The sequence below is a fragment of the Lithobates pipiens genome, unplaced genomic scaffold (genome assembly GCF_037356315.1).
Source record: "Lithobates pipiens isolate NorthernLeopardFrog02 unplaced genomic scaffold, aLitPip1_a1.2 Scaffold_28, whole genome shotgun sequence".
NCBI lineage: Eukaryota > Metazoa > Chordata > Amphibia > Anura > Ranidae > Lithobates > Lithobates pipiens.
In genome coordinates this window covers 150,813,597-151,101,954 of record NW_027507789.1, presented here as the reverse complement: position 1 = coordinate 151,101,954, position 288,358 = coordinate 150,813,597, and the positions used below count along the sequence as shown (strand labels likewise).

Genomic DNA, 288,358 nt, shown 5'->3' with positions numbered 1-288,358 from the left:
AGGCCAAAATGTATTCAGCCACATGTCTTTGGTAAAAAAAAAGTCAATAATTGTATATTTATTGGTTTGCGCAAAAGTTGTCACATCTACAAACTAAGGTACGTTTTCTGGAATTTAGGCAGCTTTTAGTTTATGACTGCCTATCTCATTTCTTGAGGTGCTAAAATGGCAGGGCAGTACAAGCCCCCCCCAAATGACCCCATTTTGGAAAGTAGACACCCTAAGGAAATTGATAAGAGGCATGTTGAGCCCATTGAATATTTTATTTTTTTGCCTCAAGCGATTGAATAATGACAACAAAAAAAATATTTTTTTTTTTTTACACAAAGTTGTCACTAAATGATATATTGCTCACACATGCCATGGTTATATGTGGAATTGTACCCCAAAATACATTCTGCTGCTTCTCCTGAGTACTGGGATACCACATGTGGTCGACTTTTTGGAAGCTTAGCCGCGTACGGGGCCCCGAAAACCAAGCACCGCCTTCAGGCTTTCTAAAGGCATACATTTGTAATTTCACTCCTCACTACCTATTACAGGCTATAAAATGCCAAGATGGCACAAAACCCCCACAAATGACCCCATTTTAGAAAGTAGACACCCCAAGCTATTTGCTGAGAGGCATGTTGAGTCCATGGAATATTTTATATTTTGTCACAAGTTGCGGGAATATTACAAACTTTTTTTTTCACAAAGTTGTCACTAAATGATATATTGCTCACACATGCCATGGGCATATGTGAAATGACACCCCAAAATAAATTCTGCTACTTCTCCTGAGTACGGGGATACCACATGTGTGGGATTTTTTGGGAGCCTAGCCGCATACGGGGCCCCGAAAACCAAGCACTGCCTTCAGGATTTCTAAGGGTGTAAATTTTTGATTTTACTCCTCACTACCTATCGCAGTTTTGAAGGCCATAAAATGCCAAGATGGCACAAACCCTCCCCAAATGACCCCATTTTGGAAAGTAGACACCCCTAAATTTAGGGGTACACTAGTGAGACTCACAGGTAAAAAAGCACCTAGGCTGTCAGCGACTGTCTCAAAACGCTACAAAAAAAAGCGATCACAGGGATCAGGCCTGACTCTGCGAACGCTGCAGTTATGTGCGTGGGGTTTTGTAAGTGGCAGTGATCGATCGATACTGCACTTGGGTGGGCTGGGCTGGGCTTGGCGGAGGGGCTAAACGCAGGTGCTAGCAGGTATCTGGGCTGATCCCGCTAACAATGCGTTTTGGGAAACCTAAACTGCTGGCGACGCTAATATAGATCTGATCAGATACTATATTACTAAGGGAGGTGTATGCTTTGCGGGTGGGTGTTAGCGGTACTGGCACTAACCTGACGCTGCCTGGGGCGACGCAGACCTTATCTGACCCTCAAACTTATATCACCCGCCGGGTGATCAGGGGGTTAAACCTTTATTAGGTAATACATGGCGGGTGCCCTGAAACTATAAAAAAATAACTAACCAACCAGCGTCACCTGTAACAGTTATATGGTGATCACTGGTGAAAGGGTTAACTAGGGGGCAATCAGGGGGCTTTATGCGGTAGTATATGGGGGTCCCTGGCGCTATAAAAAGCTGCGGCGAACCTAAATACCTACCTGCCTAACTAGCGTCACCTGTGACACTAATACAGCGATCAGAAAAACGATCGCTTATTAGGCTGGGTTCACACTGGAGCGATGCGGGAACGCCACGAATCCGCGGCGGGTTCTCGCATCACACTGCCCTATGTGAACTGCTGGGAGTGTCAGTGAAATGTTAATGACACCCCCAGATCAGTTCGCATATCGCAGTGCGATCTGCAAACTCGGACAGGAATCGGATCGCATGGTGTGAACACCCATGCGATCCGATTCTGCTGCGGACCAAAAAAGGGTCCCGTGGGAGTTTGCGGCGGGTGCGGCGGGTGCGGCGGGTGCGATGCGAATTCAGCCATACTATCTGTATGGCTGAACTCGAAGCGCACAGAGATCGGATGTGATTTGCACTGCAGTGCGGTGCGAATCACATTCGTTCTCATAAACCGCTGCAATGTGAACCCAGCCTTAGTGACACTGGCGACGGGGGGTGATCACGGGGTTAAACCTTTCTTGGGGGGTTAGGGGGGTACCCTAGAACTAAAGGGGCTAACCCTAACTGCCCTAACAGTTATTACAGTCACAAATGACACCAATGCAAAAAAAAAATGCAATTGGTGTCACTGTGACTGGGGGTGCAGGGGTGATTGGGGGGGTGATCGGGGGGTGAAGGGGGGGTGAGAGTGTGCCTGGCATGTTTTACTGTATTGTGTAGTGTTGGTGCAACTCACCGATCCTCTCTCCTCGGTGCCGGAACGAAAAATACCGACACGGAGGAGAGATTACATCACTTCCTCTGCCTGTGTTTACATTACAGGAGAGGAAGTGATGTCACGCTGCACTTCCATTCGTCAGGAGCGATCGCGAGGGGGTGGCCATGAACGAATGGCCGCCCCCTCATCCCGGATCACTCCTGAACGGATTCCGACTGCCGCTGGCACCGGGGGGGCCCGATCGGGCCCCCCACCCGCGGGAAGGCAGGGACGTACAGGTACGCCCATATGCCTGTCCGTGCCATTCTGTCGACGTACATCGTCGCGCGGCGGTCGGCAACTGGTTAATAAAGGAATTTTTCAAAAGTTTGTTTGTCTTACTTAACTATTTTTTACACTTTCTTTGTGAAATGGTAGGGGTACTTTTGTACCCCTTACCATTTCAAACGGGGGGGCGGGATCTTGTGTTCCGCTTGTTAAAGGGGGCTTCCAGATTGTGATAAGCCCCCTGTCCGCAGACCCCCACAACCACCGGCCAGGGTTGTGGGGATGAGGCCCTTGTCCCTATCAACATGGGGACATGGTGCTTTGGGGGGACCCCAAAGCATCCTCCCAATGTTGAGGGCATGTGGCCCGGTACGGTTCAGGAGGGGGGGGCGCTCTCTCGTCCCTCCTCTTTTCCTGCGGCCTGCCAGGTTGCGTGCTCAGATAAAGGGTCTGGTATGGATTTTTAGGGGGAGCCCACGTAAAAAAAATATTTTTATTTGACGCAGGGTTCCCCTTAATATCCATACCAGACCTGAAGGGCCTGGTAATTGAATTTGGGGGAACCCCACGTTTTTTTATTTTTTATCAATGACTTTCAATGAGAGTTCTCTGTATTACGGGAGCCGACAATTCATTATAGCCGTGAGTGATTTTAAATGACTTTTTTTCGGCAGAAATGACACTTTGTGCAGGGACAGTTATAAGCATGGGTAACATGGGCCCCTTCACAGGCATACTATAGACACCCCCCAGGTACGAAATTTTAAGGAATATTACACTTTTATTGTTTCACTTTAATCATTATTAAAATCACTGCTCCCAAAAAAACTGCCGTTTTTAAAACTTTTTTTTTTGCATTGATACATGTCCCCTGGGCAGGACCCAGGTCCCCAAACACTTTTTAGGACAGTAACTTGCATATTAGTTTTTAAAATGAGCACTTTAGATTTTGAACGTTCAAGTCTCATAGACTTTACCACTTCAATACAGGGCACTTATACACCAATTTTGAGCTTTCAGCGCTGTCGCACTTTGAATGACAATTGCACGGTCATGCTACACTGTACCCAAACTAAATTTTTATCATTTTGTTCCCACAAATAGAGCTTTCTTTTGGTGGTATTTGATCGCCTCTGGGATTTCTGCTAAACAAATCAAAAAAGACTTGAAAAAAAAACATGTTTCCTGACAGACTCCATGGCAGCCTACGTATGGGTTAATCCCGCCTCTCCTACCTCATAGGACCCCACTCCCATAAATCTTTGCTTCTAGTCAGAGACCACGTTCCTTTTTTGTCCTCCTCCTAGGACCAAGGTGTTTTACCTTATGAAGTTTGGATCCAGGCCGGCTGGTTTGTGCACGAATTTCAAGATGGCGGTTCTTTCTGGAAGCCCAAGTTCCCAGCTATTAGCAGGGTGGGCACGGGCGATTTTATTGCGATGCCACAAAGAGCTTACTATCCAGCCATTGGCTGGCAAGCGGCAATTTGGCCAAACGTCCTTGCTATTAGCAGGAGGCCCCCCCCATTTATGATGCCCCGGATGCACTATGAGTGCTTCAAGCTCCCAGTACCAGGTCAGATCATGTGTGCAGTGACTGGTAATGTATACACATTTTATCTCTATGGCAGCAGTTTTTGTGTGTTTTGTACCGTCTTTTTTGTCTGGTGGTCTTCCTGGTTATGGCGCTGGGACGCTCCTGCGTTCCAACTCGCTGCTTCCTGCTTCGATCTGCGCAGCTGCCAAGTCTCGATTGAGATCGAAGCTTGGTTTGCACAGGCGCGGTCGGGGCAAGATGGCGGCGGCCGCACATGCGCACGGGCGTTGTACGGCGGCGTCAGTCTCGGCGCAAGTACGCTGTGGGCACGATGACGTCATCACTCGGCGGCAGATTCAAATAGCTGTCAGAGACAGCTATTTGATTGGGATGCTTTTGAACTCAGGCTGTTGATCCCGGTGTCTGCTTCTCTGTTTCTCAAGGTATGTCTCCTTTTCCTATGGTCAGTTGTGTCTATCTCGTATTATATACTCTGCAAGCAATGTGTTTTTGTTTTTACTACTTAGCTGTTTGAGTCTGCCGCTATGGATGTATCGCCCGCCCCCCCCCCAGTGGCCAACCCTTATGCCGCAGGTAGGAATTAATCTTTTCCTTTCATTCTGCCTGTATTGCTTGGGTTAGGATCAGGGTGACCTTTGTTTTGCATGTTCTCTTTCCATCCCTTCTAGGTCTGAACCTCAGTTATAAGCACATAAAGATTCGGACCAGTCTAGGTCGCAACATCACCATTCCACGTCAAGTTCTAGACATATTAGGTCACCATCCAGACGCCGTAAAGAAAGGTCTAAGTCTGAGTCTGGTCGCCATTCTCACCGCCATGCCAGCCACTCAGAGAAAAGAGCCTGCTGGGGATGTAATGCTCATGTCCTAGAGGGTAAATCCCTCTGCGAGCTATGTTATGGAAGAGCCATGAAGGAAAGGGGAGCTGGGGACCAGCGAGTGGAAGCTCTGGTCAGGAGAGTGGTTCAGGAGTCACTGAATAAAGCAGATTCTGATCAACCGTTTATCCCTCCCTCCGGTACGGCTCTAGCCACTGATATTTCAGATACAGAGTTTCCTGGTCCCTCTCCCTCATTTTCCGGTTCTTCTGACAGTGAGACTGAAGGTTTGGAACCTGGGGCCGGTTTTGACTTTTCCTTAGTTCCGCAGCTGGTCAGAGCGGTCAAGGAGACATTGAGATGGGAAGATCCTGTAGAAGCTCCCTCTAAACAGAGGAAATACTTTAAACATCTCACCCTTCTTGGGTGAACTTGGCGAAATTATCATGGACGAATGGAGTAAAGTTGAGAGGAAAAACTCCTTGATTTCAAAAATTTCAAAAATGTACCCATTTAAGAGCAATGAGGTGAAACATCTGGAGTCAGCCCCTCTCATTGATGCAGCCTTGATGAGGCTAGTGAGACATGTTACACTCCCTCTGGAAGATACTGTGTCCTACAGGGATGGCCTAGAAAGAAAGATTGATACGGACTTGAAACGTATTTATATAACAGCAGGTATGGCTTGTAAACCAGCCTTAGCCCTGGCAGCATTATCAAAAGCTATGGAGGCCTGGATGGATGAGATTGGTGCAACCCTGGGCAGTATGTCCGAAGATTTGGTCAGGAGATCACCAATACATGAGCTGAGACTTGCTTCGGTTTTCCTGGGGGAGGCGTCCCTTGATATTATTCGCCTAGTAGCATGTGTTATGCTTTCCTCTGTTACGGCCAAGCGTGCCTTGTGGCTTCGTCCCTGGGTTGCTGATCCTGCCTCCAAACAGCCATGGTGCAGAATTCTCTTTGAGGGATCTTCCCTTTTTGGGAATAAATTGGATGCAGCCATTACACGCGCTACAGGTGGTAAGTCGGGGTTCTTACCCCAGGATCGCCGTCTCCTGGGCCAGAGAAGATCTCAACATAGGTCAGATCCAGAGCGCGCTAGCGATGCCCATCGCTACAGGCCTGGTCGCGAATTTAGAAAAAATTGGAGGAGAAATCAGCCCTCTGACCAGAAGTCCTCAAAGTCAGCTACATCTGGGGGACGGGAGCCTTCCAAGTCTTTTTGATATAGAGCCTGTCCAGGCGGAGCGGGTTGGGGCCCGGTTACTCCTTTTCCAGCACGTCTGGGCAGCCTCGGTCAAAGACTATTGGACAATCAAAACAGTGTCAGAGGGCCATTCCTGGGTCTTCAGTAGCCCGCCCATACACCGGTTTGTTCCGACAGTTCTACCACACTCAGAGGAGAAGAGACAAATTCTCCTGTCTTATACAGAATCCCTGTTGGCCCAAGGAGCCGCCATTCGGGTTCCAACCAAGGAAAGGTTCAAAGGGATTTACTCTCCCCTTTTCATGGTCCTCAAAAAGAGTGGTTCCTGGAGGCCGATCATCGATCTGACACACCTGAACACATTCATAAATAAAGAAAGGTTCAAGATGGAGACATTGCTAACAATACGCCAGACGATCCAACCAGGCGATTGGCTTATTTCCATAGACCTGAAAGATGCTTACTTTCATGTTCCTATCGCAAGGGAGTTTCAGAAGTATCTCCGTTTTGCAGTGGGTCAAACTCACCTTTAGTTTACATGTCTCCCATTCGGGCTTACAACATCGCCTCAAGTGTTTTCCAAGCTCTTACTGGCTATCGTGGCTCTAATCCGGGTCAAAGGGATTCGATTGCACCATTACTTGGAAGATCTGCTATTACTTTCTCAAAACAGAGACCATCTCTTGTCACATCGAGATCAGGTCATTTCCACCCTGACGGAATTCGGTTGGCTATTGAACAGGGAGAAAAGTCATCTAATCCCAACTCAGTCCTTAACATTTCTTGGAGCCCGATTCAACACAATAAAGAGTACAATCTCCTTACCTCTAGAGAAGATTCCGGTGATTCGCGACAGAATCTATCTCGCAATGTCGTCTCCCCTTCTCAGAGCCTCTCAGTGTCTGATGATAATAGGTACCAAGGTGGCCACAGCTCCAGTGGTGAAATGGGCACAATGGAAAATGCAACCCTTTCAGAAGGGCTTTCTCCAACAGTGGGATCCGGACTCCCGAGTACATTCAGTTCGGATAACCCCTTCAATGAGGGAGAGTCTTCCTTGGTGGTTACAGCAGAAGAATCTTCTGAATTGCCATTCAATAGCCCCGGTCTCCTGGGTAACAGTGACAACGGACGCCAGCAGCAGAGGTTGGGGTGCTCTATGCTTGTCGGAAGTAGCCCAAGGCATGTGGGATTTCCCATCCCAGAAGGTAGTCTCAAATGTGTTGGAACTCCGGGCCGCCTTCCGTGGTTTACAGGCCTTTCTCCACCTGACATCAGGATCCTCAGTCCTTCTAAGGATGGACAATACGACGGCTGTTTCTTACATCAAGAGAGAGGGGGGCACCCACAGTCCTTCCTTGTTGAGGGAAGTAAGGCTAATCATGTCTTGGGCCCAGTCGAATCTGTCGAATCTAACGGCGGTCTATCTTCCGGGAATTCAAAATGTCCAGGCGGACTTTATATCAAGGTTTTCCTGGACAACGAATGGTCTCTCCACATCGAGGTGTTCAACTGGATTCTGTCCCTGGGAGTTCTACCAGATGTGGACCTGTTTGCCTCCCCGTGCAATTTCAAGCTGGAGAAGTATTACACGAGGTGTCGTTGTCCACAGGCCTTCGGAGTGGATGCACTGATGGACCAGTGGAGGTTCCACAAGGCTTATGCCTTTCCTCCGGTTCCAGTCATTCTCCGATTTCTGTCCAGGCTCAGGTGGGAAGAAGTCGAAGAAGTAGCGGTTGTTCCATACTGGCCCAACAGGCCATGGTTCCCTCTCTTGTTACAACTCAGCTACCAGGATCCAGTTCCGCTCCCTCTCAGACCGGACCTCTTGTCACAGGGAACAACCTATCACCCTTGCCCATCTCAACTCCATCTGATGGCCTGGTTTTTTGAAAGGGAAAGCCTGGAAGCATTAGGCTGTCCTGACACAGCCATTTCTACTCTACTAAATGCCAGAAGACCAGGTACCAACAAAGTTTATCAGAGGATTTGGGCAAAATTTGCGGACTATGTGTCTACATCCAACGGCTCATGTAGAAATCCGAAGATACGGGATGTTATCGGTTTTCTACAAACGGGTCTAGACTTGTCCCTATCTGTAAGTTCCTTGCGGGTTCAGGTCTCTGCGATCTCTGCATTTTCAGGTGTCTCATGGGCCAAGCATCCTCTCACTAGGCAGTTCTTCAAAGGGGCAAGAAGACTCAGACCTCAGAGAAAGCCGAGGTTTCCAAAATGGGATCTTCCTTTTGTTTTGGATTTTTTCTCAGAAATGCATATGGGACAAGCATCTATTAAGGATCTCTCTCTCAAAATTGCTTTTCTAGTGGCCATAACATCGGCCAAAAGGGTCTCTGAGATTAGTTCTCTAGGCTGCAAGGAGCCATTTCTCACTTTTTTCCCAGATTGGGCAGTCTTGATTCCTTGATTGATTGTCTTGATTAGGATCAAATCCGAAAGTAACAACTGTTTTTCACGAAAATCAGGAAATTGTCCTTCCAATTTACAGGCAGATGAAGACTTCAATGTTCATCCTCCAGATGTTGGGGAAGTCTTAAGGCAATACTTAGAAGCCACAGCTCATTTCCGGAATTCTGACCACTTATTCATCTACTTTTATGGGAAGAATAGAGGTTTACGTGCTTCTTCAAGAACTATTGCATCTTGGATTGTCCAAGCCATCCAAAGGGTGTATAAGGCTAAGGGTCTGGCTCCCCCAGAAGTGGTTACTGCTCATTCTACCAGGAGCGTTTCTACATCGCGGGCAGCTTTCCGTCATGTTTCCCCGGAAGTGATCTGTAAAGCAGCCTCATGGTCGTCGATTAATACTTTTATGACACACTATTGTGTAGAACCGGCTTCCTTGTCTTCGGTTAATTTTGGTTTGAATGTCTTATCTGTTGGCGGTGCCAATTAAACCTTCTTTTCTTTAACCAGCAATTGCCCACCCGGGTGTGTATGGCTAGTCATTTCCCATACGTAGGCTGCCATGGAGTCTGTCAGGAAAACGGAAAATTTATATCAAATACTTACCGTAATTTTCCTTTCCTGATGGACTCCATGGCAGCAGGAGTTCCCTCCCATTTGCTGGAGTAGGCTAAGTTACGGAATGTGGTCTCTGACTAGAAGCAAAGATTTATGGGAGTGGGGTCCTATGAGGTAGGAGAGGCGGGATTAACCCATACGTAGGTTGCCATAGAGTCCATCAGGAAAGGAAAATTACGGTAAGTATTTGATATAAATTTTCCGTTTTTTTTTTGTTTCAGTTACAAAACTTTGTAAGTAAGTTTTCTCCTTCACTGACGGGGCTGCAGTGATGGGCACTGATAAGGCGGCACTGATGGGCACCGATGAAGTGGCACTGATAGGCGGCACTGATATGTGACACAGACACTGATAGGTGGCACAAATAGGCACTGATAGGTGGCACGGATTGGCATGGATGGGCGGCATGGATAGGTGGCACGGATGGGCATGGATAGGCGGCACGGATGGGCATGGATAGGCAGCACAGATGGGTGGCACGGATGGGCATGGATAGGCGGCACAGATGGGCAAGGATGGGCACTGATAGGCGGCTAGGATGGGCACTGATAGGCGGCATTGTAATTTAAAGTTTTGTAGGGATGGATGGCAATCAGTGTCAAACAATAATGCATGCCAATCAGTGATGCCCATTGTGGGCACTGATTGGCATCCATTATGGGCACTGATTGGCATTCATTATGAGCACTGGCTGGCATCCCTGGTGGTCTACGGGGCATACCTGGTGCTGGGCATCTCCTGGTGGTCTGGTGGCGTCCCTGGTGGTCCAGTGTGGGCATCCTCAGGGGGGCTGTGCTGATAATCAATCAGCACAGACCCCCCCGTCAGAGGAGCAGCCAATCGGCTCTCCTCTACTCACGTCTGACAGACGCGAGTGAGGAAAAGCCGATCACCGGCTCTTCCTATTTACACTGTGATCAGCCGTGATTGGACACAGGGGGCGCGCAGCGGCTTAATATCCTGATCACGTCATATGACGTCCGGTCAGGATATTACAACCACTTTTCCACCATCATTTTGCTATATGGCGGGCGGCAAGTGGTTAATAGGGTTCTAAAGTTTACACGAAGTTTAGGTCTGTTCCCAGGTTCTAGTGCGAACCGAACGGGGGGGGGGTTGTTCGGCTCATCCTTAGTTGTGATGCTTTGCCAGCTCCTGGCTTACACATGTGACAATCAAAATGTCGTCCAAGTAGTGATTGAGCTTTATCCCCAAAGACATATTAATGGCACTACTGCCAACAAAATGTTCACAATGCTCCGTGCATTGCACACAATCCTTAGTGATGTATTTATAGCAAACAGTAACAGTCCATTATAATAGCATAAAATAGGTGATAATGGTTGATAATAGTGTCTTCATGCAGTGTGCACGTGCCCCCCACCAGATGTACCCTCACCATGGACGTCCGCAGCAGGGGGCAAGGGGGGTCAAGTGCCCTCCCCCCCGGAATCCCCAAGGTGTTGCAGCCACCGCCATGCTGCATTTTTCTCAGGTGGCTGCATCCTCTGCTCTCTCCTCTGGATTACAACGCTGGCTGGCTGTTTTCGGCGGCCGCTCTGTAACACTGTCCCCCCCCCCAGACCAGCTCATGTGATAGTAGAGTGAATCAACGTTCCGCCTATCACATGAGCCGGTCTGGGGGGGGCGGGGCCGTGTTACAGAGTGGCCACCGAACACAGAGCCAGCCAGCGTTGTGATCCAGAGGAGGAGATGCCGCCTGTACAACTCTGTGTGCCACAGTGCCTGGATAGGAGGATCGAGGGGGGGTTGCAGTGCTCTCCTCCACCACTACACTCTCCTGCCTCCCCCCGTGCTCTTCTCCACCGCCACCACACTCTCCTGCCCTGCCCCCCCGTGCTCTCCTCCACCACCACCACACTCTCCTGCCCCCCCCCAGTGCTCTCCTCCACCACCACACTCTCCTGCCCCCCAAGTGGTCTCCTCCACCACCACACTCTCCTGCCCCCCCCCCCACAGTTCTCTCCTCCCCTGTTCTTGCTGCCCTCCCTGCTCTCCAGCTCTCCCCATCCTTCTCTAGCCACCATCCCAGTGCTCTCCCCCTGTTCCCCCCCAGTGCTCTCCCCCCACGTTCCCCCCAGTGCTCTCCACTCCGCCCAGTGCTCCCCATGTTCTCTCCCCCCAGTTCTTTCCCCCCAGTGCTCTCCACTCCCTCCAGTGCTCTCCCCCTGTTCTTTCCCCCCTAGTGCTCTCCCCCCTGTTCTTCCCTCCCCTGTTCTTCCCCCCCAGTGCTCTTCAGCTCTCCCCATCACTCTCCAGCCCCCACCCCAGTGCTATCCAGCCCCCCATTCTCCCCACCCCCTGGTGCTCTCCAGCCCCTCCAGTGCTCTCTACCCTCTGTGCTCTCCACCCCTGTTCTTTTTGGCTTCCCCCCAGCACTCTCCACTCCCCACCCCTGTACTCTCCACTCCCCCTGCATTTTGCCCCCACTCATGTGCTCTCCACCCCCCATAGTGCTCTCCAGTCCCCTGTGCTTTCCACCCCTGTTTTTTCTGGCCCCCACTGGTGCTCTCAAGCTCCCCCCCATTGCTCTCCACTTCCCTCTGCTCTTGGTACCCCCCCAGTACTCTCCAGCCCCCGTGCTCTCCACCCCTGTTTTCTGCCCCCCCCAGTGCTCTTCACCACCCCACACTCTTAGCCCCCCCAGTGCTCTCAGCCTACCGTGCTCTCTACCCCTGTTCTTATTGCCCCCCCCCAGTGCTCTCAAGTTCCCCCCCAGCGCTCTCCGCTCACCACCTCTGTGATCGCCACTCCCCCTCGCTCTTTGCCCCCACCCATGTGTTCTCCAAGACCGCCAGTACTCTTTGCTCCCCCTTCTCTCCAACTCCCACCCAGTGCTCTCCACTTCCCCAGGACCAGAGGGCAGGCTGACTGGGGCCAGAAAATGATTAAGGCTGAAGGTGCAGGTGGCCAGGGACCACTCCATCTAGCAGCAGACAGATCCTCTGGAAGGAGCACTGTCCCCATCCAAAACGAGAACAGACCCTGCCTGCTGCTGGCTGTCATGGATATCCTGCTGGCATGCAAGGTACCGTACCAAGCATCAACAACACACCTTCCCACAGACAGGGACTGCAGACTGGGACATGGGGCACAGGAGGGGCTGCAATGATGGGCACAGTGAGACTGCATTCACAGCACAGTAAAGCTGCATTTGATGGGCACAGTGAGGGTGCATTTGATGGGCACAGTGAGGCTGCATTTGATGGGCACAGTGAGGCTGCATTTGATGGGCACAGTGAGGCTGCATTTGATGGGCACTGGTGAGGCTGCATTGAGCTCTTGCATCAAGTCTGCAGTCTCTGACCATCTCCTGTAGCATGTCTACAGTCTCTGAGGGAGTCTGGAGAGGAGTCAAGAGTGGGAGCACCGCTGGGATGGGGGTCATGGGAGAAGTCAGACTTGTGTGGACAGGAGACTATAGGAGAAAACCAGAGCCACCAAGCTGGAGCCGACTGACTGAGCCCTGCACAGTGCACCTGAGAGGAGGTCAGTGAAAGCAGCACCACCAGGCCAGTCGGGGGTCACTGATTTAAGGGGGGAGTGAATACGATAATGTAAGGGGCACTGATATAAAGGATTTCCTCCTTATATTAGTAACCCACCTCCCTTACCTTAGTGTATTCTTTCTGCAGGTGGTCCCCCCCACGTTCTGAGTTTCTGGGGTCCCCCTTGATGATTGATCACTTACCACTATTAACTGGAATTTGAATATATATATATATATATATATATATATATATATATATATATATATATATATATATATATATGGATATATATATATATATATAGCAAGCCCTATGTGATTTCATATCTATATCTAATACTCTCATCATCAAATGTGCTTTAAAATGTATGGTTTTCCCTTTCATGAACAATAAAATAATGACGTTATGCTGTTGGGCTGGTATAATAATGCTGTGGGGCTGGTATGAAATTTTTTGCATCATATTCTACTTTAGTTGGCTGTACCGGAACACACTGCACTGGTGTGACGTAGGCCAATGGAATCCATGGTAAACACAGTTCATGCATTTTTGACTCCAATAAAATCGCATTAGACTTTATGCTCATCAACATGGGGACAAGGTGCTTTGGGGTGGGGGGGCCACAGGCTGCCCCCCTTCCCCAAAGCACCAACCCCCCCCATGTTGAGGGCATGCAGCCTGGTACAGTCCAGGAGGGGGGGCTCATCCCCACCCCCTTCCTGACTGGCCAGGCTTCGTGCTCGGATGAGGGTCTGGTATGGATCTAGAGGGGGAACCCCCACTCTGTTTTTTCGGCGCAGGGGGTTCCCCTTAAAATCCATACCAGACCTAAGGGCCTGGTATACTCCGGATGGGGAACCCACGCCGTTTTTTTTTTTTAAATTTGGCATGGAGTTCCCCCTTGAGAGCTCATTCTCTGATTGGCTACGGCAAACGTTGCCTGGCCTGGGGCGAATTAAATTTGTGTTGTATGTCGCCCCAAGTCGTGTTGACAAGTCGTGTCCAAGTTGTCTCCAAAAGTCGCGTTGGAAGTCGTGTTACCCCTGTGTGAACCGGCTCTGAGACATAATCAATTTATTTGTTTCAAAATGTTATGTAACAGAGTGGCAACAACAACGATTGTGAGTTACCCGGCATAACTAGTGATGCACCGAAATTTCGGCCGCCGAAACATATCGGCCGAAAATGCCCTTTTCGGCAATTTGCCGAAGGAGAAAAGCGGCCGATAATGGAGCCAGAATTGGGGCATGGCCTGGGTGGGGGCGGGGCTCCGCCCCCGCCCTGGTGACGCCCATCATGGGGGGTGTATAGCGCAGGAGAGCCACCTCCGCCGCTTGTTTGATCACAGCGCCGGGAACATCACAGCTTTCATTTCAAAAGCTGTGTGTTCCTGGCCGCGCGCCGTCACACGCAGCCCCTCCCCCTTGTCCGGGCACTTAGATAGACAGATCATCCGCAGGATTGGACGGATGATCTGTCTATCAAAGTGCCCGGACAAGGGGGAGGGGCTGCGTGTGATGGCGCGCGGCCAGGAACACACAGCTATTGAAATGAAAGCTGTGATGTTTCCGGCGCTGTGATCAAACAGGCGGCGGAGACGGCTCTCTTCCCTGCACAGGCTGCAACAAAAGGGGACACACAGGCTGCAACAAAAGGGGACACGCAGGCTGCAAAAGGGGACACGCAGGCTGCAAAGGGGGACACGCAGGCTGCAAAGGGGGACACGCAGGCTGCAAAGGGGGACACGCAGGCTGCAAAGGGGGACACGCAGGTATCGGTTTCGGTTTTCGGCCTAGTGTATTTTTCATTTTCGGTATCGGTTTCGGCACCAAAAAACCCAATTCAGTGCATCCCTAGGCATAACAGCTGTAAGATGTAAATAAAAGAATTAAGCTTATTAGAGTATGTTGGTATGAAGGACTATCTGAAATATGGAATATGGTAAATGCATGAATGCAGACAACATAGTTGTATATATAGTTATGTAAGTATTATACACATGTAATACTTATATAATTTCTATATTGCCCCGTAGTCTCTCTGCCCATGCCAGCTTTATAACTATGTTGGTCTGCATTCATGCATTTACCATATTCCATAATTCAGATAGTCCTTCATACCCTTGAAGAAGCGAGCAGGGTCTCGCGAAATGCATAGGGCTTTATTGATGCTTGTTTTATGCCAGTACATGCTGGGTATTATTGATGTCTACATTTTTATTGTGTATGTGTATTTACTGACCCAGCAACTTTTAAGTTTTATTGTTGCTCATGGATGTACAACATTTGTAATAAATCTTTGTATATTTACTTTCATCTGTGTTGTGTACATTGGCTATTATTCTGGGTAACTCACAATCATTGTTGATGCCGCTCTGTTACATAACATTTTGAAACAAATAAATTGATTTTGTCTCAGTATTTGTTGTGGACATTGGCTAAACCTCTCTCACCTCATTTAAAGTCCCAGGGCTATTTTTCTTGTCTTTTGTGCATTATTAGGGATGGAGGTGTCAGAGGGGTCACACCAGACTTTAATCTCCCTTCTTTCTTTTTCACATTTAGAAATATCTGCATGCTTCAGTAAAAAACAATAAGCCAATAAAAAAATAAAACCAGTAAAAAAAAAAAAAACAGTAAAAAAAATGTATAAAACCAGTAAAAAAAATAATCAAACCAGTAGAAAAAAATAAAGAAAAGGAAAAAAATTATCAAACCAGTAAAAAAATAATAAAAATAAATAAAAATAATTCAACCAGTAAAAAATAATCAAACCAGTAAAAAAAACAAAAAGGTGTAAAAAAAATCAAACCAGTAAAAAAAAAAATCAAACCAGTAACAAAAAACTGTAAAAAATAAAACCAGTAAAAAAAAACAATAAAACCAGTAAAAAAATTCAACCAGTAGAAAACAATAAAACCAGTAAAAAAATAATCAAACGAGTAAAAAAGACCAGTAGAAAATTCATAAAACCAGTAAAAAAATATAAAACCAGTAAAATAAATAATAAAACCAAATAAAAATAATTCAACCAGTAAAAAAAAAATCAAACCAGTAAAAAATAATCAAACCAGTAAAAAAGACCAGTAAAAAGTTCATAAAAACTGTCAAAAAATCATAAAACCAATAAAAAATAACCTGTGAAAAAATTCTACAAACAGTAAAAAAAAATTAAACCAGTAAAAAAACAGTAACAAATGAAAACGATAAAAAAACAATAAAACCATTAAAAAAATTTAAACCAGTAGAAAACAATAAAATGAGTAAAAAATTTAAACCAGTAAAAAAAAACAATAAAACCAGGAAAAAAAAGAATAAAACTAGTAAAATATAAAAGCAGTAAAAAATAATAAAACCAAATAAAAATTAATAAAAGCAGTAAAAAATAATAAAACCAGTAAAAAATGATAAAACCAGTAACAAAATCTGTAAAAAATGAAAACAATAAAAAAAAATCATTTAACAAAATTTAACCAGTAAAAAAAACAATAAAACCATTAAAAAATAATCAAACCAGTAAAAAAACAATAAAACCAGTAAAAAAACAATAAAACCATTAAGAAAAACAATAAAACCAGTAAAAAATATAAAACCAGTAAAAAAACAATAAAACCAGTAAAAAAATTAATAAAACCATTAATAAAAACAATAAAACCAGTAAAAAATATAAAACCAGTAAAAAAACAATAAAACCAGTAAACAAAACAGTAAAAAAAACATAAAACCAGTAAAAAAATTCTATAAAACCAGTAAAAAAAGAACATCAAACCAGTAAAAAAATATAAAACCAGTAAAAAAACAATAAAACCAGTAAAAAAACAATAAAACCAGTAAAAAAACATAAAACCAGTAAAAAAACAATAAAACCTGTAAAAAGTAAAAAATAAAAAAAAAACAATAAAAAAACAATAATAAAACCAGGAAAAAAAATTATCAAACCAGTAAAAAACAATAAAACCAGTAAAAAAAACAATAAAACCAGTACAAAAACAATAAAACCAGTAAAAAAACAATAAAACCAGTAAAAAATATAAAACCAGTAAAAATAAATAAAACCAGGGAAAAAATAATCAAACCAGTAAAAAAACAGTAACAAATGAAAACGATACAAAAAACAATAAAACCATTAAAAAAAATTAAACCAGTAGAAAACAATAAAATGAGTAAAAAATTTAAACCAGTAAAAAAAAAACAATAAAACCAGTAAAAAAAAGAATAAAACTAGTAAAATATAAAAGCAGTAAAAAATAATAAAACCAAATAAAAATTAATAAAAGCAGTAAAAAATGATAAAACCAGTAAAAAATGATAAAACCAGTAACAAAATATGTAAAAAATGAAAAAAATAAAAAAAAATCATTTAAAAAAATTTAACCAGTAGAAAACAATAAAATGAGTAAAAATAATAAAACCAGTAAAAAAACAATAAAACCATTAAAAAAATAATCAAACCAGTAAAAAAAACAATAAAAATCAGTAAAAAAACAATAAAACCATTAAGAAAAACAATAAAACCAGTAAAAAATATAAAACCAGTAAAAAAAATCTATAAAACCAGTAAAAAAAGAACATCAAACCAGTAAAAAAATCATCAAACCAGTGAAAAACAGAAAAACTGTAAAAAATATAAAACCAGTAAAAAAAAACTATAAAACCAGTAAAAAACAATAAAACCAGTAAAAAAAAAACATAAAACCAGTAAAAAAACAATAAAACCTGTAAAAAGTTAAAAATAAAAAAACCAGTAAAAAAACAATAATAAAACCAGGAAAATAAATAATCAAACCAGTAAAAAACAATAAAACCAGTACAAAAACAATAAAACCAGTAAAAAAAACAATAAAACCAGTAAAAAATATAAAACCAGTAAAAATAAATAAAACCAGGAAAAAAATAATCAAACCAGTAAAAAACAATAAAACCAGTACAAAAATCAATAAAACCAGTAAAAATAAATAAAACCAGTAAAAAACAATAAAACCAGTAAAAAACAATAAAACCAGTAAAACAATTATAAAACCAGTAAAAAACAATAAAAAAATTATAAAACCATAAAAAACAAAAAAAAACAGTAAAAATATAAAACCAGTAAAAAACAAAACCAGTACAAAAACAATAAAACCAGTACAAAAAACAATAAAACCAGTAAAAAAACAAAAACCAGTAGAAAACAATAAAACCAGTAAAAAAATTAAAACCAGTAAAAAAATATTAAACCAGTAAAAATAATAAAACCTGTAAAAAACAATAAAACCAGTAAAAAAAATAATTCAACCAGTAAAAAAAATTATAAAAACCAGTAAAAATGATCAAACTAGTAAAAATATCAAACCAGTTAAAAAAACAATTAAACAAGTAAAAAAATTAAAACCAGTAAAAAAAAATATAAAACCAGTAAAAAAAATATAAAACCAGTAAAATTTATAAAACCATTAAAAAAACAATAAAACCAGTAAAAAAAACAATAAAACCAGTAAAAACAATCAAACCAGTAAAAAAAACTATAAAACCTGTAAAAAAATAATCAAACCAGTAAAAAAACAATAAAACCAGTAAAAAAACAATAAAACCAGTAAAAAAATCAATAAAACCTGTAAAAAAACAATAAAACCAGTAAAAAATATAAAACCAGTAAAAAAAACAATAAAACCAGTAAAAAAATAATAAATCCAGTAAAAAAAATTATAAAAACCAGTAAAAATGATCAAACCAGTAAAAACATCAAACCAGTTAAAAAAAACAATTAAACAAGTAAAAAAATTAAAACCAGTAAAAAAATATAAAACCAGTAAAAATAATAAAACCAGTAAAAAACAATAAAACCAGTAAAAAAATAATTAAACCAGTAAAAAAAATTATAAAAACCAGTAAAAATGATCAAACCAGTAAAAATATCAAACCAGTTAAAAAAACTATTAAACAAGTAAAAAAATTAAAACCAGTAAAAAATATATAAAACCAGTAAAAATGATAAAACCAGTAAAAAAACAACAAAACCAGTAAAAAAACTATAAAACCAGTAAAAAAAATAATCAAACCAGTAAAAAAACAATAAAACCAGTAAAAAATCTATAAAACCAGTAAAAAATCAATAAAACCAGTAAAAAAACAATAAAACCAGTAAAAAATCAATAAAACCAGTAAAAAAACAATAAAACCAGTAAAAAAAATTATCAAACCAGTAAAAAAACTATAAAACCAGTAAAAAAAATAATCAAACCAGTAAAAAAACAATAAAACCAGCAAAAAATCAATAAAACCAGTAAAAAAACAATAAAACCAGTAAAAAATCAATAAAACCAGTAAAAAAATAATTAAACCAGTAAAAAAATTATAAAAACCAGTAAAAATGATCAAACCAGTAAAAATATCAAACCAGTTAAAAAAACTATTAAACAAGTCAAAAAATTAAAACCAGTAAAAAATATATAAAACCAGTAAAAATGATAAAACCAGTAAAAAAACAACAAAACCAGTAAAAAAAACTATAAAACCAGTAAAAAAAATAATCAAACCAGTAAAAAATCAATAAAACCAGTAAAAAAACAATAAAACCAGTAAAAAATCAATAAAACCAGTAAAAAAACAATAAAACCAGTAAAAAATATAAAACCAGTAAAAAACAATAAAACCAGTAAAAAAAACAATAAAACCAGTAAAAAAGATTATAAAAACCAGTAAAAATGATCAAACCAGTAAAAAAATATAAAACCAGTAAAAATAATAAAACCAGTAAAAAACAATAAAACCAGTAAAAAAATAATTAAACCAGTAAAAAAAATTATAAAAACCAGTAAAAATGATCAAACCAGTAAAAATATCAAACCAGTTAAAAAAACTATTAAACAAGTAAAAAAATTAAAACCAGTTAAAAAAAATATAAAACCAGTAAAAATTATAAAACCAGTAAAAAAAACAATAAAACCAGAAAAAAACAATAAAACCAGTAAAATAATTATCAAACCAGTAAAAAAAATATAAAACCAGTAAAAAAATAATCAAACCAGTAAAAAAACAATAAAACCAGTAAAAAAACAATAAAACCACTAAAAAATCAATAAAACCAGTAAAAAAACTATAAAACCAGTAAAAATATAAAACCAGTAAAAAAACAATAAAACCAGTAAAAAAATAATTAAACCAGTAAAAAAATAATTAAACCAGTATAAAAACCAGTAAAAATGATCAAACCAGTAAAAAAATATAAAACCAGTAAAAATAATAAAACCAGTAAAAAACAATAAAACCAGTAAAAAAATAATTAAACCAGTAAAAAAATAATTAAACCAGTAAAAAAAATTATAAAAACCAGTAAAAATGATCAAACCAGTAAAAATATCAAACCAGTTAAAAAAACAATTAAACAAGTAAAAAAATTAAAACCAGTAAAAAAATATAAAACCAGTAAAAATAATAAAACCAGTAAAAAACAATAAAACCAGTAAAAAAATAATAAAACCAGTAAAAATATAAAACCAGTAAAAAAACAATAAAACCAGTAAAAAAATAATTAAACCAGTAAAAAAATTATAAAAACCAGTAAAAATGATCAAACCAGTAAAAAAAATATAAAACCAGTAAAAATAATAAAACCAGTAAAAAACAATAAAACCAGTAAAAAAATAATTAAACCAGTAAAAAAATAATTAAACCAGTAAAAAAAATTATAAAAACCAGTAAAAATGATCAAACCAGTAAAAATATCAAACCAGTTAAAAAAACTATTAAACAAGTAAAAAAATTAAAACCAGTAAAAGAAATATAAAACCAGTAAAAATTATAAAACCAGTAAAAAAAACAATAAAACCAGAAAATAACAATAAAACCAGTAAAAAAATTATCAAACCAGTAAAAAAAACTATAAAACCAGTAAAAAAAATAATCAAACCAGTAAAAAAACAATAAAACCAGTAAAAAATCAATAAAACCAGTAAAAAAACAATAAAACCAGTAAAAAAAATTATCAAACCAGTAAAAAAAACTATAAAACCAGTAAAAAAAATAATCAAACCAGTAAAAAAACAATAAAACCAGTAAAAAATCAATAAAACCAGTAAAAAAAACAATAAAACCGGAAAAAAACAATAAAACCAGTAAAAAAATAATCAAACCAGTAAAAATACAATAAAACCAGTAAAAAAATATAAAACCTGTAAAAATTATAAAACCAGTAAAAAAACACTAAAACAAGTAAACAAAATAATCAAACCACTAAAGAACAATAAAACCCGTAAAAAAATTATAAAACCAGTAAAAAAATCTGTAAAAAATAATACCAGTAAAAAAAACAATAAAACCAGTAAAAAACAATAAAACCAGTAAAAAATATAAAACCAGTAAAAAAAAACAATAAAACCAGAAAAAAACAATAAAACCAGTAAAAAAATTATCAAACCAGTAAAAAAACTATAAAACCAGTAAAAAAAATTATCAAACCAGTAAAAAATCAATAAAACCAGTAAAAAAACAATAAAACCAGTAAAAAATATAAAACCAGTAAAAGAAACAATAAAACCAGTAAAAAAATAATAAAACCAGTAAAAAAAATTATAAAAACCAGTAAAAATGATCAAACCAGTAAAAATATCAAACCAGTTAAAAAAAAACAATTAAACAAGTAAAAAAATTAAAACCAGTAAAAAAATATAAAACCAGTAAAAATAATAAAACCAGTAAAAAACAATAAAACCAGTAAAAAAATAATGAAACCAGTAAAAAAAATGATAAAAACCAGTAAAAATGATCAAACCAGTAAAAATATCAAACCACTTAAAAAAACAATTAAACAAGTGAAAAAATTAAAACCAGTAAAAAAAATATAAAACCAGTAAAAATTATAAAACCATTAAAAAAAACAATAAAACCATTAAAAAAAACAATAAAACCAGTAAAAAAAACAATAAAACCAGTAAAAACAATAAAACCAGTAAAAAAACAATAAAACCAGTAAAAAAAAATATAAAACCTGTAAAAATTATAAAACCAGTAAAAAAACACTAAATCAAGTAAAAAAAAATTATCAAACCAGTAAAAAAACTATAAAACCAGTAAAAAAATAATCAAACCAGTAAAAAAACAATTAAACCAGTAAAAAATCAATAAAACCAGTAAAAAAAACAATAAAACCAGTAAAAAATCAATAAAACCAGTAAAAAAATATATAAAACCAGTAAAAATTATAAAACCAGTAAAAAAACACTAAAACAAGTAAAAAAAATAATCAAACCACTAAAGAACAATAAAACCCATAAAAAATTATAAAACCAGTAAAAAAAATCTGTAAAAAATAATACCAGTAAAAAAAAACAATAAAACCAGTAAAAAAATATAAAACCAGTAAAAAAACAATAAAACCAGTAAAAAATATAAAACCAGTAAAAAAAACAATAAAACCAGGAAAAACAATAAAACCAGTAAAAAAACTATAAAACCAGTAAAAAAATAATCAAACCAGTAAAAAAACAATAAAACCAGTAAAAAATATAAAACCAGTAAAAAAACTATAAAACCAGAGAAAAACAATAAAACCAGTAAAAAAAAATAATCAAAAAAGTAAAAAAATTATCAAACCAGTAAAAAAAAATATAAAACCAGTAAAAATTATAACACCAGTAAAAAAACAATAAAACCAGTAAAAAAAACAGTAAAACCATTAAAAAAACCAGTAAAACCAGTAAAAAAACAATAAAATCAGTAAAAAACAATAAAACCAGTAAAAAAATCCATAAAACCAGTAAAAAAAACTATAAAACCAGTAAAAAAATAATCAAACCAGTAAAAAAACAATAAAACCTGTAAAAAAATCAATAAAACCAGTAAAAAAACAATAAAACCAGTAAAAAATCAATAAAACCAGTAAAAAAACAATAAAACCAGTAAAAAATATAAAACCAGTAAAAAAAACTATAAAACCAGTAAAAAAAATATATAAAACCAGTAAAAATTATAAAACCAGTCAAAAAACACTAAAACAAGTAAAAAAAATAATCAAACCACTAAAGAACAATAAAACCCGTAAAAAAAATTATAAAACCATAAAAAAAAAAAAAAAACTGTAAAAATATAAAACCAGTAAAAAAAACATAAAACCAGTAAAAAAAACATAAAACCAGTAAAAAAAACAGTAAAACCAGTTAAAAAAAACAGTAAAACCAGTAAAAAAACAATAAAATCAGTAAAAAACAATAAAACCAGTAAAAAAATCCATAAAACCAGTAAAAATATATAAAACCAGTAAAAAAATTATAAAACCAGTAAAAAAACAATAAAACCAGTACAAAAACAATAAAACCAGTAAAAAACCATAAAACCAGTAAAAAAATAATCAAACCAGTAAAAAACAATAAAACCAGTAAAAACAATTATAAAACCTTAAAAAAACAAAAAAACTGTAAAAATATAAAACCAGTAAAAAAACCATAAAACCAGTAAAAAAATAATCAAACCAGTAAAAAACAATAAAACCAGTAAAAAAACAATAAAACCAGTAAAAAATATAAAAGCAGAAAAAAACAATAAAACGAGTAAAAAAAATATAAAACCAGTAAAAATTATAAAACCACTAAAAAGAACAATAAAACCAGTAAAAAAACAATAAAACCAGTAAAAAAACAATAAAACCAGTAAAAAATCAGTAAAACCAGTAAAAATAAACAGTAAAACCAGTAAAAAAACAATAAAATTAGTAAAAAACTATAAAACCAGTAAAAAAAATCCATAAAACCAGTAAAAATATATAAAACCAGTAAAAATAAATAAAACCAGTAAAAAAAATTATAAAACCAGTAAAAAAACAATAAAACCAGTACAAAAACAATAAAACCAGTAAAAAAACATAAAACCAGTAAAAAAATAATCAAACCAGTAAAAAACAATAAAACCAGTAAAAAAAAAATCAAACCACTAAAGAACAATAAAACCCGTAAAAAATAATACCAGTAAAAAAAACAATAAAACCAGTAAAAAAATATAAAACCAGTAAAAAAACAATAAAACCAGTAAAAAATATAAAACCAGTAAAAATAAACAATAAAACCAGAGAAAAACAATAAAACCAGTAAAAAAAATAATCAAACCAGTAAAAAAATTATCAAACCAGTAAAAAAACTATAAAACCAGTAAAAAAAACAATAAAACCAGTAAAAACAATAAAACCAGTAAAAAAACAATAAAACCAGTAAAAAAAATATAAAACCTGTAAAAATTATAAAACCAGTAAAAAAACACTAAATCAAGTAAAAAAAATTTATCAAACCAGTAAAAAAACTATAAAACCAGTAAAAAAAATAATCAAACCAGTAAAAAAACAATAAAACCAGTAAAAAATCAAGAAAACCAGTAAAAAAACAATAAAACCAGTAAAAAAATCAATAAAACCAGTAAAAAAAACTATAAAACCAGTAAAAAATATAAAAGCAGTAAAAAAACTATAAAACCAGTAAAAAAATCTATAAAACCAGTAAAAATTATAAAACCAGTAAAAAAACACTAAAACAAGTAAAAAAATAATCAAACCACTAAAGAACAATAAAACCCGTAAAAAATTATAAAACCAGTAAAAAAATATAAAACCAGTAAAAAAACAATAAAACCAGTAAAAAATATAAAACCAGTAAAAAAAACAATAAAACCAGAAAAAACAATAAAACACGTAAAAAAAAATAATCAAACCACTAAAGAACAATAAAACCCGTAAAAAAATTGTAAAACCAGTAAAAAAATCTGTAAAAAATAATACCAGTAAAAAAAAATTAAACCAGTAAAAAAAATATAAAACCAGTAAAAATTATAAAACCAGTAAAAAAACAATAAAACCTGTAAAAAATCAATAAAACCAGTAAAAAAACAATAAAACCAGTAAAAACAATAAAACCAGTAAAAAAACAATAAAACCAGTAAAAAAATATAAAACCTGTAAAAATTATAAAACCAGTAAAAAAAAACACTAAAACAAGTAAAAAAAATAATCAAACCACTAAAGAACAATAAAACCCGTAAAAAAATTATAAAACCAGTAAAAAAACAATAAAACCAGTAAAAAAAATATAAAACCAGTAAAAAAACAATAAAACCAGTAAAAAATATAAAACCAGTAAAAATAAACAATAAAACCAGAGAAAAACAATAAAACCAGTAAAAAAAATAATCAAACCAGTAAAAAAACTATAAAACCAGTAAAAAAATAATCAAACCAGTAAAAAAATTATCAAACCAGTAAAAAAATATAAAACCAGTAAAAATTATAACACCAGTAAAAAAACTATAAAACCAGTAAAAAATATAAAACCAGTAAAAAAACAATAAAACCAGTAAAAAAAACAGTAAAACCAGTAAAAATAAACAGTAAAACCAGTAAAAAAACAATAAAATCAGTAAAAAACTATAAAACCAGTAAAAAAATCCATAAAACCAGTAAAAATATCTAAAACCAGTAAAAATAAATAATACCAGTAAAAAAATTATAAAACCAGTAAAAAAACATAAAACCAGTAAAAAAAATAATCAAACCAGTAAAAAACAATAAAACCAGTAAAAAAAAATTATAAAACCATAAAAAACAAAAAAACCTGTAAAAATATAAAACCAGTAAAAAAAAACATAAAACCAGTAAAAAAACAATAAAACCAGTAAAAAAACAGTAAAACCAGTAAAAAAACAATAAAATCAGTAAAAAACTATAAAACCAGTAAAAAAAATCCATAAAACCAGTAAAAATATATAAAACCAGTAAAAATAAATAAAACCAGTAAAAAAATTATAAAACCAGTAAAAAATAAATAAAACCAGTAAAAAAATTATAAAACCAGTAAAAAAATTATAAAACCAGTAAAAAATAAATAAAACCAGTAAAAAAAATATAAAACCAGTAAAAAAACAATAAAACCAGTAAAAAATATAAAACCAGTAAAAAAACAATAAAACCTGTAAAAAAAACAGTAAAACCAGTAAAAATAAACAGTAAAACCAGTAAAAAAACAATAAAATCAGTAAAAAACAATAAAACCAGTAAAAAAAATCCATAAAACCAGTAAAAATATATAAAACCAGTAAAAATAAATAAAACCAGTAAAAAAATTATAAAACCAGTAAAAAAACAATAAAACCAGTACAAAAACAATAAAACCAGTAAAAAAACATAAAACCAGTAAAAAAAATAATCAAACCAGTAAAAAACAATAAAACCAGTAAAAAAAATTATAAAACCATAAAAAAACAAAAAAAACTGTAAAAATATAAAACCAGTAAAAAAACCATAAAACCAGTAAAAAGAACAATAAAACCAGTAAAAAAAACAGAAAATTGTACCATACTTACCGTAATTTTCTTTTCCTGGTGCCTATCCATGGCAGCATACCTGTGACAAGCTCCGCCTTGGCTCCTCCCTCAGGACTAGTGAATATTATAAAAGAAAAGGTTAGTACAGCCCCCGCATTCTCGTTAATATAGAATACCGAGGGTGGGAATGTATGCTGCCTGGATAGGCACCAGGAAAAGAAAATTACGGTAAGTATGGTACAATTTTCTGTTTTCCTGGTGCCTCCATGGCAGCATACCTGTGACAAATAACTAGCTGAGACGGGTGGGATAATGCTTAGAGTTTTATTTAAAGAATTTATTATTTAGAAGAGGCGAAGGCCGAAGTGACTGCCTGTCTGCCAAATTCCACTGAGGAGAGAGCTCCTGGGTCCACCCTGTAATGTTTCAGGAATGTGTGTTGGGACGACCAGGTCGCTGCCCGACAAATAGTTTTGATCGACACATTCGCTCTTGCCGCCCAAGAGGCATAAACCGCTCTTGTGGAGTGCGCCCTGACCGCCGAAGGGGTCTCTAGTCCCTTTGTCCTGTACACCTTGTGGATGAGTTTGACGATCCATGAGGCGATCGTTCTAGCTGATGCCTCCTTTCCTTTGTATTTTCCCCAGGGAATTATGAACAGTCTGATGGAAGCCCGGAATGAAGCTGTGGCTTGCAGATAGCATTTCAGAGTGGAGGCGATGTCTAATTCATGAAGAGCAACAGAGTCCTGTTCAGAAAATGTTGGGAGTGCCCAGGGTTCTGACATGCTCAAGGATGAAGCGACCTTGGGAATGAACCCTCGTACTGTTCTGAGTTCCACTCTATCTGGGTAAAATATAATGTGATCATGATCTGCTCCCAAAGCTTGGAGCTCTGACACCCGTCTGCCGGAGGTTATGGCTATCAGAAAGGCTAATTTTAAAGTTAGATTCCAGAGTGATATTGAGTTCGAAGGGGCAAAGGGTGGATTGGCTAAGGACTCCAGGATGACCGTAAGGTCCCAAGTGGGAAAAGATTGTTTGGTTGGTGGTCTGATCTTCCTGACGGCCTTAAAGAATTGGATTAACAATGGATCCTCCGCCCATCTTCTACTGGTTGCTGCCGAGATCGCTGACACCTGTACCTTCAATGTACCTAATGCAAGCCCTAGGTCCAGGCCTGCCTGCAAGAACTCAAGAATTTGAGATGACGAAGGGGAACCTGGATCACAGTTTCTATCAAGCATGAAGGTCCTGAACTTGTTCCATACTTTATCATATATGTTGTTCGTGGATGGTTTTCTCGCTTTGAGCAGGGTTGCGATCACTTTGTCGGAGCACCCCAGGGATTGGAACCTTTTCCTTTCAGTTGCCAGATGTGAAGGTCCAGCCTGCGGGGATCTGGGTGGGTGTGACATCCTTGCGACAGGAGGAGGGGTACTATTGGAACCTTGACTGGAGGACTGGTGCTCAGATCCATTGCCGTAGGGAACCAAGGCCTTCTTGGCCAGTATGGTAGAACGGCTATCACCGTCGATGTCTCCCTCACGAGTCTTGACAGGAACCTCGGTATGAGGGGCCGTGGAGGAAAAGCGTAGGCCCGATCGCATGCCCAAGGGGCTGATAGGGCATCTGTTGCCTCCGCCTGGGGGTGCGGAAACCTCGAGATAAACCTCGGAAGTTTGGTGTTGGATGCTGTCGCAAAGAGGTCTAGCTCGAGGGGCCCCCACTGGATCATTATCCAGTTGAAGATTTCCGGGTGTAAGGACCACTCGTTGGTGTCTGCGAACCTGCGGGAAAGGCCGTCTGCCCTTGAGTTGAGATGGCCGGGCAGATAGACTGCCCTCAGGTCCTTCAGATTCCTTTCGGCCCAGAGGAATATGGGCTCCACCTCGTTCAGGAGAGATCTGCTGCGCGTTCCCCCTTGACGGTGCACATAAGGCCCTGTTGTCCATCCTGAGGAGAACTGGTTTGCCCGAAATCTCGAACTCCAGGGCTAGCAGTGCAAGATAGGCCGCTCTGAGCTCCAGGACATTGGACACCATGCCGGCTGCATTGAAGGACCATCTTCCTTGTACGGAGGTCTTGTTGGAATGTGCTCCCCAACCAGCTGCGCTGGCATCGGTAGTAATTATGATCCAGTCGACATGCCCTAGCGGGCGAGACTTCAGAAGCGACTGTCTCTTCATCCACCAATGTAGACTCCTGAGCATCCGGGTCGTCAGGTGTATGGGTTGGGATAGATATCGTTTGTTCCACATTCTTAAGAACTCCAGCTGAAAATGTCTCAAATGCCAGTGGGCCCAGGGGACCATAGGGATGCATGATGACATCCGACCTATCAGGCTCAAACAATTTGAGGCTGTCAGGTAGGATCTCGAGCTCACCTTCTTCATCTGTTGGACAATGGAAGATACCTTCTGAGGTGGGAGAGACACCGATCCGTTCATTGTATTGAACAGGGCTCCCAGATAGACCATCTCTTGAGTCGGAGAGAGAAGACTTTTCTCGTAGTTTATCTTCCATCCAAAATCCACTAGTGTTGTTAACAGGATATTCCTGTGTTCTAATAACTGGGTTGGGTCCTTCGCCAGGAGTAGAAGGTCGTCCAGATAGTGATACACCCGGAGCCCCAATTCTCTCAGAGGTGCTATGATGGCGATCAGGGTTTTTGTAAAGACTCTGGGTGACGTGCAGAGGCCAAATGGAAGGCTCCGAAATTGGAGATGTACTTGCCCCACCGCGAATCTCAGGTATTTCTGGAACGTAGGGAGTATGGGTATGTGTAAGTAAGCGTCTTGCAGGTCTATTGACAACATCCAATCCCCTGGTTGGACTACGCGAATAATCGTCTGAAGAGACTCCATCTTGAACTTTTCCAGAAAGATATAGCGATTTAGCCTCTTTAGGTCTATCACGGGTCTCCACCCTCCGTTTCTTTTGGGGACTAGAAACAGGGTGGAATAGAAACCTAAAAATCTCTCGGATGGAGGCACTGGAACTACTGCTCGTTGTTCCTGTAGGGAAAGAAGAAATAGCTTCAGAGCTTCCGCTTTTTGAGGAGATCTTGATACCCTTGTCGGAGAAAAAAAGTCTTTGGGGGGTTTGTTTAGGAAGGACCAGAAATGACCGTGTTTGACTGTTGCAACAACCCAAGGATCCCTGCATTTTTGTTCCCAAATATTTGAGAACTGTTTCAACCTGGCCCCCACAGGGATCACTTGGGCTGGCCTGGCGTCAAAAGGATTTCGATGGATCCTGTGGGGTAGGTACTGGCCTCTGCCTCCTGGACTTGAGAAATGTAGACTGTGTGCTTTTCCAGTTTTGCCTGAAGCCTTTCCCTTGTCTGGATTGTCGGTAGTCCCTATTTTTGGAAAATTGGAACCTTGGTGCAGATGATCTGAAACGTCTGGAGCGCCTGTCTTGAGGAAGTAGGCCTGACTTTCTGCCAGTGACCCGAGAGATGGCTTTGTCAAGTTTTTCCCCGAACAAGGCTTTACCGTCAAAAGGTATCTTGCACCAATTTTGCTTCGAGGCAACGTCCGCTGCCCATGGTTTTAGCCACAGTGCCCTTTTGGCCATTACTGTGTGAAGCATTGCCCTTGCGGAGCAACGAATCGAATCGATCGCGGCCTCCCCAATGAAGTCGGCTGAGAGCTTCAGCTCATCCAATGCCCTGATTATATCTTCTTTAGGGACATCTTGTTGGATTGCCGACTCTATATTATCTGTCCAGACGCGTAATGCGTTGGACACTGATGTCAGAGCTATTGCAGGTTTACAGGCATATCCTGCCATCTGATAGGCCTTCTTAAGGTCGAGGTCCATCCTCCTGTCCAGAGGGTCCTTGAAGGAGGTTGAATCATCTAGGGGCAAAGTGACATTCTTGGCCAGCCTTACCACTGCGGCATCTACCACCGGAGGGCCGTCCAGCATTTTGGAATCTGCCTCGGAGAAAGGGTATAATTTTCCCAATCGATTGATGGAAAGTCTTTTGTCTGTCCTCCCCCATTCTTCCTCGATCACTTCCCTGATTTCCTCCATAAGAGGGAAGAAGGAGATCTGGCGCTTAAGGAAGGGGAAGTATGATTTGGACTTCCTGACCTCCGTGTTGGAATCCTCCCAACCGATTGCTTGTTTAACAGCCTGCACATAGGGCTGGACCATGGCGAAGGCAAAGCCAGAGGCATCTGTGTCATCTGAAGAATCCTCTGAAATGGCCATTTCGTCCTGATGCTTAGAGGAGGAGGGAGGGAACGGACGACCACTTCCACTCGTGGATGGAACGGGAATGGAGGCCTCGGCCATCTGTTCCTGAGGAGGGGATGCCGGTTGTTGCGTCGGCATTGTAGCGACCAATTCCGCAAGGGAGTCTTTTACTGCCTTTTTAAGGAGATCTGCCACCTGTAGGCCCTCAGACTCTCTGTCTGCTGCATAGTCTCTAAGGCAATCTCGACAAATTAGTTTGTCCGGAAGTGGGGTGCCTCCGCAGGCCTGACATTTATTAGGTCTAGGTCTCGGGGAGCGCGAATGACGGCGCCTCTTGGCTGAAGCTTTCCTGCCACTTCTGTAATGCCCATGTCTGGGCGACCTGTCCCTGCTGTGACAGGAATCATCATCGTCATCTTCATATCGCCTTGAGGTCTTCTTAGACGTCTTCTGGCGTACAGGACTGAAATACAAAAAGTATCGTCCTTAGTGCACTCTTTTTTTTTTTTTTTTTTTAACTTACCTGGGCGTAGGTCCTTACCTTGGGAGTAGAGTAGGATCTTGAGCGGGCGGCGAAAGGCTCATGTTAGGCGGCTTAGCAGAGGTAACGGCTAGGAAAGAGTCAGAGGAAAAGGCGTCAACCGGTCGTGCGCTGATTCACGGAAAAAAGGGAATTTGCCTACATAAGTAACGACTTCCCCCCACTGTTACTGTGTGCTGTGTTTTTTTTTTTTAAAACATCCAATTTTTTTTTTTTTTTTTTTTGGAGGCTCCGATGAAAAGAGAAATTTTTAAATAATTTAATAAATTAATAAATCAATTAATAAATTAATACACTTTTAATGAACGAGTTGTTCCATCAGAGCTATACATATATATATTCGCATGCTCACATGTATAAGAAGACAAATGCATTAAGACATGCCTTACCTTAACAGGGGTGGGTATAGCCTGGAACTCTAGAGTGTAATTCTCTTGTTGACCACAGGCATTTCACTTGTGCTGCTGGGGAAATAAATAGGAGGAGGGGAAGTGATGTCACGCTTGAGCTCCTCCCCTGACACTCTGAGGGCAAAAAGAACCATTCGCCCTCAGTAAAAATGGCCGTCGAATCCTCCGACGCTCCCGCGCATGCGCCGAACGTCGAGACTGGCCGTCGAAACATACGACCCGCCGGCGCATGCACAGACGACGGCGGGAACGCTGATCTATTATAAAATGCCACAGACTCGCCGCGCGCGGCCCCTAGTGAGTCTGAGGATGACAAACGCACGTGGGAAGGGAAGGGGGTCTCCTAAAACTATGGGGACCAGGGGAACAGAGCGCAAAAGAGAGAGAGAGAAAGGACAGATGAGACAGGAGGGGAACAACAAGTCTCAGGGACAGAGCAAAGCTGCCACCTCTGCTGCCATAGACTGGAGCCTGAATGCCCATACTGCAGGTAAAGCTCTTACTTAAGAGACAAACTGCTTGTCCCAAAAGATCCTACAGAAGGGACTTCCAACCTTATAAGCGCATTTAGCTGCCCAAGAGAAGGAACTGCGTCCGGGAGAGGCTTGAACCCGGACGGACGCTGCCGAATGCAGAAGGTAAGGACGCCGACCAGGATTCACTGCCATGAGGTATGAGGAAAAAAAGGAGAATGCGGGGGCTGTACTAACCTTTTCTTTTATAATATTCACTAGTCCTGAGGGAGGAGCCAAGGCGGAGCTTGTCACAGGTATGCTGCCATGGAGGCACCAGGAAAACAGTAAAACCAGTAAAAAAACAATAAAATCAGTAAAAAACAATAAAACCAGTAAAAAATCCATAAAACCAGTAAAAATATATAAAACCAGTAAAAATAAATAAAACCAGTAAAAAAATTATAAAACCAGTAAAAAAACAATAAAACCAGTACAAAAACAATAAAACCAGTAAAAAAACATAAAACCAGTAAAAAAAATAATCAAACCAGTAAAAAACAATAAAACCAGTAAAAAAAATTATAAAACCTTAAAAAAACAAAAAAACTGTAAAAATATAAAACCAGTAAAAAAACCATAGAACCAGTAAAAAACCCATAAAACCAGTAAAAAAAACAGTAAAACCAGTAAAAAAAAAAAACAGTAAAACCAGTAAAAAAACAATAAAATCAGTAAAAAACAATAAAACCAGTAAAAAAATCCATAAAACCAGTAAAAAAATCCATAAAACCAGTAAAAATATATAAAACCAGTAAAAAAATTATAAAACCAGTAAAAAAACAATAAAACCAGTACAAAAACAATAAAACCAGTAAAAAACCATAAAACCAGTAAAAAGAATCAAACCAGTAAAAAACAATAAAACCAGTAAAAAAAAATTATAAAACCTTAAAAAAACAAAAAAACTGTAAAAATATAAAACCAGTAAAAAAAACATAAAACCAGTAAAAAAATAATCAAACCAGTCAAAAACAATAAAACCAGTAAAAAAACAATAAAACCAGTAAAAATATAAAAGCAGAAAAAAACAATAAAACGAGTAAAAAAATATATAAAACCAGTAAAAATTATAAAACCACTAAAAAGAACAATAAAACCAGTAAAAAAACAATAAAACCAGTAAAAAAAATATAAAACCAGTAAAAATTATAAAACCAGTAAAAAAACACTAAAACAAGTAAAAAAAATAATCAAACCACTAAAGAACAATAAAACCTGTAAAAAAATTATAAAACCAGTAAAAAAGCAATAAAACCAGTAAAAAAACAATAAAACCAGTAAAAAAAATAACCAAAACAGTAAACCAACAGTAAAACCCAGTAAAAAAATAATCAAACCAGTATAAAAATAATAAAACCTGTTATAAAATTATAAAACCAGTAAAAATCTGTAAAAAATAAAACCAGTTAAAAAAAACAGTAAAAAAACATAAAACCAGTAAAAATCTATAAAACCAGTAAAAAAATATAAAACCAGTAACAAAAATATAAAACCAGTAAAAAAAACAATAAAACAAGTAAAAATATATAAAACCAGTAAAAAAAAATATAAAACCAGAAAAAACAATAAAACCAGTAAAAAAAATAATCAAACCAGTAAAAAAACTATAAAACCAGTAAAAAAAATAATCAAACCAGTAAAAAAACAATAAAACCCAGTAAAAAAATAATCAAACCAGTAAAAAATAATCAAGCCTATGAAAAAATTATAAAACCAGTAAAAAATAATAAAACCAGTAAAAAACAATAAAACCAGTAAAAAAATAATAAAACCAGTAAAAACAATAAAACCAGTAAAAAAACAATAAAACCAGTAAAAAAAATATAAAACCTGTAAAAATTATAAAACCAGTAAAAAAACACTAAAACAAGTAAACAAAATAATCAAACCACTAAAGAACAATAAAACCCGTAAAAAAATTATAAAACCAGTAAAAAAAATCTGTAAAAAATAATACCAGTAAAAAAAACAATAAAACCAGTAAAAAACAATAAAACCAGTAAAAAATATAAAACCAGTAAAAAAAACAATAAAACCAGAAAAAAACAATAAAACCAGTAAAAAAAATTATCAAACCAGTAAAAAAAACTATAAAACCAGTAAAAAAAATAATCAAACCAGTAAAAAAACAATAAAACCAGTAAAAAATCAATAAAACCAGTAAAAAAAACAATAAAACCAGTAAAAAAACAATAAAACCAGTAAACAATATAAAACCATTAAAAGAAACAATAAAACCAGTAAAAAAAAATAATAAAACCAGTAAAAAAAATTATAAAAACCAGTAAAAATGATCAAACCAGTAAAAATATCAAACCAGTTAAAAAAACAATTAAACAAGTAAAAAAATTAAAACCAGTAAAAAAATATAAAACCAGTAAAAATAATAAAACCAGTAAAAAACAATAAAACCAGTAAAAAAATAATTAAACCAGTAAAAAAATTATAAAAACCAGTAAAAATGATCAAACCAGTAAAAATATCAAACCAGTTAAAAAAACAATTAAACAAGTAAACAAATACAAAATACAACAATATAAAACCAGTAAAAGAAACAATAAAACCAGTAAAAAAAATAATAAAACCAGTAAAAAAAATTATAAAAACCAGTAAAAATGATCAAACCAGTAAAATTATAAAACCATTAAAAAAACAATAAAACCAGTAAAAAAAACAATAAAACCAGTAAAAACAATAAAACCAGTAAAAAAACAATAAAACCAGTTTAAAAAATATAAAACCTGTAAAAATTATAAAACCAGTAAAAAAACACTAAATCAAGTAAAAAAAAATTATCAAACCAGTAAAAAAACTATAAAACCAGTAAAAAAATAATCAAACCAGTAAAAAAACAATAAAACCAGTAAAAAATCAATAAAACCAGTAAAAAAACAATAAAACCAGTAAAAAAATCAATAAAACCAATAAAAAAAACTATAAAACCAGTAAAAAATATAAAACCAGTAAAAAAAACTATAAAACCAGTAAAAAAATATATAAAACCAGTAAAAATTATAAAACCAGTAAAAAAACACTAAAACAAGTAAAAAAAATAATCAAACCACTAAAGAACAATAAAACCCGTAAAAAAATTATAAAACCAGTAAAAAAATCTGTAAAAAATAATACCAGTAAAAAAAAAACAATAAAACCAGTAAAAAAATATAAAACCAGTAAAAAAACAATAAAACCAGTAAAAAAATATAAAACCAGTAAAAAAAACAATAAAACCAGAAAAAACAATAAAACCAGTAAAAAAAAATAATCAAACCACTAAAGAACAATAAAACCCGTAAAAAAATTGTAAAACCAGTAAAAAAATCTGTAAAAAATAATACCAGTAAAAAAAAATTAAACCAGTAAAAAATATATAAAACCAGTAAAAATTATAAAACCAGTAAAAAAACAATAAAACCAGTAAAAAATCAATAAAACCAGTAAAAAAACAATAAAACCAGTAAAAACAATAAAACCAGTAAAAAAACAATAAAACCAGTAAAAAAATATAAACCTGTAAAAATTATAAAACCAGTAAAAAAAACACTAAAACAAGTAAAAAAAATAATCAAACCACTAAAGAACAATAAAACCCGTAAAAAAATTATAAAACCAGTAAAAAAACAATAAAACCAGTAAAAAAATATAAAACCAGTAAAAAAACAATAAAACCAGTAAAAAAACAATAAAACCAGTAAAAAAATATAAAACCTGTAAAAATTATAAAACCAGTAAAAAAAACACTAAAACAAGTAAAAAAAATAATCAAACCACTAAAGAACAATAAAACCCATAAAAAAATTATAAAACCAGTACAAAAACAATAAAACCAGTAAAAAAATATAAAACCATTAAAAAAACAATAAAACCAGTAAAAAATATAAAACCAGTAAAAAAAACAATAAAACCAGAGAAAAACAATAAAACCAGTAAAAAAAATAATCAAACCAGTAAAAAAACTATAAAACCAGTAAAAAAATAATCAAACCAGTAAAAAAATTATCAAACCAGTAAAAAAATATAAAACCAGTAACAATTATAACACCAGTAAAAAAACAATAAAACCAGTAAAAAATATAAAACCAGTAAAAAAACAATAAAACCAGTAAAAAAACAGTAAAACCAGTAAAAATAAACAGTAAAACCAGTAAAAAAAACAATAAAATCAGTAAAAAACTATAAAACCAGTAAAAAAATCCATAAAACCAGTAAAAATATATAAAACCAGTAAAAATAAATAAAACCAGTAAAAAAAATTATAAAACCAGTAAAAAAAACAGTAAAACCAGTAAAACCAGTAAAAAAACAATAAAATCAGTAAAAAACTATAAAACCAGTAAAAAATCCATAAAACCAGTAAAAATATATAAAACCAGTAAAAATAAATAAAACCAGTAAAAAAATTATAAAACCAGTAAAAAATAAATAAAACCAGTAAAAAAATTATAAAACCAGTAAAAAAAAACTATAAAACCAGTAAAAAAATAATCAAACCAGTAAAAAATCAATAAAACCAGTAAAAAAACAATAAAACCAGTAAAAAATCAATAAAACCAGTAAGAAAACAATAAAACCAGTAAAAAATATAAAACCAGTAAAAAAAAACAATAAAACCAGTAAAAAAATATATAAAACCAGTAAAAATTATAAAACCAGTCAAAAAACACTAAAACAAGTAAAAAAAATAATCAAACCACTAAAGAACAATAAAACCCGTAAAAAATAATACCAGTAAAAAAAAACAATAAAACCAGTAAAAAAATATAAAACCAGTAAAAAAACAATAAAACCAGTAAAAAATATAAAACCAGTAAAAATAAACAATAAAACCAGAGAAAAACAATAAAACCAGTAAAAAAAATAATCAAACCAGTAAAAAAGCTATAAAACCAGTAAAAAAATTATCAAACCAGTAAAAAAAATATAAAACCAGTAAAAATTATAACACCAGTAAAAAAAACTATAAAACCAGTAAAAAATATAAAACCAGTAAAAAAACAATAAAACCAGTAAAAAAACAGTAAAACCAGTAAAAATAAACAGTAAAACCAGTAAAAAAAAACAATAAAATCAGTAAAAAACTATAAAACCAGTAAAAAAAATCCATAAAACCAGTAAAAATATATAAAACCAGTAAAAATAAATAATACCAGTAAAAAAATTATAAAACCAGTAAAAAAACAATAAAACCAGTAAAAAAAAACAGTAAAACCAGTAAAACCAGTAAAAAAACAATAAAATCAGGAAAAAACTATAAAACCAGTAAAAAATCCATAAAACCAGTAAAAATATATAAAACCAGTAAAAATAAATAAAACCAGTAAAAAAATTATAAAACCAGTAAAAAATAAATAAAACCAGTAAAAAAATTATAAAACCAGTAAAAAAAAACTATAAAACCAGTAAAAAAATAATCAAACCAGTAAAAAATCAATAAAACCAGTAAAAAATCAATAAAACCAGTAAAAAAACAATAAAACCAGTAAAAAATCAATAAAACCAGTAAAAAAACAATAAAACCAGTAAAAAATATAAAACCAGTAAAAAAAAAACAATAAAACCAGTAAAAAAATATATAAAACCAGTAAAAATTATAAAACCAGTCAAAAAACACTAAAACAAGTAAAAAAAATAATCAAACCACTAAAGAACAATAAAACCCGTAAAAAAATTATAAAACCAGTAAAAAAATCTGTAAAAAATAATACCAGTAAAAAAATATAAAACCAGTAAAAAAAATATAAAACCAGTAAAAATTATAAAACCAGTAAAAAAACAATAAAACCAGTAAAAAAATCAATAAAACCAGTAAAAAAACAATAAAACCAGTAAAAAAATATAAAACCTGTAAAAATTATAAAACCAGTAAAAAAACACTAAAACAAGTAAAAAAAATAATCAAACCACTAAAGAACAATAAAACCCGTAAAAAAATTATAAAACCAGTAAAAAAATCTGTAAAAAATAATGCCAGTAAAAAAAACAATAAAACCAGTAAAAAAATATAAAACCAGTAAAAAAACAATAAAACCAGTAAAAAAACAATAAAACCAGAGAAAAACAATAAAACCAGTAAAAAAAAATAATCAAACCAGTAAAAAAATTATCAAACCAGTAAAAAAAAATATAAAACCAGTAAAAATTATAACACCAGTAAAAAAACAATAAAACCAGTAAAAAAACAATAAAACCAGTAAAAAAAACTGTAAAACCAGTAAAAATAAACAGTAAAACCAGTAAAAAAACAATAAAATCAGTAAAAAACAATAAAACCAGTAAAAAAAATCCATAAAACCAGTAAAAATATATAAAACCAGTAAAAATAAATAAAACCAGTAAAAAAATTATAAAACCAGTAAAAAAAACAATAAAACCAGTACAAAAACAATAAAACCAGTAAAAAAAACAGTAAAACCAGTAAAAAAACAGTAAAACCAGTAAAAAAAACAATAAAACCAGTAAAAAACAATAAAACCAGTAAAAAATCCATAAAACCAGTAAAAATATATAAAACCAGTAAAAATAAATAAAACCAGTAAAAAAATTATAAAACCAGTACAAAAACAATAAAACCAGTAAAAAAACAATATAACCAGTAAAAAATATAAAACCAGAAAAAACAATAAAACGAGTAAAAAAAAATATAAAACCAGTAAAAATTATAAAACCACTAAAAAGAACAACAAAACCATTAAAAAAACAATAAAACGAGTAAAAAAAAATAAAACCAGTAAAAATTATAAAACCAGTAAAAAAACAATAAAACCAGTAAAAAAAACAATAAAACCAGTAAAAAAAACAATAAAACCAGTAAAAAATATAAAACCAGTAAAAAAACAATAAAACCAGTAAAAAAAATATAAAACCAGTAAAAATTATAAAACCAGTAAAAATTATAAAACCAGTAAAAAAACACTAAAACAAGTAAAAAAAATAATCAAACCACTAAAGAACAATAAAACCTGTAAAAAAAATTATAAAACCAGTAAAAAAGCAATAAAACCAGTAAAAAATATAAAACCAGTAAAAAAACAATAAAACCAGTAAAAAAACAATAAAACCAGTAAAAAAAATAACCAAAACAGTAAACCAACAGTAAAACCCAGTAAAAAAATAATCAAACCAGTATAAAAATAATAAAACCTGTTAAAAAATTATAAAACCAGTAAAAATCTGTAAAAAATAAAACCAGTTAAAAAAAACAGTAAAAAAACATAAAACCAGTAAAAAATCTATAAAACCAGTAAAAAAATATAAAACCAGTAACAAAAATATAAAACCAGTAAAAAAACAATAAAACAAGTAAAAATATATAAAACCAGTAAAAAAATATAAAACCAGAAAAAAACAATAAAACCAGTAAAAAAAATAATCAAACCAGTAAAAAAACTATAAAACCAGTAAAAAAAATAATCAAACCAGTAAAAAAACAATAATCCCAGTAAAAAATAATCAAACCAGTAAAAAATAATCAAGCCTAGGAGGAGCGACGTACTGACGTCACCGCGATCTACGCTGGACCCGGAAGCGACGGGCAGCGTTACTAAGCCGGCCGGCGAATTTGTTTGTTTTACAAAGCAAAGTTTTTTCTACTTGATGTAAGTGCAATCTTTTTTATTATATTAAATTTCGTGACTATATCACACTATGGCGATTCCTTTCGTTATTATATGTGCTGGGCAATGAGCGGTGTGGCCGTAGGATTTTTCTAACCATTGGAATAAGCGGTGTGGCCGTAGGATTCTTCTAACCATTTGAACCAAGCGCTTAAAGAGGATACACCCTCCATGCAGTCCTGACTCAGAGGAAGCGTTTTTGATTTGGCGATATCTGGTCTCTGAGATGGGATCAGTGTAGCTGGTAAGCGGCAGTAGTGTTGGTGGTGGAAGTCCTCTTTTTTCCTGCAAACTCTGATGACACTTTTCCTATATCGGTGTGGTGTGTTTAAAACACGTTGGAGATTACAAGCAAAACGTTTTTTGTTGATGGGATGATGGACTAATATTTGAACATTAGTATATGCATTTCCCTGTCTGCACTTTGTTAATATTTTTTGATTTCATGCTTTATTTATTCACTCATTTGCTTCACATAGCATTTATCGGATCAGTATAGCGCAGCTTATTTGGGAATAATGTTTAATAGTTAGTTATAAAATTTTGCAAACAGGTCATTTTTCTCCTTCATTGAAATGCGCTGATGAGGCGGCGCTGGTGGGCACTGATGGGCTGCACTGTTGGGCACTGATAGGCACAGTTAAGGTGGCACTAATAGGCACAGATAAGGTGGCACCGATGGGCACAGATAAGGCAGTACTGATGGGCACAGATAAGGCGGCAATGATGGGCACAGATAAGAAGGCACAGTTGGGTGGCACGGATGGGTGGCCCGGATGAGTGGCACAGATGGGTGGCATGGATGGGCACTGATGGGTACCACTGATAGATGGGACTGATGGGCACTGATAGGTGGCACTGATATGTGGCACTGCTGGCACTGATGGGCGGCACTGCTGGGCACTGATGAGTGGCACTGCTGGGCACTGGTAGATGACACTGATGGGCACGGATATGTGGCACTGAGGTGCAGCACTGTTTTTGCGGCAGATTGTGGGCACTGATAGGTGGCACTGTGGGCACTGATAGATGGCACTGTGGGCACTGATAGGTAGCACTGTGGGCACTAATGGGTGGCACTGTGGGCACTAATGGGTGGCACTTTGGGCACTAATGGGTGGAACTAATATTTCATTTTGTCCCCTACTTAGGTGGAACTGGCAGGGGGCAGGTGGGCACTGATGATCTGGCCGTGATCGGAACTGATGTCCCGATCACGGCCGCTGGTGATCTGCTTTTTTTTTCTCCTCGCTCTGTCAGCGCGAGGAGGAAAAATAGCCGATTACCGGCTCTGTTTTGTCACATTATCAGCTGTCATTGGCTTACAGCTGATCACGTGGTAAGGGGTCGGGATCGACCCCTTGCTCCGATCCGTGATCAGGCGAGTCTCGTAAACTCGCCGATCACAGAGAGTGCCGTGCGCGCCCCTCAGGGGGCACGCAGGCCGCTCGTGCACGGGACGGCGTTAATAGACGTCGTCCCGGCAAAGCAGATTCGCGCTGTAGCCGTCATTCGGCTATAGCGCGGATCTCTAGAGGTTAAAGTAATAAAAACAATAATCCCAATGTACATATGGCAGAATAAAAAAGCCAGGGTAAATAACAATTTGCTAACCAGGAAAAAAAAAAGGAGGGATGGCATGCCCGGATGTAAAAAGGTATTATAAGGCAATTATATTAGCAAGATTAGTTGAGTGGGCAAATGTAAACACTAATAAGAGATGGGTAAAGATGGAAGATGCATTCTACACAACACAACTTCAAAAAATTATTTGGATTCCAACAAAATTTAGAACACATAGAATAAATATGCACAAGTTAACTAAAATTGTACTTAAAACATGCGATATGCTGTATCGAAAAGAAAAATGGAAATACAATTCCCCGTTAATTTCATTAATGGGCACCAATTTTTTTATCCCGGGGAATGGGACACGGATGGGAAAACAAATGGGGAGCAAACAAATTAAAGGATATCACAATTCACGGGAAAATGATGACGAAGCAAGACCTAATTAGGTCTCACGGGGTGGCATTATTTAAATGATTGGGACTATTTACAAATAAAGCAGTTTGTGAGCACAATCCCCCAACCAATCAGAGATGAGAAAGGATTAACCCCAATAGAAAAGCTTTGTAATAAAAAAAAATACCAGTAAAACACAGAATATCCCAAATATATGAAATTCTAACACTTAGAAGGCCACGGGACCCTACCCTTCATAAATGGGAACACGATATGGGCACAAAATGAGATGAAACACAAATGGTAGGTGCAGTACAGAACTATGCAACGGATATATCCTCGATAGAGGCAAATTACAAGTGTATGGTGCGCTGGCATTTGACTCCAGTTAGAATCAATAAATTTCTTCCAAATAACTCCCCACAGTGTTGGAGGAATTGTAATCAATTAGGAACATCAATGCATATATGGTGGGACTGCCCGCAGTTAAAAGAATACTGGCAAGGAATTCTAGAATACACAGAGAAGATATCGGGGAAAAGATTCCACAATACCCCTGGAATTTTTGTTCCATGGGACAACTAAAACTTTGAAACAATTTAAGAAAACTTTGGTCCCGTTTCTGCTCAACGCCGCAAAAGGACTTATCCCGAAAAAATGGTTGTGCACTAGGAAACCAACCATGAAACAGTGGTTACAGAGAGTGGAATATATTAGCAATATGGAATACCTAAGCAATGCTGAGCGGGAGCGGATCAAAGCTTTTAGAGCTAATTTGGATGAATTGGAATATTTTCAAAACGTCTGAAAAGTATTTGCAGCGAATGATAGATATCGGCAAGTAGAAAGGCAACAAGGATAACAGATCGGGGAGGGAGGGTGGGGAAGTAAGGGGGGCTTTGTGACAGGAGATATATCTATATATAAATGAATAATGTTGAGAAGTAATTTACATATTTCTGTCATGTATATGCATAACATTCAATAAAAGAATAAATTATAAAAAAAAACAGTAGAAAAGCAATAAAACCAGGAAAAAAATTATAAAACCAGTAAAAAACAATAAAACCAGTAAAAAAATAAAACCAGTAAAAAATAAAACCAGTAAAAAAAATCAATAAAACCAGTGAAAAAATTATAAAACCACTAAAAAAAAATCCATAAAAAATCCAGTAAAAAAAAAATTAAACAGAAGATGGCAAAAAAAGGTACCCACTCTCCAAATAACGGCCCCTCCGGTGGGAAAACGCTCTCTCCCTCTACCCCATCCTCTCGCAGCCCTGTTGAAACCAAGCCTAGGCTGGATGAGGAGGGATTGAGCCCGGCTATCAGTCCGGCCTCTGACTCGGGGGAGGACACGAGGGACTTGCCAGAGTCAATTGAATCTTATCCCACGCAAAATTAACCTGTACTAGATACAGGTTTAAAAGACATGTTGCTCTCACTGCGAAGCACATTACAATCAGATATGGCCACCTGTATCAATAGCAATACACAAGATCTGGGTAACAAATTAGACCACATTGAGACAAAAATGGAGGAATATTCTGTCACTATAAACGACTTAGTGGACGCTCATGATGAGAGAGAGATGGGCTTAAGGTGAAAATGGCGGATATGGAGGACAGGTCTAGACTGGACAACTTAAAGATTAGAGGAATCCCTGAATCAGTACAGCAGTCAGACCTGTCCCTCTATGTCGCCACAATGTTCAAAGCCTTGCTCCCTGATCTCAGTGATCTTGATGTTACAATTGACAGGATTCATCGCCTGCCAAAACCATCACACATATCAGAACAAGCACCTAGAGATGTGCTACTCCGGTTGCACTTTTTCCATATCAAAGAGCAACTTATGGTGATTAGGGATGAGCCGAACACCCCCCGGTTCGGTTCGCACCAGAACGTTCGAACGGACCCCAAATTCGTACGAACGTTAGAACCCCATTGAAGTCTATGGGACTCGAACGTTTGAAATTAAAAGTGCTAATTTTAACTGCTAATATGCAAGATACTGTCCTAAAAAGGGGTTGGGGACCTGGCTCCTGCCCCAGGGGACATGGGTCAATGCCTAAAATGTTTTTAAAAATGGCCGTTTTGGCGGGAGCACTGATTTTAATGACGATTAAAGTGAAAAAAAGTGAAATATTCCTTTAAATATCATGCCTGGGGGTGTCTATAGTATGCCTGTGAAGTGCCATGTGTTTCCCGTGTTTAGAACAGTCCCTGCACAAAATGACATTTAACGGAAATAACGTCATTTAAAACTGCTTGCGGTTTTAATGTTATATCTGGTTCCTGCAATATGGTTGAAAATCATTGAGAAAAATGGCATGGGTAGCCCTCCCTGCCCATTACCAGCCCCTTTGGGTCTTGTACGGATATTAAGGGGAACCCCGTACCCATATTAAAAAAAGGAAAAATGTGTGGCCCCCAGGCCCTATATACTCAGAACAGCAGTATACAGGCGGTGCAAACAAGACAGGGACTGTGTAGATTTGTTGTGTTAAGTTGAATCTGTTTGTAATTTTCAACTGGTACATTTTTAAAGTGTAGCTCCAGTCAAAAAATCTATTTTTAAGCTTTTTGGAAAACATAGGGAAGGGTTATCACCCCTGTATAATTTGTTTTGCCGTCCGTCTTTTTTCATCTCACTTCCTGTTGTCTCCTTCCGTTTGCAAGTAGGAGATGTTTGTAAGTTGGATGTTTGAAAGTAGGGGCCTGCCCTATATGGCGGAACAAGGTGTTGGTTTTGCCACAACATTGTAAGCCCTCAAAGTGACTCTTGGTGGGCGCTGAAGCGCCCTGCTGTGAACGATTATATCAAGAATTGTAATTACATGCCATTGTTAAACAGTGGTAGAAAAATTGACCTTTGGTGGTTGTGGTGCTGGTGCCACAACACTATAAGTCCTCACAGTTACTCTGGGTGGGCACAGGAACGGGCCCTCCTGTGAAATATTATATCAAGAATTGTAATTACATGCCCCTGTTAAACAGGGGCAGAAAAATTGGGCCTTAGGCACTGGTGCTGGTGCCATGACACTGCAACCTCTCCCATATACTCTAGTTGTAGTGCAGGAATGAGCCCTGCTGCAAAGCATTGCATCAAAAATTGTAATTAAACGCCCCTGTTAAACAGGGGCAGAAAAATTGGGCCTTAGGCACTGGTGCTGGTGCCACGACACTGCAACCTCTCCCATATACTAATTGTCTGAAAGCATCGGTCAGACGGCCACCTTCTCCACCGCTCCTTCTGACCGATGCCTCAGCAACACGTTGTCCAGGACCAGGAGTTTGTACCCTCCCAGTCTCTGGGAAACGCGTTGCACAGACCTTTCTGCAAGGCCTCCCGGAGATGTCTCATCCTCTGCTCCCTCTGCGACGGCAAGATAAGGTCGGCAACCTTACCCTTGTACCGTGGATCAAGGAGAGTGGCCAGCCAGTAATGGTCCTTCTCCTTGATCCGAAGAATACGAGGATCCTTCCGCAGGCTTTGCAGGATCAGGGAGGCCATGCAGCGTAGGTTAGCTGAGGCATTCGGTCCGGAGTCCTCTGGGTCACTAAGGACAACATGATCCGCAGCTACCTCCTCCCAGCCACGTACAAGTCCACGGGTTTCTTGGGACTGTAAATCATCCCTACAAGACTGCTGCTGCTGATGCTGAGTGCCAGCCTCCACATCCATGCTGACACAATCATCCTCCTCCTCCTCATCCTCTTCCTGTGTGATGGGTGGCACAGCAGGAACACTGTCTGGATAAAGGGGACCTTGAGAGGCAAGGAAGTCCTCCTCTTCCTGCCTCTGGTGCCCTGTCCATTATTCCACGCAGCATATGCTCCAAGAGGTGGACAAGAGGTACAGTGTCACTGATGCATGCACTGTCGCTGCTCACCATCCTTGTGGCCTCCTGAAACGGTGACAGGACAGTGCATGCATCCCTGATCATGCCCCACTGGCGTGGTGAGAAAAAAACCGAGCTCCCCTGACCCTGTCCTGGTGCCGTAGTCGCACAGGTACTCATTTATGGCCCTCTGCTGCGTGTGCAGCCGCTGCAGCATGGCCAACGTTGAGTTCCACCTGGTGGGCATGTCACATATAAGGCGGTTCTTGGGCAGGTTCAACTCCTTTTGGAGCTCAGCCAGCCGAGCACAGGCATTAAATGATCGGCGGAAATGCACACAGACTTTCCTGGCCTGCTTCAGGACATCCTGTAAGCCCGGGTACCTGCCCAAGAACCGCTGCACCACCAGGTTAAGGACGTGAGCCACACGGGGCACATGGGTCAGTTGTCCCTGTCGGAGAGTGGAGAGGAGGTTGATGCCATTGTCGCAAACAACCATTCCTGGCTTAAGCTGGCGTGGCGTCAACCACCTCTCGGCCTGCCCCTGCAGAGCTGACAAAACATCCGCCCCAGTGTGGCTCCTGTCCCCCAAACAAACCAGCGCAAGCACGGCATGGCATCGTTTTGCCTGTGTACTTGCGTAGCCCCTGGAACGCCTATGGAGCACCGCTGGTTCTGAGGACAGAGCACTGGAAGAGGCCATGGAGGAAGAAGAAGAGGAGGGGTGGAGGAGAGAGGTGTGTCACAACCAATAGTAGCATTTTGGAGGCGTGGTGGCGGAACAACCTCCAACACTACTGCACCTTGTCCTGCAACCTTCCCAGCTGTCAGAAGAGTGACCCAATGGTCCGTGAAAGACAGGTAACGTCCCTGTCCATGCCTGCTGGACCATGAGTTAGCGGTAATATGCACCTTACCACTGACCGCCCTGTCCAGGGAGGCAAGGACATTGCCTTCCACATGCTGGTAGAGAGCCGGAATCGCCTTCCGTGAGAAAAAGTGGCGTTTGAGGACCTGCCACTGAGGAACCGCACATTGTACAAACTCACGGAAGGGGGCCGAGTCTACCAACTGAAAAGGCAGCAGTTGAAGTGCTAGCAATTTAGCCAAGCTAGCATTCAACCGCTGGGCATGTGGATGGCTGGGAGTGAACTTCTTTTGCCGGTCCAGCAGCTGGGGTAGGGACATTTTCCTGCTATAATCGGATGTGGGTGTACTGCTAGCAGAGTGCCCGGAAGCACTTGGCTGTGACACACCTAATTCTACACCTTCATTCCTCTCAGAGCAGGTTTCAGAGAGGACTGAAGGTCTAGTGGGGTTGGAGATCCCAGCTGATGAGGAGCAAGGAGAGGTCCGCTTTGTTCTTTGGTGTGGGTCTTTGAGGTATGCTTGCCAATGAGCTGCATGGCAGGTCAACATATGTCTGGTCAAGCATGTGGTGCCCAATCGGCTGATGTTTTGGCCACGCGAGATACGCTTGAGACATATGTTGCAAATAGCAGCGGTGCGATCTGATGCACTCGTCTCAAAAAAGGCCCACACCAAAGAACTTTTAGAATAACGCGCAGAGGCAGCGCCCTGCACAGGCGGAACTCTGCGGTGTGATTCAGTCGGTGTGCTGCCCCTAAGCTGGCCCCCGGAGGGCATCCTGCCTCATTAGACATGTGCCTCCTCCTCCTCCTCTCTCCTACCAGGCACCCACCCGTGGAGTCAGTGCCCTCATCATCCCCTCCCTCTTCATCGCTGGAGCAAACCTGGCAGTATGCTGCAGCTTGTGGAACATGACTGCCAGATTGCTGTCCTTCTTGAGCATCCCCTCTCTCTGCATTCACGCTACTGCCTTCCTCTAGCTGAGTATCATCATCAGAGCCTACAAAACACTGGGCATCCTCCTGGAGCATGTACCCAGCACTGTGCTCAAAGAGTTCAGGAGACTCCTCAGGAGGACGTGGTGGATCTAGGGAAGGAGTCACTGATGATGACATTGAGAGGAGGGAAGACGATGCGTTGGCAGCTGCTTTGCTAGTACCCTGAGCCTGGGTGAGAGAGGATGAGGAGGATGAAGAGGGCTTCGCCATCCACTCTACCAAGTCGTTGGCATGTTGCGGTTCAACATGTCCAGCTGCTGAAAAGAAGGACAAGCGTGTCCCATGGCCACGTGCTGATGATGACGATGCACCGCGTCCACGACCAGCACTGTTGTCTCTAGACACAGAGCCTGCTTGCCCTCTTTTATCGGCTCGCGCCTGTCTGCCTCTCCTTGCTGGCCATCCAGACATGGTAATGGCCTGAAGGGAGTTGGGAAAACCAGCAATTGGGTAGTGTATATTGTGCTGGAGGCACACACAACATCCACTAACTCCTGCAGATGGCAAATGGCTCAATTAGATAAGAGCTATGTAGGTGGATATAGCGGTGTATACTGGGTTCAGAGCACGCAGACAGCACGCACAATCTCCTACAACTGACTGCAAGCTCTATTTAAAAAGAGCAAGATAGTTAGCTATATAGGTGGATATAGCGGTGTATACTGGGTTCATAGCATGCAGACAGCACGCACAATCTCCTACAACTGACTGCAAGCTCTATTTAAAAAGAGCAAGATAGTTAGCTATATAGGTGGATATAGCGGTGTATACTGGGTTCAGAGCACCTTGACAGCACGCACAATCTCCTACAACTGACTGCAAGCTCTATTTAAAACAAGCAAGATAGCTAGCTATATAGATGGACATAGCGGTGTATACTGGGTTCAGAGCACGCAGACAGCACGCACAATCTCCTACAACTGACTGCAAGCTCTATTTAAAACGAGCAAGATAGCTAGCTATATAGATGGATATAGCGGTGTATACTGGGTTCAGAGCACGCAGACAGCACCCACAATCTCCTAACACTGACTGCAAGCTCTATTTAAAACGAGCAAGATAGCTAGCTATATAGATGGATATAGCTGTTTATACTGGGTTCAGAGCACGCAGACAGCACGCACAATCTCCTACAACTGATTGCAAGCTCTATTTAAAAAGAGAAAGATAGTTAGCTATATAGGTGGATATAGCGGTGTATACTGGGTTCAGAGCACGCAGACAGCACGCACAATCTCCTACAACTGACTGCAAGCTCTATTAAAAAAAAAGAAATATAGCTAGCTATATAGGTGAATATAGCGGTGTATACTGTGGTCAGGGCATGCAGACAACAACCACTACAGAAGAGCAAGAACGAAAAAAACGGCCGATAACGATCAGTGTATACTGTGTTAAAGGTACACAGAACACCCACTAACTCCTACAGACACCAACACACTACACAAGGCTGCCGCGCTGGCGGCCTTACATAGTGTGGGGCGTGTACTACACAGCCTGAGCTATGATTGGCCACAGGCATCCTGCCTGTGGCCAATCATGGCTCTCCTCGCTGTCGGCGCTGTGATTGGCCAAGCATGCGGGGTCATAGTGCATGCTTGGCCAATCATGAGCCAGCAATGCACTGCGATGGATCAGTGCATTGTGGGCCGTGAGCGCCACACGAATTTGGCGCGAACGGCCCATAACGTTCGGAATTCGCCGAACGGGTGAACATGAAGCTCATCCCTAATAGTGATCATGAGGAAGCAACAATTCCGCCACCATATCACCAATTACAGTTTTTCAGTGATCTGTCACAGTACACTCTACAAAAGAGCAAAAGCCTCATCACTGTGACAAAGATTTTGAGCAACCATCAGATTGTCTACCGATGGGGTTACCCAACGAAACTTTCAATTACAAGGAATAACCGTTCATTTACTGTAACGTCTTTGGAAAAAGGCATTGATTTACTTAGAGAGTGGGTCATCTTACCAGACGAAGAAGGCGACAGCACCCCACACAGAGTAGAACAAGACTGGAAACAAGTCACTGGCAAAAATGCCAAATCTCACATTTAAAGGAAGGCTGTATGGGCTCTTGATCCTCCGTCCCCGGGCAGAGCAAATTTTATTCCAAGATCGAACTAATTCCCCAATTACACGTTGTAGCACAGTGCTGCCTTTGGAAGGATTGGAAACTTCCTAAATGTTGGTTTATGCATGGGGTGAAGGAAATTCACTCCATGCGCTATTGTTTGTTTTGTTTTCTCTTTATTTTTATTTTCTTGAACTATACCAATATAGCTCCAATCTACCGTTTGGATGTGGACAATGATAGAAGATGCAACAGACTCTGAACAAAGGATGGAAAGATGGAACTACCACAAGCGGACTATGTCAACCCATGCCTACTTTTGTGAGTACCGATGTACCAATATACTCCAATTCTTTTATATCTCATTCAGAACTTTTCAAACAAATATCTGATACCCAAATATGCCACTTAATATAATCTCAATTAACGCTAAGGGGCTCCATCACCCTGCCAAGAAACTCACTTCTGTAAACAGACACCATCAAAGTTCTCACATCGAAGCTTCCCCTATGTGTTCACTGCTAATGCGGACACCAAGACGAAAGGTGTCCTAATAGCAATCCAGGACACTGTGGCCTTTACTTTACTCGAACAAGTCCAAGACCCTCTGAGTAGATTTATAATATTGATATGTGAGCTGAATTCTATTGTTTACACCTTAGCAAATGTTTATTCTCCTAATAGCAAACAGGTGCATTTTTTTAATAAGTTGATGAAAAAGATTGAAGCATACAAAAAGGGCCGGTTAGTTATATGTGGGGATTTCAATATTACTCCAGACCCTCTGATAGACTTGACTACCAAAACCACTAGGTGTCAGCCATCTTTGTTACAGTCCATCTATAGACAGAACTTATACGATACCTGGCACTGTATGCACGCCAACGAGAAAGGTTTCACTTTTTCTCCTCACCTCATGGGGTTTATACCAGAATTGATCTTTTTTTGGTAGACCAACAGGCTCTCTTACAAACTGTATCAACTGGTATAAATTCAATAACCTGGTCTGATCAAGCATCGATAACTCTGTCCTATAGCAGACTCTTCTACCCCAGGAACAAAACCGGTTTGGAAACTCAATATGTTTTTACTGCAACAGCCAGTCTTAAAAGAAAAGATCCAGACCCATTTATAAAATTTTCTTGCTGATAATGAAGATTCAGTGTCTAACCCGTTTGTACCGTGGAACGTACAAAAAGCGTATATGAGAGGTATTCTTATACAACTGGGAGCTAAGGTTAGGAAGTAGAGGCAGTGGCGATTTAATGAGCTGGTTAATACAATTGCAGACTTAGAAAGCCAGAATAAACATAAATTCTCTCTATCCATTTACCAGAAATTGACAACACTAAGATCTGACCTCCGACTACATCTACTCAAAAACTTCAAGAAAACAGCTAAGAGACTTAAGATGAATTACTATACCACAGGCAACAAAGCAGGGAAGCTTCTAGCACAGGTCATTAAAGGACATAGGTATAAACCATAAAACTATAAAACCAGTAAAAAAATCCGTAAAAAATAAAAGAAGTAAAAAAACATTTATAGAACCAGTAAAAAAAACATAAAACCAGTTAAAAAATGATAAAAATTATAAAATCTGTAAAAAATAAAACCATTACAAAATAATAAAACAAGTAAAAAAATAATAAAACCAGTAAAAAACAATAAAACCGGGAAAAAAATAATAAAACCAGTAAAAAATAAAAAAAGTAAAAAAATAATAAAACCAAATAAAAAATAATAAAACCAGTAAAAAAAACACAGAAAAATGATAAAACCAGTAAAAATAAAACCAGTAAAAAAATAATAAAACCAGTAAAAAATGATAAAACCAGTAAAAAAGCAAAAAACTGTAAAAAATAAAACCAGTAAAAAATTATAAAACCAGTAAAAAAATTATAAAACCAGTATAAAAAATAATAAAACCAGTAAAAAAATAAATAAATAAATAAAACCAATAAAAAATATATAAAACAGTAAAAAAATAAAACCAGTAAAAAAAAAAATTAAAGAATTTCACCAAGAAAAACAGGTACACTGTGCCCTTAAGACCCATCTACTTTCATCCATTTACTTCAGAAGCAACAGCAGGTGAGGTCAGGCAGCCTTCCTGAGGCAGACAGAAGACACAGAATCTGAGATAAAAAAACAGTCAGACTGTCTAACCCCCGAGAGCACACAGCACAGCAGGGGAGAAAATAGCAACAAGTCTTTACCTCACAAAAGAAAACTGGCAGGACTGCAGAGAGGAGAGAAATCAGTTCCCCTGTTGGTTCTGTTAAAGCTGCTGCTTGGTGACTGATGATCATTACCCCACACCACCCGTCTCCCTGCCCTCTGTGACATCATCCACCACCACTCTCAGATTGAAGACAAAGCCAGGAGAATAGTGCGGTACGCTGCCTATATAAGACAAGAAAAACCCCAATGATGACATTGCAGAGCTTACTAATACCACATTTGTGGAATATTTGTGCTATCTAAGCAATATTGCACGCAGACTGGCACAAAGGGCACCCAGTTTTTAGTTGGGTTTACCATCCAACATTCAGGGTCTTCCAACTCCATGAGAGGCTGAACATGGAGGGGTAGGTTCCGCGGGGGGATATCCTTACCAACTGCAATCCACAAGTGGCCTGGAGCCTGAGCAAAAAAAAGAACACTGTGGGGGAGGAACTGTCTTTTATTTAGCTATGAAGAGGTGGGCATGGGAGCTCCTGAGGTGTTAACCCATTGTGTGCTGATGTGAGGTGGGCCAGGAAAAGGGAGTTATGTGTCAATAAACAAGTCATAGAGAGAAGATACATAAAGGGGTTCAGTGCGAAAGAAACAATTTAGAGAGGAGCAGATTAGACAACACAAACACTGTGCTGTTTAATCTGCTATAAGAGACCAGGATCTTTTATTTATTTTTTTAGGATTACAAACACTTTAACCCTCTATCCCCTGTCCTAGGAGACCTTCAGAGCAGCCAAGAGGAATGGAGATACTACTGCATGCAGTTTTGCAACATGTGTGCTATTTTCCAAATGGGGCTGAGTTCCTGGTCCATAAGGGATTTTGCCACTGATCCAAGAGACTGGGTGGTTCTAGTAAGGAGAGCAGTCCAGGATCGTTTCTCTGTACATAGAAAGGAAGTTGTCCTTATCTGGGTCTTTAACCACTTTGCATCCGAGCCATTTCTGACACTTCGCTCCTACATGTAAAAATCTACTTTTGTTTGCTAGAAATTTACCTAGAACCCCCAAACATTATATAGTATTTTTTTAGCAGAGACCCTAGAGAATAAAATGGTGGGTTGCAATTTTTTATGTCACACAGTATTTGCGCAGCAGTTTTTCAAACGCATATTTTTTGGAAGATAAAACAAAACACTAAAGTTAGGCCAATTTTTGTTGTAGAATATAAAAGATGATGTTACGCTGAGTAAATAGATGACTAACATGTCACGCTTTAAAATTGCGTCTGCCCGTGGCATGACGGAAAACTACGGTGCTTAAAATTCTCCATAGGCGACGCTTTAAATGCCTTTACAGGTTACCAGTTTCGAGTTGCACAGGAGGTCTGGTGCAAGAATTATTGACATTTGTGACAATACCTCACATGTGTGGTGCGATCACTGTTTACATATACGTGCGGGAGTTATGTATGTCTTCGCATTTGCGTGTAAGCACAGTGGGACAGGGGAGCTTTAATTTTTTTTAAATTATTTATTTTATAACAAAAAAATATTTTTATACGTGTTTTTATTTTTATTTTGTACTAACTTTATTTATATCAGAGGGAATGAACAACATCCCTTGTGACAGCATGGGCCGTGACAGGTCCTCTTTATGTAATCTTATGGTCCTCAAAGGGTTAATGCATTCTATTCTATAAGGTGAAAAACCTTCTGTGCTGCAGCTGCCCCCCCCCCCCCCAGAGCCCCCCTTCTTACCCGAACCCGATCGTTCCAGTGATGAGCACGAGCCCAGCAGCTCCAGACGCTGTCTCGGGTCCTCATTGGATAGATTGATAGCAGCGGGAGCCATTGGACATCCAGTGACATGGGAGCCAGTCGACGCAGCAGCAGGACTCAGGAGCGGGCCCGCATGGGTGCCCCCATGGAAAGCACCCGATGAAGAGGAGAGGCCAGGGGCGCCGCAAGGGCACCCCAGAAAAGGAAGGTCTGGGCCGCTCTGTGCAAAACCCTTGCACAAAAGAGGTAAGAATGACATGTTTGTTATTTAAAAAAAACAAAAAAAATCCCTTTACAATCACTTTAAGAATATTCATATCTTTTCCTAGCACACCACAGGCACCCATCTTTCTACATGTCCCTCTATGCCCAGTAGAGCTGCAAGATTAATAGTTAAAAAATTGTTATCACGATTCAACACCCTCATGATCTTTAAGGGGTTGTAAACCCTTGTGTTTTTTCACCTTAATGCATCCAATGCATTAAGGTGAAAAAACTTCTGTCAGTCACCGACTCCCCAGCCCCCCCCCCCCCGTTACTTTCCTGAGCCCTGGAACTTCCAACCTCTGCCCGGGGGTTCTCGGCGCTTGATTGGATAGATTGATAGCAGCACAGCCATTGGCTCCTGCTACTGTCAATCAAATCCAATGACGTGGGTGCCAGGGGGGCGGGGCCGAGTCTGGCATTCGTGTCTATGGACACAAATGATGGACTCGGGAGTGCGCCTACAAGGTAACCCCCCCTGGAAGAGTGCTTCTCCTAGGGGGTTATGTGTTGCAGGGAGGAGCCGCGAGAGCCGCTGGGGGACCCCAGAAGAGAAGGATCGGGCCACTCTGTGTAAAACGAGCTGCACAGTGGAGGTAAGTATGATATGTTTGTCATTTAAAAAAAAAAAACAGAGCTTTACAATCACTTTAATATACCATTTTCCCAAATCATGTTAAACAACTGCAGATCAACAGTGATAAAGAGAAACTCTCTCTCGTTTCTTTTAGATCAAGGAATTAACTTCGGTCTGTAAAGGAGGTCATTTTAACCACTTAAAAACTAAGCCTTTTTTGACACTTGTTGCTTACAAGTTAAAATCTGTATTTTGTTCTAAAAAAATAGTTAGAACTCCCAAACATTATATATATATATTTTTTTAGCAGAGACCCTAGAGAATAAAATTTAGATTATTGCAATATTTTATGTCACACTCTATTTACACAGCGGTCTTTCAAACGCAGAAAAAATATTGAAAAAAATATGTAATGGTAGGTTATCCTCGCGCTATAGTGGTAAAGTTAGAGCAGGTTGGTGTAGTTGCAGCAAAAAACACCGACAGAGGTGCAAACCCTCCCCTCAAAGTGACAGTAAATAAGAAATAGATGGTGTTGCGCTCCACACCAAATAAATTAAATCTAATAACACAATTACTAAATAATCGCATAAAATCTTGAAAACGCACTCATGTGATTAAAATTAAAATCACTAAATAATCGCATAAAATCTTGAAAACGTGCTCATGCGATTAAAAATTCCATTAATTCTAAGATAAATACCAAGTGAATAATACAGTGCTTGAAATAAAACTATTTCCTACTAATATTCATAAAATGAAGAAACTAAAATGATCTATACAATCGTGATAAAGTGACAAAAAAAGGAACGCAAATCTTAAAATTGTCAACAGACTCGTGACATCAAACAAATCTGTGTCAGTCCATGAAAGTGCATCCAAGTGCCAGCATATGTGCCAAAAAAATTATATATGATAATAAATACACAATAAAAATATATAAAACGGTGTGTGAAAAAAATATTATCACAGAGTACAAAAGATAATAGTCCAGCAAACGTGATAAAAAATGTCTCTAAATAAGTATAAAAAAGCTAAATCATAAAGTTCATGCAGGAAATGAAATAAATCCACGCTGTGCTATGTGAAGAAATTAATCCTATGAACAACCCCGGGATGATTCCACCAGTGATTTTGCAGCTCCTTAACCACTTGCCGACCGCCTCACGCCGATGTACGTCGGCAGAATGGCACGGGCAGGCATAAGCACGTACATGTACGTGATTTGCCTCCCGCGGGTCGGGGGCCCGATCGGGCCCCCGCCCGGTGCCTGCGGCGGTCGGTTTTCGTTCGGGAGCGATCCCGGACGAGGGGACGGCCATTCATTCATGGCCACCCCCTCGCGATCGCTCCCGACGAATGGAAATCCCCGGTGACATCACTTCCTCTCCTGTAATGTAAACACAGGAGAGGAAGTGATGTATTCTCTCCTCCGTGTCGGTATTTTTCGTTCCGACACGGAGGAGAGCGGATCAGTGAGTTGCACCAACACATCCCACACACAGTAGAACATGCCAGGCACACTCACACCCCCCCTTTACCCCCCGATCACCCCCCCAATTACCCCTGCCCCCCCAGTCACAGTGACACCAATGTCATTTTTTTTTTTTTTTTTTTTTTTTTTGCATTGGTGTCATTTGTGACTGTAATAACTGTTAGGGCAGTTAGGGTTAGCCCCCTTTAGTTCTAATGTACCCCCCTAACCCCCCCAATAAAGGTTTAACCCCGTGATCACCCCCCGTCGCCAGTGTCACTAAGGCTGGGTTCACATTGCAGCGGTTTATGAGAACGAATGTGATTCGCACCGCACTGCAGTGCAAATCACATCCGATCTCTGTGCGATTCGAGTTCAGCCATTCGCCGCACCCGCCGCACCCGCCACACCCGCCGCACCCGCCGCAAATTCGCACGGGACCCTTTTTTTGGCCCGCAGCAGAATCGGATCGCATGGGTGTTCACACCATGCGATCCGAGTTTGCAGATCGCACTGCGATATGCGAACTGATCTGGGGGTGTCAGTAACATTTCACTGACACTCCCAGCAGTTCGCATAGGGCAGTGTGAACTGCCGCCGGGAGGCATGCGATGCGGGAACCCGCCGCGGATTCGCGGCGTTTCCGCATCGCTCCAGTGTGAACCCAGCCTAATAAGCGATCATTTTTCTGATCGCCGTATTAGTGTCACAGGTGACGCTAGTTAGGCAGGTAGGTATTTAGGTTCGCCGCAGCTTTTTATAGCGCTAGGGACCCCCATATACTACCGCATAAAGCCCCCTGATTGCCCCCTAGTTAACCCTTTCACCAGTGATCACCATATAACTGTTACAGGTGACGCTGGTTGGTTAGTTATTTTTTTATAGTTTCAGGGCACCCGCCATTTATTACCTAATAAAGGTTTAACCCCCTGATCACCCGGCAGGTGTCATTTGTGACTAATAACTGTTAGGGCAGTTAGGGTTAGCCCCCTTTAGTTCTAAGGTACCCCCCTAACCCCCCCAATAAAGGTTTAACCCCGTGATCACCCCCCGTCGCCAGTGTCACTAAGGCTGGGTTCACATTGCAGCGGTTTATGAGAACGGATGTGATTCGCACCGCACTGCAGTGCAAATCACATCCGATCTCTGTGCGATTCGAGTTCAGCTATACAGATAGTATGGCTGAATTCGTGTCGCACCCGCCGCACCCGCCGCAAACTCGCACGGGACCCTTTTTTTGGTCCGCAGCAGAATCGGATCGCATGGGTGTTCACACCATGCGATCCAAGTTTGCAGATCGCACTGCGATATGCGAACTGATCTGGGGGTGTCATTAACATTTCACTGACACTCCCAGCAGTTCGCATAGGGCAGTGTGAACTGCCGCCGGGAGGCATGCGATGCGGGAACCCGCCGCGCATTCGTGGCGTTCCCGCATCGCTCCAGTGTGAACCCAGCCTAATAAGCGATCGTTTTTCTGATCGCTGTATTAGTGTCACAGGTGACGCTAGTTAGGCAGGTAGGTATTTAGGTTCGCCGCAGCTTTTTATAGCGCCAGGGACCCCCATATACTACCGCATAAAGCCCCCTGATTGCCCCCTAGTTAACCCTTTCACCAGTGATCACCATATAACTGTTACAGGTGACGCTGGTTGGTTAGTTATTTTTTTATAGTTTCAGGGCACCCGCCATTTATTACCTAGTCTCACTAGTGTACCCCTAAATTTAGGGGTGTCTACTTTCTAAAATGGGGTCATTTGGGGGGGGGGGTTTGTGCCATCTTGGCATTTTATGGCCTTCAAAACTGTAACGCCCTTAGAAAGCCTGAAGGCGGTGCTTGGTTTTTGGGGCCCCGTACGCGGCTAGGCTCCCAAAAAGTCCCACATATGTGGTATCCCCGTACTCAGGAGAAGCAGCAGAATTTATTTTGGGGTGTCATTTCACATATGCCCATGGCATGCGTGAGCAATATATCATTTAGTGACAACTTTGTGAAAAAAAAAAAAGTTTGTAATTTTCCCGCAACTTGTGGCAAAATATAAAATATTCCATGGACTCAACATGCCTCTCAGCAAATAGCTTGGGGTGTCTACTTTCTAAAATGGGGTCATTTGTGGGGGTTTTGTGCCATCTTGGCATTTTATGGCCTTCAAAACTGTAATAGGTAGTGAGAAGTGAACTCAAAAAATTACGCCCTTAGAAAGCCTGAAGGCGGTGCTTGGTTTTCGGGGCCCCGTACGCGGCTAGGCTCCCAAAAAGTCCCACATATGTGGTATCCCCGTACTCAGGAGAAGCAGCAGAATTTATTTTGGGGTGTCATTTCACATATGCCCATGGCATGCATGAGCAATATATCATTTAGTGACAACTTTGTGAAAAAAAAAAAAAAAAAAAAAAGTTTGTAATTTTCCCGCAACTTGTGGCAAAATATAAAATATTCCATGGACTCAACATGCCTCTCAGCAAATAGCTTGGGGTGTCTACTTTCTAAAATGGGGTCATTTGTGGGGGTTTTGTGCCATCTTGGCATTTTATGGCCTTCAAAACTGTAATAGGTAGTGAGGCGTGAAATCAAAAATTTACGCCCTTAGAAAGCCTGAAGGCGGTGCTTGGTTTTCGGGGCCCTGTACGCGGCTAGGCTCCCAAAAAGTCCCACATATGTGGTATCCCCGTACTCAGGAGAAGCAGCAGAATTTATTTTGGGGTGTCATTTCACATACGCCCATAGCATGTGTGAGCAATATATCATTTAGTGACAACTTTGTGTAAAAAAAAAAAAAAAATTTTTTTTTTGTCATTATTCAATCGCTTGAGGCAAAAAAATAAAATATTCAATGGGCTCAACATGCCTCTTATCAATTTCCTTAGGGGGTCTACTTTCCAAAATGGGGTCATTTGGGGGGGTTTTGTACTGCCCTGTCATTTTAGCACCTCAAGAAATGAGATAGGCAGTCGTAAACTAAAAGCTGCGTAAATTCCAGAAAACGTACCTTAGTTTGTAGATGTGACAACTTTTGCGCAAACCAATAAATATACAATTATTGACTTTTTTTTTACCAAAGACATGTGGCTGAATACATTTTGGCCTAAATGTATGACTAAAATTGAGTTTATTGGATTTTTCTAATAACAAAAAGTAGAAAATATCATTTTTTTTCAAAATTTGCGGTCTTTTTACGTTTATATCGCAAAAAATAAAAATCGCAGAGGCAATCAAATACCATCAAAAGAAAGCTCTATTTGTGGGAAGAAAAGGACGCAAATTTTGTTTGGGTACAACATTGCATGACCGCGCAATTACCAGTTAAAGCAGCGCAGTGCCAAAGTGTAAAAAGACCTCTGGTCATTTACCAGCAAAATGGTCCGGTCTGAAAGTGGTTAAACGTGGGTGCTCACACACTGAGTGCAGTGGGTACCTTACCTCACTGTTGTCAGTAAGACAGCAATATGCTCCAGTGCAACGGTTGTGTCCTCAAATGGGGTGTATATCCTCAGTGGGTGTAGGGAAACTTCAAAACTTTGCGGTGTATATCCTAAATGTAGTATGGGCGCCCCCAAAACCTTTTCCTCCAGATATTCCGCAAGGGATCGCAAATCAGACCCAAGAAAGAAAGAGGGGCTCCAATGGTGAAGTACGTTTACACAAATACTTTATTATAAAAAGGAACTAGGTCCTGGGTACTCACATTTATACAGTAAAAATCAAACGTTTTTTCCACTAACAAACAACGAACGGCTTCCTCGTTCGTACCCCGGACGTCACTTCCGGTATCCTCCTAGGCCAATCCTACGCGTATCGTCATTGATCACGTGACTTCATCAGGGACTAGTGCATAGGAGGTGGACGAACGTTTAAATAGTCTTTCTAATTGGCGGCCATTTTCCTGTAGTCAATCCTATTTAATACTATTCGCGGGCACGATTCTAGTTACTCGGCCATTTTCTAATAGACTACATTATCGACCGGTTCTGTGCGCTTCACGGTCGTGTTTTCTATAGGTACTAGAATAGTCTATTCGTATATTAGGTAGATCTGTGTCCGCTTCCCTGGCCTAAAGCCCAATTCGGACACCCGGTGGTTGTGTTTATTCAAACAATGACCCGGGATCTCCCTAATTGTATGACTACGAATAGCATTCTTGATGTCAATAGCGATGTAAACACATTCACTTGCTATTGGAACGACGGGACCGCAATTCGTTCGTGAGCTGGTTTAAAATTAAAAATGTATTGTAAATAAAAAAATATAAAAAAATATACATAAAAACTTATAAAAAATGGCTTGAGATAGAGGGTAATATGCAAATTATTAAATATTCTTTAATTTGTAAAAAAAAAAACCTAGTAAATCTAAATCTATCATATAAAATATTAAAATATTAGTACTAGTTAATTTGTGAATAAAATGTCTAGAATAGTGTGACATAATATTTTTAAAGTAAAAATAAAGTGCTCCCGACAATTAGTTGAGCGATAATCAAGATATCGAAAGAACGCATATATATGCGATTTGGGGGATGGATGCCGGAAATGAGGTCCAGAGTTCCAAAAATTCCCTTTCAGTATATCATCGTAGAATACAGTAACAGGCAAGATGTTATGTGTCATAGTGCTTTAAATATATAAAATTCAAATTCATAATAAAATATCTAAAAATACCTAAAAATCGCTGATAAAACAGTTAAGATCAAATTCTATATTGAGTCCTTGAGGTGTAAAAGTATCTAAGGTAAAAATCCATTTAGATTCTAGCTGACTGAGCGTTCTCACTTTATGCCCCCCCCCTCCAGTGCTTTCTGTAGGGCTCAATCCCCCAAAATGTGAGGTGGGTGGGATCTTTATTATGGTGTGTCAGAAAATGTTTTGACACACTATGTTTGTCAAATCCATTAATTATATTTTTGACATGTTCCTTTATGCGAACCCTCAGAGGTCTCTTGGTGCGGCCTACATACTGTAGGCCGCAACTGCATTGTAGGACATATACAGCCCCTTCAGTGTTACAGCAAATAAACTCTTTAATATCATAGGAATTCCCAGTGCTTGTGGAGCTAAATTTGAATCTTTTTTCGGGTGGGCATTTTGTTTTTGTACACGCAAAGCACCGCTTGCATGGAAAAAAGCCCTTTCCTGTGAAAAAAGTCACACCATTGTATGGTGGGTCAGGAACATTCCTGACGATCTTATCCCTCAATGTTGGTGCCCTTTTGTACACGAACTTGGGAAATTGGGGTAGAAGGTCTTTTAGATGCACATCTGAGCGTAAAATATACCAGTATTTTTTAATAATTGCCTCTATTTTCTTATATTGGGCATTATAATTCAGAATGATTGGTACTTTGCCTGCTTCCAGCTTGGGGATTTGTTTGTCTTTAATCATCTCCATGCGATCCATATTTTTAACTTCTAAGATCTTCATTCTAATTTCTTCGTCCTTATATCCTTTATTTGTGAACCAGCAGAGAAGATTGGTCACAGGTTCACAAATAAAGGATATAAGGACGAAGAAATTAGAATGAAGATCTTAGAAGTTAAAAATATGGATCGCATGGAGATGATTAAAGACAAACAAATCCCCAAGCTGGAAGCAGGCAAAGTACCAATCATTCTGAATTATAATGCCCAATATAAGAAAATAGAGGCAATTATTAAAAAATACTGGTATATTTTACGCTCAGATGTGCATCTAAAAGACCTTCTACCCCAATTTCCCAAGTTCGTGTACAAAAGGGCACCAACATTGAGGGATAAGATCGTCAGGAATGTTCCTGACCCACCATACAATGGTGTGACTTTTTTCACAGGAAAGGGCTTTTTTCCATGCAAGCGGTGCTTTGCGTGTACAAAAACAAAATGCCCACCCGAAAAAAGATTCAAATTTAGCTCCACAAGCACTGGGAATTCCTATGATATTAAAGAGTTTATTTGCTGTAACACTGAAGGGGCTGTATATGTCCTACAATGCAGTTGCGGCCTACAGTATGTAGGCCGCACCAAGAGACCTCTGAGGGTTCGCATAAAGGAACATGTCAAAAATATAATTAATGGATTTGACAAACATAGTGTGTCAAAACATTTTCTGACACACCATAATAAAGATCCCACCCACCTCACATTTTGGGGGATTGAGCCCTACAGAAAGCACTGGAGGGGGGGGCATAAAGTGAGAACGCTCAGTCAGCTAGAATCTAAATGGATTTTTACCTTAGATACTTTTACACCTCAAGGACTCAATATAGAATTTGATCTTAACTGTTTTATCAGCGATTTTTAGGTATTTTTAGATATTTTATTATGAATTTGAATTTTATATATTTAAAGCACTATGACACATAACATCTTGCCTGTTACTGTATTCTACGATGATATACTGAAAGGGAATTTTTGGAACTCTGGACCTCATTTCCGGCATCCATCCCCCAAATCGCATATATATGCGTTCTTTCGATATCTTGATTATCGCTCAACTAATTGTCGGGAGCACTTTATTTTTACTTTAAAAATATTATGTCACACTATTCTAGACATTTTATTCACAAATTAACTAGTACTAATATTTTAATATTTTATATGATAGATTTAGATTTACTAGGTTTTTTTTTTTACAAATTAAAGAATATTTAATAATTTGCATATTACCCTCTATCTCAAGCCATTTTTTATAAGTTTTTATGTATATTTTTTTATATTTTTTTATTTACAATACATTTTTAATTTTAAACCAGCTCACGAACGAATTGCGGTCCCGTCGTTCCAATAGCAAGTGAATGTGTTTACATCGCTATTGACATCAAGAATGCTATTCGTAGTCATACAATTAGGGAGATCCCGGGTCATTGTTTGAATAAACACAACCACCGGGTGTCCGAATTGGGCTTTAGGCCAGGGAAGCGGACACAGATCTACCTAATATACGAATAGACTATTCTAGTACCTATAGAAAACACGACCGTGAAGCGCACAGAACCGGTCGATAATGTAGTCTATTAGAAAATGGCCGAGTAACTAGAATCGTGCCCGCGAATAGTATTAAATAGGATTGACTACAGGAAAATGGCCGCCAATTAGAAAGACTATTTAAACGTTCGTCCACCTCCTATGCACTAGTCCCTGATGAAGTCACGTGATCAATGACGATACGCGTAGGATTGGCCTAGGAGGATACCGGAAGTGACGTCCGGGGTACGAACGAGGAAGCCGTTCGTTGTTTGTTAGTGGAAAAAACGTTTGATTTTTACTGTATAAATGTGAGTACCCAGGACCTAGTTCCTTTTTATAATAAAGTATTTGTGTAAACGTACTTCACCATTGGAGCCCCTCTTTCTTTCTTGGGTCTGATTTGCGATCCCTTGCGGAATATCTGGAGGAAAAGGTTTTGGGGGCGCCCATACTACATTTAGGATATACACCGCAAAGTTTTGAAGTTTCCCTACACCCACTGAGGATATACACCCCATTTGAGGACACAACCGTTGCACTGGAGCATATTGCTGTCTTACTGACAGCAGTGAGGTAAGGTACCCACTGCACTCAGTGTGTGAGCACCCACGTTTAAGGAGCTGCAAAATCACTGGTGGAATCATCCCGGGGTTGTTCATAGGATTAATTTCTTCACATAGCACAGCGTGGATTTATTTCATTTCCTGCATGAACTTTATGATTTAGCTTTTTTATACTTATTTAGAGACATTTTTTATCACGTTTGCTGGACTATTATCTTTTGTACTCTGTGATAATATTTTTTTCACACACCGTTTTATATATTTTTATTGTGTATTTATTATCATATATAATTTTTTTGGCACATATGCTGGCACTTGGATGCACTTTCATGGACTGACACAGATTTGTTTGATGTCACGAGTCTGTTGACAATTTTAAGATTTGCGTTCCTTTTTTTGTCACTTTATCACGATTGTATAGATCATTTTAGTTTCTTCATTTTATGAATATTAGTAGGAAATAGTTTTATTTCAAGCACTGTATTATTCACTTGGTATTTATCTTAGAATTAATGGAATTTTTAATCGCATGAGCACGTTTTCAAGATTTTATGCGATTATTTAGTGATTTTAATTTTAATCACATGAGTGCGTTTTCAAGATTTTATGCGATTATTTAGTAATTGTGTTATTAGATTTAATTTATTTGGTGTGGAGCGCAACACCATCTATTTCTTATTTATTGAAAAAAATATACTTCAATGAATTAAAAAACAAAACAGTAAAGTTAGCCCAATTTTTTTGTAGAATGTGAAAGATGATGTTACGCCATGACAATCGTGATCTTTATTCTAAGAAAATAAAAAATCATGATTCTCATTTTATCCAGAATCGTGCTACTCTAAGGCCTAGGAGACTTACTCCTGATGTGAAATGTTAGCCCAATGTCATGTAAAAAATGTACTAGTTGCACCATGTGCATGTACAGATTTACAGTTCCTGTAAGAACCCTACAGCACATCTAAACATACAATATTTGTCAAAAGGACAAAACCAGCAGCACTACGCACAGATGCTACTTGTGAAATATTGTTATCTGTCTTTGCCCATGTACAAAAAAAGGTATATGCATATGCAGAGGTGGCAATCTCAGCTTTTGAACTTCAGAATGATTGACACTTGAGGGAGAAATTGACCTGTCATGCACATAGCGCACTGTGGCAAGATGTAGGCGTCTCCAAATGATTGACAGTGGGGGGGCTTAAGAACCATGGTTAATATAAACTTGGACTACCTATAAAATATGCTTTGAATATTGTTTTACAAGCAAGAGTCTTACAGATACATACAAACCCAAGAAACAATCATTAAAAAAAAAACAATAAAAATGTGGAGGTGTGTGTTACACAAAGTGTGAAAGGATTCTGGAGTGCAGGGTTCAGGAATGGGCTATGTACAGAGTGCAGGGTTTGGGGAGTGCATTATGCTAAGGGAGCAGGGTTCTGGAGTGTGTTACATATAGAAAGCAGGGCTCAGGAGAGCACTAGGTAAGTAGTGCAGGGTTCTGAAGTGCCTTATGCACAGGGTGCAGAGTCTTGGAGTGCTCTACGTACAGAGTTCAGGGTCCAGGAGAGCACTAGGTACAGAGTACAGGGTTCTGGAGTGCATTATGAACAGAGTGAAGAGTGAAGAAGAGTGCTAGACAAAGGGTGCAAGGTTCTGGAGTGCATTATGCACAGGGTGCAGGGTTCTGGAGTGCATTATGCACAGGGTGCAGGGGTCTGAAGTGCGTTACACACAGGCTTCAAAATTTAAAATCCTTATCTGAATACCCAGTTCTGTGGCCATGATGGTACCACATCCCCGTAAGTAGTTACAGAAAGGAGGTTTATAGAAAGGACTTTTGTAAAAGCACCAATATGACAAATGTATATAAAAATACAAATATTATTTTATTAAATATAATCTTAAGACACTAAAATTCATGCAACAGTAAATGCAAAATTTGCACAGGATGATAGGACTTTCTTCATACAAGGAAAAGCTCTAGATCCCAAAAAATGTGGGTACCCCTTCGTGTTTCCTCTCAAGGGTCTTCGTCTGGGGGTTCTCAAGATCAACAGATTGATCAACTGTCTAAAAATATAAACAGTGATAAATGCCATAAACACATATAAATGCATATAAAAACATGTATATAGGAAAATATATCAAGTAAAACAACTTACTACATATGGCAGAGAGCACATGCATGCAAGAGTACCAGGATCCCCCCAAAGCCTCCACAAGTATAAAACAATTCAAAGGACGTAAACCTAATGAACAATAAGGGCTCAATGAAAAAATGGAGTAGAGTTGTATAAATAGGAGGCGGAAAGGAGGGAGCCACACCTAAGTGTAGTATTAGAATTGTATGTTTAAAGTGGAGGTCCACCCACTGCTGCAAAAATGAATTGACTTTTAATAATTGGACACTTACCTGTCCTGGAGTCCAGCAATGTTGGCACCACAGCTGATGCTTCCACCAGCTTGTCGGGTGCATGCCGCCTCCATTGCGAGTAAGGGAACCTGGCAGTGTAGCCTTATTGCTTCATGCTGGAAATGCTACTGTTCATGCGCAAGGCTCCGCTCCTCTCTCCTACTGGCCTGGAGGAGCGGGGAAGGAGTGAGGGAGGAGGAGGGAGCCCCAGCGAAGACACAATTACCTGCGGCTGAGGCTCCTGGAAGTCGTGACAGGATACCTGTGAAAGACAGGTATCCTGTCTTTCTGAGGTCACCCGGAGGGCGGACCTTGGTGTAGGGAGGACAGGAATGACAGAAAGCACGGCTACGCGCTTGGAGCATACAGCTCTTTCTACTGGTTTTCATATAAACTGGAGGTACTGTACATTTAATGTATATGGACAGAAACATAACAAAAACCTGAAGATACTTACTTAAATTTCACATTTGGGTGCCTGTAGTCATGTGGATAATGGAAATTACCACCATTGTGCAGCATAGGGTGGGGAGATGAATCAAGAGCACATGGCCGTGGGGGAAACCCCTCACAACCCCCTTGGTAAAGTTGTTGGTGCTTATCCAAGATTTAGTATTGTATTGTATCTACTTGTAGAGTAACCAAAAGATACGCCAAGGAAAGTCTATGTAGCAATAACCCCCGAAGGATCTGCTGGTTTTATTCGGCTTACCGTTACCTGACCTGCTCGCCTCTTCATCTTAGGGGAGTCCCGTGGAAAGTAGCCCAAAGGATGATAGATCAGACACGTGGTCCTTTTTGAAGATTTATTTAGGGGTAACATCAAAGAAAGACAGAAGACACGGTCCTTCAATAGAGGGTTAGAGGATAAGGGGGAGTTCAGGCACCTAGTAATTGCGGGTTAGAGGTATTAGCCAGATCCAGAAAACAAACAGCTCCACAGACTGGATCCAGCAATCATCGGATAGGCCCCTCTCACTTGACTGAGCATTCAATGAGATGCCAAACAAAGTCTCTGCCACAGACTTGTGAATTGAACTTAGTGGTTTTAAGAGTAGATGCACAACAAAGTCTCTGCCACAGACTTGTTAACTGAACTTAGAGATTTTTGGGAGTTTTTAGGAAGAACTACCATACAGCACCAGATTCTTTCAGCCGACCCGGCGATACTGTAAGGATATTGATCTAGGTTGCATCCTCAAACTCAGTTTCCAGGCTCCGACAGGGACATCAGCCTTGCGCTCGGTCCTCCACTGGAAAAGTCCTCCCCTGGATCCTCCAGCTTTTCTTGGCTTCTCCCCGCAGGCAAGACAGCACAGGACCACCCCTGGATCAGTAGGCCCCAAGACATTCCTGGGCCTACACTCTCAGTTGCAAGGCCTCAGGCCAGCTGGCCCTGAGGCGCAAGACCATGAGACACAGACCCCAGGCCAGGAGGGCCCTGGGGTTGGGATCACGGACCCCGGAAAACGAACCAAAAAAATGGCGCCGGTACCTTAAATACCCTCTCCAAGAATGCACAGCAGGGAAACCACACCCACTGAACCATTTTCGAGCAAGAGGTGGCATTCAATGCATCCAGCCTGCTGCTGTTCCACACCCACCGACGGTGACAGCGACACCTACGGTCAGGTGGGAATCAGTGAAACCCAGCTGGACTGGCACAGAAACCAGAACTTTTAGAGAAATTAGTCTGAGCCAAACTAGAGGTTCAGACAATAAAATTTGAAAAAAACAATAGCGTCTGCTCATCAGGAGCAGGGCGCACATCTATAATACCTATATGAATAACCCAAAACAAGGGCAAATGAGTATCAAAACTGTAGCACCCTGGGGTTTAGTCAGGGATGCTCCTCACAAATTTACTTGCCAGGAGTAGTTACCCTGGTCAATTGTTAGCAATCCATTGATTTCTCCCTAAGTTTGACCATGTTGCACTTTTCTCCTCTACCACTAGGTGACCAGGTACTTGGTGGTACTAGATATGAGAAGCGCAACTCAAGGTCAGGTTATGGGTATATGGAGTATCTCAGCCAATGGGCAGGGGTTTTCTTGAACCCCTTGGCCTGCTGGGAGAACCTATATATTCGGGTGGAGTCAGCTGATCTGTGTTCTGTGACACCTGGGTGGCTGTCTGAGTGGGCGTGTGTCATGTGTCCCGGGCTGCTAGGCTGGAGATTGGGCCTATCCCAGGGGTATCTGGCTGCTAGGCTATCTGAGGGCCTATCCAGAAGTAAGAGAGCAGCGCAGGGTTGGGATTGCGGCTTGTAGTCCAACCAGAGGGGACAGTTGTGTCAGCCGGAGAGCCTGTCAGAGGTCAGAGGTAGAAGGGAAGCTGTCGCCACAAAGGACCAACCACCTTATTACTAGGGACCACAGTGAGTAACTGAAGCAAGTACCAGCACAGCATTCTCACTGAACGGCATGGTGGAGAATCGGGAAACATCGGGTGGTGATCAAGTCAGGGACCCAACCAACGGAGGTGACGCTTGCAGAGCAGCCTTGTGAGTCAAGCCAGGGACTGAGTCGGTCAGCAGGGGTGAAGCTTGAGGAGTATCTGGAGTGCCAAGCTAGGGACCCAGCAGGGAAGTGCGGGTGACGCTTGAGGGAGATACCACCCAAAGATTGGAGGAGCTCAAGGGATTCAGTGTCAGTGAATCGGAGGGTCTAGTGAGAGACTGGGAACTCAGTATTGAAGAACTACAAGAGGCAGTTGTAGTGAAGCTGAAGGAACTGTTACGTTTGAGTTAGGAACTGTTAAAGACTGTTACCATAGGAGACAGCACTCATGCACATGCAGATGTGGCACTTTGCTGGGGCTTTTCCTTGTACAGCTGTCCTCCTGTTGAAGTCTTGGAGTATGTCAATTGAATCTATAGCTACTTAAGGTGTCCTGGCCCTAACCCTCTTTCCCCCCAAAAATACAAAATTACTGTTTTGTTTGATATCTGTTTTGAGAAATAAAACCTCTTTTACATCCATGAAGTGTCTGGCGCCCACTAACTTTGTCCACCTTGCACCTACTATGCCTCACAACCCACTGCATACAGAAGGATGTCAGCTATCTTTGGCTTGGAAAGTTCTCATTAGACTGGACAAAGTCAGAGACTTTGCTACAAAACCTATAAGCATAAATATAGAGTAGCAAATAGAAAATGAATGAATGGCTTACCAAGGAGTAGAAAGCTAACAGTCTCCTGGACTGCAAGCGTAGTGAAAGGTTCAGCAATCAATCTCTAACTGACCAGAACATGGTGAAAAGGCAGAAGCGGTGTCATGCACCAATGACAAGTCACTCCACCCAATTCCGTACAAACAAGGTGGTAAACAGCCTAATTGGACTAATGCGGCACTCAAAGCAGGAACAATTCCTGCTAGTGTCTGCATGTGGCATGTAAAACAGCTGCTATGATGTCCCCCACCTCACGTCCTGGAAGTAGAGCCATTGCCAGTTGACGGTTGCAGTGAAGCCGTCATTTCCGGTGGTAAGGAATCCACGGCAAGTGCATCAAAGGATGCAGAGCACACAATGCGCACACTCAGAACTCAAGAGGCGTATGGGAAATGCGTCACTGAAGGTCCGAGGCTACACATCTCCACGGTCATCTGGTGGCCATAATTTTGGGCTTCGGAACGCGTGAATCCAGACATCAGAGGGGGTGACTGGAACAGAAGGGTCCTGCATAGGGAACCCTGTTGGATTTGTGACCTCAAAGCCAATAGCCCACCGGGACTCAATTAAGTTCCCAGCTAACGCCCCTTTCTTCAAGGCTTTAGCTCTGGTAGAACAGTAGAACAGTAGAGACACTTTCTCTTCTCTCTTCTTTTGTTTGGCCAGTCAGGATCGTTTTTTGGTAATATAATTCTAAATAATTGATTATCTCTACCAAGCTAAATCATATATTATTATGCTATATTTTATAAGATAATAGTTTACTATTTATCTATTTACTGTGAAATTACTGGTTGGAAGTTATAGTTTCAAACTTCAGTAATTTGTCCGTTAAGCCACCTGCTTGAGTACAGTTTTTAAAAATATAGTAAATTACCTTAAAAACAATATATAATATATAATAATTATTTGTATATTACTTACTTATGGTAATTAAACCCTTACCGCCCAGGCCAATTCTGACACTTCTCTCCTACATGTAAAAATCATAATTTGTTTGCTAGAAAATTAACCCCCAAACATGATATATATTGTTTTAGCAGACACCACAAGAGATAAAATGATGGTTGTTGCAACTTTTTATGTTAGACGGTATTAGCGCAGCAATTTTTAAAACGCATTTGGGGGTACGGTTTGGGGATGCCCGCGCGCGGGGGGGTAAGCGTTTTTTGTGGGCAATTTATCAGGGCAATAGCTGGTGTTCTGGTGTTGGCGCTTCAGTCAGCAAAGCACCATGGTTGTTATGATGTCAGAATGATTGAAGCACATTATTTCTTATATTACATTGTAATTTAAATGAAATAGTTCAGCTCACCATAATGCAGAATCAGTGGGAGCCCGAAGTGTGTCACTTGCCACGTCGCCTGCCACCAGATGCAGCTTGTCGCTTTCCACGTTGCCTGCCACCAGATGAGGATGAGGAATGTCACCTCCCATGCTGCCTATCACCGGATGAGGAATGTCACTTGCCACACTACCTGCCACCAGATGAGGAATGCCATGCTGCCTGCCACCAAATGAGGAATGCCACTTGCCACTCTGACTGGCACCAGATGAGGAATGCCACTTGCCATGCTGTCTGCCAGCCGCAGCCCGGCTGCAGAAATGCTACGGCCCGGTAGTGGGCCACCGTCTGGTGGTTGGAGACCCCTGCCTTACTGCATATGCAGACTGATAATACTGTTGTGGGTTTAGTAACACTTTATGTTTTTTTTATTCTTTATAGGAAAAATGGATCCTCCAATCTGGTATGACATGAATGTGGAACTGTTTGAATATTATAACCTGCTCAGTGCCTGTCATGATATCTGAAGCCTTGTCATAGGATACATCACCACCTCCTCAATTAAATTCAATGTAACTGACCACAAGCAGATTAAATGACTCCATAAAACACATATCATACCTCCCGTATTTCTAAAAAGCTTGTTTTCTCATTTTAGTTTTTATGTTGATTTTTTTCAGGGTGAGATAAATATCCTGTGTGAAAATCCCACACTCAGTGGCAGTCTACGACTATGTGAAACTAGATGTATGGATATGAATTGACGGTATGTGCATTTGGGTTGCAAATCAGTCCTCTGTCTGCTCTGTAATTTATTATTCTTATTGCTGTGTTAATTACTGTGACATTTATAGGCAGGGTGGCATTTGTATGTTTGCTGTCTTTTTATGTGTTGTACTTTTTATGTTCTGGAACTGGTTTGGATAAATACTTTCCCACCCCAGTTCATTATCTTTTATGTGTATCCAATAAATCTTGCCTGAAGTACAAGTCCAGATCTTCTCCCAACCTCTTGTTTACATAGGTTGATGTGCAGATATTTCAAAGTCCAATGTGGTTGCAGCCAACTGGTAAGTCAGCACATCTCACTGGATAGAGATAGCTACTTGGCCAGCAGATGTCGCTCTAGAACAAAATTTGAAGAAGTAACTGCATAGGATGTACGCATGTTGGTTTTCATTTTATACATTTAATACTTATAGGAAATAACTCGGCCATCATAAGATTTTTTTCCCCCTCAGACACAAATAGGGGGAAGAGTTTTGAACTATATTTTATAATCCTTTGAAACCACAGGTCTGGAATGTTTGTGACTCAGAGAAAAGCAAACTTTAACTCTTAGGTGTGAGGGCAGCCCTTCAATGTCAAGAGAGTAGATTTTGTGTTCCAGTCTTGCACCGAAACAAAGGGTACAAAAGCACTGAGGTGGGCTCTCTCCAATTAACCAAAATAGATTCATCCATCAAAACACTGCCCATCAAATGCAACCTCACGTTGCCCCATCAAATGCAGCCTCACTGTGCCCATCAAATGTAGCCTTACTGTGCCCCATCAAATGCAGCCTCACTGTGCCCCATCAAACGTCACCACTGTGCCATATCAAATGCTGCCAGTGCACCCCCCCCCCCGTCTATACTTGCCCTGTCTCGGTGGCGGTGGGACAGCTCCTCTGTGTCTTCCTCTCATCCTCTCTTCTCATTCTCTGCTATGATTGGACACCTGACAGGCTTCCAATCAAAGCGTCTGTCGTTTCAGACAATCAGATCCGAGCACTTGATTGCCGAAGAGGCGGTTTAGTGTTAGGAAAGCGAATATTCATTCGCTTTTCTAACACAGATGAGTTGGCGCTCACAAGGCACAATTTTTGACGCCTATTAGAGCCTTTGGCTCGAATTAGGTGCTTAAAAAAAGAACCCTGCTGAAAAGGGGCCTGGCACCTTAATAGGGGTGGCAGCGGCGGCCATAGATAGATTCATGCAATGCAGCTAGAGGGGGTGGCAGTAGAGTAAGGGTGGCACCTGTGCACCCTTATGGATACACCACCACTGCCTGAAGGACACCTGTTCAGGGTGCCAAAACTCAACAGAGGTATTCAACCTCTCCTGGACCTAAAATCCCTAAAAAATTACCTTCAAGACTCCAAAGTTTCATATGAGGGCAATATCTGGCAATATCTGGCATATGTAGACATCCAATATGCTAACCCGCAAGGGCCACTGGCAGTTGCTTGTCCCCATTGGTTGCCCCTCAACAGCTCTGACACTCTGGGTTCTGACATACTTCGAGGCAAACATAAAATGCAAAGGCACCAATAATTTGTAAGATCTGCAAGTCAACACTTTACTGAAAGGTTAAGTCAACTATAGCGGTTATAAGTATAACCCAATTTGGGTGGTATTGCAGTAAAATGAGATCACAAGAACACACAATTAAAAGCAAATAAGTCAAATGGCTATAATAAACAGGCGGAAACAGATTATGACCCCAGAAACAAGAGGGGGAAGAAGAGACTTTTAGTAAGTCCACTCCGTCTAGGCCCTGATGCAAAAAGAACTATGAAATAAACACTATATAAGGTTTGTGTAGGAGTTGCTCATTAATAAACGGTTGTATATCTACGAGGAGGTTGTATTCTGCCACAGGTTCTGTGAACAGTCTCTTTTCATGAAAGGAGGTCCTTCCTTGGAGTATGGGTATCCTTGATCTTCAGCCAGCTATGATGGGTCCCAGAGATGTTACTGTGCAGTAGCAGGCCAATGAGGCAGGATGTAATAGCAGCTGAATTTTCCCTTCAACTGGTTCGGTATAAAAGTGTCTGCTTGTAGTGCCTTTGGGTAAAGTGTTAAAGATAAGATGGGCTTCTGCCCACTCACCAATCTGGCCAATAGTGTTGGGCGAACTGTTTGGGCTGTTCTGGTGTTCGCCACCGTCAATATGTGGTTAAAGATCTGAGCCAGCCACTGCATCCTTAACAATGTAAGAGTCATAAAAAATAATTGCTGGCGATACAAAAAAAAGGGGGCCCCAAAATCTGGGCCCCCCTACAATGTCTTGCACATCTAGAGAGTTACATTTTTGCCTAGTCTTCTTTGCAAAATAGCTCAAGCTCTGTCAGATTGAATCGACTGCGAACAGCAATATTCTCACCACAGATTCTCAATTGGATTTAGGTCTGGACATTGACTGGGCCATTCTAACACATGAACATACTTTGATCTAAACCATTCCATTGTAGCTCTGGCTGTATGTCTCGGGTCGTTGTCCTGCTGGAAGGTGAACCTCCGCCCCGTCTCAAGTCTTTTGCAGACTCTAAGCCCCCGTACACACGGTCGGACATTCTGGCAACCAAATCCATCGGATAAATTCCGACGGATTTAGTCCGGAAATGGTCCGGAAGTGGTGTTGCATACACACCGGTTGCCAAGAACGCGGTGATGTAAGCCGCGTACAATGGCATTAGAAAAGGGAAGTTCAGCACCATGTCCGGCACCCTTTGGGTTCCTTCTGCTGATCTTGTGTTTATCGCGTGTTAGTAGAAGTTTGGTGAGAGACGATTCTTGCTTTTCAGATTTGTGCTTCAGTTCCTTACTGCTCTTCAGTTTGTGCTTGTGGGTGCGTATATGCTTATCAGTGCGTGTAGTCAGTAAGCATTTGTTGCTCATTGTGGACTATATCTTGGTATAGTACGCTTTGATGCTCATTGCTTATTGTCTGCTCGTTTCTGGTTTTCAGGTCGTTCTTTCAGGCATTGCTGTTTATCGGTGCTTTCTGTTGTCCATTCTGACCAGCCAACCGTTTTCAAGCCATGTTTCATGTACGTACTCGTCGTAGAGTTTGTGCTGTGCAGAGGCTTGATGTTGGGCTTTTAGCTTTCACACAAGCCCGGTCCATGAACAGGGTGAGGAGGAGTTCGTGGACCAAGAATTGGTTGCGCCAGCGTGACCAGTTCTTCTCGCACATGCCTTTGCTTCGTGAGATCCGGGAGAATAATCCTGATGATTTCAGGAATTATCTCCGGATGACGGACCCCGTTTTTCACCGTCTGCTGGCTTTTGCTGTCCCCTTATATCAGCAGGCAGGATACCTGCATGCGGAAAGTCATCACTCCGGAGCAGAGGCTCATCGCCACGTTGCGCTACTTGGCGAGAGGGAGAAGCCTTCAGGACTTCAAGTTCTCCACAGGCATCTCCCCCCAGGCTCTGGGGATCATTATTCCAGAGACCTGTTCTGCCATCATTCAGGTCCTGCAGAAGGACTATATGAAGGTAAGTTTTCTCCTTTAACATCACATTCTTGTATTTAATGATTGCTAATGTATTGGATTTCTTTCCTCATTCCCTAATTACCATGATTGCAATATGCTCTAATTGATATGCTGTGCCCCTTTGTCCTCATGCATGCTGGAAGCTTTTCAAGTTCCTTTTTGTCCTTCATGCATATTTGCCTTCACTAACTACCCCAGCATGCTCTTCTGGACCCATAAAACTATAGTCTAGTCACTTAGCAATGTATTTTGTCAGCTCCATAGTATTGCTTTCCCCTAAACACCCCCTAAAATGTGTACAAATGTTATGTGTGTGCTTAAATTCATGTAGAGTGACAGTTTTTTTTTTTTTGGTTGGGCCAAACTCATTAGCAACCCCCCTCCCCCCAACTGCTAGGTCAGCTGATAGCAATCCTCTATCTGCTGACTTTGCCAAACCCAATACACACTATACCTACCTTTTTTCTGGTCAGATTTATGGACGAATTCACCAAAGCATGTAGTGCAAGGGCCTGCCTCAATACTTTCAAATGCTACAGTTTATATATATTTTTTCTCCCATTATTATCTTGATAGGTAATAGCAGAAGGTCAAAATGTGCTTCCATTTGTTCCTTTTTTTGGTATTATGACACTTCTTACCTGTCCGGTGGGCTGCCAATAGTGTAAGTAAGGAGGGGATGGCCAAAGTATCACACATTATTTATGCATTCAGCTCTCAATGAAGTGGAGAGGGTTACCTGTCCAAAACATCCCCCCCTATTTTTTTGCAATGGCCCATCAGATGGGGGGATGGGGGGTGGGGGGGGGGGTGATGAATCTGATAAGGGGACCTTATACTTTAGGCTTTAAATACTCATTTCCCAAAATGTTATACTGATATTGTCCAAAAATGTTTGTGTCTAATCTGCTTGCAATGTTGATGTGCAAAATTACAATTTTTTTTTGTTTCACTCCACAACGCCACAGGAATTGCAGACTGTGGCCTCCCACTTTGCCGGCCATTGGGACTTTCCCAATTGTGGAGGTGCAATTGATGGGAAACATGTCCGCATCGTCCCACTCCCCAAACTCGGGGTTGTACTATTATAATTACAAGGGGTTTAATAGTATCGTGATGTTGGCGGTGGTGTCAGCGACCTATGACTTCCTTTATGTGGATGTGGGGCAAAATGGCCGGATGTCGGATGGTGGAGTGTTCACGCGGACAGAAGTCTACTGGCATCTCCAGAGTGGCAGTCTGGGCTTACCACCTCCAGAGGAGAACCTGGAAGGACTCCCGTTCATTTTCGTCGAGGATGAGGCATTTGCTCTGGCAAGCCATCTGATGTGGCATTTCCCGATGAGGACCCTCACTCCGGATCAGAGGATCTTTAATTTCTGGCTGGCCAGAGCCAGAAGAGTTGTGGAGAACACTTTCGGAATACTGGCCAGCCGGTTCCACCTATTTTTGATGCCAATCCACATGGCGGAATATAAACTAAATCCCATTGTGCTTGCCTGCTGCGTTCTGCACAATTTTTTGAAATTCCTCAAACTATGTGGTCTCAGTTGGCCCAGATGCAGACTTGCCGGAAAATGACAACCTCGCGGCCCTTGAAGCTGCTCATCCTGACTTGCCCCCCCAAAGCACCAGCGAGGTCAGAAACCAATACATGGAGTACTTTGTGGGTAGGGGGGCCATTGATATGCCAGACAATGTCTGAGAGGCATTATTTTAATAAATTTTTCTTTGAAACTCCAATAATCTTTGTTTTCATTTACTGCTTGGCTTTGTTTTAGGTGTCTCATAGGTATATTTGCTGTTTTTTTTGGGGCCTTTTTTAACAACAGTGCAAACCCAAGTTTTGAGCAAGATGAGGTGACAGTCTCTTCTTCAGATAATCTTATTATGTTGTGGGTCTGCTACACACACACCTTGTTTTTGTTGATAATGTATGTAGTGCATTACTGACAAAAATATTGCTAATTTTCAGCACCATGGCAGAAATATGTGGAGTCATGAAAATGGCGTGATTGGGGAAATTTAACCACTTTCAGACCGGGCCAATTTGCTGGTCAAAGACCAGACCACTTTTTGCAATTCGGCACTGCGTCGCTTTAACTGACAATTGCGCGGTCGTGCGACGTGGCTCCCAAACAAAATTGACGTCCTTTTTTTCCCACAAATAGAGCTTTCTTTTGGTGGTATTTGATCACCCCTGCGGTTTTTATTTTTTGCGCTATAAACAAAAATAGAGCGTCAATTTTGAAAAAAACGCATTATTTTTTACTTTTTGTTATGATAAATATCCCCCAAAAATATATAAAAAACATTTTTTTCCCTCAGTTTAGGCCGATACGTATTCTTCTACATATTTTTGGTAAAAAAATCGCAATAAGCGATTATTGATTGGGTTGCGCAAAAGTTATAGCGTTTACAAAATAGGGATAGTTTTATAGCATTTTTATTAATAATTTTTTATTATTTTTTTTTTTACTAGTAATGGCGGCGATCAGCGATTTTTATTGTGACTGCGACATTGTGGGGGACCCATCGGACATTTTTGACACTGCAGTGATACATGCAGTGATTCCTGTGTAAATGACACTGGCAGTGAAGGGGTTAACCAGTGGGTGGCAGTGTAGGGGTTAAGTGTTCCTAGGGGTGTGTTACTAACTGTGGGGGGGTTGGGCTTTCATTTAGTGAACACTAATCTCTGCTCCAATCACATGGAGCAGAGATCAGCGTCACTAGTTGCTAGGCAGAATGGAGAAATGCTGTTTACAACGGCATTTCTTCATTTGGCCGGTATGCCAGCGGCGATCGAGTCCACGGGTCCCGCGACCGGACTCACGGGGGTCCCGACCAGCGCGGGAGCACGCCGCCGGCGGCGCACTCCCGATGGCAGGGCGGCAAATTTAAAGGGACGTACATGTACGCCCATTTGCCTGCCCGTGCCATTCTGTCGATGTACATCGGCGTGCGCTGGTCGGCAAGTGGTTAAACATCACTGTGGGTGTTATTTACTAAAGGCACATCCACTATGCCAGTGATGGCGAACCTTGGCACCCCAGATGTTTTGGAACTACATTTCCTATGATGCTCATGCACTCTGCAGTGTCGTTGAGCATCATGGGAAATGTAGTTCCAAAACATCTGGGGTGCCAAGGTTCGCCATCACTGCACTATGCACTACAAGTGCACTGCAAAAGCAGAAAAAAACACCCATTGCCACAGAAACCAACAACAGAAACCAACAACTTTACTCCAACTTTACTCCAACAACTTTACTCCAAATACTGCTTTTGCGCATTGAAAAAGGAAGCCACACATTGTTGATAATTTCACTTTTTACTCAAAGCACATTCACATGTGCATTTAGAAAGGGGTTTTACAACAAACCAACATATTTGGTGTATAGTAAACATTATTTTGGGTAACATATTTATAACTTGGTGTTTTTGTGTAAACAGGCATATATCAAAGCATAACATACAGTACACAGGAACTTACAAAGTTCAACTTTGAAAAGTGAAGACAATATCAGACATGAGTATGTACAAACTGTGCTGATATTGCCTTCATCAGATGGGGTGTCACCCCTGGAAAAGCCAAATTTGGAAGATGCACACACATTGAGAATCCAAAAGTGGCCAGTTTCCTCCTGATCCCATGCCTAATGTCAACATGTGCTATCTCCCATCATGGGGTATCAATGTACATGTTTTGGGGGTGCAACCCCTTTATCTCAGCCACTTTAGTAGCAAGGAAGGGGTTGCACCCACAAAACATGTACATTGATCCCCCATGATGGGAGATAGTACATGTTGACACACTGCGTGCATCTTCCAATTTGGCTTTTTGAAAAATATAAAAGTTTTTCGGAAAAATAAAAAACTATGCTAGCTAGTTTGGGGTGTTTCAGACTCTCCCCAAAACATCAATGATGTTCTTCATTTTCTGTTTAATATCATTGATGTTTTTCTGTATATTCTCTAAATCGCGATTGCACCCCATTATCTCCCCAATGAGGATCTTGGCACTTTCACTGGTAAAATGTGATTATTCTTCCACATCACCTAAAAAATAAAAATAAAAAAAATAAAACACACCATGTATTATAAATATGCAGACATACATTGATTAGCTTACCGGAAGCTGTGGTCTCCGACACTCACCTGTTGTGGTGACAATTTGGCCAACTTCAACAATCTCTTCTTCCTCCTCCTCCTCTGCTTCTAGTGTTGGTATTTCCCCTTCTTTGGGAGGTGTGGGGTCCCTGGTGTCCTCAGACGTCCCGAGTCTTCTCTCTCCTATGAGAATGTAAAAAAGGAATACTTAGCATACAGAGGGCAGAAATAGGGAAATAGGTATATGAAACATTACTTGGAAGTGTTGTACAATTGTGTTTTTTGGAAGAGTTCAAAGGTGAAAACATTATTTTTGACACTTTCTAAAGCTGCAATTACCTGTAGTGTGAAGAAATGTAGTGAAGTGCAATTTGGCAAAGCATGGTTTTTGGAGTGGGCTAACGAACGATGTTTAGTACGAATGAATGAACCCATGAACATGAAAGTGGCCATTTTAAACTGTACAACAGTAAATCAAAGCACATGGAGCAGTATGCAAGCAATAATAATAATATGAACACACAACAACTACTTACTTTTTTGAAGAACTCACTTGATCCTTCTGTACTGAACGTGCTCCCTCAGTTTCAGGTCTGACCAGCATTTTCTCAGTTGATCCTTGGATCGTCGTACCCAAAAATTCTTCTGAAGACTCTTCACAACTTTAGTTATGATCTTGGCCTTTCTGATATTTGGGTTTGGGTAAGGTCCATACTTCCCATCATAGTCGTTCCTCTTCAATATGTCCACCATCTTCAACATCTCTCCAAAAGACATATTTGAGGCCTTAAATCTTCTCCTCCAGGATCGGGACGTTTCAGGCTCCGGGCTTTCCTCGCCCTCCTCCTCGTTAGTGGAACTATGATTGCGCACCTGCTGTGTCTCCACCATGTGCTCTCCCCACTGTGCAGAAAGAGAAGGGGCGGGGAATAGTCTAGAAAGAATGTCAGGGGCGGGCGGAGTTTCACGCATGCACACTGTATATAAAACGCAACATGCGTGTGTCGTACGTACGATCTGTGAACAGAGGGAGATGCGCCGATCGTGCAAACGAATGTACAATTTTTAACTTGGTACATCACTAGCCTATACTGCTTCTAGATTGGGGCCTGTATTAGTGGAGTTTAGCCTGACATTAGGGTTTGTCTTGTGTTGTGTCTTGCAGAGATTATGGACGGTTTTAATGACCACAGTTTCCTCCCTCTGTTCATCGATAAATACAGGGAGCTGCCCTGCTTGTGGCAATCTACGCACCCACATTACAGTAACAAACTAAAGAGGCAGGCAGCGATGGAGAAACTGGTTGAGTTTGTGAAGCTGGTGGTCCCCAGGGCAGACATCAACTATTTAAGAACGAAAATTGGTGGCCTCAGGAGTACATATCTGAGAGAGCGGAAGAAGGTGCTGAAGTCCATGCAAACTGGAGCTGCAGTAGATGAGGTTTATGTCCCCAGGCTGTGGTATTATGACAGGCTGCATTTTCTGTCAGACCAGGCTGATGTCACGGAATCCCTCTCTACCCTTCCTTCCATGCGTCCTTCTACGATACATTCCACCCCTGCTGAGTCTTCCGACGTCCAACCTGGGCCTTCCACTCAGGAAGAACTGAAGGAGCCCAGCTTGAGCCAGGTATAGTATTGTTCTACACATTTTGGAAGTAAAAATGAATGATGTTAACTTGATTTTTGCTCTCTAATTGCTGATTTTAGAAAGTGTTTCACATATCAATAGACAGTAGGGGCCAAAACCTTTGGGCCAAGAATGAAAAATGCTGGGCTCAGAATGATAGTCTTTTATATTTTTTAACAATTTGCAACAGTCTTGAGCTGAAAATTGTGTGTGTGTTTGATGAACCAAAAACTAAAACTATGTCCCTTTTTCATAAACAAGAAGACCTCAGTCAGGAAGAGGAGGGTGTGGAATGCAGCAGCCAGGAGATGGCTGTGGAAAGTGGCAGCCAGGAGGAGGCAGGGGTAAGCGGCAGCCAAGTGGTGGGCGGGCGGAGGAGCCTGACTGAATCACAGGTCCCTCCCCTCCCCCTTCCATGCAAAAGGGCCAGAAAGGGGGGGAATGTGGAGGAGTCGGCTCTGAAGCTCATCAGGGAGGCTTCAGCGGCCCTCAAAGCCACCCCCACATATCAAGAGGCCTTTGCCGCCTTGGCTGCCTGCAAACTCCAGCAAATGGAGGAGGGGCAACAGATCTTGTGTGAGTAGCTAACCATCTACACCCTCAACAAGGGGCTCTTGGGCCAAATCACACAAGCAACACACTTGTGTGATTTGGCCCATTCCCCTCCTCCTCCTCCTCCTCCTCCTCCTCCTCCTCCTCCTTCTGCCACACCTCCAGCACCACAGCCACAGCCTGGAAGGAAGCATAGAAGGAAGACCACAGTGTGATAACCTGGGTTCAGTCTGGTCTGACAGAAGATGCAGCCTCTTGCAGTACCACAGCCTGGGAACATAGATGCCATCTGCTGCTGTTCCTGGGTTTCTTGGACTTCAGGACCATACTCCTCTCCCTCAGACTTGTACTCCTCAGGCCACCAATTTTTGCGTTTAAATAGTTGATGTATGCCCTGGGGGCCAAAGGCTTCACTAATCTCCCCAGTTTCTCCAGCACTGCCTCCCTCTTTATTTGTTACTGACACCTAAATAAAGTTTTTTTTTTGGTTGAAGAAATACTTGCATATGTGTTTTACTTCAAAAAGGACAGTTTATTTGTGAGTAGGCAGGTACATTTCAAAAATACAAAGTCAAATGAATAACAAGGGGGACCAACACCAAACAACCTCCTGTAGATTAAAAAAGAAAACAATAAATTAAAAATATAATAATAATGGTGTTGTGGTAAGTTGACACACAAAACACACCAAAAAAAGATGAGCAAACTGTCAAAAAAGGAGATGTTGATTAAAAAAACCAACCACAAAATTATAAAAAAAAGAAATACGTTTGGGAGAAGTATGTGTGAATATAACCTAACCCTGCTTAAAACTTCTCCAAAACGTTATCCCTGACCTGTCTCGTGTGTTTTGGTTCCACTAGATTTTAGTTAGGGGTATCGGAGTAAAGGGGGCTGAATACAAATACATGCCACACTTTTCAGATATTTATTTATAAAAAAAATGTAAAACCATTTATCAATTTCCTTCCACTTCACAAGTATGTGCCACTGTGTGTTGGTCTATCAAATAAAATCCCAATAAAAAATGTTTATGTTGGTGGTTGTAACATGACAAAATGTAGAAAATATCAAGGGATATGAATACTTTTTCAAGGCACTGTATGTGAATGAGTATGGGGTACATTGTAAAAACAAAACAAAAAAAGGATCCGCACTCCTCCAAAGGCAGACAGCCGAATGCCTCTTCCACCATTTGACAGTTCTTAAATAGGTAAGGGGCAGGGTCACCTGGTGCCCCCCCCCCCCCCCCCCCCCGTGACATTACCGACCCATCCTGCACTTTTCCCTGTGTTTAACTCAAAATGCAGCTAAACCCTTCTATTCTGCAATAAGCCAAACTGAGTGTCATTTTGAAGCGTTATTCATAAAACAGGGTGGGTGAAACTATTGAGCAAAAACAAATACAGATACATCAATATATGAAATCTACAGAAATACAATGAATAAGCTAGAGCTGGGGAGAGGCGTGGCTACCGCGCGGCTGAATGGCAGCCTGAATCTACAGCTCCGCTACACAGCCGGGGATTAGCGACGGCAGAGGCGGCGAATCGGAGACCCGAAGCCTCACACTCCATCAGACAACTACGGAGAGCACTCCGAGATGGGCAGAAAGAGGCGAGACACGGTCAGTACGGGGAAACTTCCCCATTTCTTTCCTCCCCGCCGCCACACACGCGGCCAAGATGGCACCGGCGGATCTTCCCCGGGAGGCTCCAGCGCTTCGTCCCCGGCGCATCCTGGCTCCGGATCCACGGGGAAGTCGCCTAGCCCGAGGCAGGGTTCCCCAGGACCGACAACCCCACTCTCTCAGAGCCCAGCTAAGAGCAAGCCCAGGCTGCCGGATGATGCCTCACTAGCAGAGGTAGGCCCTGATCGAAGCCCTGCTTTAGTTCTCACGGACCCGCATGACTCCTTTCATACGTTCCCTGCCTCAGACCAGCCTGTCTCGGAAACTGTGCTTAAGGACATGTTAACCTCGTTGCGAGCCTCTCTTAATACTGACATCTTACAATGTATGGCCAAAGTTCAAGCTGATGTGACTGATTTGGGCAACAGAGTGGAACATATAGAATGCAAAATGGGCGAATTTGCTTCTTCACACAACATGCTTATTGACGCACATAATGACCGAGACGACCAAATAGAATCGCTCACAGCTAAAATCGCAGACCTTGAGGACCGCGCTAGGCGCAACAACCTCAAGATCAGAGGTGTCCCTGAATCAGTTTCAGTGAGCCAACTGAATCAATATGCTTGTGACCTGATTCGCATGGCTATCCCTAATGTACCTGACACAGAAGTAATCATTGACAGGATACATAGATTGCCTAAGCCCTCTTTCATCCATGATGATGTCCCCCGGGACGTGATAATGAGAGTCCACTTCTTTCACATCAAAGAGCAGCTTGCGGCATGCTTCCGCAAAAAAGAACAACTGCCTGAACGCTTCTCCAACCTCCAATTGTTTGCTGACTTATCCCAATATACATTACAGAAGAGGAAGTCGCTCCTGACGATCACTAAAGCCTTGCGGAACCATGACATTCTGTATCATTGGGGTTACCCTACTCGTCTGGTCATCTCCAGGGACAACACTATATCAGTGGTCAATAATCTGGAAGAAGGTCTGGCTCTTCTCCGTAAATGGGATATCGTCCCTGCACAGCTACCGGCTTCCCGACAGCAGCTTGCCGTAACACGATCCCAAGAAGATTGGCAAGTAGTCTCCCATAAGAGGAAACATCAAACCCATCGAGACCTCGCCGCCTCTGGCCTACCCACTTGATCTACTCACTCTGCAACCTCCCCCGGCCCTTTGGAGCTTTTCCATGTGAATCCCCTCTTCCATCATGGAACTTGTGCAGTATACCTGCATTCAGACCCCTTTTGAGGTCGCACTCTCCTTTTTACCACGAGACTCAAACTTGGTTTTCTTTTTGTCTTTTTTTTTTCCTTTCTTTTCTGTTCTTCTTTAGTTTCCTGAGCCGAATGTACAACCTCCCGCCATCTGTTGCTTCACACAGTCATTTGGTCATGGCTGGCACGCCATCTCTCCAGACGTCTACAAGTTTCAAAGGCCCCCGGTCTTCATGTCCTCAAAAATGGATCGCAACATCTAATAAGGTACTCTATGCCCTCAAATCCCTATCACTATAACATCTTTTAATGTACGTGCCTCCCTGTGGAAAGAGGCCCTTAAGTTGGGGAGTGATTTGATATGCATACAGGAAACTCATTTCCATGCCTTAGCCCCCCCCAACGTTTACCCACAAGCAATTTCCCCATATCTTCACGGCTTCGGCCTCCTGCAAGCGGAAAGGAGTCCTTATAGCCATTAAGAACTCTGTGGCCTTTAAACTGCATGATATTATTCGAGATCCAGATGGTAGATTTCTGATTCTCATTTGTGATATCAACGGAAGACTTTTTACAATTGTCAATGCTTATGTGCCTAATGAACGGCAATTTAAATTTGCTAGAAAATTGTTCTCGACAGTTTCTGGCTGTAAGAAGGGGGCATTGATTGTTTGTGGAGACTTTAACCTGACTGCCGACCCCACCATAGATGCCACAGGGAAACGTCCGCGCTCAGTTAAAGCACTCCAACCCCTTTTTCATTCAGAGGATGTGTATGATGTGTGGCGCTGCCAACATGCTGAGGAAAGAGACTTTACCTTTCATTCAGCGCACCACAACTCATACTCACGCTTAGACATGATCCTGGTTGATAGGGTTTTACTACAGGCGGTGTCCTCCTCCAGAATCCATGATATTACGTGGTCGGTCCATGCACCTGTCTCTGTATCCGTTCTGGAGAAGCACACACCTAGTCCTGCGTACCTCTGGAGAGTTAACTCTCAAGTTTTTAACTCCCCACAACAAGTGGCGGTCATTGAGAAGCATCTCCAGGAATATTTCAGGTTGAACTCAACTTCTGTATCCAACCCTTTTGTATTGTGGTGTGCCCATAAGGCCTTTATAAGAGGTATTTTTATTCAAATGTTTTCACGTATGAAGAGGCAGAGGCTTCAGCGGCTTGACGAGGTGCTGGAAGAGATTCGCACGACTGAGACCGCCAACAAATCTAGTCCCTCTGTACCCCTAGCTACAAAATTATCTCACCTTCGTACGACACTCAGAACAATGCTCTTAGAACAACATGACAAACATGTTAAAGCCCTTAAACTAACCAGTTATTCCTCGGGCAATAAAGCAGGTAAATTCCTAGCACGTAGACTGAAAGCCAAGAAATTGAATTCTAAAATAGAATACCTGTTAGACCCCCGCTCAAATGCCAAAACGCTAGACCCGAAGGGCATTGCCAATTCCTTTGCGGCTTATTATAGTAAGCTCTATAATCTAAAAGATGACCCTGAGACTGTGCAACCTCGGTCGGATGAGATATTGTCCTTTCTGGCCTCTCTTCAACTCCCTGAACTTTCTGAAGATCGATTACTAGATCTGAACGCCCCAATCTCCCCCTCAGAAATTTGTAAGGCGATTAAATCGCTACCTTCTGGGAAATCTCCAGGACCTGATGGTCTATCGAATGACTACTATAAGCAGTTTCATGAGACACTTAGCGCGAATCTCTCTCCGGTGTTTGCGGCAGCTGCAGCCTCGGCCTCCTTTCCTACGGAAATGCTACAGGCTCATGTTGTAACCATTCCTAAACCTGGTAAGGATCCAGCTTGTCCAGCTAATTACAGGCCTATATCCTTGCTTAACACAGATGTTAAGTTATATGCTAAAATCATTGCTCATAGGTTGTCATCTATATTGCCCACCCTCATTGATCCTGATCAGACGGGATTTATGAAAGGGCGTCAAGCCTCTGATGCAACCAGACGGGTTATTGATCTGATACAATATGCTGGGTCCGGTCGGGTGCCTTCTCTGCTCCTCTCTTTGGATGCAGAGAAGGCATTCGACCGTATCCACTGGGGCTACATGAGAGCTACTCTGGAGAAATTTGGTTTTAAAGGTCCTATTTTGACAGCCATATTGGCACTATACTCCACCCCCTCAGCATGAGTCTATACATCCAACACGTTGTCCTCCCCCTTCTCGGTTACAAATGGAACCCGCCAGGGATGCCCGTTGTCCCCGAGTATCTTTAATCTATTGATAGAGCCCTTGGCACAGGCAATAAGATCTTCACCCGAGATTACAGGCTTCAACCTAGACACTGACTCCCATGTTATTAACTTGTTCGCGGATGACATTATCATCTTTCTGACAGAACCTAAAACGTCCCTAGCCGCGACACACCGACTTCTTGACACCTTTAGTAGAATCTCTTATTATAAAGTTAATTGTAACAAATCTGTTATCCTTAATTTAGGGGTTGAACCTGCTTTATGTAACACTCTACAGGACTCCTTTGCCTACACTTGGAGCGCAGGAGAGATCCCTTACTTAGGAATCCAATTGACTGCCGATGTTAGTCAATTGGCTGATATTAACTACTCCTCCCTGATCAAAAAACTCTCCAGAGAAATCCAGGGTTCCACTAGATATGAACTTTCTTGGATGGGTCGCCTTGCGGCTTTTAAGATGTTTACGCTCCCACAGATCCTATACTTGTTCAGAACATTGCCTATTCTCCCTAAACGTTCACATTTCCTGGCGCTCAGTAGGTTGATGAGGGCTCAGATATGGAAGGGTATGAAACCTAGAAGTTCTCATGCACAGCTGCTAAAACACAAATTTGCTGGTGGTATGGGTATGGCTGACCTGAGGGACTACTGGACGGCCTCACAGCTGGCCCAACTTAGAAGCTGGTTTCGACCGGAGATTTCCAATAGATGGGCCAATATTGAACTAGCAGCTACTTCCGCCTCGGCCCTGGTACACCTACTGATGGCCGACTCACTGAAACCCGGCCTGATCACTAAACCGCCCATCTCTATCCAGGCCTCTCTAGAAGCCTGGAAAAGTTTTATAGCAACTAGCCCACCTCCGACACAACATCAACTTGTCTCAATCCCGATAGAGGCTTTGGAGTTATTGATCCCCAACATGTCTCTTCGATCATGGAGGGATCTAGGCATTCCAACTCTGGATCAATTACTCCTAAACCACTCCCCTAAAACATTCCAAACACTCCAGACTGAGTTCGGAATATCCAACTCTGATCATTATCAATATATCTGCATCCTACATTGTATCTCCTCTCTGGACTCGACAAATTTGACGGTATACACCCCGGGTTGGCAATACCTCACGAGCATAGAACATCCCAAAGCAAAGGGAACCTCGCTGTTTTATAACTTTTTACAGGATAAACTTGTTTTTCAAAAAGCCACTCCACACTTAAAATGGGAGTCGGAGTTGGGGTCCTCGTTCACCAGAGCCCAATGGGTTGCAGCCTCTAAATCGGTTTACCAGGCCTCAAAATGTGCTAACCACTGGGAGTTATCCCATAAAATTACTTTGAGGTGGTACCTTACCCCTTATAGATTGTCCAAGTTTCTCCCGTCGCAGTCCCCGCTATGTTGGAGGGAGTGTGGGGGAGTTGGACAGATCATGCACATCTTCTGGACTTGCAAACACCTGACGAGTTTTTGGAACAAATTGTTTGGGGTCATCTCAGAGATAACCTGTATTCTCACCCCCCCAACAGCTGCCCTAGCCATTCTCAACATAGGTATAGACCAATTCCCGCCCGACTGTCGTAAAATAGTAACTCATATCTTACTAGCAGCCAAGCTATCTATCACTAGAAAGTGGAAGACAAATCAGGCCCCCAGTGTCCTTGAAGTGGTTAATATGGTACGATACAATTATGCATTTGAGCGTATATTAGCATGCAGACAAGGACATGTTCGTATATTTGAGCAACATTGGAAATTATGGAATAGTTGGCTCCAGGAAGGCATTGGCCCATAGCCTTGGGAAATATGTATATGTATGCTGTTGATCCTGCCTTTTAATGACTGATATAATACACCCACGCGTTTGCATTGTAACATTACGAATATGTACTGGTGGCTCTCCTCTCTCCTCGGCTCACCTTTGTATTCTCTCTTCTCTCTCCCCCTTGCTCCCTCCCTTTTCTACCTTCTTCATCTTCTTTCCTCCCCTCCTCCTTCCTTCTTCTTCCTCTTTTCTCCCTAAATTGTTAGTTGAGGCAAGCACACTTCTCTTTTGATACTTATTGTCTTGCCCCAGGTAGCTCCTTGACAAGCCAGCTTGCCACCCAGAAGCAGATTAATGGGCTGGAGGTTACCTGCTGGATCAATGATGTGCTTAAAACTTGTTATGACTTTTATAGATACTAACTATGTCTGTTTTGTAACTTCTTATTTTGTTACTTCTTATTCTGTTACAAACTTGTTCTATTGCCTGCATACTGTGCAATGTATGTTATTTCTCTTTCTTTCAATAAAAACGAATTAAACAAAAAAAATAAAATAAGCTAGAGCTGTAGATTTCGATAAATAATACTTATGTAGCGCTGGCTCCTGATGAGCATGCACTATATGTTTTTCAAAGTTAATTTTCCTGAGACTGCAGTTTGGTTTTGGGGCCAATTTACTAAATTTATGGTTTCAGTACCAGTCAAGCTGGGTTGCACTGGGTTCTCCTTGACCGTAGGTGTTGCTGTCACCGCCAGCAAGAGTAAGAACGCAGTCCAGCTGTGTGTATTGAATGCCACGTTTCTTTCGGAACCAGCCCAATGGGAGTGTTTTCCTGCTGTGCATTCTGGGAGGTGATATTTAAGGTACCGACATCACGTGCTTCGGAGTTCTGTTCCGGAGAATATTTTCTGCCTGTTTGGTTCTGGTCCTCCTGACCAGCCCCCTGGCACTCCTGCCCTGGGGTGCGGAACCATGTGTTTCCAAGTCTCGGGGCTGGCTAGCCCGAGGCAACGTAACTGCAGGGACAGGCCTGAAAGGATTTCGTGGCCTGTTGGTCCAAAGGTGGTCTGGTGCCGTCTCATCTAAGGGAGAGGCCCAGCATCTGGAAAAACTCTTCAGGAGAAGGCCTGCACAAGGCTGGCTTCTCTGAAGGAGCCTGGAGGCTCAGTTGAAGGACACTACATGGATCTACATTCATACGGTATCGCCGGATCGGCTGAGAGATACTGTTACTGTATGTTAGATCTTTAAATTTGTCTACGCTCAAGTCTGTGGCAGAGACTTTCTCAAGTATTCTACGCTCAAGTCTGTGGCAGAGACTTTACTTAACACCATACCGGCTGCTAGGCCTAGTGAGAGGAGGTCTATCCGGGGGTTGTTAAATCCAGCTGTGAAACGGTTGTGGTTCTCTGGATTTTTCCTATAAGAGACTTTCCATTCTTGCAGTCCAAAGTACCTGAACTTATTCCTAACTCTCTACCCTAAACTGAGAGACTCTGTTTCTGCTTGAAATAAATAACCCAAAAGAAGATTCAGTGTCAGTTTCCACATTTCTTTGGGCCACCTACCACGGGAACCCCTAGACGGAGAAGCAGTCAAGAAGATAACGGTAAGCCCAATAAAACCAGCAGCTCCTTCGGGGGTCAGTGCTACACTTACCAACGATGCTGCATTTAGAGGATGGAAACGGATTCAAGTTTTAGTTCAACATGTGCTTTGATAGCTGGTTCCTTCTTTCGGTCTCTAAGATGGAGTTTGAGTTCCTAGGATGTACCTGTTTCTCTTCCCTTAAACTGAAGAATGATGGGTATTTTTGTTAACGCTGAATAGTTTCTAGATTCTGCAAAAACAGTAAATTTACCACTGGCTCCATCTTGTGGTAAATTGGATATTGCAGGAAAAACAACTTAATTAATATCCTGCTGGGGCCAGAACAGAGGGTTGTATTCCACTTTAAGCTTCAGATATTTAGGTCTATGCCTAAAGTTGTATGCCTAAAGTTACTCTTTAAAAAACACAGAATACACTGCAAAATCAGGGCCATTGGGTGCACCTTGTATAAAATATTTATTTGTAGAATAAAGACTTTACATAAAAATGCATAAAACATCACTTTAAAGACTTGTACATTTAAAGAAAAAAAAAAGCTTGTTAGCAGGCACAGTTGCTGTAGCTAGCAGCAGGGCCGCTGATAGAAATCATGGGGCCCCGTACAGCCTACCTGACGGGGCCCTATGCAGAGAGACTAGGGTATACATAAAGGCTAAATTGTGGGCGTGGCTATTTTAAAAATATCCGCTAAGCGGAGCTGGAAAATGGACATGGTTTAAATTATGCTTAATTATTAGGTGTGGTTAGTGTAAGATTGAGATAATAATGTGTAGGATTCAGATAATACTGTGCTGCGTTCATAACTGCACTGTCCAATTTGTCACAGTCAAACAGTTTTACATGAAAAATAAGTAGCCATGTCAGCTAAGCCCTTTAAAAAAAAAAAAATCTAAACTTTTAATGAGAAGTAATATGTCTAAGGGAGTGGTTCACACCATGGCTGCATCTGAATTGCGAAGAAATGTGCTGTGGATTCCTGTAAAATTCAACCTGCATGCAAAATGCACTGCTTTTGTGATCTGCACCAGGTGTCAATAAAAAGTCAATGAAACCTCAAACGCAGGTTTCCAAACGTAGTGTGTTTGCCCTGCCCCTGCCAGCCCTGGATCAAGTGATCTGGTTGCATTGCATTTTAAAAAGTAGTGCATACACTACACTACATACACTACACTACTTTTTGCACTACTTTTGGTGCATTGCAATTTTAGCCCATTCAAAATGAATGAACTTGAAATTGCACTGCACAGACCTGCATGTGGATTCAGCTCCAGGCATGGTGTGATCCAGTGATTTGAATAGAAAAAAGTGGGGTTTGCTGACATTGATGGCATCTCCTTTTTCATGCAGCACTTCTGTGAGAAATATGGCAGTGCGGTATAAAACCCAATTTCTCACAGTCAGGACAGCTGTGCTACATGAAAAGCAGACATTAGACTTTACATTGCAATTAATGTGACTGGGCTAACCTGCAGTCCCCTGAGAATCCAGATCCACTGCCACCATAATGCAGCTCATATGCGCACACCAGAAGAAGCCAGGAACGATTATCCTCAAAGCCGGCCACACCCCTTCCCACCCACTACAAGATCTCACAGTCATGCTCCACCTTTCTGCCTCTGAGATGTTTAGCCCCAGTGAGTGCTCATTGAGAGCAGTTGAACAGCTGCTGAGGGAGGAGCAGACGGGGAGTTGGAGAAAGACTTTTTTTTTTTCTTCTGCAATCTGTTCAGATTGCTCGGGCCCCCTGGTGGCCGGGCCCGGTATAACAGGGCCAGTTGTACTGGCTTATCAGTGGCCCTGGCTAGCAGGGCTGGTGCAAGGGTTTTTGACATCCTAGGCAAAACCTAATTTTGCTGCCCCCCTGGCTAGGAAGCGGGGCAAGCAGAGCGAGCTGGGGAAGGGCCTCCTGTATAGGGCCCAGGCCCCATCAGTTCAGCAGGGGGGCCCAGGCAGCAGGAGAAATTTCGGTCATGGAAAAGGGGGTTGACTGGTGTGGCGGGAGGAAAATTATAGGAACCGATTCCCTGTATGGGTCTTCCTGCAGCAGCTGAAAGCTGGCTTCTGCTCCTTCCCCTCCTGCTGGTTTTCAGCTGTTGAAGGGAGAGGCGTACAGGGCATTGGATCCTGCAATTGAATCAGTGGCAGCGGTGGTGGTGGGATCAGTGGCAGTGGTGGGGGTGAGGGGAGTGGGATCAGTGGCAGCTGCAGTGGTGAGGGGGTTCAGTGGCAGGAGTGATGGGGGTGAGATCAGTGGCAGCACTGGTGATGAAGGGGGTGGGATCAGTGGCAGCTGTGGTGGTAAGGTGGGATCAGTGGCAGTGGTGATGGTGGAGATGAGATCAGTGGCAACGGTGGTGGTGAGGGAGGAAAGATCAGCAGCAGTGGTAGTGGTGAGGGGAGTGTGATCAGTGGCAGCTGTGGTGGTAAGAGGGATTAGTGGCAGGGGTAATGGGTCGGAGATGGGATCAGTGTCAACAGTGGTGATGAAGGGGGTGAGATCAGTAGCAAGGGTGATGGGGGGTGAGATATCAGTGTCAGTGGTGGTGATGAAGGTGGTGGGATCAGTGACATCTGTGGTGGTGAGGGGAGGATAGGATCAGTGGCAGCGGTGGTCGTGAGGGAAGTGTGATCAGTGGCAGCTGTGGTGGTGAGGGGGGATCAGTGGCAGTGCTATTGGGGGGAGATGGGATCATTGGCAGCTGTGGTGGTGAGGGGGGTGGTATCAGTGGCAGCGGTGGTGGGGAGGGGGATCAGTGGCAGGGGTGATGGGGGTGAGACCAGTGGCAGCGGTGGTGATGAAGGGGGTGGGATCAATGTCAGCTGTGGTGGTAAGGAGGGATCAGTGGCAGCGGTGATGGGAGAGATGAGATCAGTGACAGTGGTGGTGGTCAGGGGGGTGGGTCCAGTGGCAGCTGTGGTGTTGAGGGGGGATAAGATCAGTGGCAGCAGTGATGGTGAGGGGAGTGGGATCAGTAGCAGCTGTGGTGGTGATGGGAAGGAGATGGGATCAGTGGCAGCTGTGGTGGAGGGATCAGTGGCAGCGGTGATGGGGAGATGAGACCAGTGGCAGCAGTGGTGGTGAAGGGAGTGGGATCAGTGGCAGCTGTGGTGGTGATGGGGGGAGGTGGGATCAGTGGCAGCAGTGGTGGGGAGGGGGATCAGTGGCAGGGGTTATGGGGGGTGAGATCAGTGGCAGCGGTGGTGATGATGGGGGTGGGATCAGTGGCAGCTGTGGAGGGATCAGTGGCAGTGATGATGGGGGAGATGAGATCAGTGACAGCAGTGGTGGTGAGTGGGTGGGGTCAGTGACAGCTGTGGTGGTGAGAGGGGATGAGATCTGTGGCAGCAGCGATGATGAAGGGAGTATGATCAGTGGCAGTTGTGGTGGTGATGGGGGGAGATGGGATCAGTGGCAGCAGTGGTGGGGAGGCAGATCAATGGCAGGGGTTATGGGGGATGAGATCAGTGGCAGTGGTGGTGATGAATGGAGTGGGATCAGTGGCAGCTGTGGTGGTGCAGGGGGATATGGGATCAGTGACAGCGGTGGTGGGGAGGCGGATCAGTGGCAGGGGTTATGGGGGTGAGATCAGTGGAAGCAGTGGTGATGAAGGGGGTGGGATCAGTGGCAGCTGTGGAGGGATCAGTGGCAGCAATGATGGGGGAGATGAGATCAGTGGCAGTGGTGGTGGTGAGGGGGGTGGGATCAGTGACAGCTGTGGTGGTGAGAGGAGTGAAATCAGTAGCAGCTGTGGTGTTAAGGAGGGACCAGTGGCAGTGGTAAAGGGGCAGGTGACATCAGTGACAGCGGTAGTTGTGAGGGGGTGGGAACAGTGACAGCTGTGGTGGTGAGGGGGAATGAGATCCATGGCAGCAGTGGTGGTGAGGGGAGTGGGATCAGTGGGGGAGATGGGATCGGTGGCAACGGTGGTGGGGATCAGTGGCAGCTGTGGTGGTGAGGGGTGAGATCAGTGGCAGCGGTGGTGATGAAGGGGGTGGCATCAGTGGCAGCGGTGATGGGGGAGATGTGATCAGTTGCGGCCGTGGTGGTGAGGAGGTGGGATCAGTGGCAGCTGTTGTGGTGAGGGGGATAAGATCAGTGGCAGCTGTGGTGGTGAGGGTAATGGGATCAGTGGCAGCTCTGGTGGTGAGGGGGGATTAATGGGGGAGATAAGATTGGTGGCAGCGGTAATGGGGGGGGGATCAGTGGCAGTGGTGATATGAAGGTGAGATCAGTGGCAGCGGTGGTGATGAAGGGGGGGAGATCAGTGGCAGCTGTGGTGGTGAGGGGTGGGTAGGAACAGTGGCAGCTGTGGTGGATGAGGTAAGTGGGATCAGTGTCAGTTGTGGTGGTGATGGGGTGGGATCAGCGGCAGCTATGGTGGTGAGGAGGGATCAGTGGCCATCAGTGCTGCATATTAGTGCCTCCTCATTAGTGCCACCACTTCAGTGCCTCCTCATTAGTGCCCATCGGTGAAGGAGAAAACTTACTTATTTACAAAATTTTGACAGAAACAAAGGAGTGGCCGGTATTGAATTGGTTAATAAATGTTCTTGCAGATTGTTACCTTTTTCTGCAGAAATAGCTGCTTCTTTCACCCTTTCCTTTACAGTCTGATTTCTGAGAGAACCTGAGCACATCTTGGCTCTTTTGAAGCGTTTGCATCCTTATAACCACTTGACAACTCGCCACAGTAATTATAGTGTAAAAAATTAGTATATAGAAGTGTGACACTGAGGTGCTCTGATGACAAGTTGTAAAAAAAATGTAAAAATGAAAATTCTTTAAGAAAATTGAATAACATTATTTATTTATTTATTTTTTGTACATACTGTCACCAGTCAGTATACCTGAGTAATGCCACACCTGCCATATGATGATGTTAGTTAAAGTGGTGTTGCCACCGAAAAAAAAAAAAATAGTTTAAAATTCTTAAGAAAAAAATAATAATAATTGGAAAAAAAAAATGTTTTACTCACCTCTAAATGCCTGTTTCTAGGGAGTCCCTCGTAGTCTGCCTTCTTCATTGCCCGGGCTGCTGACATCACTTCCCCTCGCGCCGCACAGTCATCTGGGACCTGTCACGTGTCCCAGATGACTGTGCGGCGTATCATGGCGCCCTGTGCTGTTCACGCAGTGGGTGCCCGTCTGTGAAGCCACAACTGGGTGCCCACAGTAAGAATGATGGCGCCGCGAGCGGTGTGGGGAGCGAGGGGGGGGCTTCATTCCCCCGCATCTCTGGACCCTGGGACAGGTAAGTGTCCGATTATTAAAAGCCAGCAGCTGCAGTATTTGTAGCTGCTGACTTTTAATTTTTTTTTTTTTTTTAGGTGGCACCCCACTTTAATTTCTTCATTTCCCAAACAATTGTGACAGAAAATTACAACTTCAAAACCTCGCCATGCCTCTTACTAAATGCCTCAGACTGTCTACTTTCCAAAAAAGGGGTAATTTGGGGTGAATGTGTACTGTCCTGGCAATTTAGGGCCTAAAGAAATGAGCCGTCAGTACATCAGGATTGATCAATTTTCAAATATATAGTTTGCAGACGCTATAACTTTCACATAAAACAATTAATATACACTTATTGGGAACTTTTGTTACCAAAGACATGTAGAAAAATACATTTTGGCCTACATTTATGAAGAAATTAGATTTTATTGAATATGTTTTATAACAGAAAAGAGAAAATGTTTTTTTTCACAAAGTTTTTCGTTTTTTTTATTTATTTAGCAAAAAATAAAAAAAAAGTGGTGATCAAATACCACCAAAAGAAATCTCTATTGTGTGTAAAAAGAAATATACAGTGCATCAGGAAAGTATTCACAGCGCTTCACTTTCTCCACATTTTGTTATGTTACAGCCTTATTCCAACGTGAATTCAATTCATTATTCTTCTTATAATTCTACAAACAACCCCCCATAATGACAACATGAAAGAAGTTTGTTTGAAATCTTTGCAAATTTATTAAAAATAAAAAATTAAAAAATCCCACGTACATAAGTATTCACAGCCTTTGCCATGCCATTTAAAATTGAGCTCAGGTGAATCCTGTTTCCACTGATCATCCTTGAGATGTTTCTACATCTTGATTGGAGTCCACCTGTGGTAAATTCAGTTGATTGGACATGATTTGGAAAGGCACACACCTGTCTATATAAGGTCCCACAGTTAACAGTGCATGTCAGAGCAAAAACCAACCATGAAGTCCAAGGAATTGTCTGTAAGTGCCGGTTCACACTATTGTGATGCCAGACATCGCATGTAATTCGCAGCGCCACTGCTGTTCACATTACATGCAATGTCTGTGTGGTGCAATGTCAGCCATACAGATAGTATGGCTGATATCGCACCGCATTGCGTCCAAACACACACAGGACCCTTTTTTCTATTCGGACCAGAATCAGATCGCATGTGTGTTCACACATATGCGATCTGATTCATGTCTGAACTGTCAGTTCGCAGTGTCATATGCGAGCTGAAATGGAGGTGTCCTTAACATATAAAGACACTCCCCAGCAGTTCGCATATGGCAGTAAAAACTGCCGTGCGTGTCGGGTGCGATGCGGGAACCCGCAGTTGATTCGCAGGGTTCTCGCATCGCAATAGTGTGAACCGGCACTTCACCTCCGAGACAGGATTGTATGGAGGCACAGATCTGGGGAAGGGTATAGAAAAAATCCTGCAGCAATGAGCACAGTGGGCTCCGTCATCCGTAAATGGAAGAAGTTTGAAACCACCAGGCCGCCCAGCCAAACTGAGCGATCGGCGGAGAAGGGCCTTAGTCAGGGAGGTGAGCAAGAACCCGATAGTCACTCTGACAGAGCTCCAGTGTTTCTTTGTGGAGAGAACCTTCCAGAAGACCAACCATCTCTGCAGCACTCCACCAATCACCCTGTATGGTAGAGTGACCTGACGGAAGCCACTCCTCAGTAAAATACACAGCCTGTCTGGAGTTTACCAAAAGGCACCTGAAAGACTCTCAGACCATGAGAAACAAAATTTTCTGGTCTGATGAAAAAAACATTAAACTCTTTGGCCTGAATGGCGAGCATCATGTCTAAAGGAAACTAGGCACCGCTCATCACCTGGCCAATAGCATTTCTACAGTGAAGCATGGTGGTGGTAGTATCATGCTGTGGGGATGTTTTTCATCTGCAGGAACTGGGAGACTAGTCAGGATCGAGGAAAAGATGAATGCAACAGTGTACTGAGACATCCTTGAAGAAAACCTGCTCCAGAGTCCTCTAAACCTCAGACTGGGACGAAGGTTCATCTTCCAAGAGGACAACGACCCGAAGCACACAGCCAAGATAACTAAGCAATGGCTATGGGACAACTCTGTGAACGTCCTTGAGTGTCCCAGCCAGAGCCCAGACTTGAACCCGATTGAACATCTCTGGAGAGATTTAAAAATGGCTGTGCAATGATGCTCCCCATCCAACCTGATTGAGCTTGAGAGGTCCTGCAAAGAGAAATGGGAGAAACTGCCCATAAATAGGTGTGCCAAGCTTATAGCATCATACTCAAAAAGACTTGAGGCTGTAATTGGTGCCAAAGGTGCTTCAACAAAGTATTGAGCAAAGGATACGAATAATTATGTACGTGTGATTTTCTAGTTTTTTATTTTTAATAATTTTGCAAAGATTTTATGTTGTCATTATGGGGTATTGTTTGTAGAATTTTGAGGAAAATAACAAATTTAGTTCATTTTGGAATAAGGCTGTATGTAACATAACAAAATGTGTAAAAAGTGAAGCGTTGTGAATACTTTCCAGATGCACTGTATAAATTAAATTTGCATATAGTATTGCATGCTAATGCATTTTGCCAGCTAAAGTAGCACAGTGCTGAGCAGCAAAAAATGGCCTGGTCACGAGGGGGTAAAACCTTCCGGAGCCCAAGTGGTTAATAAACAAATAAAAAAAATGCATTAGAGCGTTGCCATGTATTGTGCTGGGCTACAATGCAACTAACTTGGGAAGGAGTGTTTGGGGTGCCAGTCAGAATGAATGCATAAAGCACATTACCATGCATTGCAATAAATATGAAATGCCGGTTGCAGACGAGGCCTATAACATTGTACATATATCTTAATGCAGATTTCTGTAAACTCTTTAAGCTAATCACAAAAGCACAGAATGATAATTCTGAGGGATGCCTCCAGGTCCCCATATTGCATTGAAATTGTAACTTTTTTTTTTTTTTTAGAACATTAAAGTGTGGAAAAGATACCACAGCAGCAGACAAGGGCTTCAGATAAATATAAAGCCTCGTACACACGATCGGCTTGTTGGCCAATAAAAGCGTTGGCCCAAACTTGTCTTGCATACAAACGGCAAGGAATTGTCGGCCAATAAATATGAACGTAGTGAGCTCTTTAGCACCACCCTTTGGGCTCCTTCTGCTAATTTCATGTTAGCAGAAGTTTGGTGAGTATTGATTTGCGCTTTTTTTCGTTTTGCACTTTTAATTTCGCACTTTTCATTTAGCGCTTTTCAGTTCGTTTCTGAATGGCCGTTCGTCAACCAGACATGTTGCGGAATCAGAGCAGATAACATGTTATTTATTATTGGCCTTGGAGTTATTGCTTTGACATAATTTTTTGGTTGAATAATAATGATTTGATTTGGTATATTTTCTATATTTTTGGATGCATAGAATGCACTTTTTGGTTAAGTTCTATTGGCAGATAGCATGTTTAATTTTATTTGTTTTCTTTTTTCATTGCACAATTAAAAAATTGTGTAGAATAATACTTGGCTATGTGTTTTACTTCAAATGACAGTTTGGGAGCAGGCAGTTACATTTAAAAAATACAATGAATAATTGACAAGGGACACCAACATAGTTGTATCTTTGATCTTAAAACTGCCGGATAATGGTGTTGTGGTAACTTGCCCAAATAACTAAAAAAAAAAATTTATATATATTATTCTTGATATCAGTAGAAAAAAAAGCCTTTAAAAATTCCTTTACAATAACTCCATCAGTATTATCAGCAAAGCAGATTCATTATTATCCCATTAAAGAAGAAGAGAATGTGTGCTATATTTCGACATTTCATAATTTGCCACGTCACGAATGTTAATTCTCTATTACGACCGCTAGTTTACAAGACCGACTGCTTCCAGCTCGTCCTTGCTTCTGAGCATGCGTGTTTGTACTTTGGACACACACTCTAAAAATCCGACAACAGACATTTGTCCGCGGAAAATTTTTAAATCTGCCATCCAACATTTGTCCTCAGAAAATCCAACAACAATTGTCTGATGGAGCGTACAAACAAATGGTCTGATTTTCCACCAACAGCCTGTCATCACACAGTTCCCATCTGAAAATCCGATCATGTGTATGAGGCTTAAGTGTCTGAAGGATGGTACTGTCTGCCTTCAAACTTGAAATGGAGAATATGAGGGTAACTATGAGCAACAATAACAGAGTAAGAGAAAGAAGAGAAAAGAAAGGGGGATAGTAATCTCAATCATGGAAAAGATTAGAGGGAAGGAATGGAGGGCAGTGGTCCATGCTGTACGCCAAGCGGTCAATTACCAGAGAATGTGGCTGCAGTGGGCTGAGCAAAGTAGAGTCCGTAGAGATGAGTTCATAGGTAACCCATGGGAACAAACCTTGAGAAAATTTTCATGAGTATCATTTAGGGTTTTAGTTGATCTTAAAGTGGTTGTAAACCCTTACAAACCACTTTGACCTACAGGTAAGCCTAGATTAAGGTGCGTAGACAGCGGCGCGCAGGCGCACTGAGCGCGGTATTTCCAAGAATGGAGCTGCCACGCGTGTCGAGTCCCATGCGCATGCGCGGGAGTGACGTCATCGCGGCTTCGCCGAATGACAGCGGCGGAGCTGCGAGACGCCACCAGCAAGATGGATGCGGCGGACTACAGGGGACAGCGGCGACTTCGCTGGCTCCTGTGTCAGGTAAGTGACACATAATGGGCTACTATGCAATGCATAGTAGTCCATTATGCTTTGCCTTTGCAGGGAATGAAAGAGGAAGTAAACCCATCAGGGTTTACTTCCTCTTTAAAGCCATGCAGGCAAGTCTTAACCTTTTGGAATGGGATCAATTGCACTTTTCAAGCCATAGTTTTGTTTTGCTGCTAAGAGGGTGATTGCCAGGTTTTACTGCTATTAATGTAAGTCCTCAATTTGATCATGTAAACTATGGTCTGTGCTGTATTGAATTGTAAGTTAAGCCACGTGAAAGCCAAAACTCCTTGGACCAGAAGAGAATAACAAAGAGAAATGTCTACCAGATGTGTTTAACATCGGCAAACTCAATGCATCCACTAAAGCAGCGATTCTCAACCTCAGTCCTCAAGTATCCCCAACGGGCCATGTTTTCCTTTACTTGGCACAGCTGCTTTAAATCAATATCAATGACATAGTATTGATAAGAGCTATTATATCTAAGGGAAGTTCCCAAAACATGGCCCGTTGGGGGTACTTGAGAACTGAGGTTGAGAACCACTGCACTAAAGCACTTGGGAGAAGCTGAAGGATACAGGTGAGCCACCCTGGAAGGGACCGAATAACAGCAGTAAGGACCTTTGAGATTGGAACCTGAGAGGTGATATTAGAAAGACTTTTAGATAAATTAAGTCATACATTATCTGGGATCAGTTTTTATCAGTTTTAGTGGCTAAAAAGTCTAATAGCTATGTATTAACATAAGAGTGGACCATCGGAAAGGAAAGGGCATTAGGATAGACCTTTAAGGTTGAAATGGGTGCATGTGTCATCCAAACAAATATGGTATTGAGGTTATTATCAATAAAATTATGTTCATGTTTTGTTTACACTTACTCATCTTTTGTAACAGAAAATAAATGTTGTAACTGTAAAATGGGTAACTTTGTACCTGTTGCAGGTTTCACTTTGTCTCCAAAAGATATACTTACACAAATTTGACTTTTTGGGATCTTTCTGATTTATAACTATAGGCTCCATGATCACAGCATATTTAATTTATTAACATGTCTGAGATATTTTCTCAGGGAGGAATCCCCATATATATATACATTAGATGGCACCCTTCCAATGGGTTACATGTGGGGTCCCGATTAGGATCAGGTGATCACACGAGGGTGGGCACCAGGAATTTCCTGTACGGCTCATCAGGGTGGCGCCATTGGCTGTGCCTTCTGCTTGGTCCCTATAGTGAGATGTCACTGTCGGATAGCCCTAGTGATGCCTTGTGTGGTGACATCTTAACAGGAGCGGTATTTTTCATCCTAAACCAAGCCCTTATATGGGCATTATTTCCATCATGGTGCCAGGTGGGGTTGCATCAATACCACTTTTTAAGACAAAGTACAAGTACCAATACTTTTTTTCAAGTACTTGCCGATACGGATTACCAATACTTTTCTTTAATGTCATGTGACAGTTGCACTGATGGGCACTCATAGGTGGCACTGATATGCAGCACTGATAGGTGACTCTGACTGATGGACACTGATTTGCAGCACTGATAGATGGCATTACTGATGGGCACTGATTTGCAGCACTGATATGTAGAAAGGTCTCCGGCCTTGTTCAGTCTAACGAGGACATCCAAGGCCAAAGATAGCTGACATCCTTCAATATGTAGTGGGTTGTGAGGCATAGTGGGTGCAAAGATAGTGAAAGTCATTGGGCACCAGACACTTCTTGGATGTAAAAGAGGTTTTATTTCTTTTGATAATCCTTTTTGTATTTTTGTGGAAAGAGGGTTGGGGCCAGGACACCCTTAAGTAGTTATAGATTCAATTGACAGCCTCCAAGACTTTAATAGGATGACAGCCGTGCAGGGAAAGGCCCCAGCAAGGCGCCACTTCTGCACATGCAGGAATGTTGTCTCCTATGGCAACAGTCCTTTAACAGTTCCTAACTCAAACGTAACAGTTCTTTCAGCTTCACTACAACTGCCTCTTGTAGTTCTTCAACACTGAGCTCCCGGTCTCTCACTAGACTCTCTGATTCACTGACTCTGAATCCCTTGAGCTTCTCCAAGGTTGGCGGTGGTATCTCCCTCAAGAGTCACCCTTGCCTCTCTGCTGGGTCTCTAGCTTGGCACTTCAGATACTTCTCAAGCTTCACCCCTGCTAACCAGCGAGGCCCTTGGCTTGATTCACAAGGCTGCTCTGCAAGCATCTCCTCCGCGGATTAGGTCCCTGACTTGATCACCGCCTTAAGTTTCCTGATTCTCCCCCGTGTCGGTTTGATGAGAATATGGTTCCGGTACTTTCTTCAGTTACTCACTGTGGTCCCTGGTAAAGGTGGTTGGTCCCTTTGTGGCAACAGCTTCCCTTCAGCCAACAGAACCGTCACTTCCAGTTGGACTGCAAGCCTCAGGCCCAACCCTGTGCTGTCCACTTACTTCTGGATAGGCCCTTACACAGCCTGGCAGCCAGATGCCACAGAGATAAGCCCAATCTTCAGCCTGGAAGCCCAGGGCATATGGCACACGTCCACCCAGAAAGCCATTCAGGGGCACAGAACAGCGATCACCTGACCTCACCCAAATATATAGGCTCTTTCAAGAAAATCCCTGCCCATTGGCTGAGATACCCCATATACCCATAACCTGACCTTGGGTTGCCCTTCTCATCTCTAGTACCCCCAAGTTCCCAGCCACCTAGTGATAGAAGAGAAAAGTGCAACAAGGCCAAACGTAGGAAGAAATCAATAGATCTCTATCAATCGACCAAGATAACTACTCTTGGCAAGTAAATTTGTGAGAAGCTCCCTGACTAAACCCTAGGGTGCTACAGATAGGTGGTACTGACTAATAGGCACTGATTTTAAGCACTGATAGATGGCACTGATGGCTGGCACTGATATGCTGCCACTGACTGATGGGAACTGATATGCTGGCTCTGATAGGTGGCATTTATGGGCACTGATATGCTGGCTCTGATAGGTGGCATTTATAGGCACTGATAGGTATAAGTGCAACTGATGGGTTAGGCAGTGGCAGTGAAATGATGAGAGAGACAATCAATAACAGTCAAACTTTCTAGAGTATACAAGTGCTGCGATGCCCATCTTGGTACACCCTGCACTTGGCTCAGTAAGCCAGCAGTTAGAAGGCAGCAGCGGACAAAATGCTGCGGCTCAGCACATAGGAGGTAGCGATAAATCACTGTATTGCATTTTGCAAGGTAATAAGCCTTTAATCTCAAAGAGAGTGTTCCGGATGTTATTACTAGATGTTTTGGTGGTATAACTGGTTCACATCCTATTTTTATGCTATAGGACTATGGTGTTTTTTCTCGAACAGAGTCCTGGTGAAAACAACCTATCCCTTCCTTTCTTTAGTGGTTTTCGAGCCAAATATCTATTGGATTTTAAAGCAAAATATTTATCAACACTCAGGTAATGGAGACCTATGAACAATGTACAGGCCTTTATACACATTTTTGAGATATAGCCAAAAATTACTTTGACATAAACATTTGTTATTATAAGTATTACTATATTTTATGTGTTGTGTTTAAATGATGTCATTTTTAATTTATAGTGATCATAAATGAGGTACCTGATAAAAGTTCTCATGAAGAAGCCATCGTTGGTGAAATATGTAGAGATTAGAATCAACTACATCTGTTCCATTTGTTGATTTTTAGTTGATTTTTTATATCTCTAAATAAATTTTTTTGATATATTTTATAATTTTTGTCATTGTGTTTTGGCACCCTAAAAATCCCATATTCTGTTCGTTTGCTGTGTATCCAAGCAAATATGTTTAAATTGAGTGAGAATGCTTGTGGTAGGGGGGCTAAGGATAAGGAACTTGAATCAATGTTGTAATTGTGTATGCTGAAATGTGTCTTTAGGAGGATGTAAATGCGTGTCTTTTAGCATTTACCAGGAAATACGATCAAAAGGTTGCATCAGGTGGTATATGGTGTTAAAATATTAGTATCCAGTAATAAATAGTTCCATACATTAAGCAACATGAAATGGGGATAGGAGAAGAAGGATGAAGGTGGTTAGGGATCCATGGCACAGAAAGGGCAATTGGGAAAATAATTTGGAATTTAGGAAGATTCTTGGGCGTATGTAGGGTTGCTATGTGGTCTGTCTCCCAAGGCGTTGGAGGCGTGGCCTGGCTGAAGCTGCCATTCATCTCACTTTATGCATATGGGTCTGGTTCATGATGTGGATCTTTTCCTTTGACATACTGTATGTGGACTGTATATGCCACTTAATATTTGAGTAGGTTGAGGAGCCACATCTCTCCTCTGTATGTACATAGTTTTTGAGCTGTAGGAGAAAGTTCATAACATTAAATTAGAAAATGTCTTATGTAGAAATGTTTATATGCTGTATTGCATTTTTGAAGAACGCAGTGTTTTCCTTTGATTTATTTATTTAACCATGATTTGGTTTCACAGCTAAAATATTTATTCACAGCCAAAATATCATACAAATAGAATGTCCATCAGAAGATTGGTGTCTTTGATATCTTAATAAGGAATGGTTAGGTAGTAAGATAGACCTCTAACAGCCCTCCCACACTGTGCATCCTGTAGAAAACAGACAGAGGAAGTCCAAAGTTGAGAATTGAGAACCATGCAGAAGATCCATAGTAGTCCTGTTCCAGGCCATTTGTATATTGAGGATGATCTCCAAAAGCTGACATGATCCATAACTGTAAAAGATCACAGCAGTGTGAAATAATGCAGACAATAAGTGGAATTTCTTAATAAACATGGTATATTAATATGTACTTTTCCAGCACTGTACTCATACAAACATTAATGGTTCCGTCTATATGGTCCTGTATGGGTCATACACTGTTGCAGGGGAGGACTGGGAGCCTTTGACTCAAGGAACAATTACAATCAGGCAGCACTTTTAAAGTAAGGACATTTTCTATGGACTCAATAAAGTACAGCCATTATGCCCAATTGATTGGTTAGCAGAGTAAAGGTGAGTGATCCTAAAGGATATGGTTTATTGTGATAGCAATAAAAAGGACTTGCTATTGCAGAGGTGCAGTGCATGCGAGGTTCTCGATCAGGACCAGGTTCCCACTGAATAAAAAAAATGCAAAAAAAAAGTAACAACATCATTTAACCACTTCAGCCCCGGACCATTTTGCTGGTCAAAGACCAGACCACTTTTTGCAATTCAGCACTGCGTCGTTTTAACTGACAATTGCGCGGTCATGCGACGTGGCTCCCAAACAAAATTGGCGTCCTTTTTTTCCAACAAATAGAGCTTTGTTTTGGTGGTATTTGATCACCCTTGCGGTTTTTATTTTTTGCGCTATAAACAAAAATAGAGCGACAATTTTGAAAAAAACACATTATTTTTTACTTTTTGTTATAATAAATATCCCCCAAAAATATATAAAAAAAATTTTTTTCCCTCAGTTTAGGCCGATACGTATTCTTCTACATATTTTTGGTAAAAAAAAACGCAATAAGCGATTATTGATTGGTTTACGCAAAAGTTATAGCGTTTACAAAATAGGGGATAGTTTTATGGCATGTTTATTAATAATTTTTTTTTTACTAGTAATGGCGGCGATCAACGATTTTTATTGTGACTGTGACATTATGGTGGACACATCGGACATTTTTGACACATTTTTGTATATAAATGCAGTGATTCCTGTGTAAATGACCCTGGCAGTCAAGGGGTTAACCAGTGGGTGGCAGTGTAGGGGTTAAGTGTTCCTAGGGGTGTGTTACTAACTGTGGGGGGCTGGGCTTTAATTTAGTGAACACTGATCTCTGCTCCAATCACATGGAGCAGAGATCAGCGTCACTAGTTGCTAGGCAGAACGGGGAAATGCTGTTTACAAGGGCATTTCTCCGTTCAGCCGTCCCGAGAGATGATCGCGGGTATGCCCACGGCGATCGAGTCTGCGGGACCCGCGACCAGACTCACTGGGGTGCCGACTGGCACGTGAACGCGCTGCCGGCGCCGCGCTCGCGATGGCAGGGCGGCATTAAAGATTGGACGTACCTGTACACCAATATGCCTGCCCGTGCCATTCCGCCGACGTACATCAGCGTGCGCCGGTCGGGAACTGGTTAAAAAGGTATCCATAAATGACTAAAAACATACCCTTTTATCACTTATCCCCTCAATGTTGAATGCTCTGGATGACATTTATGTTTAATTATGGGATCGTTGACCACATTAATTATGTGATCGTTCACCACACGCATAAACTTTTGGCATGTCTTATTATATACAGTAGCTCACACTAAATATTTTATTATATCTTTTCAAGTGACAACACTGAAGAAATTACACTTTGCAGTAGTGATGTACAGGTTGTATAACAGTGTAAATTTGTTGTCCCCTTAAAAAAACTCAACACACAGTCATTAATGTCTAAACCGCTGGCAACAAAAGTGAGTACACCCCCAAGTGAAAATGTCCAAATTTGGCCAAAAGTGTCAATATTTTATGCGGCCACCATTATTTTCCAGCACTGCCTTAACCCTCTTGGGCATGAAGTTCACCAGAGCTTCACAGGTTGACACTGGAGTCCTCTTCCACTCCATGACAGCATCACGGAGCTGGTGGATGTTAGAGACCTTGTGCTCCTCCACCTTCCATTTGAGGATGTCCCACAGATGATCAATAGGGTTTAGGTCTGGAGACATGCCTGGTCAGTCCATCACTTTTACCCTCAGCTTCTTTAGCAAGGCAGTGGTTGTCTTGGAGGTGTGTTTGGGGTCGTTAACATGTTGAAATACTGCCCTGCGGCAAAGGGGATCATGCTCTGCTTCAGTATGCACAGTACATGTTGGCATTCATGGTTCCCTCAATGAACCGTAGCTCCCCAGTGCCGGCAGCACTCATGCAGATCATGACACTCCCACCACCATGCTTGACTGTAGGCAAGACCCTCACCTTGTACTCCTTACCTGGTTGCCGCCACTCATGCTTGACACCATCTGAACCAAATAAGTTTATCTTGGTCTCATCGGACCACAGGACATGGTTCCAGTAATCTATGTCCTTAGTCTGCTTGTCTTCAGCAAACTGTTTGTGGGCTTTCTTGTGCATTATCTTTAGACTAGGCTTCCTTCTGGGATGACAGCCATGCAGACCAATTTGATGCAGTGTGTAGCGTGTGTAGCGTTTGGTTTGAGCACTGACCTCCCACCCTTTCAATCTCTGCAGCAATGCTGGCAGCACTCATATGTCTATTTCCCAAAGACAAGCTCTGGATATGACACTGAGCACGTGCACTCAATTTCTTTGGTCGACCATGGCGAGACCTGTTCTGAGTGGAACCTGTCCTGTTAAACCACTGTATGGTCTTGGCCACCATGCTGCAGCTCAGTTTCAGGGTCTTGCCAACCTTCTTATAGCCTAGGCCATCTTTATGTAGAGCAACAATTCTTTTTTTCAGATCCTCAGAAAGTTCTCAACATGAGGTGCCATGTTGAACCTCCAGTGACCAGTATGAGAGAGTGAGAGCGATAACACCAAATTTAACACACCTGTTCCCCATTCACACCTGAGACCTTGTAACACTAACATGTCACATGACACCAGGGAGGGAAAATGGCTAATTGGGACATTTTTTGGCCCAATTTTTCACTTAGGCGTGGACTCACTTTTGTTGTCAGTGGTTTAGACATTCATGGCTGTGTGTTAAGTTATTTTGAGGTGATAGAAAATTTACACTGTTATACAAGCTGTACACTCACTATTTTAAATTGTAGCAAAGTGTAATTTCTTCAGTGTTGTCACATGAAAAGATATAATAAAATATTTACAAAAATGTGAGGGATGTACTCTTACACTTTTGTGAGATACTGTATGTTAATGTTATATCAAGAATTTTTTCTTCCCCATGTGCACCATAAACAGCACACCTAAATTAAAAATAAAAAGGTCAATTGAAATGAAGCTTTGCTGTTTGTGTGTGTGTAGATATATATACAGTGTGTGTGCGTATATATGTATATATATATATATATATATATATATATATATATATATATATATATATATATATATATATATATATATATGTGTGTGTGTGTGTGTGTGTGTAGCAAAGGGGTTTGCTACCAAAAGTATCATGTTAAGTAATGTGTGGTTTCTTAAGTAAGGGTTTGGCTCCCTCTGGTGACCACTGAAACTTTACCAGGGTCTTTCTTTCTTTTAAGAAGCAAACAGCTATGCATGGTGGGGAATGTAGTTTGAGGAGGAAGTATCTCATGTTGTTAACTCAGTTTTGGAACTACCAGACCCACAATGGCAAGTCACAGAACAGCCTGCTGGGTAAACAGATAAAAGGACAAGCGTGGCCATCTTTCGGTCTCTCCAGACGCCATTCAACAACCAGCAGGGAGGTCTGTGTGTGTGTGCGACCAAAAGACTGTGGACTACATGGCACAGAGCGGGATCACCAGCCTCAGAGGGACTTCAGAGTACAGCCCTGCCAGCTTAGCAAGAGGATTGGTGTGTAGTGTCAGGACATCTGGAAATTCCTGCATCCCAGCCATCTGGAGGAGTGGTACAGCATGGTGGCACCATCTTTCATCAGGCTGAGACATCAAGAGGTGAGACTGGAAGGAGCCTCATAGCCTCTGGGTCTATTGTGGTGAGAGGGCACCTGCCCATTTTAGTAAAGTGCACTATTTGCTGAGTGAGTTATTTACAGACTGCTGGTGAGACTTGTAGTCCCACAGAAGTGATTCTATCTATTCACAGACCACTTACAGCTGAACTCTAGGGTCTGTTATTTCCTGTGCTATAAAGTCAGTACTGTATCACACTCACAGATAAGGAGGAAGTGTTACAAGCGCCCTATTTCTTCAGTTAAACAGATATCAATGCATCATTTATTCTACAGTTTGCTTTCTCTCTGTTTCCCTGTTGGATTACAAATACTGTAGTTTAAACTACAGGCTAGCTGAAGATACCTGGAGAAAAGGGACTTTTATCATCTTTTGCAAAGCATCACGGCTCTACTTTGTAGTTTGAACATTGAATCACCTCCTAGGGGGAGCCCTTGAGTACAGGCTAAATATTGCATTGTATTATTGAATGTGAGAAACATTATATTGCAATTTGGTGTGTGTATTGAGGCTTCAGTGGGAAGGTGTTTAATATAGGTCTTGGAGAATATTGAACACTTGTCCCATTGTACACCTGTCTACATATATTCCCTACAGTGATTATTAAATCCACAGTTTTCATATCCATACACTTTAGCAAACTTTCTGAATGGTTAATTGATGTTCTGTGTGAGTCTCTATTACTACTACAGCTGGTGGACACACTAGTATTGCCAAACAGGTGTGCCAGAGGGGTTGAGACCGTTCTTGGGGTTGTAAGGCAGGGTGCAGAATCGAACATTCATTAGCAGCTCCTACGGGGGTAGCGCTACATATATATATATATATATAATATACACACACACATACACAGTTGTGCTCATACATTTACATACTCTGGCAGGATTTATGATTTCTTGGCCATTTTTCAGAGAATATGAATGATAACACAAACACTTTTCTTTCACTCATGGTTAGTGTTTGGCTGAAGCCATTTATTATCAATCAATTGTGTTTACTATTTTTAAATCATAATGGCAACAGAAACTACCCACATGACACTGATCAAAAGTTTACATACCCCAGTTCTTAATACCATGTATTGCCCCCTTTAACATCAATGACAGTTTTAAGTCTTTTGTGGTATTTGTGGATGAGGCTCTTTATCTTCTCAGATGGTGAAGTTGCCCATTCCTCTTGGCAAAAAGTCTCCAATTCCTGTAAATTCTTGGGCTGTCTTGCATGAACGGCATGTTTGAGATCTCCCCAGAGTGGCTCAATGATATTAAGGTCAGGAGACTGAGATGGCCACTCCAGAACCTTTACTTTTATTTTGCTGTAGCCAATGACAGGGTTGACTTGGCCTTGTGTTTTGGATCATTGTCATGTTGGAATGTCCAAGTACGTCCCATGCGCAGCTTCCTGGCTGATGAATGCAAATGTTCCTTCAGTATTTTTTGATAACATACTGCATTTATGTTGTCATCAATTTTGACCAAATTTCCTGTGCCTTGTAGCTCACACATTCCCAAAACCTCAGCCATCCACCTCTGTGTTTCACAGTAGGAATGGTGTACCTTTCATCATAGGCCTTGTTGCATCCTCTTCAAGTGTAGTGTTTATAGTTGTTGCCAAAAAGCTAAATTTTGGTCTCCTCACTCCAAATAACTTTGTGTTAAGCCCCATACACACTATCAGTTTAACTGCTGAGTTTTTCCTTCAGATTTACCAAAACCATGTAGTAGAAGGGCCTGCATGATTGCATACACATTGAAACTCCTAAGGTTTGTCCTCATATTATATGGTTTAGGTAAATCTGAAGGAAAAACTCAGCAGACAATCTGATAGTGTGTATGGGGCTTTAGAAGGTTTGAGGCTTGTCTCTGTGCTGTTTGGCATATTGTAAGTGGGATATTTTGTGGCATTTGCATAGTAATGGCTTTCTCCTGGCGACTCGACCATGCAGCCCATCTTTCTTTAAGTGCCTCCTTATTGTGCATCTTGAAACAGCCACACCACATGTTTTCAGAGAGTCCTGTATTTCACCTGAAGTTATTTGTGGGTTTTTCTTTGCATCCCAAACAATATTCCTGGCAGTTGTGGCTGAAATTTTAGTTGGTCTACCTGACCGTGGTTTGGTTTCAACAGAACCCCTCATTTTCCACTTATGCCGCGTACACACGACCGGACTTTTTGACAGCAAAGGTCCGATGGACAATTCGATCGTGTGTGGGCTCCATCGGACCTTTGCTTGCCAAAAATCCAGCGGAATTTAGAAATAGAACATGTTTTACATTTTTCCACCGCAACTCCGCCGGACCGAGAAATCCATTCGTGTGTATGCTAGTCCGACGGACAAAAACCGACACTAGGGCAGTTATTGGCTACTGGCTATGAACTTCCTTATTCGGACTTATCTATCGGACTCTGGTGTGATTGTGTGTGCCAAGTCCGTTCATTCGGAAAGTCCGTCGGAACTCCGCCGAAAGTCCGTCGGAAAGACCGTTGGACCTAGTCCCTCGAAAAGTCCGGTCGTGTGTACGCTGCATAAGAGATTGAACACCGCTGATTGGCACTCTCAATTCCTTGGATATCTTTTTATATCCCTTTCCAGTTTTTTACAGTTTAACTACCTTTTCCTGCAGATCCTTTGACAATTCTTTTGCTTTCCCCATGATTCAGAATCCAGAAACGTCATTATAGCACTGGATGAAAGATGCAAAGGTCTGTCAGGAGTCCAAAAACTCATTGACCTTTTATACGCACACATACTAATTTCCCAGCCAGCAGATCACAGGTGAGGATGATTTCCTTTAATAGCCATTCAAACCCCTTTGTGTCAACTTGTGTGCATGTTATCAGGCCAAAATCACCAGGGTATGTAAACTTTTGATCAGAGTCATTTGGGTGGTTTCTGTTGCCATTATGATTTAAAAAGAGTAAACACAGTTGATTGATAATAAATGGCTTCAGCCAAACACTAACCATGAGTGAAAGAAACGTTTTTGTGTTATCATTCATATTCTCTGAAAAATGGCCAAGAAATCATAAATTCTGCCAGGGTATGTAAATGTATGAGCACAACTGTGTGTATATATATATATATATATATATATATATATACACACACACACACACACACACTATATTGCCAAAAGTATTGTGACGTCTGCCTTTACACGCACATGAACTTTAATGACATCCCAGTCTTAGCCCGTAGGGTTCAATATTGAGTTGGCCCACCCTTTGCAGCTATAACAGCTTCAACTCTTCTAGGAAGGCTGTCCACAAGGTTTAGGAATGTGTCTATGGGAATGTTTGACCATTCTTCCAGAAGCGCATTTGTGAGCTCAAGTATTGATGTTGAACGAGAAGGCCTGGCTCGCAGTCTCTGTTCTAATTCATCCCAAAGGTGTTCTATCGGGTTGAGGTCAGGACTCTGTGCAGGCCAGTCAAGTTCCTCCACACCAAACTTGCTCATCCATGTCTTAATGGAACTTGCTTTGTGCACTGGTGCGCAGTCATGTTGGAACAGGAAGAGGCCATCCTCAAACTATTCCCACAAAGCTGGGAGCATGAAATTGTCCAAAATGTCTTGGTATGCTGATGCCTCAAGAGTTCCCTTCCCTGGAACTAAGGGGACAAGCCCAACCCCTGAAAAACAACCTCACAGCATAATACTTCCTCTACCGAATGATTTGGACCAGTGCACAAACAAAGGTTCATAAAGACACGCATGAGCAAGTTTTGGATGGAGGAACTTGGCTGGCCAGCACAGAGTCCTGACCTCAACCCCATAGAACACCTTTGGGGTGAATTAGAGCGGAGACTGCGAGCCAGGCCTTCTCCTCCAACATCAGTACCTGACCTCACAACTGCACTTCTGGAAGAATAATCAAAAACATTCCCATAGTCATGCTCCTAAACCTTGTGGACAGCCTTCCCAGTATTGAATCCTATGGACTAAGATCAGGATGCCATTAAAGTTCATGTGTGTGTAAAGGCAGATGTCCCAATACTTTTGGGTATATAGTGTATAGCTTTTTTAGGTTTGTAGTGGCTAAAACACAACTTACTCACTCTCTCTCATTCACCAGCAAAGTGCTCAGAAAAGCATGATTATTGCCTGCAAACTGTAAATATTATGCCGCGTACACACTATCGGACTTTCCGGCAGACTTGGTCCGGCGGACCGGAATCCGTCAGCCTAAAAATAAAACATGTTTCAAATCTTTCCGATGGACTTGAATCTGGTCGAAAAATCTGGTTGTCTGTATGCTAGTCCAACGGACTAAAACCAACGCTAGGGCAGCTATTGGCTACTGGCTATGAACTTCCTTATTCTAGTCCGGTCGTACATCATCACGTTTGAATCCATCGGACTTTTGGAGTGATCGTGTGTGGGCAAGTCCGTTCGTTTGAAAGTCCGGCGGACCTCCGCTGCAAAGTCCGTCGGAAAGACTGTCGGACCTAGTCAGTCGAAAAAGTCCGATCGTGTGTACGTGGCATTAGGGTCCAACACTCTGGCCAATCTTACTCTGCTGTATCTTAATTATTGTAGTACAGACCATGCCTGGGCTCCTTGTCTCTAGTACAGTGTTGTTTAACCTTTGTCAGTCTGGACATCCTTGAAAAGTATTTTTAGTCTCAAGGCACCCCAGTCTAAGGCTAGGTTCACATAACTGTGTGTCGCGGAGCGCACACAAGATTGGGCACTTTCCTGACATGCAGACAAATGCTTTGCTCTTTAGCAGACACACAAGGGTGCCACGTGGGCAGGGGCATACCTAGAGCATTTGGCACCTAGGGCAGATCCTATATCTGGCACCCCTTCCCCAGATGGGCAGTCGGCGCACGTGCAGCGCCTCCACACACTGTGGCCTGTGCTGCTGTGGGGTGTTTTTGGTGCAGAACTGCATTTCTGTAGGTAGGGCAGCCCATTGAAATGAAAGGGCTGCCCTGCACGCAGCCACACAGATGTGAACCAAGGGCATGCTCATATGTGAATATGTGGGGGCAGTAAAAGCATGCAGTTGAGCTGTTTTTACCACCCCCAACTGCTCCCCTTTTAACTGCAGAGGCAGCTGGGATTGCGCACATGGTGTGGCTGAAAGTATACCTCCAGGGGAATGGGGCATTGAATGCAGTCACGGTGTAGTGATGCTGCAGACAGGAGGTTAAAACAGGTGGTGAGGAGGCAACATATTGCCTCTTCACTGCCTGTCAAATGTCTCTAAAAAAGCGATCTGAGCATGGATTGCTTTTCAGAGGTGCATCAGTCTTTGCTGCCTTTACAAAAAAGCCCTATAAAAAGCAGTTGTGCTATTACAGGATTAGGGTTCATGATTAAAAGTAACATATATACACACTGTGAGGAATTAGCTCAGTAGCGGGTTGTGCATAGGGTTACCACCTGTCCAGGATTCACCCAGAGAGTTCGGGTTTGGAATCATGTGTCTGGGTTTCACCCAGACACATTATTCAGACTGGACTATGGCTTCCCAGCAGGGTTTCTAGCTGCAGTTGGCTAAGCTGAGAGTGTCTGTTACAGACGGGAGAGGAGAGAGGGCTCGATCTGCACCTCTTCCTCCCGCCCCTACCCCTCTGTGTCTGCCCCCACTCCAATCCCCAGCACTGTGCCTCAGAAAAGAAAAGTTGGGGCCGGAAATTTGAAGTCCAGCAGCCTCAGATACATCTGGATGAGAGGTACTGACTGTCAAAGGGTGAGTGAGCTCACCATCCATCTATGATTTGGAGACTCCTCTTTCTCTCTCCTGCCTCTGAGTGAGTACACTACGGTAAATCAGGGTTCCCTTACATCAGAGTTCCCCTTTACATTAGAGACCGCAGTGTTCCCCCTTACATCAGAGTTCTCAGTGTTCCTCCTCCTTAAATCAGGGTTCCCAGAGCATCCCTTATGTTGGGGTCTCCAGAGTTCTCCCTTACATCAGAGTCTGCAGAGTCCCCCCTTACAGTGAAAGGGAACTCTGCAAGTTCAGATGCAAAATGGGAACTCTGGGGACTCCATATGATTAGATGTTATTTATTAGCAAAATATATATATGGTTTATACCAAAAATTTAAATATTGCTGTGCACCGCTAAAGTGTTTGGATTTGACGTGAAGAAAAGGTGGCAACCCTAGTTGTGCATGGCTCCCCGGATGAGTCACAGCATTGTGAAAAAGGCACAGCAAGACACCCAGATCTTGCTGAAACACAAGTGTGGTTTATTGACAAAGTGTACCCACAAAGTGCAGCTAAAGTAAAATAAACAGTAAATACAGTAACAGTAAAATAAAACAAAAACAGAAATGAAACCTTTGCCATGTTGGGCATCTAACTACAAACACAGGAACCTAACTTTGTCCTGGAACAACCTACTGCTGCTCCGACACTTGAACTTTCACACCGAATAATTCATAGTCCATAGTCCATAGTCACACAGCCTTAAAGTGGTTGTATACTCGAATTTTTAACTTTTACAAAAAAATATCTCCTAAACCTGTATGCTTTAGGAGATATTCCCCTCAGTATGCGCCGCTGACTGCAGAGGCGCATGCGCACAAGGGGATACTCGGCCTGAAAATCCGGCAGTGGCCGGCCGGCCGGAATGAAATCTCCCGCGCGCATGCGCGGGAGTGACGATATCGCGGCTCCGGCCACTCACAGCGCCGGAGCCGCGATACCCGGAAGAAACGTTGAGGGAGCATGTCAGCTCCCCCGGCGTGGATCGGGCCAGATGTCGGGGCCTCGTTCTAAGGTAAGTATTTCATAATGAGCTAGTATGCGATGCATACTAGCTCATTATGCCTTTTGCTTTGCAGGTTTAAAAAAATAATAATAATTTGCGGGTTTACTACCGCTTTAATCTCACCATACAAGCAAATAGGTGCTCCCTAATCTGCCCAGCACAGCAAAGCAGCCTGAGAGTTTTCCAGAGCCCAGAGTATTTAAAAGAGAGGTATGTTTAAAAAAAAAAAATACCACTTGCTGCCCGCCCACTGTTAAAAGACAGAGGAGCAGTGCCGCTCTCGTTCTGGGTGGACCACTAGGGGGCCCCATCAGGGTTGCCAGCCTCAGTAAAACCAGGGACAGTATGTAAAAATCTGTGTTTTTTTTACATCTGTCTCTGAAATGTCATCCTTTTGGTCTAAAAATCCTGAGATTATAGCTGCCCCATCTCTCCAGTACCTTCTCAGCCAATAGAAACATGTCTGTGTATACTGTGCGATTGTATACTGTGTGTGTGTATACTGTGTGGCCCCATAATCTCTGATTGCCAGGGGGCCCCATAATCTCCTATTGCCCGGGGGCCCCATGATTTGTCAGTCCGTCCCTGAGTGGACGTCATATGATGGTCCCCCAGAACAGCTGCTCTCACACCTCACACGCCCTACGGGGGGGGGGGGGGGGCATAGCACGGAGAGCGTGGCTGCTCCGTGCCCTAGGACTCTGCTCTCTGTAAAGAGCCAATGACGCCGCTCTTTAATCATGTGATTAGCTGTGTCCAATCACAGCTAGTCGCATGTAAATGCAGAAGTGCCGGTAATTGGCTCTCATCGATAAATGAATAAATAAAGTCGCGCTATGGAAAAATCAGATCTCCAATGTGATAGAAATATGTGAAATAAAATTAAAAAAATGGAGAGAGAAAAGGAAATATACTGGGTTAGAGCTGCCTGTGCCTGAAGCCCTCACTTCCTTATTGGGGAGGAGAGGGAAATGAAAAGTGTGAAATAAAAAGGTTATGGCGCTAAACCCTATCCGTGATGAGATGAGTTAACTTATCATCAAAACCTAGTGTTTATTTTTTATATAAAAAGAAAAAGAAAAAAAGAAAAAACTGTTGGTGATACCGTGCAGAGATATCCTAAAGCAATTTTATCCAAAGAAAATTGTGTGTGATTAATGTGGAGTCAACATTCATGTTCCATTATAATTAAAACCAAATTGGGTGTTAAATTGTCCTATACGTATCAACCTACTAAAAACATGTAAACATTCATTTAATTGTGCAAAATGGTGGAAATAATGTTAGTATTCGACAATATGTTAGTTTAAAACAGATTGTGCAAACATGTGCAAAAAATGTGCAAAAAAGCAACTAAAGGTCAGAACAACCAAGGATCAGAAATAATTCAACCAAAAAATCGCATGAAGACGCAAAATGTGCAAATAGACAATAACTAAGGATCAAAACAACCAGGGGTCTGAAATATTTTCAACCAATAATCGCATGAAGACGCATCTGTGTCCAATATAAGTCCAAAATTAATATTTGGCTTGGTAATACTGCCTCTTCAGATTATTGTTGTAATTGTTACAAAAAGTCAATAGGGAATATTTGATTCACTCGTGCAAATAGTGCGGGCTTTCAATTAGAGAACTTCATCCCCGGTGCGCCACTCAGTGCTATAGTATGTGAATGCTCTCACCAGAGTTAATGCCCCTGTGGGGCTGGATGGACCTTCACAATGTAAGCCACTGTGTCGCTCTCTGGCTGCTGCTGGTGCACTGGGTGAAGCTTCGTTATTCCGTCCGTATGGTATCCAACGTTAATTATATAAGGAAAGACATATCCATAGTGTAATACGTTCTTAACCAAATCGTTCGTTTTATTAATATTAAGATCTACTCACATTTTACATTAAAAGCATATGCGTATAGAAAAAACTCCGCCGTTCGTCTCAAACGAGTGCACACAACGTGGCCACGCCCTACACGTTTCGTCACTACGACGTCCTCTGGAGCCTCCTTATTTAGTAAAAAACCCAGCAGTGATACCATCAAAAGAAAGCTCTACTTGTGTGAAGAAAATTATTAAAAATGTCATATGGGTACAGTGTAGCATGACCGCACAATTGTCATTCAAAGTGTGGCAGCTTAAAGTGAAACAATAAAAGTGTAATATTCCTTTACATTTTGTACCTGGGGGGTGTCTATAGTAGGCCTGTAAAGGGGCGTATGTTTCCCGTGTTTAGAACAGTCTGACAGCAAAATTATATTTCTAAAGGAAAAAAAAAGTAATTTAAAACTACTCGCGGCTACAATGAATTGTCGGTCCGCAATACACGAATAAAAGTTCATTGATAAAAATGGCATGGGGATTTCCCCACAGGGGAACCCCGAACCAATATGTAAAAAAAGAAAATGCGTGGGGTCCCCCCTAAATTCCATACCAGGTCCTTCCAGTCTGGTATGGATATTAAGGGGAACCCCGTGCCAAAAAAATCATGTGGGGGTCCCCCTCAAAATCCATACCAGACCCTTCAGGTCTGGTTTGGATTTTAAGTGGAAGCCCGCACCAATTTTTTTTAAAATTACGTGGGGTCCCCCCAAAAATCCATACCAGAACCTTATCCGAGCACGCAACCTGGCAGGCCTCAGGAAAAGAGGGGGGGATGAGAGAGCGCCCCCCCTCCTGAACCGTACCAGGCCACATGCCCTCAACATTGGGAGGGTGCTTTGAGGTAGCCCCTCAAAGCACCTTGTCCCCATGTTGATGGGTCTGCGGATGGGGGGCTTATCGGAATCTGGAAGCCCCCTTTAACAAGGGGACCCCTCCCCTGTGTGAGTTGGTAATGGGGTACAAATTTATCCCTACCATTTCACAAAAAAAAGTGACAAAAAAGTTAAAAAAGACAAAAGACAGTTTTTGACAAGTCCTTTATTAAATACTTCTTCTTTGCGCTTCTTCTTTCATCTTCTTTCTTCTGGTCTTCCTTCAGTGTTGCTCTTCTTCTCCATCTTCTTCCCCATCTTCTTCTTCATCTTCTTCTTCCTCCGCTCTTCTCGTCCCGCATCTTGCTCCGGCTTCTTTGCGGTTTTGGGGATGAGGCCGTTCTCCCCATCAACATGGGGACCTGAAGGGTGTGGTATGGATTTTGAGGGGGACCCCCACGCCATTTTTAAAAAAAATTGGCACGGGGTTCCCCTTAATATCCATACCAGACTTGAAGGGCCTGGTATGGAATTTAGGGGGACCCCCACGCATTTTTATTTTTTATTTTGGTTCGGGTTCCCCTGTGGGGAAATCCCCATGCCATTTTTATCAATGAACATTTATGTGTATTGCGGACCGACAATTCATTGTAGCCACGAGTAGTTTTAAATTACTTTTTTTTCCTTTAGAAATGTCATTTTGCTGTCAGACTGTTCTAAACACGGAAACATGCGCCCCTTTACAGGCATACTATAGACACCCCCCAGGTATGAAATTTAAAGGAATATTACACTTTTATTGTTTCACTTTAAGCATTATTAAAATCACTGCTCCCGAAATTACGTCCATTTTTAAAACTTTTTTTTGCATTGATACATGTCCCCTGGGGCAGGACCGAGGTCCCCAAACACTTTTTATGACAATACCATGCATATAAGCCTTTAAAATTAGCACTTTTGATTATTCATGTTTGTGTCCCATAGACTTTAAAGCCGCGTACACACGTAGCCGTCTGTCCGACGTACTTAGTCTGGCGGAATTTTCGAACGGGCTACTTGCCCACACAGGCACTTTTTCAGCGGACTAATACGGCGTACTAAGTCCGCCGTACTAAGTCCGCCGTACTTTTCGAAATGAACGGACTCGCCCACACACGCGGAGGAAAGTCCGCTCATTTCGAGCGCGTCTCCAGGTAGGCAGGGCCCGCGAAGGAGACGTCGCTGGCCCCGCCGCCTGGTATGGACTTAAAGGGGAACCCCCAACGCTGAAAAAAATCGGCGTGGGGGTCCCCCCCAAGTCCACAACAGACCCTTGTCCGAGCACGCTACCCGGCCGGCCAGGAAAGGGGGGCGAGCGAGCGCCCCCCCCCCCCCTCCTGAGCCGTACCAGGCCACGTGCCCTATACATGGGGGGTGCCTTGGGGAAGGTGGGGGCGCACGGCCACTTATATAGGGACAAGGGGCGGTGTCACATGGCTTTATGTCACATGGGTTGGTGTCACATGGTGACCCCGCCCCCTCACGATGTCACAGTCCCCATGTGACATCAACCCATGTGACCAACCCATGTGACATAAAGCCATGTGACACCACCCCTTGTCCCTATATAAGTGGCCGCGCAGCACATCCCTGGCATTGTGGCCGGAGAGAGCGTTCGAGTCAACAGTCAAGTCAAGTCAACATCTCCAGGAGAAGAAGGAGAAGAAGAAGAAGAACGGAAGGCGGCAGCGGCGACAGAAGACCGGGCCACCGCCTGTAAAAGAGCTATAAGAAGGCGCGGTGGCCCGGCAGAAGAACCCGAAGAGGGGGACAAGACCCCCGAAGTCGGGAGAAGAGGCCGGCGGCGAGGAAGAAAGCCAGACTCCTCCGCTAGCAAAAGAGCTACAAGAAGATAGCGGAGGAGTCCGGCGAGAAGACCCCCGAAGACGGAAGACCCCCGGAGCTGTGCAATAAAGTATTTTATCTCGTGCGTTGTGTTTTTTTTTGTACTTTTATTTTACAGGTGAATAGGTAGGGGTACATTGTACCCCATACTCATTCACATAGGGTGGGTGGCCGGTATCCGGGGGCCCCCTTATTAAAGGGGGCTCCCGGATTCCGATAAGCCCCCCGCCCGCAGACCCCGCAGACCCCGACAACCAACGGCCAGGGTTGTCGGGAAGAGGCCCTTGTCCTCATCAACATGGGGACAAGGTGCTTTGGGGTGGGGGGGCCCCTTCCCCAAGGCACCCCCCATGTTGAGGGCACGCGGCCTGGTACGGCTCAGGAGGGGGGGGGGGGCGCTTGCTCCCCCCCCTTTCCTGGCCGGCCGGGTAGCGTGCTCGGACAAGGGTCTGTTGTGGACTTGGGGGGTTCCCCTTTAAGTCCATACCAGGCGGTGGGGCCAGCGACGTCTCCTTCGCGGGCCCCGCCTACCTGGAGATCCGCTCGAAATGAGCGGACTTTTCTCCGGGCGGGAAAAGTCCGCTCATTTCAAAAGTACGGCGGACTGGCATACACACGGCCGGATTGTCCGCCGAAATGCGAGTACGGCGGGCAGATTGATGTTCAACACGAAATTCTAAGTCCGCCGTACTGTCGGGTCAAAAAAGTATGCCGGAGGCTACACACAGGGGGATTGTTTAGCGGACTTGAGTTTGCCGGACTTTTCCACCGGATTGTTTGATCGTGTGTACGCGGCATAACGGTGTTTGTGTGTTCAAACAAATTTTTTGCCTGTTGACATGTTCTGGTGCGAACTAGACATGTGCAGACTGAAATATTTATTTTCGGAATTTCATCTTCCTCCAAAAAATAAATTTATTTAGTTACTCACGAAATTCGTTTCTATGTATTTAGTTTTTTGTTAAAAAATTGCATTCATCCGAAAATCCAAATGAATTAAGGTTGAATCTGTCATTGAAGGCTTATGGTGTCTGTCGAATGTTTAAAGCGGGAGTCCGCCGGGACTCCGCGTATTTTTTTTTTTTAAAAGCCAGCAGCTACAAATACTGCAGCTGCTGACTTTTAAAATAGTGACACTTACCTGTCCAGCGCGCCCGCGATGTCGGCACCCGAAGCCGATCTCTAGATCGTCTCTCGGGTCCTGCCGCCGCCATCTTGGGTATGGGAATCAGGAAATGGAGCCTTTCGGCTTCATTTCCCGGTTCCCTACTGCGCATTCGCGAGTCGCGCTGCGCAATAAGGACGGTCCCCGCTGCCTCTGGGATCTGTGTGTTTCCCAGCAGGCAGCGGGGCACTTGCGGAAAGGGGCGGGCACTTGCGGAAAGGGGCGTAATCTATGCCCCTTTCCGCAGAGAGCTATCCCGGAAGTGGGTGCAGATACCTGTACTGTACAGGTATCTGCACCCCCCTCCCCCTGAAAGGTGCCAATTGTGGCGCCGGAGGGGGGGAGGGTTCCGATGAGCGGAAGGTCCACTTTAGGGTGGACCTCCGCTTTAAAGAATATTCGATGAAGCAGCTAAACTCACTGTATGATGCTGCAATCATACATTCCCGGTCTAATATTTCGACTACAAGCTATAGTACGATTCTAATGTTGTATGTCTTCTATGGGTTTTTTTTAAAGATATTTGCATTGCACACAGGTCATGTTAGCATTAGCATTAAGAAAAAAAATAATTAAGAAAAAAAATGCGTGGAGGTCCCCCGAAATTCCATACCAGGTCCTTCGGGTCTGGTATGGATATTAAGGGGAACCCCGTGCCAAAAAAAAAAATAGCGTGGGGGTCCCCCTCAAAATCTATACCAGACCCTTATCCGAGCACGCAACCTGGCAGGCCGCAGGAAAAGAGGGGGGGAAGAAAGAGCGCCCCCCCTCCTGAACCATACAAAGCCACATGCCCTCAACATTGGGAGGATGCTTTGGGGTCCCCCCAAAGCACCTTGTCCCCATGTTGACGAGGGCAAGGGCCTCATCCCCACAACCCTGGTTGTGGGGGTCTGTGGGCGGGGGGCTTATCGGAATCTGGAAGCCCCTTTTAACAAGGGGACCCCCAGATACCAGCCTCCCCCCCTGTGTGACAAAAGTACCCCTACCATTTCACCAAAAAAGTGACAAAAGTGTTAAAAATGACAGGACACGGTCTTTGACAAGTCCTGTAGTAAAGTCTTCTTTCATCTTCTTTCTTCTGGTCTTCTTCCTTCTTCCTTTCTTCATCTTCTTCCTCCATCTTCTTCTTCCTCCGATCCGCTTCTTCTTGCTCCGGTGTTCTCATCCAGCATCTTCCTCCACGACGTCTCTTCTTCGTTCTCGGGTCCGCTCCGCCCAATGGGAGGCTCCCGCTGTATGACGCTTCTCTTCTTCTGACAGTTCTTATATAATGGGGGCGGGGCCACCTAGTGACTCTGCCCCCTCTGACACACGGGTCCATGCACCAGAGGGGGCAGAGTCACCAGGTGGTCCCGCCCTCCGTTATATAAGAACTGTCAGAAGAAGAGAAGCGTCACACAGCGGGAGCCTCCCATTGCGTGGAGCGGCCCGAGAACGAAGAAGAGATGCCGTGGAGGAAGATGCCGGACGAGAACACCGAGCAAGAAGAAGCAGATTGGAGGAAGAAGAGGATCAGAGGAAGAAGAAGATGGAGGAAGAAACCCTGGAGGGACTGGTATGTCCTTGAAGGGGAACCCATGCCGTTTTTTTTTATATTAAAGTTGTGTTGTAAGTCGCACTGTGATTCACACTCAAGTCGTGTCCAAGTTGCCTCCCAAAGTCACGCTGGAAGTCGTGTTGCCTCTGTGTGAATGAATGGACTGTTATGATACAAGTTCAATAGACACAGATTGTTATTGTCAGAGTCACGTTGAATCTCCTATCTATATCGAACTGTGTCAAAACGAAAATGAAAATAAAGCATTTATTTATGTCGGATGTTTCGTTTTTCGGATTCTGTGCGTTCGTTATCGTTTGTCAAAACGATAATGAAAATACCTGAAATTCGGACGAAAATGCATTCGGACGAAAACAAATGCACATGTCTAGTGCGAACCGAATGAAAAAAATGTGGGAAAAAATTACAACTTCAAAAAACTCTTTCTAAATAGCTTGGAATGTCTTCTTTCCAAAAAGGGGTCATTTGGGGGGTATGTGTACTTTTATGGCACGTTAGGCCGTCAGCATGGACGTCCGCAGCAGGGGGCAAGGGGGGTCAAGTGCCCCCCCCTGGAATCCCCAAGGTGTTGCAGCCACCGCCATGCTGCATTTTTCTCAGGCGGCTGCATCCTCTGCTCTCTCCTCTGGATTACAACACTGGCTGGCTGTTTTCGGCGGCCGCTCTGTAACACTGCCCCCCCCCCCCCCCCCAGACCAGCTCATGTGATAGTAGAGTGAATCAACGTTCCGCCTATCACATGAGCCGGTCTGGGGGGGGTGGGGCCGTGTTACAGAGCGGCCGCCGAACACAGAGCCAGCCAGTGTTGTGATCCAGAGGAGTAGATGCTGCCTGTACAACTCTGTGTGCCACAGTGCCTGGATAGGAGGATCGGGGGGGGGGGGGAGGATCGAGGGGGGGTTGCAGTGCTCTCCTCCACCACTACACTCTCCTGCCTCCCCCCCCCGTGCTCTCCTCCACCGCCACCACACTCTCCTGCCCTGCCCCCCCCAGTGCTCTCCTCCACCGCCACCACACTCTCCTGCCCCTCCCCCCCAGTGCTCTCCTCCACCACCACACTCTCCTGCCCCCCAAGTGGTCTCCTCCACCACCACACTCTCCTGCCCCCCCCCCCACAGTTCTCTCCTCCCCTGTTCTTGCTGCCCTCCCTGCTCTCCAGCTCTCCCCATCCTTCTCTAGCCACCATCCCAGTGCTCTCCCCCCTGTTCCCCCCCAGTGCTCTCCCCCCACGTTCCCCCCAGTGCTCTCCACTCTGCCCAGTGCTCCCCCCCTGTTCTCTCCCCCCAGTTTTTTTCCCCCCAGTGCTCTCCACTCCCTCCAGTGCTCTCCCCCTGTTCTTTCCCCCCCAGTGCTCTCCCCCCTGTTCTTTCCCCCCCCAGTGCTCTCACCCCTGTTCTTTCCCCCCCAGTGCTCTCCCCCCTGTTCTTTCCCCCCCCCCGTGCTCTACCCCCTGTTCTTCCCCCCCAGTGCTCTCCCCCCTGTTCTTCCCCCCCAGTGCTCCCCCCCCTGTTCTTTCCCCCCCCCCAGTGCTCTCCCACCTGTTCTTTCTCCCCCCCAGTGCTCTTCAGCTCTCCCCATCCCTCTCCAGCCCCCACCCCACTGCTCTCCAGCCCCCCATTCTCCCCACCCCTGTTCTTTCTGCCCCCTGGTGCTCTCCAGCCCCTCCAGTGCTCTCTACCCTCTGTTCTCTCCACCCCTGTTCTTTTTGGCTTCCCCCCAGCACTCTCCACTCCCCACCCCTGTACTCTCCACTCCCCCTGCATTTTGCCCCCACTCATGTGCTCTCCAGTCCCCTGTGCTTTCCACCCCTGTTTTTTCTGGCCCCCACTGGTGCTCTCAAGCTCCCCCCCATTGCTCTCCACTCCCCCCTGCTCTTGGTACCCCCCCCCAGTACTCTCCAGCCCCCATGCTCTCCACCTCTGTTTTCTGCCCCCCCAGTGCTCTTCACCATCCCACACTCTTAGCCCCCCCCAGTGCTCTCAGCCTACCGTGCTCTCTACCCCTGTTCTTATTGCCCCCCCCGTGCTCTCAAGTTCCCCCCCAGCGCTCTCCGCTCACCACCTCTGTGATCGCCACTCCCCCTCGCTCTTTGCCCCCACCCATGTGTTCTCCAAGACCGCCAGTACTCTTTGCTCCCCCTTCTCTCCAACTCCCACCCAGTGCTCTCCACTTCCCCAGGACCAGAGGGCAGGCTGACTGGGGCCGGAAAATGATTAAGGCTGAAGGTGTAGGTGGCCAGGGACCACTCCATCTAGCAGCAGACAGATCTTCTGGAAGGAGCACCGTCCCCATCCAAAACGAGAACAGACCCTGCCTGCTGCTGGCTGTCATGGATATCCTGCTGGCATGCAAGGTACCGTACCAAGCATCAACAACACACCTTCCCACAGACAGGGACTGCAGACTGGGACATGGGGCACAGGAGGGGCTGCAATGATGGGCACAGTGAGACTGCATTCACAGCACAGTAAAGCTGCATTTGATGGACACAGTGAGGCTGCATTTGATGGGCACAGTGAGGCTGCATTTGATGGGCACAGTGAGGCTGCATTTGATGGGCACTGGTGAGGCTGCATTGAGCTCTTGCATCAAGTCTGCAGTCTCTGACCATCTCCTGTAGCATGTCTACAGTCTCTGAGGGAGTCTGGAGAGGAGTCAAGAGTGGGAGCACCGCCGGGATGGGGGTCATGGGAGAAGTCAGACTTGTGTGGACAGGAGACTATAGGAGAAAACCAGAGCCACCAAGCTGGAGCCGACTGACTGAGCCCTGCACAGTGCACCTGAGAGGAGGTCAGTGAAAGCAGCACCACCAGGCCAGTCGGGGGTCACTGATTTAAGGGGGGAGTGAATACGATAATGTAAGGGGCACTGATATAAAGGATTTCCTCCTTATATTAGTAACCCACCTCCCTTACCTTAGTGTATTCTTTCTGCAGGTGGTCCCCCCCCCACGTTCTGAGTTTCTGGGGTCCCCCTTGATGATTGATCACTTACCACTATTAACTGGAATCTGAATATATATATATATATATATATATATATATATATATATATATATATATATAGCAAACCCTATGTGATTTCATATCTATATCTAATACTCTCTTCATCAAATGTGCTTTAAAATGTATGGTTTTCCCTTTCATGAACAAGAAAATAATGACGTTATGCTGTTGGGCTGGTATAATAATGCTGTGGGGCTGGTATGAAATTTTTTCCAGGGCTGGTTTTTGAAAGCATGGGCGTCCGCAAGGTTGCTCAGGTGGCTGCGTACCATGCCCATATAGCCTAGAGAATGTACATCTTTTTACATTGCAATACATCTGTTGTTGCCATATTTTTATCTTTATGAAAACAGCCTATACAGTGACAGTATGAGATCAAAATATGGCCACAACAGATGTATTGCAATGTAAAAAGATGTACATTCTCTAGGCTATATGGGCATGGAACACAGCCGACAGAGTAACTTCCAATACAAAGTCAAGATTAATTATCTGTTATATAACACATATGTATTACCAGTGAAAATATTTTCATGAGATTGTCGAAAAGGGGCGGAGCATGAGTGGCCTTAAAATGATGCCCCCCTTGGAAAGTTCTGCGGACGCCCATGGCCGTCAGTACTTCAGGTGTGATCAATTTTCAGATATTGGCACCATAGCTTGTGGACTCTATAACTTTCACAAAGACCAAATAATATCCACCAATTTGTACTTATTTTTACCAAAGATATGTAGTAGTATAAATTTTGGCCAAAATTTATGAAGAAAAAAATCTAATTTGCTAAATTTTATAACAGAAACAAAGAAATTTTTTTTTTTTTTTACAGAATTTTCAGTCTTTTTTCTTTTATAGCACAAAAAATAAAAAACCCAGCGGTGATTAAATACCACCAAAAGAAAGCTCTATTTGTGTGAAAAAAAGGACAAACATTTAATTTGGGTACAGTGTTGCATGACTGAGTAATTGTCATTCAAAATGTGAGAGCACCGAAAGTTGAAAATTGGTCTGGTTAGGAAAGGGGTTTAAGTGCCCAGTGGTCAAGTGGTTAAAATTACATACATTTTATGCAGACAAATCAATCATTAAAAACATCACATCTTTTTAAAAACGAGAGAGAGAAAACAATGAAATGACCGCTTAATCAGGTAATGCTCAGACCTCTGTAAATGGGCAACCTAAACTATTACATCAAGGGCACATGTCTAGTATATGAATTCTCCAGTTCCCATTAATGGTTTTAGATTTGTAAACTTGGACTTGTGTTTCCCGGACTGTGATATCTGACTGCTTCATCCAGAGTTCCAAGGGTCAAGTACTATAAAGGTATTCATACCGTAGAAAAACAAATAGACTTTGTAATAATACGTATTGAGTAGATAGATTCAAAACTAGTGCAGCAAAATATCTCCCATTCTTCCACATGGATTTAATGTTGAGCTAAAACCTTCACAGGGTCTAAAAGGAGGGCTCAAGGGATCTCTTAATAAACAAGTCCATCTCCAGACTTAAAGCGGTTGTAAACCGTGGCTGGTTTAAAAAAAAAAAAAAAACACCTGTAAGACAATGGCATAATGTGCTAGTATACATCGTATACAGGCACATTATAAAATACTTACCTTACAACCAGTGGTGGACTGGGCCGGGGACAGGGCTGCAATTCCCCCCTGGGCCAATCTGATTCCCCCATAAAAAGGCCGCTCTGCCTTTACCCAGTGCAGCATGGTCAGATCTACGGCTCTCCCTGTCCTGCATGAGCCAGCCCGGGTATAAGGTTGCCACCTGTCCGGGATTCACCCGGACAGTTCAGGTTTGGAATCATGCGTTCCGGTTTCAGACCAGACTATGAGGTTGCAGTTGTGTAAGCTGAGAGTGTCTGTTACACCCTCTTTCACACTGCCCAAAGCCAGCACTAACAATTACCACTCCCCCCAACATAGATGGGAGAGGAGAAAGGGCTTGATCTACTCTTCTTTCTCCAACCCATACCCCCCTGTGTCTACTCACACTCCAGCAGCCTTAGCTACATCTCGATGAGAGGCGTCGACTGCCATGGGTTGAGTGAGCTCACCATCCATCCATGTCTGTGACTGAAGTCTCCTCCCTTCTCTCTTCCGGCTCTGAATGAGTACACTAAGGTAAATCAGAGTTCTCTGAGTCCTCTCCGTACATCAGATTCCCCAATGTCCCCCCCCCCCCCCAGATCAGGGTTCCCAGAGCATCCCTTATGTTATTTAATTGCAAAATATATGCATAGTTCATACTATAAAAAAAGATTGCTGTGCACCGCTAAAGTGTTGGGGTTTGACTTGAAGAAAAGGTGGTAACCCTACCTAGGTACAATAAGGTTTCGTCCGGGCCCACCTACATAGTAAGCTGGCTGGGCTGGGCTGGGCTGGGAGTCGACTATATATTAGCTTAGGACAGGCATGTCCAAAGTCTGGCCCGTGTGCTAATCGTGGCCTGCGTTCTGGTTTTGAGTGGCCTGTCTGGTTATTTGGACATATATATCTTTTGTGGCCCCCAACAATCTCCCAGCGCCGGGCCACAAAAGATATATATGCTTGCTGCATGGAGGGGACAGGGAGGAGGCGGAACCAGCGCCGTACATACAGTGAGTATTTCCTGTTTACACAGCTGCTTCTGAAATAGGAAGTCCCGTCTCCGGCACTGCCATTGGACGACTGTTCTGTCCAACAAAGAAGGCAGAACTTTCTATTAACCACTTGCTTACTGGGCACTTAAACCCCCCTCATGCCCAGACCAATTTTCAGCTTTCAGCGCTGATGCACTTTGAATGACAATTGCGCGGGCATACAACACTGTACCCAAATGAAATTTTTATCATTTTTTTCCCACAAATAGAGCTTTCTTTTGGTGGTATTTAATTACAGCTGGGAGTTTTATTTTTTGCTAAACAAACAAAAAAAGATGCAAAAAAAAATAAAAAATCATGTTTAATAGTTTGTTATAAAATTTTGCAAACAGGTAATTTTTCTCCTTCATTGAAGTGCGCTGATGAGGTGGCACTGATAGGCTGCACTGGTGGGCACTGATAGGCTGCATTGATGGGCACTGATAGGACACTGATAGGCTGCACTGGTGGGCACTGATAGGCATAGTTAAGGTGGCACTAATAGGCACAGATAAGGCGGCACCGATGGGCACAGATAAGGCGGCACTGATGGGCAAAGATGGGCACAGATAAGATGGCACGGAGGGGTGGCACAGATGGGTGGCACTAAGGGACACTGATAGGTACCACTGATAGATGGGACTGATGGGCACTAATAGGTGGCTCTGATAGCTGGCACTGCTGGGCACTGGTAGATGACACTGATGGGCACGGATATGTGGCACTGGGGTGCAGCACCTTTGTTGAGGCAGATTGTGGGCACTGCTGGGTGGCACTGTGGGCACTGCTGGGTGGCACTGCTGGGTGGCACTGTGGGCACTGCTGGGTGGCACTGTGGGCACTGCTGGGTGGCACTATGGGCACTGCTGGGTGGCACTGACGGGGGGCACTTATTTTTTAATGATGTTTAGTGATGAGGGGGCAGGTGGGCACTGGCAGGGCTGGCCGTGATCGGGACTGATGTCCCGATCACGGCCGCCGGTGATCGGCTCTTTTTATAATAGCCGATTACCGGCTCCGTTATATCACATGATCAGCTGTCATTGGCTGACAGCTGATCACGTGATAAGGGGTCGGGATCGACCCCTTGCTCGGATCAGTGATCAGGCGAGTCTCATAGACTCGCCGATCACAGAGCGCGCTGCGCGTGCCCCTCAGGGGGCGCGCAGGCCGCTCGTGCACGGGATGACGGTAATAGACGTGGTCCCGGCAAAGGAGATCCGCGCTGTAGCCGTCATTCGGCTATAGCGCGGGTCTCAAGTGGTTAAAGAGGCCACCAAGAAAACAGGAGATTTTCCTTTATGTAATCTTTTGGCGCCTCCCTGTCTCTTCCAAGGCTGCAGATGGATGGGCATCAATCAGGCTGCACGCAATGGTGAGTCTGCATTCATGGCAATGGAGGTGCTGCATTCCTGGCAATGGTGGGTGCTGCATTCATGGCAATGGGGGTGCTGCATTCCTGGCAATAGTGGGTGCTGCATTCATGGCAATGGGGGTGCTGCATTCCTGGCAATGGTGGGTGCTGCATTCATGGCAATGGGGGTGCTGCATTCCTGGCAATGGTGGGTGCTGCATTCATGGCAATGGGGGTGCTGCATTCCTGACAATGGGGGTGCCGCATTCCTGGCAATGGTGGGTGCTGCATTCCTGACAATGGGGGTGCTGCATTCCTGACGATGGGGGTGCTGCATTCATGGCAATGGTGGGTGCTGCATTCCTGGCAATGGTGGGTGCTGCATTCCTGACAATGGGGGTGCTGCATTCCTGACAATGGGGGTGCTGCATTCCTGACAATGGGGGTGCTGCATTCATGGCAATGGTGGGTGCTGCATTCCTGACAATGGGGGTGCTGCATTCCTGAGAATGGGGGTGCTGCATTTCTGACGATGGGGGTGCTACATTTCTGGAGATGGGGGTGCTGTATTTCTGGCGATTGGGGTGCTGCATTCCTGGTGATGGGGGTGCTGCATTCCTGGCGATGGGGGTACTGCATTCATGGCACTTGTGAGGCTGCAGATGGGCACTGACCATTATTTTGCTTCACAGTTCTTTATCTAAAATGTAAGTTTTTTTCCTGAAACTTCCCTTTTGAAGTGAAGGTGCGTGTTATATGCCGATAAATACGGTATATACCAATAACACGCCCAAGCTCATCTCTTCACCACACAGCCACAAAGGTAAGAGAATTCTTGTTGGGCCATGTATTAGTGCCTCTAATGAACACACTCAGCCCTTGTGCACACGGTCGGACATTCCGACAACAAAATTTTTGTCAGAAACTTGTGTTGCATACATACGGTCGGACAAAGTTGTCGGAAAATCCGATCGTACGTAACATGATGACGTTATTTCGTTAGGACGGGACTATGTTCAGGCTAGTAGCCAATAGCTTTGGTCTAGGAATTTGATCTGAGCATGCGTGGCACTTTGTCTGATTGGAATTCTCTACACACAGTCGGCAAAGTCCGGTTGGATCATGTTGTTGGAAAGTTTTAAGCCCAGCTCTAAAACTTTGTCCATCGGATATTTCGACGGAAACAGTCCGATGGAGTCCACACACAGTCGGATTATCCGACAACATGGTCCGATCGGACATTTTCCGTCGGAAAAGTCTGGACACCCCCGGCTTAGGAGGTATCAGGAGGTGGGCTGCACCACTTGCCATTGCCTCTCAGCCAATGGGTGCACTGTCCATGACTTCCTGTAGGCTTCTTGCGGTGTTTGGCGTGGAGCTGCTCTGAAAACTGATTGAAAGGAGAAAGTGTGTTATACCCCAACAGTAATTAAAAACTGCTTGAAAAGCCTCCCTCCCTCCCTGACTATTTCTTTCTATCTCCAGTCCTCTTTCCCTCTCCCTCCATCCATCTTTCTTTCTTTCTTCATCCCTCTTTCCTTCTTTCTCCCTCCTTCCGTCTTTCTGTTTCTTTCTCTCTCCCTCCATCCCTTTCTTTCTTTTTCTTCTTTCTCCCTCCATCCGTCTTTCTCTTTTTCTTTCACCCTCCATCTTTCTCTCCCTCCATCTTTCTTTCATTCTTTCTTTCTCTCCCCATCCCCCTCTCTCTTTCTTCCTCTCTCCCTCCATCCCTCTTTATTTCTTCCTCTCTCCCTCCATCCCTCTATTTCTGTCTTTCTCTTTCCATCCCTCTCTCTCTCTTTCTTCCTCTCTCCCTCCAACCCTCTTTCTTTTTTTTTCTCTCCATCCCTCATTCTCTTTCTTTCTCTCTCCATCCCTTATTCACTCTCTCTTTCTTTCTCTCTCTCTCTCTTTCTTTCTCTCTTCATCTCTCTTTCTTTCTTTCTCTCTCCCATTCTCTCTCTTTCTCTCTCCTTACCTCTTTTTTTTCTTTCTTTCTCTCTCCATCCTTCTTTCTTTCTCCATCCCTAGTTCTCTCTCTATTTCGTTCTCTCCATCCCTATTTCTTTATTTCTCTCCCCATCCCTCGTTCTCCCTTTCTTTCTCTCTTCATCTCTCTTTCTTTCTTGCTCTCTCCATCCCTCTATCTTTCTCTCTCCATTCCTCATTCTCTCTCCATCCCTCGTTCTCTATCTCTTTCTCCCTCCCTCTTTCTTTCTCTCTCGCTCCATCTCTCTTTATTTCTTTCCCTCTATCCCTCTTTTTTTGTTTCTCTCTCCATCCCTCTTTCTTTCTCTCTCCCTCCATCCCTCTTTTTTTGTTTCTCTCTCCACCCCTCTTTCTTTCTCTCTTCATCCCTCTTTCTTTCTCTCTCCACCCTTCTTTCTTTCTCTCTCCATCCTTATTTCTCTCTCTCTCTCTCTTTCTTTTTAGATTCCTCTTTCTTTCTGTTTCTCTCCATCCTTCTTTCTTTTGTTATCTCTCCATCCCTTGTCTCTCTCTCTCTTTCGTTCTCTCTCCATCCCTTTTTCTTTCTCTTACCATTCCTCGTTCTCTCTTTCTCTCTCTTTCGTTCTCTCTCCATCACTCTTTCCTTCTTTCTCTCTCCAACCCTCATTCTTGAGCACAGCGAGCCCCATCTAGGAGGCGGATGGCAGGCTGTGGGCAGTGGCTCCAGTGTCCTCTCCTCCAGTACAGCGGCTTCCACCGTGCAAGCTGCCATGCTCCTCTCTCCTCCTAGGTGCTAAGGGTCCAATAGGATCACTTGACATTTTGGCCAATTAAAAATGGGTCTCGGGACCTGCTTCCTGATTGGTGGGCAGGAGATTTTGTGTGAAAATAGCTCATCGTCACACAACTTTTTTTGAAGCTTCAGCAGCACTGGCCATTGATTTCAATGGTAATGGCGTTTTGGGAGCTGTGTATTCACCACTCCTAAACCTCCCCAAAGATGCTGCTTGCAGGACTTTTTTTAACGCCCCGCAAGCGCACTGCTCCAGTGTGAAAGCACTCGGGCTTTCACACTGGAGGGACAGGAGAGACGCTTTACAGGTGCTATTTTGTGCACTAAAACGCCTGTAAAGCTCCTCAGTGTGAAAGTAGCCTTGAAGTGATATTGATCACTCAAGGACCGGAAGATTTAATGACCAGGCCATTTTTTGTGATACGGCACTGTGTTGATTTAACTGGCAATTGCGCGGTCGTGCGATATTGTACCCTAATAAAATTGACATTTTTTTTCCCACAAATAGAGATTTTTTTTGGTGGTATTTGATCACCTCTGCCGTTTAATTTTTTTGCACTATAAACAAAAGAAGAGCGACAATTCTGAAAAAAAACGATATTTTTGGCTTTTTGCTATCATAAATATCCCCAAATTGTTTTTTAAAACAAATTTCTTCCTCAGTTTAGGCCAATATGTATTCTTCTACATATTTTTTTGGTTAAAAAAAAAAATCACAATAAGCATATATTGATTGGTTTGTGCAAAACTTATAGCATCTACAAAATAGGGAATGGATTTATGGCATTTTTATTATACTTTTTGTTTATTAGTAATGGTGGTGATCTGTGATTTTTATTGGGACTGCGCCATTGCGGCAGACAGATCTGACTATTTTGGGACCATTGACATTCATACAGCGATTAAAAATAGCCATTGATTACTGTATAAATGTCATTGGCAGGGAAGGGATTAACACTAGAGGGAGATCAAGGGGTTACTTATGTGTCCTAGGGAGTGTTTTTTAACTGTGGGGGGATGGGGCTGACTGGGGGAGGAGACTGATCGTTGTTCCTAAGCATTAGGAACAACAGATCGCTCTCCCCACCCCTGACAGAACAGAGATCTGCCTGTTTACATTGACAGACCTCCATTCTGTCTCTCTCAGGAGTGATTGCAGGTGCCCAGTGGTCCGCAAGTGGTTAAACCCAAAAGAAAACATTTATTATATTGCAGCTTACCAATTCTTAGATTTGATGGCTGCATGAGTTTCCTTTTTAGGCTTTTCACGTTTTTTCATCTGGTGATCTAGCCAGCAAATCCTTTGTTTTTCAAAAGCACAAGCTCTCCAGCAGAATCTATCAGTTTACATGGATGAAGCCATTCGACACTGGCAGGGGTGATTAAACTGACCAGCTTTTATTTATCAATGTAAAACCTTTATCCCAAATGGAAAGAATAAAAACGGTTTGCTGTAACTGATTATAAAGCGTGAACTGGAGTTTGGCTTCAAATTGTTAATTTATTTAAATCTGCTAATACATTTAACACCACCCTACCCCCTAGACTGACAATGCTGCTGTCTGCTGTGGCTCCTGTTGTCATTCACCCAGAGTGGGGACACACTAATACAGTAGGTGTATTGTTGGCCAGATCACCAGGCAAAAACAGAGGTAAAAAGTCCCCAAAAAAAAGAAAACAAATGCAGCCACCACATCTAATGATTGGGATGCTGGGTTTAATAACGCTTTAAAAAAAAAGGCTTAAAGGGATTGTAAAATTAGAATGTTTTTACTCTTAATGCATTCTATGCCTTAAGGTAAAAAGCTTTCTGTGTGCAGAAGCCCTCCTCAGCCCCCCTAACACTTACCTGAGGTCCCTCTGTCCATAAATGTCCATGAGTGTCTCGGCTCTTTGAGATTCTCCTCCTAATTGGCTGAGACACAGCAGCAGCACCATTGGCTCCCGCTGTTGTCAATCAAAGTCAGCTAGCCAATCAGGGGTGAAAGGGGGCAGGGTCAACTTGTGGCTCTGTGTCTGAATTGAACGCTTCAAATTCAGGTTGATCGAAAAATGATCAACCGATCCAAATTCTGCGTGAAGAATAGATGGTTGTTAAGGAGCGGGCTGTGTCCTTAACAACCGATGACATCAGAAAACCCGCTGACAGCTCAATTTAAACAAAAGAATTGCCGGCAATTAAAAATTCCGAACAAAAACAGCGTGGGCCCCCCCCCAAATCCATACCAGACCCTCATACAAGTATACAGCCTGAAGGCCAGGAAAGGGGGGGGACGAGTGAGAATGCCCCCCCCCTGGAACCATTCCATGCATACACCCTCAACATGGGGAGGTGCTTCGGTTCAGGGGGAGCTCCACTCCAAAACACCTTGTTCCCATGTTGATGGAAACAAGGGTCTCTTCCCCACAACCCTGGCCCAGTAATTGTTGGGAGCTTATCAGAATCTAGAAGCCCCCTTTAACCACTTAAGCACTGGACCATTTGGCTGGCCAGAGACCAGAGCACTTTTTGCGATTCGGCACTGCGTTGATATAACTGACAATTGCACAGTCATGCGACGTGGCTCCCAAACAAAACTGACATCCTTTTTTTCCCACAAATAGAGCTTTCTTTTGGTGGTATTTTATCACCCCCGCGGTGCTATAAACAAAAAATAGCGAAAATTTTGAAAAAAACGCATTATTTTTTACTTTTTTTCTATAATAAATATCCCCAAAAATATATAAAAACATTTTTTTTCCTCAGTTTAGGCTGATACGTATTCTTCTACATATTTTTGGTCCAAAAAAATTGCAATAAGCGTTTATTGATTGGTTTGCGCAAAAGTTATAGTGTCTACAAATTAGGGGATAGTTTTATGGCATTTTTATTAATATATTTTTTTTTTTACTAGTAATGGCGGTGATCAGAATTTTTTATCATGACTGCGACATTATGGCAGACACATCAGACAATTTTGGTGCGATTTTGGGATCATTCACATTTATACAGCGATCAGTGCAATTAAAAATGCATTGATTACTGTGTAAATGTAACTGGCAGTGAAGGGGTTAACCACTAGGTGGCACTGTAGGGGTTAAGTGTGCCCTAGGGAGTGATTCTAACTGTGGGGGGGCTACATGTGTCATGACACTGATCACTGCTCCCGATCACGGAGAGCTGTGATCAGTGTCAGTGTCACTAGGCAAAATGGGGAAATGCTTGTTTACATTAGCATTTCCCCGTTCTTCCTCTCCGTGAGACCACTGCGGGTATCCCCGCGGACATCAAGTCTGCGGGACCCCGCGATCACACTCACTAAAGGGCAATGTACAGGTACGTTAATCTGCCTGTACGTGCCCATCTGCCGATGTATATTATCGGCGTGAGCCAGTTGGCAAGCTGTTAACAAGGGGCCCCCCAGATCCCAGCGACCCTATGTGAAAGGGTATGGCCACTCATTTACCAAAAAGTGCTCAAAGAGTTAATAAAAACACATTAACTGTCCTTTATTAAAACACACAAACGCCAAACGGAACAAACACAACCTGTCAAGGAACACAGCCATCTGACAGGTAAACATAGGGGCAGAGGTTACCTGGTGATGTAACCAGGTGACCCCGCCCCCATGTTCTCTCATCTGGTGAGTGTCATTCCTGAATGACAGATAAACACAGGGAAGGGGTTACCTGGTTACGTCACATCAGGTTTCTCAGGTGAAAATATTAGAAAGAGTGAGTATATTGGGGACAGCAAGACAGAGTACAGTGCTGCAGAGTGCTAAAAAAACATGGGGGTTACTAGTAACTGTCTAGCAAAAAAAATATTTTTACATAGAGAAGTGAAGTGTCAGAATGGCCTGGGTAGCAAGTGGTTAAAGTGCGCTAACAGTTACTGGGCCCCAACGTTTAGCTGGCTGAAGAGTCAAGACTAAAGATCGCCCTTAACAGTTAATACCCAGAGACCTTTTGCCCCTTTGTATGTAAAAAGAGGTACCTCTTAGGAGCTGTTGCACCATACCCCAACCGATCCTCTAAACCAGTGTAGTATCAGTATAATCATACTGCATTTAACCTTTATCTATATTGTTTATTGCTGATTTGCTAATTCACCCATTGATTTCAGTTAGCGTTATGCAACCTGAGCTTAGTCACTCTGGTGTAACTATTACTCTCTCTAGCAGACTGTGTTCAAATTTACCCAAATTTCCTGCCATTCAGTCTAAAACCGTATAAATAAATGAAATGCATTTATCACTAGATGAGTGTGTTTCTATATTCGGGCGTGCTTGCAGTGATCTTTATTCAACCGGGTGTGTCAGAGGGGCTAAGGTTGTTCTTGGAGTCGAGGCACCCAAGAGAACCCAAGATTGCCAAGTGGCTTCTTCGGGGGTGGCGCTACATAAGCACTGGAGATAATAAATGTTAGTGCATATAATATTGTTTTTTTTTTTAGCCTTTAAAGGCACAGTCTGGTCTTTTTTTCTGTGGGGCTGGATATTTGTGTATCTCCCTTTGCGTGCCCAGCACAGAGACCGGGGTCTCACCAAGAGCCCCGAGCCCCGTACTAATGATCGGGACTTGCAACTCAGGATTTCGGGTCACCTGATCGCTGTGATGGCCTCCGACTGGCTACCACAGTGATCAGTCACTATGAAGCCCTCGCCCTGTTTTCTCTCTCTGTGAATGTAGAAGAGAGATACATCATATCTGTCTTTCCTTGCAGAGAGAAAAAAATAAGTGTGGGTGTAAAAAAAAAAAAAGAATAATAACAAAATTGAATAAAATAAAAATAATACAAAAAGATACCTACCTAGATCAAGGTTTGATCTAGCTCACTGCCAGGGTTAGTGTTTGGGTCAAGGTCGGTATTTTTTTGGACCGGATATTTTTTTAAAAATTAGTGTCAGTTGGTGTCAGTGACAGTGTTTTACTGTACAGTAGGTAGAATAAAAAAAGCAAAATGTATATATTTTTCTGGGCTGTACTACGGGTACAAAAAACAACTAACATACACATGTGGTATCGTTGCAATCGCCAGGAGAAGGAGAATTTATTTTATGTTGTTATTTGATGGAAGGTTATGGCAGAAAGAAAAATACAGCTACATTTTTATTTTTTTTAATTATATTTTTTACTTTTTTGGGCCTGTTTTTCTTTGGTAATAAAAAAAATCAGGTGATAGCCATTAACATTTACCACTAAATGAAAGTCCAATTTATCCTGAAAAAAACAAGGAGTAATCCACCTGGATGCACAAAATAGTTGATGATATGTTGGGTTTTACTGACACATGTCAAAGTTGCAAAATTGTGCTTAGGCATTAAGATTTATTTTACCCTTAGGCGTGAAGGGATTAACCGATTCCGGACCACCGCACGTCGGTGTACGTCCCTACTTTGGGGCTGGATATCGTTGTTATGGCAGCAGCTAGCTGCCAAAACCCCGGTATCCTCATGTTTGGCCGGTGATCCGGTACACGATAAAAGTGGTCTCTGCAGCGCATTCACTGTTAGATCACTTTTATCAGAGGTGGGAGATGGACCCCCCCTCAGATCCTTCTCAGTGCTGTGCATGGAGACGAGTGAGGGAAAGATGCCCCCCCCCCCTCGTCTCCATGACATTGCAGGGCGGAAGAGACATCATAACGTCACTTCCGCCCATAGCTCTTAAAGGGCCATTTTATTCTTTTTAATTTTTTTAAATGATACATTTTTATTTATTTATTTTTTTATTGCATTGACCCCAGATCTCATATTTAAGAAGTCCTGTCATGTTTTTTTTCTATTACAAGAGATGTTTACATTCCTTGTAATAGGAATAAAAGTGACACAATTTTATATATTTTTTTAAAAACTGTGTAAAAATAAAAAATAAAAGGTAAAATAAATAAGAAAAAAATGTTTTTAAACGTGCCCCGTCCCACCAAGCACACGTGTAGAAGCGAATGCATACGTGAGTATCGCCCATATATGAAAATGGTGTTCAAATCAAACACGTGAGGTATCCCTGCGATCGGTAGAGCGAGAGCAATAATTCTAGCCCTAGACCTCCTCTGTAACGCAAAACATGCAACCTGTAGAATTTTTTAAATGTCGCCTATTGAGATTTTTAAGGGTAAATGTTTGTCGCCATTCCCCGAGCGGCTGCAATTTTTAAGCGTGACATGTTGGGTATCAATTTACTCGGCGTAATATTATATTTCACAATATTAAAAAAATTGGGCTAACTTTACTGTCTTATTTTTTCATTCAAAAAAGTGTGTAGTGGTGACATCCTTGTTTATTGATGTGATTATGCATGCTTTAATGTGAGGTATATGGACATCACTGTGGTTTTGCACTAGAGCCATCTAGTGACCAAATATGGGTAACGCACCTGTTTAGCATTTACCTGAGAACAACCTAAAGACTTGTACAGGAAGTGACTGTTTGTTTGGACTCTGAAGCTTGACCTCGTTACCCAGGAGTCCGTGTGTGCCCTGCCCATGAACACTCTCTTACGCAGTGCATGCTGGGTAGGGGATATAAGGGACAACAGAGGCAGCGGCCGACAGCCATCACAGAGCGCCAGCCTGTTTGTTCTTGTGAGGTGACCTTACAGAGCCTGAGAGTCGGTAGCCGGATTGAGAAGGTCCAAAGACATTCAGCGGAGAATCGGAGAACCGGAGAACCGGATCGATTCGATGGAGCGATACAGAGCATCTGGCCCAGCTGATGGGAAGACAAGCGTCAGTCAACGGACCAAAGTGATCACACGGAACTCTGATCCAGTTGATGAGTGGGTTACGACCCACCGTTTGTTAATCTTTGCACGCAGTTAGACTCACATACAGGCCTCACTGGAATCTGCGGTTCCACAGAGGCGTAGCAGAGCCACTGACACTGAGCAGGCTTGGGACCTATTTACTTTGGCGCCTCAGCGCATGTAAATAAGTTACTGGAATTACACCAGGAGCATTTCAGCTTAATCTTCCACATTACTTTGGATTACAAATACAAAGAAGTGACTTGAGCTAGCAAAGAAAAGAAAACCCCTGGATTGAAGTACTTTAAGTGAGGCCTCACGTATAGCCTTTAAAGCAAGGGGAGCTCCCAGGTTCATATAAATAGATTTACATATATATGTTATATTCTGTCATATTGAAATGCATTGTGCTGTCATCCTATGTTGGGATGACAGCACAATTACTGTAACCACCTGTTGAAATATTTACAGTAAACAATATTTCTGGTTTAGTATTCTGTTGTGTGGTGTATTGTTTTTACCCACCAGGTGGAGCCAGGGGATCCTAAAGGTACAGTACAAGTACTTTGCATTGTTGTATATTGTACTGTGTTACATTGCACCACAGCTGTGCCAAGGGGATTGAGCCAAGACGGTGGGGTTTCTAGGTAGAGTGCAGGCCCAATTAAAACCAGCAGATCATTGGGGGGTAAGTGCTACAAGTGTTTTATTTTATTTTTTTAAAGTGCGCTTGTAAGACCACTGCGCATATATAGTGTGACAAAAAGTATTGCAATGACCACCAATTTATTCTCTAGGATGTTAGAAAAAAAAAAGTATAATGTTTGGGGGTTCTAAGTAATTTTCTAGCAAAAAAAACAGTTTTTAACTTGTAAACACCACATCTAAAAAAGAGGCCCAGTCTTAAAGGGGTTAAGGAGGCTTCAAGATTACCTATTGAAAACCGTTGATGGAAAATTCATATATCAGGCATTTGCCCCTGATGTATTCGTTTGATTTGCCCTTTAACACACAATAGAGCATTCAATTGTTAAGGGGTTGTTACTTTGTATTTTCTCTGTTGTTTTTCACAAGATGTGATGTTTTTAATGATTTATTTGTCTTCATAAAATGAATGCAATTTTAAACAAATTTGTCAATAAGTAGATCATCAAAATCCACCTATCTTTTACAATAGCTAAGTTCTGCAACTCACTCACTGCTCTTTTCTAGTATTATTTTACTGAAAGGGTAGTTGATGCTTGGAATAAAGTACCAGCAGTCAACAGTAAATGGCTTCAAACATGCTTGGGACAAACATAGATCTGTACTCAGACAATAAAGTTAACAAAAAAAACCAAAAAAAAGCAACCAAAAAAGGTCCCTGATGGACTATTTTAGAAGCTTACGGTTGAGTCAGTTGCTTGCACGTCCCCATTGCACTTTGAGTTTCTATTTGCCTATCTCTACAACAGTACATGACACATTAGTAAAGTAAGGGCTGGGATTTTTTTCATGCATGCAGTGTTTTGCATGGAATAGACTTCAATGGACCCCCAGCAAAAACGCAAGTGTTCCATTTTTGATGCATTTTTACATGTGTTTTGCAAGTTGCATTTTTTTATTTTTCTCAAAGTATAGCTGGTTGCTAAGGGGCGGACTAGGAAGCTGGCCGCCACGTCCTTAACAATCAATGAGTCATCAGCTGCCAGCGGGTTTCTCTGCTGACAGTTGAACGTAAAATTTTGAGGGGAAACCCACTCCAAAAAAAAAAAAAATTGAGGTGGGTCCCACCCAAAATCCATACCGACCATTTTCTGAGCATGCAGCCCAGCAGGTCAGGAAAGGGAGCGGATGAGCGAGCGCCCCCCTTCCCTCCTGCACCATACCAGGCTGTGGGGCAGGGGGAGCTCCCCTCCACAGCACCTTGTCCCCATGTTGATGGAGACAAGGACCTTTTCCCCACAACCCTGGTCTGTAGTTGCGGGGGTCTGTGAGCGGGGGGCTTATCAGAATCTGGGAGCCTCCTTTAACAAGGGGGCACCAAGATCCAGGCCCCCCCATGTGAATGAGTAGGGGGTACATAGTACATAATACCCCCTACCCATTCACCAAAAAAAGTTAAAGTGAATAAAGACAATACAAGAGTTTTTGACATGTTCTTTATTAAAAAAATAAAAAAACAACGTCCCCCCGATATAGATCCATCATCAATCACGACACTCACCGCAATGCCGGATCCTAAATAAAAAAAAAATCTCTGCTCACGTCAAAGGCTGTGGTGCTCTGCCTGCTCCGCCGTGTGACATTTCTTAAATAGCTAAGGGGCGGGGCCACTCAGCGACATCACCTGGTGGCACAGCGCCCCCTTGAGGTCATTGACTGCTGCAGGGGGGCAGTGCCACCAACATTCTTCAGGGACTGCTGATCCACTGAAGTGAATGGGTTTTGTGCAAAAATACTTATATTTGGCTCCACAGGAACCATTACTAGTTTTGTTTCCACAGCTGTAGAGCATGCAGCTGGTCTACAGGAATGCATGTTCCTGCATATTCTTCACTTTCTTTCTGTTTTCTGGTGAGAAGTATAAGCAGGATGCAACATCTGATGTGTCACCCCCTCACCTGATAAAAAGATTGCCTTTCCGTTGAAGCCAGGGCCTTGACAGGTGGGGAGAACCCATAAAAGAAGGAGGGGGAATAATGTCAAACTCACTTCTCCTCTATTCCAGAACCAGATCTACCCCCCACTGCATTGCCACGGCACTTCACCCAGTGACAGTTAGGTGACAACTCTTCTGATTGGTGCTGGCTTTAACCACTTCAGCCCCGGACCAATTGTCAGCCTAAGGACCAGAGGTCTTTTTACAATTTCGCACTGCACTGCTTTAACTGGTAATTGCGTGGTCATGCAATGTTGTATCCAAACGAAATTTGCATCCTTTTCTTCCCACAAATAGAGCTTTCTTTTGATGGTATTTGATTGCCTCTGCGATTTTTATTTTTTACGATATAAAAGGAAAAAGACTGAAAATTTTGAAAAAAAAAGATATTTTTTGTTATAAGAAAAATCAAATAAACTAAATTTTAGTCATACATTTAGGCCAAAATGTATTCAGCCACATGTCTTTAGTAAAAAAAATGTCAATAAGCGTATATTTATTGGTTTGCGCAAAAGTTATAGCGTCTACAAACTAGAGTACATTTTCTGGAATTTACACAGCTTTTAATTTATGACTGCCTATCTCATTTCTTGAGGTGCTAAAATGGCAGGGCAGTACAACCCCCCCACCAAATGACCCCATTTTGGAAAGTAGACACCCTAAGGAAATTGCTGAGGGGTATGTTGAGCCCATTGAATATTTTTTTTTTTGTCTCAAGTGATTGAATAATGACACACAAAAAAAAAAAAGTTTACAAAATGTTGTCACTAAATGATATATTGTTCACACATGCCATAGTTATATGTGGAATTGCACCCCAAATATATTCTGCTGCTTCTCCTGAGTACGGGGATACCACATATGTGGGACTTTTTGGGAGTCTAGCCGTGTACGGCACCCCAAAAACCAATCACTGCCTTCAGGATTTCTAAGGGTGCAAATTTTTTATTTCACTCCTCACTACCTATCACAGTTTCGAAGGCCATAAAATGGCAAAATAGCACAAACCCCCCCCCCCCCCCCCAAATGACCCCATTTTGGAAAGTAGACACCCCAAGCTATTTACTGAGAGGCATGTTGAGTCCATGAAACATTTTATATTTTGCCACAAGTTGCGGGAATATTACAAACTTTTTTTTTTTTGCACAAAGTTGTCACTAAATGATATATTGCTCACACATGCTATGGGCATAAGTGAAATTACACCCCAAAATAAATTCAGCTGCTTCTCCTGAGTACGAGGATACCACATGTGGGGGACTTTTCGGGAGCCTAGCCGCGTACGGGACCCCAAAAACCAAGCACCGCCTTCAGGATTCAAATATAAAACGCTACAACAAAAAAACTGTTAGCGATTGCAGGGATCAGGCCTGACTCTGCGAACGCTGCAGTTATGTACAACTAAATAACTAACTGGCTATCCAGCATCACCAGTGACACTTATATGGTGATCGCTGGTGAAAGGGTTAACTCTAGGGGCAGTCAGGGGGTTAAAACCTTTATTGGGGGTACCTAATGCTATAAAAACCTGGCGGTGAACCTAAAAAAATAACTAGCTACCTAGCAGCACCTGTGACACAAATGCAGCGATCAGAAAAACGATCGCTTAGTGACACTGGCAAAAGGGGGTGAAAGGGTTAACTAGGGGCAATCAAGGGGTTACTACCTTTTTTTAGGTAGTATATGGGGGTCCCGGACGCTATATAAAAACCTGACGGGGAATCTAAATAACAAAATAACTAACTGGCTATCCAGCATCACCAGTAACACTTATACAGTGATCGCTGGTGAAAGGGTTAACTCTAGGGGCAATCAGGGGGTTAAAACCTTTATTGGGTAGTATATGGGGGTACCTAACGTTATAAAAACCTGGCGGTGAATCTAAAAAAATAACTAGCTACCTAGCGGCACCAGTGACACTAATGCAGCGATCAGAAAAACGATCGCTTAGTGACAATGGCAAAAGGTGGTGAAAGGGTTAACTCTAGGGGCAATCAGGGGGTTAAACCTTTATTGGGGGGGTAGGGAGCTACCCTGGACCTAACACTAACTGCCCAGACAGTTTTTACTGTCACAACTGACACTAAATGCAGTGATGAGTAAATAAATGATCACTGCAATCAGTGACACTGTGACTGGGAGGGGGGGGGGGGCTGGGGGGCGATCGGGGGGGGGGTGATTTGTGTGTCTATGTGTACCTACGTGTCAGTGTAGTGTTGGTGCACTTACTATCTCTGCTCTCCTCGCAGTCCGGTCAAAAAGACTGCCCCGAGGAGAGTGACATCACTTCCTCCCTGCCTGTGTTTACACGACACAGGCAGGGGAAGCTTCTCATTCGCCAGGAGCGATCGAGAGGGGATGGCCAGAAACCAACGGCCATCCCCTCATCCTCCTGAAGCGAAATGGACCGCCGCAACCAGCGGGAGGGGGTCCGATCGGACCCCCCACCCGCTGGAAGGCAAGCACGTACATGTACGTGCTTGTGCCTGTCGGTGCCATTGTGCCGACGTACATCTCCATACGGCGGTCCTTAAGTGGTTAAATTGTGAAGCAATAAGTAACTTGGCATTGAACCAATGTGTCACTACACCTAGGCAGAGCCCCCTGCTGCAGTATCTCCTGACCACATCATAAAAAATATGCAGTGTGTCAACATTTAAAATAAAAATCCACAAAAAACGTTAACTTCCGGATAGGGATAAGGTGAGGGAGGGTTAGAGGGTCTGTCAAGTTTTTTTTTCTCTATGTATTTCTGTAAGCCTAGGTTCACACTGGTGTCACTGCATAATCACGTGCCTTTCAGTGCATTTTTGTAGAGGTTTTTTTTTGTGTTTTTCATGCATTTTTGTTTTAGCCAATGACTAGCACGATCTGCTGTGACATCATTGCTTTTAGGAAGAAGAGACAGGATTTTAAGCAAAGAAAACATAAAAAATCTATGTGCTCCCATTGAAATCTATGGGTCAAAAACACACCATGCTACACCAAAAGTAGGACACACAACAAATTGCACTAGTGTGAACAGGGGCTTCGGCTCTATTCACACCAATGCATTTTTTCATGCTTTTTGCAGAAATGCAGGATATTATTTTTAACTTGGGTTCCTATGGAACACATTCAATCAATGCAATTTTGTGCAAAAAAATAAATAAATGCTTAAAAAACACTTGAAAGAGCTCAGTGTTAACCTAGCCTAAGGAAGATTTCCCCAGTGACATCAACTGTGGTCCCTTTCCCTCCACTCAGGTGTCAGATTACACTCAGCAATGTGCTCTGTGATGTTGAGTGTGTGACATCAGATCCCTGGCCTCCTGCCTTCTGGAAGCGGAAAAATACAATTTAAACGGTTTACTTTGGAAGGTGGTGGAAGAAAGAGTGCTACAGATAAACAGGTAGAGCTTATGTAGAATTTATGTCAGCACTGTGTATCACCTGAGGCTAGTCACTTCCGTTGGCATATGTAAGGGTTTATTGTCACTTTAAGCTTTAATATACAATAAAAATCACTTAAAACATAATAATTGTCATAGCAGACAAATGGAGGACTTACCATTATATTACAGAGCACTAGAAAAAGAGCGGACTCCTTCACAAGTCTACGGCTGATAGTGAGTTTTCCGACACCTTGAAGATAAGCCAAGGAAACCCTGCGTATTTCTACAAAAGACATTCTACGAGGTTCCTCCTCTTTGCTTTCCTCCTGTATAATTGGTTGGCTATGCCCATGATGCTCCTTTCTCATGCCTTCAATTATAAAGATATTTTGAAACACATGTTGGAAGATCATGAGGACTGAAAATGACAGATTTAAGGAATTCAACACGTTCCATTGACTTGTAGCCACAATGGCAATTATGGAATAATAAGAAATGCAGAACTGACCAAGAGCAGCTGCCAGCAGCAGTATTATTTCTAGACTGCGAGTGTAGTTTTTAGGTGTTGGACACGATGCAATGCCATGACCGTTCTTCTCAACACTGATTTTTCTGCTAGTTGTCCTATAATGGTGGTTGGGTTGCATATGGTCCATTCTGTCTTCTTTTTCCAATTCTTCCACTGGAATGTTATCATTATACTTTCCACTTTCTGTTTGAATTTCACATTTATCACACCTTTCTTCCTGATCTCCTTTATGTTCCATAATTTCTTTTAGATCTGTCCATTCGTAATCTCCCTTTTCATCTCTGTGTCCCCCCATATCCACTTCACCTTGATCATAATCCTTGCTCCTCTCCACATGCCTGTGTCTGCACCGACTTTGATTTTCTAGTTTAGTTGCTCTATCTGTGTCGTTTTTGTTTTCATCATGCTCACTATGCTGTTCTGACTGTTCCACCGACTGTTTCTCTGTAAAGGTCTGAGCCATTATTCCAACAATGCAGGCCATTATCATGATGGGCAGCACAATGACATTGTAGACAAAAAAAAGAAATGATGACACGCGAGAAACTTCTCCTGAAGATGCCTGTATCTGATACAGGATGAAGACACAAAATCCTACCACCAATGCAGCACCACCCAAAACTGGGCCATAAAGAACTCCTTGAAGACGAAACCTCGGGTGTGGGAAGGCAGAGGAAGAAACGTCTTTTCTACCAACATTCAGCCACATTATGTAGAGCATTGATGCGCAGATAAGACTGTATTCCAAATTGAATGGATACAGGGTCACATATCCCCTTTGAAAGGTCCAGCACATTGAATTTTTTAGGCATAAACAGTCACTTATCTCATCTACAAGAGAAAATTATTTAGGTTATTTATTGTGTAAAACAGAAAACATATTAAAACCAGCTGCCCATGTTTTAAAACCCAACTCCAGCTGAGGTTATTTTTATGGTTGGATAGGGTATGGGCAGAGTTAACATTTCTGCCCAGATGTTTAGTTCTGTGTAGCACTACCCACGTAGGAGCTGCTAGATCTTCCTTAGTTCCAACGTCTATAGCTAGGCACACAGTATTTTTTTTTTACAGCTAGGTGCACTCTTACTACTTCTCGTTACTCCAATAACCAGCCTAGGACTTTTTGGTTGTTTTATTGGAGAACTTGGATAGGGGAGGAATGGAGTGGAATACTCAAGATTTCAACTAGATACAACAAGGACAGCTTCTTTAACTGAACTGTGGAATCACTGTATCAAACATCATACACACTTGAGCAAGTCCTTTGTAGGAATATTGGACAGCTGTTCTTCAGGATACTAACCAGTATCCCCTTTCTGCTGAACCCAGTAGCTGACTCTCCTAGCACAGAGGGGGGGTAGCCAAAGAACCAGTAGTGAAGCAGCGCTAAATAACTCAAAAACCATCCTTACATATAAGGTGCTAATAGTAAAGTGCTAATAATGTTCATAATATAACCTAAACCAATCCTTAGGCATAAAGTGATAATAATAATAAAGTGCTGATGGTGTTCTCACTTCCCAATGTGCAATGCAATGACATAAAAAAAATAGTAAATCAAAAAGTCAATATGAGGATAAGTGATATAAAGTGTATCCAAACTATCTAGAGGTACTGTCTCTTTTGGGAAAAAACAAATGTGCAAAAAAGTGAAACAAGTTCCACGACCAGCTCCTTTAAAACATTATCTCCAGGACCATAGGGTAGAAGAAAAGAGCCTCCATAGTTTATTATTAGCACTTTATGCCTAAGGATTGGTTTAGGTTATCTTATGAACATTATTATCACTTTACTATTAGCACCTTGTATTTAAGGAATGTTTTTGAGTTATTTAGCGCTGCTTCACTATAATTTACATATATTCATTGGTGCTGGCAACACTTTAGAAATTCAGCAGCTTTATATCTCTTGCATAAGCACTTTATTACTTTAATCATTTACACTTATAAGAAACGCATTAGTACTTCACGTTTGCATCCAAAGAACCAGGCCCCAAGATCTTTTAAAGTCTGTACTCATAAGACCTCTGGACCAAATGGTAGTCTTCTTCCATTTCTCCAGCAGCACCCTCCAGTGATCCCAGACAGATCTCATGGGGATGGCTTCCCCCCACAGTCAGTTCTTCAGAACACTCTGGTCAGCATTTCAGCCTCCAGGCCTCCCACCTGAGGCCATATGGCAGCAAGTGCTGAGGAGGGCACAGCACCCACCTCCTCGTCTGGACTCTCCTCTGCAGGAAAAGACACACTTCTTGTGTGCCCACTGAATATAAATACTATTCCCAGAATGCATAGGGGCCCCTATGCCTGTATTTGGCTTGGGATGGCATCCATATTCATACTGCTCATCTGCATGGGTCATTCCTGTTTGTCCAGAACCTTCCAAGGTTTGCTGGATACAGAGGAGCCAATACAGAAGCAGCAGCACTGTGAAACACACAGGACTCCCTTGCTAAACAATGTAATTTTCCTGTTAGGCAGGAAAGGTGCTATGTTTTACCTAACAGTCTCCTATTAAGCAGCAGACCACACTACACTAAACTATGTACATCCTAGCAGCCTATCTATGGGGTGCTACATCTGTTTGTGCCACCCCACCATTAGTTAGATTTATTCCCACTTCCTATACCTGCGATGCCCCTAGCAGGTGGTATGGCTATCACCCAGAAAGAAAGGCATGGACAGCAGTAAGAATAATATCAGAAGGTCTCACCCTTCCTAAATTCTCCAACACCTCCTGGATTAAGTTATACTTAAGGGATAAAGATGGCAATAAAAATCTGATCTAGACTATAAGGATACATTGAGATTTGTGGTATGGTGCAATAAAAATGATCGCCCCCCCTGTCCTTAAGCTGCAAAGGCAGCAGATGGGGGTGTTCACAATGCTTTCCACCCTCTGCAAAAACCACCACTGCTGTCCCATTCGGCGGCAGCACTGCCACCAAAAGCAACCGTTTCATGCAAATGGGGAAGCACTGCAAATGCAGTTGGGGCACACTGGTGTGGCAATTATAAGATTAAAACAGGCGGTAAGGAGGTACCTCATTACCACCTCACCTTCTTAAATAATATGTAAGCTGTTTATGACAACTGTGGGAGATTGGAGCCTAAATGCCTCTCCTTTGTTTTAGGAGATAAGATCCCTTAGCTTTACACTTGACCATGCACGTTAATCAAGTTACTTTCTAACCTATACCTTTACATTGTAACTCCTTTCTTCTCATAAACTTTCAAAACTTTTAAGCATAAACAGAATGTTAAATATGATTGTTATTATTGGTCCTTTGCTTTCCTTTGCTGCTGTGTGTTTGTCCCGCACTGTGGGTGCAGCACAGCTAACACCTGTGTTGGAATGTGGCTTAGCCGTGCTTTACCATAATTATATGGTGGTTAATTTATTAAAGAGGGATTCCACCTAAAAAAAAATATTAAAAGCCAGCAGCTATAAATACTACAGCTGCTGACTTTTAATAAATGGACACTCACCTGTCCCGGGTTCCAGCGATACCGGCAGCCGAGGCCGATCGATCGCTCGGCTCTCGGCTGCTGCCGTCACCATTCTACGTGAGGGAATCAGGAAGTGAAGTGAATCGGCTTCACTTCCCGGTTCCCTACTGCGCATGTGTGAGTCACGCAGCACAATAGGAATTGTCCGCGCTGTCACTGGGACCCGTGTGTGTCCCAGCAGACAGCGCGGCAGGACAGGAAATGACATAGACTCCCACGGGAGTCTATGCCCAGAAGTGGGTGTAAATACCTGTCTTTGACAGGTATCTCCACCCCCCTCCCCCCTGTAAGGTGCCAATTGTGACACCGGAGGGGGGGGAGGGTTCCGATCAGCGGAAGTTCCACTTTAGGGTGGAACCCCGCTTTAAAGACAAATCCACTTTGCACTACAATTGCGCTACAAGAACACTTGGAAGTGCACTTGGAAGTGCAAATTATTTAGATCTGAGAGGACGATCTGAAATGAGGGGAAGCTCTGCTGATTTTATCATCCAATAATGTGCAAGCAAAAATGCTGTTTTTTATTTTCCTTGCATGTCCCCCTCGGATATACAGTGACTGCACTTCTAAGTGCACTTATAGTGCAAAGTGGATCCTAAGTAAGCAGATCTGCGTACATGGGAACCATTGCCTAACCATACAAAATTATGGCCCACTGGGTTGTGATAGAGTATGTCTCACGTCATGGTAGCAGTGGGAATGTGCACTTGATCGTGTTCAGAGCCATGTAAGTAGTGTTCAAATTGTGAGACACTCTGTCTCACAAAGGTGCTTGCCACATGGCCCTGCACATGACCATCTGCACACATCACTACTGTATTTATATTTTAATATACAGTGGTGTGAAAAAGTGTTTGCCCCCTTCCTCATTTCCTGTTCCTTTGCATGTTTGTCACACTTAAGTGTTTCGGAACATCAAACAATAGTCAAGGACAACACAAGTAAACACAAAATGCAATTTGTAAATGAAGGTATTTATTATTAAAGGTTAAAAAAAATCCAAACTATCATGGCCCTGTGTGAAAAAAGTGATTGCCCCCCTTGTTAAAACATACTATAACTGTGGTTGTCCACACCTGAGTTCAATTTCCCTAGCCACACCCAGGCCTGATTATTGCCACACCTGTTCACAATCAAGGCATCACTTAAATAGGAGCTGCTTGACACGGTAAGGTCCACCAGAAGATCCTTAAAAGCTACACATCATGCCGAGACCCAAAGAAATTCAGGAACAATTGAGAAAGAAAGTAATTGAGATCTATCAGTCTGGAAAGGGTTATAAAGCCATTTCCAAAGCTTTGGGAATCCAGCGAACCACAGTGAGAGCCATTATCCACAAATGGCGAAGACATGGAACAGTGGTGAACCTTCCCAGGAGTGGCCGGCCGCCCAAAATTACCCCAAGAGCGCAGCGACGACTCATCCAACAGGTCACAAAAGACCCCACAACAACGTCCAAGGAACTGCAGGCCTCACTTGCCTCAGTTAAGGTCAGCGTTCATGCCTTCACCATCAGGAAAAGACTGGGCAAAAATGGCCTGCATGGCAGAGTTCCAAGGAGAAAACCACTGCTGAGCAAAAAGAACATCAAAGCTTGTCTCAATTTCTCCACAACACATCTTGATGATCCCCAAGACTTTTGGGACAAAATTCTGTGGACCGATGAGACAAAAGTGGAACTCTTTGGAAGGTGTGTGTCCAAGTATATCTGGCGTAGAAGGAACACTGCATTTCATAAAAAGAACATTATACCAACAGTAAAATATGGTGGTGGTAGTGTGATGGTCTGGGGCTGTTTTGCTGCTTCAGGACCTGGAAGACTTGCCGTGATAAAAGGAACTATGAATTCTGCTGTCTACCAAGAGATCCTGAAGGAGAATGTCCGACCATCTGTTCGTGTACTCAAGCTGAAACGAACTTGGGTTCTGCAGCAGGACAATGATCCTAAACACACCAGCAAGTCCACCACCGAATGGCTGAAGAAAAACAAAATGAAGACTTTGGAGTGGCCTTGCCAAAGTCCTGACCTGAATCCTATTGAGATGTTGTGGTATGACCTTAAAAAGGCCATTCATGCTCGAAAACCCTCTAATGTAACTGAATTAGGACAATTCTGCAAAGATGAGTGGGCCAAAATTCCTCCAGGACGCTGTAAAAGCCTCATTGCACGTTATCGCAAACGCTTGGTTGCAGTTGTTGCTGCTAAGGGTGGCCCAACCAGTTATTAGGTTTAGGGGGCAATCACTTTTTCACACAGGGCCATGATGGTTTGGATTTTTTTTCACCTTTAATAATAAACACCTTCATTTACAAATTGCATTTTGTGTTTACTTGTGTTGTCCTTGACTATTGTTTAAATTGGTTTGATGTTCCGAAACACTTAAGTGTGACAAACATGCAAAGGAACAGGAAATGAGGAAGGGGGCAAACACTTTTTCACACCACTGTATACACATGTGTGATTGGTTCTTTTGAAAGAATACAAGTGTCTGATTGGCTGATTCTAAGCCACCACCTTCCTTTGTTATTCATGTTTATAGCAAAAATAAACAAAGCTGGCTATTCTCTGGAGGATTCTGCTAAGTTCAAGGTGAAACCAGCATCTGTATCTGTGTTATTTGGAGAGATACAAGCGCGCTTTCCGGGCATTATATGAGAGAGCTGTTTTTGTGCTTTTAACTGCAAAGAAATGATTTGCTTATACGGAGAAGCATAAAATTTCCCTGACACTAACCTACTCCAAGCATGCAGGTAAGCTGCGCTGCACCCACGGTGCAAGACAAACACACCGCAACAGTGTGAAAGCAGGCTTAAGGTTCACTTGCCTGAAGTTATGTTTAGTTGTAGACTCTCTATCTCTCTGTGCACGGAATCATTTATAACAGCCATAAGCCAAAGCAGGAGGTTGGTGGACAATGCCAGCATGATGCCATGTCTGAAAACATAAAACAGAGGTAAGTGCTGAAATACAGAAGTAGGACGCCAGCTGGACCCTGGAGAAATCTTCTCTGCAGTGGTGCAGATTCTCTAAACTTCAGGCACTGCAATAGTTAACAGCTTTGGGTCTTCAGGTAAAACAGCAGTACAGAAGGTCCGACAGGGGCACGCCCCCTCCTTCTTTCTCCATTGAGAAAAGTAATTTCACTGATTACACTGCTTGTAACACAATCAGGGAATGATCAGTTAAAAAGTGTCTCTTCTCCATTCACAGTCTGTGTAATCAATGAACAAACTTTTCTCATTGAAGGAGGAGGAGGAGGGGAGCATGTCCCCATCAGATTACCCGCAATACTGTTCTGCCTGAAGACCTAACACTGTTGACCATTGCAGTATCAAAGAGACAGGAAGAGGACCGGGCATCCCTGCAATGAAGATTTCTCTAGGATCCAGCTGCCTGCACAACATGGGATATACTTCATTACAGTTACGTGATGTAACTAAACCTGTATGGATTTATTTTTAGCTAAGCTTCAGCGTTAAAGGAAAAAATGCATGAAAATAAAAATAAAATGAATGCATGCAGGACATCTAATGATCAGTAAGATGCAATATATTACATTGTTGTTTTGGTGTTTAGCTTTGCTTTATGGAGAACCCCTTCAATATTTGTCCTCCGCCATGTTTTCTGGGCTCCGCTTGCCCATCTGCAGGCCCATGACCTACATGTTGAATCCAGCAAGTGGAGGGGAGGGAGAAGATTAGACACATGTCCACTCTCCTCCACTTCTTGCTGTGACCAGAAAGCATCATGTATGACATTACTTCTGGATCAGCCTCTCAGTGTCCCTGGCTAGCATAGCTGGCAGGGGATGTATTGCGATGTGATCTGCATGGCAATACATTCAGTGGAGACCAGAGGAGACATGCAGGGCCTTTTAGATCCTGCATGTCTCATTAAAGAGAACCTGTCTCCTAACAATCATCACACTGGAGTCTTTTTGTCCCCTATGTGATGAGAAAAAAATAAGTTCCACCCAAGCACATAAAATACCCCCCCCAAATTTTGCGCCCCCCCCCAAACATATGCACGTAGGAGTGTAAAAGCACGCATCGAGGGCACTTACGCATGAAAATTACGATTGCGATACACATGTTACATATTGCTACACACGCCAGAGTGAGAGCAATACTTCTAGCACAAGACCTTCTCAGTAACACTAAACTGATGACCTATAGGGGGCTTTTGAAGCTTTGCCTATAGAAAATATAGGGTACTGAAGTTTGTTGCCATTTCACAGGCCCACACAAATTTATGGTTTGACATGTTGGGTGTCCGTTTTTATAGGTTACCAAAAACTGGGTAATTTATTGTGTTTGTTTGCCTTAAAATTCACTTTAGCGTTTTACTGAAATGTTGTGCTTCGTAGGCTTTGTGGTAGTATCAAGTGACATAAAATTCTCTAGGGTGTCTGATTTCAGAAAATATATAATAGTTTTACAGTGGATATAAAAAGTCTACACACCCCTGTTAAAATGTCAGGTTTCTGTGATGTAAGAAAATGAGACATATAGCGCAAAAAATAAAGATTTTGTTTGGGTAGAGTATCGCATGACCACACAATTGTCCGTTAAAGCGACGCACTGCCGTATCGCAGAAAAATGGCCTGGTTATTTAAGGGGGTAAATCCTTCCGAGGTTGAAGTGGTTAAACTAATACTTTGTTGAAGCACCTTTTGATTTTATTTACAGCAGTCTTTCTGGGTATGAGTCTATCAGCATGGCACATCTTGACATGCCAATATTTGCCCACTCTTCTTTGCCAAAACACTCCAACTCTGTCAGATTGAGAGGGTGCCTCCTGTGCACAGCCCTCTTCAGATCACCCCACAGATTTTCAATGGGATTCAGGTTTGGGCTTTGGTTGGACCATTCCACAATTTTAATCTTCTTCTGGTGAAGCCATTCCTTTGATTTGGATGTATGCTTTGGGTCGTTGTCATGCTGAAAGACAAAGTTCCTCTTCATGCTCAGCTTTCTAGCAGAAGCCTGAAGGTTCTGTCCCAATATTAACTGGTATTTGGAACTGTTCATAATTCCCTCTACCTTGACCCTGTCTCAGGTGAAGAAAAACAGCCCCAAAGCATGATGCCGCCACCACCATGCTTCACATTAGGTATGGTGTTCTTTTGGTGATGTGCGGTGTTGTTTTTTGTGGCAAACATATCTTTTGGATTCCTGGCCAAAAAGTTCAACCTTGGTTTTATCAGACCATAACACACTTTCCCACCTGCTTTTGGGAGACTTCAGATTTGTTTTTGCAAAATTTAGCTTGCATGTTTTTGTTGGTAAGAAAAGGCTTCCATCTTGCCACTCTACCCCATAGCTCAGACATAATGTATGAAGAATACGGGAGATTGTTTTCACATGTACCACACAGCCAGTACTTGCCAGATATTCCTGCAGCTTCTTCAATGTTGCTGTAGGTCTCTTGGCAGCCTCCCTGACCAGTTTTCTTCTCGTCTTTTCATAAATTTTGGAGGGACGTCCAGTTCTTGGTCATGTCACTGTTGTACCATATTTTCTCCACTTGACGATGACTGCCTTCACTGTGTTCCATGGTATATCTATTGCCTTGGAAATTCTTTTGTACCCTTCTCCTGACTGATACCTTTTAACAATGAGATCCCTCTAATGCTTTGGAAGCTCTCTGCGGACCATGGCTTTTGTTGTAGGATGCAACTAAGAAAATGTCAGGAAAGACCTACTAGAACAGCTGAACTTTATTTTGGGTTAATCAGAGACACTTTAAATAATGGCAGGTGTGTACTGACTCCTATTTATCATGAGTTTGAATGTGATCGCTTAATTCTGAACACAGCTACATCCCCAGTTATTAGAGGGTGTGCGCACTTATGCAACCACATTATTTTTGGGTTTTTTCTATTGAGTTGTACAGTTTATAGGCCACATTAAAGGAGGAAAAAGTTCTAAAATCATTTATCTTGGTCTAATTTTTTTTTACATCACAGAAATCTGACATTTTAACAAGGGTGTGTAGACTTTTTATATCCTGTATGTTTTCTTCAGGCGTAATTTTTTTTTAAAATGTGTGCAACACATGCAAAAATGGCTCTGGCAGTGAAAAGATTAAAAATGTTAGAATTTTTATTAGAACCAGAATGGAGGTGAAATCTTCCGATGGGGCCACCACTCCAGAGACAATAGTCTGAGAGGTAATATACCCATATTTTCTTTCACTTCCTGTTGTGTTTTGGTTATAAGATAAGAGTAATTCTCCCTTGTGGGATGGCTCAGGCTGGGTTCACATATGTGGGAATTGGATATGGGTTACCCCGCATCCAATTCGCATGACATGCGAGTGTGACCGATTCTTTCAATGGTGCCGGTTCACACAGGTCTAGGGCGGCCACGGAGCCCATTGCAAAAGAGTCCTGTGCATGTTTGGGTCTGGCTCAGGTGTCAATTCAGGCAAAAAATTCAGACCTGAATAGCACTGGTGAACAGACACGCCCCGGATCCCAGGTACAAACCTGCAGCCGCACATATGTGAACCTGGCCTAAAGACAGTTCCCGGGTGGGCTGTATAAAATACATTGTTCATATCAACTGTCATTTATGGTAGTATTGAGGACTCAACAGTTGTTGTGACCCAACGGTTTGACAGGTATAAAAGTAGTTAGTTCAAAACACTGTTGAGGACTCTAGCAACCAACCATTAGTTACATAGTAAGGTTGAATAAAGACACCAGTCCATCCTGAGCAGGTGTCTACAATTGTCCCTATCCCTGTACATTGCACACTCACATTGGTCCCTACCCTCAAGGAGCCCACAATCCAAGGTCCCCATTCATATACTAGGGCCAATATTGGACAGAAGCCAAATAACCTACCTGCATGTCGTTGGAGTGTGGGAGGAAACTGGAGTACATGGAGGAAACCCACGCAGGCACAGGGAGAACATGCAAACTCCAGGCAGGTAGAGTCGTGGTTGGGATTCAAACCAGCAACCCTTCTTACTGCTAGGTGAGAGTGCTAACCACTCTACCACTGTGCTACCCACATGGTTGAGTGCATACAACCTAAACCACATTATCATGCAAATAGTACCATTTACAGAGAAAATAAAACAGCTCTGCTTTTCATTTTCCACAAGGAATGACACTGGAAATATCTGGTTTTCTTTCCTCCATGTCCATTAAGCCGCGTACACACGGGCGGACTGTCTGTCCAACTTAGTCCGCTGAAACACATTTCAGCGGACAGTCCGCTCGTGTGTGGGCTTCAGCGGACTTTTTCAGCGTGCAGTCTGGCGGACTAAGTATTTCGGAATTTCCGTAATATTGTCCGTCCAACTTTGGTTTCAGCGGACAATCCGCTCGTGAGTAGGCTAGTTGGACGGACTAAGTATGGCGCATGCTCAGAAAGGATTTACACGGCGAAAGGTTTCATTGCTGTGTATTGGACGTCCTATTTCTAGTCCCGTCGTACGTGCTGTACACGTCATCGCGCAAGCTTTCGACGGACTGTTTGTTCATCGTGTGTGGTCAAGTCCGTTCATTCGAAAGTAGGACGGACTGTCCGTCGGATTGTCTGACGGACTTAGTTGGCCAGACAGTCCGCCCGTGTGTACGCGGCTTTAGTATTACCATTTGCTTCTCTTCTTACTCACCTAGTTATATTATGTTGCACCTGCACACAGTCCTGGCTTGAAAACCACAAAAAAAATGTCTGCAAGGAAAGCATATCATGAGTTGATTATCACGTACAGTGCCTTGAAAAAGTATTCACACCCCTTAAAATTTTTCACATTTTGTCATGTTACAACCAAAAACGTAATTGTATTTTATTGAGATTTTATTTGATAGATCAACACAAAGTGGCACATAATTGTGAAGTGGAAGGAAAATAATAAATAGTTTTCCAAATTTTTTACAAATAAATACGTAAAAAGTGTGGGGTGGATTTGTATTCAGCCCCCCTGAGTCAATACTTTGTAGAACCGACTTTCACTACAATTACAGCTGCAAGTCTTTTTGGGTATATCTCTACCAGCTTTGCACATATAGAGAGTGACATGTTTGCCCATTCTTCTTTGCAAAATAGCTCAAGCTCTGTTAGATTGGATGGACAACGTCTGTGAACAGCAATTTTCAAGTCTTGCCACAGATTCTCAATTGGATTTAGGTCTGGACTTTTTTTTACTGTCCACTCCCTTCTATGTACTTGTATAAAGATGGCCATACACAATGCGGTCTGATTGTATATTGTGTATTTAGTGAGAAGGGTGATCACTGATTGCATTTCATTTAAAAAAGTGCACCTGTGAGTGGGAGGATGGATGATGTAGGATGTGTGCTAATGAGGTTACCTGGTCAACTCCTTCCTGTGTCATGACTAGGGATGAGCCGAACACCCCCCCGGTTCACACCAGACAAAAAATTAGTTTGAACATGCAAACGCTGTTAAAGTCTATGGGACACGAATGTGAAAAATCAAAAGTGCTCATTTTAAAGGCTTATATTCAAGTTATTGCCAAAAAAAATGTGTTTGGGGACCCGGGTCCTGCTCCAGGGGACATGTATCAATGCAAGAAGAAGTTTTTAAAATGTCTTTTCTTAAATAATGCTTAAAGCGAAACAATAAAAATGAAATATTCCTTTATATATCGTGCCGGGGGGTCCCCTTAGTCTACCTGTAAAGTAGCGCATTTTCCCCATGTTTACAAAAGTACCACAGCAAAATGTAATTTCTAAAGGAAAAAATGGCATTTAAAATTGCTCGTGGCCGTAATGTATTGCCAGATCCCGGCAATATACATAAAAAAAATCATTTAACCACTTGCCTACCGTGCACTTACACCCCCTTCCTGCCCAAGCCAATTTTCAGCTTACAGCAATGTGGCACTTTGAATGACAATTGTGCGGTCATGCTACACTGTACCCAAACAAATTTTTTTATCATTTTCTTCACACAAATAGAGCTTTCTTTTGGTGGTATTTAATCACTGCTGGGTTTTCCATTTTTACAAAAAAAAAAGACCAATAATTTTGAAAAAAAAATGTTTTTCACTTTTTTCTATCAGTAAATTTTGTAACTAAGTAATTTTTCGCCTTCACTGATGTGTGCTGATGAGGCAGCACTGATGGGCACTGGTAGGCTGAACTGGTGGGCACTGATGATTCGACACTCATGGGCACTGATTAGGTGGCACTGATGAGGAGGCACTAATATGCCGTACTTATGGGTACTGATAGGTGGCACTGTTAGGCGGCACTAGTGGGCACTGATAGGCAGCACTGGTGGGCACTGATAGGCATTGATGGGTGGCACTGATGGATGACACTGATGGGAATTGATTGACTGCAGTGATGGGCATTGATGGGTAACACTGATAGGTGGCACTGATTGCCAGCAATGACTGGCATCGTTAATGGGCACTGATTGGTGGCACTTGTGGGCAGTGGTAGGCACTGATTGCTGCCATTGGTGGGCACTGATTTATTACAATGTTTTTCACTATTGTAATCAGGGCACTGATGATCAATGCCCTGATTACATTCCTAAATGTCCCCCTGCACTCTGTCAGTGTGAGGCAAGGAGCGCCGATTACTGGCACTTCCTTGTTTACGTTCGATTCTTTGGTTCACTTGCTCTGCTGACAAGCAAGTGAACCAAAGCCCTGACTCATGCTTATTAATTGATTAGAATCAGAAGACTAATTCACAGAAGGTTGGCAGGTCCTGGGGACATTTACTTGGATTTAGTTCCATGACTCAGAGCACAAGCCCATTGTTGTGTCAGACCACAATTTGTCAGATTAGTCAGCATTATCAATTTTGGTGACACACAAACAGTTGTGTTTAGCCTAGGTTTCCACGATTGCAGCCTGAAATTCGCACGATTCTGCTGCAATTTTTTTACGCAATTTTGATGCGACTTGAAGCAATGCCTGTGTATTCTTGATGTCTATGGACCTCAAGTCACATGAAAGTGGGACCAAGTAGTGCAGGGACTTCTTTGAGGTCGCTGTGACTTGAAGTTGCCCAGATATGAACGGTAATAATTGGAAATCCTGGGGTACGACTTGTCAAGTGACTTTGCAGTCCCAAGTCGCAGGACAAGTTGCACAAGTGGAAATGGAGCCTAAATGAAAAGCGGGTTTTTATGCATGTGAACGGCATTCTGATGGGCCAACTTCACAGTTAACATTGCTAGCCATCAGATTTGTCCATAGTCTTTACAGCGTATGCACAGGAATAATGATCAGATTTTACTACCACGGGCGAAGTACCCATGATAGTAAAATCCAATCATTAAGGCTCCTTTCACACATTTTTCCGTGACTTGAAGCAATGTCTTTGTAATCTTGAGGTCCCTGCCTCAAGTCGCATCAAAATCGGACAAAAGTAGTGCAGGGACTACTTTGAAGTCACACAGATATAAATACAACTCATTGGAAATCATGGGATACAACTTGTCATGTGACTTTGTAGTCCCAAGTCGCAGGACAAGTCGCACAAGTGTGAAAGGGGCCTCAGGCTATCTGTACCTTATCACTGCTGCTACCTGGTCATTGATTTAGTGTATTGTTCTACTGCTGGTGACTTGTGGTACTTTCAGTGTTCTAACAACTCATATGATTCTTTGACTCAGTAACTCATAGACCAGGGGTAGGCAACCTTTTGAGCACAGTGTGCGAAAAATGTTTTTAAAGAAATTGAGAGTGACGATTTTATAACAAAAAAATGTCAACTTCACTTTCTCAATCACGGAAAGGATTTTTTATGCTGTTGAATAGTAGTGAGAAATTATCATCCTGCATTCACACCTCTGATCAGCCCTAATTCACGCACCTTCACACTTCAGAGAATTACCCCCTGCTCATCTGCCCCACCACTGTATTACCCTGCACATCTGCCCCACCACTGTACTACCGTGCACATCTGCCCCACCACTGTACAACCCTGCACATCTGCCCCACCACTGTACTACCCTGCACATTTGCCCCACCACTGTATTACCCTGCACATCTGCCCCACCACTGTATTACCCTGCACATCTGCCCCACCACTGTACTACCCTGCACATCTGCTCCACCACTGTACTACCCTGCACATCTGCCCCACCACTGTATTACCCTGCACATCTGCCCCACCTCTGTACTACCGTGCACATCTGCCCCACCACTGTACTACCGTGCACATGTACCCCACCACTGTACTACCCTGCACATCTGCCCCACCACTGTATTACCGTGCACATCTGCCCCACCACTGTACTACCCTGCACATCTGCCCCATCACTGTAATACCCTGCACATTTGCCCCACCACTGTATTACCCTGCACATCTGCTCCACCATTGTACTACTCTGCACATCTGCCCCACCACTGTACAACCCTGCACATCTGCCTCACCGCTGTGCTACCCTGCACATCTGCCCCACCACTGTATTACCCTGCATATCTGCCCACCCAGGGCCAGATTAAGAGCATCATGGGCCTGGTGCTAAGGATTTTGGTGGGCCTTTTTATGAAAATAAATAAACTTAAAATGCAAACAATTTTTTGTTAAATTAAATTAAAGAGAGGGGGGGGGGGGGTGATACCGAGATAGGGGGCTGAGGGAGGGGAAGAGAGAGAGAAAGGGGTGAGAGGGGACAAGAGAGAGGGGGAAAGAAAAAGGGGAATAGAGAGAGGGTGGTGGGAAAGAGGGGGTTGAAGGGGGCAAGAAAGAGAATGGGGGATGAAGGTGGTGAGAGAGAACAGGGTAAAAGAGAGGGGATGAGAGATAGAGAGGTGAGTGGGTAAAAGAGAGAAAGAGGGGGGTGAGAGTCTGTGGGGGGGGGGGGGGCACAGCATAGTACATTACAGGGGGGGGAGATAGCCCAGTACATTACATGGTTGGCACAACACATTACATGGTGGATACATGGATACAGTACATTTAATGGTGGGCAAAGCACAGCTAATTACATAGTGGGCACAGCACATTACATGGTTGGCACAGCACATGACATGGTTGCTACTGCACAACACAGCACATTCCATGGTGGACACAACACAGCACATGCACAAGGTGAGCACAGGACCTTATATGGTGGGCACAGCACATGACATGGCGGGCACAGCTGAGCACATTACATAGTGAGCACTGCACAGCACATTATATGGTGGGCACAGCATATTATATGTTGGGTACTGCACATGGCATAGTGGGCACTGCACAGCACAAAACAAGGTGGGCACTGAATGACACCACATGAGATGGTGGGCACTGTACAACACAGCACAGCACATTACATTTTGAGCACAGCACATTAAATGGTGGACACCGCACATGACATAGTGAGCCCTGCACACCACATTCCATTGGGCACATTGGTGGGTACTGCACGACACAGCACAGGCAATTACATTGTGAGCACAGCACATTAAATAGTGGACACCACACATTATATGGTGAGCCCCCACATTCCATTGTGGGTACTGCAGGACACATGCCATGTTGGACAATGTACAACACATTACATGGTGGGCACAGCACATTACATGGTAGGCACTGCATGGCGCAGCACATGACATGGTGGGCACTGCACAGCAATTTAAATGGTGGGCACTGTATGACACATCACATTACATGGTGGGCACTGCCTGGCACAGCCCATTACATGGTGGGTACAACACATTACATGGTGGGCACTGCATGGCATAGCACATTTCATGGTGGGCAATGCAACTGCACATTACATATTAGGAACGGCATATTAAATGGTGGGCACTGCTGAACAGCACAGCACATTACACAGTGGGCACAACACATTACATGCTGAGCACAGCACATGGCATGGTGGGAACTGCACATGATGTGGTGGGCACTGCATGGAACAGCACATTACATATTGGGCACTGCACATTACATGGTGGGATCACTGCATGGCACAGCACATGACATGGTGGGCATTGCACATGACATGGTGGGCACTGGGAGGCACATAACATGACATGGTGGGCACTGCACATTACATGGCAGGCACTGCATGGCACAGTATATGACATGGTGGGCACTGCATGGCACATGACATGACATGGTCAGCCCTGCACATTACATGGTGGGCACTGCACATTACATGGTGGTAACAGCACATGACATTGTGGGCACTGCACATTACATGGTGGGTAATGCAAGGCACAGCATGACATAGTGGGCACTGCACATCACATGAAGAGCAATGCAATGTACAGCACATGACATGGTGGGCACTGCACGTTACATAGTGAGCACTGCAATGCACAGCAAATGACATACTGGACACAGCACTTTACATGGGGGCATTGCAATGCACATGACATGACATGGTGGGCACAGGACATGACATGGTGGGCACTGCACGACATAGTGGGCATTGCACATTACATAGTGGGCACTGCATTGCACATGACATGGTGGGCACTGCAATGCACAGCACATGACATGGTGGGCACTGGGCACAAGAGAGCACATGACATGGTGGGCACTGGGCACAAGAGCACATTACATGGGTTCACTGGGCACAAGAGCACATTACATGGTGGGCACTGGGCACAAGAGCACATTACATGGGGTCACTGGGCACAAGAGCACATTATATGGGGGGCACTGGGTACAAGAGAGCACATTACATGTGGGGCACTGGGTACAAGAGAGCACATTCCATGGGGGGCACTGGGTACAAGAGAGCACATTACATGGAGGGCACTGGGCACAAGTGAGCACATTGCATGGGGGCACAGGGCACAAGAGAGCACATTACATGGGGGGCACTGGGCACATTACATGGGGGGCACTGGGCACAAGAGAGCACATTACATGGGGGGAAGCAGCAGTGTGTCCCCTAGCGCAATAATTACACAACACCTCCCTAACAAATTTACTAACCTCATGTCAACAGCATCGGATATGTCCTTCCTCCCGGGCTCCTGCTGCATAGGACAACATCAGCGCCCCTCCCCCAGACAGCTCCCAGACACAGAGGATCTGTGTGAGTGGAACAGATCCTGTGATAGGAGTTACACATCTGCAGAGACAAGACTTGGCTGCAGTGACTACACTTGTCTCCTCCATGTGTGCAGTGCACAGAGGGCTCCTCCTCCTTCCAGAAGGCTACAGATACTGATAAGCTACTGGCATGGGCCTATATTGAGGGAGGGGCCTGGAGCTGCAGCTCCACAAGCCCCTATGTTAATCCGGCCCTGTGCCCACCACTGTACTATCCTGCACATCTGCCCCATCACTGTAGCCCCCAGCACATCTGCCCCACCACTGTAGCCCCCGGCACATCTGCCCCACCACTGTAGCCCCCGGCACATCTGCCCCAACACTGTATACCCCTGCACATCTGCCCAACCACTGTAACCCCCTGCACATCTGCCCCACCACTGTACTACCCTGCAAATCTGCCCCACCACTGTACTACCTTACACATCTGCCCCACCAGTGTACTACCCTGCACATCTGCTCCACCACTGTACTATCCCGCACATCTGCTCCACCACTGTACTACCCCGCACATCTGCCCCACCAGTGTACTACCCTGCAAATCTGCCCCACCACTATACTACCCTACACATCTGCCCCACCACTGTACCACTCTGCTCTTCTGTCCTACGACTGTAACCCTCTGCTCATTTGCCCCAGCAATGTTCCCCCTTTCTCATCTGTTCCAGCAACGTTCCCCCTTTCTCATCTGCCCCACCACTATACCTCTCTGCACATCTGCTCCACTGCCCTACCCCCATGCTCTTCTGTCTTACCGCTGGACCATCTTCTCATCTGTCCTCACACTGAACTTATCTGCTCATCTGCCCCACCACTGTAACCTCCTTTCTCATCTGCCCCATGACTATACCTCCTGCACATCTGTCCCATTTGTGTTTCCCCTGCTCTTCTGCCCAACCACTGTAACCCCCTGCTCATGTGTTCCACCGATCTACCTCCTTTCTTCTCTGCACCCCTCTGCACATATGCCCCACCTCTGTAACCCCATGCTCCTCTGCTCCACCGCTGTAACCTTCTGCTCATCTGTCCCACCACTGTACCCCCCTGCTCTTCTGTCCCACTGCTGAACCCCCTTCTCATCTCTTCCACCACTGTACCTCCTGCACATCTGCCCATTTCTGTACCCTCTTCTCATCTATGATAGGTGTGATATGCAGAGTGGTGAAAGGAATCAGAGATGAGACACATCTACCTGTCCTGGCACACACATCCAGACATGTACGGAGCTATATTGAAAAGGAAGCGCAGGACATACATGACAGGGTGCAAGGAAATTACTGGGCAAAGGAAAAGCAGCGTGGGGGTGGTTAAGAGGCAGGCGTACTTACCCCATTGGTGGACGGTCACAAGGGGGAGGAGTGTGGGTCCTCTGTCCATGTGCCAGGGTGGGGCAGGTCAGCAGTTGGGGTCAGCAAGCGAGGAGAGACGTTCCCGCCCGCCCTCCCTAATAATGGATGGTGGTTTGGGTTTGGAAGGGTTATCGTTTTGGGGGTGGCGTGGGGTCCTTGGCGACTGCTATATATATATAGGAAAAGATATATGTAGAAATGCATGGGTCAATTGAAAAAGGTTGGGACCCATGCCAGAGATGGAGTCATTGTGTTTGGGCTGGTGTCAGTCCAGATTAATGGCTAACATATGTTGGGGGTCTGTGGTCAGTTAGTGAGTCCTCGAGGCAAGTTTGGCGGCTGGGGACAGATGCTGACAAAGTGGGGATCACAGGCTCAAAATAATAAGGGGTCGTCAGGGACCAGCCAAAAAAGCACTTAGGGTCTTTTGGGTAACTGGAAGTTGTTACAAGTTTTTGTATGGTTAAATATTTAAAATAAAGTTTAATTTTTATTGTTATTTAAATAAAGGCCGTTGAGGCCATTTTCATCCAAGCAGGTGTCCGAGTATTTATTTTAAGTTTAACAGTTAAAATTTACATGTATTGGTGGGGAAGTAAGTTATCTGGCTACCCTAGTCATGCTGATCCAGCTCTCGCATCCAGCCCACGTGCTTGTATGTGATGTATGTGATGAATGTGAGGTATGTGATGAATGTAATGTATGTAATGTATCTGATGAATGTAATGTATGTGATGAATGGATGGGATGGATGGGGTTTATCTGATGGGATGTATGGGGTATATGGAATGGATGGGATGTATGGGGTGTATGGGATGGGATGTATGTAATGTATGGGATGTATTGGATGGATGTGATGTATGGGATGTACAGGATGTCACATACAAGCATCTGGAATGAATGCACAATGATGAGCTCAGGTCAGGGGCATTTTCTGAAAGCAGTGACCCCCCCCCCCCCCCAGTGCAGGTGCAGTGTGGGAAATTCTGAGATTGGAATGCATTAGTGTCTCACTGACACTTCCCTGCACTGCTCTGCTGATGGGGAGGGAGTTGAGTGCTGGTCAAAGACGCTTCCAGTGCTGCTTGTGGCACCAATGCCGGGGGTTGCCGTCAGTAACTCATATGATTCCTTAGCTTGGTGTACTGTGTACTCCTGACTCAGAACTGTCCTCAGTTTGTATCCAGTCCCTGAGTGTCAGTGTGCTGTGAGCCAGCTGATTGGCTCCAGGGAGGGGCCCAGCTCTCCCACTCTACGATCATATTACCATGCCTGATCTGCTATGCTACTGAGTTCATAGTGAACTGTATTCAAACGGATCAGTTCACTCAGATCAATCGATTTATCCAGTACACTGAAAAGAATTCAAAAGAACGATTTGTTCATGAACTGGATATCACTAATATATATATATCAAATACACTGCCAGTACTGACTGAATATAGAGTTTGCATTCAGTGTAGCCTATATCTTCAGTGTAGAGTATATATATATATATATATATATATATATATATATATATATGTATATATATATGTGGACTTAGTCCCCCTGGGCCATGATTGGCCAAAGGCATCCTGCCTTTGGCCAATTATGGCTCTTGCTAAGGAGCATGCTGTGTTTGGCCAAAGCATGCAGGTCAGGTATATGCTTTGACTAGGGATGAGCTTCGTGTTCGAGTCGAACGTACGTTCGACTCGAACATTGGCTGTTCGGGCGTTCGGCGAAATCCGAACTCTTGGTCCGTTCCCGTCAAAATTCGTATGGCGTGCGCGGACCACAATGCACTGCGATGGCGCAGTGCATTGCTGGCTCATGATTGGCCAAGCATGCACTGTGAACCCGCATGCTTGGCCAATCGCAGCGCCAGCAGCAAGGAGAGCCATGATTGGCCACAGGCATCCTGCCTGTGGCCAATCATAGCTCAGGCTGTGTAGTGCACGCCCCACACTATATAAGGCCGCCTTTGAGGCGGCCTCGTGTAGTGTGTTGGAATCTGAAGCAGTGGGTGTTCTGTGTACCTTCAACACAGTTACACACCAATCGTTTTTGGCTGATTTCCTATCTTGCTCTTGTGTAGTGGTTATTGTCTGTGCCCTGACCGCAGTATACACCACTACACTATATTCACCTCACCTATATAGCTAGCTAGTGATCTATCTTTAACCACTTAACAACCGCCCATTGCCGATTAACGGCTTCAGGGCGGTTGTTTAACTCTGAGAGGCCGTTAATTAACGGCCTCCAAGAATTCTGCTCTCGCGCGCCCCCTGGGGTGCGCACTCGAGAGCATCCGTGACCGCCGGGTCCACAGGACCCGGCGCATCACGGATCACGGTAAACGGCCGCTCGTCGCAGCCGTTTACCACGTGATCGCTCCGTCAAATGACGGAGTGATCACTTGTAAACAAACCGGCGTCATGTTATGACGCCGGTTCCTCCCTCCCCTCTCTGTACCGATCGGTACAGCGGAGGGGAAAGAGATCGGTGTCAGCAGCGATGTGGGCTGCATCTGCAGTGCCCACATAGCTGCTCACCGAATTTAACCCCTCAATTCCCTGCCAATACTCTGCAATACCAGTGCATACTCTGCAGTACCCTGCCATTACTCTGCAGTACCCCCCATTACTCTGCAGTACCCTGCCTTTACTCTGCAGTACCCCCCATTACTCTGCAGTAACCCCCATTACTCTGCAGTACCCTGCCATTACTCTGCAGTACCCCCCATTACTCTGCAGTACCCCGCCATTACTCTGCAGTGCAGTACCCTGCCATTACTCTGCAGTACCCTGCCTTTACTCTGCAGTACCCTGCCATTACTCTGTAGTACTCCCCAATACTCTGCAGTACCCTGCTATTACTCTGTAGTACCCCGCCAATACCCCGCCAATACTCTGCAATACCAGTGCATACTCTGCAGTACCCTGCCATTACTCTGCAGTACCCCCCATTACTCTGCAGTACCCTGCCTTTACTCTGCAGTACCCTGCCATTACTCTGAAGTACTCCCCAATACTCTGCAGTACCCTGCTATTACTCTGTAGTACCCCACCAATACCCCGCCAATACTCTGCAATACCCTGCCATAAATTGCCATACCCAGCCATACTCGGAGATACCCAGCCATACTCGGTGATACCCTGAAATACCCAGCCATAGACGCCCCCCACCCCTCACCGCCCTCCGGTGCTTCTACCAACTCGCCAGTACGATCAAAGCCAGAATCTTTTTTTTATTTTTTATTTCAGGCTTCCCAGCCTAGAGGTGAGATGTGGGGTCATATTGACCCCCAGATTTCACTGTAAAGAGGACCTGTCACCCCATATTCCTATTACAAGGGATGTTTACATTCCTTGTAATAGGAATAAAAGTGATCAAAAATATATTTTTGGGGAAAAAAATGTCAAACTAAAATAAATAAAGTAAAATGAACAATAAAAAAAATAAAATAAAATTAAAGCGCCCATGTCCCCATGTGCTCGCATGCAGAAGCGAACGCATGCGTAAGCCCCGCCCACATATGAAAACGGTGTTCAAACCACACATGTGAGGTATTGCCGAGAACGTTAGAGCGAGAGCAATAATTCTAGTCCTAGACCTCCTCTGCAACTCAAAACATGTAACCAGTAAAAAAAAATTTATGAAGAAAAAATTACTAATCTGCTAAATTTTATAACAGAAACAAAGAAAAATTCATTTTTTCGCAGAATTTCCGGTCTTTTTTCTTTTATAGCACAAAAAATAAAAAAACTGAGAGGTGATTAAATACCACCAAAAGAAAGCTCTATTTGTGTGAAAAAAAGGACAAACATTTCATATAGGTCCAGTGTTGCATGACTGAGTAATTGTCATTCAAAATGTGAGAGCACCAAAAGCTGAAAATTGGTCTGGTTATTAAGGGTGTTTAAGTGCCCAGTGGTCAAGTGGTTAATAATAGAGCTTGCAGTCAGTAGTGTTAGGAGATAGTGCGTGCTGTCTGCGTGCTCTGTACCCAGTACATACCGCTATAATATAGGGCAGGCCCCTACTTTCAAACATCCAACTTACAAACATCTCCTACTTGCAAACGGAAGGAGACAGCAGCAAGTGAGATGAAAAAAGACGGATGGCAAAACAAATTATACAGGGGTGATAACCCTTCCCTATGTTTTCCAAAAAGCTTAAAAATCGTTTTTTTGACTGGAGCTACACTTTAACCACTTAAGGACCGCCGTATTGCCAATGTACGTCAACACAATGGCACAGGCAGGCACAATCACGTAAATGTACGTGCCTGCCTTCCAGCGGGTGGGGGGTCCGATCGGACCCCCTCCCGTTGGATACGACGGTCCGGTTCGCTCCAGGAGCGCTCCGTGATGAGAGGATGGCCGTTGGTTTTCGGCCACCCCCTCTGGATCGCTCCTGGCCAATGAGAAGCTTCCTCCCCTGTGTATTGTTTACACAGGAAGGAGGAAGTGATGTCATTCTCCTCGGGGCGGTCTTTTTGACCGGACTACGAGGAGAAGAGTAAAAGTAAGTCTGCACGAACACTACACTGACATGTAGGTACACACAGGCACACAAACCCCCCCCGATCCCCCCCCCGCCCCCCCTCCCCCCCCAGTCACAGTGTCACTGATTGCATTGATAATTTCTTTACTGATCAATGCATTCAGTGTCAGTTGTGACAGTAAAAACTGTCAGGACAGTTAGTGTTAGGTCCAGGGTAGCCCCCTATCACCCCCCAATAAAGATTTAACCCCCTGATTGCCCCTAGAGTTAACCCTTTCACCCCCTTTTGCCAGTGTCACTAAGCGATCATTTTTCTGATCGCTGCATGTGTCGCTAGGTAGCTAGTTATTTTTTTAGGTTCACCGCCAGGTTTTTATATCGCTAGGTTCCCCCGATATACTACCCAATAATGGTTTTAACCCCCTGATTGCCGCTAGTTAACCCTTTCACCCCCTTTTGCCAGTGTCACTAAGCGATCGTTTTTCTGATCGCTGCATTAGTGTCGCTACAGTCGCTAGGTAGCTAGTTATTTTTTTAGGTTCACCGCCAGGTTTTTATAGCGCTAGGTACCCCGATATACTACCCAATAATGGTTTTAACCCCCTGATTGCCGCTAGTTAACCCTTTCACCCCCTTTTGCCAGTGTCACTAAGCGATCATTTTTCTGATCGCTGCATCAGTGTCGCTAGTGTCGCTAGGTAGCTAGTTATTTTTTTAGGTTCACCGCCAGGTTTTTATATCGCTAGGTACCCCGATATACTACCCAATAATGGTTTTAACCCCCTGATTTCCGCTAGTTAACCCTTTCACCCCTTTTGCCAGTGTCACTAAGCAATCGTTTTTCTGATCGCTGCATTAGTGTCGCTACAGTCGCTAGGTAGCTAGTTATTTTTTTAGGTTCACCGCCAGGTTTTTATAGCGCTAGGTACCCCGATATACTACCCAATAATGGTTTTAACCCCCTGATTGCTGCTAGTTAACCCTTTCACCCCCTTTCACCAGCGATCACAGTATAAGTGTCACTGGTGACGCTGGTTAGCCAGTTAGTTATTTAGGTTCCCCGTCAGGTTTTTATATAGCGCCAGGGACCCCCATATACTACCTAATAAAAATTTGAACCCCCTGATTGCCCCTAGTTAACCCTTTCACCACTGATCACCGTATAAGTGTTACAGGTGACTCTGGTTAGTTTGTTTTTTATAGCATCAGGGCACCCACCATTTATTACCCAATAAAGGTTTAACCCCCTGATCACCCGGCGGGTGATATCAATTAGGTTTTAGGGTGAAATATATGAAATAATAAACGATATTTCAAAGTCTTAAGTATATGTTGAAATCAATCAATCTTGTGCGACGAATTTCCTTAATTAGATCTGAGTCAGCGTAATTCAAAAAAATGTGTATTTATTTGTACACATTTAAATACAAAAGGATGCTTACAAAAATAGTACAATGATAATCATTTGTATAAAGTTATTGCATGTGTGGAATAACTCTTTGTCTGCTGTGTAAGAGAAAATGTATTAGCTTGCCTGTTTGGTCTTTCAAGAGTACATCTGCCTCATGGCGAGAGCAGGAAACAACAGGCAATCTTCCTCCCAGGTTTACCATTATATTAACCAGACTTCTAATTTCGCGCCAAAAAGACAGACCCTCCTTCCCAAAGGTGGGGGGGTTAAGAGTGGTTGTTATAACAGAGCTGACATGTGTTACCACTTAAAACGCAATTCTAGCTTCTAATGAACTGGCAGGAAATGGATATGAGAGAAGATTTCTGTCTAATACAAATATCGTCTCTTATTACATAGGAAAGACCTTCTAAAAACATATATATAATGAACTAGATAAGTTTACATAAACAATATCACTTACATAGCCCTTAAAAGCTCTATTACATATACAAGATATACAATATTCATCAAAATCCTGACAGGTTTTGAATATTTACTTCTTCAATTATCGCAAGTCATAACATAGAAATTATTGTCTCAAAGTTCTCTTTCATACAGTATGGAAATATTATAATTCTGAATAAAGTATAATAAGCCAATTAAAATTTAGATATTAAGAATATAACATTCCCCTCTGAAATATGAATACTAATCATATTTTTCAGATTAAAATTCATTCATCACCATTCATGTCACATTCAAACAAACTTTGATTCAATAACTCCAAATGTTTTGTCATGCAAAGCTGAATTCATACCTTCAAAACCCATTTTCCTCTTCAATTTACTTTGTAACAAATCATCTCCTTTCTTAATATCACTTCTAATTCGATAATATAATTTTTTCATTCTAAACATTAAACATAACTGGAATATAAGGAATAACATGATAATAATAAAAATAATTACAATAGGATGTGATAAAATATTTCCTGCTGCTGAAGTTATCGAAGTTTTTCCCCACATGGATACACTATTACTAAATCTTTTCCACCAATTACTTCCTGAAAATTCTGACCATTGATGTGATATTTCTTGCAAATTACCTTGTTCATGTTTAAACAATACTTCTGCATTCTGCAATTCCTTAGCCAAAGCTATTAATACACCTTGATCCTTTTGAATTATATTTGCCCATTTTTCCCATGGAAATTCATCTATTTGAGAAATATTATACTGTGTAGGAAGAGCGCTAATATTTTTCATAAACATATTTGTTAAATTTGTTCTCAATCCATTAATACTTATTGCAACAATATCTCCTTCTATACAATACAACCCTTGATTTAGGTTTTCTGTATTTGTACAAGAAGAGAAAAAAGTTTTAACCCTTTCTGTATCTGACATAATCTGAAAACAAACCTTCTTTTTATCTACACGAGTAATTAATTCAGAATAAATTTTATTTTCAATTCTTGCTGAACATAATGTATGATTATGATAACAAGAATGAAATATGCTTTTATCTTGATTAGGTAAACATATAATTTTAGACTGGAATTGTAAACATGATGACAAATCTAATTGTTCTAATTCAGAATTTTCATTGTTAAATACAAAATCTGTATACTGTAATTTATAGTATAATAATTGTGTATTACTAACAGGTAATCCCAAAACAGTGATTGGAACCAAAATTTGTTCTTTTCCGGCTATTGGAATCATAGAAGAACTATAACATATGTCCTGCTTGCATCCTATCCATTTATTTACCCATAAATCTGTATGATTTATCGCATATAAATATTCTTTGGGCAAATACTGTAAAATGCCAAGAGGAGTTATTCCACTCTGAAATGCTTGCACAATTATTTTAAAATTAGTGGAATATTCCGTTTGAATCTCTAAACATGCTCTGGCTATATGAGAATGTTGTTCACTTCTCATCAAATCAAGAGTAATATATTGAAGATGTAAAATAGATGGACCCATTATATTAGCAGTTTTAATTACCATATTTTCTAAAATCTGATTTAAATGTCTTTGTATTTTAATACCGTTACTTCCCACTAAACCAGCGATTTCTAGATCAGACTTTAAAGTATTAATATCCATACTATTAGTTATACTCCCGATTGTGCCAATCCCTCCTAAAATACCTTCAACAATACCACGCTTATTTCTGTTATAATTTCTATTATTAAATCCAAACCATCTCTCAATACCCAATTCCATATTAACCAGATGTCCTTGACATTGTGGAAACCTTGTAGAAATTTTCCATTTTGAAACATTAAAGTTCCACAAAACAATGACAAACTTTCCCTCTCTCAAAAGAGTTCTGGATTGGAAATGGTTAATCTGAAAAGGGCTTGCAGAGAAACTTTTCTTATTGACACATGGAGTTTTCCTTGGAGACATAACAATAACACTTGCCTTTGCACATTTCACCGGATAATTTTCTATTGATATGCAACATTCATATATGCCAGTATCATTCAAAGATACTCTCATTTGTTGATAAACAAATGTATCATTGATCCAATTCACACTACCAAAAATTCCTTTATGAATTATGATAGTAGAACTATAAAGAAAACTACCCAAAAACTCATCATTCCTTTTCCAAGTCAACAATGAATTTTGAGGTAAAGATATTTTTGTATCACATATCAAATGCAAATTATCTTTATCTTCCATAATTTTCAAAGATTGTGGGAAAATATTAATTTCTGGAACAATCTTATCAACTATAAAGATATCGATTTTGACCCTTATTTCAGTAAATTTTCTTATAACTTTAAAATCCCATGTTCTTACAACGTCTCCTTTTTCATCTCCAATGATGTCTAAATATTTTGGATTTAATATCTTTACAAAACTTTGAAAAAGATAATAAAATTTATCAAAGGAATAAAGTATTTTCCCAGATCTTGTCATAATATTAGTAACATCTCCAGACCAAATTGTTGACTCATTACCCTTTAAAAATATAGACCAGAAACTCCTCAACAATATGTTACACTCAAAAGTTCCGGTTTTGTTATTTAGTCTATAAGATCCCTGCATTTTAACAAACTTTGTTTTGGATTCTATTTTAACTTTGATGTCAATATCATTGCTGTGAATGAAATACAATTGTAAACAACAAAGATATCCATCTCCAATACATAAAAATCCATACAAATCTTCTGCTGTATTAATATCAACATCTCTAAAATTATGATTTTTATCATATGCACTAATATCAATAACTCTATCATTTTTGTCCTTTGTAATGATATCAATGTTCTTATTTTTCAGTTCATCTGCATTGATATCAATGTCTACATCTCTCTTATTTCTGAATAACATAAGATCTTTGTTGTGTAATTCTTCATTCCTGTTAGTCTTTATATAACTTGAGCAGTTCTTGATATATCTTATCACAAATAAAATTGTCACTAGGGAAAAGATGCATCCTGTAGTGATGATACACTTTCTCTCTTTAAAACTTTTCATTTGTTGTGCTGACATCTTTTTTCTTTTGGAATACGCACTTTCTTCAGGTTCGATTTTTATTTTTAATTCCTGAAAAAATAAAGGCAGCATCATTATCTTGGAATATAAAATTTGTTATACCCACATTTTTCTTTCTACATACTTGTTTCACTGAACTGAGAAAGTATTTGTACCCCTTGAACATTCCAAAATGTCCATGGACTTTCCCAATTACTTTTCCATGTTTCAACTCCTGAAACTCTGTGACGTGTCACCATCTCTGGGTGTAGCCTCACATGTAACAATTCTTTAATCGTCTTTTATCTTTTCTGTCTTAGACTTGTGTCAACAATATCTAATTTTATCTTAAATAAACCTTTCTGTTCCTGGTCTACTTAATAGACCGCTTATCTTATACAAAAGATAATTTTTGGTTTAACAACAAAATAACAAAATGTTACAAAAAACAATATCAATTGTAAAATATCAAAAAAAATAGATTATTCTTACAATGAAGATTAAATCCGATATGTGCGTGGATTTAATAACAATCCTTCATGATATATAAATATATGTCTTATGTGTACTGGAATGAAACTTCCACTGGAATGTGTGTACTCCATTATTGTCTGTGTCTACTCCTAAAACAAAAAAACCAAACCCCCACCTTTTTTACTTCTAAAGGTTTTTCTGAGCATGACAGTTCTACAGAATGAGTATTTTCCCTCCCACCTTTCTAAAACAATGGGTGTCTCATTCTAAATTCCTAAGGGTTGCTATGAATAACCCTTTGTATAAAACCATTTTAAACATACACAAACCTTTTTACCTTATCAATATATATATACAAATTATTTCTTAATCTCTTAATCAAGAAACATTGTAATATAAAAACTTATTTTTAACTAGAACAAAGACTCTTTTTATCATGAATTAATTTTCTTTTTCAAACTTAGAAATATGAGGAGGAACCATTTTGTATACCTTCTTCAACCAATTATGACTCCACGAGGCTACACAAACTCCATTTTAATTTCTCAACTGAAAATTTTTAGAGAAACCATTTTGTATCTCTTCTTCAACCAATTTTGACTCCACGAGGCAATACAAACGCCATTTTCCTTTCTCCATTAGACTCAAAAGGAGAATACTTTGTAGCATCAGAAATTGTGCTTCTTACATCCATTAAAAATAACTGGAACAACATCAACCCAAATATTTCCTTTGTCCAACAACATTTATCAATCCTAGATTTAATTATCCGATACATCCTCACAATAATACCTACAAACTGTGAATGTTATCGTACATGAAATCTCTGTTCTATTCCCTGATATTACACATCCTCTGTCACAACTGAAGTTTGCTGATATATCCCAAACTAGAAAAACATGATTATTCAACCTCTAAACAATAATTAAAGCATCATCATTAGTGAATCCCACCTGTAGGTGCTGTGAACTATAAATACACAATAATCCTTTTTCGTCATGACACAAACTTATGGTCTAATGACCCAAATAATAACTTTGTGGCAACCTATGAGGACTAAAAAAAGCGATGACCTTTTTTTCCTCTGAAATAAAAGGAATATTTGTGTCCATTTTCTTCACAACCTTAATTGATACCATTTCAGGTTGAATTTACTAACTTCCCATGCAAAGCTGTTTCCTTTACCAAAGAATCTGCTGTTCTGTTACCTACAGATAACTCACTATCATCTTTTTATGTGTTGGAATTTTTACAATAGCATATGCAAGAGGATTACTCTCTGCAAGATCAAAAACTACTTCTAATGTCTCTTTCTGCACAAGAGTCTTATTGGATGAATCCACAAAACCTCTACATTTCCAAATATGTAACCAACATATGAACTATCACTATAAATCACTAGTGAACCTTTCTTCTCTTCCTTGTCAATACTCAATGCAGTTTTCATCAACAAATAAAAACTTATCAATTTCTCTGTCTCTCTTTGTTGTCTATTCATTCAATTGCTAATTGAGTACCATGCTGACTGAATACAAACCTTTCAATGTTCAGCTTGAACAAAACAAAAAAAAAAACTTAATACTCATGACAATGACACATTGATAAAAAATAATAATCCAATAGATTATCCTTGAAAATATTAAAATTATATCAAAGTCCTCAAAAATATTCCAAACGTCAAAACCAAATCTTTTTAAACTCATATCAATCCTTATTCATAGCCATTAAACGTCAACCAGAAAATTCTTACCATATCTGCAGTTAATTTAAGGACTGCTGACTGTTTTCAGAGTGTTATATGCTACATAATTAAACCTTTCCTGTCTTAATGGACTATTTTCAGTTTGCAATCTTTGTCTTTGGGTCTTAGGAGAAAAATGAATTTGCTTATTATGACCTCTATACCTCAGATTACTGTGCCAACGTACAGAATAAACCTCTTGACGCCTGGGCAAAATTTTCGGATAATACAACCTCTTTTGTGTATTATTATTATTCAACTTTTTATAGACTTTCCTCTGAGCATATGGCGATGAAAATCTACATTTCTGCTTACTATCAGTATTATTTAAGTCAACTGACTTCCCACTCTCATTGTCTGAGGAAATATTAACATTTGACTCATTACAGGATATGACGTTCACGTCTGCCTTTGTCACATGTTCACCATCCTCCAATTTTGAGCACTGAGCATGTGCAGGAATCTCAGCTTGCAATAATTGAGTCTTAATCAAATTTAAAACATTCCCATGCACACAGCTTTCCAAAAAACCTATTTGATTTTCATTTTCTTTCAGAGATTGCAATAATGCATCAATTCTATGTTCCAATTAAATTTTTTCAGTCAATAATTGTTCAGTATATTTCTTCTCCTGCTTTGCTGCAATTTCTATTTCATTCTCTAAATGTTCAATATATGTACAAAAAGTCTCACAACTTGAACATCTAGGTTCAAAAAATACATTTTCAGTTACACTTTGACTTTGTTTTCCTGGCATATCAAACACCATAGTATTATAACTTTTAACAAGTTTCATTATATTACGTACTTTTTTTCTTTGTTTTAACTAATGAGAATCTATCCTTCTCAATGTCAGCATTTGCCTGAAAGCATTGATCATACATTAATTTCCATAAAACAGCATCAGAGACCTGTTTCGATAAACCTTTAAATTCTAATGTACTTTCATCAGCTAAAACATCTACAAATTCCATATTTAATTTTCTACTCACCAAATATAAAACTCGTCAATTTTTCGCTGTCCTCGAAATTCACGTCTGTCAAGACTTCTGTATATCTGAAATTCTCCGGTCTTTCACAATCAATCGATCGATTTTTCCTTCTAGGTTCTTTTTCAATCTTTGCGAAGTTTAATCTCTGTTCATCAATTCCTTCCCCTCTGATCAAAGGATGGAAGTTGAAAAAAAAAACTTCCGACTTATGATTAAACTGGCTGCAGTTCGCCAATGAAATATATGAAATAATAAACGATATTTCAAAGTCTTAAGTATATGTTGAAATCAATCAATCTTGTGCGACGAATTTCCTTAATTAGATCTGAGTCAGCGTAATTCAAAAAAATGTGTATTTATTTGTACACATTTAAATACAAAAGGATGCTTACAAAAATAGTACAATGATAATCATTTGTATAAAGTTATTGCATGTGTGGAATAACTCTTTGTCTGCTGTGTAAGAGAAAATGTATTAGCTTGCCTGTTTGGTCTTTCAAGAGTACATCTGCCTCATGGCGAGAGCAGGAAACAACAGGCAATCTTCCTCCCAGGTTTACCATTATATTAACCAGACTTCTAATTTCGCGCCAAAAAGACAGACCCTCCTTCCCAAAGGTGGGGGGGCTAAGAGTGGTTGTTATAACAGAGCTGACATGTGTTACCACTTAAAACGCAATTCTAGCTTCTAATGAACTGGCAGGAAATGGATATGAGAGAGGATTTCTGTCTAATACAAATATCGTCTCTTATTACATAGGAAAGACCTTCTAAAAACATATATATAATGAACTAGATAAGTTTACATAAACAATATCACTTACATAGCCCTTAAAAGCTCTATTACATATACAAGATATACAATATTCATCAAAATCCTGACAGGTTTTGAATATTTACTTCTTCAATTATCGCAAGTCATAACATAGAAATTATTGTCTCAAAGTTCTCTTTCATACAGTATGGAAATATTATAATTCTGAATAAAGTATAATAAGCCAATTAAAATTTAGATATTAAGAATATAACATAGGGTCAGGGTCTGCGTCGCCCCAGGCAGCGCTAGGTTAGTGCCAGTACCGCTAACACCCACACGCAAAGCATACACCTCCCGTAGTGCTATAGAATCTGAACAGATCAATATCTGATCTGATCAGATCTATACTAGCGTCCCCAGCAGTTTAGGGTTCCAAAAAAAACGCATTGTTAGCGGGATCAGCCCAGATACCTGCTAGCACCTGCGTTTTGCCCCTCTGCCCAGCCCACCCAAGTGCAGTATCGATCGATCACTGTCACTTACAAAACACTAAACACATAACTGCAGCGATCGCAGAGTCAGGCCTGATCCCTGCCATCGCTAACAGGTTTTTTGGTAGCATTTTATATTTAAATCCGGAAGGCAGTGCTTGGTTTTCGGGGTCCTGTACGTGGCTAGGCTCCCAAAAAGTCCCCCACATGTGGTATCCCCGTACTCGGGAGAAGCAGCAGAATTTATTTTGGGGTGTAATTTGACTTCTGCCCATAGCATGTGTGAGCAATATATCATTTAGTGACAACTTTGTGCAAAAAAAAAAAAAGTTTGTAATATTCCCGCAACTTTTGGCAAAATATAAAATATTCCATGGACTCAACATGCCTCTCAGTAAATAGCTTGGGGTGTCTACTTTCCAAAATGGGGTCATTTGGGGGGGTTTTGTGCTATTTTGGCATTTTATGGCCTTCGAAACTGTGATAGGTAGTGAGGAGTTAAATCAAAAATTTGCACCCTTAGAAATCCTGAAGGTGGTGATTGGTTTTCGGGGTGCCGTGCGCGACTAGACTCCCAAAAAGTCCCACACATGTGGTATCCCCGTACTCAGGAGAAGCAGCAGAATGTATTTTGGGGTGTCATTTCACATATGCCCAAAGCATGTGTGAGCAATATATCATTTAGTGACAACTTTGTGCAAAAAAAAAAAAGTTTGTAATATTCCCGCAACTTGTGGCAAAATGTAAAATATTCCATGGACTCAACATGCCTCTCAGTAAATAGCTTGGGGTGTCTTCTTTTCAAAATGGGGTCATTTTGGGGGGTTTTGTGCTATTTTGGCATTTTATGGCCTTCGAAACTGTGATAGGTAGTGAGGAGTTAAATCAAAAATTTGCACCCTTAGAAATCCTGAAGGTGGTGATTGGTTTTCGGGGTGCCGTGCGCGACTAGACTCCCAAAAAGTCCCACACATGTGGTATCCCCATACTCGGGAGAAGTAGCGGAATATATTTTGGGGTGCAATTCCACATATAACCATGGCATGTGTGAGCAATATATCATTTATTTATTTTTTTGTCATTATTCAATCCCTTAGGACAAAAAAAATAAATATTCAATGGGCTCAACATACCCATCAGCAATTTCCTTGGGGTGTCTACTTTCCAAAATGGGGTCATTTGGGGGGGATTTGTACTGCCCTGCCATTTTAGCACCTCAAGAAATGAGATAGGCAGTCATAAATTAAAAGCTGTGTAAATTCCAGAAAATGTACTCTAGTTTGTAGACGCTATAACTTTTGCGCAAACCAAAAAATATACGCTTATTGACATTTTTTTTACTAAAGACATGTGGCTGAATAAATTTTGCCCTCAATGTATGACTAAAATTTAGTTTATTCGATTTTTCTTATAACAAAAAGAAGAAAATATCTTTTTTTTTCAAAATTTTCGCTCTTTTTCCATTTATATTGCAAAAAAAAAAAATCGCAGAGGCAATCAAATACCATCAAAAGAAAGCTCTATTTGTGGGAAGAAAAGAACGCAAATTTCGTTTGGGTGCAATATTGCATGACCGCGCAATTACCAGTTAAAGCAGCGCAGTGCGAAATTGCAAAAAGACCTCTGGTCCTTAAGGTGTTTATTGGTCCGGAGCTGAAGTGGTTAAAAATGTACCAGTTGAAAATTACAAACAGATTCAACTTAACACAACAAACCTACACAGTCCCTGTCTTGTTTGCACCGCCTGTATACTGCTGTTCTGAGTATATAGGGCCTGGGGGCCACACGCATTTCCTTTTTTTAATATGGGTACGGGGTTCCCCTTAATATGCGTACAAGACCCAAATAGGCTGGTAATGGGCAGGGAGGGCTACCCATGCCATTTTTCTGAATGATTTTCAACCATATTGCAGGAACCAGATATAACATTAAAACCGCAAGCAGTTTTAAATGGTGTTATTTCCGTTTAATGTCATTTTGTGCAGGGACTGTTCTAAACACGGGAAACACGTGGCATTTCACAGGCATACTACAGACACCCCCCAGGCACCATATTTAACCACTACAATACAGGGCACTTTCACCCCCTTCCTTCCCAGCCCAATTTTCAGCTTTCATTGCTCTAGCGCTTTCAGTGACAATTGCGCGGTCATGCTACACTGTACCCAAATGAAATTGTTATCATTTTGTTCGCACAAATAGAGCTTTATTTTGGTGTTATTTATTCACGACTCCGTTTTTTTTTTTTTGCGATATAAGCGCAAAAAAAGCGGAAATTTGGAAAAAAAACAATATTTCCTTTTTTCTATTTGAAAAGAAATCCAATAAAATCAAATTTTGTCATAAATTTAAGCCAAAATGTATTCTGCTACATGTTTTTGGTAAAAAAAATTCCGTTAAGTGTATAATAATTGGTTTGTGTGATCACGGACATATGTACGCAAATGATCATTCATGTACATATGTGTGCAGGTGATCACGTACATATGTGTGCAGGTAATCATTGGGACATGTGATTTTAGTGGGACATATGTGGGGGACATGTTTTTATTATTAGGGACATGTGTTTTTATTATTTGGGGACATGTATGTTTTGGGGACATGTGTGTTTTGGGGACATATGTGGGGACTGTGTTTGTACTGTGTGGTGTGTTGTGTGTTTACACTACACTGATGATCAGTGAGTAAAAAGCTGTAAAAAGCAGCCCATACTCACTGATCATCAGCCGGCTGCAGCGTTCTGCTCTCCTCTCCTCAGCGGTGACTTCCGTGTGAGGAGAGGAGAGCCGATTGCCTAGAAACCGGCTGTTTGTTTACATCACATGATGGCTGTGATTGGACACGGCCGTCATGTGATCAGGAGGGACAATCACAGAGCCCTCCTGCCGATCTGAGATGTGCCGTGTCCGGGTGACACGAGCACATCGGGATCGCGCCGCTGCGCGGGCACGCGCGCGCGATCCCGCTACTCCTGAATGACGTTCCTGAACGTCATATCAGGAGTAGACGGCTCCCACCCGGCCGTATATATGCATTGGCCGGGTGGGAAGTGGTTAAAGTAATATTTCACTTTTTTTTTTCACTTTAATCGTCATTAAAATCAGTGCTCCCGCCAAAACGGCCATTATTAAAAACATTTTAGGCATTGACCCATGTCCCCTGAGGCAGGAGTCAGGTCCCCAAACCCTTTTTAGGACAGTATCTTGCATATTAGCCGTTAAAATTAGCACTTTCCATTTCGACTATAGACTTCAATGGGGTTCTAACGTTCGTAACGAACGCGGGGGCCGTTCGCAAGTTCTGGTGCGAACCGAACCGGGGGGTGGTCGGCTCATCCCTAGCTTTGACCAATCATCATACAACAAATGCACTGCGGTCTTGCAGTCAGGGCTGGACTGGGACAGAAATTTGGCCCTGGACTTCATCCAGACCGGCCCACTTACATTTTGAGTGTCCCATCAGCACCCCTTACATCAGAATGTCCCATCACCAGCCCCCTTACATCAGAGTGTCCCATCAGCACCCCCTTACGTCAGAGTGTCCCATCACCAGCCCCCTTACATCACAGTGTCCCATCACCAGCCCCCTTACATCAGAGTGTCCCATCACCAGCCCCCTTACATCAGAGTGTCCCATCAGCACCCCCTTACATCAGAGTGTCCCATCACCAGCCCCCTTACATCAGAGTGTCCCATCAGCACCCCCTTACATCAGAGTGTCCCATTACCAGCCCCCTTACATCAGAGTGTCCCATTACCAGCCCCCTTACATCAGAGTGTCCCATCACCAGCCCCCTTACATCAGAGTGTCCCATCACCAGCCCCCTTACATCAGAGTGTCCCATCAGCACCCCCTTACATCAGAGTGTCCCATCAGCACTCCCTTACATCAGAGTGGCCCACTGAGCCATCGGCCCACCGGGAAACTCCCTGTAGTCCCAATGGCCAGTACATGCCTGCTTGCAGTGCATTATGGGGCACTCAAATTTGCTGCAAACACCCCATATAATTCAATGTCCGGCAAATGGGCAAACACGGGATGTCTGAGTCAAACTTATGTTCAACTCGAACTCGAAGCTTATCCCTAGTCATGACCTACAGTCTGTAAGGAAGTAAGACAGAAGCAATAGATACGTTTGGAAACATGAACGGAGGACAGTAAGGTAAGTGTCTGTAGAATTTATGGAAAGTTTTGATATTTCAATATTTTTGCATAATAAGTACATGAATGCTATACTGGTACATAGGGGTGCTGGAATTTAGAAAAAAAAAAGTGAACTCATCCTTTAATTGTTTGCCCAATTAAATAAAATTGGTATCTTCCATTTTACTATGCAAATGGCATGCACTGCACACTTTTGTGACTATCTACGTATCCATTGCTACTCCCTGCAATAATTAATAAATATATTGGTGCTGCATGTAGAGTTGTCATCTGTCCGAGATTCACCTGGACAGTTCGGGCTTTGAATCATGTGTCTTGGTTTCAGACGGATTTAAACCCAGACACACTCAGGCAGGGCTGTGGATTTCCAAGTAACCAATATAGTCACACACAAATCTGTTGCCATCTGGGAGCTGCGGGCCGCTGTCTGGGAGCAGGTTTGGCATCACTGGGATGCAGGGTGATGATGTCAGCAATAGCAAATTTGGCCACAATCACTGTATGTTACCACACACTATGCGTACCACATCACTACTCTCCTTGGGGCACCCAAAGGTGTCTCAGGCTGCTAAAGTGTTCGGTTTGGCTTGAAGAAAAGGTGGCAACCCTAGCTGCATGAGTCTGGTCAACTTCTGCAAAGATGGCATGCAGCATTTACTTTATACCAATCACAATAGCCTGCTGTTCACCATTTTACACAACCTGATCTTCACATGCCCCCACCCCCCAATTCAATTACATCTTTCCAAATTCAGGGTTATATTTCTATTCCACAGTAAGGCCCCATTCACACCTCAGCGTTTTGTAGCTTCAAGCTTTAAAACGCTGGAGGAGAAAAAAAAAAGATTATTCTGTATGGAGTTGGTCCAAATCCCAATCCATGTCCCTGAAGCCAAACGTCTGAAGCTCCAAAAAGTTCTGGAGCTTTTTTTATAGCTCAAATTGGGTAACTTTGCACATTTTTTTATTCCCATAGAAATTAATGGAAGCGTGCAATTTGCATGTTGTCGCACTTTTTTTGCGCGATTTTCTGCTCAAATGAAAACAATGGGAAAAAATAGTAATAATATATGAATAAATAAATGTAAAATAAATACAGAAATAATTAAAAATCGTCATAAATAAATAAAATAAATTAATAATGTAATAATAAAAAATAATAATGAACAGCTAACCTTGAAATAATATTAAGTAAATTATTATTATTATTATTATTATTAATAATAATAATAATAATAATAATAATAATTATAATAATAATAATAAAATACACACAAACAAGAAAATATAATATTTTTTTTATTAAGAATAATAATAATAATTATTATTATTATAAACTAATTAATTTATGTTGTGTTGGAATGTTTATTATTATCATCATTCTAATTATTATTACTATTACTTTTTTAGTGTTGGGGGTTACGTTTACTGTATATATTTAATATTTATTTATGATTATTTTTAGTTATTTGTGCATTTATTTTACATTTATTTATTAATTTATTATTATTATTATTATCATCATCATAATTATCATCATAATTATTATTATTAGTTGTTGTATTATTATTAACACCCTAACCCTAACAATAATTAAATAATAATAATAAGACAATAAATAAAATATTAATCCCTAATCCTAACCCTAACTCTAATCCTAACTTTAACCAAACCTTAACCCTGACAACAAAAAAGAAATAATAATAAATGGAAATTTTTTTAATAATATATGCATAAATAAATGTAAAATAAATACACAAATAACTAAAAATCATCATAAATAAATAAAATAAATTAATAATGTAATAATAAATAAATAATAATGAACACCTAACCTTTAAATAATATTAAGTAAATTATTATTATTATTATTATTATTATTATTATTATTAATAATAATAACAATAATAATAATATACACCGAAACAAGAAATAATAATCATTTTTTTTAGGAATAATAATAATAATAATTATTATTATAAATTAATTTATTTATGTTGTGTTAGGGCATTATTATTATTATTATTATTATTATTATTATTATTATTATTATTATTATTATTTTATTATTATTACTATTATTATTATTCTTTTAGGATTGGGGGTTTACATTTGGGAGTTAATTATTTATTTATATATTACATAGTATTTACTGTATTTATTTATTTATTATTTATTCATGATTATTTTTATTTGTGTATTTATTTACATTTATTTATTAATAATAATAGTAGTAGTAGTAGTAGTAGTAATTTATTGTAGTAGTAGTAGTGGTAGTAGTTGTAGTAGTAGTAGTAGTAGTAGTTTAACCTTAACAAAAAAAGCTGGAAAGCCTAGCAAACAATGATGCAACAGATGATAGTTTTCTCTATTGGCAAAAATGTCAAAGCTCAAAAACGTCTGAAACCGCTGTATGAAAACATGCAAAAACCACAATAAAAAACCGCTTCATTTCACTACGCTCGAGTGTGAGTGTAGCCTAAAGGTCAACTACAGCCAAAACATATTTTTTGTTTGATTTGGTGAAAGGGGTGATGAGTTAATACCACTGTCCAAATTATTTTTAACAGCAAGTCCTATATAATATAATTCTAATTTAATATCATTTAATTTATAATAATAAAATATATTTTTGGTGTACCCAGCATTTATTAATATTCGAATATCCAATTACCTGTATGGTAATGAAGATGATTTCAATGACAGAGAAGGCGATATCCATTGGTAACTTACATGTCATTAGAGATACATCATAGCCAATTTTGAATACAGCTAGGAGGAGACTGCAGATCCCAAACAGAGCAAGAGAGGCTGCAGAAAAAGAAGAGTTGTACATGATTTTTAGCTTGGTTGCATTGCTAGTGCCAATAGGTGTTGGTAAGACAGCATTCTATAATTGCAAGTGATGTAAATGAAATGGGTACTGCTTGTAATAAACCCTTTGGTTTAAATATTGACATTGAGTTGAATTGCTTCATTGCTAATTTTTAAGTTTTAGTTTTTATGTATTCCTTATGTTTTTAACTTGATATTATTTTAAGTGTATTTGAACTATTTGTTCTTTTAAACTGTGCAGTAGATATGTATAATTGTGAACGGTTTCTCCAAACATTGGCAGATGTGTATTTTGTGATTGTTTATTGGGTTTAGTTACTCCTGTTATGTAAATCAATAATACACTCACTAATGCCCTTTCACCTGTGTATTTACCACTGCGCTTCAAGCAAAAGAACCCTTGCCCACTAAGCAGCCACTTAAAATAATATGTGATTTCTAGGTATTTGTTCCTATTATAAATAATTGAAACAAGTGGCGCTAAACCAAGTGACTGTTACACCACTAAATATTATACTACAAAGTGCATCAAATATAGCTAAAAAAAAAAAAAATTGTATACATAAATAAATAAAAAATATTAATAATAAATAAACATTAAATAAAAAAAAAATAACTCAATGAATAAGTGATAGTTCACACTATACATTTAAAGCGGAGGTCCACCCTAAAGTGGACCTTCCGCTCATTGGAATCCTCCCCCCCTCCGGTGCCACAATTGGCACCTTTCAGGGGGGAGGGGGGTGCAGGTACCTGTACAGTACAGGTATCTGCACCCACTTCCGGGATAGCTCTCTGCGGAAAGGGGCGTAGATCTACGCCCCTTTCCGAAAGTCCCCCGCTGCCTGCTGGGAAACACACAGATCCCAGAGGCAGCGGGTCCATCCTTATTGCGCAGCGCGACTCGCGCATGCGCAGTAGAGGACCGGGAAATGAAGCCGAAAGGCTCCATTTCCTGATTCCCATACCCAAGATGGCGGTGGCGGCAGCACCCGAGAGACAATCGAGAGATCGGCTTCGGGTGCCGACATCGCGGGCGCGCTGGACGGGTAAGTGCCCTTATTTTAAAAGTCAGCAGCTGCTGTATTTGTAGCTGCTGGCTTTTAAAAAAAAAAAGGCGGAACTCCCGGCGGACTCCCGCTTTAAACACTCCTCAGGGAGTATTGCAGAGCATATGCAGTGTTCATACAATGTTGCAAAAGTCTGTGAGTCTCCAAAACATATTTCACTTTGCCAATCTCAGTGGGACCTTTCTTAGCCCTTGTACACACGGTCGGAGAATCTGTTGGAATGAGTCTTATCGGACCGCGTCGTCAGATAATCCGACTGTGTGTGGTATGCATCGGATTTCCTGATCAACTGGGCCGGACGGACCTAATCCGATCATGTGTAGAGCATTTTCATCGGACCAAGTGCCACGCATGCTCAGATCAAATTCCTACATCAAAGCTATTGGCTACTAGCCTGAATGTAGTCCCATCGTAACAAAATTACGTCATCACGTTCTGAAAGATCGGATTTTTCGCCAACTTGGCCCAACCTTGTGTATGCAACAGTTTCGGACACAATCCGTCGGACTAAATCCGACGGGGAAAATCCGACGGATTTGGTTGGCAAAATCTCCGACCGTGTGTACGTGGGTTTAGAGCCTGTCCATGCATTTCTCCTGCTTTCAGCCCATGATTAAAGGGGTTGTAAAGGTAAATGTTTTTTCACCTTAATGCATTCTATGCATTAAGGTGAAAAAACATCTCACACTGCCGGCGCCCCCAGTCCCCCCGTTTTACTTACCTGACCCCTCGAAAATCCCACGCTCGCCCCCGCCGTCCTCTTCGCCGCTCAGCCTGGCCGCTGATTGGCTGGAGTGGATGGATTGAAAGCAGCGCAGCCATTGGCTCGCGCTGCTGTCAATCACATCCAATGACGCAACGCGCCGGGGGCGGGGCCTTGTGATACAGCGAGCGGCTATAGCCGCCGGCTGTATCACGGGAGCGCGCCCGCAGTGCTTCTCACCAATGCGAGGGAGCTCGCATTAACGTGAGAAGCACCTGCGGGAGGAAGCAGAGACAGCCGCCGAGGGACCCCAGAAGAGCAGGTTCGGGGCCACTCTGTGCAAAACGAGCTGCACAGTGGAGGTAAGTATGACATGTTTGTTATTTTAAAAAAATAAAAATTTTTACTTTACAACCCCTTTAAGTCAAGTGAATGACAAAACATGTCAGGGCGTGGCTACTAGGTAACAGAGTGAGAGGAACCATCAGACGGCTCATGTCTATCTTCACCAAGGTGCTGGCAAGGCCAAGGAGCGGTGAGAGATTTAAAGAGTGTGTCTAGCATACCCTGGGTCCGCTAAAATCACCAATGCTTTGGCAATCAGCTGTGTTAAAGTTTGCTGTGGCTTGACTTATTTGGCATGGTTACAAGTTTTTAAATGTGAGTGTAACTTAAGAGGATCTTCTTATGTGTGATTAAAAGTTTTTTTTTACGGTATTACGCTATGGGAGCATTTCTTTTTTCTATTTCATGAGAGCACTGTCTATGAAAGTGTCAATTGGGTCAGCTTTTCTCCCGCTGAAGTGAAGGATTGTATGCCTGTCATCCACATCCCTGCAAAAAGGGTTTGGGAAGCGCTTTTCTGCCAAACACGTTGAGTGTGAGGCTGATTTAGTCTGTGAGTTAATTCACATAAGGGGGAGAGGAATCACATTTCACAGCGGTGTGGTGAAGGAAAGGCAGTTTGAGAGAAAAAACACTGATCAATATTGCTTGTAAGGCCAGGTTCACACCGCTGCGATGCGGGAACGCCGCGAATCCGCGGCGTTTTCCCGCATCGCACACCTCCCGCCGGCAGTTCACACTGCCCTATGCGGATGGCTGGGAGTGTCAATGTTATGTTAATGACACCCCCAGATCCGTCGGCATATCGCAGTGCGATCTGCCGACTTGCACAGGAATCGGATCGCATGGTGTGAACCCCTATGCGATCCGATTCTGTTGCGGACCAAAAAAAGGGTCCCGTGCGAGTTTGCTGCGGGAGCGCTGCAAATTCAGCCATACTATCTGTATGGCTGAACTCGCACCGCTACGGAGATCGGATGTGATTTGCGGTGCGAATCACATCCGGATCTCCCCCCGCAGCAGTGTGAACCCAGCCTTAAAGTGAAATATGTTTTGGAGACTCACTGACTTTTGCAACATTTGTATGAACACTGCATATTCTCTGCAATACTCCCTGAGGAGTGTTTAAATGTATAGTGTGAACTATCACTTATTCATTGGGTTATTTATTTTTATTTAATGTTTATTTATTATTAATATTTTTTATTTATTTATTTATTTATGTCTACAATTTTTTTTTTTTAGCTATATTTGATACTCCTGTTATGTGTTGCCTCTCACTGACGTATATACTGGCCAGTGGGGTGAAGCAGTGCAGAGGTACATAATAATACAGTTATGCTCATAAGTTTACATACCCTGGCAAGACAAAGACATAATGAGCTAGTATGCATAGCATACTAGCTCATTATTATATAAGCACATATTGGAATGGCTTGGGCAGAAAAGACCTTAGAAAAGGTTTCTATTTACTATGAAATCCTGTTTGAACTTAGCCCTAAAGCCAGCGTTTGATTCTAAATGACAAAGGTGATACGGTGCCTTGAAAAAGTATTCATACCTCTTGAAATTTTCCACATTTTGTCATGTTACAACCAAAAACATAAATGTATTTTATTAGGATTTTATGTGATAGACCAACACAAAGTGGCACATAATTGTGAAGTTGGAAGGAAAATGATAAATGGTTTTCCAATTCTTTTACAAATAAATACCTAAAAAGTGTGGCGTGCATTTGTATTCAGTCCCCTTTACTTTGATACCCTTAACTAAAATCTAGTGGAACCAATTGCCTTCAGAAGTCACCTAATTAGTAAATGGAGTTCACCAGTGTGTAATTTAATGTCAGAATAAATACAGCTGTGGAGAAGTTTAACCACTAGGTGTCCGCGCTATAGCTGAAAGACGGCTGCAGCGCGGACGCCAATTGCGTGGAGGACGTCCCTGGGAAGTCCCCGTTTACTTCCGCGATGCGCGCTCCTGGGGAAATTCCCTTGGACACAGCCAGTCACAGATCGCTGTAAATGGCCAATCATAGCTGCCGTTTACAGCACGATCGGCGTGTCTAATGAGAGATGATCTCATATGTAAACATATGAGATCATCTCTCATCTCCGGCTCTCCCTCCTCACACAGAGACAGTGTGTGAGGAGGGAGAGATGAACACTGCAGTGAGTAAAAAACAAGACAAAAAGAAAAATGAAGTGCCCACATGTCCCCACTGCCATCTAGTGCCAGTGCCATCTGTCCCCACTGCCATCTAGTGCCAGTGCCATCTGTCCCCACTGCCATCTGTGTCCAGTGCCACCTGTCCCCAGTGCTATCTGTCCCCCATGCCACATGTCCCCAGTGCCATGTATAACTGCCATCTGTCATCAGTGCCACGTGTCATCAGTGCCACATAGTGTCATCTGTCACTTGTCATCAGAGCCACATATTAGTGCCATCTGTCATCAGTGCCACGTGAGTGCCACGTGTCATTGTCCTGGTGCTCCAGAGACTTTAAAAGTGTAATAGGTAGTCAACAAGTTAGATGTGTAATTTATGCTCCTAGAACACCTGATGGTGTTCGCTGCATATTGGGCCTCTCTAAGTGGCCAGGCTGTGGAAAAGTCCCACACGTGGTATCGCCATACACAGGAGGAGTAGCAGAATGTATTTTGGGGTGTCATTTGTAGTATACGCACGCTATGTGAGAGAAATAACCTATTACAATGACAATTTTGTGGGAAAAAATAAAAAATAAAAAAATAAATCTTCATTTTGCAAAGAATTGTGGGAAAAAATGACAACATCAAAAACCTCACCATGCCTTTTACTAAATACCTTGAAATGTCTACTTTACAAAAAGGGGTCATTTGGGGGGGTATTTGTACTTTCCTGGCTTGGCAAGAAATTAGATTGGCCACCAGTACTTCAGGTGTGATCAATTTTTTATGATTTGCACCACAGTCTACCTCTCTAACTTTCACAAAGACCAAATAATTTCCACTAATTTGGGTTATTTTTATCAAAGATATGTAGCAGTATAAATTGTGAAAAAAGAAAAAGTAGACCTGGCGCTATACCTTTAAATCATAAATTGTAGTGAAACCAAATAATAATTGTGCTCCTTGCAAAAAAAAAACAATAAATAGAACAATAATTTAAAATGAAAAAATAAAAATAAAAGAAAGTAAGAGGTGAATCCACAATATAAAATGGGAAACTCAGTAATTGCAAATCCCCCTAAATTGAGGTTGATTTAAGTGTTATTTTACCACATGTGAAAAAACAAAAACAAAACTTTTATAGTTTTATATCTATAATATTAGTGTACGTGTATATAAATCTATTTTACAACCACACTGTAAGAAAGCTTAAGCTTAAATACTTGTGACAAAAATGCATATAATAAAAAAAAAAGAATATAATAAAAAAAGTCAGTCCATAAATCAGAAAGCATGCGATAATATAAATGCAGGAAAACGCTGATAGAAATTCAAAAAGTTCCAAAGAATGTAGAAGTAAACTGTGCAGAAGATGTGTGATCACTAATACAAGATCTTCCCGGTGCGTGTGACAAATATTAATATTGCCCTCACCAGATGCCCTGCCCCTGCTCGGGTGGGATATCCTCCACAGTGTGAGCCCCTGTGTCGCTGTTTGACGATTCTCTGGGGGGTTCTTTTGTCATCCGCTGGGGAAATGTCACTTAGGCTCTCAATGGAAAAGAGGAATATCCATAGTGTGACCCGTTTTACAAAAAGGATTTTATTAAATTAAAATTATTGTACTCACATTTGTAACAAAATGAAAACGCCAATGCATAAAACAATCTGTCGGCAGCTACAGCTAATTGCGGAGAGTGTGCGTCCTATGGCCACGCCCTACGCGTTTCGTCACCACAACGTCATCTGGAGCGTATAAATTGTGGCCAAAATTTATGAAGAAAGATTAATAATTTGAAAAATTGTATCACAGAAACAAAGAAAAATATTTTTTTTTTCAAAATTTTCGGTCTTTTTTCATTTATAGCGCAAAAAATTAAAAACCCAGAGGTGATCAAACACCACCAAAGGAAAGCTCTTATATAAAAATATATCCTAAGCTTTGAACTTCTCAAAAAGCACTGTTCATCATCCGAAAATGGAAAGCGTATGGTACAACTGCAAACCTACCAAGACATGGCCGTCCACCTAAACTGACAGGTCGGGCAAGGAGAGCATTAATCAGAGAAGCAACCAAGAGGCCCATGGTAACTCTGGAGGAGCTGCAGAGATCCACAGCTCAGGTGGGAGAATCTGTCCACAGGACAACGATTAGTCATGCACTCCACAAATCTGACCTTTTTGAAAGAGTGGCAAGAAGAAAGCCATTGTTGAAAGAAAGTCATAAGAAGTCTTATTTGCAGTTTGCGAGAAACCATGTGGAGGACACAGCAAAATGTGGAAGAAGATGCTCTGGTCAGATGAGATCAAAATGGAACTTTTTGGCCTAAAAGCAAAACGCTATGTGTGGCAGAAAACGAATGCTGCGTACACAAGAGTGGAATGTCCGACAGAAAAAGCCAGACGGAAGCTTTTCATCGTATATTCCGATCATGTGTATGCCTCATCTGACTTTTTTTTTTTAGAAAATTCTGAGGGACCTAGAAATAGTTCTAAATATTTCCGATGGGAACAATTCCTATTGGGAAAATCGCTCATCTGTATGCTGTTCTGACGGACCAAAAACAATGCATGCTCTGAAGCAAGTAGAGACGGAAGTGCTCAGTGTGGTGAAAATAGCGTTCGTATTGGAGCTAGCACATTCCTCACGCTGCTAATTCTGTGATCTTTGAATGCAGCGCATTCTTTTTTTCTTTATAATGCTAGAAGAATGACGTTTTTATTGCTGCTCATATTCACACAGAGTTCTTACAAACGTATTTCTTCATTATTTATCCTGATCTCATAAATAATATTCTATTTTTTAAAAGACCGATCTCCATAATAATGTTTACAATTATTTTTTATAGTCATCTTTTATAATTTTTTATGTCATTTTTTATGAGGTATTAACCTCAAGGAGGTTAATATTAACCTCAATGAGGTTGTTGTCCCTTGGTAATTTGACATTGTCTTTTTGAAATGTACAGTACCTGCCTACTCACAAACAAACTGTCCTTTTTGAATAAAAACACATAGAAAAGTATTTTCTGAAAATAAAATATCCATTTAGGCCCCTTTCACACCGAGGTGGTTTTCAGGCGATACCGTGCTAAAAATAGCGCCTGTGTAGCGTCTGAAAAAAAACGGCCCCTTTCACTCCAGTGTGAAAGCCAGAGGGCAGTGTATTCACCACTCCTAAACCGCTCCTACCCATTGAAATCAATGGGGCAGCGCGGCTATACCGCCGGCAAAGCGCTGCTGCAGCGTCGCTTTGCGGCTGGTTTTAACCCTTTTAAAACTGCCCCGTTAGAGGCTGCATACTGCCGCTAAAACGACAGTAAAGCGCCGCTAAAACGACGGTAAAGCGCTGCTAAAAATACTTAAAACATAATTGATACTCTGGCAGATCTGCTATGAGTTAATGTATTCATTTTTTCCAAATAACTAAATGGCTATTATTGGGTGTTTGTTGAAGGCGTGTACCCCTCCACTCCTCTAAGGGCATGTACAGTGTGGCTCCTTGTAAGCACTTCGGGGTGGGCTCTCCTCTCCTGGGGAGTTGGGGGCGGCCTACAAAGCCCTCTGGATTCTTCAAAATGGCCCCTACCATTTCTAGCTACAAGAATACTCACTTTTGAGCGGTAAATATACCATATGCCTCATTCAATGTGATTAATAACAACATGTTTTTTTTTTTGTTTTTTTTTTTATATATGTAATATATTTAAGATCCATTTGTTCCCCTGAAGAGACAGTACAGGTCAAAACGCATCAGGGCTCATATACCATATAACATTATGTAATGTAACAATGTGCATACATGTGTTTGTTAATTGGATTATAGATATATATTGTATTATGTACCAGATGTTATATTGTATATATTGTATTTAATTATATTAGATATTGGACATTTTTCAAATAAATTACTCTTTATATATCAATTAAGAAAACCCTATCTGACCTTGTCATACTGCTCTTTTAAAGCCCCAATGGGGAAAACTCTTCCATAACATTTCATTTTTGGGGTGTGCATCTCTTTTCATCTCTCTCATATGTGTCTTTCCTAAAATATCACTCGGTAGATGTGCAAAGCTGGTAGAGACATCCCCAAAAAGACTTGCAGCTGTAATTGCAGCGAAAGGGGGTTCTACAAAGTATTGAATCAGGGGGGCTGAATACAAATGCACGCCACATTTTTCACATATTTATTTGTAAAAAATATTTATAATTTTCCTTCCACCTCACAATTATGTGCCACTTTGTGTTGGTCTATCACAAAAAATCCCAATGAAAGATATTTACACTTTTGGTTGTAACATGACATCAAAATTTCAAGGGGTATGAATACTTTTTCAAGGCACTGTACAGTGTACTAACCTCTTAGATACAGTGCTCCAGCATGGTGATCCAGAAGTACGGCAGAAAATTGTTTCTTGCGTGTTCTTAGCAGATAGAAAAGTATCCATATTGAGCTGCATAACATCAACACTGACAAGTAGATATTTGAGTTCTGGGCAGGCATGGAACTGAGAACCACACTGCTCATAAAGGCAGCACCCAGGAACACCACATTCATTGCCATAAGTCCAGAGAAAAGTCGGCCAGATCCTCTTGCCCTCTTATGGTGAATCACGGTAGAAGTGCAGTGCCGGTGAAGCCAAGAATGCTCATATCTTAAGTCCACATGATCATGGGCAACATTCTGATCGAGATCTGTAGCTACCATACCTAGGAGGAATTCAAATTTGAAATTTGAAAGCAGCAGTGCTTACATTTAATTGCATAAACAGCATATTACATATAAATGGTAGTTAATTCTTATTTCTTGCACAGGGGATGCGTGAAATACACTATATTACCAAAAGTATTGGGTCACATGCACATGAATTTTAATGGCATCCCAGTCTTAGTCCGTAGGGTTCATAATTCAGTTGGCCCACCCTTTTCAGCATTAAGAGCATCAACTCTTCTGGAAAGGCTGTCCACAAGGTTTAGGAGTGTGTGGAAATGTTTGACCATTCTTCCAGAAACGCATTTGTGAGGTCAGGCTCTGATGTGGACAGGAAGGCCTGGCTCGCAGTCAAGTTCCTTCCCCCCAAACTTGCTCATCCATGTCTTTATGGACCTTGCTTTGTGCACTGGTCCAAATCATTTGGTGGAGGGGGACTATGGTGTGGTGTTGGTTTTCACAGGTTGGGCAAAGACATGGATGAGTGAGTTTGGGGTGGAGGGACATGACTGGCCTGCACAGAGTCCTGACCTAAACCCGATAGAACACTTTTGGGATGAATTAGAGCAGAGAATGTCAGCCAGGCCTTCTTGTCCACATCAGTGCCTGACCTCACAAATTCTCTTCTAGAAAAATGATCAAACATTCCCATAGACACCCTCCTAAACCTTGTGGACAGCCTTGGCTGAAGAAATGAAGCTGCTATAGCTGCAAAGGGTGGGCCAACTCAATAATGAACCCTAGGGACTAATGCCACGTACACACATTTGGACTTTCCACCAACAAAACCGTGGATTTTTGTTGGTTAAAACTTGTCTTGCGTACACTCATGGGTCACACAAATGTTGGCCAACAATTCCGAACGTTGGAACACGGTGACGTACAAGACGTACGACGAGCCAAGTTCTTGGCTCGTATTACGAGCCAAGTTCAATAGCCAGTGCGGCTCCTTCTGCTTGACTCCGAGCATGCGTGAACTTTTGTGCGACTGACTTGTATATACGCGATCAGACTTTCCGACAACAAAGTTTTGTTGGCGGAAAATTTGAGAACCTGCTTGCAAACATTTTTTGGCGGGAAGTCCGACAGCAAATGTTCGACGGAACAGACACTTGGTCGGACTTTCTGACAACAAGCTCATATCCAACATTTCCTGTCGGAAAATCCGTCCGTGTGTACGTGGCATTAGACTGGGATGCCAGTAAAGATCATGGGCGTGTAAAGGCAGGTGTCCCAATACTTTTGTTAATATAGTGTAAGAATTTAGAAAGTTTGCTACAAGCCAGGTGTGCTGGAAAGGCCCATTTTTTTGCTGACAAATCTTATACCAAAGGATCACCTACTAGCTACTAGCATTTCCACAGCTAGACCTCCACTGTCAAATTTATAATGTTGCTGTAGGGTAAATCTTCTGCTCTGCCTTTCTAATGTTTGCTGCAGGGTAATTGGGTCCTGCTTGGCATATTGAAGCTTTAAGCTTATTTCAGTGCCATACCATATACGCCAAAGAAGCCATACAATGTTTATGCAACTGGACATTTGCTGCAGTGTAAATCCTGTGTTGCAACTACAAATTTGCAGCCTATTTTGGCGCTTTAGAACTCAGAAATATTTGTGGATATTGCCTCTTATGCCATGTACACACGGCCGGGCTTTTCGACAGACTTGGTCCGGTGGACAATCCGACGGACTTTGCAGCTGAGGTCCGCCAGACTTTCAAACTAATGGACTTGGCCACACACAATCACTCCAAAAGTCTGACGGATTTGAAACTGATGATGTAGAATAAGGAAATTCACAGCCAGTAGCCAATAGCTGGCCTAGCGTCGGTTTTAGTCCGACGGACTAGCACACAGACGAACGGATTGTCCGCTAAAATCTGATTCCAGCAGACAAATTTGAAGCCAGTCTTATTTCTAGGTCCGCTGGATTTTTGTGAAGAAAAAGTCTGCTGGAGCCCACACGCGATTGAATTGTCTGACGGACTCTGGTCCGCTGGAAAGTCAGATCGTGTGTACATGGCATTAGATACTACACTGTAATGTTTATTGCAAGACAAAAACCTGCCTTGCCTCACATTTCAACCTTACCAAATTGCTTACATACTGGCCTGCCACTGAACAATACTTTGCCTATTGCAGTGATGGCAAACCTTGGCACCCCAGATGTTTTGGAACTACATTTCCCATGATGCTAATGCACTCTGCAGTGTAATTGAGCATCATGGGAAATGTAGTGAAATGAAAAATGAAAATTTTCAATCTTGAAATTCAACATGAAGGTTTGATATGTCCATGCATGGAAGATGGATCTTTGCATGTGAATGAGGGAGTCAGCTTGCCCCCTGACTGGATCTTAATTTTTTGAATATGTGTATATATATATATATATATATATATATATATATATATATATATATATATATATATATATATATATATATATACTATATAATTTTATGTTTGCATTAGCTATGATTAAGCACCAGTGAGAGCGGTGTGAAACACATTAGCAGTTTGCAGTTTCAATCTGTTTTTGTAAGGACTGTATCTACCTACAATAAAGCAAACGACTATTTTTGGAGTGTGGCTATCCGGATATTTATTTGCACATATGCATCCCACCTTATAGTGTAATGCCGCGTACACACGTAGCCGTCTATCCGACGGACTTAGTCTGGCGGACTTCCCGCCAGACTGTCTGTCGGACTTTCCGAACGGGCTACTTGCCCACACACAGCACTTTTTCAGCGGACTAATACGGCGTACTAAGTCCGCCGTACTATCCGCCCTACTTTTGAAATGAACGGACTCGCCTACACACGCGCAGGAAAGTCCGCTCATTTCGAGCACGTCTGCAGGTAGGCGGGGCCCGCGAAGGATACGTCGCTGGCCCCGCCACCTGGTATGGACTTAAAGGGGAACCCCAACGCCGAAAAAATCAGCGTGGGGGTTCCCTCCAGGTCCACATCAGACCCTTGTCCGAGCACGCTACCCGGCCGGCCAGGAAAGGGGGAACGAGTGAGCGCCCCCCCTCCTGAGCCGTACTTTAATAAGGGGACCCCCCGGATACCGGCCCCCCACCCTATGTGAATGAGTATGGGGTACAATGTACCCCTACCCATTCACCTGTAAAATAAAAGTACAAAAAAAACACAACACACGAGATAAAATACTTTATTGCACAGCTCCGGGGGTCTTCCGTCTTCGGGGGTCTTCTCGCCGGACTCCTCCGCTATCTTCTTGTAGCTCTTTTGCTAGCGGAGGAGCCCGGCTTTCTTCCTCGCCGCCGGCCTCTTCTTCTGACTTCGGGGGTCTTGTCCCCCTCTTCGGTTCTTCTGCCGTGCCACCGCGCCTTCTTCTAGCTCTTTTACATGTGGTGGCCCGGTCTTCTGTCGTTGCCGTCGCCGCCGCCTTCCGTTCTTCTTCTCCTTCTCATTCTTCTTCTCCTGGAGATGTTGACTTGACGTTCTCTCTGGCTGCAATGCCAGGGACGTGCTGCGTGGCGACTTATATAGGGACAAGGGGCGGGGTCATCGGTTAGTCACATGGGTTGATGTCACATGAGTTGATGTCACATGGTGACAGTCCCAGCATCCTCCGGGACTGTGACATCGTAAGGGGGCGGGGTCACCATGTGACATCAACCCATGTGACATCAACCGATGACCCGCCCCTTATCCCTATAGAAGTCGCCACGCAGCGCGTCCCTGACATTGCGGCCGGAGAGAACGTCGAGTCAACATCTTATTAAAGGGGGCTCCCGGATTCCGATAAGCCCCCCGCCCGCAGACCCCAACAACCAACGGTCAGGGTTGTCGGGAAGAGGCCCTTGTCCTCATCAACATGGGGACAAGGTGCTTTGGGGTGGGGGGGCCGCGTGGCCCCCCCTTCCCCAAGGCACCCCCTATGTTGAGGGCACGCGGCCTGGTACGGCTCAGGAGGAGGGGGCGCTCGCTCGTCCCCCCTTTCCTGGCCGGCCGGGTAGCGTGCTCGGTCAAGGGTCTGATGTGGACCTGGGGGGGACCCCCACGCCGATTTTTTTCGGAGTTGGGGTTCCCCGTTAAGTCCATACCAGGTGGCGAGGCCAGGGACGTCTCATTCGCGGGCCCCGCCTACCTGGAGACCCGCTCGAAATGAGCGGACTTTTCTCCGGACGGGAAAAGTCTGTTCATTTCAAAAGTACGGCGGACTGGCATACACACGGCCGGATTGTCCGCCGAAATGCGAGTCTGGCGGGAAGATTGGAGTGCAAAACTACTTTCTAAGTCCGCCGTACTTTCGGGTCAAAAAAGTATGCCGGAGGCTACACACGAGGGGATTGTCCGGCGGACTTGAGTTTGCCGGACTTTTCCACCCGATTGTTTGATCGTGTGTACGCGGCATAAGGGAACTCTGCAGATTCAAATGTAAAAAGGGGAACTCTGTGAATTCAGATGTAAAAAGGGGAACTCTGTGGATTCAGATGTTAAGATGTAAAGGGGAACTCTGTGGACTCAGATGTAAAGGGGAACTCTGTGGACTCAGATGTAAAGGGGAACTCTGTGGACTCAGATGTAAAGGGGAACTCTGTGGACTCAGATGTAAAGGGGAACTCTGTGGACTCAGATGTAAAGGGGAACTCTGTGAACTCAGATGCAAAGGGGGACTCTGTGAACTCAGATGTAAAGGGGGCTCTGTGGACTCAGATGTAAAGGGGGGCTCTGTGGACTCAAATTTAAAGGGGGGCTCTGTGGACTCAGATGTAAAGGGGGGCTGTGTGGACTCAGATGTAAAGGGGGGCTCTGTGGACTCAGATGTAAAGGGGGGCTGTGTGGACTCATATGTAAAGGGGGGCTTTGTGGGCTCATATGTAAAGGGGGGCTGTGTGGACTCATATGTAAAGGGGGGCTGTGTGGACTCAGATGTAAAGGGGAGCTGTGTGGACTCATATGTAAAGGGGGGCTGTGTGGACTCATATGTAGAGGGGGGCTGTGTGGACTCAGATGTAAAGGGGGGCTGTGTGGACTCATATGTAAAGGGGGGCTTTGTGGACTCATATGTAAAGGGGGGCTGTGTGGACTCAGATGTAAAGGGGAGCTCTGTGGACTCAGATGTAAAGGGGAACTCTGTGGACTCAGATATAAAGGGGGACTCTGTGGATTCAGATGTAAAGGGGGATTCTTGTGATTAATTTCATATGATTAGAAATGTTATTTATCGTAACTGCAAAATATATGTATAGTTTATAGTATAAAAAAAATTGCTGTGGGCGGCTAAAGTATTTGGGTTTGACTTGAAGAAATGGTGGCAACCCTATTCAGCACATGTGCATGCAACACAAATGTGTGACCCTATTGTTGCTCCTCCTTCTTCCAAGAGTATTTCTAAATATGTTTATCAATGCTTAGGCTTCTAACAAACGGATTACCAGGGGGTGATAAAAAACGGTACTTGCGCAATGGTTTTACTGCCCCCAACAGATGCAATTCTAACTTGGCTTGCAGTGTTTGACATGTGAGTTTGTCAGGCACCACCTGACAAACTCACCCACTAAAGTCAATGGGTGCAACAAAACCACAAGCACAATGCTTGACTCGCTGTTCTGGCACAGTATTTCAATGCAAAATTTCTTCTGAGATTATAAAAAATCCCCAAAAAACTGACATTTAGGCCTGGTTCAAACCTATGCATTTTTTAGGGCATTTTCAGTTTTTCAGAAACACACTACAGTCCATTAACCCTACGTTCACACCCATATGTTTTTTTGTGCGTTTTGCAGTTTGCAGAAAAGCACTACAGTCCATTTAACTATGGTACTAGTTCACATCTATGCATTTTGTGACCGGTGCCTGGGGATGAATCCCCATGCATTTTTGATGCAATTTTTGATGTGTTTTGCAGTTCTTATTTTACGACTGTATATAGCTGGTTGCTAAGCAGGGGGCTGGGAAGCCGGCTGCCACATCCTTAGCAAAGGATACAAAATTTGCGAAAAAAAAATGGCATGGGGATCCCCCCAGGTCCATACCAGGCCTTTCAGGTCTAGTATGGATTCAGAGGGGACCCCCACACCAACATATTTTTAAGAAATGACATGGGGTTCCCCCAAAATCCATACCAGACCCTTATTCAAGCATACCGCCCAGCAGGTCAGGAAAGGGGGGGCAAGCGCCCCCCATGAACAATACCAGGTCACATGCCCTCAACATGGGGGGGTGGGTGCCTTGCTCTGCACCCCCCACCCCTAAGCACCTTGCCCTCATGTTGATGAGAACAAGGGCCTCTTCCTGACAATCCTAGACAAGGGTTGCTGGGGCCTGTGGGCAGGGGGGCTTATCGGAATCTGGAAGCCCCCTCTTAAGAAGATTCTGCCCCCCTCCTATGTGAGTGGGTATCGGGTGCATCATACCCCTACCCATTCACCAAAAAAGCAGTGAAATGTAATAAAAACACAAGAGCTGGTGTAATGACATATTCTGCAACCAATCGCAGTTTGCTATGGATGTGACGTTACATCACCGCCATCTTGATACACCCCACACTCGTCCACAGTAAGGAGGGGCAAAGCGGACATATTGTTACACTCCCAGAGTTTTGGATTTTACACGTATTTACAACAGTAAAGTGAGTTTATATGGTGAAATATAGGACTTACAACTCCGTCTGACTACTTAGATGTTGAACTTTAAAAGGTTTGGTAAAGTGTTTTCTTGGCTAACGGGGGAATTTTTTTTCAAGGATTTATCCTTTATATCATTTTAGAATAACTACAGATACAGTATCTCACAAAAGTGAGTACACCCCTCACATTTTTGTAAATATTTTATTATATATTTTCATGGAACCTATCCTGTTAAACATCTGTATGATCTTGGCCACCATGCTGCAGCTCAGTTTCAGGGTCTTGGCAAAGGGTTCTTTGCCATGAGGTGCCATGTTGAACTTCCAGTGACCAGTATGAGAAAGTGAGAGCGAACACCAAATTGAACACACCTGCTTCCCATTCACACCTAAGACGAGTCAAATGACACCGGGCAGGGAGAATGGCTAATTGGGCCCAATTTGGACATTTTCGCTTAGGGGGTGTACTCACTTTTGTTGCCAGCGGTTTAGACATTAATGGCTGTGTGTTGAGTTATTTTGAGGGGACAGAAAATTTACACTGTTATACAAGCTGTACACTCACTACTTTACATTGTAGCAAAATGTCATTTCTTCAGTGTTGTCACATGAAAAGATAGAATAAAATATTTACAAAAACGTGAGACACTGTATATACATAGTTGCATTGGTCGAAGCTGGACCAATGTAGCTATGTATAACATACCGATGCCTGGAATGTTGTGAGATACTGTATATACACCTGATGTGGTGGACTGTGTACACACATTTTTGGTGGAATTACATATATTGAATGGAGTTTTGCACATTATACGTTATGGTGGTGATTTAACTAGCACCTTTTATATAATTTCATGGATGCACATATGAATGTTTATATAATTGTCTGTATTTTTTTTATAAGCACTGCACATAATCATATCATTATATAATAAAATATGTTTGCAATGGTTAAAATAATTTTTGCAGTTTTTTCAGCTTTAAAAGTGCATTCTTGAGTGATACTGCTATTGTCAGGATTAACAGCTTATGATCAATCTGTTACCACTGCAGCAGTACCCCCGTAGGGGCTTATAAGTCTTGTGGCCCACCTGTCAACATGGCTTACCTCTATGCCCTTGTACACACGGTCGGACATTCCGACAACAAAATCCGTCCGACGGATTTTGTCCGAAACTGGTGTTGCATACACACGGTCGGACAAAGTTGTCGGAAAATCCGATCGTTCGGAACGTGATGACGTTCGTTTGTTACGACGGGACTACGTTCAGGCTAGTAGCCAATAGCTTTGGTCTAGGAATTTGATCTGAGCATGCGTGGCACTTTGTCCGATCAGAATTCTCTGCAAACGATCGGACAAAGTCCGATCAGATCATGTTGCCGGAAAATTTTTATATCCAGCTCTCAAACTTTGTTGGTCGGACATTCCGATGGAAAAAGTCAGATGATGCCCACACACGGGTACAGCGTCGCACAGCAGCGCAATTGTCAGGTAAAGCAAAAAATGGCCTGGTCATTAAGGGGGTAAAAGCTTCCGGTGCTGAAGAGGTTAAGCTTTGACAATAAAACCTGGAAGCTGATTGGTTTCTATGAACAGCTGCACCAGATTTTGCACGCTCCAGTTTTAGTTAATCCCCCTCCCCAGGGTGACATAATAAGCAATGGCTGAGTTAAGAAGCTTATAGTCATTATATGACAATCTCCTGATTCAATGTCTCAAAGAGCAAAAGAACTAGGCATAGTATTCTTTTCCAAATCAGTATTCTTTTCCATCAAGTCTGCATTTGCCATCCCATCCACCTTAAAGCGGAGGTCCACCCTAAAGCGGACCTTCCGCTCATCGGAACCCTCCCCCCCTCCGGTGCCACAATCGGCACCTTTCAGGGGGGAGGGGGGTGCAGTTACCTGGATAATCCAGGTAACTGCACCCACTTCCGGGACAGCTCTCTGCGGAAAGGGGCGTAACTTACGCCCCTTTCCGCAAGTGCCCGCCCCTTCCCGCAAGTGCCCCGCTGCCTGCTGGGAAACACACAGCTCCCAGAGGCAGCGGGGAGCGTCCTTATTGCGCAGCGCAATTCGCGCATGCGCAGTAGGGAACCGGGAAATGAAGCCGAAAGGCTCCATTTCCTGATTCCCATACCCAAGATGGCGGCGGCAGGACCCGACAGACGACCTAGCGATCGGCTTCGGGTGCCGACATCGCGGGCGCGCTGGACAGGTAAGTGTCACTATTTTAAAAGTCAGCAGCTGCAGTATTTGTAGCTGCTGGCTTTAAAAAAAAAAAAAAAAAAAACGCGGAGTCCCGGTGGACTCCCGCTTTAATTGCCCTAAACAGAAGAACCTGTGTAAACACAATGGGGGTTTATATATGAAAACTGGAGAGAGCAAAATCTGGTGCAGCTGTGCAAGGTAGCCAATCAGCTTCTAACTTCAGCTTGCTCAAATAAGCTTTGACAATAAAAACTGGAAGCTGATTGGTTTCCATGCAGAGCCGCACCACATTTTGCACTCTCCAGTTTTAGTATATCAATTCCAATGTGCCTGTTAGGTGGAGAAACTGTCCCAGGAGATATAGTGAACTTGGTGCATTATACTTATACATCCAACTATTCTTTAACGACTATACAATGGAACCTTGGTTTTAACGAGCGTTTTGAAAGCAACTTTAAAAAAAAAAATTTGGACTCGGTTTGCAAGTGTTGTCTCGCAAAACAAGCAGAATTCAAGCTAATAGGGTGTGCAGTACCGCATTTGGCCAGAGGTGCAGGGGTGCCGGTGACACTTGGAAAGGTTTGGAGCCGTTCAGAATCACTCGGAAGTACTCAGAAACACTCGGAAATACTCAATTCCCATTTGTACTCGCTCCATTTCCAGTACATCCTTCCTGAGGACTAGTGCCCAGAACTGGGCAGCATACTCCAGGTGCGGCCAGACCAGAGTCTTGTAGAGCAGGAGAATTATGGTTTTATCTCTGGAGTTAATCCCCTTTTTAATGCATGCCAATAATCTGTTTGCTTTGTTAGCAGCAGCTTGGCATTGCATGCCATTGCTGAGCTTATCATATACTAGGACCCCCAGGTTATTTCCATCCTATAATCCCCCAGAGGTTCTCCCCCTAGTGTATAAATCGCATTCATATTTTTGCCACCCACATGCATTATTTTAAATTTTTCTACATTGAACCTCATTTACCGTGTAGTTGCCCACCCCATCAATTTGTTCAGATCTTCTTGCAAGGTTTCAACATCCTGCGGAGAATTTATTGCCCTGCTTAGCTTAGTATCGTCGGCAAATACAGAGATTGAACTGTTTATCCCATCCTCCAGGTTGTTTATGAACAAATTAAATAGTAGATATGTGCAGAGTAAAATATTTCGTTTCGGAATTTCGTTTTCGTCCGAAAACTTAATTTATTTAGTTACTCCCGAAATTCGTTTTTATTTATTTCGTTTTTCATTCAAAAATTGCATTAGTCCGAAAATCCACATGAATTACGGTCGAATCTGTCTTTAAGGCTTATGGTGTCTGTCGAATGTATAAAGAAGATTCGACGGAGCTAGTATATAGCATACTTTAGAACCCTATTAAAGTCTATGGGACTCCAACGTTCAAAATCTAAAGTGCTAATTTTAAAGACTAATTTGCAAGTTACTGTCCTAAAAAGTGTTTGGGGACCTGGGTCCTGCCCCAGGGGACATGTATCAATGCAAAAAAAAGTTTTAAAAACTGACGTTTTTTCAGGAGCAGTGATTTTAATAATGATTAAAGTGAAACAATAAAAGTGTAATATTCCTTTAAATTTCGTAGTGGGGGGGGGGGGGTGTCTATAGTATGCCTGTGAAGGGGCACATGTTTCCCGTGCTTAGAACTGTCCCTGCACAAAGTGTCATTTATGCAGGAAAAAAAGTCCTTTAAAATCACTCGCAGCTATTATGAATTGTCGGCTCCGTAATACAGAGAACACTCATTGAAAGTCATTGATAAAAAATAAAAAAATAAAAATAAAAATAAAAAGCGTAGGGGTCCCCCAAATTCAATTACCAGGCCCTTCAGGTCTGGTATGGATATTAAGGGGAACCCTGCCTCAAATTTAAGAAAAAATTTGACATGGGGTTCCCCCTAAATATCCATAACCAGACCCTTCAGGTCTGGTATGGATATTAAGGGGAACCCCGCATCAAATTAAAAAAATAATTGACGTGGGGTCCCCCTAAAAATCCATACCAGACCCTTTATCCGAGCACGCAACCTGGCAGGCCACAGGAAAAGAGGGGGGGACGAGAGAGCGGCCCCCCTCCCTCCTGAACTGTACCAGGCCACATGCCCTCAACATTGGGAGGATGCTTTTGGGGGTCTGTGACCCCTCAAAGCACCTTGTCCCCATGTTGATGAGGACAAGGGCCTCATTCCCACAACCCTGGCCGGTGGTTGTGGGGGTCTGCGGGCGGGGGGCTTATCAGAATCTGGAAGCCCCCTTTAACAAGGGGACCCCCAGATCCCGGCCCCCCCCTGTTTGAAATGGTAAGGGGGTACAAAAGTACCCCTACCATTTCACAAAGAAAGTGTAAAAAATAGTTAAATAAGACAAACACACTTTTGAAAAATTCCTTTATTAAAAATAAAAAAAAATTAAAAAAAGATTCCAGTGGTGGTAATCCACTCTTGCTATCCAGCGACCCTTGTCCTCATCAACATGGGGACAAGGTGCTTTGAGGGGTCACAGACCCCCAAAGCATCCTCCCAATGTTGAGGGCATGTGGCCTGGTACGGTTCAGGAGGGAGGGGGGGCGCTCTCTCGTCCCCCCCTCTTTTCCTGCGGCCTGCCAGGTTGTGTGCTCGGAATAAAGGGTCTGGTATGGATTTTTAGGGGGACCCCCACGTCAATTTTTTTTTAAATTTGACGCGGGGTTCCCCTTAATATCCATACCAGACCTGAAGGGTCTGGTTATGGATATTTAGGGGGAACCCCATGTCAAATTTTTTCTTAAATTTGAGGCAGGGTTCCCCTTAATATCCATACCAGACCTGAAGGGCCTGGTAATTGAAATTGGGGGACCCCCACGCTTTTTTTTTTTTTAAATTTATTTATTAATTTTTTATCAATGACTTTCAATGAGTGTTCTCTGTATTACGGAGCCGACAATTCATAATAGCTGCGAGTGATTTTAAAGGACTTTTTTTCCTGCATAAATGACACTTTTTGCAGGGACAGTTCTAAGCACAGGAAACATGTGCCCCATTCACAGGCATACTATAGACACCCCCCACTACGAAATTTAAAGGAATATTACACTTTTATTGTTTCACTTTAATCATTATTAAAATCACTGCTCCCGAAAAAACGGCCGTTTTTAAAACTTTTTTTTTCCATTGATACATGTCCCCTGGGGCAGGACCCGGGTCCCCAAACACTTTTTAGGACAGTAACTTGCAGAATCTTTTCTCTCTGTCAAATCTTTTTTCTCTGTCGAATATTTTCTCTATATAATCTTGGACTAATAGAGGTAAGGTTAGGCACATTCGACCACAGGTTCTATAGACAGATTGTTATTGTCAGAGTCACATCGAATCTCCTATTCTATATCAAACTGTTGTAACAATGAAAACGAAAATAAAGCATTTATTCATGTCGGATCTTTCGTTTTTCGGATTCTGTGCTTTCGTTATCGTTTGTCAAAACGAAAACGAAAATAGCTAAAAATTCGGATGAAAATGCATTCGGACGAAAACGAATGCACATGTCTATTAAATAGGATTGGTCCCAGTACTGAACCCTGGGGGACCCCACTACCCACCCTGACCATTCAGAGTACTCCCCATTTATCACCACCCTCTGAACTTGCCCTTGTAGCCAGTTTTCAATCCATGTACTCACCCTATGGTCCATGCCAATGGTCCATGCCAATTGACCTTATTTTGTACAGTAAACGTTTATGGGGAACTGTGTCAAATGCATTTGCAAAGTCTAAATACACCACATCTACGGGCCTTCCTTTATCTAGATGGCAACTCACCTCTGCATAGAAGGTTAATAGATTGGTTTGGCAAGAATGATTCTTCATGAATCCATGCTGATTACTGTTAATGATGCCGTTTTCATTACTAAAATCTTGTATATAGTCCCTTATCATCCCCAACAGTTTACATACTATTGATGTTAGGCTAACTGGTCTGTAATTCCCAGGGATGCATTTTGGGCCCTTTTTAAATATCGGTGCTACATTGGCTTTTCTCCAATCAGCTGATACCATTCCAGTCAGTAGACTGTCAGTAAAAATGAGGAACAATGGTCTGGCAATTACTTGACTTCTTCTTGTGTTTAGTAAAGTACCGGTAGACATGATAAGCTCTCACTTTGTGACTGTCTGGTCAATGTAAACAAGCTCTTTCAGCTTTTGGTATGACTAATATATTAAACGAGGGGAAATTACTGTCTGGACAAAGGGAAGGTGGTTAAGCATTTAATATGGCTGGCATAATGTGCTGTGATTCATTGACTGCAAACTCTTGACAAAATAGATGCTTCAGGCATCTGACATATCCGAGACAGTGGCCCAGTTTCGATTCAACTATGACAAATCTAGTGCTTTATATTGTAAATATGTGGCAATCCGACTAGTAAAATGGGTTTTCCAAGCACTAATAATAATAAACTTTTGTACATTTTTTTTGTAGCTTGCACATATGATGCACTAGTTAATGGAGTATATTCATGTCAGTTACATGACATATATAGGTTGTAAAAAAAGCATGGGCTCATTTATGAAAATGAAGGACAGGTGATTATAAAGCTGGCAAAAGGAAAAGCAATAGTTAAAACTTTAGCCAATCATTCGTACACTGGTAACATGCTTCTATGCCAGGGGTCTTCAAACTTTCTAGACAAAGGGCAAGTTTACTGTCCTTCAGACTTTAGGAGGGCCAGACTGTGGCCATTGGGAGTAGAAAAGGTCCCAATGTCAGTGAGGAAAAATAATGCCTTATGGTTTGTTTCAGTGGGAGTAATTGTGCCCCGTCATTGGTGTCACTGGGAGGAATTGTGCCCCATTATTGGGGTCATTGTGCTCCATTGTTGGTGTTATTGAGGAGGAATAGTGCTCCATTGTTGTCTTTAGGATGAATTGTTTCTCTTCATTGGTGTCAGTGGGGGGAATTATGCCTCAATGTTGGTATCAATGCATGAAATAGTGCCCCGAGGTTGGGTTGCCAGCTCATCCCTTTAAACCCGAACACATGAATTACACAGGTTTGGCTGATTTAATGCAAATGAGGCACCAAGTGAGTTTAATTACTGCGTCAGAACCTGTGTAGTTAATATGTGTTTGGGTTCAAAGGGATGAGGTGGCAACCCTACCCCAAAGGCCAGATAAATGCAAGCAAAGAGCTGTATCTGGCCCCCAGGCCGAAGTTTGGAGATTACTGTTCTAGACGAACAGAAATGCTTGTGTCAGTGCTCCTTTACTTAACAATGATATAGTGGATGTCCATGATGATACTGTCCTGCCTAAATGCTTAACTGCACTGGTGTTAAAGGACCTGGTTGGGCTTGCTGTCTGGCAGGGACATATGGAAAACAGTGGGTGAAAACAATTACAAATCTCTTAAAAGATAAGTTCACATATACTGTATGTATTTTAACTTTAGTTATTGGTCTAAAGCAGTGATGGTGAACCTTGGTACCCCAGATGTTTTGGAACTACATTTCCCATGATACTCAACTACACTGCAAAGTGCATGAGCATCATGGGAAATGAAGTTCCAAAACATCTGGGGTGCCAAGGTTTGCCATCACTGGTCTAGAGTGTTAAAAAGGTTAGTGGAGAAAAATTTGTTTTGAAAGAATGGATTCATATGTAAGGGCTGTGACAAAGATTACTTTTCTTCATAGGGGCTTTAGTAGCAAGGTCTCTTTCTTGTAGCTCCAGGGTTTGTCACTGCCCACCATGGAGTTTTGAATGTAATGTCATGTCATGTTTTGGCCAGCATCCACTTTCCACTGCTCCTGTTGCATTATCCATATTATAAAATACATTAAAAATCCAACAGTGAGAATGGTACCATCATGATGGCTGTGGCTGGAGTGCAGACCTGCAAATGCATAAGCAGAGAGCTCACCAGTGGAGTCTCACAGAAACATAATAACTGTTAGGCCGGGATCACATTTTGCTGCTGCAGCTCACAGCATTGGGTCTGGTGTGTCCCTGTTTACCGGTTCAGGTGTGATTCAGGTCTGAATTTTTGTCTGAATTCACACCTCAACCAGACCCAAATAATGCACAGGACCCGTCTGCAATCCGGCAGGCAGCCGCCCCGGACCTATGTGAACCGGCTCCATTGAGAGCCAGTCATTCGAATTGGATGCGGGGGAAATCCACATAAAAATTGCATATATGTGAACCCAGCATTAGATGTTTTAACTCTCCAGCATCCACTGAAAAAGTGACATTTAAGTTTTGTAATATTCGAAATGGCCAAATTTTTTCGTTACAGAAAAATGAAGGAAGTGCTTTGAGCTTTGAATGAGTGATCAAGGGGAAACAGATGCTTCAAGGTGTTGATATGGTCAACAAGAATAAGTGATACATTGGGGGTTATTTATTAAAGGAAAATCCAATTTGCACTTCAAGTGCACTTGAAAGTGCACTCAAAGTGCTCTTGGAAGTAAAGTTGCTGTAGAGCCGAGGGGGACATGCAACGAAAATAAAAGAACAGCATTTTAGCTTGCACATGATTGGATGATAAAATCGGCAGAGCTTCCACTCATTTCAGATCTACCCCTTAGATTTAGAGCGCCTGCACTTCCAAGTGCACTTTCAGTGCAATTTCAAGTGCACTTGCAGTGCAAAGTGGATTTCCCTTTCGTAAATAACCCCAATTGACTCTCCAACCAATGACCTTTTTGGCATAAAGTCCCTGCTGCTCAGAATCTGGCCAGGCGTAATCAGGTGCTTCAAGTCCATTTTAGGGGTAAATCATAAATCATGGCTCAGGCACTTTTTCAAGGCAATTCTGGTGCTTTATATAGTTAATAGTTAGGCAAAAAAAAATTATTTTAATTTGCCTCCTTTTCACATTAAAGCGGAGTTCCACCCAATTTTGAGAGGTGGTCTAAAACGAAAGACCCCCTCTCCATCCCTAGTTTTTGGATATTTAAAAATGTTTTTTTCTTTCTCTAGTACCTTTTTAGAAGTACTAAGAGTACTTCCGATCCAGCTGGCCACGGCCGAGGACTCCACATCCTCTTCTGCGGCAAGCCCCCCCCCTGTTGTCTTCTGGGACATGTATGTGTCCCAGAAGATGAGCTGGCCATTCACAAAGCGCTGCGCGACCCGCGCATGCACAGTCGGATCCCGGCAGGGAAGCCACAAGGCTCCACTGCAGGTTTCCCTTAGTTCGAATGGCGGCACCTGCACCCAATCCGATGGACGGATCGGCCTCGGGGGTCCAACATTGTGGGCTCCCTGGAAAGGTAAGTGTCCTTATTAAAAGTCAGCAGCTACAGTGTTTGCAGCTGCTGACTTTAAAAAAAAAAACATTTTGGCTAGAACACCGCTTTAAGGAGATTTGCTTTCACTTTCTGTGCCAGAGATTTAACACTAAGTTGAATCTCTAGCACAGGGGGTGAAATCACCCTACATTTGGTTTTCCCATCCCGTGGTCATGGATTACCAGTTTACCCACTTGCCTACAGGGAGCTTTCACCCCCTTCCTGCCCAGGCCAGTTTTCAGTGCAATGACAATTGTGTGGTCCTACAACACTGTACCCAAATGGAATGTCCATCTTTTTTCAGAAAGATAGAGCTTTCTATTTGGAGATAGAGGGAGCTTTCTTTTGGTGATATTTAATCATCACCAGGTTTTTTATTTTTTGCTAAACAAAGTCCATAAATATAAAAAAACAAAAACAAAAAAAAAAAAAACCTTTTCTTCGTTTCTGTAATAAAATTTAGCAAATAAGTAATTTTTCTTCTTCACTAATGTGCGTGGGTGAGGCTGCACTGATGGGCAGTGATAGGCTGCACTAATGGGCAATGATAGCCACTAATGAGGTGCCAATGATGGCCACTGATATGCTGCACTGGTGCGCACTGTTTGGCACTGATGGGGCTGCATGGATATGTAGGGCACTGATTATCAGTGCAAATGACCCCGTGACAGAAAAGCCTGTTATTGGCTTCCCTTTCCTCACACACTGACAGCGCTAAGGAAAGGAAATGCTGATAACCGACATTTGTATCCATGTGATGAGCTGTGATTGGACACAGAGACACATATATTTTACTTTCTGCTTTAATACATATCCAAAAAAAAAGTAAAACAACAAATTTCTTCATCAATTTAGGCCAATATGTATTCTGCTACATATTTTTGGTAAAGAAAATCCAAATAAGCGTATATTGTTTGGTTTGCGCAAAAGTTATAGCATCTACAAAATACGGGATAGATTTAAGGACTTTTATTTTTTTTAATAGTTTTTACTGGTAATGGCGTCGATCTGCGATTTGTAGAAGGGCTGAGACATTGGGGTGGACAAATCTAAACCCTGACACTTTTTGGGGACCAGAGACACCAATGCAATGATCAGCACTAAAAAAATGCACTGATCAATATATAAATTACACTGGCAGGGAAGGGGTTAACACCAGGGACGATCAAAGGGTTAAATGTGTTCCCTGGGAGGTGTTTTCTAACTGTGGGGGAAGTGTTGCACTGGAGGAAAAGAGAGATCATGATTCAGCTTAGCTAAAAACATGATCTCTCTCTTTTCTTCCCTGACAGATCAGCGATGTTCTTTGTTTACATCGGCGCACCACTGCTCCGTCTCTCCTGTGAATGATCGGCGGGTCGCGGCGGCCATTGTGGCTGCCAGACCCGCTAATCGGCTCCCGTTGTGTTCAATCACAGCGGTAGTGGTCAAAATAAAAAGAAATAAAACCGCGCTCAGACCTAAAGACAATGCTGAATAATAATAATGAAAGTAAAAATTCAAAATAAATAAATTAAATAATAATATTAAAAAATAATATTATAAATCACAGTGAATGTTGAAAATTGTAAGGCTGCTGCTCCACTGTGGCATACATATACAATAACAATGAAAATAAAAGAAAAGGAGCTGCGCCAATAAAAAACACTATATTTGATGTAAAAGTCCCAGACTTGTTAAATTAATAAGAGTCAATAGCAAGAGGATCCTGGTGTTTCGCGTTTTCCCCATTGAAAACGTCACGTCTGACGAAACGCGCCTGGGAGGGCATGCTGTGATGTCACCACGCTGTAACGAGAGGAGGACGGGCTCCCGATTTGCCGGCCGGCTTGTTACCTATGCGATCTAACTGTGTTTTTATGTAAGTACATTTTCGTTATAATTAAAAGAGTATTGAAGATTTTTACACTATGGGAAGCTTCTCTCTCTTTGTATTTTGAACATATTCATTGGGTGTGAGTGAAAGTATGAGCATCCTAAGGATCCACAGCATATGGAGCGTTTGTCCCTGATTTACAAGACATCTGGTGTAGGCGAGGGGTTGCGATTGGCTTGTTACCATAACGCTCCTTACGCTCTACCATCTGGTAAGCGCATCTTTTTGTCGGTGGCTGGGCACATTAGCGATAAGAAAGTGTGTAATCACTGTGGTGTGTTCGGTTTGAAGCTAAGTGATTTTCCTTCAACCCCAGGATTCTCTTGCTATGGACTCTTATTAATTTAACAAATCTGGGACTTTTACATCAAATATAGTGTTTTTTATTGGCGCAGCTTCTTTTCTTTTCTTTTTATATACAGCGGTAGTAGTGGCATGCCCCCTAAACCTTGTGCACGAAATCACATACAGGCCACTCTGCCACAGTAAATGTACGTGGGGTGGTCCGGATGTAGTAAAGGAAAGCCTTTCAGGAAAAACAAAACAAGAAAAAACACTGATCCACAATCAACCACAGAAAATTAAAGACAAAAAACCCCCCAATAACGTGAGCAAAAAAGGTTTTGCGCCCCTATTCCCCCCCATTTATAGTTAATGAGTTGGCTTAACCACTTCAGCTTTGGAAGACCCCCCCCCCCCCCTTCATGACCACGACTGGTGTTTTGATCCATGTCCCTGCTTTGTAGAGACACAGGATCAATGCCTTTCTTATGCCCTGTACACACGATCCGAAAATCGGATGAAAAATACCGCTTTCTAATTGATCGTACGATAATCGGATTGTTAGTGCAGAGCTTTCGAGAGCTCATCACGACAGTTCATCCGATATTATCCGATCGGACAAACACGAAAAAAATATCTCGTACGATACCAGATCATACGATTTTCGTTTTTAATCAGTACAGTTGTCGTCTGAAAATACAATTGAAATACACTACAACACACTTCCGAATTTTTATTCTGTCATACGAGAATTTTTGTAACTTTAGTAACCTTTTCATGTTCAATATGCAACTAGCATGCAAAAAAAAACAACAAAAAAAAACGGACGATCTGTCGTCCGATTTTTGGATCGTGTGTACGGACCATTACTGTCAGAATGGCAATCTGACTTGTTTACATATCAGACTGCCGTTCTACCTGTGTCCTGTATGATCAGCAGGTGACGGCAGACATTGGGTCTGTGGGATCCGCTGATCAGCTCCCGTTGTGTAGAATAACAGCGGGAGTGAGCCTCCGGCAGCTCGCACTTACGCCCGATGCCCAGAAATGCAGGATCAAGTATATATACATGAGCCTGTGCAGTGCGGCTGTCCGGTAGCAGTGAAAATGCTATGGGGCAGTTGGTGTGTGTGTGTGTGAGCATGCTTGTATGTGTGTGTGTGAGCATGCTTGTATGTGTGTGTGTGTGTGAGCATGCATGTGTGTGTGTGTGTGTGAGCATGCATGTGTGTGTGTGTGTGTGTGAGCATGCATGTATGTGTGTGTGTGTGTGAGTGTGTGTGTGCATGCATGTGTGTGTGAGCATGTGTGTGTGAGCATGTGTGTGTGAGCATGCTTGTATGTGTGTGTGTGTTCATATATGTATGTGTATGTATGCATGTGTGTGTGCGCTTGTATGTGAGTGTGCATGTATGCATATGTATGTATGTGAATGTGCATGCGTTTATCAGTGGCGGTGCATCCAAAAGGGCACACAGGTGCCGCCCCCTCTCTCCAGCCACCCCCTCTATGACCAATGGATAGATTCATGCTTAGCATAGCATGAATCTATCCATTGCCACCGCTGCCACCCCCATATTTAGGTGTCTGGTCCCTTTTGGGGTGCCGGGCACCTGAATTACAGCGGCGGGGGGTGTTTTTTGCAGCACCTGATTAGAGCCATGGGCTGTAATAGGCTTCAAAATAGGTGAACTGCGAGCGCCATGCTTGACACTCACAGTCTACCCAGGTGTGTTAGAAAAGTGAATTAATATTCACTTTCCTAACACTGAACCCGCCTCTCCACCAATCAGGTGTGCGGGTCTGTTACCCATTACCTGATTGGCTGAAACGATAGGCGCAGCTATTGGACGCCTATCAGGAGGAGAGGACGGGAGATGAGGAGGGCAGGAGATGCATGGAGGACCCCTCTCATGGCCGTTACCCGCTGCCCCACCAAGACAGGGTAAGTGGCGGGCAGACAGCGAGCGGGTGGTGGGGATTCACAGTGGCAGCATTTGATGGGCACAGTGGCGGCATTTGATGGGCACAGTGGCGGCATTTGATGGGCACAGTGGCAGCATTTGATGGGTACACTGGCAGCATTTGATGGGCACAGTGGTGGCATTTGATGGGCACAGCGGCAGAGTTTGATGGGCACAGCGGCAGAGTTTGATGGCACAGCGACAGAGTTTGATGGGCACAGTGGTGACATTTGATGGTACAGTGGTGGCATTTGATGGGCACAGTGGTGAATTTTGATGGTACAGTGGTGGCGTTTGATGGTACAGTGGTGGCGTTTGATGGGCACAGTGGTGACATTTGATGGTACAGTGGTGGCGTTTGATGGGCACAGTGGCTGTAATTTATGTTTTTTAAATCGGTTCCTTTATATGCGGCACCCACTTGGGAGTGGGCCCTGGTGTTCCACCATCGGGCTCTGAGAAAAGAGCCCTGTCTGGAGGTCGGGGGGGGGGGCGCCCTCCAAGGTTTCCTGCATCGGGGCCCTGAAGGTTCTAGTTACGCCACTGTTTGTGTTACTGTAACCTCAAAGTCCTGACTACATTGCAGCCAATTTATCAGCAGATTGGGGTGCAGGGGTTGATTTTGGGCAACTGGAGAGGGGCCATTCACTCTTCGTTTTGTAGTTGGAAGCTCGAAGCTCAAAAGCTGGAGGAGGAAAAAAAAAAATCTATTATTCTGATGGTTCACATCTCCACTCCAAGTCACCTGAAGCCAAATGCTTGAAGCTCAAAAAAGTTCTGGAGCATTTTTTGTAGCTCAAATTGGGCAGATTTGGAGTTTTTTTGTGTGTTTTTATTCCCATAGAAATGAATGGAAATGAATGCACGTTTTTGCGCAATTTATTAATAATTTATTTAATGTATTTATTTGTGTAGTTTTACATTTATTTATTTATTTATTAATATTAGTAGTATTAACACCCTAACAATAAATAAATAAATAATAATAAGATGATAAATAAAATAATAATACCTAACCCAAACCCCCAAACCCTAATCCTAACCCCAACCTTATCTCTAGCCCCTTACCCTAGAAAAAATAAAATAAAATAAAAATAAATGAATATTAATAATAATAATATAAAAAAAAACAATCTGCAAAACCTAGCAAGAAATGATGCAACAGATGATTGTTTTCTCTACTGGCTAATAAAACAACGCCATTAAGAAAGAAATTGCCCCAGCGAGGACTTTATAGGCAGGTTAAGGGAGTGTGAAAAAGTAATACAAGTTTATATTTTATACCTTGTATTACTTTTTCACACTCCCTTAACCTGCCTATAAAGTCCACGCTGGGGCAATTTTTTTCTTAAATTGCATTTGGGACATTGGCAGGTAGGGATGAGCTTCGTGTTCGAGTCGAACATACGTTCGACTCGAACATCGGCTGTTCGCCCGTTCGGCGAATTCCGAACGTTATGGGCCGTTCGCGCCAAATTCGTGTGGCGCTCACGGCCCACAATGCACTGCGTCATCGCAGTGCATTGCTGGCTCATGATTGGCCAAGCATGCACTGTGACCCCGCATGCTTGGCCAATTACAGCACCAGCAGCGAGGATAGCCATGATTGGACACAGGCAGGATGCCTGTGGCCAATCATAGCTCAGGCTTTGTAGTACACGCCCCACACTATATAAGGCCGCCAGCGCGGCGGCCTAGTGTAGTGTGTTGGCGTCTGAAGCAGTTAGTGGGTGTTCTGTGTACCTTCAACACAGTACACACCGATCGTTTTCGGCCGATTTTCGATCTTGCTGTTGTGTAGTGGTTGTTGTCTGTGTGCCCTGACCGCAGTATACACCGCTATATTCACCTCACCTATATAGCTAGTGATCTATCTTTTATAATAGAGCTTGCAGTCAGTAGTGTTAGGAGCTTGTGCGTGCTGTCTGCGTGCTCTGTACCCAGTACACACTGCTATATCCACCTACATAGCTCTTCTCTATTTGAGCCCACTTGCCATCTGCAGGAGTTATTGGAAGTTGTGTGTGCCTCCAGCACAGCACAGTATACATCTGTATATACCCCTTTATCTCTGGTGTTCTATAAAAAAGGCATCTGCAGGAGTCCAGCACAATATACACCTGTATCTACCCTTTATTGCTGTTCTCTAATAGAGCCATCTGCAGGGCTTAGTGGGTGTTGTGTGACTCAATTACAGTATACCCCTTTATCTCTGGTGTTCTATAATAAAGGCATCTGCAGGAGTTAGTGGGTGTTGTGTGACTCCAGCACAATATACACCTGTATCTACCCTTTATTGCTGTTCTCTAATAGAGCCATCTGCAGGGCTTAGTGGGTGTTGTGTGACTCCATTACACTGCTGTTTTACCCAACTCCCTTCAGGCCATTACCATGTCTGGAAGGCCAGCAAGGAGAGGCAGACAGGCACGAGCCGATAAAAGAGGGCAAGCAGGCTCTGTGTCTAGAGACAACAGTGCTGGTTGTGGACGCGGTGCATTGTCATCAGCACGTGGCCATGGGACACGCTTGTCCTTCTTTTCAGCAGCTTGACATGTTGAACCGCAACATGCCAACGACTTGGTAGAGTGGATGACCAAGCCCTCTTCATCCTCCTCATCCTCTCTCACCCAGTCTCAGGGTACTAGCAAAGCAGCTGCCAATGCATCGTCTTCCCTCCTCTCAATGTCATCATCAGTGACTCCTTCCCTAGACCCACCACGTCCTCCTGAGGAGTCTCCTGAACTCTTTGAGCACAGTGTTGGGTACATGCTCCAGGAGGATGCCCAGTGTTTTGTGGGCTCTGATGATGACACTCAGCTAGAGGAAGGCAGTAGCGTGAGCGCAGAGAGAGGGGATGCTCAAGAAGGACAGCAATCTGGCAGTCATGTTCCACAAGCTGCAGCATACTGCCAGGTTGGCTACAGCGATGAAGAGGGAGGGGATGATGAGGGCACTGACTCCACGTGGGTGCCTGGAAGGAGAGAGGAGGAGGAGGAGGAGGAGGAGGCACATGTCCAACGAGGCAGGATGCCCTCCGGGGGCCAGCTTAGGGGCAGCACACCGACTGAATCACACCGCAGAGCTCCGCCTGTGCAGGGCGCTGACTCTGCACGTTATTCTAAAAGTTCTTTGGTGTGGGCCTTTTTTGAGACGAGTGCATCAGATTGCACCGCTGCTATTTGCAACATATGTCTCAAGCGTATCTCGCGTGGCCAAAACATCAGCCGCTTGGGCACCACATGCTTGACCAGACATATGTTGACCTGCCATGCAGCTCGTTGGCAAGCGTACCTCAAAGACCCACACCAAAGAACAAAGCAAACCTCTCCTTGCTCCTCATCAGCTGGCATCTCCAACCCCACTAGACCTTCAGTCCTCTCTGAAACCTGCTCTGAGAGGAATGAAGGTGTAGAATTAGGTGTGTCACAGCCAAGTGCTCCCGGGAACTCTGCTAGCGGTACACCCACGTCCGATTATAGCAGGCAAATGTCCCTGCCCCAGCTGCTGGACCGGCAAAAGAAGTTCACTCCCAGCCATCCACATTCCCAGCGGTTGAATGCTAGCTTGGCTAAATTGCTAGCACTTCAACTGCTGCCTTTTCAGTTGGTAGACTCGGCCCCCTTCGGGGAGTTTGTACAATGTGCGGTTCCTCAGTGGCAGGTCCCCAAACGCCACTTTTTCTCACGGAAGGCGATTCCGGCTCTCTACCGGCATGTGGAAGGCAATGTCCTTGCCTCGCTGGACAGGGCAGTCAGCGGTAAGGTGCATATTACTTATGGTCCAGCAGGCATGGACAGGGACGTTACCTGTCTTTCACGGCCCATTGGGTCACTCTTCTGGCAGCGGGGAAGGATGCAGGACAAGGTGCAGTAGTGTTGGAGGTGGTTCCGCCACCACGCCTCCAAAATGCTACTATCGGTTGTGACACACCTCTCTCCTCCACCCCCTCCTCTTCTTCTTCCTCCATGGCCTCTTCCAGTGCTCTGTCCTCAGAACCAGCGGTGCTTCGTAGGCGTTCCAGGGGCTACGCAAGTACGCAGGCAAAACAATGCCATGCCGTGCTTGCGCTGGTTTGTTTGGGGGACAGGAGCCAAACTGGGGCGGATGTTTTGTCAGCTCTGCAGGGGCAGGCCGAGAGGTAGTTGATGCCACGCCAGCTTAAGCCAGGAATGGTGGTTTGTGACAATGGCACCAACCTCCTCTCCGCCCTCCGACAGGGACAACTGACCCATGTTCCCTGTGTAGCTCACGTCCTTAACCTGGTGGTGCAGCGGTTCTTGGGCAGGTACCCCGGCTTACAGGATGTCCTGAAGCAGGCCAGGAAAGTCTGTGTGCATTTCCGCCGATCATTTAATGCCTGTGCTCGGCTGGCTGAGCTCCAAAAGGAGTTGAACCTGCCCAAGAACCGCCTTATATGTGACATGCCCACCAGATGGAACTCAACGTTGGCCATGCTGCAGCGGCTGTACACGCAGCAGAGGGCCATCAATGAGTACCTGTGCGACTACGGCACCAGGACAGGGTCAGGGGAGCTCGGTTTTTTCTCACCACGCCAGTGGGGCATGATCAGGGATGCATGCACTGTCCTGTCACCGTTTGAGGAGGCCACAAGGATGGTGAGCAGTGACAGTGCATGCATCAGTGACACTGTACCTCTTGTCCACCTCTTGGAGCATACGCTGCGTGGAATAATGGACAGGGCACTTGAGGCAGAACAGAGGCAGGAAGAGGAGGACTTCCTTGCCTCTCAAGGCCCCCTTTATCCAGACAGTGTTCCTGGTGTGCCACCCATCACACAGGAAGAGGATGAGGAGGAGGAAGAGGAGGAGGAGGATGATTGTGTCATTGTGTCAGCATGGAGGTGGAGGCAGGCACTCAGCATCAGCAGCAGCAGCAGCAGTCTTGTAGGGATGATTTACAGTCCCAAGAAACACGTGGACTTGTACGTGGCTGGGAGGAGGTAGCTGCGGATCATGTTGTCCTTAGTGACCCAGAGGACTCCAGACCAAATGCCTCAGCTAACCTACGCTGCATGGCCTCCCTGATCCTGCAAAGCCTGCGGAAGGATCCTCGTATTCTTCGGATCAAGGAGAGGGACCATTACTGGCTGGCCACTCTCCTTGATCCACGGTACAAGGGTAAGGTTGCCGACCTTATCTTGCCATCGCAGAGGGAGCAGAGGATGAGACATCTCTGGGAGGCCTTGCAGAAAGGTCTGTGCAACGCGTTCCCAGAGACTGGGAGGTTACAAACTCCTGGTCCTGGACAACGTGTTGCTGAGGCATCGGTCAGAAGGAGCGGTGGAGAAGGTGGCCATCTGACTGATGGTTTCAGACAATTTTTTAGTCCGCAGCCCCAAGGTATGATCGGTTCCAGCACCCATCGCCAGCGTCTGATTTACATGGTGCAGGAATACCTAGGGGCAAGGTCAGACTTGGACACCTTTCCCACCGAAAATCCTCTGGCTTACTGGGTCTTGAGGATGGATCACTGGCCAGAGCTTGCACAGTATGCAATTGAGCTACTGGCCTGTCCTGCATCCAGCGTTCTTTCGGAATGCACCTTCAGTGCTGCTGGTGGCTTTGTTACCGATCACAGGGTGCGCCTGTCCACCGAATCAGTTGATCGACTGACCTTCATCAAGATGAATCAGTCTTGGATCACCCACAGCTACCAAGCACCTGAAGCTGATGTAACAGAATAATTTTTTTTGAAATATCACATCCCTTCAAGACTGCCTATGCTGATGCTGAGTGACTGTCCTGTTATGTTGATTGTCTATCCTCTTCCTCCTCCGCTGCTATGTTGGAAGAACATTTCTTGTTCTGGGTGATGCCATCAGCCCAATTTTTCTGCCCCTGTTTAACAGGGGCGTTTAAGTACAATTTTTGATGCAATGCTTTGCAGCAGGGCTAATTCCTGCAATCAAACAAGAGTATATGGGAGAGGTTGCAGTGTCGTGGCACCAGCACCAGTGCCTAAGGCCCAATTTTTCTGCCCCTGTTTAACAGGGGCGTTTAAGTACAATTTTTGATGCAATGCTTTGCAGCAGGGCTAATTCCTGCAATAAAACAAGAGTATATGGCAGAGGTTGCAGTGTGGTGGCACCAGCACCAGTGCCTAAGGCCCAATTTTTCTGCCCCTGTTTAACAGGGGCGTTTAATTACAATTTTTGATGCAATGCTTTGCAGCAGGGCTAATTCCTGCAATAAAACTAGAGTATATGGAAGAGGTTGCAGTGTGGTGGCACCAGCACCAGTGCCTAAGGCCCAATTTTTCTGCCCCTGTTTAACAGGGGCGTTTAAGTACAATTTTTGATGCAATGCTTTGCAGCAGGGCTAATTCCTGCAATAAAACTAGAGTATATGGCAGAGGTTGCAGTGTGGTGGCACCAGCACCAGTGCCTAAGGCCAAATTTTTCTGCCCCTGTTTAACAGGGACATGTAATTACAATTCTTGATATAATATTTCACAGGAGGGCCCCTTCCTGTGCCCACCCAGAGTAACGGTGAGGACTTATAGTGTTGTGGCACCAGCACCACAACCACCAAAGGTCAATTTTTCTACCACTGTTCAACAATGGCATGTAATTACAATTCTTGATATAATCGTTCACAGCAGGGCGCTCCAGCGCCCACCAAGAGTCACTTTGAGGGCTTACAATGTTGTGGCAAAACCAACACCTTGTTCCGCCATTTCTGCAGAGCATATAGGGCAGGCCCCTACTTTCAAACATCCAACTTACAAACATCTCCTACTTGCAAACGGAAGGAGACAACAGCAAGTGAGATGAAAAAAGATGGACGACAAAACAAATTATACAGGGGGGATAACCCTTCCCTATGTTTTCCAAAAAGCTTAAAAATCGTTTTTTTGACTGGAGCTACACTTTAAAAATGTACCAGTTGAAAATTACAAACAGATTCAACTTAACACAACAAACCTACACAGTCCCTGTCTTGTTTGCACCGCCTGTATACTGTTGTTCTGAGTATATAGGGCCTGGGGGCCACACGCATTTCCTTTTTTTAATATGGGTACAGGGTTCCCCTTAATATGCGTACAAGACCCAAATAGGCTGGTAATGGGCAGGGAGGGCTACCCATGCCATTTTTCTCAATGATTTTCAACCATATTGCAGAAACCAGATATAACATTAAAACCGCAAGCAGTTTTAAATGGTGTTATTTCCGTTTATTTTGTCATTTTGTGCAGGGACTGTTCTAAACACGGGAAACACATGGCACTTCACAGGCATACTACAGACACCCCCCAGGCACCATATTTAAAGGAATATTTCACTTTTTTTTTCACTTTAATCGACATTAAAATCAGTGCTCCCACAAAACGGCCATTTTTAAAAACATTTTAGGCATTGACCCATGTCCCCTGGGGCAGGAGCCAGGTCCCCAAACCCTTTTTAGGACAGTATCTTGCATATTAGCCATTAAAATTAGCACTTTTAATTTCGAACGTTCGAGTCCCATAGACTTCAATGGGGTTCTAACGTTCGTACGAATTTGGGGTCCGTTCGAAAGTTCTGGTGCGAACCGAACCGGGGGGTGTTCGGCTCATCCCTATTGGCAGATGTCTTGGGGTTTCTACAGTCATTCATATTAGCTTCTCCCCCTTCACAATAAAACAACCCCAAAGCTCAAAAATGCTGTATAAAAATCCGCAAACACGTGAATATAAACGTTCCAAAAAATGCGCAAAAACACGCATATAAATGCTCCAAAAATGTGCAAACCCCCTTACAGAAAAACCTTATGAACACAGCCTTAAAAGTAGGAAGTAATGATGTATGGGTGGGTGTGCCCCTGGCAAGCCTACCGCCACTTAATACATACTTTGCCAAGGTCTTTACGTATTTATAGCTGCATGCGGCTGACATTATTTTATTAGAAACACAAACACCTCCTTTCCGTTTTTACACACATAAATTATAATCATAGTTCTTCATCAGTCATTTTACAAGTTAAATAACAACTTGCTGGTTAATCTGCCACCCCGCCCATGTATTAATCATTTAAGATGAAAAAAAAAAAAAAAAGGTGTTGCCAAAAGAACAAATGCTATATTTAAATTGTTGGAAAATCACATTACCATTCTTATTGTTATGCAAGAGCACAAGAGGTGTAAAGGCAAAAGTTTAGGCCGACATATTATTCTGCAGTTATTTCTCATTAAATTGATCTTCTACGGCTTATTTTTTTACTGAGCTAAAATACAGCCCATTAATTGTAATGTGCCTACAAACACAGGTGTGTAAACAAGTGCTGTGCATTATTTAATAAAAAATAAATAAATAGGAAAATCTGCAGTAATTTACTCCTTGTGCATGAAAATAAGCGCAAATGTGCACAGACTCGCTTAAATGTCCATTTACATATTCTGCAGAATGAGATTGCGAGAATACATTTTCGCGCATTTGCGGTAAAACTCGCAAAATGCGTGTAAATACGTGCAAATACATACAAAAAAAAGTCTGAAAAAGTAGATGCTTAAACAAAAGTATCATCTGCAAGTGGCCTAAAGCAGCTGCTGTATGTGTTAAGCCTTGTACACATGATCGGATTGGAAAATGTGTGATGACAGGCTCTTGCCGAAAATCCAACCGTGTGTAAACTCCATGCTAGACAAATGTTGGCTAGCATGTTTTCAAATTTTCCACGAACAAATGTGTGTTGTTGAATTTTCCGAGCGTGTGTACACAAGTCCGTCGGACAAAAGTCCACAGTACAAACACGCATGCTTGGAAGCATCTTCTTTAACCACTTGACCACTGGGCACTTAAACACCCTTAATAACCAGACCAATTTTCAGCTTTCGGTGCTCTAACATTTTGAATGACAATTACTCAGTCATGCAACACTGGACCTATATGAAATGTTTGTCCTTTTTTTCACACAAATGGAGCTTTCTTTTGGTGGTATTTAATCACCGCTCGTTTTTTTATTTTTTGTGCTATAAAAGAAAAAAAGACCGAAAATTCTGTAAAAAAATGAATTTTTCTTAGTTTCTGTTATAAAATTTAGCAGATTAGTAATTTTTCTTCATAAATTTTGGCCAAAATTTATACTACTACATATCTTTGGTAAAAATAAGTACAAATTGGTGGATATTATTTGGTTTTTGTGAAAGTTATAGAGTCCACAAGCTATGGTGCCAATATCTGAAAATTGATCACACCTGAAGTACTGACGGCCTATTTCAATTCTTGAGACCCTAACATGCCAGAAAAGTACAAATACCCCCCAAATGACCCCTTTTTGGAAAGAAGACAGTCCAAGTCCAGTCTTTTTAACAAATTTGTCATATTATCAGTTTATTTCTCACACACAGCATATGCATACAACAAATTACACCCCAAAACACATTCTGCTATTACTCCAGAGTACGGCGATACCACATGTGTGAGACTTTTACACAGTGTGGCCACATACAGAGGCCCAACAAGCAGGGAGCGCCATCCGGCGTTCTGGAGCACCCAGGACAATTTCTCTCCTGTAAAAATCATCATTTATTTGCTAGAAAATTACATAGAATCCCAAAACATTATATATATGTTTTTTTTAGCAAACAGCCTGGAGAATACAATGGTGGTCGTTGCAACTTTTTATCTCGCACGGTATTTGTGCAGCAATTTTTCGAATGCTTTTTTTTTTTTGGAAAAAAAACAGTTTTGTGCTTAAAAAAAAAACACAGTAAAGTTAGCCCAATTTTTGCATAATGGGAAAGATAAAGTTACGCTGAGTAAATAGATACCTAACATGTCACTCTTCAAAATTGCACACGCTCATGGAATGGCGCCAAACGTCGCTACTTAAAAATCCCCATAGGCGACGCTTAAAATTTTTTTTACTGGTTACATGTTTTGAGTTACAGAGGAGGTCTAGGGCTAGAATTTTTGCTCTCGCTCTAACGTTCGCAGTGATATCTCACATGTGTGGTTTGAACACCGTTTTCATATGTGGGCGGGACTTACGTATGCGTTCGCTTCTGCATGCGAGCACATGGGGACAGGGGCGGTTTAAAACTTTTTTTTTTTTATTGTTCATTTTACTTTATTTATTTTAGTTTGACATTTTTTTCCCCAAAAATACATTTTTTTGATCACTTTTATTCCTATTACAAGAAATGTAAACATCCCTTGTAATAGGAATATGGCATGACAGGTCCTCTTTACAGTGAGATATGGGGTCAATAAGACCCGCATCTCACCCCTAAAAAAAAAAAAGATTCTGGCTTTGATCGTATTGGCGAGTCGGTAGAAGCACCGGAGGGCAGCGGGGGGGGGGGGGGTGTCTATGGCTGGGTATTGCAGGGTATCTCCGAGTATGGCTGGGTATCTCCCAGTATGGCTGGGTATCTCTGAGTATGGCTGGGTATCTCCGAGTATGGCTGGGTATCTCCGAGTATGGCAATTTATGGAAGGGTATTGCAGAGTATTGGCAGGGTATTGCAGAGTATTGGCAGGGTATTGCAGAGTATTGGCTGGAATTGTACTGCAAAGTATTGGCGGGTACTGCAGAGTATTGGAGGGTACTGCAGAGTATTAGCGGGTACTGCAGAGTATTAGCGGGTACTGCAGAGTATTAGCGGGTATTGCAGAGTATTGGTGGGTATTGCAGAGTATTGGCTGGTATTGCAGAGTATTGGCTGGTATTGCAGAGTATTAGCTGGTATTGCAGAGTATTAGCTGGTATTGCAGAGTATTGGCGGGTATTGCAGAGTATTGGTGGGTATTGCAGAGTATTAGCTGGTATTGCTGAGTATTAGCTGGTATTGCTGAGTATTGGTGGGTATTGCAGAGTATTAGCTGGTATTGCAGAGTATTGGTGGGTAGTGCAGAGTATTAGCTGGTAGTGCAGAGTATTAGCTGGTAGTGCAGAGTATTAGCTGGTATTGCAGAGTATTGGCGGGTATTGCAGAGTATTGGCGGGTATTGCAGAGTATTGGTGGGTATTGCAGAGTATTAGCTGGTATTGCTGAGTATTAGCTGGTATTGCTGAGTATTGGTGGGTATTGCAGAGTATTAGCTGGTATTGCAGAGTATTGGTGGGTATTGCAGAGTATTAGCTGGTAGTGCAGAGTATTAGCTGGTATTGCAGAGTATTGGTGGGCATTGCAGAGTATTAGCTGGCATTGCAGAGTATTGGCTGGTATTTCAGAGTATTGGCAGGGAATTGAGGGGTTAAATTTTGGTGAGCAGCGATGTGGGCACTGCAGATGCAGCCCACATCGCTGCTGACACCGATCTCTTCCCCCTGCGCTGTACCGATCGGTACAGAGAGGCGGAGGGAGGAACCGGCGTCATAATATGACGCCGGTTTGTTTACAAGTGATCACTCCGTCATTTGATGGAGCGGTCACGTGGTAAACGGCCGCGATGAGCGGCCGTTTACCGTGATGCGCCGGGTCCACAGGACCCGGGGGGGGCGCGCGAGAGCGGAGTTAAACAACCACCCTGTAGCCGTTAATGGCAAGTGGTTAATGAGATAATAATGAAGCTGCTTTGCTGGTGATACTGGTGGAGTTATTGCAAACAAATTTTCAAAGGCTTTATTTTCTAGTGATATCAAGAATAATATCATTATGTTTTTTTTTTGTTTTGTTTTTTTCATTTGGGCAAGTTACCACAACGCCATTATCCCGTAGTTTTTAAGATCACAGATACAACTATGTTGGTGCCCCTTGTCAATTTTACATTGTATTTTTTTTTAAATATAACTGCCTACTCCCAAACTGGCATTTGAAGTAAAACACATAGCCAAGCATTATTCTCCACAATTTTTTTATTGTGTTTTAAAAAAGAATACAAATAAAATTAGACATGCTATCTGCCAATAGAACTTAACCAAAAAGTGCATTCTATGCAACCAAAAATATAGAAAATATAACAAATCAAATCATTATTCAACCAATAATATCCTCCAAAGTGATATTAACCACTTGGGTACCGCGCTATTGCCGAATGACGGCATTAGCGCGGACCTAGATTTCCGGGACTACGTCTATTGACGTCGTCCCGGTTACGAGCGGCCTGCGCGCCCCCTGAGGGGCGCGCGCGGTGCGCTCTGTGATCGGCGAGTCTATGAGACTCGCCTGATCACCGATCTGTGCAAGGGGTCGATCCCGACCCCTTATCACGTGATCAGCTGTCAGCCAATGACAGCTGATCATGTGATAGAACGGAGCCGGTAATCGGCTATTATTCCTCCTCGCGCTGACAGCGCGAGGAGAAAAAAAAAAGCCGATCACCGGTGGCCGTGATCGGGGCATCAGTCCCGATCACGGCCAGCAATGCAAGGCACCACATGCCACCTGCCAGTGCCCACCTGCCTCCCGCAGTGCCATCCTGAAGTATAACTAAAAGTAAAAGTAAGTGCCCCCCGTCTGTGCCCATAGTGCCCACAGTGCCACCCACAGTGCCACCCCACAGTGCCACCCACAGTGCCACCCACAGTGCCACCCAATCTGCCTCAAAGGTGCTGCACCCCAGTGCCGCCCATCAGTGCCCAGCAGTGCCGCCCATCAGTGCCCAGCAGTGCCGCCCATCAGTGCCCAGCAGTGCCACCTATCAGAGCCACCTATCAGTGCCACCTATCAGTGCCCATCAGTCCCATCTATCTGTGGTACCTATCAGTGCCCATCCGTGCCACCCATCCGTGCCACTTATCCGTGCCACCCATCCGTGCCATCTTATCTGTGCCCATCTTTGCCCATCAGTGCCGCCTTATCTGTGCCCATCGGTGCCGCCTTATCTGTGCCTATTAGTGCCGCCTTAACTATGCCTATCAGTGCCCACCAGTGCAGCCTATCAGTGCCCACCAATGCAGCCTATCAGTGCCCACCAATGCAGCCCATCAGTGCCCACCAATGCAGCCTATCAGTGCCGCCTTATCAGCGCACTTCAATGAAGGAGAAAAATGACCCGTTTGCAAAATTTTATAACAAACTATTAAAACATGATTTTTTTTTTTTTTTTTTTGCATCTTTTTTTGTTTGTTTAGCAAAAAATAAAACTCCGAGCTGTAACTAAATACCACCAAAAGAAAGCTCTATTTGTGGGAAAAAAATGATAAAAATTTCATTTGGGTACAGTGTTGTATGCCCGCGCAATTGTCATTCAAAGTGCATCAGCGCTGAAAGCTGAAAATTGGTCTGGGACTGAGGGGGGTTTAAGTGCCCAGTAAGCAAGTGGTTAAAGGCTTTTTTTTATTTTTAATAACAAACACGTTCTATTTACCTGCTCTGTTTAAAGGTTTTGCACAGAGCAGTCCAGATCTTCCTCTTCTAGGGTCCCCCCCCCGGAGCTCCTGGCCCCTTCCTCCTGCCCGGTGCCCCCCAGAGCAAGCAGCTTGCAATGGGGGCACCTAAGAAGGCTTGCTCGTAAACCATGGCTCTGCGTGTCCATTCACACACACAAAGACGGGGCTCAGCCCCGCCCCGCCCCCTCTCTCTCCTCGTTGGTTCACTGGCTTTGATTGACATCAGTGGGACCCAATGAGGGGGGAGAGTCCCCGGAGAGCATAGGCTCTTGCGTAGATGACTGGATCACAATAGGGTCAGATAATAATTGGGGGGGAGGGGCTGGGAGGCGGCTGCACAGAGAAGGTGAACCACTTTAACCCTACCCTACTGCCCCAGGATTGGCCCATCAATGTGAAGGGCAGCACTGCCGTCCAATTGTGAGGTGCAGCCAAAGAGCCAATTGAGTTTCAGATATACTTTAACATACGCAGGGGAAATAAATAAATCTATTCAATTTACTTTTGGCTACCCTGCAATCCATATCCATTCAATTGCTTGTACCCCAAAGTGACACTAAACATTGCTAAATATGGCTACATTCGTTCTCCATGGTCCCACTGTATCTGTATCTCCATGGTCCCACTATATCTAGGAATTTAGCTACAATCTTGCTCTCTGCTGAGATGGACTATGGTCTATGTCCCTAGTGCCCAACCTGGGGCCCTCCAGCTGTTGTGGAACTACATTTCCCATGATGCATAGCATTGCAGTTACAATTAATCCCAGAATCATGATGGGACTTGTAGTTCTGAAACAGCTGGTGGGCCACAGGTTTCCTACCCCTGGTCTATGGGATGTTTAGTGTGAATAGAGCAGCGCTCAAGACCACAAATAATATGCACAGCTAATTCCAAACAAATGGAAGCAAGAGGGAACAAAGAGGAGGGTTTGAAGTTCCCAGGGGCCCTACAAGGAGACAATATATTACATTAAGATTCAATATAATGAAAAATAGATCAAAGAACACTTAAAGCATTTGTTACCCAACACTTCATATTCCTGATATGTACCCACTGTTTGACCATGAAATTGGCACATGTGGCCCCGTGCAATCTAATCGCCAGCAGTAGCTTGTAGATTCCTGTCTTAGGGTGGGGGAGAGAGCCTGCTTGAAGTGTAATAACTTGCTCGCTGTGAAGTGGAGGGATAATCGTAATGTTTTTGTTCTTACCTCCCTTCACGCAGACACCTATGGCAACTGGTGTTGTGGAGAAACCCCTCTGTGTCCACGAATACAACCTTAATATGGGAGGGGTGGACCTCAATGACCAGTTGTTGGCACCGTACCTAGTTGCCCATAAGGCCACAAAAAGGTCTGTATATTTATTCCTATTAGCTCTGCTGAATGCTTTTGTGCTATACAAAGCTTCAGGATGAACTGGACCCTTCCTTAAATTCCAGGAAGGGATCATTCCAGACGGTGCTTTGGCCCAACTTCCCAATGCAAATGCAGTGAGCGGATGCTTGAGAGGCATTTTCCGTAGGTCTTCCCTGGTACCCCTACCCAATGAGCCCCCCGAAGAAAATGTTGTGTCTGTAGAAAGCGTGGATGTAGGCGTGACACCGCTCTTATTGTCTCTTCTGTCCTGACCATCCTGGTCTTTGCATTGGTGAATATTTTGAATGCTACCGCACACTAGTAGGATATTAGCGTAGGGTACAGCACTGCACAGACTAGGACACACTTTCACAGGGTTTCCAAAGATGCCATCTAATTTTGAGAGACACGAACCTGGAATCGAACCGTTACAACAGTTACTGTTACAAATAAAAGTGTAAAAAAAAAAAAATATGTAAAATAAAAAAATAGTTGTTGTTTTATTGTTCTCTCTCTCTATTCTCTGTCTATTGTTCTGCGCTTTTTTACTGTATTATGTTTTATCATTTTTGCTTTTCAGGTATGTAATTCTTTTATACTTTACTGTTTACTGTGTTTTATTGTTAACCATTTTTTTGGTTTTTGGGCATGCCATTCAGCTGCAGCACTGATTTATTCATCTTGACAGCAACAGCGTTTGCTCCCACAATACGTAAATCTGCGACTCCAGCACTGTAGAAAGTGATTTCACCACCACAGTTAAAAAAAAATGATGCATGCACGTCCATCATTAGAAGTGGGTGGATGAAGGGCGGTATTCTAATGGTGGGCATACCCACCGATCAATCTCTTTTTTTCGTTCAGCCCACAGGCTGCATGAAAAAAAGAACATCACAATGTATGCCCAACAAGGACCAGCAACGTACTGGTATTTTGCTGGACTTTGAGTGGTTATACCAGAATGATGCCTGCAGGTTTAGGTATCATTTTGGTATCATTCTTTTCAGCCAGCGGCTGGCTTTCATGTAAAAGCAATTCTAGCGGCTAATTAGCCTAGACTGCTTTTACAAGCAGTGGGAGGGAAATCCCCCCCCCCCCCCCCCACTGTCTTCCATGCTTTTCTTGGGCTCTTCTGTCCCAACAGGGAACCCGAGAATGCAGCCAGTAGTTCTGCCAGCTGATCAGAGACCAGAACAGCTCCAATCATCTCTATGGTCTAAGAAACTGGAAGCTACCAGCATTTCATGACTTAGGTTTCGCTGGATATAAACAGCACCATTGGGAAATTGGCAAAGCATTTTATTACACCGATCTTGGTGTGGTCAGATGCTTTGAGGGCAGAGGAGAGATCTAGGGTCTAATAGACAGCATTTAAAAAAAAAAGAGTACCTGTCACTACCTATTGCTATCATAGGGGATTTTTCCATTCTCTGAGATAACAATAAAAATGATTAAAAAAACAAAACAAAAAATAAAGGCTTTTAAAAATTTATGTAAATAGTAATGATGGGCTAATGGCGCTACCTCAAACCTTATATTACCTTTTATCTTCCCTATAGGCTCTGTGCAACCCAATATGTGTTTGCTATAATGTCCCAATTTTTTGTGTTTATGTCCAACTAATTTTTTCTGTTAACCCAAATTCAACCACGTGCCACTACAAACTAGTTATATTGATTACCCTACGTTGAATAACCTCGAAAAAGGTGGACACGTTCAGTTATTCACTAACGTGATCAATCAATCAATCAGAATCCCAAAGGGATAATTAATAAATAAATTAAACCCTAAAGCACCCAAAACCACATATGAAATCCAAGAATCCCAAACAATGTTCAAAATATTTTTGTGATACTAATTTTTGTGATAATAAAAATATTAGTATACTAAACAAAAACAAACGCACTCCGTGTACAAAGCCCCTTATAGGGGAAAATATAACACCTATAATCGCACTGCGTTTGCGTAGTTCCTGTGCTAATAATTACTTCCACTGTGCACAATTTATATTTCCACTAAAATACCCCAGTGAATGAAAAAATATTGCAATAAAGAAACAAAGACAACCAAAACCATGAAAAATACAAAAATAAAAAATGAGATGAAAAATAAAACGAATGTGTGGGGTAATTTCTAACCCCCTTACGAATGTAAAAAATACAAAAGCCTGGAAGAAATGTGAATAAGATCAAAATATCAATAGATATATATATATAAAGTCCACAAAAAAGTCTCTTATCAGGTATTTTCAACCATGCGATTATTCTTTTTCAAATAACAGGAAGGTGACTTTTGTGATTAGGCCTGCTTATTGGTGACTTCCGTGCTCGTTCCCCCTCAAGGGTCCCCACTCACCGAATCCACGCACCCCCTAGGGGGTATAGTGCCTGTAATCTGTGTTCCACTAGGTTGAGGATTCTTCTAATTAGCTCTGTCTTCAGCTGGTCCTCCCCAGGGTTTATTGGAAATGATGAGAGAAGGAGGCTTTGTTATCCACCAATGGGTCCTCAAGAAAGAAAAAATCTGCTCATGGTGTAGTATTCTCAATAACTGACCACTTGAGAGAAAGGGAAACGGGCTACAAAAAAGGTTCTTCAAAAAGGCTTCTACAAAGTAATAGCTTCTGCAAAAATTTATATGCCTTATTGATATGTATATAGCAGAGGACTAATGATCACTTAAAATATGCTTTATTACAAAAATGTTATATAATTACAAAAAAGAGAGCTTTTGCATATGCTAAAAAATTATTTTACAGCGCTTTGTGCAAAATAGTTTTTTTTACAAAAAAAGTCCCCTTAAACCAAAGGTGCGATCTACACCAATTGCACTATGAGCCTGTAAATTTTGTATATATGTACCAATGATGCAGCTCAAAAGAGTATACCAAAAAATGACACAATAAAATAAAATAAAAGTCAGAAAAAATCAAAAAAATATTAAAAATAAAGTAAAAAATATATGCTTAAAAACAGCGGTACAATCCTTTTTTTTGTGCAAACCAGCACTATACACAGATATATGGAGCCTAAGTCCCCAATTCTCTGTCCTTCTCCCAAAGTTTTAGGGGGTCCTGTTTTTTAGGCACTGCAGGCTGCCCATATACTGGATGCAAAGCTACTTATCTTCATCAAGCAGTTATCCTCCTTGCATGGGCGGAGGCTTGAAAGAATTTTAGCACCAGCCGTGTACAATTGTTTTAAAAATTTATGTAGTTTGTCGCCACTGCACGTTTGTGCACAATTTTAAAGTATGTTGTGTTTGGTATCCATGTACTCGGCATCAGATCATTTTCTTTATTTCATCAAACCTTTATGGCAATATAGCATGTTTTAGTGCATTTAAATAAAAAAAGTGTGTTTTTTCCCCAAAAAATACGCAAATACTTTGTGAAAAAAATTGCAACACCCACCATTTTAATCTGTAGGGCCTTTGCTTTAAAAAGAAATATGTTTGGGGGTTCAAAGTAATTTTTTTGCAAAATAAAATATTTTTTTTTAATGTAAACAAAAAGTGTCAGAAAGGGCTTGTGAAAAGGAGTGAAATCAAAAATGTACACCCTTAGAAAGCCTGAAAGCAGTGCTTGGTTTTCGGAGCCCCGTACGTGGCTAGACAGCCAAAAAGTCCCACACATGTGGTATCCCCTTACTCAGGAGAAGCAGCAGAATGTATTTTGGGGTGTAATTTCACATATGCCCATGGCATGTTTGAGCAAAATATCATTTAGTGACAACTTTGTGTAATCATTTTTTTTGTCATTTTCAATCACTTGAAAAAAATAAAATATTCAATGGGCTCATGTCTCTCAGTAATATCCTTGGGGTGTCTACTTTCCAAAATGGGGTCATTTGGAGGGGTTTTGTACTGCCCTGCCATTTTAACACCTCAAGAAATTAGATAAGTAGTAATAAACTAAAAGCTGCTTAAATTCCAGAAAATGTACCCTAGTTTGTAGACACTATAACTAATAAATATACACTTGACATTTTCTTTTACCAAAGACATGTAGCTGAATATATTTGGCCTAAGGCCCCTTTCACACTAACGTCCCGTTCAGGCCCGCCTGTCAGTTTTTCAGGCGGACCTGAACGGGTGCTCCATAGAGCTCTATGGAGCGTCGGATGTCAGCGGTGACATGTCCGCTGACATCCGACCCGCTCCGATCCGAAAAAGTGTGACGGAGGAAAAAGCTATTTTTCCATCCGTCTGCGGATCGGATCGGATGACGACGGGCACTGCGGTCCGTCGTCATCCGATCTCCCATAGGGGAGAGCGGCGCTGTGACAGGTCCGTCCCTGCACAGTGTGCGGAGACAGACCTGTCATCTCCCTGCTCAGCGGGGATCGGCGGAGTGATCCCCGCTGAGCAAACGGACATCCACGGGGCGGATCAGAACTGATCCGCCCCGTGTGAAAGGACCCTAAATGTATGACTAAAATTTAGTTAATTGATTTTTTTTTATAACAAAAAGTAGAAAATATCCTTTTTTTTTTTCAATATTTTCGGTCTTTTTCCGTTTTATATTGCAAAAAATAAATAAAATCACAAAGGCAATCAAATACCATCAAAAGAAAGCTCTATTTGTGGGTAAAAAAAAGGATGCATATTTTGTTTTGGTACAGCATTGTACCAAAACATTGTACCATTTCATGACCGCACAATTACCAGTTAAAGCAGCGCCGTGCCAAATTGTAAAAAGTGCTCTTGTCATTGAGCAGCCAAATCCTCCGGGGCTGAAGTGGTTAAGTCTTCTGTAAACCAGAAGTGATGTCATGACGTCGCTTCTGGGTCACTAGATCTGAGACCCGATCAAAGCCGATTCTGGCATTGTTCGGGTCTCTGGCCAGCCGGACGTGCCGGCTGGTTGCTGGGACCCACTGGTAAGACGGGAGAGCCCAGGGAGGTGGGCGGAAGTCCCCCTCCCGCTGCTTGTAATAAGGCTGATTAGCCGCATTGATTATTATTACAAGAAAGCCAACCGTCAGCTCTAAAAAAAAAGAACGGTACAGAGGTACAATACCCTTGATGTCGAAGCCCATATATTTGTGTTGCGTTGACGTCAAGGGGTTAAACGGAATGGGTTGTTTTACAAGGTGATCGTTTACAATCACTTTAATGGATGTTATTATTTAATGTCACTTTAAATACTCCTGAAGTCAGCCAATGAAAATGCAGCACTTTGTGTACTGGTTCAAGTAGCACCCTCTTTTTGCATTGCCCTGTATTTCCTCGATGGCATGAGTACAGTAGCAGCAGCGGCGGCTGGCGGTTTTTTTGGGGGGTGCGGGCAAACAATCCACTTGCAGACATCTCCCCCGTCAGCCAGGTCTCAGACGCACCCATCCCCCACGGTCGGTCAGTCAGTCAGGGCACCGCACTTACCCCATCTCTCAGGGTGGCTTCTTTCTCATCGGTTCCCCTGCGTCTCCTCTCTCCTCCTGGCAGCCAAGTCGATTTTTTGGCCAATTGGGTGATGATTGGCCGGGAGGAGAATTAGTGTTACAATTGAGAATATTCACTCGGTATTGGTCACACAACTGGGTGGGCTTTGGGCGCAGTGCTCTGTGCTATGGACCCATCTTTTTTTGAAGCCTATTAGAGCCTCTGGCTCTAATCATGTGCTTCAAAAATACATAAAAAATCCTGCTTGGAATCCATGCGTCTGGCTCCCGGTAAGTTGATCAGGGGGATCAGGGGGCCGGAAGCATGGGGGGGGAGGTTGGTGCCCCTAATGGACAGGCCACCACTGTTTAGCAGTGAATTTACTTGTGTCTTGGAAATGCGTTTTAATCTGCAATGTACAAAGCCTAGGGTGAAATATGGAACATTGGGTGTTCACCTCTTCTATGATGGGTACATGTGTGTGTGGCTTTCTCTATTTAAAGTAACTATCATTTACAGGTGATGCATTTTAACATAAACCTGTCATTAATTTATACTGGCTAAACTGGTAATACAAATAAAATTTGGGCACTCTGAGTTTTATTTTTTTATCAAACTTTTCTAGTTTTTTTAAGTTGCCTACTTGTTCCTAAAGATTGTTTCCACAACACACCAGGACCTTCACACACATGATGCCTTATGATACTAGGACCAGAGAGTGCTGGGACCAGACAGTGCAGACCTGTGTGCTGTGTAAGCACTGAGGGGAAACAGTCTCTTGCTGCTGCGACCACAGTGGTACAAACCTGCTATCTGTGTGTGTCTGGGCATACAACCGTGGCCAAAAGTTTTGAGAATGGCACAAATATAAATTTTCACAAAGTCTGCTGCCTCAGTTTTTATGGTGGCAATTTGCATATACTCCAGAATGTTATGAAGAATGAGCAGATGAATTCATTAATTGCAAAGCTCCTCTTTGCGTGAAAATTAACTTAAAGAGGAAATAAAGGCTATTTAAAAAAAAAAAAATGCAACCTGCAAGGCAAAAGCATAATGAGCTAGTATGCATAGCATACTAGCTCATTATGAATAATTTACCTGAGAATGAAGCCCCCGAAGCAGTCCTCCGTCTTCATCTTCGCCACTGCCATGTATCCCAGAGTGACTTCTGGGTCTCGCTGCTCCGGCGCTGTGATTTGCCGGAGCCGCGATGACGTCACTCCCGCGCATTGTGCATGGGAGCCGACACAAGCAGCATATCGCAGTGATCTGCGGCCTGCTCAGTGCGCCTGCTTGCCGCTGTCTTTGGCGCATGCGCTGTAGACAGCAGTGCCTGTCTTTTTGTAAATATCTCCTAAACCGTATAGGTTTAGGAGATATTTCTTGGACCTACAGGTAGGCCTTAATATAGGCTTACCTGTAGGTCAAAGTGGTTTGTAAGGGTTTACAACCACTTTAATTTCATAAAAAATATTTCCATTCCATTTGTGAAGGCTTCAGGGCACCCAAAAAAAAGTCCATCATGCGCCAGGACTGTCTCCTAAAGTTCATTCAGCTGCGGGATCGGGGCACCACCAGTAAAGAGCTTGCTCAGGAATGGCAACAGACAAGTGTGAATGCATCTGCACGTACAGTGAGGAAAAGATTTTTGGAGGAGGGCCTGGTGTCAAGAAGGGCAGCAAAGAAACCACTTCAGGTCAAAACATCAGGGACAGACTGAAATTCTGCAAAAGGTACAGGAATTGGACTGCTGAGGACTGGGGTAAGTAATTTTCTTTGCTGAATCCCCTTTCGATTGTTTGGGTCATTCATCTGGAAAAAAACCTTGTCCAGAGAAGGAAAGATGAGCGCTACCATTAGTCCTGTGTCATGCCAACAGTAAAGCTTCCTGAGACCAATCATGTGTGGAGTTGCTTCTCAACCAATTTTGCTTAAGAAAACAGTCATGAATAAAGAATGGTACAAAAACATCCCCTGGGAGCATATTCTCCCAACCATCCAAGAACAGTTTGGTGAGGAACATTGCCTTTTCCAGTTTGATGGGGCACCTTGCCATAAGGCAAACGTGATAACTAAGTGGATTGGGGAACAAAAATTTAAATTTGGGTCCATGGCCAGGAAACTCCCCAGACCTTAATCCTATTGAGAACTTATGGTCAATCCTCAAGAAGCGGGTGAAGCGGGTGAACAAAAAACCCCCACAAATTTTGACAAACTCCGAGCATTGATTATACAAGAATGGGCTGCCATCAGTCAGGATGTGGCCCAGAAGTTGATTAACAGCATGCCAGGGAGAATTGCAAAGGTCTTGAAAAATAAAGGTCAATACTGCAAATATTGACTCTTTGCATAAACTTAATGTAATTGTCAATAAAAGCTTTAGACACTTATGAAATGCTTGTAATTACTCCAGTATATCATAGTAACATCTGACAAAAAAAGATCTAAAAACACTGAAGCAGCAAGTGGACTAGTGTGCCACTGCTGGGTGTGTGATCATTATGGCTGCTAACAGATCAGGAAGGGTACTAGTCTCTACTAGTAACAAAGTGCACCACCGTACAGACCAGGCCCTAACGTTAGCATGCTTAAGTTCCCAAATTAGGGGTCAGATACTATACAAATACCTCCCAAGAGTGCCCCAACCAAGAAAACCTAAATATACCTACATCCAGAGGGTATATAAATGTGCACTCTGGCACACTTTTTTAATCAGTTGTTGCAGAGAGTTACGGTAAGACTTTTCATTGCCATTCATACTTTTCACTGTTTATGCTTTATTAATGATGTGTGTGGCGGGTTAATTTGGTCCAGTATTGCTGTGGTCTAGGTTAGTTGCCATATTATAGCCTAGTACTCACGTCAGTTATTTTATTGCATTCTTAGGCGTCATTCACACCTAAGCGTTTCGTATTCAGGCAGAAAGTCTCCCGTTTTTACCACGATTTTTCCATAATATTTGCCATGTTTTGCACAGGTCAAAAGGTCACCAATGTGAAAAGCAGAAAAATGCCTGTAATCTGGCCAAAAAAGAAGCTCATGTACTTTTTTGAGCTTCAGGCGTTTTGCTTCAGGCGACAAAACGCTCTGATGTGAACAGGGGCCATTTAAATGAATAGGATTTTGCTTGTTGGGCGTTTTTCTGGCATTTTTCTGGCAATTTACGAGCTGAAAATGCACAGGTGTGAATGCAGCCTTATGGATTCTTTACCGTTTATTAATGTTGGCTCCTTGCCCCTTTACTTTGCCAATATACGCACTTTTATTTACAATCTGCTAACCTGGTGTATATTTCCTATATATATATCAATAGCTGTGAGTAGTATTCCTATCTCTTAATAATACCTGCACCAATATAGGCCCCACCACATAACCATGTGTATCAGAGGGGACAAAGTGGTTCAGAGTCGTGGCAGAGAGAAGAGGAACCATCCTACCTCACTGAACCATTGAAAAAAAATAAAAAAATAAAAAAAAAAGCTCCCTCAGTAAATAACCCCCTATACTAAAAGGAGTGTAAATCCCCATACACTTCAGATTTACCAAAACCATGTAGCAGAATGACCTGCCTGATTGCATACAAATTGAAACTCCTAAGGTTTGACCTCATATTATATGGTTTTGGTAAATCTGAAGGAAAAAATCAGCAGAAAATCTGATAGTGTGTATGGGGCTTTAATGTAAAAGTTGTATTGGGCTAACTTGTTCAAAATATACAAGAGCTCGTTTTGTTTAATGCTGAATTGTATTCAAATGGACAGGGACTGAAATGTCTGTTTGCTTTGGCGTTGAATTCTCAGAATACAGCATTATTTACAAGGGCACAGGAAAAGTGTGTACTGAGAATTAAAGCATATCTAAACTCAAGATCGACAGCGTAGTATACCATTTCCCAGATGCGGTGCTTGCATTTATAGGCCATACTGGCCTTCGAATTTATGGTCGTGGCCCTAAGACCGAGACAAATGTGGATCACATAAACACGCAACAAGACTCACAACATAAATAGACCAGAGGTGTGGCTTTTGGTCATCTGGTAGGTATGGGGCAAGAAAAGGGGCCAAAAATAACCAGGTAGGGAAATATCTTTATTGGCTCTAACCTGGGAAGTCTGTCCACAAGGTTTAGGAGTGTGTCTATGGGACCTCTTAAGGCATCAGCATACCAAGACATTTTGGACAATTTCATGCTCCCAACTTTGTGGAAACAGTTTGGGGATGACCCCTTCCTGTTCCAACATGACTGCGTCCAAAGCAAAGTCCATAAAGCACTTCTTGTCCAGTGACAGTCCACTTCTGCTGTGATTAGACTCAAAGTCCGCCAGCACCAGACGATGCATACATAGGCAGAACGGCGGTCTGCTCATGTAAACAAGGCAGATCACTATTCTGTCACTACAGAAGACATGGATCCTGTGTCTCTGCTAAGCAGGGGCACTGATCCATGCCTTCTAGTACACGCACCTGCCCCACAGTGAGTAAGCACTGGTCAGGCACACATGTAACCCTTTAATCACCCCTGATGTTAACCCCTGCTCTGCCAGTGTAATTAGTACAGTAACAGTGCATATTTTTAGCACTGATCACTGTATTAGTGTCACTGGTCCCCAAAATTTGTCAAAAATGTCAGTTACTGTCCTCCACATATTGGGATTTTGTTTACCAAAAACATGTGGCAGAATACATATTGGCCTAAATTGATAAAGAAATTATATATTTTTTTAATAAAATTATTGTATGAATATGTAGAAGAATACATATCGGTCTAAACTGAGAAAAAAAAATGTTTTTTTTAAATATTTTTGGGGGATATTTATTATAGCAAAAAGTAAAAAAAAAAACTACTTTTTTTTTCAAAATTGTGGCTTTTTTTTGTTTATAGCGCAAAAAATAAAAAACGCAGATGTGATCAAATGCCACCAAAAGAAAGCTCTATTTGTGGGGAAAAAAGCACGTTGATTTTGTTTGGGTGTAACGTCGCACGACCGCGCAATTGTCAGTTAAAGCGACGCAGTGCTGAATTACAAAAAGTGCTCTGGTAAGATAGGGGGTAAATTCTTCTGGGGCTGAAGTGGTTAAAAAGTAAAAAAAAAGTTGCAATATCATGCTGACAACATCATCATTCTACACAATTTTTAAATGTAATATTAAAAATATAAAAATATATTTTTTTAACATGAGACAGAAATTTCTTTGCTGAGAAGACTTGGTCTAATACAACTCTTGGTACTAAAATAAGTGCATGTGTTTATGTACTCAGTACGTACAGATTATTAAGTATTTATGTGACCTACTACAAAACGAATATGTTCATTTATTAAAATGAAAAAGAAAAAAAAGCAGAGTCAGCAGAAATATGTATACATCAGAAATGCTCTACTGTTTTGTAATTAATAAAACAAGTGCCCACCTGCAATATTCGCTTTGCCCGCAGCTCTTCCAGTCTTCCTACAGCTCTGTGTGGCCAAATAGTCAGGTTCTTACAAGTTGTCGGAGTCTGCTCCTTCCCTCTGCCCTGTAAGGCAGCTTCTGAGTTTCATTGATTTTTCTCTTGTTTGCTTTCTGAATAATCTTCTCATTGCTTTTGTAACTATCCCATTAATTTCCAAGCATGAAAAGAGCCGCTTCGTGTCTATTGCTGTCTGTGCCATATAAAAAATGGTGGCGACCTGCCCTAAGGCTGGAACATAACCACACTAATGACAGTAACCAGCTAATGAAAGCTGATATACACGTGACATGAACTGGTATACAATTATGACTCTCTCCGGTATCACTGCTTACAAATTCAGTGTCAGTTCCATTGATTTTAAAGTGTGTTTATCCACTTGACCTCCGGAAGAATTACCCCCCTTTATGACAACGCCATTTTTTGCTATATGGCACTGCGTTACATTAACTGACAATTGCACGGTCATGCAACGCTGTATATCATTTTAATTTATATCATTTTTTCTCACAAATAGAGCTTTCTTTTGGTGGTGTTTGATAACCTCTGTGTTTTTTTTTTTTTTTAGCGCTATAAAGAAAAATAAACGAAAAAAAAAGACCGATAATTTTGAAAAAAAACAAACATTTTTTTTTCACTTTCTGTTATAAAAAAAAAAAAATATATATATATATATATATATATATATATATATATATAATTTCTTCATAAATTTAGGCCACATTGTATTTTGCAAAATACTTTTGGTAAAAAAATCTAAAATCAAAAAAAATCTCAATAAGCGCATATTGATTGGTTTGCACATAAGTTATCGCGTCTGCAAACTATGGTATATACAGTATCTCACAAAAGTGAATACACCCATCACATTTTTGTAAATATTTTATTCTATCTTTTCTATGTGACAACACTGAATAAATGACACTTTACTACAATGTAAAGTAGTGAGTGTACAGCTTGTATAACAGTGTAAATTTGCTGTCCCCTTAAAATAACTCAACACACAGCCATTAACGTCTAAACCGCTAGCAACAAAAGTGAGTACACCCCTAAGTGAAAATGTCCAAATTGGGCCCAAAGTGTCAATATTTTGTGTGGCCACCATTATTTTCCAGCACTGTCCTAACCCTCTTGGACATGGAGTTCACCAGAGCTTCACAGGTTGCCACTGGAGTCCTCTTCCACTCCTCCATGATGACATCACGGAGCTGGTGGATGTTAGAGACCTTGCGCTCCTCTACCTTCCGTTTGAGGTAGGGTGACCAGACGTCCCTGTTTTCCTGGGACAGTCCCCGGACTGAGCATAAATCCCCGGAGGAATTTTGTCCCTGCTTTGCAGGGCTGGGGAAGTCTGGTCACCGACAGTTGGAGAGAACAGACTGCTTTCTCCCATTCGTAGGACAGGAGAATCAGTCTGTACATTAGGGGCCGGTGGTTGCAGCTGAGTGGAGTGTCTCTGACACTCGTCTCCCACAGTCCAGCGAGTTCACTCCCCTTTCCCAGCAACGGACGGGAGATGAGTGATGCATATAGCTCCTCTTCCTCCTGTCCCTGTTCCCCCTGGGTCTACCCTGTCCCTGCCCACTCTCCTAGCCCGACATACAGCTGCGTGCAGGAGAGAGAGGGGAGATGTGCGCGGGAGATATGAAGAACAACAGCTTCACATTCCAAGCTGTGCGAAGTATGCTTGAACCACCAACATCCAGCCTCATCCCTCCAATGAGTGAGCTCTGCATTTACACTTTGATCACTGAACTGTCCCTATCTCCCTCCCTTATATCCTCTATCTCCCTCCCCTCTTTGTTCTTCCAAGGTCTATTTAGCACTTTTATGCAGCAAATAATTTGATTGTTATTTTTTTTTGTTCAATCAGTACACTGATGTAGCGGATGACATTTGGGATCAAATGTCACACGCATTGTAAATTTAGTTTTTGACCTCTCAGAGCCAAACAGTGGTAGTGACGGGGGCCCGCTGAGGAGTTTGGGAGGGGGTACTTAAACAGGTGTGGGTCACGTGTTCGGGGTTCCGAAGTTGTTCATGAGACCCGTGTGATCTGGTCTGGTTCCGGGACCGGGGTAGCCCCGTGGAGGGTCCCAGTCACGGGGTATTCGACACCCTGCAACATGTTCCTGTCAGTGGCCCCTGATAGACCTGCCTGGTCTGGGGTAGGGATCCGTCTGTTCCCGAGTCTCGGAACTGGCTGGTCCAAGGCGCAGTAACCGAGGGAGGATTCAAAGTGTCCGGGTGTGCTCTCGGCTTGGAGGGATGCCACGGCTCGTGGAGGTGACCGGGGGAGGACTCTTCGGAGGAGGGCCGGCAAGTGACATCCTGAGAAGTGCCTTGTTACTGAGTTGGGATGGACATTGACGAATTCACAATTTTCCAGTACCATAAAGGAAGCGAGAAACGTTCCAGGTACAGTTGGAAAAAGGTTCCTGTTCACCCTTGGTTGATTGTTCAAGTTTTGAGTCAACGTGCCGACTGCCATGATGTTCAGCCTTGAAGTACCCAGCTGCAAGTGGCTACTCTGTGGGTGGAAATAGAAACTTTGCTAAACCTGCAGTTCAAGGTGCCTGAGTTCTTCACCTGTGACTGTGTTTGTGAAAGTTCTACTGCAAAATAAACCTTTTTGGAAGGACCTTATCTGTGTCAGTGCACAAGTCGTTGGGTATCAACCCTGGGAACCCCTAGACGTGGAGGAGCAGGCCAGGAGAAGGTAACCGGTAAGCCCATTAAGTCAAGGCCGCCCTGCAAGAGGTTATGGCTGCTATACTGAAAAAAATATATATTATCCAATTCCCCCATCTACACATTCCAAGTGAATGGGGGAATCCTCTGACTGTGGACCAGTGGGCGAACAACCAGGGTTGCAGTCCTGCCACTGTAATTGACAGTGCCAGTGGCAGCTGGTGCTCAAAATTTTTTGGGGGGGGGCAAACAAACTGAAAAAAAACCCATCAATTGCAGCCACTGTGCCAATCAAATACAGCTACACTGAACATCAGTTGCCACCACTGTGCCCTCAAATGCAGCCACTGTGCCCATCAAACGCAGCCACTGTACCTATAAATTGCTGCCACTGTGCCATCAAACGCAGCTACAGTACCCATCAATTGCTGCCACTGTGCCCATCAATTACCGCCACTGTGCCCATCAATTGCTGCCAGTGTGCCCATCAATTGCCGTTACTGTGCCCATAAATTGCTGACACTGTGCCCATCAGTTGCTGCCAGTGTATGCATAGCCGCCTCTAACATACTGATCGGGATGCGATCCAGGTGATGCTCCCAGTCAAATCTAATATTATAATTTAATTGATCAGAGCCCCAACTTTACTGGCATGGAGCCCACGTGGCTGCTAAACATATTTTTTATATATACAGTATGATTGTACTCTTGATTCTTATAAATACTGTGTTTATTAGATTCGACTGGGAGCATCACCTGGATCACATCTCGATTGGCATGACAATAGTACTGCTGCTAGGTGACCGTCGAAGGACTCAGCTGTCTACAACCAATAGTGCAACCAATAGTGCCAGCCCTCCCCGCATGCACCCATCAGACCCATAATGTAACCAGCACTGGGTCCCAATAGAGTTTCACTGCTGCCATGGAGACAGAGATGCTAGAACAGCGCTATCAAAAGCAGGTGTTCCCATGGTGGTGGAACACCAGGGCCTGATCACAAGTGTGACCTTTGCAACCCTGGTAATTCTGGCCCTTATATGGAGTTCCCTGGTGTGCTGGTGACATATCTATTGTTTTCTGTCACCATGGGGTCGGCCCAAGTTGGTAAAAAGGGAGCCCACTGCAGAACACATGAAAGGCCACTGCTGCAGGGCCATTAAAAGGGCCCCACAAGAGGAGTAAAGAGCCCCAGGATAAGTGGGGTGGGCCATGGGACCAGAGAAAAGGGCCCATGACTAATTAAATCAGGGGGGACCACCAAGGTTTTTTGCACCAGGGCCCTGAAGGTTCTAGTTACACCTCTGGGTCATCCTACTCTACTCTGGCTGGGCTGTGAAATGTCAATCCAGTGCGGCAGTGCCCCATACTCAGTTAAGTCCCACTGGGCCCATTGAGGCTGTCTCGGATGGTGGTGGGGGGGGGTGTTGAGTGCTGCTGGATTATACAGAGCGGGGATCTCCAGCTTACCCAACTGTCAGAGGAAGTTCCGCCTCCTGGACTGGCTTCTATGATAGGCAGCACACTGGTGATGTCTTTTATAGGAGGCGTGGTATTGTCTGAGGACAGCAGCCGCGCAGGGTAAACAGGAGATCCCTGCTCTGTATAATTCATCTCCTCTAGGTAAGGCTGCATTTATGGGCACTAAACAGGCTGCATTTATGAGCACTGAACAGGCTGCATTTATAGGCACTGAACAGACTGCATTTATGGGCACTGAACAGGCTGAGCTGATGGCTGCTGAGCTGCTGGGCACTGAACAGGCTGAGCTGCTGGGCACTGAACAGGCTGAGCTGCTGGGCACTGAACAGGCTGCATTGATGGGCACTGAACAGGCTGCATTAATGGGCATTGAACAGGCTGCATTGATGGACACTGGTAAGGATGCATTGATGGACACTGGTCAGGATGCATTGATGGACACTGGTCAGGATGCATTGATGGACACTGGTCAGGATGCATTGAAGGACACTGGTGAGGATGCATTGATGGACACTGGTGAGGATGCATTGATAGACACTGGTGAGGATGCATTGATAGGCACTGATTAGGCTGCATTGATGGGCACTGGTGAGGCTGCATTTATGGACACTGGTCAGTATACATTAATTGACACTGGTCAGGATACATTGATAGGCACTGATTAGGCTGAATTGATGGACACTGGTGAGGCTGCATTGATGGGCACTGATCAGGCTGAGCTGATAGGCACTGGTGAGGCTGCATTAATGGGCACTGAACAGGCTGAGCTGATAGCCACTGAACAGGCTGCATTGATGGGCACTGAACAGGCTGAGCTGATGGGCACTGAACAGGCTGAGCTGATGGGCACTTAACAGGCTGCATTTATGGGCAATGAACAGACTGAGATGATGGCCACTGAACAGGCTGCATTGATAGGCACTGAAAGGCTACATTTATCGGCACTGAATAAGCTACATTGATGGGCACTGATCAGGCTGCATTGATGGGCACTGAGCAGGCTGCATTGATGGACACTGAACAGGTTGCATTGATGGACACTGAGCAGGCTGAGCTGATGGGCACTGAACAGGCTGAGCTGATGGGCACCAGTGAGCCTGTATTGATTGGCATTGGTGAGGCTGCACTGATTGGCACTGGTGAGGCTGCATTGATTGGTACCGGTGAGCCTGCATTGATTGGCATTGGTGAGGCTGCATTGATTGGCACTGGTGAGGCTGCACTGAATGGTACTGGTAAGGCTGCACTGATTGGCATTGGTGAGGCTGCACTGATTGGCACTGGTGAGGCTGCACTGATTGGCATTGGTGAGGCTGCATTCATTGGCACTGATGAGGCTGCGCTGATGAGCACTGGTGAGTATAATACACTCTTCGGATGTGCTTTAAAATGCATGGTTTTCCCTTTTATGAACAAGAAAATAATGATGTTATGCGGTTGGGCTGGTATAATAATGCTATGGGACTGGTATGAAATGATTTCCAGAAATAACATATATCATTCAATCATTACATAAACACACACCACATGCACTGCATATAACTTATGAGGAAAATATGCTCATAAAATATTTACTATTTGCCAATAAAAATTTTTTTTTTTTTTTATGTCAGCGGCTTTCATTTAAAAAAATCTGGTCACCTTAGTTTGAGGATGCCCCACAGATGCTCAATAGGGTTTAGGTCTAGAGACATGCTTGGCCAGTCCATCACCTTTACCCTCAGCTTTTTTAGCAATGCAGTGGTCGTCTTGGAGGTGTGTTTGGGCTCATTATCATGTTGGAATACTGCCCTGCAGCCCAGTCTCCGAAGGGAAGGGATCATGCTCTGCTTCAGTATGTCACAGTACATGTTGGCATTCATGGTTCCCTCAATGAACTGTAGCTCCCCAGTGCCGGCAGCACTCATGCATCCCCAGACCATGACACTCCCATCACCATGCTTCACTGTAGGCAAGACACACTTGTCTTTGTACTCCTCACCTGGTTGCCGCCACACACGATTTAAGCCACAATGTATTTTGCAACATCCTTTTGGTAAAAAAATAAAAAAAATAAGCATATATTGATTGGTTTGCGCAAAAGTTACTTTTAGGTAGGTACTAGATTAGTATTTTTCTAGGTGCAGGACTAGTGGCAGATAAATTTAGCCAGGCCTGTGTTTCTGTTCCAGGCCTGGTTGTTTTGATTTGGGAATGGGAGTGTCAGTGTAGTGGGGGGTGTGGCCACCTACACTCTGGCTCAGAGATCCTCTTCTGCTTTCAGGGGAATTGTTCTGGAAGGGAGGCTGGACTTGAGACCCGAGTAGCAGGCAGCTCATGTGGGGGCTCTGACCAATCATTAATTTGCATTGGCAGGGAGCAGGCCTCCCATATAAGCTAGGGTCACATGCTTCCAGGGGGGAGTTGTGGCGCACAGGAAAGACAGCATGGCGTGCTAAGGTGCGGGGATGTGCCGTGTGCGTGGAGGAGGGATGGAGAAGCCGTGGAGAAGGAGCTAAAGTTGAGAATCCTCATCTCCGCAGAGTGCATCAGGTTTCTATGACCGGGGAACACAGTGCTTGATTGTAAAGAGGATCAAGTAGAGGAAGTAGGAGTAAAGCGGCGGAAGTAGTCCAGCTTATCAGATTTCTGTGACCAGGGAGCACAGGACTTTGATACAAAGGAGAAGGTCAGTGTGACATTGAAGAAGCAGAAGTACTGGAGAGAGTAGCGTAACATATTGCATGGCCGGGGAATACAGTATGGACAGCAGTGGACGGACTGGAGTAATAGTCTGTCATTTATTATGTGCCAAGTTCATGTTTGCAACAACTTCCAGAGACTGTGGGGCAGTTAGTTCTTTGAGCCATGGAAGATAGGTGGTAGGCCTTTGGCTCTCTGTTTGTAGCCGGAATACCACATCAGTCTTATACTAAGTTGACCAGATTTTTCAAATGAAATCCAGGGACTTTTTTTTTTTATTAGAAATGGCGGCAATCAGTGACTCTCTGCCCATCGCCGCTCACCTCACAGCCTGCCAAGTCTTAATCTTCGTGCCCCGGGTACTACTGGGTGGGGAGCGGAGGAAGATTACTCCGCTAGGGAAGGCAAGGCGATAAGCAGGCAGGCGGCTGGCCGGGACTTGAGCCAAGGTGGAAAATGTGAGCGGAGCTGGATGGACATTCACCTGAAACTGAAGAAATAATCCGTCCGTTCCAACCAGCACATGATCATCAGAAAGGGGCACAGATAATGGAACAAAATACACCCCCTAAGCCATAGTTGTCAACAATGTAAAAAAAAAATTCGGGACACTTTTTTGGTAGTAGGTGGAGTTGTGTTATAATTAGGGGCGGGGCATGCGGTTATAGGTGTGGCATAGAAAAAGGTGAAAATGCGGCAAGATACGGGCGTGGTTTACGTAAAATAGTGGGCGTGGCTTACATGGGGCGTGGCTCAAATGGGGTGTGGTTAGAGTCTGAGATGAATGCGGGATGGAGAGGGAAAGGGGAGGGATGGAGGGACAGCAGCCCCCCGATCCTACACCACAATAGCAATATGTGTTTTCCAGAGTTTGATAATCAGCAGATAAAGATACTCCAAATACCTGGTGTTAGTGCTTCAATCATCCCGGCGCCATGATTGTTATGGTGTCAGGATGATTGAAGCAAATTATTTATATTATAACATTGTAATATGAAATTAAATCATTCAACTCACCATAATGCAGAATCAGTGGGAGCCATGAGCGCGTCACTAGCCACGTTGCCTGCCACCAGATGCCATCAGGTGCCCCCAGCAGAGTCCCTCCTTACATCAGGTGCCCCATCAGACGTATCTTCCTCACATCTGTGTCCATCAGTGGAGCCCCTCCTTCCATCTGTGTCTCCATCAGTCCTCCTTAAATCTGTTTCTCCATCAGTCCTCCTAACATCTGGTGCCCCTCTGACATCCAGACTGCGCCCTCTGACATCCAGACTGCGCTCTCTGACATCCAGACTGCGCTCTCTGACATCCAGACTAGCCCCCCCCCACATCCATACTAGCCCCCCCACATCCAGACTCTGACTGGCCCCCCTGACGTCCACAGACTGGCCCCTCTGACATCCACAGACTGGCCCCCGACATCCACAGGCTGGCCCCCGAGATATACACACTGGCCCCCGACATCCACAGACTGGCCCCCGACATCCACAGACTAGCCCCCTGACATCCACAGACTGTCCCCCGACATCCACAGACTGTCCCCCGACATCCACAGACTGGCCCCCGACATCTCCTCCAGACGTGGCACACCGTCGTTGCCACGCGGAATGACTTTGAACTGCGGCGCCGCCCACTGCACTTCACAGACACTGACAGCGGGGGTGGGTGGCGCCGCAGGATCTCTGTTGAAGACCAGCTTCTGATCTTCTTTAAAATGGCAGCCGGCGGAGACATTGTCTCTGCCGGCCGCGGACTTCTAGTGGCCGGCGGCGAAAAAAGGGACAAACCAAATTTCCCGGGACATTTCCTGGGACAAAATTAAATCGGGACAAATGTCCTAAACCCGGGAATGTCCCAGGAAATTCGAGACAGTTGGCAACTATGCCCTAAGCTAGTAGGAGTGACGAAGCGGGGGTGTGTAATTCAGATTTTTTTTTTTTTATTCTGCACTGACTGTCTTTGAAATTGCCCCAGCCCCTGTTTAACCACTTGCTTACTGGGCACTTAAACACCCTTCCTGACCAGACCAATTTTCAGCTTTTGGTGCTCTCACACTTTGAATGACAATTACTCAGTCATGCAATACTGTACCCAAATTAATTTTGTGTCCTTTTTTTCCCACAAATAGAGCTTTCTTTTGGTGGTATTTGATCACCTCTGGGGTTTTTATTTTTTGCGCTATAAATGAAAAAAGACCGAAAATTTTGAAAAAAAACGCATATTTCTTTGTTTCTGTGATAACATTTTGCAAATTATAATTTTTTTTTCATACATTTTGGCCACAATTTATACTGCTACATATCTTTGGTAAAAATAACCCAAATTAGTGGATATTATTTGGTCTTTGTGAAAGTTAGAGAGTCTACAAGCTGTGGTGCGAATCATAAAAAATTGATCACACCTGATGTACTGGTGGCCTATCTCATTTCTTGCGACCCGAACAAGTCAGGAAAGTACAAATACCCCCCAAATTACCCCTTTTTTTTAAAGTAGACATTCCAAGGTATTTACTAAGATGCATGGTGAGGTTTTTGATGTTGTCATCTTTTTCCCACAATTCTTTGCAAAATGAAGATCTTTTTTTTTTTTCTCACAAAATTTTCAATGTAATAGGTTATTTCTCTCACATGGCATGTGTATACCACAAATGACACCCCAAAATACGTTCTGCTACTCCTTCTGAGTATTACGATACCAAATGTGTGAGACTTTTACACAGCCTGGCCACATACAGAGGCCCAATATTGAAATAGCACCATCAGGCGTTCTAGGAGCATAAATTACACATTTCATTTCTCAACCACCTATTACATTTTTGAAGGCCCTGGAGCACCAGGACAATGGAAATGCCCACAAAGTGACCCCATTTTGGAAAGCTAACACCCCAACGTATAATCTATGAGGCATAATGAGTCGTTTGAATGGTTCATTTTTTTTCCAGAAGTTTTGGGAAAATGTGGAAAAAATATGAAAACGCATTTTTTTTACGCAAAGTTGTCAATTTATAAGATATTTCCAACACATAGCATGTACATAGCGAAAATGGCACCCCAAAATACGTTCTACTACTCCTTCTGAGTATAACGATACCACATGTGTGAGACTTTTACACAGCCTGGCCACATACAGAGGCCCAATATTGAAATAGCACCATCAGGCGTTCTAGGAGCATAAATTACACATCTTATTTCTCAACCACCTATTACAGCTTTGAAGGCCCTGGAGCACCAGGACAATGGAAATGCCCACAAAGTGACCCCATTTTGGAAAGCTAACACCCCAATGTATAATCTATGAGGCATATTGAGTCTTTTGAATGGTTTATTTTTTTCCAGAAGTTTCGGGAAAATGTGGAAAAAAATTAAAATGCATTTTTTTTTACGCAAAGTTGTCCATTTATAAGATATATCCAACACATAGCATGTACATAGCAAAAATGACACCCCAAAATACGTTCTGCTACTCCTCCTGAGTATGGCAATACCAAATGTGTGAGACTTTTACACAGCTTGGCCACATACAGAGACCCAACATGCAAGGAACACCATCAGGTGTTCCAGGGACACATAGCATGCACATACCAAGAATTACACCCCAAAATACATTCTGCTGAGAAAAGAGTAAACAAAAGATTACCTGTGGTTTTAGCAGCGCAGTTGTCCACAGGATGAAAGCACTGGTCCAGGCAGCAGGCAGGGACTTGGTCAGCAAAAGTGAACACAATTTTCCAGGCAACAGGCAGGTATACTGTCCATAGTCAATATTGGCAGCAGGCAGGGATACTGTCCATATACAGTCCAAGGTCAGTGCAGGCAGAGATCGTCAGCATTGCCAAAATATTGGTCCTGGTAGTAGGCAGGAACATGGTCCATCCATGTGGTGTGGTCAGTTCATGCGACAGGCAGAGGCATGATGGTATAGGTCCTACAGGCAGCAGGCAGAAGTAGGGCCTTGTTCAGGACAGAATGGGGATAGGGGTAGAGGCTTCTCCCACCCAAATCTCTTTGAAGCCTCCGAGTCTCCAGACCCTAATGTAGGAATGAGAAAACAAAGGAAATTGTCTTCTTCATCCAAAAAAACTATTCTGGAGCCCCTCACATATGTGAGACCCCTGTTATGAATCCCACTAGTCCACTGAGAGGGTACAAGATCAGTCCAAGAGGCAGGCAAAAGGCATGGTCAAACAGTCCAGGGTCAGTTCCAGATCAGGCAGAGGTATGTACAGAATCAGTAGGCAGAAGCGTGGTCGAATAACAGTCCAGGGTCAGTTCCAGATCAGGCAGAGGCATAAACAGAATCAGTAGGCAGAAGCGTGGTCGAATAACAAGCCAGGGTCAGTTACAGAGCAAGCAGAGGCATAAGGGGTTTGAAGGTAAATGGCAGGAAGTGAGGGTTATGGTTACCATACTTCACTAATAATTCACTGAAGTATGGTAACGGCAGAAACAGTCACCTATGCAGAGGCCTGGTTGGGAAGGGCATTGGGCACAATGATAAGTGATGTCTCTTGTCAATCCTCGTTTGCTGCACACCCGACATTTTTTCTGATGTCTTCGGCCTGTTGGTCTGGGAGGGATTTTATCAGGAAAGTGGTGTTCAGAGAGTCTGCTAATTACATCGGATCAAATGTTTTGTGGTGGGCCGTTGGGGTATATAAGGGCAGTGGTGATTTCCTCCTGGTAGCCAAGGAAGGGTATGGGTCTTTCTGTGGATTTACGATAAATTACATACGTGTTGTATATGGCCAAATTAAAGAAATAAATTGAAATTTTTTTAGACCACTTGTATGTTCTTCTCGTGGCAAGGTAGGGTTCGAGCATCTGGTCGTTCAAGTCGACACCCCCCATGAACATGTTGTACTCATGGATACAAGTGGGTTTTTGTATTGGGCCATCCCTCCTGGTGATCTCAACAAAAGTGTTGTTGTGGATCGAAGAAAGCATGTACACATCCCTTCTGTCCCTCCACTTCACAGCCAAAATTTCCTCGTTCCGTAAACTCGCCGCTTCGCCTTTTCTTAGCCTTTTGTTGACGAGGCTTTGAGGGAAGCCCTTCCGGTTCGTTCTTACTGTGCCACATGCTGGAGTTTGCTTTCTATGGAGGTTGCGGAACAGGGGTAAACTTGTATAAAAATTATCCACATAAAGATGGTAGCCTTTCTCCAGGAGTGGGTTTATGAGTTCCCAAACAACTTTCCCACTCGATCCGATGTATTCGGGGCAATTAGGGGGATGTAGCTGGGTGTCCTTCCCTTCGTATACCATGAAGGAATATGTATACCCTGTGGCTCGGTCACACAATTTATACATCTTCACCCCATAGCGGGCCCTTTTGGAGGGAATAAATTGCTTTAGGCCCAGCCTGCCAGAAAATTTGATTAGGGACTCATCCACACATATGTGTTGGTCTGGGGTAAACAACTGGGGGAAGATCTCAGAAAAATAATTTATTAGCGGCCGAATTTTGTAAAGTTTATCAAAATTTGGGTCATTCCGGGGAAGGCACTGGGTATTGTTGTTAAAGTGTAGGAATCTCATTATCATTAGATATCTGGTCCGGGACATTATTGAGGAAAAGATGGGCATGTGATAGATGGGGCGGGATGACCAATATGCACATATTTCATTTTTATTGTTTAGTCCCATACAAAATGTGAGGCCCAAAAATTTTTTAAACTCCTCCACTGTTAGGGCTCTCCACTTGTAGGGACGGGCATAAGAGGACGTTGGGTTGCTTTCAATAAATTGTTGGGCATATAGGTTGGACTGGACCACAATGGATTCAAGCATGTCCTCTGTAAAAATTAGGTGGAAAAAGTCCATCAGGGAAAAATTGTGTGTGTCCACCTGGACTCCTGGGTTGGCAGTGAAAGGGGGAACGTTAGCTTCTTCTGAGTTAGGAGGAAGCCACAAGGGGTTCCGGAGGGAATAGGGAAGGCTGGCATGGGACCTAACCCTTTGGGGCCGAGTTGACACCCCACTGGTACGTGGTCTTTGCCGAGGTACTGTGGTGCCGGTGGATGGCACTGGGTTGCCGGTGGATGGCTCTGCGGTGCTGGTGGATGGTACCGCCTCCACACCAGTGTGCCTTCCACTTCATCTTCCTCCTCTGAGGCTGTCATGGTACCGCTGCTGAGGACAGGCTCGTAGTCCATGTCAGAGTCACAATCTGAATATGAGGAGGAATCCGAAGCGGAAACCTCCCCGTTGCTCTCGTCGGCTGCAAGAATATCATATGCCTCCTCAGCTGAATATAATCTTTGTGACATTTTTATTGATCACAAATGGCACAGACAGGTGACGCTGATCTGGCAGATGACACTGACAGGTGACGCTGATGTGGCAGGTGACACTGACAGCACTGATCACAGGTGACACTGACGTGGCAGGTGGCACTGACAACACGTGGCACTGACAACACGTGGCACTGACAAATGGCACTGGAGGCAGATGGCACTGGAGGCAGATGGGGCTGACAGATGGGGCTGACAGATGTCGCTCACAGATGTCTCTGACAGATGTCGCTGGCAGATGTCGCTGACAGATGGCACTGGGGCTGGCACTGGCAGATGGCACTGGCACTGGCAGATGGTGCTGGCTATTTGCTCTGGCTAATTGCTCTGGCAAATGGGGCTGGTAGATGGCACTGCAGCTGGCAGATGGCGCTGGCAGGTGGCACTGGCGCTGGCAGGTGGCACTGGCAGGTGGCACTGACACTGGCAGGTGGCACTGGCACTGGCGGCACTGGCACTGACGGCACTGGGGCTGACGGCACTGGGGCTGACGGATGGCACTGGCGCTGGCAGGTGGCACTGGCGCTGGCAGGTGGCACTGGCGGCACTGGCACTGGCGGCACTGGGGCTGACGGCACTGGGGCTGACGGATGGCACTAGCGCTGGCAGGTGGCACTGGTGCTGGCAGGTGGCACTGGCACTGGCAGGTGGCACTGGCGGCACTGGCACTGGCGGCACTGGGGCTGACGGCACTGTGGGCTGACGGGTGGCACTGGCGCTGGCAGGTGGCACTGGCGCTGGCAGGTGGCACTGGCAGGTGGCACTGGCGGCACTGGCACTACTGGCAGATGGCACTACTGGCAGATGGCACTGGGCTGACAGATGGCACTGGGCTGACAGGTGGCACTGGCACTGGGGCTGACAGATGGCACTGGGGCTGACAGTTGGCACTGGGGCTGACAGTGACTCACAGTATGCAATATACAATATATCACTCACAGATCCTCTCTCTCCTCACACGCTGTCTCTGTGTGAGGAGGGAGAGACACGGCAATGGGAGATGATCTCATATGTTTACATTTGAGATCATCTCCCATTGGCAGCTGCGATCGCGCTGTGAACGGCCGCTTTGATTGGCCGTTCACGGCGATCTATGTTTGCCTGTCTCCGGGAGACACAAGTAAACACAAGGACGTCCAGGGACGACCGCTCGAAGGAACCCGCCTGCTCTACGGCCGTCATTTGGCTATAGGGCGGGCGGGAGGTGGTTAAATACAATCCGGGGACAAAACCCGGGGATAGACTTGGTCCAGGGACAGTGTCCTCAATCCGGGGACTGTCCCTGGAAACCGGGATGTCTGGTCACCCTATCTTATACAGTGGAATTATTCAGAGTGATTCACCTTGTTCTACTGGAAGCCGTGAGTAGTAAATCTTCAGTCAGATAACAGAAGAGGCAATAGTCTGAAGTGAGTACTCTACAGGGGAAATCCATTAACAAGGCCAAGGCCATGGATGATAACCGATCCTTCTGAAATCTTTGTGGGCATCTCATACTTCCCTAATATCTCTCCAAGTTTATCCCGCAAATAAAAGCAAGAAAACGGAGCAACTGACTGATTATTGTCTTCTGGGTGATTGATGAGGGGATGGCAGCAGGGTGATTGGCTGATTGCTACAACCACACCTGCAGCCCCTACAAGTGAACAACTGATGTTTGAGTCGAATCCCTAATAGTAGATCTGCTGTAGGGCAGTCAGCAAGCGGTTAAAGCTAAAACTTTATTTTAGGTTTTGGTAAAATGAGAAGGTTATGACCTCTTGCTTGATTTTTTGTTGCTATACATGTCCCATGTGGAAGACAGAACAAGAACTGAGTGGAAATTCCACCTGTTGAAGTCTTCAATAGAGCAGGAGAGTCCCTAAAGGTTAGATTTCTGTTCTTGTGAAAATTTGGAATGAGCAAACTTTTGTCAAAATTTATTTTACCACCAAATAACTGATTTTGCTGAAGCAAAAACGTAACCCCTTCAGATCCGCAATATAACCGAATGACCGGCTTCTGTGCAAGGGACATCAGTACCAAACAGGGAGAGGTGAAGCGGCCTAATCTGTGCCCACCAGTACGGCCTGCCGGTGCCACCTATCAGTGCCCACCAGTGCATAAGTGCCAGCAATCAGTGCCACCTATCAATGCCCATGAGTGCCACCTATCAATGCCCACGAGTGCCACCTATCAATACCCACCTGTGGTGCCAATCAGTGCCACCTAGCAGGGCTGCCTATCAGTGTCACCTTCCAGTGCCGATCAGTGCCCATCACTACCATCCATCAATGCCCATCAGTGCCACCTATTAGTGCCCTTCAGTGCCACCTATCAATGCCCTTCAGTGCTGCCTATCAGTGCCACCCATCAGTACCCACCAATGCCACCTATCAGTGCCCACCAGTGCCATCTCATCAGTGCCACCTATTAGTGCCCATCAATGCAGCCTATCGATGCCCATCAGTGCCGAGCAGTGCCCATCAATGAAGGAGAACAATTACATGTTTGCAAAATTTATTAACAAAATATAAAATGGTTTTGTATTTTATTCTGACTTTTTAAATTTGTTAAACAAAAAAAAAAAATCCCAGAGGTGATCAAATACCACCAAAAGAAAGCTCTGTGGGAAAAAAATTATAAAAATTTCATTTGGGTACAGTGTTGTATGACCGCGCAATTGTCATTCAAAGAGTGACAGCGCTGAAAGCATAAAATCGGTCTGGGCAGGAGGGGGTTTAGGTGCCCAGTAAGCAAGTGGTTAAAGGGGTTGTAAAGGTAAAAGTTTTTTCACTTGAATGCATTCTATGCATTCAGGAGAAAAAACATCTGACAATGCCGACCCCCAGTCCCCCCGTTTTACTAACCTGACCCCTATCGATTATCAGCACAGCCCCCCCGAAGATGCCCACACTGGACCACCAGGGATGCCTAGCATCAGGTATGCCACCCTAGACCACCACCGATGCCAGACAGTGCCCACAATGGATGCCAATCAGTGCCCACAATGGGCATCACTGATTGGCATGCATTATTGTTTGGCACTGATTGGCATCCATCAGTACAAAACAATGCAATACAATGTCGCCTATCAGTGCCCATCCGTGCCACTTATCAGTGCCTATCTGTGCCACCTATCTGTGCCGCCTATCCATGCCCATCTGTTCCGCCTATCCATGCCCATTCATGCTGCCTATCCATGCCAATCCGTGCCAGCTATCAGTGCCAATTTGTGCCACCTACCAGTGTCCATCCGTGTCGCCCATCAGTGCCGCCTATCAGTGCCCATCAATGCCACCTCATCAGTGGCACTTCATTGGTGCCACCTCATCCTGTGCCCATCAGTGCCGCCTTATCAGTGCCTGTCAGTGCAGCTCCAGCAGTGGAGGAGAAAACGTACTTATTTACAAAGTTTTGAAACTGAAACAAGAAAAAAACATTTTTTTTCAAAATTTTCGGTCTTTTTTTATTTGTTTAGCAAAAAATAAAAACCATAGAGGTGATCAAATACCACCAAAAGAAAGCTCTATTTGTGGGAAAAAAATGATAAAAATGTAATTTGGGTACAGTGTAGCATGACCGCGCAATTGTCATTCACAGTGCGACAGCGCTGAGAGCTCGAAATTGGTCTGGGCAGGAAGGTGTTTAAGTGCCTGGTATTGAGGTGGTTAAACAAAATATACTTAAAAATCTACTTTAGGTTATAAAAGTCAAATGGAGAAAAAAAACCCTTGTAGTGTCCCCCCTGCCTGTTGCATATAATATACGCAACAGTAATTTCAGAAACAGTCGCCTCATTGGGGTTTTCTCAATCACAGTGAAATCCCTTCTTTCTGAGATTGATAGTGGCAACCAAGCCAATCATCTTCTTCCTAGATGGTGGATGGGGCTTCTCCCCCTGGAAACAGGGACCACGCCCCTAGCTTAACTGCACCCAATTTTGTTACCTTCGCAAGAGCTGACGATCACAGCTACAGCAAGGTTGGAGAACTAAACAATGTTTCTCATCTTTTACGATGTGTGGGGGCACAGTGCCCCCCCCCCCCCCCATGGCTATATCAGGGGAGCAGATTATTGACTATTTATTCAATGAAAACCAGCAAACCTCTAAAACAGGCATGTCCAAAGTCCAGCCCGCAGGCCAATTGCGGTGTCTGCATTCCTGGCTAATAGTGAGTGAAATCCTGGCAATGGTGGCTGCATTCCTGGCAATAGTAAGTGAAATCCTGGCAATGGTGGCTGCATTCCTGGCTAATAGTGAGTGAAATCCTGGCTAATGGTGGGTGCATTCCTGGCTAATAGTGAGTGAAATCCTGGCAATGGTGGCTGCATTCCTGGCAATAGTGAGTGAAATCCTGGCTAATGGTGGCTGCATTCCTGGCAATGGTGGCTGCATTCCTGCCCCCCCCCCCCCCCCCCCATGGCTATATCAGGGGAGCTGATTATTAACTATTTATTCAATGAAAACCAGCAAACCTCTAAAACAGGCATGTCCAAAGTCCAGCCTGCAGGCCAGTCGCGGTTTTGAACGGCCTGCCTGGTTATCTAAACATATATATCTTTTGTGGCCCCGACGATCTCCCAGCGCCGGGGCCACAAAAGATATATAGTCTCAGTCTGGCTGAGATAGAAGGAGGTACAAGCGCCGTGCACACAGGAGTATTTCCTGTTTACATGGCAGCCTCTGTAATAGGAAGTGCCGTCTCCGCCATTGGACGACTGTTCTGTCCATCAAAGGAGGCGGGACTTTCTCTTATAGAGGCCTCTGTGTAAACAGGAGATTCTCCTGTTCTTTGGCGCTCGTCCTGCCCCCTCCATGTCCCCTCCAAGGCTGCACTGATGGCAATGGTGAGTACATGCCTGGCTAATGGTGGCTGCATTCCTGGCTAATAGTGAGTGAAATCCTGGCTAATGGTGGGTGCATTCCTGGCAATGGTGAGTGAAATCCTGGCAATGGTGGCTGCATTCCTGGCTAATGGTGGCTGCATTCCTGGCTAATGGTGGCTGCATTCCTGGCAATGGTGGCTCCATTCCTGGCAATAGTGAGTGAAATCCTGGCTAATGGTGGGTGCATTCCTGGCTAATAGTGAGTGAAATCCTGGCTAATGGTGGCTGCATTCCTGGCAATGGTGGCTGCATTCCTGGCAATAGTGAGTGAAATCCTGGCTAATGGTGGGTGCATTCCCGGCTAATGATGGCTGCATTCCTGGCAATAGTGAGTGAAATCCTGGCAATGTTGGCTGCATTCCTGGCAATGGTGAGTGAAATCCTGGCAATGGTGGGTGCATTCCTGGCAATGGTGGGTGCATTCCTGGCAATGGTGAGTGAAATCCTGGCAATGGTGGCTGCATTCCTGGCAATGGTGAGTGAAATCCTGGCAATGGTGACTGCATTCCTGGCTAATGGTGGCTGCATTCCTGGCAATGGTGGCTCCATTCCTGGCAATAGTGAGTGAAATCCTGGCTAATGGTGGGTGCATTCCTGGCTAATGGTGGGTACATTCATGGCTAATAGTGAGTGAAATCCTGGCTAATGGTGGCTGCATTCCTGGCAATGGTGGCTTCATTCTTGGCAATGGTGGCTGCATTCCTGGCAATAGTGAGTGAAATCCTGGCTAATGGTGGGTGCATTCCTGGCTAATGGTGGGTGCATTCCTGGCTAATAGTAAGTGAAATCCTGGCTAATGGTGGGTGCATTCCTGGCTAATGGTGGCTGCATTCCTGGCTAATGGTGGCTGCATTCCTGGCAATGGTGAGTGAAATCCTGGCAATGGTGGCTGCATTCCTGGCAATGGTGAGTGAAATCCTGGCAATAGTGAGTGCATTCCTGGCAATGGTGAGTGAAATCCTGGCAATAGTGAGTGCATTCCTGGCAATGGTGAGGGAAATCCTGGTAATGGTGGGTGAATTCCTGGCTAATGGTGGCTGCATTCCTAGCTAATGGTGGCTGCATTTCTGGCAATAGTGAGTGAAATCCTGGCTAATGGTGGGTACATTCATGGCTAATGGTGGCTGCATTCCTGGCTAATGGTGGCTGCATTCTGGCAATAATGAGTGAAATCATGGCAATGGTGGCTGCATTCCTTGCTAATGGTGGCTGCATTCCTGGCAATGGTGGCTGCATTCCTGGCAATGGTGAGTGAAATCCTGGCAATGGTGGGGGCTGCATTCCCAGAAATGGTGGGCGCGCAGATGGGCACTGACTCTTATTTTGCTTCACAGTTTGTTATTTAAAATTTTACGTTTTTTTCCTGAAACTTCCCTCTTAAAGTGAAGGTGCGTGCTATTCACCAATAAATACGGTATATCCAAATAACACGCCCGAGCTCATCTCTTCGACACACACAGCCACAAAAGCAAGAGAATTCTCGTTGGGCCGTGTATTAAGCCCCATACACACTATCAGATTTTCTGCTGATTTTTGTCTTCAGATTTACCAAAACCATGTAGTGCAAGGGACTGTCTGATTGCATTCACATTAAAACTCCTAAGGTTCCACCTCATATTATATGGTTTTGGTAAATCAGCAGACAATCTGATAGTGTGTATGGGGCTTTAGTGTTCGAACGAACACACTTAGACCGATTTTAATGGTTCAAAGAATGTCGGGCAAAATGGTCGGCCCTCGCGCATGTTCATGTCATCAAATCTGGCCCTCTTTGAAAAAAGTTTGGACACCCCTGCTCTAAAACATACTAAGCCTGATGCATTAGCTTTTACTTTATTTGAAATTACTTCCACTTAGAGGCCAATTCATTATGAAGTAGTTGTTCTTAAACACAAAAAGTTCTATTTTTAAATGTTTTCACGCAATTTCCACCCAAGACTAATGCCGCGTACACACGATCAAACAAGCGGGTGGAAAAGTCCGGCAGACTCAAGTCCGCCAAACAATCCCCCCGTGTGTAGCCTCCGGCATACTTTTTTGACCCGAAAGTACGGCGGACTTAGAATGTAGTTTTACACTACAATCTTCCCGCCGGACTCGCATTTCGGCGGACAATCCGGCCGTGTGTGTGCAAGTCCGCCGTACTTTTGAAATAAACTGACTTTTTCCGCCCGGAAAAAAGTCCGCTCATTTCAAGCGGGTCTCCAGGTAGGCGGGGCCCGCGAAGGAGACGTCGCTGGCCCCGCCGCCTGGTATGGACTTAAAGGGGAACCCCAATGCCGAAAAAAATCGGCGTGGGGGTCCCCCCAAAGTCCACAACAGACCCTTGTCCTAGCACGCTACCCGGCCGGCCAGGAAAGGAGGGGCGAGCGAGGGCCCCCCCTCCTCAGCCGTACCAGGCCGCGTGCCCTCAACATGGGGGGTGCCTTGGGGAAGGGGGGACCGCGCGCCCCCCCCACCCCAAAGCACCTTGTCCCCTTGTTGATGAGGACAAGGGCCTCTTCCCGACTTCCTCCTTCCCCAAGGCACCCCCCATGTTGAGGGCACGCGGCCTGGTACGGCTCAGGAGGGGGGGGGGCGCTCGCTCGTCCCCCCTTTCCTGGCTGGCCAGGTAGTGGGCTCGGACAAGGGTCTGATGTGGACCTAGGGGGGACCCCATGCCGATTTTTTTCGGCGTTGGGGATCCCCTTTAAGTCCATACCAGGCGGCGGGGCCAGCGACGTATCCTTCGCGGGCCCCGCCTACCTGGAGACGCGCTCGACATGAGCGGACTTTCCTCCGCGTGTGTGGGCGAGTCCGTTCATTTCAAAAGTATGGCGGATAGTACTGCGGACTTAGTACGCCGCATTAGTCCGCTGAAAAAGTGCCGTGTGTGGGCAAGTAGCCCGTTCGGAAAGTCCGACGGACAGTCTGGCGGGAAGTCCGCCAGACTAAGTACATCGGACAGATGGCTACGTGTGTACGCGGCTTTACACATTTTACAAATAGACTAAAAAAAATTGATAAATGTGCAAATCTTGGGTAAAAACATTGATAAATTAACCCCTAAAGTGTATTGCCATAGTTTTGGTTTGAGTACCACTGAAAAAACAAGTATGTGAAATGCCACGTATGTGGGAGGGCTTTAGCAACCCTAGTGGGGACAAGTGGAACTGCACTCTCTATATATACGGCGGCAGAATGGCACGGCTGGGCAAATGGGCGTACAGGTACATCCCTTTGAATTTGCCGCCGTGTAGTCACGTGCGCACGACCCTGCCGGGAGCTCCATGGGTAGAATCGTGGGTCTTGCGGACGCGATCGCCGCGGGGATACCCACAAACGTCTCACGGAGCTGAAGAATGGGGAGATGCTTGTTTACATTAGTGACAGTGTCGCTGATCTCTGCTCCCTATGATCGGGAGCTATGATCAGTGACAAGTCATTCGTAGCCATGCCCCCTAACAGTTAGAATCACTCCCCAGGACACACTTAATCCCTCCCTAGCCCCCTAGTGGTTAATCCCTTCACTGCCAGTGCAATTTTTACAGCAATCAGTGCAATTTTATAGCATTGATTGCTGTAAAAATGACAATGGTCCCAAAAATGTGTCAAAATTGTCCAATTTATCCGCCATAATATCGCAGTCACGATAAAAATCGCAGATTTCCGCCATTACTAGTAAAAAAAAAAAAATGTATAGAAATGCCATAAAACTAACCCCTATTTTGTAGACGCTATAACTTTTGCACAAACCAATCAACAAACGCTTATTGGCGATTTTTTTTTTTTTTTTACCAAAAATATGTAGAAGAAACTGAGGAAAAAAATTGTTTTTTTTATATATTTTTTGGGGCTACTTATTATAGCAAAAAGTAAAAAAATACGTTTTTTTTAAATTGGCGCTCTATTTTTGTTTATAGCGCAAAAAATTTAAAACGCAGAGGTGATCAAATGCCACCAAAAGAAAGCTCTATTTGTGGGGAAAAAAGGATGTAAATTTTGTTTGGGAGCCACATTGTATGACTGTGCAATTATCAATTAAACAACACAGTGCCGAATCGCAAAAAGTGCTCTGGTCTTTGGCCAGCAAAATGGTCCGGGGCTTAAGTAGTTAAGGCTGCATTCCCACCTCAGCGTTTTGAGTGTGGGCAGATTTGACACGATTCTGCCCACGATTTAAAAGCACCGCGGTGTGAATGACAAATCGCAGCATGCGCATTTGAGGTGCTATTCAAATCGTGGTGTGGTTCTGCCGCAATTGCTGCCCGGCAACCCGCATCGCGTGAAGCTTGTCACCCCCAAAAAAATTCAGGAGCTACTTTTAGGTAACACGCAATGTGGGTTGCCACAATTGCAGCGTGATTTATCACGTGACAATCGCGGCAGAACCGCACCGCGATTTTAGGTGCCACATTGAAATGAATGGCATCTCAAATGTGCATTCTGCGATTTGTCATTCACACCTCGGCTCTTTGAAATCACAGGCAGAATTGCCACGATTCAAAGCGCTGAGGTGTGCATGCAATCTAATGCCTTGTACACACGATCGGACTTTCCAACAACAAAACCGTGAATTTTTGTTCGAAGGTTGTTGGCTCCAACTTGTCTAGCATACACACGGTCACACAAATGTTACGAACGAACGTGGAAACGTGGTGATGTACAAGACGTACGACGAGCTGAGAAGAACGAAGTTCAATAGCCAGTGCGGCTCCTTCTGTTTGATTCCGAGCAAGCGTGCGGGGGACTTGTGTACACACAATCGGAAATTTTGACAAGTTTTGTTGGCGGAAAATTTGAGAACCTGCTATCAAACATTTGTTGGCGGAAAGTCCGACAGCAAATGTTTAAAGGAGCATACACACAGACTTTCAGCCAACAAGCTCACATCCAACATTTGTTGTTGGAAAATCCAATCGTGTGTATGGGGGATTATGCAGATCTCCTGAACTTAGAAGTGACCTAAAACTACACTGTTACAGCTGAACTCCATCTTTGTTAGACTTTACATAGTTCATTTGGCCCAGCTTGGCCCAAACAAACTATGTCCCTCACTGACGTGTGAGGCCACTGGATGTGTGGAATAAATTGTACATAGCTGCGGCTACATATAGCATACCGCACTGTGTTCCGGGTTCAAGCTGAGACTTCCTGTCTCATAACTGGAACACAGTAGAGCAATGATGGCAAACCTTGGCAGATGTTTTGGAACTACATTTCCCATGATGCTCCAGCACTCTGCAGTATAGTTGAGCATCATGGGAAATGTAGTTCCAAGACATCTGCCAACGTCCACCATCACTGCAGTAGAGTCTATCACAGGGGTGCTCAGCCATTCACAGAAAGCAGTGTATTCTATCAATGAATACAAAGCTACTTCTGATTGGCTGAGTCAGAGGTTGTGACATCATCAGCCCGCCTCTCTGACTTTTAGTTACACAAAGCCACTAGCTTTCATTGTAAACCATTACAACCTTCTATCCATCAGCATCCTAACAGCCAATGACTTCATTGGTTGATAAGGAGGACCTTTGGCACCTGCACAGCATCCTTGTTTGCCCCTCCGCTGCCCCTCTCTGTCAGCACTGGGGTCACATTAGCTGAGTGAGGGAAAAGAGAAACATTGAAATACTAGTCAGTACCAGGTGCAAAGGTGCATTTGCTTCGGAAGAATAGATCACCTCTATGCTCTTTTTTCCCACAAATAGAGCTTTCTTTTGGTGGTATTTGATCGCCTCTGCAGTTTTTATTTTTTGTGCTATAAACAAAAACGGAGTGTAAATTTTGAAAAAAAAAACGCATTCATTTTTACTTTTTGCTATAATAAATATCCCCCAAAAATATCTAAAAAAAATATTTTCCTCAGCTTAGGCCAATACGTATTCTTCGACATATTTTTGGTAAAAAAAATCACAATAATCGTATATTGATTGGTTTGCGCAAAAGTTATAGCGTCTACAAAATAGGGGATAGTTTTATGGCAGTTTTTATTTTTTATTTTTTACTAGTAATGGCGACGATCTGTGTTTTTATCAGGACTGCAACATTATGGTGGACACATCGGACAATTTTGACACATTTTTGGGACCACTGGCATTAATACAGGGATTATTGCTATAAAAATGCACTGATTACTGTAAAAATGTCACTGGCAGTGAAGGGGTTAAAACTAGGGGGCGATCAATGGGGTTAATGTGTTCCCTAGTTTGTGTTCTAACTGAAGGGGGGAGGGGATTGTGTAGGGGAGATGACAGATCGCTGTTCATACTCTGTATGAACAGACGATCTGTCTGTTCTCCCCTCAGAGAACCGGAAACTATGTTTACACACACAGATCCTAGTTCTCCGTGTGTCAGTAGCGATCGTGGGAGCCCGGCGGTGGTTGTGAGCGCCGGGCACTTGCATCGGCTCTGGGGGGGTCTTACCCTTTCCGAGTCTATCCAAGATAGAAAATGTCTTCTCTTTCCATACACTTTACACTGGACTTGTAGTTGATGAGAGACCTTTTCTCCTGTTGGTTATGTAAGAGCGGAAGGTGTACAAAGGCAGGCAATTAGTGTAGGAGTAAGTCATAGAAATGAGCTTAGGAATGTATGGATTGCGTAAATAATTGTGTGCATTACGTAAGGCTGGATCACTGGAGCTGTGGCCAAATTGAGTACAAAGGCTGGCTGACATTTGAGAAGATTCATTTTTTTTAGTTTGCATTCTAAAATTAGATTCTAAAAGGCAAATATGCTCACATTGATTCCAAGCTTTATATTTAAAAACATGTGAACACATGTGTATTGGAGTGCTCATTTACTCACTGTGCTCAGATTCAGGTCCTTTTTAATTCCTTTGCAACAACTCTAGGTTCCTAGACATACCCAGGGAGTATAACTTTCTCAGCTCCCCCCCCCCCTCAGTACCCCAGAAAGGCCACATCTTGATGAGACAGAGGGTGCTGGGCACAAGGTCTGCAGCCAGGTGAGAGGCCCTCCACGGTCAGAACTGGCTTGCGGGTAGTTAGGGCAGAGCCTAATAGCACGTAGTTTCTCTGGAAGACCCAGTGGGGATCCCCTACCAGAGTACTCTAGTTCCAGTACAGTGGCCCTTTGTGGGCCCTGGATCCCTCCAGCTGTTTGCTTGTGCTACCAGAGCTACCCTGGACTTCACTGAGAAGGATATTGTTTATAGGTATCATCACAAGCGTGTGTTCTGTACTGTTTTACTAAAGTAGTGATTTTTAGCTACACTGTCTATTGTTATAAAGTTGTATAGAGCCTATCCTATGCTTATCCTATGCTGCCACGTTTTACCAATAAGGAGCCAGGTAGCACAGGGGAAACATAGTGGCATAAGCAATTGGTTGCTTTTTGGTCAACTGAATGCTGGAAGATGATAGGTAGGAGACCGGGCACTGGAGCAGTAGAAGTGATAGCATACTGGTGAGCATACCTGGCAGCACATATTGTGAAAAGAGTTTGAGACAAATACTGAAGATCGTGGCACCATATCCAATTATTTATAAGCACAGAAAAAATGAAAAATAGAAAACTATAATCCCAATAGGAAAGAAAATTGGTCTCACAATGTAATAAAATATCAAAATGTATTGAATCACTGTCATGAAAAGGTCCACCCATTGGTGGCGCTGTTGGTCTCTTGGATTGCAGTAAAAGGGGCCACCAGCGGGTGTCTTCTAACACCCAGGGACTGTAATGAGAGGACCAACCTCCTGGTGGCACTGTTGTATCCTTGGGCTGTAGTACCGGTGTCCACCAGCGGGTGTACTCCGGCAGTGTGGAGCGGACTGCACCTTCTGCGCTCAGCTGTTACGTGAGGTTAATCATTGACAGTCTTATAAATACCCAGCAAGCCCTCACATGCTTGCCTTGGTATTGCTCTCTCCATGTGCCCTGGCTGTGTTGCCTGTGCGTGGGCCTTGAGCCTGACCTGACCTGACCTGACCTGACCTGACCTGACCTGACCTGACCTGACCCGACCCGACCCGACCCGACCCGACCCGACCCCTTCCGATCTTGAGCTCATCCTGGACTTGTCCCTCCTGTTACCTATAGATCCCTGCTCTGCAGCCCATCCATCCGTCCTCTCCCTCTCCTGCTTTTTTCCCATCCTTACCCATCTACTGATTCTCCGGTGTATGACCTCGGCCTGGCTTTTGTTTACGACTCTGGTATTTCCCATTTATTGTATATATTACTTGTTGGTTGTGGTTGGTAGTGCACTGTTTGTTTTCACTTTCTTGTCACTTATTATAATAAACACTATTGTTACTTCACTCACATGCGTTTTGGGTTTCCTCTGTGCAGTCCACACAGTCTGGTCTACTAATTCCCTGATGGTATACCAAGGCCATCCCTGACCAGAAGTGGCTACACAGAGGAACCATCTTGGTTCAGGTTGCTTACTGAAATGAATTTAGAGGTGATTCGTTATTCTGCTTTGCTGGCATCTGAGAGTAGTGAATATCTCCGCCAAACACCGAAAGAGTGGACTAGTGACCAACTGATGGAAACCATCCAATCAGCTCATTCTCTGGTGGATCAGGGCTACATGTCATTTGAGGAGGTTCAGCCCTTGATCCAATTATGTGCAAAGCCAGCCCTGTCATTTTGTCCTAAAGGAGTTGATGATTTTTCTCCCCCCTTCAATTATGGCCAAGTGGAATCTCTGGTATGGTTGTTAGAGGATGATCCAGCCTTTTTCATGGAACGTTATTCCTCTTGTCCACAGCAGGTGTTGTCTGATTGCATCCATTCAGTGCAATCTCTGGTTAATCAGGCTGTGTGTGAATCTGCGTTTGTTCAACCTGTGCCACAGGCATGGTCAGATCTCCTGCATTTAGCTAAGCCACAACATTCCAGCCCTGTCATTGATCACATGTCTTCCCAAGTATCTATCTCCCCATTGCCTATGGCAACCTCAGCTACAGCCTGATTTACCCCACTTTCTACCAAATACTATTATCCTGTCGCCAAGTGTAGCACCTATCCTGCCTTCAATCCACCTGCCTCTTCTCGTCCACCTGTAACAATCCCACAAAAACTTCCTCCAGCCATTGTTCCTTGGTCTTCCTTTTGCCCAGATACTTTATTTTCTTACAGCCCTGCTCCTACATACAAAGCTGCAGTGGCTAAGCCAAAAAAGAAACAAAAGTTCTTTTTGACCCGCACAATCCTGTCAGTAACCCAACCCGCCTCCGCACCAACCAACCTGTTTCAGCCTGCATGCCAGTTGAACCCGATAACCCACCTAAACCTGCCAACCCAGTTTCTGCTTTCCAGCCTGACGCCCCAGTCTTCCAGCCTGACTCCCCAGTGCCAGCCTTCCAGTCCAATGTGCCATCCTACCAGTCTGATGTCCTGCTGCCTGCCTTCCAGTCCAATGTGCCATCCTACCAGTCTGATGTCCTGCTGCCTGCCTTCCAGTCCAATGTGCCAGCCTTCCAGTCTGATGTCCTGCCGCCTGCCTTCCAGTCCAACATGCCAGCCTTCCAGTCTGATGTCCTGGTGCCAGTTTCCCAGCCTGATGTTCCGGCTTCCCAGCCTAATGTGTCGACATTCCAGTTTGATGTCTCTGCTTCCCAGTCTGATGTGCTGGCTTCCCAGTCTGATGTTTTGATATTGGTGCCTCAGCCTGAAGTTTCGGTGCCCGTTACCCAGTCTGCAGAGCCGGTGCCCGTTACCCAGTCTGCGGAGCCGGTGCTTGTTACCCAGTCTTCTGAACCAGAGTCCGTCACCTGGCTTGTTAAGCTTGTACCTGTTATTCGGCTTGCCGGACCAGTGCCTGGTGACCAGCTCGCTGGGACGGGGCCCATTACCCAGCTTGCTGAGCCGGTGCCTGTGATCCAGCTTGCCCTTACGGTACTTGCTGTCCAGCCCGACGACCCGGAGCCCGCTGTCCAGTTTGATGTATCCGCTGCCCAGCATGACGTGCCCTCATTCGTTGTGCGGTTTGAGGCCATTAACTTTGGACAATTACATCTAGTTGGAGCATCTGGGGGCTGCTCCTTTTGAGGGGGGGTTACTGTCATGAAAAGGTCCACCCGTTGGTGTCGCTGTTTGTCTCCTGGATTGCAGTACCAGTGTCCACCCAGTGGGTGTCTAACACCCAGGGCCTGTAATGAGAGGACCTACCTCCTGGTGGCACTGTTGGATCCTTGGGCTGTAGTACCGGTGTCCACCAGTGGGTGTACTCAGGAAGTGTGGAGCGGAGAGCACCTTCTGCGCTCAGCTGTTATGTGAGGTTAATCATTGGCAGTTTTATAAATACACGGCAAGCCCTCACATGCTTGCCTTGGTATCGCTCTCTCCATGTGCCCTCACTGTGTTGCCTGTACTCAGACCTTGGGCCTGCATCTACCTGACCTGAGCCCATCCTGGACTTGTCCCTCCTGTTACCTATATATCCCTGCTTTGCAGCCCATCCATCCGTCCTCTCCCTCTCCTGCTGGTTTCCCATCCTTACCCATCTACTGATTCTCCGGTGTATGACCTCGGCCTGGCTTTTGTTTACGACTCTGGTATTTCCCATTTATTGTATATATTACTTGTTGTTTGTAGTTGGTAGTGCACTGTTTGTTTTCACTTTCTTGTCACTTATTATAATAAACACTATTGTTACTTCACTTACATGCGTTTTGGGTTTCCTCTGTACAGTCCACACAGTCTGGTCTACTAATTCCCTGACAATTGCATTAAAAAAGAGAGAATACATAGACCTTTATTATTGGTACACTGTCTCATATGTGTGTATATATAGGGAGGCTGAACATGTAAACCGCATAGATGACCCATTGAATGGTATCAGTGTAGTCCAAGAAGATCTCTTCTGACTGAAGGCCAAACTACTGGAATCACAGTATCAGCGCCAATGGATTGCTACGCGTTTCGCCAATAGCTTCTTCAGTGAATCCAATTGGTACTGGGGGGTACATTATAATTAATATCATGTCCATGTACTTTCTATATCTAATCATAGTTAAATATTACTTACCAGCAACCAACATCTAAGCAATTTAATCAGTTCATTTTAAAGATTTGTATACAATTTAAAGATAATGTTATACTTTGAAAAGGGAGAACATACATATATGGTATTTAAATACATTTCAAATTGCTAGTATATGTAACATGGCTAAAATAACATCCAATGAAAACAGGGTATCCAGTCCATGGGACAGTGCACCAAAAAAGGGGAAAGGAAAAAGGGTAGGAAAAAAAGGGGGAGGGGGAAAAGGAAGGGGGAGGGGAAAGGTGAGGAGAAAAGAAAAGGGAAGGATAAGGGAGAAGAAAAGGAGGAGCAGAGGGCCAGCTCAAAAAAGATGCAAAACAGCCTACTGAGGGGCCTTCGCCATAGATGATAGCCTGCCAATTTGTTTAATATAACCTGGTGTATCATGGGTAATTATTACATACTACTTAAAAGTTTTGTGTCACTGAGAGGTCTAAATTAACAAGGGGTCTAATTCAACTTATCTTCTCTCTTATTTATATTACCCAAGATATACAGATAAAGAACATATTAAATGGGGAATTCTCATTTGTGAGAGCACTAAATTAGGTGAATCAAGTTAAAGTGGAGGGCCACCCTGAAAAAAAAAAATACATTAAACATGTGAAAAAAATCTTTAAAAAAAAAAATGAAAAAAATTATTATTTTTACTTACCAGAAATGCCTGTTGCTAGGCACATCAACCTAATCTGCCTCTTCCTCCTCCGCAGAGATCTTCTTTCTTCTCTCCTTGTCGCGTTGTCTTCTGGGTAATGGGTCGCGCTGTGTTCTGGGAACTGTGTGTCCCAGAACACAGCGCGTCCCATTCACAAAGCGCTGCGCGACTCGCGCATGTGCAGTAGGAAACGGGCAGTGAAGCCGCAAGGCTCCACTGCCTGTTTCCCTTAGAAAGAAGGGCGGCGCCGGGACCCGAGAGCCGAGGGACGGGTCGGCCTCGGGCGGCCGACATCGCGGGCGCCCTGGACAGGTAAGTCGGCTTATTAAGTCAGCAGCTGCAGTGTTTGCAGCTGCTGACTTTTAATTTTTTTTTTTAACCGGCCCTCCTCCTTTAAATTCAAATATTTAGGTTGGGGGGTGTGGCCAGGAGCAGCATGTGAGCAGAATTGTCTCACTGAGCTTCCTCTTCAGATCCTGCATTGATCCTCTTCCCAATCGGTAAAAACAACAGAAACAGCTCCATTTCTGCAGGATATCTTCCGTGGACCCACCCGGACCTGGAACCGAACATCGGGGGAGACATGATGACCCAAAAGCAGCTGGAATCAGGAGGCCCGCCAGAAATCCAGCATGGCACGGCGGCTCCTCTCTCCCAGCGAGCACGAGGCACAGACAAGCCTAAGGATGCGGGTAAGACCCCTAAAACACCCAAGGGCACTGCAAAGGATCCCCCCAAGGATATGTTGTACTACACTAAAAAACTGACAAGCACTGTGGTGCAGAAACGGGGAGAGGACATGCTAGCCTGGCCATTTTTCATCCACAGCCCAAGGATACATGGTCTGCACAGGGCCCCTCGCAGGACACTGATCAGCCATCCCCAGAGACAGAAAAGGAGGAGGAGGGGGACGAGGGAGAGCAACCTATCCTAGCTGCCATACTTAAAGCAGTACATAGATGCACAGCATCAGTGCACACTCTCCAGGAACACTTTTGGGGTCTCAAGGAAGAGTTGGGCTTTATTGGACATGACCTGCAGAAAACCAGGGAACGCACCACAGCTGCTGAGGGCCGCATTAGTGATATCGAGGATAATATGTCCCCACGCCTCAGAGATACGCAAATTACAGCCAGGATTGCTAGGGGGAACCAACTTAAGTCAGATGATATTGAGAACCATCTGCGCAGGAACAATATGCGCATTGTGGGGCTTCCAGAGAAGACAGAGGGTAGGGACCCCACGGAATTTGTGGAAAGATAGCACCTGGAAGTTTTTGGAAAGGAGGTTTTTACCCCATTATACTCAGTTGAGCGAGCACACAGAGTCCCATCCAGGCCCCTTCCACTAGGGCACCCACCACGCACTTTATTGGCCCAACTACTCAACTACAAAGATAAGGAAATAGTGCTACGTCAGGCCCGGGAGCAGCACAATGTGCAGTTTAAAGTGGTTGTAAACCCTTACAAACCACTTTGAAAATAACCTATACGGTTTAGGAGGTATTTCCAAAAAGGCAGCCACCACTGTCTACGGCGCATGCGTCGTAGACAGCGGCGCGCAGGCGTACTGGGCACTCCACAGATCGTGGCGATATGCCGCGAGTGTTGGCTCCCGTGCACATGCGCGGGAGTGGCGTCATCGCTGCTCCGGCGAATCACAGCGCCGGAGCAGCGAGACCCGGAAGTCACTCCGTGATCCATGGCAGACATGAAGACGGAGGACCGCTTCGGGGGCTTCGTTCTTAGGTAAGTTATTCATAATGAGCTAGTATGCTATGCATACTAGCTCATTATGCCTTTGCCTTGCAGGTTGCTTCCCCCCCCCCCCCCCCATGGGTTTACAACCACTTTAATGACGCCTTTATCTCATTTTACCTTGATTATTCAGCGAAAATACAAAAACGTAAAACTAGATTCACAGATGTAAAGAAAAGGCTGCAGCGACTACATGCCACTTATGTCATGCTGTTCCCGGCAAAGCTGCGAGTTACAGTCCCACTTTTTTGAGTCAGCGGAAGACGCCTCCTCCTGGTTGGATGCTAACGAACATGTCTGTCGCCAGGAGGAGAGGGGTACTGCGAAGGGGGACTGACACTCTATTTCATCAAAACATAGTTTTCAAAATGCTAACCTGTTGGGCTGGGAAGCCATAACCTTTACCTACTTCAAAAGTGCTGAGAGCAAGTGAGACTTCTAGTGAACATTTGGAGACTTCATAGCGATTGATCTCTACCAGTTCGGCCTATGTTGGGCAAGCGGATTACCAGTTGAGTCGGCTAGACCGATCATATGCTTTTCCCCGGTTAAACCTAATTCCCCTGGAGTCACTGCTATCCCTTGTTATGCTGCCAGCGGGACCCAGAGAAGCAATTTGAAAGGCCTGGTCTCGTACAGGGGCTTCTGTGGGCCCGGGGATCCCTTTGTGTTTTGTTTAACTTTTTTGTTTACTGTTTTAACCAGCAACTGTCAGGGAACTGACACTACAGATGAGGACATGAACTCACGGAGGACTGTGATATGGGTGAGTCCAATTGATTGGACGCAGCACCAGGACTCAGGTATGAATCTCTCCTGTGAAAGGTACGGTCTAAAGGGAAGAGAATGGACACTGCCCCAGGCACTCATGGCCCTGGAACTGCCTGCCCATACCTCATATATATTTCTGCTCACAAATAAGTGGGTTACCAATACTCTCATGGAACATTAGAGGCCTACAGAGCCCCCTAAAGCGCACAATGGTATCCACCACTCTTAAAAAACATTCACCAGGCATATATGCCCTACAGGAGACACATCTTGTGACTCATTATCCTGTGTGAACTACTCGTAGGTGGGATGGGCGTACCACTCTACTCACACCTTGTACTCCAGGAGTGTGAGTGTTTTGGTGAACTGTACGGTAGATTTTCAATTATTTGATAAGCTGATAGATGCCGAAGGACGATATGTGATTTTGATGTGCAGGATTTACCAGTTGAAATGCATAATTGCGGCCTTATATGTGCCAATGTCATTTAGCCTAGAGGTGTTAAGAACATTATTGATGTACCAATTGGGCAGTCTGGATGCTCTTATCATTGTATAGGGAGATTTGAATCGCTATATGGACCCAGCCCTGGACAAACATCCACCTCCGGCGAATGGCCGCAAATTTGCTCAAACGGCATTGCGGAAATTCACAGAGGAAGATGGATGGGTTGATCCACGGAGGAACCGCAACCCACAGCAGAAACAGTTCTCCTGTTAGACGCACCTTTCCCTGTCCAGGATAGACCTTTGTCTTTGTACCCCCCAGACACCTTCTGCAGGACATCCAATATATAGTAAGAGAAGTGTCGGACCATTCGCTTCTGGTGGTTTCTGTACTGGTTAAACCGGCCACGGATCTGCCCAGAGCTTGGTGGAAACTGAATGCTTTTTGGCTCAACCTGTTCACAGATTCAGAGCGATATCTGTGGAGATGTCTGAGATCTGGAAGCTGCACAAGGAACACCCTGATCTAAATTTAATGTGGGATACATTTAAAGCATTCCTTAGAGGCCTACTTATCAAGGAGGTAAATGGGGTGAAATCCAAAACAAGCACCTAACAGGAGATGGCTGCCTGGCTGGTCAGTCGATTGGAGGCAGAGTTTGTAGCAGATCCGTCAGATGCCTCAAAGGAGGCCTGGTTAGTGGCCCAGGAAGCAGCAGACAGAATTACTGGCTCTGTCGCAGATCGGAAACGATTTTTCAACAGGCTGGCTTTTTATGAAGAGGGGGAGGAGATGGGTAGATTACTGGCAAAAATAGTAAGAGCCTCCCAGACTTCCCCGTCTATTGGGGCCTTACACCCAGAGGGGGTGAAACTGGTGAATACCCCTGACCTTATTATGCAAGTGTTGGTGGGATTCTACTCGGATCTGTATAGGTTTCGGGTGCACTACACACCAGCCCAACTGCAGGATTATTTACAAGGTATTGAGCTGCCTAGTCTAACAGACACACAGAGATCACTGTTAGATGTCCCTATCACGATAGAGGAACTACAGGAGGTGCTTAGTCTTTTTCCTAATTTTAAGGCCCCAGGAGATGACCTCCCTATAGAGCTTTTTAAGCAATATGGAAGTTGTATTCTGCCACACTTACTTAGGGTACTGAATGCGGCCAGAGAGAACCAACGCCTACCTGAATCCAAGACTAGGGCCAATATCGTCCTTATTCTAAAACCTGGCAAAGATCCTCTGGACCCGGGGGTCTTACAGACCAATATGCTTACTAAAAAGTGATATAAAAATCCTGGCCAAGGTTCTGGCAATACGGCTTAATGGAGTTATATCCAGAATCATCCACTCAGACCAATCGGATTTTATGCCCCATAAGTCCACTGAAATTAACCTCCGTAGACCTTTCCTAAACCTACAGACTAGAGCAGACAAGGAAGGTGACAGAGTATTGCTATCACTGGACGCACATAAAGCGTTTGACAGCATAAAGTGGTAGTATCTTTGGGCGGCCATGCAAGTTTGGCTTTGGCGAAAACTCCCTCTCCTTGGTGCAGCTGCTTTACTGCTCCCCTCGGGTGGTGATCCAGGAGGCAGGACATATATTCTTACTGTTTCAACTACATAGAGGATCCCGGCAGGGGTGCCCATTCTCCCCCTCCTTTTTGCCATCGCCATCTAGCCCGTGGCGGCCCAAATCAGGGCCAACCAGCGTATTAGGGGCTTTCAATACAAAGAAATCCAAGAGAAACTCATGCTATACGCGGACGACACCATGCTGTTTCTAGGGGACACGAAGGAATCCCTTGGGGAGGCTATGTCCTTGATCAGACGCTTCGTGGTTACACGGGGCTTGTGATTAACTGGTCTAAGTCCTCTCTCATGCTGCTAGACACAGATCCAGACAGTGAACCACAAATGATCCACGGGGTAACAGTCACACGCAGCTTTAAATATTTGGGTGTACAGGTCACTCCTGAACCCAGGGAATTTGTCTTGCTTAACTTGTTTCCCCTTATTAATAGGATTAGAGATAAAGCCAAAATCTGGTCGCTCCTTAAAATGTCCTTGGTAGGACTGGTAAACCTTATTAAGATGGTATTTATGCCCCAGCTTCTGTATATGCTCCACAACACCCCTATGGTGATCCCTCTTAAGGTGTTCTGCATAATTAACACTATCTTTAGAGCCTTTATTTGGCTTAACAAGCCTGAATGAATCAAACTTGAACAACTAGAGAAGTCCAAGGAGAGGAGAGGCCTTGCACTCCTGGATTTATTACCTGACCATACAGCTACAGCATATTGCCCGCACTATGGTGTCTGGACAGGAGCTGGTGGGGAGGGTTCAGATTTTGAACCCATCAGGGCCCTAATGTGTCATGCCACAGGAACAACAGATGTGGTGGCAGGATTGGAGGCCTTGGCATACGCTAAATCCAATTAAAGATTCCCAACATATGTACTAATGCAAAAAGTATGGAATAAGCTCAGGCAGATACAGGCTGTAGAGGGGTTTATCAGCTATAGCCCGATATGGTCCAATGGACATTATGAGGAACTGCAGCTGTTGGGAGATGGGGGTCGGTGGAGGAGATTTGGGGTCACGTTCCTGAAGCACATTTTTGCTGATGGGAAAATGTGCCTTTTTTCGGCACTGAGGGAGCAATATTGCCTTCTAGACTTGTGCACAACGGAAAATTTTGTTTAGTTTTGGTTCCTTGTCATTCGCAAAATACATCATTTCGTTCTGTTATATTCGTTATGTTACGTTAATACGTTTTCGGATAATTCGTTATTATTCGTAGAGTGTCTAATTCATTCGTTCGTATTCATTGAAATTCGCTATTTATGTATGTATAGACATTTGTGATAATGATTCGTAGTTTGGAAAGTCGTTTGTTTATTGAATCTGTTAACACACACAATGATGTCTCTTCTCCTCGGCTCAAATACAATACAACACCCTTCTAACTCAGTTCTCAGGAATGCACTTTGCCAGTAATCCATCCTCCGGCACAATTAATTAGCTAATTAATTAGCTGATTGGACTATAATATTTACTTTGAGCTGACCTTTTGTTTCATTAGATCTTTAACCACTTCCCGACCAGCGCACGACGATGTACGTCGACAGAATGGCACGGGCAGGCATATTGGCGTACATGTACGTCCAATCTTCAATGCCGCCCTGCCATCACGCTGGTCGGGACCCCGTGAGTCTGGTCGCGGGACCCGCGGACTCGATCGCCGCGGGCATCCCCGCGATCGTCTCACGGGACGGCTGAATGGAGGAAATGCCGTGTAAACAGCATTTCTCCATTCTGCCTAGCAACTAGTGACGCTGATCTCTGCTCCATGTGATTGGAGCAGAGATCAGTGTTCACTAAATGAAAGCCCAACCCCCCCACAGTTAGTAACACACCACTAGGAACACTTAACCCCTACACTGCCACCCACTGGTTAACCCTTTCACTGCTAGTGTCATTTACACAGGAATCACTGCATTTATATAGCAGTGATTACTGTATAAATGGCAATGGTCCCAAAAATGTGTCAAAATTGTCCGATGGGTCCCCCACAATGTCGCAGTCACAATAAAAATCGCTGATCGCCGCCATTACTAGTAAAAAAATAAAAAAATAAAAAGTTATTAATAAAAATGCTATAAAACTATCCCTATTTTGTAAACGCTATAACTTTTGCGCAAACCAATCAATAATAACTTATTGCGATTTTTTTTTTACCAAAAATATGTAGAAGAATACGTATCAGCCTAAACTGAGGGAAAAAAATGTTTTTTTATATATTTTTGGGGGATATTTATTATAACAAAAAGTAAAAAATAATGCGTTTTTTCAAAATTGTCGCTCTATTTTTGTTTATAGCGCAAAAAATAAAAACCGCAGGGGTGATCAAATACCACCAAAAGAAAAAAAGGACGTCAATTTTGTTTGGGAGCCACGTCGCACGACCACACAATTGTCAGTTAAAACGATGCAGTGCAGAATCGCAAAAAGTGGTCTGGTCTTTGACCAGCAAAATGGTCCGGTCTGAAAGTGGTTAAAAAATTACCGAATCATGTCGAATTCATTCGAATTAATTCCTTATATTTCTTTCGTATTCGTAGTTATTCGTTATTTTATTATTCGGACATTCGGATGCAAAATTCGGCCGAATTTCGATTCGTTACGAAACGAATTTCACAAGTCTATTGCCTTCCCCACTCGATGCTTTTTTATTACATGCAGCTGAGACATGCAGTAGCGGCGCTGTCCGGTGGGACTACGTGGACTCTCTCTCCGACGCCTGTTTTCCACTATATGGCGTAGGTGTCCCTGTTCAGGGGCTTCATATCCAGATGCTATTCCATGATCCTCCATACTCATCTGGAGAGCTTCCTTCAGGGGGCGGCAAGTAGGTGGGAAAAGGATGTGGGCATCTTCGAGGAAGATACAGGCGGTACAGTTATGCTCCCTCAATGTAGCCCAAAGACTGTCCCAACTATACATTGTCCTTAGGGTTCACTACACACCAGCCAGACCCGCACTGCCCTAGATATATGAGAGACCATGGCGATCTCATACATGCTATGGCGCTGTCCCAAACTTCACCGGTTCAGGACAGGGGTCATATCTATGATAAATAGGGCCTTTCAGGTCACGGTACCGTTGAAACCAAAGCCCTGCTTACTGGGGATTATGGATGACATCCCCACCGGCGAGGATCAGAAGCAGGCCGTTGCAAGCCCGCAAATTAATCCTTAGAAACTGGAAAGCAGTTGAACCCCTGGGAGTGGCTGATACAGATGGGGGACACACTCCGGCTGGAGAAATATATATATCAGCATAGAGGGCGCCCACACAAATTTGATAAACTATGGTCACCCTGGCTAGATACACCTGGCATCTCACCTTGTGATGATCTCACCTTGGCATCACCTTGTGATGGATAGGCTGTTGCTTTAACTTGTTCAGACGACATTGATATAAATAGGGGAGGTGGGATGAATGATGTGATTCTTTGGGTGACACAGGCAGAACCCATTAGAGTTAGTATATGCGGGAGAAACCTGGGGCAAACGGTAGCTCGTAACTTATCCTTACTCTGCATTGAGAGTTGTGGGCACGGCTAGTAACACTGAATCATATGTGTATGTAACTCATGTCAGTTGCTGCTTTATTCATGCAATTTATTTAATGATTGCTGCTGGTTTATTTTTGTACTGTATGGCTTTCTTTATTTGTGTTATAATTAAAAAAAAAATCTGAGAAAAAAAAAATGTAACTTGATATAGCTTTATATATATATATATATATATATATATATATATATATACGGTTAGTCTATCCAAAATAGAAAATACGTTTTATCTTTATCTACAATAGCATATTTAATATATCACAAGACTTCCAGATTCCCTATTGTTTGGAGAAGCATAGTTACACTTTTCTTGTATACCCTTATCAAATTACAGAATTGTAAAATTGTAAAAGTTTAACCATGTCAGCCATGGAAGGATTAATTTTTTGCAATATGGCACTGTGTTGCTTTAACTGACAATTGGGCGATCATGCAATGCTGTACCCAAACAAAATGTATGTCCTTTTTTCCCCACAAATAGAGCTTTCTTTTGGTCTTATTTGATCACTTCTGTGGTTTTAAAAAACGAAAAAAAAACTGATAATTTTGAAAAAAAATATGTAGATTTTTTTTACTTTTTGCTATAATAAATATCTAAATAAATAAAAAATAAAAAAACAAGTTTCTTCATCAGTTTAGGCCAGGCATGTCCAAAGTCCGGCCCGCGGTCCGGCCCGCCCGCGGTTTTGAACAGCCCGCCTGGTTATCTAAACATATATATCTTTTGTGGCCCCCGACGATCTCCCAGCGCCGGGGCCACAAAAGATATATAGTCTCAGTCTGGCTGCCTCGGAGATGGGAGGCGGTACAAGCACCGTGCACACAGGAGTATTTCCTGTTTACACGGCAGCCTCTGTAATAGGAAGTGCCGTCTTTGCCATTGGATGACTGTTCTGTCCATCAAAGGAGACAGGACTTTCTCTTAAAGAGGCCACTGTGTAAACAGGAGATTCTCCTGTTCTTTGGCGCTTGTCCTGCCCCCTCCATGTCCCCTCCAAGGCTGCACTGATGGCAATGGTGAGTACATTCCTGGCTAATGGTGGCTGCATTCCTGGCTAATAGTGAGTGAAATCCTGGCAATGGTGGCTGCATTCCTGTAAATTGAAGGGTCAGTCTGCTCAAAATTGATATTTCAATTATGGTTCACTTTTTTTATTTCGTCTCCAGGGCTCTCCATTTTTTTTTTTAAACTGTTGGTCCTTTGCCCAGCATCATTTATTTTATTTAGCTCCAGTACCCTCTTCAACATCATATAACCTCCTTGCCTCAGTGTCCAGCACATCCTCCTTTAAGCCCTGTAGTACCAGTGCCCGAACAGCATTACTCACTTTGCTTATTCCCAAAGCCCTAAACAGTTTTAGTCCTGACCCCTTCATTTTGTGTTTACACACTCCTGACCCCCGCACTCAATGCATTACACACTCCTGACCCCCGCACTCAATGTATTACACACTCCTGACCCCCGCACTCAATGCATTACACACTCCTGATCCCCGCACTCAATGCATTACACACTCCTGACCCCCGCACTCATTGCATTACACACTTCTGACCCCCGCACTCATTGCATTACACACTCCTGACCCAGTACCCTCCCACTTTTTTTTTTTTGTTTTGTTTCCAACATTTTATTGACATTTCAGGATAACAATACAATAACAAGAATGCATATTGACATTCCATATATAGCACTGTTTGGATATTAACAAATTTAGATTCGTACACTCTCATATGCATGCTACAGGTATGAATCACTTTCTTCCAATAATGTTCTTTAAGAGGTTGACAGGATATCGATACTCGTGGAACTTCCGCCACCTGGGTTGAGTTTGTTGCCTTTTGGCTTAGGTGGTGAGAATTGGGCTTTGCCATGCTGTTAAGTGAAAGCTCCATGCTCCCTTTATGTAAGTTTGAAAGCTCCATGCACCCGTGTATGCTTCCCTGGTGTCCAGACACCCCTATTGGGTTCAGACTGTGTCTAGAGGTGGGAGCAACGGGCTAATGTGCTCAGTGCAATTATAAGGGTAACTAGGGTGACCACATTTCCAAACTGCCATTCAGGGACACCCCCCCCCCCCCCCCGCACCCGCCCAAAAAATATGTTTCTTGATACTTTTTGGCAAAAAAAAAAGCAAACAGTGGTAACCAGTTTAGACAGGTGGTATGGACAGCAGAATGGAGGGGGACGCGGAGAAAGAATGGAGGGGAACAGCAGAACAGAGGGGGAAGGCAGAACGGAGGGGGACACGGAAGAAGAACGGAGGGCCTCTGTTCTTCCTCTGTGTCCCCCTCTGTTCTGCTGTCCCCCTCCGTTCTTCATCCGTGTCCCCCTCTGCTCTGCTGCCCCCCTCCGTTCTTCCTCCATGTTCCCCTCTGTTCTGCTGCCCCCTCCGTTCTTCCTCCGTGTCCCCCTCCGTTCTGCTGTCCCCCTCCATTTTTCCTCCATGTCCTCCTCTGTTCTGCTGCTGCCCCCTCCGTTCTTCCTCCGTGTCCCCCTCTGTTTTGCTGCTGTCCCCCTCCGTTCTTCCTCCATGTCCCCCTCCGTTCTGCTGCCCCCCTCCGTTCCTCCTCCGTGTCCCCCTCTGTTCTGCTGCTGTCCCCCTCCGTTCTTCCTCCGTGTCCCCCTCCGTTCTGCTGTCCCCCTCTGTTCTTCCTCCATGTCCCCCTCTGTTCTGCTGTCCCCCCTCCATTCTTCCTCTGTGTCCCCCTCCGTTCTGCTGCTGCCCCCCTCCGTTCTTCCTCTGTGCCCCCCTCTGTTCTGCTGTCCCCCTCCATTTTTATTCCATGTCCCCCTCTGTTCTGCTGCTGTCCCCCTCCGTTCTTCCTCCGTGTCCCCTTCCATTCTTCCTCCGTGCCCCCCTTCATTCTGCTGTCCTCCTTTGTTCTCCCTCCATGTCCCCTTCCGTTCTGCTGTCCCCCTTCTTCGGAGGGGGACAGCAGAATGGAGGGGGACATGGAGGAAAAACAGAGGAGGACAGTGGAACGGAGGGGAACATGGAGGAAGAACGGAGGGGGATATGGAGGGGGACAGCAGCAGAACGGAGGGGGACACAGAGGAAGAACAGAGGGGGACAGCAGCAGAACGGAGGGGGACATGGAGGAAGAATGGAGGGGGACAGCAGCAGAACGGAGGGGGACACGGAGGAAGAATGGAGGAGGACAGCAGAAGCTAGGGGGACATGGAGGAAGAACAGAGGGGGACAGCAGAACGGAGGGGGACACGGAGGAAGAATGGAAGGGGACAGCCGAACAGAGGGGGACACGGAGGAAGAATGGAAGGGGACAGCAGAACAGAGGGGAACACGGAGGAAAACTGGAGGGGGACAGCAGCAGAACGGAGGGGGACAAAGTGTGAATGTAACACAGAAAGTACACTAACCTGTCCTGGAAGAATGTCTGACTGCAGGCAGACCTTGTGGGCGGGAGGAGCCTGGAGGAGGACTCAGTCAGACGAGGCTCAGGCTGGCTGGCTGCAGTGCTCAGGAGGAGAGAAGTTTAAACAACTGTGGCACTGGCTCTGTCTGGTGGTGAGTCTGGTCACCGTCACTCAGGTCACTGGCGTCATTCTGTTCACTGCTGGCTGGTGGTGTGGCTGATCTCTCTCTGGACTACTGGGCGGTGAGCGCACGTGCCGCTCGCCTCTCAGCCATAGAATGCGGGTGGGTGCACTGCCCACACTGACTGCCAGTGCCGCCCACGTGTTTGTCAGCCCGCCCCTCAGGCCTCAGATGACATCTCTGGTTGCTAGATGCGGGGCGGCCCCTAGCCCAGCAACCAGCCTGGCAGCCAGCCAGCCTAATGATGTGTTAAACTTTATAAGGGTGGCGGGCTGGCGATGGACTGGCAGAGTGAGTTGGCGGAGCGGACTGGTCTGGTCTGGTCAGTGGTCACCGTGGGTTTTTTTTCATTCCAGGACACTGTATTGTCCCGAAATGAAGGTGCCCGGGACACGGGACAAAAATCTCAAGTCAAGGGACAATCCTGGGCAATCCGGGACATGTGGGCACCCTAAGGGTAACACGCCTGTCTGGTGATTTATCCTTTGGTTACAGCATAGCTCCCAACTGTCCCTGGTTTGGAGCAATGTCCCTCTGTCCCTCATTCCCCCTCATTTGTCCCTCATTTTGGCCAGATCTATAGAGTTGAATATAAAATGCACTTTTTATCTATCAAAACATGTTTTCCAGCCCTAAATCTTTCATCTGATTTCTAAATTGCTGCATTCGTAATTTCCAAAAGCCAATATAAAGGAATAGTAGTGGTAAAAAAAACACTTGTGGGTTTAACTAATCTTGTTTTTTTTTGTACAATTCTTCCTTAAAGGGGCGTGGCAGGGGGTGTGTCCTATGCCTGCATACTTTTGCTGATAGGTGTCCCTCATTCCCATCTCAAAAAGTTTGGAGGTATGGGTTACAGAGTGGATATAGATTAGAACACCTGATATATTTTTTTTTTTGTTGCTGCCTGTGCCCCAGTTAGGGAGTTTCATCCTCTCTAGTTGTCCTTTTTACCATTATTATTAAAAGTGAAAGTAAAGGAAAATCCCATATGTTGTTGTTGGGTTATCCCCAGGAAAGTAATAAAATTAAACTCTTCCAATGGGGACACTGGTTCTGGTGAGCTGGGGGTCCCCATGAAATTCCCTTAAAGTGGTTGTAAACCCTTACAGAGCACTTTAACCTACAGGTAAGCCTAGATTAAGGCTTACCTGTATGTGCTTGAAATATCTCCTAGACCAACACGGTCTAGGAGGTATTTGAAAATCGCCGTATGGCGATTTCTTCAGCACATGCGCCGGAGTTGGAGAGGGCATGCTGTGCCATTTCTAGCTCTAGCCCGGGGTCATGTGGTGACTGGCGGCTCCCGGGAGTGACGTCACATGACTCCGGCCAGTCACAGACCCCGGAGGGAAAAGGGGTGAAGAATGGACGCTCGCTGCTAGCGAGGAAGACGGGGACATCGCAGGCTTCTCCTGCAGGTAAGTGTCACATAATGGGATACCATGCGATGCATAGTAGCCCATTATGCTTTACCTTTGTAGGGAAACAAAGAGGAAGTAAAACCCATGAGGGTTTACTTCCTCTTTAATTTGCAGTAATTTCCTCTCACTTCCTGTTTGGCTGTGAGACAGTGATACGAAATCTTTGCAATGGGATACAGATGGCAAAACAAATCTGACAGGGGTTATAATCTTCCCTACTCTATCCAAAATGAAAAAAAAAAATGTTTGCCTATAGTTCATCTTTAAATTGGAAAAGTTGGGGAACAGGTAGCATTTTTTAATGCATTAAAGCTTCTTACCTGCCAGTGTATAGTGAAAAGGAAGGGGGTCTAGTCCAAATTTAGACTGGGGCTTTAGGAAGACAGGCTGCCCAGAACTGTGTATTGTTTTCAATAAAGTCCAGTTTTGTGAAACTCTCTCTAGCTGTGGGGCTACATACAATAGAGTATTTACTTAAAGCATTACTCCACTTTTGTTGAAAAAAACATTCTATGGGTGATCTATGTACATTGCAAGGATTTTACCAAACTGTGTTGCAGATTCCAACCTTTTGTTATTCTGAAGAAATAGCTGTATGTTTGTTTGTATCCATGTGCATCTGTATGGAAGTGGTTTTAAAATTATCAATCACCTGCTGCACCTGCAGGGCTCTAATGATAAAAGTGGCATGGTCTGCATCCCTTTAGATGCGTATTCCTTTTGAGAGTGTCTCACCAAAAATGAAATTTTTGCTGCAGGGGATGCCAAAAATGAGATGTGTATCTAAGTGCAGACTTCTGCGAATATTAGTGACAATCAAACAAGCAGGAAATTACTTTTTCAAGGGACGTTCTGTGTACAGAACATATCCAGGTAGCCATATTACATTTTACGGAAAATTACAGAGCTGCAAATTGAAAAGGAAAGGCCATTTTTTTCAGTTCTTTATTTAGGTAAAGCATACAGAAATCGCCACATTGGTGTTCAAAAACAAAAAAAAATTCAAACAATTCCAAGTAAGTGACCAAATGCACATACAACACAGCGTAGTAATAGATGCTCAAAAATCTGCAAGAACAACACTGGACTTCTGGCTCTTGGAAGTCCCTGTACCCCGCATGACAATTTTTCATGGTTGTTACCGTATGAATAATTCGAATCGAAGAAAAAAACTGAAACGACCTGAAGGTCCTGATAGCAAGAGGAGAACAGTAAGGCAATAGCAGAAGTAGGGTGAGAAGGGGGAGAAAGGAAAAAAAAAAAAGGAAGGTGTAAAGGGGGGTACCACCAGCCAGTCACTCCGTCCATGACCATGGAGCCACCAGAGTCGTCCCATCTCCAGGAAACGAAGCCACCAGTTCCGCATACTCTTTGGAGTAGGCAAATTCATTCCAGTAATACAATTTTTTGAGAAATTTCTCACGGATGCCTTTTTCCGTGGCCACCAAATCCTGCATTGCTTTAATTTCAGCTACTTTTTTTCTACGGCTACCGACAGCAGCTGTGTCTACTTCCAGAACAGTGGGATGCAGCTCTTTGCAGCTGTAAACAGGAGAGGTAATATGGATCTCCTAAAGATCTTGCTTTGGATCCCGTGGTGATGGTAAATCCCGATCAGTGAGCTTCTGGACTAGTGATGGCCGAACGGTTCGCCCGGCGGTCGTTTCGCGGCGAATTTCCGACATTCGCGGTCCGCACGTTCGAACGCCTTTTTCCGTCGTTCGCCGCGGCGGACTTACGTGTTTAATGTATACAAGAACTTTAACCTTTGGTGACACGTTTATCATGTGATACAGGACAGCCAATTGAGACATGACAGCACATGGACACTTGTACATTCCCCCTAACCTATAAATACACCCGATCCGGTGGCCATTTTACATTCTTTCTTCTGTTAAGATAGGGACAGGTTCCTGTGTGGAGTAGGGAGAGATAAACCACTAGCTATTTGGTACACAAAAGTTCTTTTCAGGACTGGTATAGGTGTTAGGTGTTGATAGGTTTGCTGTGCTGCTGATTCTTGCAGCAGCCTGAGTGTCTTTTGTTAGTTTAGAGAAAGGGAAAGGACGGTGTATGCTACAGGGACAGCCAGATTAGTCTTTCATCATCATCATCATCATCATCATCATTAGCTGTTACTATCAAGGTCCACAAAAGAGCTGTTCCAGTAACCACTAATCGTTCTCTTTTTTTGCCAATTTGTATAGGGACAGGAAGGAAGCAGTGTTGTCAGGCAGTGAGGGTAATTTTAAAGACTTGCTGTTATTATTAGTTCCACAAAGGTTCTTTTCAGGACTGGTATCAGTGGTACAGTAATAGGCTTGTACATGTATAATATTCTTTCTTCCAAATATAGAAAGGATATTATACTTGACTGCTGCCCTTCTGCTGCAGTCTGCTAAACATTCACAACTCACTTGTTCCACAAAAGTTCTTATAAGGACTGGTAACTTGGTATAGGGTGCTACGGTACATAGGCTTGAGTGCGGTACAGTCTGCTGTTCTGTAAGGACCGCTATCGGTCCACAATAGATAGGGTTGACGTGCACCACTGCTGACCGCTGCCCTATACTGCAGCAGTCCTTCAGCGGTATAGGGACTGACGTACAGTCTGCTAATCACTAACACACAACCTGCTTGTTCCACAAAAGTTCTTATAAGGACTGGTAACTTGGTATAGGGTGCTACGGTACATAGGCTTGAGTGCGGTACAGTCTGCTGTTCTGTAAGGACCGCTATCGGTCCACAATAGATAGGGTTGACGTGCACCACTGCTGACCGCTGCCCTATACTGCAGCAGTCCTTCAGCGGTATAGGGACTGACGTACAGTCTGCTAAACACTAATACACAACCTGCTTGGTCCACAAAAGTTCTTATAAGGACTGGTAACTTGGTATAGGGTGCTACGGTACATAGGCTTGAGTGCGGTACAGTCTGCTGTTCTGTAAGGACCGCTATCGGTCCACAATAGATAGGGTTGACGTGCACCACTGCTGACCGCTCACCTATACTGCAGCAGTCCTTCAGCGGTATAGGGACTGACGTACAGTCTGCTAATCACTAACACACAACCTGCTTGTTCCACAAAAGTTCTTATAAGGACTGGTAACTTGGTATAGGGTGCTACGGTACATAGGCTTGAGTGCGGTACAGTCTGCTGTTCTGTAAGGACCGCTATCGGTCCACAATAGATAGGGTTGACGTGCACCACTGCTGACCGCTGCCCTATACTGCAGCAGTCCTTCAGCGGTATAGGGACTGACGTACAGTCTGCTAAACACTAATACACAACCTGCTTGGTCCACAAAAGTTCTTATAAGGACTGGTAACTTGGTATAGGGTGCTACGGTACATAGGCTTGAGTGCGGTACAGTCTGCTGTTCTGTAAGGACCGCTATCGGTCCACAATAGATAGGGTTGACGTGCACCACTGCTGACCGCTGCCCTATACTGCAGCAGTCCTTCAGCGGTATAGGGACTGACGTACAGTCTGCTAAACACTAATACACAACCTGCTTGGTCCACAAAAGTTCTTATAAGGACTGGTAACTTGGTATAGGGTGCTACGGTACATAGGCTTGAGTGCGGTACAGTCTGCTGTTCTGTAAGGACCGCTATAGGTCCACAATAGATAGGGTTGACGTGCACCACTGCTGACCGCTCACCTATACTGCAGCAGTCCTTCAGCGGTATAGGGACTAAGAGTTTTGTCACAGGGTCATTTAAAAAATGACATGCAGAGGAAGAGGCAGGCCCTTCCGCAGGGGTGGTAGGGGTAGGGCAGGAGCAACAGGCTTGAGCCAAAGTGGGAAGTTGCAGAAGGTGCGTTCAATTACTTTAAAGGATGCACCAGACTTGGTTGAGTGGCTCGCTCAGCCTTACTCTTCTGCACCCTCCTCATCCTCTCGATCTGCACCCTCTTCTTCACTCTCTGCTATGTGCACCCCCAAAGACACTACCACCAACAACACGACCACCACCACCACCACCACATACCTTCCGCTTGAGTCACTGGAATTATTTTCCGATCCATATCAAGAGGACATTTCTGATGCGCAGCCACTCTTGGTATTGGATCAGGAAGAGGAGGTAGCAACAAGCGCTACTCAGCAGTCTGACGCCAGTACCCAGATCAGCCCAAGGAGGAGGTTGGTCCCCGGTGTTGCTGCCTACTCTACTTATAGCGGTGGGGAAGGTGACGTTGATGATGACGTGTCTAGTGATGTCACGTGGGTGCCCACAAGAGAGGAAGAGGAGGGGAGTTCAGAGGGAGATATGGACCAGCAGATAGGGAGGAGAAGCAGCAATGACTTACATTGCACAGCAGGGACAAAGCAGACTGCAAATGTATCAGGAGCGAGTCATCGACCATGTACGGTCACATCTGGCGCTCCCAGGACACCGGCACATGGCTCCGCAGTGTGGGCTTTTTTTAACGTGTCCGCTGCTGACAATAGCGTTGCCATCTGCAATCTTTGCAGTCAACGCGTTAGTCGCGGTAAGCCCAATACTCACCTAGGGACGACCGCCTTAAGAAGGCACATGAGCAGCCATCACCGAGCCCAGTGGGAGCAACGGAACACACAAAGCCACACTGCAGGCTCTCACCGTCCAGCCTCGTCTTCTACTTCTCCTTCTCCTCTCTCCTCACAATTGTCCTCCACTCCACCTTCCATCACGCCAAGCTCACATTTTTCTGCAAAAAGGCAGGCTTCCGTGGGCCTAATGTTTGAGCGTAAAAAAATGATGACGCCGGATAACCCTCTTGCCCAACGGTTGGCGGCTGGCTTGTCAGAACTCATAGCCCGCCAACTACTGCCATATAAACTGGTGGACTCGGAGGCCTTTCGCAAATTTGTGGCCATTGGAACACCACAATGGAAGGTCCCAGGAAGGAAGTATTTCTCAGAGAAGGGCATCCCAGAGCTATATGGCCATGTTCAGCGGCAAGTGAATGTATCTCTGGCACACAGTGTCGGTGCCAAGATACATCTGACCACAGACACGTGGTCTAGCAAACACGGGCAGGGAAGGTATATCAGTTTTACTGCCCACTGGGTGAACCTTCTGACGGCCGTCAAGCATGTAACCCGTGGCACCCGTGTAGATTTGGTTTTACCGCCACGGATTGCATGCAGGCCTGACTCTTCTTCTCCTCCTCCTACTCCATCCTCCTCCCTCTCCTCCTCAGCTGCCTCCTCCTTTTCCGCTGCTAGCGTCTCTTCCACTGCACCGCCCAAGCTCCCCAGAACCTATTCCACATGCCAGGTGAGACGTTGCCATGCCGTGCTGCGTCTGTTGTGCCTGGAAGCAAAGAGCCACACTGGCCCGGCACTCCTTTCAGCTTTGCGTTCACAGGCAGATGAGTGGCTAACACCGCTCAATTTGACAGTTGGTAAAGTGGTGTGTGACAACGGTGCCAATCTGCTTAGCGCATTGAAACAGGGCAAAATCACGCACGTGCCGTGCATGGCACACGTCTTAAACTTGGTCGTGCAGCGATTCCTTGTCAAATACCCTGGGGTCCAGGACATCTTGCGGCAGGCAAGGAAAATCTCGGCCCATTTCAGAAGATCTTACACGGCCATGGCTCGCCTTGCTGACATTCAGCGGCGACACCATCTGCCGGTCAGACGTCTTATTTGCGATTGCCCGACGCGATGGAACTCAACCTTCTATATGCTTGATAGGCTGCTCCAGCAGAAACGTGCAGTTAACGTCTACCTGTATGAACTCTGCGAAAGAAACGGTTCTGGGGAGCTGGGTTTTTTTTCACCGCGCCAGTGGCTGCTCATGCGCGACACATGCAGACTTCTGCGGCCATTTGAGGAGATCACCAAACTGGTCAGTCGCAGCCATGGCGCCATCAGTGACATGGTACCTTATGCCTTCTTTCTGGAGCGTGCATTGCGTCGTGTCATTGATCAGGCTGTGGAGGAGCAGGAGCGGGAAGATGAGGAAGTCGCAATGCTGGATGAATTCCCAGGGGGGGCTACTCTATCTGAGACAAGTCAACAACAGGAGTCTGATGAGGAGTCAGAGGAGGATGGTGCCGGGGCGGATGAGCAGGAGCAAGAAGAGCATGCTTTAAACCTTTCTGGGATCCCTGTTGTGCGAGGATGGGGAGAGGAGAATGAAGAGGACGACATTATCCTGGATGATGAGCAGGAGCCAGGCCACCACACCGCTTCCACTTTAGTGCAAATGGGGGCCTTCATGCTCCAGTGTTTTAATAGGGACCCCCGTATAAAAAGCATGAGGGTCAAGGACCAGTACTGGGTGGCAACGTACTTAGACCCCCGGTACAAACACAAAATGGCGGAAATGTTACCGCCGTCGCAGAGGGCTGTCAGAATGCAGCACTTCCAGGCCTTGCTTCGAGAAATGCTGCATTCTGCTTTTGCGTGCGCTGGCAGAGGAGCAATTCCCACTCCCAGAGAAGGATTTGCGGGTACCAATCCAACAGCGCCTGCAAGAAGAGGCCGGTTTGAAGATGTGTTGGTGACTTCGGATATGAGGTCATTCTTTCAGCCGACCCATCGACAGGTGTCATCCGGATCCAGCATCAGGGAACGCCTAGACCGTCAGGTGTCCGACTACATTGGGTTAACGGCCGATGTGGACGCTCTGAGGAGTGATGAACCCCTAGACTACTGGGTGGGCAGGCTTGACCTCTGGCCAGAGCTTGCCCAATTTGCAATCGAACTGTTGGCTTGCCCCTCATCCAGTGTCCTGTCCGAAAGGACGTTCAGCGCAGCAGGGGGGATTGTGACCGATAAGCGTACTCGCCTAGCTCACCACAGTGTTAACTACCTCACATTTCTAAAAATGAATGAGGCATGGATCTCGGAGGAATTCAACACATGTGATCAGTAGACCATGTATATGTCTATAAACAATTTTTGGAATC

The 288,358-nt window shown here is 43.2% G+C and overlaps 1 protein-coding gene and 1 long non-coding RNA gene across 2 annotated transcripts; both read right to left on the bottom strand.

The window, feature by feature from the left end:
* Positions 1 to 103,072: 103,072 nt before the first annotated feature.
* LOC143935665 (proton channel OTOP3-like) lies at positions 103,073 to 238,915 on the bottom strand. Its single transcript, XM_077459698.1, has 7 exons — positions 238,628 to 238,915; positions 192,639 to 192,989; positions 183,848 to 183,984; positions 155,458 to 155,516; positions 150,653 to 150,762; positions 143,966 to 145,149; positions 103,073 to 103,372 (listed from the first exon to the last, which is right to left on the bottom strand). The coding sequence occupies exons 2-7, from the start codon at positions 192,985 to 192,987 to the stop codon at positions 103,202 to 103,204; spliced, it is 2,010 nt and encodes a 669-aa protein (XP_077315824.1). The 5' UTR covers positions 192,988 to 192,989; positions 238,628 to 238,915; the 3' UTR covers positions 103,073 to 103,201.
* LOC143935666 (uncharacterized) lies at positions 172,076 to 176,731 on the bottom strand. The gene is made up of 2 exons (XR_013263569.1): positions 175,762 to 176,731; positions 172,076 to 172,626 (listed from the first exon to the last, which is right to left on the bottom strand). It is a non-coding gene; the product is annotated as an uncharacterized LOC143935666 (long non-coding RNA).
* Positions 238,916 to 288,358: the final 49,443 nt, after the last annotated feature.

What these genes read in the sequence shown, in the direction of transcription:
- LOC143935665 (XM_077459698.1), bottom strand. Translation starts at nt 192,987, where the DNA reads ATGGTAGCTACAGATCTCGATCAGAATGTTGCCCATGATCATGTGGAC. An exon ending in TGGAGCACTGTATCTAAGAG is followed by an intron (nt 183,985 to 192,638) that starts GTTAGTACACTG and finishes CTTTTTCTGCAG; the next exon opens with CCTCTCTTGCTCTGTTTGGG. An exon ending in GTGCAACATAATATAACTAG is followed by an intron (nt 150,763 to 155,457) that starts GTGAGTAAGAAG and finishes TTATGTTTTCAG; the next exon opens with ACATGGCATCATGCTGGCAT.